This window comes from Salvelinus fontinalis, chromosome 18 (genome assembly GCF_029448725.1).
Source record: "Salvelinus fontinalis isolate EN_2023a chromosome 18, ASM2944872v1, whole genome shotgun sequence".
In the NCBI taxonomy this organism is placed as follows: Eukaryota; Metazoa; Chordata; class Actinopteri; order Salmoniformes; family Salmonidae; genus Salvelinus; species Salvelinus fontinalis.
The window spans coordinates 22,329,907-22,618,264 of NC_074682.1; the positions used below are offsets into that span (position 1 = coordinate 22,329,907).

General features: G+C 42.9%; 2 protein-coding genes across 10 annotated transcripts; both read left to right on the plus strand.

Annotated features, from left to right (window-relative positions):
- The first annotated feature begins 34,176 nt into the window (after window positions 1-34,176).
- Window positions 34,177-209,900, plus strand: LOC129815162 (ephrin type-B receptor 2-like). Of its 9 annotated transcripts, none has more exons than XM_055868636.1 (16): window positions 34,177-34,362; window positions 89,489-89,574; window positions 110,719-111,403; window positions 161,960-162,115; window positions 164,937-165,272; window positions 185,577-185,701; window positions 186,732-186,894; window positions 187,877-187,985; window positions 188,263-188,330; window positions 189,846-189,968; window positions 190,124-190,371; window positions 200,729-200,944; window positions 201,237-201,386; window positions 202,546-202,781; window positions 203,746-203,901; window positions 204,701-209,900. In XM_055868636.1, the coding sequence occupies exons 1-16, from the start codon at window positions 34,311-34,313 to the stop codon at window positions 204,807-204,809; spliced, it is 3,018 nt and encodes a 1,005-aa protein (XP_055724611.1). In that variant the 5' UTR covers window positions 34,177-34,310; the 3' UTR covers window positions 204,810-209,900. The 9 variants fall into 9 exon arrangements, with proteins under 9 accessions (XP_055724611.1, XP_055724617.1, XP_055724615.1 ...); XM_055868642.1 differs by having other exon boundaries at window positions 202,588-202,781; XM_055868640.1 differs by having other exon boundaries at window positions 189,855-189,968.
- A 29,530-nt stretch (window positions 209,901-239,430) lies between these two features.
- On the plus strand, window positions 239,431-273,180 carry LOC129815163 (leucine-rich repeat-containing protein 38-like). Its single transcript, XM_055868646.1, has 2 exons — window positions 239,431-240,993; window positions 265,142-273,180. The coding sequence occupies exons 1-2, from the start codon at window positions 240,366-240,368 to the stop codon at window positions 265,387-265,389; spliced, it is 876 nt and encodes a 291-aa protein (XP_055724621.1). The 5' UTR covers window positions 239,431-240,365; the 3' UTR covers window positions 265,390-273,180.
- Window positions 273,181-288,358: the final 15,178 nt, after the last annotated feature.

The window sequence follows — 288,358 nt, forward strand, 5'->3', positions numbered from 1 at the left end:
ATCCTCTAAAACAAGCTAATGCTATATGTTCTCTGGTCTCTATGTTACAGTGAGCATCTTAATAAATTTGGTTGCATCCCAATAATCTATCCTTCCTCCTGGAGAGAGCACTCGTTCGCTACTCCCCACATATTTGCATTGGTGAAAGCATGGGTTAGCGGGAGTTTCCATACACTAGTTATTTTCTTTCAAATCCATGAAGGAAGGCGAACAAGTGCACACTTGGGAAGAAAAGAGAGATTATTGGCATGTAGCCTATATGGTTCACCTTCTGACACTGAAGCAGTGGGTGGAGTCTGAAATACATAGATCATTCTCTTCATCCTTGTGTCCAACCAATTGTGAAGACCTAAATCCAATATTATAAACCGATGGGCACAATAAAGCCTGAGCTACACATCAATATTTGAACATCGGAAAAGAATGTGGGCAAGCTCAACCCTCACAAAATGATCCCAGTGTAGAACCCTGTATAGTCACTGTGCCTGGTCAAGAAAGATGCATCTATGACATGGCCTGCCCCTGTGCCCCCTTGTTGAAAGGAGGACCGAAGTTGAGCAAAAACAGAGCTGGTACTTTGTGTTTGCCCCTCAGCCATCTTACAACTGTTTTATTTTGCATTTACATTCCAAGTCTTAGCAGTCTTGCCAACCGTTGCCACCCACATAAACCCCACAGGATTTCCCATCCAGATAGAAAATTAGCAATCAAGACAGAACCTCCGGGGGACGTAAGGATGCAGTATCTCATTTTGTGATGATCCACAAAGGGCAACATACCCTTGTGTTGCATGCCAAGATCAGAAAGGTCCAATACAGCCATTTTTTATTTCAATATCAAATAATTTCTGGGTAACAATTAAGTGCCTTACTGTGATTGTTTTCAATTTAAATGGTCAAAAAGAAAACAAAATAGCTTCTAGGCAAAACGCTATTTCTCAAGCAATAATTTTCCTAGGACTGTCTGGGAGTGGTCTGATTGAGGGGCCTAATTGGAGGAGCCTTATTAGTAGAGAGAAGGGCAAACTTTCTTTGTTATTAGTCTATTAACTTATACCGCCTGATGATGTCGCCAGGTGGTCCAAATCCCCACCAATGCAAAACAAGCAGAAATTTCAGGCAGTCTTTTTGAACAGTTCTTACATTAAAAGGGCAATATCATAATTTTCGAATTTCACAGTATTATTCCAACCTTAGAGTATTTACTATATAAAACACAGGAAATCATGTTTTTAACTTCACTGCCCCTTTAACAAGTCACTAGTATTAGAGAGGGGAGCTGGAAATGAACTGCTGCCAGATCCCTCACGTCATTGTATACACTGTAGTACTGTGATAATTCAAAGGATATGCATGTTGATCCAGGAAATGTTTATAGCGATGTAGTCATGAATTACATAGTTAGAATTCTGACATGAAGAAGGTTCCTTTTAATGAATATGGCTTGTGGGGCCTCACAATTCATGCAGGACACATTTTATAAGCAGCATGTAATTACCCTGAAGTACTATGGTTTTCAGTTTGAATGTCCTACAATATATGATGATACAATTTTCCTATGAACATCTCACAAATCTCACAAATAATGTAGTACAGTACATCGATCTAAACTCTTTTGAAATCAGTTGCTGCTGAGCTTATACAAATGACTCTCTCATAAGGCTTTTTTAGGCTTGGTCTAGTGAAGATCTACTGTACTAAATGAGAAAGACTAATCCAGAATTCTCACACATGTAAGCCAGCACCCCCCACCCAACCCCCCTTCCCTCCAACCTTCTCGCCCTACCCCCTCCATGCCCCTAACATGTTGTTTTGCATGCCGGGTTGTCGCCTGCAGTGTCTAATGTGAACCAGCACAAAAAGGCTCAGCCTATCCCAATGCATTGTGGTGTAAACAGACTGGGGATCTTTTTGTTCTCCTGTTAGGCCTGTTGTTGATTTCCTATGCCTCCTTTTCATTTGTTTCGACTGACCTCTGACCTATTTTCAGGGACTGGCATCTGGACATAGCGTACCCTTTAGGCACTGATACTACATTGTGGTCTATGTAGGTCTATGTAGGTCAGCTAAGGCCTGTCAACTTCTAGCACAAAGCGCAATATGTTGCGTATGGGTGTGCCCCAGTCCACAGTCATTATTCAAATCAAATTGTATTTGTCACATGCACCGAATACAACATGTGTAGACCTTACCGTGAACTGCTTACTTACAAGCCCTTAAAGCCCTTAACCAACAATGCAGTTCAAGAAATAAAGTTGATAAAATATTTACTAAATACATTTACATAACAATAACGAGGCTATATACAGGGGGTACCAGTACCGAGTCAATGTACAGGATAGTCAAGTTAATTTGTAAAGTGACAATGCATAGATAATTAACAGTGAGTAGCAGCAGTGTAAAAACAAAGGGGGTCCGGGTTTACCGGTACCGAGTCAATGTCCGGGTGTCCATTTGATTAGTTGTTCAGCAGTCTTATGGCTTGGGGGTAGAAGTTGTTGAGGAGCCTTTTGGTCCTGGACTTGGCGCTCCGCTACCGCTTACCGTGCGGTAGCAGAGAGAACAGTCTATGACTTGGGTGTCTGACAATTGTTTTGGCTTTCCTCTGACACCGCCTAGAATATAGATCCTGGATGTCAGGAAGCTTAGCCCCAGTGATGTACTGGGCTGTACGCACTACCCTCTGTAGCACCTTACGGTCAGATGCCGAGCAGTTGCCATACCAGGCGGTGATGCAGACGGTCAGGATGTTCTCGATGGTGCTAAAATGGGATGCAATTGGTAGGATATGCAAATAGGAGGAAGTTACATCTGTTACCAGTGCTCCTTCATGCTTCACGCTTTTTTGCCCATTTGTCAGTTTCATACTTAAGGTTTCCAAATTATATTCTGTTTTTGACATGCATGCAATTCATGGTTCTTTGCCATGGCACCATTGCTTGCAGATTATGTCCATAACAAAAAAGAAGAATGTAATCACGTTTTGAAAAGATACATTTGAGTAATTTAACAGATTCTTATCAAGTGCAACTTACTGTCGTGAGTGGATACATTTATATATTTTTTTCTGGATACAAGTCCCCGTGGGAATCAAACCCACAACCCTGGCATTGCAAGCAATAAGCTCTATCAACTGAGCCACACGTTGAACATACAATATATTTTGTTATTTCCATATTATTTTGTTTGAGGATGAATATATGAATATAGTCATATTGCACTGAGTGTTTTTAATAAACAATATCAGTAGCAACAGTAAACAATGATTCTGCTGTATAATTAAGGAAAGCAACAGAGGCCAAATCTTTCACATACTAGAAAGAGTGGATACGTAGTTTGATGGAACAGTTCCATTAAAAACATGAATAGTTCAATAAAAATGTTGCCTGATAAGTGGCTATATTTTTATTAAAAGCAAATTGTTGTAAAAAATATTTTGTTGATAAAAACAGCAATTTAGCTAGTGAGATTGGAAACATCCATAGGGGATCATATAAAAATGGAAACTGTTATATTTGTATGTTTTTCAATACCATGGAGACCACAATCACATTAAACAAATAAAGATCCAATATGAAACTGTAGTCAACACATATAGTAGAATGTGCCTCCTACCTACAGTACCTAATTGTTTCTCATATTAGTTTAGTAGATTGTTAATTACACTCCTTATTAACTGTTTTTGGCCCATTGATTGTGCCTGCAGATCAGGCCAGTGGTCTGAGGAGAGTGCCTGGTGTGTTGCGACTGCCTCTCTAACACAACTTTAACAGGCAGCAGTGGGATGCCCTCGGGTATGGGAGGATTGATGCACTCTGCCCTGATCAGCCAGTTCAGAGGGCCAACTCTCCCTGACCTCTGTCTCACACCCCTGATCCAGTCTGGCTGATGGCCAGGGTCAGTGCCAGGGAGGCACAAACGCCCCATCAACCTAAACAGATAGCTACACCCCACAGCAGCATACCAGCCCTCACACCAGGACTGCCCATTAGCACTCTGGTTAGAGCAGAATTATAGAAGATTAGGAGTGCCACTGTTTAAAAGCTATTTTCAAGGCTCAGTGTTTAAATTAAGTCAAATGGCTTGGGTATTTCCCTTCTTCTAATTTTTTGTCATGTAAATGTAGCTAAGCATTTAAATTGATAGATTATTTTGGGGTTCTTGCGGGCAGGGTAATGAAAAGTAATTTAAGAGAGAAATGTAAATGGATAATTGAAAGCTGGCTTTTCACAAATATGGTGATTTGCTATTATGGTGTATCTCAAGCTTCTCTCCAGAGGCCTAACTAGTGTGTAATAGCTGTCGCTTTCCTCATCCTCGGAAGAGGTGAGGAGAGAAGGATCTTCAGACCAATATGCGGAGTCAGGGAAATATGCCATCTTTTTATTTAATACGAAAACTGATGACACGAAAACAAACACTTTAACAAACTACAAAATAAGAAAACGACGTACACGCAACCTGAACATAAACTTACATGGACAAACGTAAACTCACGAACAGGAACGGACATCAAAACGAACGAACAGCCAAACAGCTCCATATGTGAAAAAACATCGACAACACGATAGACATCACAGGAGACAATCACCCACAAACACACAGTGATAATGCCCTACCTAAATATGACTCTTGATTAGAGGAAAATGCAAACCACCTGCCTCTAATCAAGAGCCATACCAGGCAAACCGAAACCAACATAGAAACAGGTAACATAGACTGCCCACCCAAAACACATGCCCTGACCATAAACACATAAAAACTAACATAAATAGGTCAGGACTGTTACAGTACCCCCCCCCCAAGGTGCGAACGCCGGGCGCACCAGCACAAAGTCCAGGGGAGGGTCCGGGTGGGCAGTTGACCACGGTGGTGGTTCCGGTTCCGGACGCTGTCCCCATACCACCATAGTCACTCCCCTCTTCTGTCTACCCCTACCACTGACCACCCAAACATTACCTTCCCCTAAATAATCAGCTAGCACCGGAACAAGGGGCAGCACCGGGACAAGGGGTAGCACCGGGACAAGGGGCAGCACAAAAACAAGGGGCAGCACCAGGATAAGGACCATCACTGGAATAAGGGGCAGCACCGGGACAAGGGGCAGCACCGGGACAAGGGGCAGCACCGGGACAAGGGGCAGCACCGGGACAAGGGGCAGCACCGGGACAAGGGGCAGCACCGGGACAAGGGGCAGCACCGGGACAAGGGGCAGCACCGGGACAAGGGGCAGCACCGGGACAAGGGGCAGCACCGGGACAAGGGGCAGCACCGGGACAAGGGGCAGATCCCGGCTGAAGGACTCTGGCAGGTCCTGTTTGGACGGCTCTGGCAGGTCCATGCTGGCTGACGGCTCTCGACGCTCATGGCAGACTGACGGCTCTCTACGCTCATGGCAGGCTGACGGCTCTCGACGCTCATGGCAGGCTGACGGCTCTCGACGCTCATGGCAGGCTGACGGCTCTCGACGCTCATGGCAGGCTGACGGCTCTCGACGCTCATGGCAGGCTGACGGCTCTCGACGCTCATGGCAGGCTGACGGCTCTCGACGCTCATGGCAGGCTGACGGCTCTCGACGCTCATGGCAGGCTGACGGCTCACGACGCTCATGGCGCTCTGACGGCTCTGGCTGCTCATGGCTCTCTGACGGCTCTGGCTGCTCATGGCTCACTGACGGCTCTGGCTGCTCATGGCTCTTTGACGGCTCTGGCTGCTCATGGCTCGCTGGCGGCTCTGGCTGCTCATGGCTCGCTGGCGGCTCTGGCTGCTCATGGCTCGCTGGCGGCTCTGGCTGCTCATGGCTCGCTGGCGGCTCTGGCAGATCCCGTCTGGTTGGCGGCTCTGGCAGATCCTGTCTGGTTGGCGGCTCTGGCAGATCCTGTCTGGTTGGCGGCTCTGGCAGATCCTGTCTGGCTGACGGCTCTAGCGGCTCCTGTCTGGCTGATGGCTCTAGCGGCTCCTGTCTGGCTGACGGCTCTGTAGGCTCATGGCAGACGGGCGGCTTTGCAGGCTCATGGCAGACGGGCGGCTTTGCAGGCTCCTGGCAGACGGATGGCTCAGATGGCGCTGGGGAGACGGATGGCTCAGATGGCGCTGAGGAGACAGATGGCTCAGATGGCGCTGGGGAGACAGATGGCTCAGATGGCGCTGGGGAGACGGATGGCTCAGATGGCGCTGGGGAGACGGATGGCTCTGGCCGGATATGGCGCACTGTAGACCTGGTGCGTGGTGCCGGAACTGGAGGCACCGTGCTAATGATAAGCACCTTCCTACTAGTGCGGGGAGCAGAGACAGGGCACACTGAACTCTCAAAGCGTACTCTATACCTGGTGCGTGGTACCGGCACTGGTGGCACCTGGCTGAGGGCACGCACCTCAGGACTAGTACGGGGAGAAGTGACAGTGTGTACAGGACTTGGGAGACGCACAGGTGGCTTAGTGCGTGGGGCCGGAACTGGAGGCACCGAACTGGATACACGCACTATAGGGAGAGTGCGTGGAGGAGGAACAGGGCTCTGGAAATGCACTGGTAGCCTAGTGCGTAATATAGGCACTGTAGGTACTAGGCTGGGGCGGGGAGGTGGCGCCGGAAATACCGGACCGTGCAGGCGTACTGGCTCTCTTGAGCATTGAGCCTGCCCAACCTTACCTGGTTGAATGCTCCCGGTCGCCCTGCCAGTGCGGCGAGGTGGAATAGCCCGCACTGGGCTATGCAGGCGAACCGGGGAAACCATGCGTAAGGCAGGTGCCATGTATGCCGGCCCGAGGAGACGCACTGGAGACCAGACGCGTTGAGCCGGCCTCATGACACCTGGCTCAATGCCCAATCTAGCCCTACCAGTGCGGGGAGGTGGAATAACCCGCACTGGGCTATGCACACGTACAGGAGACACCGTGCGCTCTACTGCGTAACACGGTGTCTGCCCGTACTCCCGCTCTCCACGGTTAGCCTGGGAAGTGGGCGCAGGTCTCCTACCTGCCCTTGGCCCACAACCCCTTAGCCCCCCCCCAAGAAATTTTTGGGAGTTACTCACGGGCTTTTCGGGCTTCCGTGCAAGACGTGTCCCCTCATAATTCCGGTTACGAGCTTGAATCTCCGGCTTCCATCCACGTCTCCTAGCTGCCTCCTCATACCAGCGCTCCTGGGCTGTGGCTGCCTCACTCTTCTCACGAGAGCAGCGATTTCCTCCAGTTTGCGCCCAGGGTCCTCTACCAGACAGGATCTCCTCCCAAGTCCAAAAGTCCTTGTTGCTCCGTCGAGCATTTTTCCCATACCGCTTGGTCTCTGTATTTTGGTGGGTGATTCTGTAATAGCTGTCGCTTTCCTCATCCTCGGAAGAGGTGAGGAGAGAAGGATCTTCAGACCAATATGCGGAGTCAGGGAAATATGCCATCTTTTTATTTAATACGAAAACTGATGACACGAAAACAAACACTTTAACAAACTACAAAATAAGAAAACGACGTACACGCAACCTGAACATAAACTTACATGGACAAACGTAAACTCACGAACAGGAACGGACATCAAAACGAACGAACAGCCAAACAGCTCCATATGTGAAAAAACATCGACAACACGATAGACATCACAGGAGACAATCACCCACAAACACACAGTGATAATGCCCTACCTAAATATGACTCTTGATTAGAGGAAAATGCAAACCACCTGCCTCTAATCAAGAGCCATACCAGGCAAACCGAAACCAACATAGAAACAGGTAACATAGACTGCCCACCCAAAACACATGCCCTGACCATAAACACATAAAAACTAACATAAATAGGTCAGGACTGTTACATAGTGACTAAAAAACAATTAACCAAAGCGAATCTGTTATTCAATATGAGCTTGTGTTTTAACAGAAGCTTAATATGGACAATAGATCATTCCAATTATGTGCACAAGAGGACAATTTACATGCACTTGTCTTTTTTCCCTCTCTATAACTTCCTCCAACGGTATTACATAATGTTAAATGTATGTGTTTCTCAAAATAATTCTGTCATTTAATCTATGTTTTTCCTTGCTTTTAGCATCATGTTCAATTGACTCATTATGTTCACTTCACCAAACAACTAACTTCTGTCATTTACGTAAAACATTGGATCATTATGTCATTCGGAGAGCCATCAAGATGGGATCCAGCTACTAAGTAATAATATTTTCATTCATGTATCTCATTTCTTAGGAGGTGCCCAATACAGTGAAATGAATGTAATCAGAAAATATCCATACAAGTGGGCTAGGACCTGTGAATTTTCTCACACTCTCGTCTGGGGATCGTCCCACAATATTCAGTCATCAAGGCCCCTGGTGGCAGTGGAGATGACAGCGCGTTGACAGCCATCGATGTTACTGTCAACAGCTTCACTGGATCATCCTGTTGAGGGAGAGAACGATGTCGTTCCCAGAGTGTCACTGGTTCAGCGGCGGCCCATGGGGGAAAAGGAAATCTAACCCAGGGAAATGTTTGCTGTAGCTGGATAACCCGGGGCTTATTCCATTAAAGTGATCCACATAATAGAACCTCATGTTCATATCACAACTTATCAACAAACAAGTGTGACAACTTTGGGTCATGGCAACCCAGCCTCCTGCCTATCCGTGTGCCCTTTGTCACGTTTGTTGGGATAACTGGAAACCTTCAAAGGACAAATTAATATGCTTGACATACATTTAGTGTAGTAGTTATAAGCTCACTGAAATTCTCTCATTTGTACATTTGGTCTAATATGCTTGTACGTGTAACCGGTGTGAAATGGCTAGCTAGTTAGCGGGGTGCGCGCTAATAGCGTTTCAATCGGTGACGTCACTCGCTCTGAGACCTTGAAGTAGTTGTTTCCCTTGCGCTGCAAGGGCCGTGGCTTTTGTGGAGCAATGGGTAACAATGCTTCGTGAGAGGCAGTTGTTGATGTGTGCAGAGGGTCCCTGGTTCGAGCCCAGACAGGGGCGAGGAGAGGGACGGAAGTAAAACTGTTACATTGGTGTAGTGAACCGGATCATTGGTTGCTGTGGGAAAAGGAGGAGGTCAAAAGGAGGGTGAGTGTAACTGGTGTGAAATGGCTAGCTAGTTAGCGGGGTGCGCGCTAACAGTGTTTCAATCGGTGACTTCACTCAGTCTCAGACCTTGAAGTAGTTGTTTCCCTTGCTCTGCAAGGGCTGTGGCTTTTGTGGAGCAATGGATAACGATACTTCGTGGGAGACAGTTGTTGATGTGTGCAGAGGGTCCATGGTTTGGGGCAAGGAGAGGGACAGAAGCAAAACTGTTACATATGTAAATACAGTAAAAGTAACTAGAAAATGTGAATCACCCCAAAATTCTGCGTACAGTAGACTACCAAAGAGCAAACACTCTATTCGACCTCTTTCTTTCTTCGGAGAGGCTCACTCCTACTACCCTAATCTACATGTTATACCCTTTTATTGCAGTGTCCTATATTGTTATATGTAGTTGAATTCCCATTAGACTTGCTAGTTTGCAAACAGTGCTATCTCTCACAAGGCACGAGGTTGCCCTGGTGTGGTGTCCCATGGGCTCCCTGAAACATTCAGGTGCTGGTGTGTACGAGCTGTAACAGATGATGCTCTAGGTCTGAGAACCCTTGACTCTAATCAGCGTGTTCTGAATCTCACAGACTTTCAATGCCTCATTAGCCACAGGGACAATGAGCACAGCTTGTGAAGAGCCACTCTCTCAGAAGTAATTCATTCATTGCCTTGGCATTACCCATAAAATGTAGTCAACACACAAACGTTCAGTGATCATAGTACTGTACACCAGACCTGGGTTCAAATACTATTTAAAATATCTCAATACGTTCACTTACATTTCAAAGTATGTATTCAGATAATTTTTTTTTTTAAATAGAGATAGTTGAATATTGGAATATATTATGAAAAGAAAGCTGGCCACGTTGTGGACACTAACACTGCACTACCGGACTAGCTAAACACCTTTTTCTCACGTTTTGAACACAACGACGACTCTGAGTGGCCAAGGAGAGTCCCTGAGGACAACGAGGGCTACGTACTTACCGTCTCCATGGATGATGTGTCTAAGTCATTAAAACGTGTTAACCCTCGCAAGAATGCCGGCCAAGACCGCAACCCCTAGCCTCAGAGCATGTGCAGACCAGCTGGCAGTTGTGTTTTCTGACATTGTTAATCTCTCTCAAGCTCAGGCCACTATCCCCACCTGCTTCAAGATGTCACCTATCATCCCTGTGCCCGAGAAAGGGAAAGTAACTGAACTGAATGACTACCGACCCGTAGCACTCACCTCCGTCATCATGAAGTGGTTTGAGAGGCTAATCAAAGACCACATCACCTCATCCTTCCCCGACACACTTGACCCTCTCTAATTCGCCTACCGCCCTGACAGATCCCCGGATTATGCAATTGCCGTTGCACCGCACACCCTCACCCACCTGCATGAATGGAATGCATATGGAGGATGCTGTTCATCGACTACAGCTCGGCCTTCAATATCATAGTGCCTTCTAAAATCAGCGCAAAGTTCACGGCCCTGGGACTAAACTCCTCCCTATGCAACTGGCTCCTGGACTTCCTGACTGGCCATCCCCCATGTGGTCAAGGTAGGCAACGTTACCTCCTCTACAATGATTTTCAACATGGGGGCCCCACAAGGGTGCATCCTCAGTCCCCTCCTGTACTCCCGATATACACATGACTGCGTGGACTCACACAGTTCCAACTCCATCATCAAGTTCACTGATGACACAACAGTAGGAGGCCTGATTACCAACAACAATGAGATGGCCTACAGGGAGGTAGGCACTCTGACGGCATGGTGCCAGGTAAACAAGCTCTCCCTCAACGTCAGAGTAACAAAGGAGCTGATTGTGGACTTCGGGAGGAACCAAGCTGGGCTCGCCCCCCTCCTCATCAATTGGGCTACCGTGGAGATGGTCAAACACTTCTAGCTCCCTGATGTACACATCTACGAGAAGCTGAAATGGTCAAACCACACGGACACTGTGGTGAAGAAGGCACAACAGCGACTCTTCAACCTCGGGATGCTAAAAAAATGTGTCCTGTCCCCGATTGCCCTCACAGTGTTCTAAGGTGTACAATCAGGAGCATACAGTCGGGCTGCATCAAAGCCTGGTACGGCACCTCCGCCGTGGACCACAAGGCACTATAGAGTGTGGTACGATCACCATTGGGTGCTCACTGCCTGCCCTTTAAGACACCTACAACACCAGGTGCCACAGGAAGGCCAAAAGATCATCAGGGACCCCAGACACTTAGAGCTTCAAGTTCTTTGGTGTCCACATCAACAACAGACTAGAACTAGGTCCAAACACACCAAGACAGTCATGAAGAGGGCACGACAAAGCCTATTCCCCCTCAGGAAACTAAAGATTTGGCATGGGTCCTGAGATCCTCAAAAGCTTCTACAGCTGCAACATCGAGAGCATCCTGACTGGTTGCATCACTGCCTGGTACGGCAATTGCTCGGCCTCTGACTGCAAGGCACTACAGAGGGTAGTGCGTACGGCCCAGTACATCACTGGGGCTAAGCTGCCTGCCCTCCAGGACCTCCATACCAGGCGGTGTCAGAGGAAGGCCCTAAAAATTGTCAAAGACCCCAGTCACCCCAGTCATAGACTGTTCTCTCTACTACCGCATGGCAAGCGGTACCGGAGTGCCAAGTCTAGGACAAAAAGGCTTCTCAACAGTTTTTACCCCCAAGCCATAAGACTCCTGAACAGGTAATCAAATGGCTACCTGGACTATTTGCATTGTGTGCCCCCCCCACCCCACCCCTCTTTTTACGCTGCTGCTACTCTCTGTTTATCATATATGCATAGTCACTTTAACTATACATTCATGTACATACTACCTCAATTGGGCTGACCAACCAGTGCTCCCGCACATTGGCTAACTGGGTTATCTGTATTGTGTCCCACCCACCACCCGCCAACCCCTCTTTTACGCTACTGCTACTCTCTGTTCATCATACTGTATATGCATAGTCACTTTAACCATATCTACATGTACATACATACCACACTACTACCTCAATTTGAAGCCAGCAGCATACCACCCTGCATACCACTGCTGGCTTGCTTCTGAAGCTAAGCAGGGTTGGTCCTGGTCAGTCCCTGGATGGGAGACCCTAGACCCACTCCAATTTGCTTACCGACCCAATAGGTCCACAGACGACGCAATCGCAACCACACTGCACACTGCCCTAACCCATCTGGACAAGAGGAATACCCATGTGAGAATGCTGTTCATCGATTACAGCTCAGCATTTAACACCATAGTACCCTCCAAACTCGTCATCAAGCTCGAGACCCTGGGTCTCGACCCCGCCCTGTGCAACTGGGTCCTGGACTTCCTGACGGGCCGCCCCCAGGTGGTGAGGGTAGGTAACAACATCTCCACCCCGCTGATCCTCAACACTGGGGCCCCACAAGGGTGCGTTCTGAGCCCTCTCCTGTACTCCCTGTTCACCCACGACTGCGTGGCCATGCACGCCTCCAACTCAATCATCAAGTTTGCGGATGACACTACAGTGGTAGGCTTGATTACCAACAACGACGAGACGGCCTACAGGGAGGAGGTGAGGGCCCTCGGAGTGTGGTGTCAGGAAAATAACCTCACACTCAACGTCAACAAAACAAAGGAGATGATTGTGGACTTCAGGAAACAGCAGAGGGAGCACCCCCCTATCCACATCGACGGGTCAGTAGTGGAGAAGGTGGAAAGTTTTAAGTTCCTCGGTGTACACATCACGGACAAACTGAATTGGTCCACCCACACAGACAGCGTCGTGAAGAAGGCGCAGCAGCGCCTCTTCAACCTCAGGAGGCTGAAGAAATTCGGCTTGTCACCAAAAGCACTCACAAACTTCTACAGATGCACAATCGAGAGCATCCTGTCGGGCTGTATCACCGCCTGGTACGGCAACTGCTCCGCCCACAACCGTAAGGCTCTCCAGAGGGTAGTGAGGTCTGCAGAACGCATCACCGGGGGCAAACTACCTGCCCTCCAGGACACCTACACCACCCGATGTCACAGGAAGGCCATAAAGATCATCAAGGACAACAACCACCCAAGCCACTGCCTGTTCACCCCGCTATCATCCAGAAGGCGAGGTCAGTACAGGTGCATCAAAGCAGGAACCGAGAGACTGAAAAACAGCTTCTATCTCAAGGCCATCAGACTGTTAAACAGCCACCACTAACATTTAGCGGCCGCTGCCAACATACTGACTCAACTCCAGCCACTTTAAAAATGGGAATTGATGGAAATTATGTAAAAATGTACCACTAGCCACTTTAAACAATGCCACTTAATATAATGTTTACATACCCTACATTACCCATCTCATATGTATATACTGTACTCTATATCATCTACTGCATCTTGCCATCTTTATGTAATACATGTACCACTAGCCACTTTAAACTATGCCACTTTATGTCTGCATACCCTACAGTACTCATCTCATATGTATATACCGTACTCTATACCATCTACTGCATCTTGCCTATGCCGTTCTGTACCACCACTCATTCATATATCTTTATGTACATATTCTTTATCCCTTTACACTTGTGTGTGTATAAGGTAGTAGTTGTGGAATTGTTAGGTTAGATTACTTGTTGGTTATTACTGCATTGTCGGAACTAGAAGCACAAGCATTTCGCTACACTCGCATTAACATCTGCTAACCATGTGTATGTGACTAATAAAATTTGATTTGATTTGATTTTGATTTGATTTGACTCTCTGAGGTCATTAAAGATCCCATGGCACTTATCGGAAGAGTAGGGGTGTTAACCCCGGTGTCCTGGCTAAATTCCCAATCTGGCCCTCAAACCATCATGGTCACCTAATAATCCCCAGTTTACAATTGGCTCATTCATCCCCCTCCTCTCCCCTGTAACTATTCCCCAGGTCGTTGCTGCAAATGAGAACGTGTTCTCAGTCAACTTACCTGGTAAAATAACGGTAAAATAAATAAAATAAAAAATCAGCCTGACTAACCGGTGTCTGTATTTAGCCTCGTTACTTTTATAGCCTCGCTACTGTATATAGCCTGTCTTTTTAACTGTTGTTTTATTTTTTTACCTACCTGTCGTTCACCTAATACCTTTTTTGCACTATTGGTTAGAGCCTGTAAGTAAGCATTTCACTGTAAGGTCTGTTGTATTCAGCGCACGTGACAAATAAACTTTGATTTGATTTTAAATAAATCACTGGCAGTGTCCCCAGCAAAGCACCCCCACACCATAACACCTCCTCCTCTATGCTTTACAGTGGGAACTACACATGCGGAGATCATGCGTTCACCAACACCGCGTCTCACAAAGACACGGCGGTTGTAACCAAAAATCTCAAATTTGGACACCAGACCAAAGGACAAATTTACACCGGTCAAATGTCCATTGCTCGTGTTTCTTGACCCAAGCAAGTCTCTTCTTCTTATTGGTGTCCTTTAGTAGTGGTTTCGTTGTAGCAATTCGACCATGAAGGACTGATTCACAGTCTCCTCTGAACAGTTGATGTTGAGATGTGTCTGTTACTTGAACTCTGTGAAACATTTATTTGGGCTGCAATTTCTGAAGCTGGCAAACATTAAAAATAAACCTTGAATGAGTAGGTGTTCTAAAACTTTTGACCGGTAGTGTATATATATTTTTTATTATTATCTATTTTGATTAAATGTGTATTGTTTTATTTCACTTTGTCTTACAATGTCACTGTACTCTGTAATCACATCTACAACCCTGTACTATTAAACACTGTAATTTCTCTCTAATCTAATTTGAAAATCCACTTAGAAAGTTTTGGCATGTATTTGCAAATACTCAAATAGGCTGATTCAAATACACTCCCATATATTTAACCCAGGTATTTTAAAATATTAGGCTATTTCTAGGACATTATTTGAAAATACTTTCAAATACTTCCAATAGAAGTAGTTGATTCTGGACACATTATTAGAAAATAGTCAAATGCAGAGAAAATATGTTTTTAAAATCAAAAATAATCAAAAAAAATCAAATAGACCCAGGTGAACCCAGGTCTGCAACCTGAACTTTGCTTTCATTTACAGTATGGTACCTCAGTAATTTAAAATTTAAGGTAATACTTTATCCAGGCAGCTAACACTGTGATACAGTAGTCATGTCCTCATTTGCATGCTCTATATAAAGAGTTCCTTTGATACGGTTGGTAGTTGCATGCATTGGCCCTCAGCCTCTAGTGCTGACACACATGGGCACATCAGCGATGGACAGATTGAGCCTGACTATTGGACCAGAGAAGGTGAGTGGGGTGATTAGGGTGGCGGGTGTACTGTGCCCCCAGCAGGGCCGGAGTTATGTACTAACCGGCCCCCTAGACCTCCTCTTTCCCCCTGTCTCTCGCCTGTCTCCTGGATCACTGTCTGTTTCCGGGCCAGTATCCTGAGTGGTCTGCGCTCATGTTCCAGATATTAAATTACTCATGAAATATTTTCTTGGCCTCCAGGCTCCGCTGCAGCTTGCTCAGAAGCATTCACTTGCACGTACGTATCAGAGAGCAGGCTTGTGTCATCTCTCCATGCAAGGTACTTTTTCCAATTGAAACCAGAGGCATTCCAGGACGATTCAGCTTGCATTAGCGTCAAAGTCGCGCTCTTGCCACCTTTTCCTCAAACTCAGTTTTTCCTCTCTTCCTTAACAACCTTGTAGAGAGGCAGTCTCCTAAAACAAGGGGTCTGAAAGGTTGAACATTGCATGATTATGTATAGATAAAATAACAAAATCTGATCCCTCACGTTGAGTGCACTTGACTATACCAGAAAGTTCCATCATGTTCACTGAACCTCGGAGACATTTTAAAGACACAGTGACCCACAGTCAGAGAGGCACCCTAGAGTGAGAAGACATTTAGGTTGTGCCTAATTTCATTAGTGCACTTCTTGCCTGCTTTGGCTCTAGGTTTAAGCTTTTACTGCAGTGGGCTAAATCGGTGCCACACAGAGTGATTATTGGTAGTCTTAAATAAATCTACATTGAAATAAAAGTATACACCTCACCCACATGGCATTAGCGTCAAAGTCACCCCACATGGTTATGTGCTTAAAAAAATAAGACACCTGTACCATATCAGATATAGAGTTGAAATGTATTCTATTTAGATTTTTTATCCCAATATTACACTTTATATACACCACAGAAGACTGAAATATAGCAAAACTTCTAGTTCTAACAACAACAACTAATTACACTGTAACATTATACAACTGTCTGAAGATAAGCTTGTTTTGAGACAATAACAGTATTTGTATACCATATTGAAAAAACAAAGCATATTCATATTATAATAACAGTCCTTGGATGAAGTTAAATAAGTAAGAGTATATGAGATGGTAAGTCATTTGTTATCATTTAAATAAAATGACTTTAACTTCAAGAATGCGGTGTATGATGGAGCTTTTGGGTTCCTAAGGCAGTTATCACCTCTATTTTAGGAAAATGTAATAACTTTTAAATGTCTAAACCAGATAAGTCTGACTACTCTATGACATTCACTTTCCTCCAAAATGTAACCTAATTACTTCATATCTGCTGCAAAAAGTCTTATTCGGGGTACTCTCCCCCTCTAATCACATTAATGTACCATAAGATTCATTGAAACCCCTCTCTTCCTTCTCACATTCTCTTCCTCCAGAGAAATATAGCAATTCCACCAGCTTCAGAGTAGTGCCAGGAGACATTCACATCTGGCTATTAAAAGCCTCTCTACTGTAGCCACCACTCACTGTGTTTTATTTCCGTTTGGCTCCTATTTGCTGCAAGTTCTCAGGAAAGGTGAGAATCCAGTCACCCGTGATTATTACCAGCTCACTCATGAAATCTCTGACCACGGGGCAAAGATGGAACGAGGAGAGAGAGAGATTTTGAGCTTTCTTTTGTTTTTTGACCGAAGCTGCCATAGTAGAGTGCCACTTTTTTAGACTGAACATGGCAGACAAAATATCAGGGAAATATATATTTCATTGCTTGTAAACTGGGGGGAAAAAACATTTAGCATCAGAGCATTAGTCTCTGAACATTGCTTACCCTCTACAACTAATACACTTTGTCGCTTTTATTTGTATTAAATATTTACATTCCCCTGAGCTGCCTGTGCTTTCTCTCCTTCTCTCCTTTTGTGTTTGTGTTTGTGATTACATCCGGATTAGATGAGCCGTCTTTATCTATGCTACTTTCTATACAGTAGGTGTACATGTGGATGAATGGGGCGTTTGTGTGTTGCATGCTTGTGACTATGTGTTTCCCTCTGTGGACCTAACCCTGTGGCTGAAATAAAGTAATACTATTTGTACATAGAAATCAATTTTATTCATGCATTGTTCAGAATTAATACCTTAGTCAGCTTCATGGTCTGTATAACCTAACGTAAAAGTGAGATTTAACGACTATGTGAACCTCAGAGAAAGGGAGCCTGTACTCGATCCTACATTGCCATGTGAGTGGATCTGGAACCTCTTTGTAGACTTCACATAAAACCATAGGCCTGCAGAGTTTGGCTATTTGCAGGGTGATTCCGTTCCAGACATATAAATCATTCACATCTTATCTGTTTTTCTGCAGTCTTGCTGTTTGCAAAGCATTGTTATACAGTAATGTATTGGCTACCTTAGTCTCTTACCCTGATGGTTCTGGACATCAATGGTACAAAATAATGATTGTATTGATAAAATTTCTGCTAAATGCTACTCAGTATAGTGCCATATATGTTATCATTCTTTCCCTTTCAATTGTTTCCCTGCATTCGTCTATTGCTTAGAGATGAAGAGATGTTTTTACACAGTCTTAGGCATACAGTACGTCATAATATGATGGTAAATGTAAGCACTTTGTACAATAATAAAAAACAACTCTATTCAACCAATTCCCTTAAGTGCACCTGAAGGAGCACTGTGGTGTAGACAGAGAAGGAACAAAATGAGTCTGACTAACTGCTGGGCCAGGGGCATCCTGTATGTTTCCAACATGTCTCTAGGACCATGGGACACGTGTAGTATCTCTTCTGTCAGTTTGCAGTTTTTCAGTGTTATAAAATACAAGATGTGGTTCTCAACAGTTTGACAAAGGAGTTGATATTGAATGGCTGGAAAAATATATTTTTCTTCTCAAAGACAATTAAAAAAAAATATTAATATAGCAGTTATTAAGAATGACCATTAAAGTTCCAATACAGCTGTTTTTATCTCACTGTCAAAAGATTTCTGGGTAACAACCTTACTGTGATTGTTTCAATTAAAATAATTTTGCCAGGACTGTGGTCTGACTTGGGACGGGAAACCCCAAAACTAGCTGTTATTGGCAGAGACGTTTGGAACTACAGTATCTTTCTTATTGGTCTATTACCCAATTTACCACCTGGTGATGTCAGGCCAAAACTCCATCACACCAAAACAGGCTGACATTTCAGGCAGTCTTTTCAAACAGCTCTTACACTAAAAGGGTATAATCATAATTTTCACAATTTCACAGTATCATGAAGTGGAAATATACAGTATATAAAGTACAGGAAAATCATGTTTATAACTTTACTGAGCCTTTAATGTGTGATTCCAGTTGCTGTCAGCTGCAATTTCTTTCTTCATCTTTATGTGAGAGAACGTACAGTAATAGACAACCATGATTCAACACCCCACCATGGTATTCTTAAAGTCACAGTCACTTTATCGACGACAGATGTACAATGATACAAGTTATATCAATATCTAAGGTCTCTATTGAATTAGTCAAACTTACATGAATGGGTAAGATATAAAATATATAAGAACATATAAGTAATAGTATACATTTTATGTCAAATGTGATACTGTGAATAGGAAGATGCACTGTGAATACTGTGAATTACCACTTTAAATCATTGACATTGGAGTCATGTATCACCAAGTTGCCAATTGATGTCACTTTGTGTTTTCCTATTGCGGGGTATAATTGTATACATTAGTTGACATAGACATTTCATTGTTGGCTCATCCCTGTTGTCATACCTAAACATGGACATTATCATAGACTTGAGCCTTGCCGGTGAGATAAGCCAGAGTGGAAACCAGCTTTGCAGTTTAATTTATGACCCTTGAGTCAAGCTAGATTAGGCCTGATTGGATTGTTGGTGCCATATGTGACCTACAATCTGTGCTTCTCTTGTATTGGCAGGCGGGAGGGTCACCGATAGCCCTGGGCTAAGGTTTCCATGGGAACGACCTCTGGATCTTCCAGTCTGCTGTTTTCCAGCCCTCACTCATCTTGAGGCAGAATTATCCTTGATTCCTTTATGTCAGTCCCATATTCTTCTGCTCTACTTCCTCACTCTTCTCTACAGTTTCATCTCTCTCTGCTTTGCTACAAACACGCACATACATACTGTAAACACAAACGTGTGCAAACATTTAAGCCTACACACACACACACACACACACACACACACACACACACACACACACACACACACACACACACACACACACACACACACACACACACACACACACACACACACACACACACACACACACACACACACACAGAGACACACACAGCCCCCCACTCATTCCATCAGTATTGTTATACCTCAGTTCTTCTGCAGAGCTTTTATTCTTCCTTCTTTACTGTGCGGCTACTATTTACTGTGCTAATGCAATTAATCGTCCTACTTTGCCCACCAAATCTCTCTTGTCACTATTCAGTAACAGCATACACAGTCAAACAAATGGTTGCTGTCACGTTTGGTCAATCTGGCTTTACTGAGCAGGCTAGGTCCCTTTGTTCCACTATTAGGGAAGATATTACAATTATTTTATGCTGCCATGGTTATTGCTCCATTCACTGTACATAATGATTTGTGTGATTTTACTTACTGAACAACCATACAATGTACAGTACTTGTTGCAATTGCCACACTTTTTATTATTTATAAAACAGTCAAACCACAGCATGCCCCTTTTAGTGGTAAAATAAATAGATATGAATTAACACTTTTGACTAGTGATTATCATCTGTTGATATATAAATATAAATTTAAATTAATATCCAGAATGTAAGTGATGAGACCAAAGCCCTTAAAAAACATGATTGGTGAAATAATGAATGTCAAACATTGATATTGATAAGTGTCTCATTGGTTTATTGGCATTTATAAATTATCAATATCATGTATAGGGCTCTCCTCACACAGCATTTGCTCTATACGCAAGCAGTCTACCTGTCCACCTGTTATAGGATTCACAGAATTTTCCCTGGGCTGTGATGCATTTTGTATAGAACAAATCACTTCACTTCTATGGCAGGCTGGTGAGAGTTATCTCCACAGTTAGCGTGTTACAATGTATCTAAACTTTTCCTTAAATTGGGGAAATAAATACATTTTATACAGCAGGATTAGTGCCTTGTCATGATTTTAACACTGTTGTGCCTGACGTAACATATAGGAAATGGATGAGGTAGCAAACAACTGGATGACGTTTTGGCTTGTGAGCGCCACTTCCAAACCACTAGCTGAAATTAGACAAAGGTTCCGGAGCATCGCTTTAAGTAAATAAGGGATTTCCCCTGGCCTTGCCTGGCAACTAGGCTGGTGGCTGGTCTTGGTGGTGTGGGAGGTGATAGGACTTGTGTCTCCTGGCCCACTATATCACACCCAGTTAGGCAACTGAGAGACACCAAAAAGGAAAGGAATCCTCTTAGATTTAATGCCCTGTTTTTACACACTTTCATCTGTCATTTTAATCATTTTTATAGGCAGCCTGTTTTTTTTACATTTAGATTTATTATTGTGATAAAAAGTGCTTTCTTGCTCCTAAAGTGCCTGCACCATTCGGGCCTGTCCCCTTCCATAAACCAATCAAAAAGAGGACTATACTCTGCAGACTCTGCTAGGCAAGTGCCCTGAGAACATCCAGAGTGTATCAACTCAATACACATCAGGCATTAAAATAAGATTAAACAACCAACTATTTTCACCATGGCCATTTTACTATTCTGTCAATGGCAGACTCTTCACCTAATTAATGTAGTCGTCTTCAGCTGAGTAGGTCAAATAATCCAACATGTAAATTAATTAAACAATGCCAAGGCTTTTGGCCCTTGTGATTAAACCTGGCCCAGCTGACTTGGGTTAAATTTGTTTTTGGGCAATGGATCAAGGTCCACATACATTTACATTACATTTAAGTCATTTAGCAGACGCTCTTATCCAGAGCGACTTACAAATTGGTGCATTCACCTTATGACATCCAGTGGAACAACCACTTTACAATAGTGCATCTAAATCTTTTAAGGGGGGGGGGGGGTGTCCATCATCTGTCCACACTGGGCAGATGATTGCGGAAGATAAACACTGTCTCCTTCACTCAGGGTGATAGCATCAACACTGCTTCTTTCAAACCAACCAGACTTTTGGCAGACGTTACTAAACACTACAGTTTGATAAATACTGTTTGGTATATGTCTGATTGGACTGCATTTCAGACATCAATCTTTGCCTTTTACTAACTACATGTTTTTATTGTTGTTTTTTTTTATTTCACCTTTATTTAACCAGGTAGGCTAGTTGAGAACAAGTTCTCATTTGCAACTGCGACCTGGCCAAGATAAAGCATAGCAGTGTGAACAGACAACAACACAGAGTTACACATGGAGTAAACAATAAACAAGTCAATAACATGGTAGAAAAAAGAGAATCTATATACAATGTGTGCAAAAGGCATGAGGTAGGCAATGTAGGTATGGATCTTCATAGGTTCTGTCTTTTGACTCCACTGTGTTTGTTCTATTCAGTACTATGTAAGGCCCTAGTTAGCCCAGTGTTGAGGAAGGAGGATAATCCACAATCACAGGTTCTCTCCAGATTAGAGGGCCCTGTCATCATCTCAGTGGTCAAGCACAAAGTTGACAGAGAGCAGGCCAGTTTTCTCCCTCTCTTCATATCCTCCTGCTAATATGAGCAATACCTAATCGAAAGTTATTTTAGGCTAAAGGTGAAATCAATTCCAGTCAAGAGAGAGCCTATTGAATGTTAAAGTCAAAGCTGAGTACTTTTAAGGATAATGAAGGCATGAACTCCTTTCATCCCCACACACTCATCTTTCTCTCATAATCAATTTTTTCATAGATAATTGACTGTTCAAGTTGAACCCTATGAGGCAGGAGTTTGAAGAGAAATAGTCATAGGGTTAGCTCACCCAAATTAGTCATATGTTTTCCTTACATTGAAAGTGTATTTTTTTGTGATCCTGGCCAATTCTACTATTTTGGAAATCATAACTTTTGGGCGAAAAAGTATATATATTTCTTTGTTTTGGTGGGAAGCTGCTATAGACCACCAAGTGCTAACAGTCAGTATCTGGATAACATGTGTGAAACGCTTGACAACGTGTGAAATACTTGATAAAGTTCCAAAGCCTCTTTATTGTTATTTTATTGTGTTACTATTTCCTTTTTAAAAAGGCTGGGCCTAATATAACGCATAAGATGTCATACAATCAAGTTTCCTATGTTGTTGATGTAAAGAATACTTGTTGGTAACGAGGAGCAAACAGACGCTGCGCTTGACACATTTATGAAAATTGCTTATTCCAGTTATTAATAAGCATGCACCCATTGGGCTCCCGAGTGGCGCAGTGGTCTAAGGCACTGCATCTCAGTGCAGAGGCATCACTATAGTACTTGGTTTGAATCCAGGCTGTATCACATCTTGCCGTGATTGGGAGTCTCATTGGCCCGACACAATTGACCCAGCGTCGTTCAGGTTTGGCCGGAGTAGGCTGTCATTGCAAATAAGAATTTGTTCTACTTGCCTAGTTAAATAAAGGTTAAAGTAAATTAAGAAAATTACTGTTGAATTGATGAGGAATTGAAAAATGTTATTGTTAAGAGGGATGAGGCAAAAGGAATGGCAAATACATCTGGCTGCACAACCGATTGGCAAATATATTGCAAATTGAGAAATCATGTGATTAAACTGAATAAAAAGAAGAAGAAATTACACTATGAAACAAAGGTAAATGATAGTAAAAAGCTTAAATGAAATTCTGGGAAAAAAGGCAAACTCAGTTCCATCATTCATTGAATCAGATGGCTCATTCATTCATCACAAAACCAACTGATATTGCAAACTTAGGCATGGCATGCCAGCAGCAAACACTGACACTACACATCCAAGTATATCTGACCAAATTATGAAAGAGAAGCATTGTAATTTTGAATTCTGTAAATTGAGTGTGGAAGAGGTGATTTTTTTTTTTTTGTTGTCTATCAACTATGACAAGCCAATAGGGTCTGACAACTTGAATGGAGGAAAATAGCGGATGATATTGCCAGTCCTATTTGACATATTTTCAATTTAAGCCTACTAGAAAGTGTGTGCCCCCAGGATTGGACGGAAGCAAAAGTAATTCCGCTACCTAAGAATAGTATAGCCCCCTTTACTGGCTCAAATAGCCAAGCAATCAGCCTGTTACCAACCCTTAGTAAACTTTAGGAAAATGTTGTTTGACCAGATACAATGCTATTTTACAGTAAAGAAATTGACAACAAACTTTCAGCATGCTTATATGGAAGGACATTCAACTAGCACAGCACTTACACAAATTACTGATGATTGGCTGAGAGAAATTGCTCATTTATAGGGAAGGACATTCAACTAGCACAGCGCTTACACAAATGACTGACGATTGGCTGAGAGAAATTGATTATAAAAAGATTGTGGGGGCTGTTTTGTTAGACTTCAGTGCGGCTTTTGACATTATTGATCATAGTCTGCTGCTGGAAAAACATATGTGTTATGGCTTTACAGCCCCTGCTATATTGTTGATAAAGAGTTACCTGCCTAACAGAACACAGAGGGTGTTCTTTAATGGAAGCCTCTCCAGGGCAGCTGTCTAGGCCCCTTACTTTTTTCAATCTTTGCTATTGACATGCCACTGGCTTTGAGTAAAGCCAGTGTGTCTGTGTATGCCGATGACTCAACACCATAGATGTCAGCTGCTTGAGCGACTGAAATGACTGCAACACTTAACAAAAAACTGCAATTAGTTTCAAAGTGGGTGGCAAGGAATAGGTTGGTCCTAAATATTTCAAAAACTAAAAGCATTGTATTTGTGATATATCATTCACTAAACCTTAAACCTCAACTAAATCTTGTAATACATAATGTGGAAATTGAGCAAGTTGAGGTGACTAACCTGCTTGCAATAACCCTGGATTGTAAACTGTCATGGTCAAAACATTGATACAACAGTAGCTAAGATGGGGAGAAGTCTGTCCATAATAAAGCACCACTCTACCTTCTTAACAGCACTATCAACAAGGCAGGTTCTACATGCCCTAGTTTTGTCACACCTGGACTACTGTTCAGTCGTGTGGTCAGGTGCCACAAAAAGGGACTTAGGAAAAATGCAATTGGCTCAGAACAGGGCATATATACAGAAAGCTAGTATACATAATATGCATGTCAATCTCTCCTGGCTCAAAGTGGAGGAGAGATTGACTTCATCACTACTTGTAGTTCTGAGAGGTATTGACATGTTGAATGCGGTGTGTGTTTGAAGTACTGGCGCACAGCTCGGACACCCAGGCATACCCCACAAGACCACATTTTTACATGTTTAGTTGATCCCTTCTATTTCTACAAGTTACCACAAAATTCTGCCTAACATTTGATGGTATTGTTAAATTATGATTTAAAAAACCAACCTAACAGGGTGGAATGAAGCATAACAGGGTATAAAGCCATGACAGGGTGGAACTAACACCAATAATGATTTAAACAATTTTATGAATTTTTACATTTGTAAAATGATTGAAAAACATTACACCTCTAATAAGAATGAATATTGTGCATCAGATTGCATCACTTTCTATTGATTATATTTGAAATGTTTTTTTTCTGTCTTTTTAATAACATTGTCATCTTGAGTTTGTAAAAAACATGAAAATAGATTATTATTAATATATATTGATGCTAGCTAATTACATTACAATTACTAATTAAAACTATATATACATTTCATTACAATTACTCATGTTAGGCTATACATACATATGTAAGTGTAATTAGTAATTATAATGTAATTAGCAAAATAATATGTATCTAAATATACATAAAACATTAATATATTAGACAAACAGAAATAAATATTGACACTAGTCATTTTCCACCGTTAGGTGCAAAATCTTCTATATCAAACGTACAAAACATTAGGAACATCTGCTCTTTCCATGACATAGACTGACCAGGTGAATCCAGGTGAAAGCTATGATCCCTTATTGATGACGCCTGTTAAATCGATTGAAAATGAAATACAGAAATATCAAATTTACATAACTATTCCTACCCCTGAGTCAATACTTTATAGAAGCACGTTTAGCAGCGATTACAGCTGTGAGTCTTTCTGGGTTGTTGTTTTTGTCGCACTGCTTTGCTTTATCTTGGCCAGGTCGCAGTTGTAAATGAGAACTTGTTCTCAACTGGCCTATCTGGTTAAATAAAGGTGAAACAAAAAATACATTTGAAAAAAGTCTAAAAGCTTTTCACACCTGGAATTTTCTGTTTTTTTAATTCTACAAGCTCTGTCAAATTGGTTGTTGATCATTGCTACACAACCATTTTCAGGTCTTGCCATAGATTTTCAAGTAGATTTACGTCAAAACTGTAACTTGGCCACTCAGGAACATTTACTGTCTTCTTGGTAAGCAACCAGTGTAGATTTAGCCTTCTGTGTTAGGTTATTGTCCTGCTGAAAAGTGAATTAATCTCCCAGTGTCCGATGGAAAGCAGACTGAACCAGGTTTTCCTCTAGGATTTTGCCTGTGCTTAGCTCTATTCTGTTTTATTTTTTAAAGTATTTAATGATTAAAATCATACCCATAACATGATGCAGCCACCACTATCCTTGAAAACATGGAGAGTGGTACTCAGTAATGTGTTGTATTGGATTTGCCCCAAACATAAAACTGTATTCAGGATAACAAGTTAATTGCTTTGCTACATTCTTTGCAGTATTATTTTATTGCCTTCTTGCAAACAGGATGCATGTTTTGGAATATTTGTATTGTGTATAGGCTTCCTTATTTTCACTCTGTAATTTAGGTTAGTATTGTGGACTAACTATAATGTTTTCTCCTATCACAGACATTCAATTCTAATGGTTTTAAAGTCACCATTGGCCTCATGGTGAAATCCCTGAGCGGTTTCCTTCCTCTCCGGCAATGGAGTTAGGAAGGACGCCTGTATCTTTGTAGTGATTGGGTGTATTGATACACCATCCAAAGTGTAATTACAATACTTCACCATGCTCAAAGGTATATTCAATGTCTGCTTTTTATTTTATGTTTACCCATCTACCAATAGGTGCCATTCTTTGCGAGGCATTGGAAAGAAAAGGTCTTTGTGGTTGAATCTGTTTTTAAAATGTACTGCTCGACTGAGGGACCTTGAAGATAATTGTATGTGTGGGGTACAGAGATGAGGTATTCATTCCAAAATCTTTTTAAACACTATTATTACACACAGTGAGTCCATGCAACTTATTTTGTAACTTGTTAAGCACATCTTTATTTCTGAATTTATTTAGGCTGCCATAACAAAGGGGTTGAATACTTATTGACTCAAGACATTTCAGCTTTTAATTTTCTATAAATTTGTAAACATTTCTAAAGACATATTTCCATTTTGACATTATGGGTTATTGTGTGTAGATCAGTGACACAAAATCCAAATGTAACCCATTTTAAATTCAGGCTGTAACAAAACAATGTGGAAAAAGTCAAGGGGTGTGAATACTTTCTCAACTACTTCAACTTACCTCAACTACCTCGTACCCCTGCACATTGACTCTGTACCCAGTACTGCTTGTATATAGCCTCTTTATTGTTATTTTATTGTGTTACTATTTCCTTTAAAACATTTTTTTAAATGTTCTTACTTTTTACCTCTGCATTGCTGGGAAAGGGGTCGTAAGTAAGTATTTCACTGTAAAGTCTACAACTGTTAAATTCGGCATATGTGACAAATAAAATTTGATTGGATTTCGATTTGATTGGATATTTCCTGGGGACAGAAAAGGGACCGCATAGTATGAATTACCCATCCATGGTAATGAGAACAAATAATGTTTACCCCGACTTATAGTACCATTGAAGTTTCAAGTGCAAAGATGTTCTATTTTGAAACTCTAGATGGCACTATTGATGTAATCAGACTGATGCTGTGTTTAGCAACACAGCTGAGGAGAAGTGGTTCATGATCTTAAGGTAAGTCATATTACAGGCAGCAAGAGAAAGTATTTTATTGAGTCCTGATAAATTCCTGTTCTCTGTTTATGTCTTCTATGGATTTACATGATCTTACCTTGCACTCCTAAGTAACATATTACTTACAAAGACTACAATGAAACTACAACTCTCACCTACATTAATTCCATATTCACCCAGTGATCATATCTATATTAGTTGGACAGAGACACTGTACATTTGCTTAAAATTAACATTCATGTAAACCAGTATATGGAGTTTATACCTGTGATTATCATGTATCTACTTAAACATTTACATTGTTTCATTTTCCAAAACATTATAATATTCACAACATAGCTTTAGTACACAAAACCAAGAAAAAAGGAAACAAAATGCACTTCTTAGATTAGTAGATTACAATGCCTGTCTTAAAGCTCAAGCATGCTCAATTGCAGTTATTATCAAATCCAAGTAAAAAAGACAAAGAAATTGTACACTCTTAGAAAAAATGGTTCCAAAAGGGTTATTCAGCTGTTCCCATAGGAGAACCCTTTTTGGTTCCAGGTAGAACCCTTTGGGTTCCATGTAGAACTCTATGTGAAAAGGGTTCTATCTGGAACCAAAAAGGTTCTTCAAAGGGTTCTCCCATGGGGACAGCCCAAAAAACATTTTAGGTTCTAGATAGCACCTTTTTTTCTAAAAGTGTATGTTGTTAAATAACCCTTTGAAAGGTTAATGTTTTCAGGATGTGTAAATGTGTACTCAAATAGAAAAGCACAATATCATTCTTCAGCCTTCATATAGTAAAACATAAAGCCATGGTAAAATACAAATCCACAAATGTATAAAAAAAATGCAAAGTTAACAATTGAATTAATATAGACTTTTAGATAGAATTACAGAAATTTATACATGTGTCAGGTCCACAGTGCAAATTAACATGTCAGTAATAAAGTTATGTAAAGACACACAAAGTACCATATTATGGCAATTATCTTAATCAGTGCCTCATATATTAACTCAGAGACTGAGTAATTGCTCTCACCGTTTAACGGTCCAACAGAGCTAGCTTAATTGTACTGTAAGCTAGGACAGATCTGATTCCTTCAGCTATTAAGAGTGTTCCTTCTTAAACTCTGCTATTACAAAGTGATGTTATATATAGCCCAAATCTGTATGTAATCCATCATTATTATAGCAATCTTCATCACAACTCAGGTGGTCTGACTGAGTATCCTTGAGTACTTTTGTTACATAAATACAATGCCTGGGTTTGGGGTTTGACATCCCTGTTTTCAATACCTTACCTTACGAGAATAAAGTCACTGAGCCTTTTTCTAAAATGTTCTATGAGTTGGAGAACACATTGGGATGGATCTTAGACCATTCCTCCATACAGAATCCTTCAAGATCCTTGATATTCCTTATGGACGGCCCTCTTCAATTCAAACCACTGGTTTTCTATGGGTTTCAAGTCATGTGCATTGGAAAATTTTGATTTTGTTGCCGATTAACCATTTAATTGTAGATTTTGATGTGCGCAGGGGTTATTTGATGTGTGCTTGGGGTCACAATATATGAAAATAGAGCTCTTTGGCCATGTACAACAGTGGTGGGTTTGGTGTTAGAAAATAACCCCATACCTACTGTAAAATATGGTGGTGGATTGTTGATGATATGGGGCTTTTTAGCTTCCACTTGTCCTGGGAATTCCTGAACTTTACTCAGAACAAATATATTTTTGCCAAAAACCTGGTTGCCTCTGCCTGGAGGCTGAATCTTGGTGGATCTTCCAACAAGACAACAACCCCAAGCACACATCAAAATCCACGAAGAAATTGTTAATTGGCCACAAAATCAAAAAAAAAAATGTAATGCCCATTTTAGTCTCCGAACTTGAAACCCATTGAAAACCTATGGTTTGAATTAAAGACGGCAGTCCATATGCGCAGACGAAGGATATCAAGGATCTGGAATGTTTCTGTATGGAGGAATGGTCTCAGATCCCTCCCAATGTGTTCTTCAACTCATAAAACATTTTAGAAAAGGCTCAGTGCAGTTGTCCTCGGAAGGTGAGGATTTTAAAGGTATTGAAAACAGGGGTGTCAATAATTCTGACCCCTGCCTTTTGAGAAAAAATAAAGATGACTTGTTAAACAAAATATTTTTCTCTGAGGAATTGTATTAGCATAAAATAATATAATTTCTACATTTTGGAGCATAGTTCAGCATTTTAATTATTAATTTTATACAGTCATTTTTGCTCATCTTTATCAAGGGTGTCAATAATTTTGAACCCCACTGTACATTTTAAAGCATAGAAAATGAAACCTTGCAATTGGATGGGTAACACAGATATTTTCATTCATAAAGATTTGAAAAGACCAAATTGAGGAAAAATTTGCTTTATTGTCCCATGAAGGTAAACTGTAAAACAAATTGTAATATATAGCTATATCTTACACTGCTAGAATAAATGGTGCTATATAGAGCCAAAAAGGTTGATATTGCTTGCTTCATGTATGGCCCTCAACAAGGTATAGAACTGCAAAGCACCGTTATTTTTAACAGAGTAACATATTTACATTACATTTTACATTAAGTTGCTCTTCTAGTAACACTGTAATAACATTAATAAGGCATATTTCTAATTCTGATTGATTGGCATTAAATATCCTAAAATCCAATACTGCTAAATATGCAAGATAATATTGTGATCGGCAGGTTATTCATGGTAGAGAGCTAAACCTGTAATCCCACGCGTTGTATTTGCCAATGCACTCTAATTCTACAGAAACTGTTCAATGGAATTCAATCCACAATGTTATGCTCATGGGGACTGTATATATGACCAACATATCATAAAGGACCTTAGATCTATTTACGTAATGTTGTAAAACAAACAATTTAGTTAAAATGCTATGGAATGATTTGGCTCCATGGCTCCATGGATGTGTGTCTGCTTAAAAGAGTCCTGAGCTCCATTTTAAGATAGCATCTCTCCCAGTGTACGTCATCTCCACATTTAAAACGTATCTGTTTCTTTTTTACCCATCATGCCTCAGTATCAGTACAGTCATGTGGATTACACTACCAGCTGCTGAAACAGGAAATCGGTTATATACTGTTTTAAATTCAAAAATTCTGTTTGTGGCTTTGCACATGAGTGACATAGATTTAGATGTAATTTCTCCACCAACCAACAATGACATTTTAGAATTGCTTAGGCAACAGTATTTTGATGGAGAGAAGTTACAGCATGGCGTTTTTATATTCAAATGATTCATATTTCCCCCCCCCAAAATCTTAATATTTTGTATAGTAGAAAGGCAGAGTTGGAAAATGATTGGCACTGTTGCCAATGATGGCAGTACTAGTCTTTCATGTACCAACTTGATGTGCCAATTTCAGAGCTTAGTTTGATCTTATCAGCTTGGGGGGATCAATTATGGCTTGTTTTCAAGCTGCATTCATACTTTGAGCTAAATACTCTTCCGCATGAAGAAGATTAATGCTGTGATTTTTTTTTGGGGGGGGGGGGGGGTATTTACGTCATTCTGTTGTTGACAGTCAATCTTTTTTGCCAAATGTTTCACAGACGACCCTTTGGATTTTAAGTCAGAGTATAACAACCATAACTGTATAGACCATTAATATTACTTATGGTAGCCAATATTATGCCCATAGTACAATCAGGGTCAAAAGTTAACTCTGTACTGTAACGCTATAACGATTTTGATGTTTCACTGCCATTGTTGGCAGTCTTAATGATTTGTGAACTCTGAATGACACAACTGCGCCTAATCAAAAATGGTATAAAATGGTCATGCAGCTAATCATCATCCTCAGGGTCTTGACCTTTCAACAAAGTATATTAATTTCAGTAACCTTCATCAGTATACTATATTGCTCATAGTGTAATAGTTGTCGGCATAAGAATACTAACTACTAAAACTTTTTCAGTGAATATCGACAGCTGAATTATAAAAGGAGTAGTTTATATTTACACAATACCATTCTGTGGCATGTTTTCATACACCATTTTACATGATTCAAGTGGGACAATAACGTCATAATTTCTAAAGACAAAGTTGATGCAATGAGGAGAAATGGATATGGATTGTACAGCTCAAATGGCTTATAGTGTAATACAACTCCTGCAATCACTATGTTTTGATGCATTGATTGCATGTACAGTACTGCATGCATGTTTTCATTCATACATTCATACATTTCATTCATTCATTTATTCTGTATGTATAAACCAGAAAACAAAATGGCCATTATCACTCATCTGAGATGCTGAAAAGTTGACCAAAACATATACTGGTAAGTTGGCTCCTTTAATTAGTATTACAGTGTCTGAGAGTAAAATACATTACCATTGATCATTTTCATATCCATTGTTAATGTTCATAATTCTGGTAGGTTCGGTAGACAATAGCTTCTAGATAGCTTATTCTCCAAACTCCACCACACCACATAATTGTATGAACTATTAAAACAAAACGAGCTGCATGATTGAATCTACAGTGCACAAACTCAGGACCAGTCAGTCACTTAATTAGGACCTGATATCCATACCTGAATACTTTCAGGGGATTTCGGTATATGTCACCAAAAAGTGCTAAATAATTACAGTAACCATATAGAACACAACACGCACACTCATACACACACATCTATATACATACACACACACACATATGGATAAAATGATACATTTCCACTATCTCTGGATGATATAATATGTTTGATAAAAATGATGTTACTGTAATATACTGTATACAGTATATGTAGAACACAACTACTGTAATTACATTAACCACATAGAACACAACAGATTTGTATGATACATTATTCATGACTATTTTGTGTTATAAAACATTAATATCTATTAAACATTAATTACATTCATGAATACGATACATCATTTATATCAACTATATTATATCACTCAGAGATAGTGGATAATTATCATTAGTTATCAATGACTCATGAAAAACACAGCAGCATCCCATACAGTACATTTTAAAAGCACATAGGACTATTCCATCTAGTTATTTGAATGCTATTAATGCTATCTATTACTGCAGTGGACTATCTACAGCGGGGGATTTGAGAAAAACATTAGAAATCAAATGATGAAAAACAGGATTTATACTAAATGTACCTTTTTATCACTGATACTATTGCTATATTTTGGTTACGTTTTCATTCCATATAGGTCCAAATGGCTCAAACACATGTACACTCGTAAATAAAAAAGGGTTCTTTGGCTGTCCACATAGGAGGTAAACGAAGACAGTCGTGAAGAGGGCATCGCAATGCCTATTCCCTCTCAGGAGTCTCAGGGAAAAACTTGGGCATGTGTCCTCAGATTCTAAAAAAGTTATACAGCTGCACCATCGAGAGCATCCTGACTGGTAGATCACCGCCTGGTATGGCAACTGCTCGGCCACCAACCACAAGGCACTACAGAGGGTAGTGTGTACGGCCCAGTACATCACTGGTGCCAAGCTTCCTGCCATCCAGGACCTCTATACCAAGCGGTGTCAGAGGAAGGCCGTAAAAATTGCCATTGACTGCAGCCACCCTAGTCACAAACTGTTCTCTCTGTACCAGAGCGCCAAGTCTAGGTCCAAAAGGCTTCTAAACAGCTTCTATCCCCAAGCCATAAGACTCCTGAACAGCTAATCAAATGGTTGCCCAGACTATTTGCAAATGGCTACCCAGACTATTTATTATCTACGCATAGTCACTTTACCTCTACCTACAGTACATGTACACATTACCTCAATTACCTCGACTAACCTATACCCCCGCACATTGACTCTGTACCGGTACCCACTCTATATAGCCTCACATTGGTTATTTTATTGTTGCTCTTTAATTATTTGTTATTTTTATATTTCCCTCTTTTCTATTTGTATTTTTTTATTTTTTTTATTTTTTTTAACTTCAGTTCATTTTAGTAAATACTTTCTCTACAATAATTTTTCTTAAAACTGTATTGTTGGTTAAGGGCTTGTACGTAAGCATTGCACTGTAATGTCCACACCTGTTGTATTCAGCGCATGTGACAAATACAATTTGATTTGATTTATGAGGACAGCCAAAGAAACCTTTCGGGAACGCTTTTTTAAAAGCGTGTATCTATCTATGAGCCGTCTATTTTTTTAATAGATGGCTCATGAATTGAACACGCATCCTATTATTATAATTACTTTGAAAGATATCACTCAGCCCTTCTACCCCTTATCTTAATTATACTCAAGGCATAATTATTGAGTAAATAATACTAACAGACTAAGCTAACTTTTATAGTGGGATTTCCTATAAAGAAGACGTTCTCCTAAACAAAACAATTATAAAACATGACTCAATGATTGGTATTTACCGGACCATTAAAAATGACTGTAACATCACTTACTCTTTGTTGAATTATCTGATCCATGCTCCTTGTCACCTGCCAAGAGTGTCAAGATATTAATATACAATACATTACTAACAACAAAATCGACATAAATGTCGTAGGTAGAAAAGTTATTGCTCGGCTATCACCCTTCCACGTGATTCTAAAATTCATGATTATCAGACATAGATGAGGCTGTTATGCGATTCTATCTTTATGATTGACAGTATGGGTAGTGGAACTTCTTTTGGCAGGGGGAGAGCGTGACATGATCAACAACTACAAGCATAAACAAAAGTCCTAGGCTATTTATCATATATTTTAGGGTTTGGATCATATATATATGTAATATGCACATGTCCTAAATTTGAGATGTGGAGCAATTTTCCTAGCGTGGATAATGCTGAAATATACACGGCACCCCTTTGTCTGCTGTTTTTGGTTACGCCCAAACTTGTTTCAGATTTGAGTTATTTTCTATGGCGTCTGGTTTACTCTCTTGAAGGTGAAGGTCCGCTCATCTCCGCCAGCATTCGCTGTCAATGGCTTTCAGGACTTATTTTATTTGAATGTCTGGGCTTTTAACACTTTCGTCCAAAGAAACCAATAATGGATATTCTATGGATTTTATGGATAATACCCACCGTTATAGCTGTAGAAGGTAAGAGCATGTTTGAATTCCATTAAAAAACGTCTTGCCGACCGGGTTGTAGAGTTTCTGATCACAGCACGTTGAGTGGTTGACTGGTTGTAACGACAAAAATCACACCTCTGTCACAGAACGTTCCGGGGATAACATTGTGGCAAGGCGCTTCTTTGATTTTTGAACTGAAATAATTAACAATAGCTATAATGAAGGTTGCACCGAACATGCCCTCATCCTCTCAGGTAACCGAACGTAGGTTATTGTTTGTTATGAAGGACATACCATATGTTTATTAGGCTACTGTATGTCATTGTATACATGCCAAGTCAATACATCTCTAGGTTTATATAATTTCAAACAGTTCAATCCTCAACACTAAAGTAAACGCGTTAGACTACTTTATAATGCAGCATGGATTTTCCTCTTGTCTGCAATTTGTAAAATAGCAGCATGAACAACCAACAACAGTCAGTAGGCGATACATTTCCTGAAGATGATTGTGTCTAGTATGGACAGTTCTGTATTTGATTAATGAGGCATCTGTGGTATAGCTTAATAATTTTGTTGGAAATGGAAGCATCTAATTGTGCTGTGCACTGGCCGGAGCACACAGGTTTCTCTTGTGAATGATGATGAGCAGCGTGTTCAGTGGCACAATGGAACAGACTTCACGAGAGCAGAGCGCTACAGTAGCTTACCAATGTTTAACCACCAAGCACTATCCCTCGTTCATTGAAAATAGGGCGGTAGGTTGATTATCTACACTTCAGTTAATGTGCTATTTTTGTGTGATGATTTGTCACAGAACACGAGTCTTGTGTTTGCTTTTGAAGGGATGAGTGTTGGCGGGTTAGAATGAGTAGAGCCTACCTCTTACATACCGGTAGGATACCAACCACAATGTAAATACGTTCCCTGTAAACATAAATATATACATACTGTAAACCAGGGTTCCCCAACTGGCGGCCAGCGGGTGGTTTTATTTGGCACCCAAAGTTTTCTGAGCTAAATATAGGTATTTATATATATTATGAATTTACACTTTTATTGTTAGACTTAAAAGAGTTTAAAAACACCCACAAATCGGCTCCAAGTGATTTTAATTTGGAAAATCTGCTCCCAAGTATTTCCACGCATATTTGAGAGGCACAAGGGTTGAAATTATTATGTTTTAGTCAAATATTATATCAGTTTGGGCTTCTTGCGGTCAATTTTCTGTCCATTTTTTTGTAATTATGTTCTGGCCTTGACCCTAAAGAAAAAATCGACATGGGGCTGAATCTAAGTTGATGATCCCTGCTGTAAAACCTACTGTACTTAGCCTACCAAGTGAATAAGAAGCTGATGCTATCTTCATGTAGCCTATAGTAGTTTTTGAAGAGAAGTGTGCTCCACATACCTTGATAGTCCTTTAGAGTTGCTAAATAAAACTTTGGTATATTTCAAACAGCATATAATTTAACTGGTATATTGGAAAAGGATGTTGCCTAAATTGTTACATAGGCAGGCCTAAATAAGCCTGGGAATTTGTACTTTCCAGTTGACATTTATAGTTGTAGAGTAGGTAGGTCCATACACATATCCAATGTTGTGTTCCACTGGCAAAATAACTAAATATTTACATTTTAGTGATTTAGCAGAAGCTCTTATCCAGAGCAACTTACAAGATCAGTTAGGGTTTAGTGCCTTGCTCAAGGGCACATCGACAGAGTTTTCACCTAGTCGGCTCAGAGATTCAAACCACAGCGTCCTTTTCGGTTACTGGCCCAACGCAGCTAACCGCTAGGATACCTGCCGCCCACTATATGGTAGTGTTTAGGCCTCTGTCTGAGCGTAAGAATTTTCACACTGAACATTTATACATAATAATTGTAAAATGCTATATTTTTTACAACTACAATTGTTTAGTTGTCTGATTACATTCTTTCAATGAAAATAGTAGAGTAGATGCTTTTGCTTGTCATAAAATACCAACCTATATGTATATTTTTTAACATTCACTGTAATTAGCAGTTGATGATGCTTAGCATCTGGAAATATTTTTTCTGTCCTTATTCAAAATAATAATTTTACCTATAAGAGAAACACTGTTTGCAAGACCCAGGGTCTAGGAACCAGACTCATACGCAATTTATAAAATCATTTCAATATTATTAACAATGGCTTTGTGACCTAGCAAATATATATATATACAGTATATATACAGTATATATATATATATATATATATATATATATATATATATATATATATATATACAGTATATATACAGTATATATATATATACAGTATATATATATATATTTTTATGTGTATATATATATAAACCTGTCTTGAGCTGCTATATTTTCAATTATATGTTATATTGTTATAACAACTATATTGTTATCATGAATTCATAGTATTGATATTATTATAATTATTTCAATGTCATTATTATTATTTTGTTTACTATATAAACAAATCTTAATTCAGTGAGGATTGTTTTCTACATTTTACTGGAGGTAAATTATCTAAGGCCAGACTCTTCCTATACATGTTCCGGTTTGAGTTAGTTCATCATAGTTGTTCATTTACATTTTCACCTGAAATGAAGAAAAAAGCTTGAATAGGAAAAGCTCATGGGTATTCGCCTTGATAAGGTTAGTGATAGAATGGAGTTCTTCTCTGTTAGCAGTCTTTGGGCTCTAGGGTCATGAGTGAGGTGGAACCACAGACAGTAGGATAGAAGCTGCTTCATGACAAATAATAACAGACCAATGTATTTTAACCAATTGCGTTGAATAGAGTGGCATGCTGTTTTCTCTTTCTGGAATGCAAACGTGGCTAGATGATGTATGAGACTGCAACATATATTTAGAAACAGCAATAAAAAACAGGCCTTTGTTTTGTATTGTGCAATGTGGCGGGCTAATACACATACTATGATGTCATTTAGTAGGCCTATTTTATTAAGAGTTTTTTATTTTGTTTGTGTCGCAACCGATCTATGTCATTAATGAAGCCATTTATTTGGCTATTCTCTTTCAGAATACATTTATTTCTTGGTCATTTACAATGTAATACAAATATTTGCACGTTCAGACAAAGGTTGCATGGAAAAAAATGCTGTTTTCTTTCTGGAGAGACAATTAGGCTAATAGTTACTCTTTTTCACATTTCTGTTTACGTAATTGAATAATCATTCATTACTATTCAACGTCACTGACGATAAAAGTATTGATTTCCGAACCCATATTTCTCAAGCAATATTTGCCGGCAACACTATTGTTATGTTTATTGTATTTCAGTTCGTGACTGGTTGGTCTCATCCCCAACCCATAACAGGCCCCCCATCTTACTCTTTGTATCACCCTAGCCGATCATCCAATGAAGTTGCAGGAGTAGGCCACGTATGAAAAATCGAGAGTTGAAAAAGAGGTCACTGCAGCCTTTTAAAAAAACAACACGTGACAGAGAGGAAAGTTGAAGTAAATCGTATTGACGGCTCTGATGTCATGATGTCAGAACATGGTTGCTTTGGCGAAGGTTCTTCTGTCGGGTTTTATAAAAATAAACGTCCAAGTACACCCATAGTCATTCCGGCACATCTCTGAGATCAAGCCTAATGTTGGTCATTGCATCGTGATTTAAAAAATAACAGATATTTTTGGGTGTTTTGATGTATCATTTTAAAAGCTAGCTAATAAGTATGTATATCTACCGTAATTGTATAGCCTAGCAATTGAAGAGAATACAAATAGCTATACTTTTATGTTTATGTTAGGCTAATTATTTAGCCCTACGTATCTTTTAATATATTTGGACAACATAGATTGTTTCATGTTTTATCTTTTGTTTAGCGTTTCTTGGACAAAGCAGGTGAACTTTCTATTACTGACAGGTGATATTCTTTCATCTACAGCTGTAACGTCTGCTTCCAACTCACACTCTCAAACACATGGATCCTCTGAACGCAGCTCACGTTCCAGCACACTTTCCAGCTCACACTCTCAAACACATAGATCCCATGAACACAGCTCACTCTCCAGATCCCAATCACCTGAATTCTGATCACCTGTTCACACACCTGTATGTCATTTACACACACTATTTAGTTCAGTTCTTTGCACCCCATCATTGTGAGGTATTGTTTGTTTTAAAACATATTTTTATTCGGAGCTCTGTTTTTTCCCGTGTTAGTCCTCCTGTGTATCATAGTTTTGGACATCTTCACTAACAATGTTTTTTTTGCCTATTCCCTGCCTGTACCTTTGCCTATCAGATTTCCTGTCATCAACCTCTTGCCTGATCTCCCGGACTACGTTATTAGCCTTTTTCCCTGCCTGTACTGTTACCTTTTTGGATTCCCTGTGTATGACCTTCTGCATGCCCCTGGACCCAGCTACCTGCCTCCTCCTGTGGTCCTTTACTAAATAAACACCTGCTGCGCCCTGCAATTGAAACCAGCACTCTGTCTCCCATCGTACTCATTACAACAGCTCTAACAACCCATAGCTTCGTATATGGATTTTAGAGTGGTTACATTTGGAGAGTGATGTAGCTAGTTATCTTTTAAACCATAAGACAGGGATGCTGTTGAGCTAAAATACTGTGGATTGTGGATTTAATGCAAGCCCCTGTTGATATGAAATCTTCTCGGTAGGCCTATGGTACGTTTTTGCAGGCAAGCTGTAATAAATGGAATCGAGGTGCTCAGTAAGATAACTCCTGTTATTCCAGCAGAGCCAGGCAGGCTTGTCTATTTATCTTCTCATTCTGTTTACCTTTGCATCAGCTGCAGGTGCATTACTTACCTCATACCAGGTGTATCTATGGAGCACATCATCATCAACAACAACAACAACAACAAAACAACATTTATCTCGCAAATCTTACCAGAGCTGTCATAAAGTGTTATCATGAAAGTATGTGTAAGCCCATTCACTCTTCATGCTATTTAAGGTCAGGCATAGTATTATAAAATCTAGTCAGTCATTGATTGAATCAGTTAACCACAAAGCTTTTGGCTGTACCAGACCTTTGGCTCTCTATATCTGATTGTGTATCTTATTACCCTTCTCCTATCTCTGGACTGGGTAAATACTGGGTAAATAATGGACTGTAAAATAAAGTAACCAAAGTTTGAATAAACATGGTTTATTGACTAGCTTTTTTGTGGAGTTATGATAATTGTAACAAAGTGAAGCCATTTAATTCAGTGTGAAATCATGATTTTTATTCAAATTCAATCGTCGCTCAACATTAAAAATTGCACAAACCGTCAACAGTATATTCCACCACCTCTCTAACTCGTGCATCAATAATTTGTGGGTTTAGATAACTGACAGTTGTAGAGATGACACCATGGATGAGACACTGTAAAAGAACTTGGGATCCAGATTACATATCTAAGGAAGGGAGTTGTTTTTTGTTAGTATCTAGTGAAAATGTCAGAGCGATATCTTAGGGCGCTTTTAGATATCCCCTTATGATCAGGATCCTGGAACGTTTGGTACCCTGATCCTCACAATAAAGCATGTGTGAAATGCAAATTAACCCTGGCTGAAACAAATCCTGAGTACCAGGTATTGTACTATTTTGCCCGTTGTAAACAAGCTAGCTTGTTAACGTTATGTAGAAGGTGTGTCTTGCTAATCGTACCATTGAAACGGTTATTTTCAGGTCTTGTGAAAACAAAATGTATTCTGTAGAATTCTCACAAATTTCTTATTTGAAAATGCCCTTAGAGATAGTAAGCAGCCCCGGAGGTTTGTCTGCGTAATGCGATTGCCTCCTCCAATAGGCTACAGTGGAAACCTGAGAGAAAACAGTGCTTTCACTATTTCATTCTTTGTTGTTCTGTTTTATCCTAACATGTATTTTTTGTTGTGTGTTGTTTGAAGAGAGTTATGAACATTTGCATTTTGAATCTGCCAAATTCGTATAAACCTGCTTTCAAATGTAAATTCAAAAGTCCCATTTAATTTGTACTTGTGTGGGGACTAGAAGTGTTAGCCTAACATGGAGGCGTTATGGTTTTTGAAATAGTAACAAAAGGCTATGAGAGGAGGGCTCTAAAATGGGATAAAATCAAGGTCAAATGAGCAACCATGCACAATCCTGTGTTTTCTCAGTCTACTCAATGAGCAGATGCATGGAGCTCGTCTGTACACCAACCACCACAGTAAACGTTTAACAGAATCTGCCTCTATTCAAGACCTAATCCATGCTGCCCAGGGCCCAGGCATTGTCACTTTGCATGCTAAATTTCAATTAGTGCTGGTACCAGTTGTTTCACTTGAGGTTGCGTGTCACATTTCGGGGACATCCATAGGCTACCTTGAGGATGAGTTTAATGCCGGGGTATCCGAGGGGCTCAGAGATGTTGGCCGATGGCGAGAGGGGATGCCAGTTTCATAAAAACGTGTTCTCTCTGCATGGGATGACATCATTGTGGCAAAATTTTGAACTGCCGTCTTTTGTTACGCGCATGTATCAGTGCCTCATTCTCCATCCATGTTCACTACACCATTTGTTCATCAAGAGCCAGTCAGAAAGAGCTTGCCCCCTTAGGTAACATACCATTAAAAAAACAATTTTCAACACTCTTCATTAATTTCAGTATTTGCAAGATAAAAATTATTCCAAGCAACAGCTTGATTTATAGTCATACTTTGATATTTCTTAAGTTTACATGAAACCTTGTTTAGATGGAAACATTTATTTTCAACCTCTCCCTCAACGTGATCAAGACAAAAGAGATGATTGTGGACTACAGGAAAAAGAGGACCGAGCACGCCCCCATTCTCATCGACGGGATTGCAGTGGAGCAGGTTGAAAGCTTCAAGTTCCTTACTGGGGTACATCACTGGGGCCAAGCTTCCTGCCATCCAGGACCTCTATATCAGGTGGTGTCAGAGGAAGGCCCTAAAAATTGTCAAAGACTCCAGCCACGCTAGTCATAGACTGTTCTCTCTGCTACCACACGGCAAGCAGTACCATAGCGCCAACTCTAGGTCCAAGAGGCTTCTAAACAGCTTCTAGCCCCAAGCCATAAGACTCCTGAACATCTAGTAAAATGGCTACCCAGACTATTTGCAGTGCCCCCCTTGCCCCCTCTTTACACCACTACTACTCTCTGTTGCCATCTATGCATAGTCACTTTAACAACTCTACCTACATGTACATACTACCTCAACTGACCGGTGCCCCCGCACATTGACTCTGTATCGATACCCCCCTGTATATAGTCTTGCTATTGTTATTTTACTGCTGCTATTTAATTACTTGTTACTTTTATCTCTTATTCTTATCCGTATTTTTGTGAAACGGCTTTGTTGGTTAGGGGCTCGTAAGTAAGCATTTCACTGTACCTGTTGTATTCGGTGCATGTGACTAATACAATTTGATTTCATTTTACTATTCCCAAAATGCTTTTTTATGGCTTGCCTCAGGATGGTCAACTGTGCACAACATAAGCTCAGTTGGAAAAATACAATTGAATAGGTCTAAGTGTAGAATTTCAACACCAACAGGTTTGTCAACACTAGAGGTACTGTGGAATGTGGACAATTGAGCACCTATGCTTTACATTAAATTGTATTCTTTACTGAGGATCATTTGAATTATTGGTCTTGGGTTTTGTTTTTCTAGCAGTGGTTAAAGTATAGGTGTGTTGTTCTACCCTAGGGCTATAATTTTTTTAGCCTGTGGTCAGAAAATGTGTTTTGTCTAAAAGTGAGACAATCTAGACACTATGACTAATGCCCCTTTATTCAACCTAACATTGTATGGCACTGTTAGGGCTTGCAGTGCCCTGCACTAATATTGGCACCCTGTCACGGCCGTCGAATGAAGTAGACCAAAGCGCAGCGTGGTGAGCGTACATATTCCTTTTTATTAGGATGACACCGACAAAAACAATACAAAACAACCGTGAAGCTTAAGGCTAAGTGCCACAAACAAAGTTAACTTCCCACACTGAAAGGAGGGAAAAGGGATACCTAAGTATGGTTCCCAATCAGAGACAACGATAGACAGCTGTCCCTGATTGAGAACCATACCCGGCCAAAACATAGAAATACAAAATCATAGAAAACCAAAACATAAAATGCCCACCCCAAATCACACCCTGACCAAACCAAATAGAGACATAAAAGGCTCTCTAAGGTCAGAGCGTGACACACCCTTGGTAAATATGAGCAAAACAGGCTGTGAAATGTTTTTCTTTATTGTTTATCCTCTTGGTCTTTCATTCAAAATATTCACAAAAATCTAACCTTTAATTAAAGTAAAATAATTGAAAGAAAAAATACATTCTGATCATAAAACAAATATTTTTTCCTTTGCCAAGATAACAGCTATCAGCTCTGAGTCTTCTCCTATAATGCGTAAAGAGGTTGGAGAACACATGGCAAGGGATCTGAGACCGTTCCTCCATACAGAATCTCTCCAGCTCCTTCAGATTCCGAGGTCCACGCTTGTGGACTCCCCTCTTCTGCTCATCCCACATGCTTTCTATGGGGTTTAGGTCAGGGGATTGGGATGGCCATGGTAAAACCTTGATTCTGTCCTCAGTGAACCATTTTTGTGTTGATTTTGAGGTGTGCTCATTGTCCTGTTGGGAGATCCAACCACCGCCCCGTTTAAGCTTCCTAGCAGAGGCAGTCAGGTTTTAATTTAATATCTGCTGGTACTTGATGGAGTCCATGATACCATGTATCTTAACAAGTTGTCCAGGGCCTTTGCAAGAAAAACAGCCCCACAACATCAAAGATCCACCACCATACTTCACAGTGGGGATGAGGTACTTTTCTGCATGGCTATCTTTCTGTATACACCAAACCCACCTCTGGTGTTTGTTTCCAAAAAGCTCTATTTTGGTTTCATCTGACCATAGAACCCGGTCCCATTGAAAGTTCCAGTAACGTTTGGAAAACTGGAGGCGCTTGAGTCTGTTGTTTGATGGCAGCAAAGGCTTGTATATGGCAACCCTCCCAAACAACTTGTGGTTATGTAGGTGGCGTCTGATGGAAGTTTTGGATACTTTCTGACCCAAATATCCAATTAACATCTCCAGTTGTGATCCTTGAGGATTTTTTTGGCCACTCTAACCATCCTCCTCACTGTGCGTGGGGTCAATATAGACAAACGTCCTCTTCCAGGCCGATTGTTAACATCTCCAGTTGCTTTAAACTTCTTAAGTATTGCCCTGATATTGGAAATGGGCATTTTCAACCGTTATTTTCTTTTAGCCATTTCCTGATTTGTCCAGCTCAACAACCTTCGGTCGCACATTATTACGGTTTTCTCGGGTCTTTCCCATAGTGATGGATGACCTTGAGAACTTGGCCTGTGTGTCACCTCATATTTATACCCCAGTGGAACAGGAAGTAATAATTGTGACACACATGTTTTGCAGAAAAATATTTATTTCATATGTATTTTTTTCAATAATTTTACTTCAGTTAAAGGTTCGATATTTGTGAATAATTTGAATGAAAGAAGAGGATAAACAGCAAATAAAAAAAATTCACAGACCTTTTTTCTCATATTTACCAAAGGTGCCAATATTATTTTGGGGGCTCCCGAGTGGCGCAGCGGTCTAAGGCACTGCATCTCAGTGCTAGAGGCGTCACTACAGACCCTTGGTTGATTCCAGGCTGTATCACAACCGGCCGTGATTGGGAGACCCATAGGGCGGTGCACAATTGGCCCACCATCGTTAGGGTTTGGCCGGGGTAGGCTGTCATTGTAAATAAGATTTTTTTCCTAACTGACTTGCCTAGTTAAATAAAGACCAAAACATAGTGGAGGGCAATGTATATTGAAGATTAGTCAGATTGATTGCATAATTCTGAGACAGATAGATATAATTATCATGTTTAATATAATTATATTATCTTCCAAGCTTCATACCTCTCAACACTGAATGTCAAACAGAATGTGGTTGATAATTAGTTCAGCTAATGATGTTAGAGTTGCTACACAGAGGTAAGGAGTTTATTCAATGGGAACACAGTTTCTGGCCAGTACCTCATCCCTGTGGGCTATATCTTGTTATTTTGAACTGTATAAATTCAATAGAAACTACAAAAGCAACCTAATGTGTACCTTTACAGGTATAACATTGTTATACCAATTGTTCAGGAACCTAGATTTAGGATAATGTTAATATATAGTTTAAATGTTTCAATCACAACTTCTTGATTTACAAATCACAAACCTCCAGCATGTCACATCCTACACTAAAAACTCAAGATGATGAGCTCCCTCCTTGTTGCCTGCATTGTTATGCATATTTAAAGCATACATCTCACAGCTTCTATACCTTCATTTGAATTGAGCTCAGAGGGTAAATGCAGCTGGTGTCAAGCCAAGTGAGGAGAAGCATACCCTGAGAGAGGTCAGACCTGGTCTCCGAGCTGCCCTCCATACACACCCCAGGTACTGTGCCACTGCCTCGCTGAACGGGCCCACAGAACACAAACCCAGCGGATTAGTGTCTAGCTCTCAATGTCCCCGGGAGCAGAGCCCATCGGCGGAGACAAAGAAAGACTGATTGCGTTGTCATCTGCATCACAAAGGGAAGCCTTTTCCACCTGAACCGTTGCCTCTGCTGCGCTGCACATCCTCTCTGGACCCACGTGACATCTGCCTTTTGTTTTTCTCTCTGTCTCTTTCTATTTTTCTATATCTCAGTTTTTTTTTTATTCGTTCTCTCCCCCCCCCCCCCCCCCCCCCCCCCAACTCTCGCCCCTCTCTCTCTGTCCCCGCTGTCTCTCCAGCGGTCGCCATATCAGCAGTGTGACGCCTCCCTCAGTGGGGACTGGGCTCGCTAGACTTTATGTAAGCTGCAGCAGATATGACCGATTTCAGCCCCCGTCGGTAGTAATGGGCCCAGCATGGCTCATCGTTTTCCTCTTCCGAGGGAAACACACTGTAACACTGGGTCTCCCCCCTGCCCTCGCCCTCACTGGCTGGCTAGCCACGGTGAGCTGCTCGGTTCTGCTCTGCTCCGCGCCAATATGCAGACACACAGACAAAGGTCCTCCACTACTCCTGTCCTGACAGACCAGACCTATCAGTCTCACTCTCTGGTACAGACAGAGCACCCTGACATGATTACCAGTGAGCTGACTGAGTTTTATCTGATTAGTGTGAGCTGGGAAGGACCTGGTGTCCAGTAACAGATGATGCTTGTCTTTAGTTATTGTACAGGGAGGTTGAGCACCAATGTGTAATGGTACAGTAGAGCAGATGAACTGTGGCTTGTTGCCTTCTCATGGTATCAGCACTCTAGTTCCTACTGTACATGTAGTTCTATTGTGAAGACTCAACGACTCTACCTAATGCTCAATATTTACGTATGTACCACACATGATAACTACCCCCTATGGTCATGCAATAATTGTTGTTTTTTAGGAATCAAATACCTGATATTATAGATAGCTAATCTGAGGACAGTACATTTAAAAGGCAAAAAAAGAGAGAACATTATTATAAAACCTTTTTTTAGTGTGATACGGGAGATTTTTGTTGGTATCTAATTGCATTAGCCTAGTGCAAAGGAAATTAACGAAGATAATGAACTGATTTGGCCCGTGGCTGTGACTTGACTGCATTCAGAGAGCAGGAGCTAATGTTTTGTTGTTCCCAGATTAATTCAGATACAGCATAAGTCAATTGTAAAACCTCTCAAATGCTCAAAGGGCTCTAGAGTAGCTACAGTTCAGACAGTCAGATTGGTGAAAGGTACTGTAACATCAGGGGTATCAACCTAACTTTTGGCTGAAGTTACACAGTGTTAGATGTGGCCACAGAGGCGTGTTGTACTGTAGACAGTTAAAGAAGCAGGGGCCATTTTGGTAACCTGGAATAGTAAGAGACGAGAGCAGCCAGGAGGAGAGAAATAAAGTGCTAAAATGGACAGAGTGGTAACTGCACTTCTTCTTAGCAGTTAATCGGCTGTATTCCAATTACCCAGGACTGCCCCAGGCCAGAGGGGCTAATTTTCTGCACAGACTTAGCCCTGGTATGCACACAGGAGTTTTACCATTACCTAGGGGTGGCAGGTAGGGTGTGATGGACTTACGGCAGTTTTGCTTGGAGGATTTAAGATGGCTTCAGAGAGTTTTCCAGATTTGAACTTTTCTTCCATGTCATTCATATCGAAGCTTAAAGAGAGTCTCTCTCTCTTTCTCTCTCTCAATATTACTGTTATTCTTTCTGCCTGTATTTATTACCGCAAAGCTATTCATATTGATAGGAATTGCTGAGTTTGATCTGCAATTACCAAGAATTCTCAAATATTTTTTAACACAATCAGAAATGGAAGTCATTATAGTGGGTTGAGGTAATCACCTCCTTTTAGAATTCTCAGACTGCTCCAGACAACCCCATATGGAGCTCCCTCGTCAATCTGCAAAGGCTTAGAGGCCTAATCAATAGCACAAGCTTAGCAAATATTTAACCCATAGCAACATTATAAGGATAACATCAATGAGGGGTCATTACAATTTCCCTTTTAATAGCTTGTATGATAAACACTCCATTCAACAGAGTAAGCACATTTGCATTTGCATAATCAACTCTCAGCAAGCAGGTTCAGGATGAGGCCGATAGGCAGCAGGATCTGTCAGACGTGCAGTTGTAAAGACTCCCACTGAGGCCATAAATTCATGTCTTGCTCTTGTTCCAACCCTTTATTCATTGTTATTTTACCCTAATTTCTACCCTGTAGGAAACACTACCCTTGAAACTCACACCACGTTTTGAGAGAAGCCAAAGACAGAGCAATACGTGTCCACTGGGCTCGATGAAACCATGTCTATGTCTAGGGATCATTGTAGCCATAAGGTAACACAGCTCACTGAAACAGGAGCACAATATAGGGATTTGAGGAGTGATGACTATTTTCAATACCTTCCTCAGGCTCAACATTTCAGATAGTATTCACGGTGGATCATTTGGAAGGGCAGCTGGGAAATCCATAGAGAATCTCAGGAGGCCTGCTGTGGCTGTGAAATCAATGCAGCGATCCTGCCAAGAGTGTTAAATTAAATGAATAAGTCATATGATATGGTTAAATTTGTAGAATGTTATTATTCATGTGGACCAAACAACTTTATCTGCAAATAATGCAAGCTGACATTTATATCAGTGGAGCACCCCTTATACCCACCATCCATCAGTCATTTTTAAGTTTACAATAGCCATGGCTCTTACGTGTTGAGTTGTGGACTGAATGACGAGGTAACAACTCTTGCAGAAAGCTTTTACAAAAAAAGGATATCATACAAACAGGAAACAACTTGTTTGTAACCTAGAGACACATCATTGTGCTATTTTAACGGAACACTCACATACGTCTGATTAAAACTGACAGTGTATTTTATATTTTCTCTTGAAATCCCCTCAGTGAATCAATATGTGTATCAATTTCATAGCATACATAGGTGGAGCTAACATCTCTTTACAAATATGCTTTTTAAAACTATATTTCTTTACTATAATGATTAGATTATTCTCTCATGTCTCAACAGAGCTTCATTACCAAGAGTCCTGCATATTTATATCTTACTTTAAATAGTTTAACCTTGCCTCTTCCCAAACAGTACATTTTTTCACAAGCCATTGGTGTTGTGTGGCATGCATTGCATGCAAGTGTTGTGACTGTATAAGTCAATTGATGGACTTGCTGTTAGAAGCCTGCCTCTTGGAGTGATTGAAAAAACATGTTTGGGGTTAGACCTGCGTCCCTGTCCCTGCACAGTTTTGACAGGGTGCATGTCAGAGTGGTTGGCTAAACCCACTCCGTACCTGCCACCGCGTTGAGTGATGACATATAGGTAGCATTATAGCTCCTCCTCCCCCTCCCTCCTCCCACCCCTGGCTGAACACAACCCTGCTGTCAAGTAAGAGGAATGAGTGGACACTCAGAGAGTACCAGGCTTAAACCCTTACTCTGGCAGCAGCACAACTCCCTGGACATATTCAACTGTTTTCCATAGAGTGTTACCGCAGAATGTTACTTCACTTTATTACAGAATGATGCTTAGCCTCAAAGAGTATGGGAAAGCATGGTTGAATACTGTAGTGTCATGTGATTTAGCGTTGCTGCCCACAACATAAACCAACAAACCAATAGATTATGCAAAAGTATTTCCTTTTGGTCTTGGTGTTTATGGTAAGCTGTCCTACTTTTTAGAAATAGACATTCTAAATCTTATGGTGGTTTTCCTGTGGACAGACAAGCTTCTGGCATTTGCACAAACTCAACACGCCTATGTTCATACTCACAAATATACACATATGCTCTTACACTCACACACTCTCCTTATGACTAACTCAACACCTGTCTACAATGCTTTTTGGGCATTATGGTGTTAGCATGGAAGTCAAGAGGCCTGGAGGAGGATTAGACTAGGTGTGAACACAAGGCCGGATTAAAGCTGATTTTTTAACTCATATTTTGTCACCTAACGTTCACACTTGTCGGTTAGTCACCACACTCACCACACACTGAATAGTGAGTGACTCAATTAAAATATATATTTTTCACCAAATATGTATACCATCTACATAAGTTGAGACTTTGCAATGATGCCTGGTTGTATGTTTTGTTTATTTCAGATCCAAGTATGATTTCTGCCTCAGTCTACCAAACATACTGTTGAAGTGGAATGTTGATGGATATGTCTTTACAGAAAGCTTTTAAAAGCAATGACAAACAGGCCCTGAATCTGTCAATTTGTGCGATAGACTGCCAATTTCAAAGACCATTCTGTAATGACCTTAAATAAGTACATACTCTCTCTCTCTCTCTCTGGCAACACATTTTTTTTTATTTTGGTAGATATGTAAATGCAGTTATATAAATGATCTAAGCATTGTTGCAGGGTATTATATGTTGCTTTATCCGTGCAGTGTAATTGCGTGTCATTGCAGCTTAGTGTGAGTCTGAGCTGAGGAACCACTGTTGCATAGTTAAATAGCAAATGAAATATTGAAGGACATCACCAACATATAGACTGGTAATATGGCTAAGATTCAGCAGCCCCCTTAGTTGCCGACTTAGCATTCCACAGACTTCTGAATGTTGACGTTACTGAATAGACTTGACAATAATGATTCTGCTGCTCGATTGAGAGTATCAGATTGAGGATTCGAGATGGCTTAAGGTTAGTACTCTCAGTGATCGGGGACATGAGACATTTGACATAGATATTCAAAGCCTCTTTTGAAAAGCTAATTTAAACGTGTTGTCTACACAGCCATGTATGACATTTAGCCTATTTAGTAAGACAGCCTCCTATGGATTAGATTAGACATGTCAGTTATGTGAGGTGACATCCCATGAACAGTACTGTGGCAACTTGGTATATACAGTATTGATACAACACTGTCAAGGTTAAAATGTACCTTGTATGAAGTGGTCTAGTGGTTTCTGTTATCTTCTTATGGCTGAGATCCCGCTAACGTGATCGATATGACAACAGCCAGTGAAAGTGCAGGGTACCAAATTCAAACAACAGAAATCTCATAATTAAAATACAATTTTAAAGGTAATCTTGTTAATTTCAAAAAGTCTTTACAGCGAAAGCACCACAAACGATTATGTTAGGTCACCGCCAAGTCACAGAAAAACACAGCCATTTTTCCAGCCAAAGACAGGAGTCACAAAAAGCAGAAATAGAGATAAAATTAATCACTAACCTTTGATGATCTTCATCAGATGACACTCATAGGACTTCATGTTACATAATACATGTATGTTTTGTTCGGTAAAGTTCATATTTATATAAAAAAATCTCAGTATACATTGGCGCGTTATGTTCAGTAGTTCAAAAAACATCCGGTGATTTTGCAGAGAGCCACATCAATTTCCAGAAATACTCATAATAAACTTTGATCAAAGATACAAGTGTTATACATGGAATTTTAGATCCACTTCTCCTTAATGCAACCGCTGTGTCAGATTTCAAAAATGCTTTACGGAAAAAGCAAACCATGCAATAATGTGAGTACGGCGCTCAGTGCCCAAACCAGCCAAGAAGATATCCGCCATATTGTGCAGTCAGCAGAAGTCAGAAATAACATGATAAATATTCACTTACCTTTGATGATCTTCATCAGAATGCACTCCCAGGAATCCCAGTTCCACAATAAATGTTTGTTTTGTTCGATAATGTTCATCATTTATGTCCAAATAGCTACTTTTGTTAGCGCGTTTTGTAAAGAAATCCAAAGTCACAAAGCGCGTTCACTAGGAGCAGACGAAATGTCAAAAAGTTCCGTTACAGTCCGTAGAAACATGTCAAACGATGTATAGAATCAATCTTTAGGATGTTTTTAACATAAATCTTCAATAATGTTCCAACCGGAGAATTCCTTTGTCTTCAGAAAAGCAAATGGAACAGAGCTTGCTCTTACGTGAACGAGCGTCACGAGCTCAAAGCATTCTGCCAGACCTCTGACTCATTCCCCTCTCATTCGGCCATACTTCACAGTAGAAGCATCAAACAAGGTTCTATAGACTGTTGACATCTAGTGGAAGCCTTAGGAAGTGCAACATGACCCATATCTCACTGTATCTTCAATAGGGAATGAGTTGAAAAACGACCAACCTCAGATTTCCCACTTCCTGGTTGCATTTTTCTCAGGTTTTTGCCTGCCATATAAGTTATGTTATACTCACAGACATCATTCAAACAGTTTTAGAAACTTCAGAGTGTTTTCTATCCAAATATACTAATAATATGCATATATTAGCAACTGGGACTGAGTAGCAGGCAGTTTACTCTGGGCACCTCTGGGCACCTTATTCATCCAAGCTACTCAATACTGCCCTCAGCCATAAGAAGTTATTCAGCTTCGTCTATGACTACAGTTTACACAATACAATGTATATTTCCAAGTTCAACACAGTTAATGGATCATGCTCCTAATGTATTTGTCTGATTGATGCCAAAGCCTTTTGGCTGCAAACTCTTAAGGATTTTTTTCAAATAATGTGTATGTTGGACATGCAGTAGACAGCTGTACAACTAGAATCTCCATCAGCATCAATAATTATATTAGACTATGCCTGATTTATTAAGCAACATATGACACATTACTGGTCTTACAAACCTCAAAATGATTTCAAGAAGTCTAGTCTCGCAGCTAAAACATTTCAGAAACTCAATTGAAAAAAATGTCTTGGAGCTTTTGATCAGATTGTCATTTGGCTGGATGATAACATTATTGAACACTTTTAGTTAACCCTGATGTCCATAAATGTTCTGACAATGACAAAGGAATTGTGTTCATTAATTTACAAGTAATTCAACTTTCATGGAACGTCCCATTGGAGTTCTTGGAATGTTTTCACAAGGAAGGTTCTCAGAAAATGGGATAAATCAAGGTTGGAACTTAATTGGAATAATTGTTAGTTGGGAAAGTACTACGTGCCCTGTAACTGGCACTCTGACTCAAGTTTCCATTTGAATCTCAGGTGCTGCATTTCAGAAAGTGAATGCCACTCAAGGAGAGAAGAAAGATGAAGATATGGGTTTGGATGTTTTCATTGCCCAATTGTGGTTAGTTTTAGAGAATCACGAGAATCACAACATCTAATCCTTCATCCGACAAAAGGAGTGAATACAACCTTTCTGGTGTCCCACTCATTTTGGCTAGCTGGAGGGCACTTCTCAATGGCCCACTCTCAGAACAAAAGGATCTGCACTTCAAAACAGCACGTTGGCTGCCATCTTTCTCTCCTTCTGTCCCAAGTCTGTTCAGAAACAGTATTTTCTTCCTCTACCTGTCATCCTCATGCAAATGTGAAATATTAATAGCTTAGAAGTGGGGTGGAAATCTCACCCCAGAGAAAGGCATTACCTGTCACTCTGTTTTGCATTAGGACTTCATCAGTGCCAAACGATTTAAAGGGCTTTTGCTCAGTTGTTAGGCAGACATGATTGCGCCTGTGGCCATAGGGAAACATATGTGCTCAGTTTAAAGGCGGCATGCAGGGCCAGATGTGTGGGTTGAGTGGTGTGCTTTTCTCACACTTGAACGTGTGTCAAAGCCAGTGTACAGCTGTCTGAAGACTGAAGAGTCAGTCAGGCTATCTCAGGAGGAGGAAACAGGTGAGAAACAGGATGTCTAATTGAGCTGGTTAATCTGGTTAATTAATGTGCTGTCAACAAGCATCCCTACCCGTGATAAAGGTAAGCTCTTATGCATCCTATTAGTGTTAGGTTAGTAGTGAGAGCAGATCAAAACTACAGAAAATATGGAGGTTCTGTAAAGGAAATCATTACTTAACAGTATATTTAGATACTATTGGCAGAAGTGCACGGCTGTGATTTCCTGTAGGAAACGCTGCATGCACTGGGGCTTACAGGTGTAGGATGACAATCCCCCTCTGCTTCCATCAGCTATAGTCCAAGCTCTAGCTCCAGATCCAGCTCCAGCTCTAACCTCAGTCCCTCCTCTGTGTGTGTGTGTGTATGAGGGAGGGATGCAGAGGAGGGAGGGTGGTGAAGGGGGGAGCATCTGACCCCCCTGCCAGGGAGTTTAAGACCAGAAGGGGGAGCTCTCCTCTGGGGTTTAGAGGTTGGATGCCATTTTTTCAATCTAAAATAAACGTCAGTCTTTCTTCTAAACTAAGCTAGAGATGTTTTTATGACCATTTTTCATCTACATGGCCATTTTTCGTCTATCGTCTACACTTGATGCTAGCTAGCTAGCTAAGCTATCGTTTGCAAAGCTAACTAGCTAGATAGCTAAATATTATAGGTAAAAAAGCTTAGCTTGCTGCTAAAGAACTTGCTAAGACTATGTATGTAACGAACACTGAACAAAAATATAAACACAACATGTAAAGTGTTGGTCCCATGTTTCATGAGCTGAAATAAAAGATCCCAGAAATCTTCCATACACACAAAAAGCTTATTTCTCTCAAAATGTGTACACAAATTAGTTTACATACTTGTTAGTGAGCATTTCTCCTTTGCCAAGATAATCCTGATTAAACAGCATGATCATTACACAATAAAAGGCCACTTTAAAGTGTGCAGTTTTGTCACACAACACAATGTCACAGATGTCTCAAGTTTTGAGGGAACGTGCAATTGGCATGCTGACTGCAGAAATGTCCACCAGAGCTGTTGCCAGAGAGTTGAATGTTCATTTCTCTACCATAAACCCCCTATGTAATTTTAGAGAATTTGGCAGTATGTCAAACCGGCCAAACGGATATAGCAAACAAAGAAACGTCCTCTCACTGTCAACTGCGTTTATTTTCAACAAACTTAACACATGTAAATATTTGTATGAACATAGCAAGATTCAACAACTGAGACATAAACTGAACAAGTTCCACAGACACGTGACTAACAGAAATGGAATAATGTGTCCCTGAACAAAGGGGGGGTGATAATCAAAAGTAACAGTCAGTATCTGGTGTGGCCACCAGCTGCATTAAGTACTGCAGTGCATCTCCTCCTCATGGACTACACCAGATTTGCCAGTTCTTGCTGTGAGATGTTACTGATGGTGGGTTGTGCCCATAGGTGATGTTGTTGCCAGTGATATCTGTTGAGGACCTGCCTTACAACAGGCCTACAGGCCTACAGTTGTTACCATTAAGTACCTGTCCCGCAGGTATGATGTTTGGATGTACCGATCCTGTGCAGTTGTTGTTACACGTGGTCTGCCACTGCGAGGACGATCAGCTGTCCGTCTTGTCTCCCTGTAGCGCTGTCTTAGGTGTTTCACAGTACGGACATTGCAATTTATTGCCCTGGCCACATCTGCAGTCCTCATGCCGCCTTGCAGCATGCAAGGCACGTTTACACAGATGAGCAGGGACACTGGGCATCTTTTTTTTTGTATTTTTCAGAGTCAGTAGAAAGGCCTCTTTAGTGTCCTAAGTTTTCATAACTGTGACCTTAATTGCCTACCTGTTAGTGTCTTAACGACCGTTCCACAGGTACATGTTCATAATTTTTTATGGTTAATTGAACAAGCATGAGAAACCCTTTACAATGGCCTTTACAATGAAGATCTGTGAAGTTATTTGGATTTTTACGAATTATCTTTGAAAGACAGGGTCCTGAAAAAGGGCTATTTCTTTTTTTGCTGAGTTTAGTATTTCCTAGATTTTCCCAAAAACGGATGTCCCACCCTGGAAACGAGAGAAAGGCTTATTAACCTTACAGCCCCTTTTCTGAGCCAGAACTAGAAGCCAGTGTTGCTTAGCTACATGTTGATGATTTGGTTTGTGCAGAGTTGTTGGTATCTTTTAGTGATATCTAGTTCTTAAATGACAGTGATGTCTAGATTCTGTTCCAGGTGAAGCCTACTGCCCATTTATAAAGGAAAATAAAAAAGATTTAACAGGTTCTTCCTCCTCTTCTTCTTGTAATCAGTTTCAAACGAGACCCAGCCACAGGGTTTAATTTGCCATCAGCTTCTTGTAGAGTGGATGAATAGTGCATAAGGGTTCCCTGCTCCTTCATAGATTTTCAAGAAAAAAAGGACGATATTAAGGCATCTGGGTTTTTTGGCGTTTGTTTTACTCTACCTGTGTTCGAATACCCATACTAACATACTGTATACTACATATTTAATGAGTATATACTACATTCTATATACTATTAGTTCATTTTAGCATACTATAAACGAACAGTTGAGCGTACTAGCTCTTTGCCTGTCTACCGGAAGTTGATGCTTGTCACGATCGTCTTCTTGAGGGAGAGAGGACCAAGGCGCAGCGCGTGAAAAATACATCTTCTTTAATGAAGGAAAAAACAAACACTTACAAAATGAACAAAACAAACGTGAAGCTAAACTGAACTAAGTGCACACATGCAACATAGAACATAGACAATTACCCACATAAACCTAGTGCCTATGGCTTTCTTAAATATGGCTCCCAATCAGAGACAATTAATGACATCTGTCTCTGATTGAGAACCACTCAGGCAACCATAGACACAGCTAGACACCTACACTAAACACAAACCCATCTACTCTACTTAACCCCCTAAACCATACAACCACCCTAGACAATACAAAAACACATACCTTCCCCATGTCACACCCTGACCTAACTAAAATAATAAAGAAAACAAAGAATACTAAGGCCAGGGCGTGACAATGCTGCTGCTTTGCAACCTCTTGCTAGCTAGTTAGCATAACAAATGACTAGTTAGGCATTTTCCGACTTCGCGTGTGTTCTTAAATTCAATGTGGAGTGCCAGAGTGTGCTCATAAATTCAGAGCGTTGTTAGATTCTCTGTTTGTAAATTCAGAGCGTTTCGCTCTCGGAAGCGCACACTGGACGCCCGAGCCGCGGAGTAGGGGTTGATTTGAGCGTTCTGACTTTACAACAGCAGTCAAGCACCCAAGCTAATGTTGGCTAGCTTGCTAGCTACTTCCAGACACAAATGAGACCACTCTGACCATTTTACTCACCCTAGCAGAGCTGGTTAGGCAGTTTTCATGTTATCCAGAGCATTGGTGACTGTAGCTGTGCTGCTGGCAACAATTTAAGTACGCTTTTTTGCCGACGTTTACTGACACCGGCCATATTCAACGGCTGTTGAGCGCTCGTAAATTCATTATTCTGCGCCCTAGTACACTCAGAAGAGAGGGCTCTGAAATTGGAGTAGATAGCTGGAGCAAATCTACGAAAGCACCCGAATGTCCATTGATAATGCACAACGACTATAGCATTTAACTAAGCTAAGAATGACGGGAATAATCAAGTCAAATAACGTTGCGTAGTTAGATAGCCTATAGTTAATATACTGGCATGCTTGATGTAATGATATGCTATGTGGTTCGTAAGGACAGCATAGCTAACAAATTGTGTTAGCTATCATAACGTGTTTGGTAACTTATTTGAAAAGTCATTACTGTATTACATTGCTCAACATTTTCTTAACATTTGTCATAATTAGTTAAAGCAATGAATTTGTATCTGCTCTCGTACTTCGGCTGCATATTTTCCACCTTTTTCTTCAAATCTGAAAACAATGTGAAGCCACTCCCATTTCAAGAAGAATTGCATTATTGGCCCTAAAGTACGGAAATAGTGTCCCCTGCGTGTATACTTCATATTTTGGTGAATTTATTTTCGACATCCGGGAGCTTTTGGCATACTAACTATATCCATACTATGACCAATAAGCATACTATATACTCAATTCACGTCACAAATAGTATGGTTAGTGCGGTTAGTATGAGTATTCGAACACAGCTTCTGTTTAATTACAGACAAAATCAGCGTTTTTCAGTAGGTCTCCATTAGTGTTGCACGGCATATCTAAACTTCTGTGCTTTTCGATACTAGAACATGAAAAACGGTTTGGTTGTCACGTTCTGACCTTAGTTCCTTTTTTATGTCTTTATTTTAGTTTGGTCAGGGCGTGAGTTGGGGTGGGCATTCTATGTTGTTTTTCTATGTTTTGTTCTGTTGGTAGATTTCTATGTGTTGGGCCTAGTATGGTTCTCAATCAGAGGCAGGTGTCAGTCGTTGTCTCTGATTGTGAGCCATATTTAGGTAGCCTGCTTTTCATTGTGTGCTGTGGGTGATTATTTTCTGTTCTGTGTTTTGCTTCACCGTACAGGACTGTTCGTTTGTCGTTTTTGTTCAGTATTCTTATTAAAACAATATGGACACTTACCACACTGCGCATTGGTCCTCTTCTTCCACCCACGACGAGTGTTACATTGGTACTATAATTTTTTACTTTTTGTATTTCTGTCAAATGTGTCTCATGGATCAAGCCTGTCTATCAGCCTGACTTGCCTAGTTAAATAATGTCTCTCATGTCTGTCCAAAAGATGATCCTATTATAATTACTGGTTAAAGAGAGAGCGTGTATTTTCTATGAAAGAAAAAAGAAAGGGAAAGGGGGATACCTAGTCAGTTGTACAGCTTAATGCATTCAGCTGAGCTACTTCTATGCAAATTTAGTTAATCAGTACAATAAAACAAATCCCAAATGTAAGGGAAAGAGATTTTCATCTGTAGTCCCATAAAATCAGCCATAACAAGCTCAATAACTCAATGCCTGCACACCTATTGAATATGCATTTACCTGTATTGTGGATAGGCCTAGGCTACATCTTGATTTATCCAGTTTATCGATAGAGATTTACCATTCAAATAAATCATGACCATTATGTAGTTAGATTGGTAAAAAAAGTCTGATTGTATGACTGTATAATTGATTAATTAATGCATACATGGCTCTCTCTGAAAAATATTGATGTAAAAAAAATCAACTGTAATGATATTGAATTCAAAAGATGCCCAACAATTGAACAGAGCAGAAGCTGAGTTTATCTGTCTGGATCAAGTGCCATTCTGTGACTTTGGCTAATATGCCTTATTTTTTTGCCGAATGATTGTTTTAACGTTTCGGTATCGCTTTGTTATCGAGTATCGTGATGTATTGCATATTGTGATACTAAACCTGGCATCGGTGTCGAAGTCAAAATTCTGGTATCGTCTCCATAGCGACAAGCCGCAGTCACCTTTATGTGGGGCTTAACGACTGTTGTGATCAGGGCTCAGCGGTGGGTAAGAAGCATTGCTTATAGCTGTGCTCTCTTCTGTCAGCATCATACACCTTTGACAGAGAATGCACAGAGGATAATTCTCCCTGCATTTCTCTGACTCTGAAGTGTTATAATTCTAATCCAGTCAAAGTTGACAACAGCAATGCCGTTGCTCATTTATAACTGTAAACGTGGGTGGCTTGGCGGCCCTGCAGCCACTGCCAACAGCAGTTTACACGGGTGAGTAGGAGTCTAATGTGATTTTCACCTTGACTAGGTTCCTGGTGTCCTCCATGTTGGTCAAAACTATCTGACAGTCAGGGGTTAAATCTCTTTACCCCTCCCCTGCCTCTCTCTCCCATCTCCCCCGCTATCTCTCCCCTCTCACTCTTTCTCCATCAGGGCCATTAGTCTCAGCCACCAGTCAACTCAAGGCAGATTGTATATACAACACGCAGGTCTGGGCACAGGGGGACTCTCTCCAAACAATAATCAAATGTTTTGGTTGGAAAGAACAATCCTGGTTTGGATATAACGAATGGCCTTTCCCTGTCAGCAGGGCATTTAATATTCAAATTATTCATGTGGTTCTTGGCAGGCTCCAGTAAAGCAATGCATTACACAGGCCCAGGATGTTTGGTACCAGAGCTGTGTGCAGGAAAATCATGTCTAATCATCTCATTGTGTAGAGAAGTCAGCATCATCTGATACTATCATACAGTTCCCACCCAGTGTCTAATGATGGTCCACTAACACATCAGGAGGCTCAAGCTATCTTGCCAGATATTGCAATAGGTCTGTGTAAGGTCATAGTTGATCATTGGAGGCAGATGTAAATGCTTTATCAGAGGATATGAAGTGCATCACTATTTGTAATCATCAACATTACAGGCAGTCGGGTGAGGACAGAAAGGAGGTTTCACTTAACACTTAACCTTTTCACTTAAACATGATGTGCCTGTATGTTCAGTTCAATTAACATATCATGGACGTTCAGCTTCCTTCATCTCACTGAAACATGCATACTGTGCCATTGTGCACAACTGTATTGTGTGCTAGCACAACAGACCAGGGGGAATTCAGCAACATTGTTACTCAGCATAAATCTTGCATAGGTAATATGCCAGATAATAAAGTAAAGATTATTGAATCCATGTAGGGCTGGAATTGATGTTGGACTGGGAGTCCAGTTGACTCAACTGTGTGTCCTGGAGGACTGTCTATGTTTCCACTGGAGATATTCCTGCACAAGCACTGTATGGCCTACTGGCCTGCAAGGATTATATATGCTGCACTTGTTGTTTCACTGCTCTACTTTCCCCCACTGATACTGTAGGATTGTATAAGAGAGAGTGCATGAGAGAAAGAGGGTGACTGTGTATATGACAAGGGCTGGAAGATCCCAAGATACCACTATGATTTATTCTCAGCATGTTCTTGATGTTTCCTTTCCTCTAGCTTTTTAAGTGACATGTCTGGTCAGTTAACGTAAGGATTGGTCAGAGCAGGAGCTACAGAGCAGCAACAACAACTGCCAGATTGGCTGGGGATTTGGTCTGCTGTGTGTCACCAACCGGCTCAAAGTCCGTAAAAAAATGGCAGACAATGTGGAGATAAGGAATAACAAAAATATATGTATTAACTAAAGTAACGTAAATACAATTAACAATGGTGTGTAATCAGTAGTGTGAGTGGTTGAGTGCATAAATGTGATAATGAGGGGTGTTGAAAGGTGCCAAATCAAACAAACAAAACAGCCACAACCAAAATCTAACAGTGTGCCTGCATGGAGAGAGTCTCCTCAATGAGTGGGGAAGAAGTGTATTTATCCCGGGACACACCCGGCCCAGGTGTGTCCCATGTCGCTGACGACCCTCCCAGCTCCACCCATCGACATCATATTAAGGAAAACAAGAGCAAAGAGAAAGAATTCGTCAGACAAAGTGGGAGGGTCGTCACTTAATTACCACTTCATATTACCCACAACTTGAAGTAAACACGCACACAAACACGAACACTCTTATCATGCTCCAAGGAAAAATCGAGTTAATCTACAGATTAGTGCCCAGATTTGATTTTTAGAAGCCCCAATGGCTGCTTTTATGAAATGGAAGAGGAAATAAAAACTTGTGTGCTGTGGGGCTGGATCTTGATTGTGTAGCCTCCAGGCCGCCGGGACCTCTTCTCTATGGCTATCCCCTCGGGTGTCTCCTGTCAGGTCTGACACAGAGCCCATGTGCACTGGCCCTTGGCCGTCCTCCAGAGGCTGTCCTCCCCTCCCTCAGCCTGTCAGGGAGGTGGAGCCCCAGGTCAGAGGTCACCTACTGGAAGCTGCCACATGGTTCACTGTCTGAAAATCAAATTTTGAGATGCCCCTGACACAACACGCCAGATTCATGTCCATAACAGGCCACAAAGAGGCATGGTACTTTGGCTTTTTGGATGTTGAGTGATGTAGTGGTTAAAGTACCTGTATGCTAATGACTGGACGTTGTTCTTTGTTTAAATGGGCATCTCTAAATAGATAATGGCCTGTTCATCCTTGTGCATGTGAATATCCACCACAATCTAGCTATACTGTTATTCATAATCAGATAGATTGTCCTACCTATGTAAGTAGCATGGCTTTAGCACAGTCGATTACAATTGCCCTACCATGTGAATCTACAGTGCCTTGTATGGCACAATTCTTTAGGGAGAAATGGCTAATTCAATTGGATTGCTGTTTCAAAGGTGAAAATATAACCCACGTCTTTACATAAAATAATCACATAATAAACCTTGCTTTGGAGAGAGAAACACATTACCCACCACACACTCAGTCTGACTCAATAGCAGTCAGATGTGGTCCCTGATGGCGGGTAAGACATTGAGTTACACACACATACCACTTCCCACAATCTGACACCATTTTAGTGCTGATTGTTGGATCATAGCATATAGCATATTTCTTTGCTGCTTAGATAGAAAATGTAATGGCTGCCTTGAAAGCAATATTACAGAGGGTCTAGTTTGATTACATTGTATGTATTTTTTTCGATGTAAATCACACCCCACTATTTTACAGTGTCATTTCAGGGCAGTCTTCTCACCTTGATAACTTGAAAGGCTCAGCAATGCATACTGTGTCATGGGTGGTTTGAATGAAATCCATGTACTTTAGTGACCCTCTGGATGATGGGATAGCCAGCCTGCACTGTAAAAAAATATGTGCGCATCTACAGTGCCTTCAGAAAGTATTCATACCCCTTGACTTATTCCACATTTTGTTGTGTTACAGCTAAATAAATAAAATGTCTCACCCATCTACAGACAATACCCCATAATGACAATGTGAAAACATAATTAGTTGTCCTAAATCACCTTTGGCAGCAATTACAGCTGTGAGTCTTTTGGGGTAAGTCTCTAAGAGCTTTGAACACCTGGATTGTACAATATTTGCACATTAATAATTTTTTTCTATTTTACCCCCTTTTTCTCCCTAATTTTGATCTTGTCTCATCGCTGCAACTTCTCAACTGGCTCGGGAGAGGCAAAGGTCGAGTCACTGCGATGCAGTGCCTTAGGGAGTGCCACTAGGGAGGCTGTGCCACTGTGCCACTAGGGAGGCCCTACATTATTATTTTTTAATTCTTCAAGCTCTGTCAAGTTGGTTGTTGATAATTACTAGTCAGCCATTTTCATGTCTTCCCATAGATCTTCAAAAAACTAACTAGGCCACTCAGGATTTTTTTTTGTCATCTTGGTAAGCAACCCCAGTGTATATTTGGCCTTGTGTTTTAGGTTATTGTCCTGCTGAAAGGTGACTTTGTCTCCCGGTGCTGAAAGGTGACTTTGTCTCCCGGTGTCTGTTGGAAAGCAGACTGAACCAGGTTTTTCTGGTCATTTGGCAAGGAATGTAGCTTGTGTATCCCATCAGTTAGATCCGTTTTTATAGGCATGCATTTCTGTAGGCCTTACAGGAGCTTGTGTGCACACTCAGCACGCGTGTAGAGGGAGCGGTCGGAACGCAATTGAGTGAGTGAGACACGGAGGGGAAAGGGAATTTAAGGAGAATAATTATTTGATGCTTGGCTTGGCTTCTTGTTTGTTGTGCCCCACAAATCCACATGCACAAATGGAACACAAGAATCAAAGCAAATGAACGTTGTCTTCAAGACAACATTTTGACCAAATAGTTTTACAGTATTTGTAAAAAAAAAAGAAGAAAAAAAAAAAAAAAAGATCTCTGGTGAAGATTGAGTTTTGACTTCCGTTCGAGTGCTCGTGTACTTGATTACTCATGCCCATTTGTAATGCTAGAGCCATAAAGGCATTGGTGAGGCAGAGCCCACCGGTGCAGCAGGGTTTCTGAAAAGCCATCTTTCACACTGTTGAAGCTGTGGCAGGAGCGCTGTACAATAACCAGATGCTAAAAATAGCCTGGATGGCCCAGCCAAGAAATGCTGCTGGCCTCACTCCAGTGAAAGGGCTGTGTTTGCGACATGCTCTCCCTCTTTGTTCTTCCCCTCTTTGGCGGATGGTGGGTCGTTAGGAGAATGCTGATGCTGATGTCTCTGCTTGCCTGGCCTGCCTGCGTTGTGTGTGTTCCCTGACTTTAAATAGATTTTAAAGCAACAGTGAGAGAGTGTACCCTGAGTGACATGAGATGCTGGTGTTTGTTGCATCTGTTTGGGTAAAAGGTGAAGTGGTCATTTGCATGTATTCTACTTAGACGGAAAACATATGTAGAACAAAATAACTGCAAAATAAATTAACTCAACATATGTTTCTGCAGTGTAATGTATTCTCTGGCAGTTTATGTGTGGTGGTGGACAATGGTGTGGTCTCCTTTCAGAGTTGTTATGCCACTGACCCATGGTACCACGCATATACTCCTATATTGACTTCCAAGAGCTTAGACATCAGAGTGCTATTTCAGAATGCTATTACCCCCTTTTTACACATCATGTGACATAATAGTCTATATCCACAGAATGAATGCATTTACCTCCTATCAACTGGATGTATGCCTGCTTGAAAAGGCAAAGGTGTCTTTTCTCTTCTGAAAGTGCAGTCTTGGCTGTCTTCCATGTCAGATTTTGACCAATAACCACACATGATGAATAGTTATTTCCCGGCCTGTTTAGCATTCACTGGTCTCAAGGCTGAACACTCCTCTTCCATCCTTGGACCTGATTTAACTTTTTTATCAGCCAGTCTGGCATCATGTTTTAGTCCTCCAGGATCAAATCTGACAAACATAAACTCCCTAAATGTGAAGAGGGGATTAAGGATTTATTTGACAGCTTCTATATGCACATCCATCACTCCCCCCTCTCAATCTTCCCTTTAGCCCTCCCTTTCCTCACACACATCTCCTCTCCAGTGTGGTGTTCCTGAAGCCATTAGCTACGCTTGTGAGACCAAGTGAGATGTGTTTTCTCCAGATTAGCTCACGCAAGTAGAATAAATTGAGAGCAAGTGTCAAGAAGTGAGAATTATACAGGCGAGCAACAATTTTCACTCTCCTCGCAGGTCCTTCTCACGTGTGGGCAATGAAGGAAAGTAGGCCAAGGAGAATGCCTGGAGAGAGGAGAGACCATTAAAGGGTGCTTCCCCAAACAACACTAGAGAGGGTGTCTCAGTGTATCTTTTGGCCCTTCTCAACCATGGCAGTCTATTTTTAATGCATCTTTGAAATGCATTTTATTTCTCATGTTGTACATGAACATTCAAACCAAACAGTGAGTATTCCAGTCACTGTAACACAATTTAAATTATATGATGGTCATGGATCACCAAACAACCAATAATAATTTGTATCAATGATGTGGATGATCTAGTAAGCACAGATCTAGTACCCATGGGGGTTGAGTGAGCAGAGAGGGGTACGATATTGAATGAACTATGAACTCTTGGGAAGAGGCAAAGCCTGCAGGGATTCATATTATTACAACATGCATTACTACACAGTCCAGGGCAGAGATGTAGCTATTATCAGTAGCTATGTAACCCATGTTCACTGTGCTCCTCATGGCCCTCATGCCTGCAGCTCTTCCTCTCCTCTGGTTCTCTCTCAACCATGTTGCCTGTAGCCAGAGGGATACAATAAACTTTCTGAGCAAATAATGTAAGAAATAACACAGAAAAAAAGTTTGCAAGGAGCTAGAAACAGGGTGACCGCGTCTGTCTGTGCCATCTTGTCCACGCTACTGGCTGATGGCTGGGCCTATCTGTCTGTCTGGAACTGTGACTGATTTGGATATGGCCCACCATGGGATTTCCTTTTCCGCTCCGACCAGATTGTACTTTCAGTCAATGCATCGGTTGCACTCCTCTGAATCATAAACTTGGAAACAGATGGAATGAGATGAGGATTGTGTTAGTATGTCAACAGATAAAGTCATCGAATAGCCTCCGCGATATGCAACTTTCCAGGGAAGTCAGGAATCAATATACTCAGTCAGTTAGGGAAGCTAAGGCTAGCTTTTTCAAGTAAAAATCTGCTTCCTGTAGCACTAATTCCAAAAAGTTTTGGGACACTGTAAAGTCCATGGAGAATAAGAGTACCTCCTCCCAGCTGCCCACTGCACTGAGGCTAGGAAACACTGTCACCACCGATAAATCTACAATAATTGATTATTTCAATAAGCAATTTTCTATGGCTGGCCATGCTTTCCACCTGGCTACCCCTACCCCGGCCAACATCTCAGCACCCCCTGCAGCATCTTGCCCAAGCCCCCAGGTTTCTCCTTCACCCAAATCCAGACAGATGATGTTCTGAAAGAGCTGCAAAATCTGGATCCCTACAAATCAGCTGGGCTAGACAATCTGGACCCTCTCTAAAATTATCCACCGAAATTGTTGCAACCCCTATTAATAGCCTATTCAACCTGTCTTTCATATTGTCTGAGATCCCCAAAGATTGGAAAGCTTCCGTGGTCATCCCCCTCTTTAAAGGGGGAGACACTAGACTCAAACTGTTATAGACCTATATCCATCCTGCCCTGCCTTTCTAAAATCTCTGAAAGCCAAGTTAACAAACATATCACCGACCATTTCGAATCCCACCGTACCTTCTCCACTATGCAATCTGGTTTCCGAGCCGGTCATGGGTGCACCTGAGCCACGCTCAAGGTCCTAAATGATATCATAACTGCCATCGATAAAAGACAGTACGGTGCAGCCGTCTTACTCGACCTGGCCAAGGCTTTCGACTCTGTCAATCACCGCATTCTTATCAGCAGACTCAATAGCCTTGGCTTCTTAAATTACTGCCTCGCCTGGTTCACCAACTACTTCTCAGATAGAGTTCAGTGTGACAAATCAGAGGGTCTGTTGTCCGGACCTCTGACAGTCTCTATGGGGGTGCCACAGGGTTCAATTCTCGGGCAGACTATTTTCTCTGTATATATCAATGATGTCGCTCTTGCTGCTGGTGATTCTCTGATCCACCTCTACGTAGACGACACCATTCTGTATACATCTGGCCCTTCTTTGGACACCGTGCTAACAAACCTCCAAACGAGCTTCAACGCCATACAACACTCCTTCCTTGGGCTCCAACTGCTTTTTAATGCTAGTTAAACTAAGTGCATGCTCTTCAAACGATTGCTGACCGCACCACCGACTAGCATCACTACTCTGGACGGTTCTGACCTAGAATATGTGGACAACTACAAATACCTAGGTGTCTGATTAGACTGTAAACTCTCCTTCCAGACTCACATTAAGCATCTCCAATCCAAAATGATATCTAGAATCGGCTTCCTATTTCGCAACAAAGCCTCCTTCACTCATGCTGCCAAACATACCCTCGTAAAACTGACTATCCTACCGATCCTTGACTTCGGCGATGTCATTTACAAAGTAGCTGCCAACATTCTACTCAGCAAATTGGATGTAGTCTATCACAGTGCCATCAATTTTGTCACCAAAGCTCCATATACTACCCACCACTGCGACCTGTATGCTCTCATTGGCTGGCCCTCACTATATATTTGTCGCCAAACCCACTGGCTCCAGGTCATCTATAAGTCTTTGCAAGCTAAACCCCCGCCTTATCTCAGCTCACTGGTCACCATAGCAACACCCACCCGTAGCAGACGCTCCAGCAGGTATATTGCACTGGTCATCCCCAAAGCCAACACTTCCTTTGGCCGCCTTTCCTTCCAGTTCTCTGCTGCCAATGACTGGAACGAATTGCTTAAATCTCTGAAGCTGGAGTCTTATATCTCCCTCTCTAACTTTAAGCATCAGCTGTCAGAGCAGCTTATCGCTGTACCTGTACACAGCCAATCTGTAAATAGCACACCCAACTACCTCATCCCCATATTATTACTTACCCTCTTGCTCTTTTGCACCCCAGTATCTCTACGTGCACATTATCATCTGCACATCTATCACTCCAATGTTAATGCTAAATTGTAATTATTTCACCTCTATTGCCTATTTATTGCTTACCTCCCTACTCATCTACATTTGCACACTGTACATAGATTTTTCTATTGTTTTTGACTGTAAGTTTGTTTATGTGTAACTCTGTGTTGTTGTTTTTGTCGTACTGCTTTGCTTTGTCTTGACCAGGTCGCAGTTGTAAATGAGAACTTGTTCTCAACTGGCCTACCTGGTTAAATAAAGGTGAAATAAATAAAAAATAAATAAATAAATAACCTTCCAGATACGTCTCCACCCTCAAATTTTGTTTTGGTGTTACTTTGGTTTTGAGAAAAGTTTGAGGTCATCCACCACAGGAGCCTGTTGGAGAGTACTAATTCTACTACTCGAAGCAACTTAACTTACTGAGTTGTGCAGAGAGTTGTGTTGAATATTGCTTGCTGTTGTTAACCCCTATTCAAGGTTTTATTAAGGAATGTTCTCCAAAGTTCAAGAATGTCCTATTGTCATTCACAGGCAGGAATATAGTAATTATGCTAGTGTGTGCGTGTGTGTGTGCGAGTGAATGCAAGGTGTGTGTGTGTAAGCATTTGAAGGAATACCTGGTAGCTGAGAGCCATAGAGCTTTACTTACATTTCAAACAAAAGTTGAAGTTATGTAAGAAAATCTAACTGGTACTTATTTCAGTGTGAGTCAGGCTGGAGGTTGAAAAGTTTGCGGGGGCTGGGGCGCAATCTATATAGACTGTGCTTTGGAACTCATTTGCCTAATCTTGGGAACTAGAGTGGAAGCTTGGTGTATCTTAATGAGGGGTAAGGCTTGTCTGGTAGGAAGATGGAGGGGGTAGGGGGTGAGGGACTCTGAAAGACCTGAAGGTATTAAGGGACAACTGAAAGTTTGAACAGAGGGGGAACGCCTGTGGAATGGTCAAGCATTTTGCATTTTGATCGCCTTTGTGCAAATTCAAAGACAGGGAGAGAAAATAAATGCAAAGGAGTGTTTGTGTTTTCAGGAGGCTCGTCTTGCAAACATTTCTCCACTTGGGAATGACAGGAACTGTGGTGACGTTGCTAGAATGTGTGCCACGTGCCACTTTTCATCAGGAGCCGATACCCCAAAGCGTACAGTGGTTCTGCATCACTGAGCGTTAAAGGGCAAACAGCTCAACCCCTGATAATGGAGTAATGACCACGGGCTTGGTTACTACCAGCACTCTGCATCACTGCCTCTACCTCATGGAAAAATCTGCCTGCTAAAGTCTAACACTGCCATAGTGCATTGATTATGTCCTCTCTCATGTTACACACTGCAATATGTTCATATACTGTACCAGTCAAAAGTTTGGACACACGTACTCATTCTAGTGTTTTTCTTTATTTTTACTATTTTCTACATTGTAGAATAATAGTTAAGACATCAAAACTATGAAATAACACATATGGAATCATGTAGTAACCAAAAAAGTGTTAAAACAAATGAAAAGATATGTTATATTTGAGATTCTTCAAAGTATCCACTCTTTGCCTTGATGACAGCTTTGCACACTCTTGGCATTCTCTCAACCAGCTTCATGAGGTAGTCACCTGGAATGCATTTCAATTAACAGGTGTGCCTTGTTAAAAGTTAATTTGTAGAATTGATTTTCTTCGTAATGAGCCAATCAGTTGTTTTAGCCAATCAGTTGTGTTGTGACAAGGTAGCGTTGGTATACAGAAGATTGCCCTATTTGGTAAAAGACCAACTCCATATTATAGCAAGGACAGCTCAAACAAGCAAAGAGAAATGACAGGCCATCATTACTTAAAGACATGAAGGTCAGTCAATCCGGAAAATGTCAAGAACTTTGAAAGTTTCTTCAAGTGCAGTCACAAAACCCATCAAGTGCTGTGATGAAACTGACTCTCATGAGCCCAAATAAATGCTTCACAGAGTTCAAGTAACAGGCACATATCAACATCAACTGTTCAGAGGAGACTTCGTGAATCAGGCTTTCATGGTTGAATTGCTGCAAAGAAACCACTAATAAACTTGCTTGGGCCAAGAAACACGAGCAATGGACATTAGACCGGTTGAAATCTGTCCTTTGGTCTGATGAGTCTAAATTTGAGATTTTTAGTTCCATTCTCCGTGTCTTTGTGATACGCGGAGTTGGTGAACAGATGATCTCTGCATGTGTTGTTCCCACTGTGAAGCATGGAAGAGGAGGTGTGGGGGTGCTTTGCTGGAGTGCTGCATCAGATGACCTGGCCTCCACAATCACCCGACCTCAACCCAATTTAGATGGTTTGGGATGAGTTGGACCGCAGAGTGAAGGAAAAACAGCCAATAAGTGCTCAGCATATGTGGGAACTCCTTCAAGACTGTTGTAAAAGCCTTCCAGGTGAAGCTGTTTGAGAGAATGCTAAGAGTGTACATTTAACCTAATAGGTTAGCTTAGGTAAGGATTAGTCCATTTTACCTAGGTTTACATGTAGCCAAAGCAATAAAAACATGACATTTCACCCAGTATTTGTCATGATATGTCTGCTACATATTGCTCATACGCATGGTCCTTTGGTTTTCTTGATTTGTTTCCATGATTTATGCAATAGGCCACTCGGCCTTGTGTACATCTGTTAGTGTGTAATTAACCATCATTTTCCACTTACACAAGTCCCCCGGGACACAAATCTCATTGTGTGTGCACAACATCCCTCTCACAAACACACACACAAGTACACATAGAGTTTTTGCACACAGACATACTCCAAATAGCATCCGCACCAAGGACCACTGTCAACTTAATTTTGTAATGATATGGCCTTTATCCAGTGTAATCTAGCAGTAAATTAATTACAAACCGCATTTCTCCTCTACCCTCTCTGCAGTCCTTGAGGAAACAACCATGGTTGCACTGAGCCTTTTGCCAGGCTCACCATGCCAAATATAGAGGGAGCCGACACTTTGAGAGGGAAGGACTTCACCATTTTAAATTGAAGGGTTCTTCTTCCTTCTATTTAGAATGATATATCCGTACTTTCAAACTTCTCTGGGAAATGTACAGTGTGAATGTAGGAAAATGTACATTTTACACAATAAAGGCACTTCAGAAACATTTCTCGAACAGACACTTTCAAAGTTTTGTATGAGCATCCCAACTAGCTTACTCTTTCTATGTGGACTGATGACATTTACACAGATGATGTCATTCCTGTGGGATTTTGAGCAACATGACAGCCATTCCAAATAAGTCTGAGTTGCCAAGAGTTGCCGAGAGAATAGCTTCCTCCCAGAAAATCCTTTCACCTTGACTGTGACAAACCATATTAAGCATTCAGTTGCACCTGCATTGTGTTTGCATAAAATCTGAATATGCTAACTCTGAAAATGTATTATTCTCCTTTAAAAGCAAGGTCACTTGACATTGTCAGTTTTGCAGTAAAATTGTCCTGAAAATGTATTCAGTCTCATACTGTAAGTAACAATGTATTGCAAGTACACCTGCATCAGTTAAAAGTCCCTAGAAATGGTAGAGATTAAGTTTTTAACAACATGAAAGTAGTGTAAAGGTAAAGTATTTTTTAAATAATTGATGTAATTGTAATTATTAATTAATCTAATGAAGGCAGTCTATCGATTCTACAAAATCTCTCTCGCTCTCTCTCTCTTTCTCTCTCGCTCTCTTGTGCCGCTCCATTTTTGTAGCTAGGAAAATAAAATGAGGTCAAAAGTACAAAGGGGGAAATGGTGTGGAGTTTTGTTAGTTTTACCCACTTTCAGTCCTTTGGCACAGACCACCTGCATGTAGCAGCCTGAGACCATCTGGCATAAAAACCTCCTTGGTGTAGACTAGTGTAATCCAAGATTAAAATGTACACTTTACCCATTATCTAAAATAGAGAGAAAATGCCTGATGCCCTAAGTGGTGAACACACACCCAGTCACAGACATGGTCACAGCGACAGGCAAAATGCGTCCATCGTATGCATGCACACGCCCAACAGGGAGAATACACAGGGAAATGAATGCGCCAACACTCTCCCAGAGATAAGCTGTCGAAGCACGTCGTCAGGGGAATGTGGCCAGCCATATCATCAAAGCAGGGCCCACAAAATGGAGTCTGTCTACAACTGAAGATTCTCAATAGGGCCGCCCCAAAACACATATCCCACTCATATTTATAAGCTCCAGAAAATGATATCCTCCAATGATTTAATGTTTATATAATCCTTTCAAAAATAAAGGCAATACCAAAGAGCATGCCAACATTTTTTTACAACAATAAGTATACTATAGCAATATATGAACTGTAGCTGGTGGAGGCGTCATTCTATCGTAACATCTTCCCGTTGGTTCTGTCATGTCAAATTCATTACAAGACCTGGCAAGGGGTTCCCACGAAATAATTGATGAAGAGAACACTGGCAGGTAGACAGCCTGAGACTGACAGGAAACTTGAAATCTTTACCCTGGGTATCACATTGTTACTCAGAACAACATTTGGATTGAGCGCACTGTGATCTCTGTGCGTTGAGATTTTCTCTTGAACTGAAGTTTTTCTCGTCGGGAAAGTTTCAAGCGGAAACTTGTAGAAGGAGCAGGTCACAGGAGTGATAAGGTTCTGGGTTGCAGTGAAAATTCACCCAGATACATTCTGTTTAATGAACACCCTTTGGCGTACCTGCTCTTAGCTGTGGCCAAGGCAAGCCTTTTCTTCCCGTTTCAGCAGCTCAGTTTCTTAGAGAAAAGTAGTCAAGGCCTAACTGAATAGAAGGTTCAAAGCCAGATTCATAGAGACTACTTATCCAATAGAGATATGAAATACTCAATCTATATGCCCTGGCTGAAAACACCATGAGAGATCAGAGGTCCTCTCATGTTTTCCCATCAACATCCCCAGTGCTCTGAGCATGCTACAGTGAGAGACACACACATTTTTACAGATGTGGTTAATTACGAGGTGTTTTGGACAATTAGAGAATGAGTCTGACAGTAACCTCCATGCATTAATCACAGTAAATTACACAGAGGAAGGCGCAACACAGAGACTCAATTAACCTTTTAGCCTCCCTCTCAATGTGGCGGATGGTGCTGGTTATTCAGAAAAGGGCCTGACACACTCTCAGGTCACCGGGGAGAGCGTGGCACCCGGTGCGAAGGCAGACGTGTTAGAGACACCCCCATATTCGTCTTACAAGGCCCAGCCTGACTCTCTAAAAAATGGAAAATCAACGAATACTTTGTGTTTGGTGTTTTTCTCACAGATTTTTTAGAATTCCCCAGCTGTTGTATAATTTTTCTGAAGGAACAGTCTCAGAATGGCCCTGTTTATTTTCCTTAATCAGTTTAAGGTTGTAGCTGACCCCATCCCCTACCCACCAACACAGCCTCTCCCAGGAGAAATCAGAATGCCTTGCTGGGTATCATAGCCAAGGCTTGCTCTGTGTGTGGATCAGGACTGAACAAGGCAGTGTGGGTATGGGATGAGCAGTATCAAGGCCAGGGTTTGATAGATCAGTTCTCTCTCCTCCGCTTCTTAGCTCACAGCCTCACAATAATAGGCATCCTGGATATTAGGCCAAGTCCATGAGTTTGACAAGGCCCTCTCATCTCTCCCCACCATTTCTCATCACGTTTCTCAACATACTATTTATCATTGATGGATCATGCATGGATACATACTGATAAATCTACATTTACATTATATTTTAGTCATTGAGCAGACACTCTTATCCAGAGCAACCTACAGAACACTGTCTGGCCTGGATTTGTTGTCTTTTTATTTTTCTGGCGTTGGTTGTTGGTGTGAAAGGATTTTAAAATTATAAACGGGTTATAATGTAAAGTACTTTTTCTTAGTACTGCTCTCTTAAGTGTTTTTTAGTTGAATATATTTTTTAAACTCTAATCCTTTTTTGAACTAACCCAGTATGTTACCATATGCAGCCTATATCTCTGAGGTTTCTTCAACTCTGGCTTGGCATCTGAGATTCCGTCTAGTTTTCAGTCCTTGTGCGCTCTGTCACGGAAAGAATGCAGCGGCCTGGGCGACAGACCAAAGATTCCTGTAATAGAAGATATAAAATGAGTGCTTTGTAGTTCTACACTTCCATTTCACATGTTACATGTAGTGCTTTCAGTCAATGTTGAATTGACAGCTTCCTCCACACACTAACATTGAGTAAGAAACAGATTGCGAGCTGTTTTCTGGTAGGCATGTTTTGAGAGAACAGTGGGATAAATGAGGAGTAAATAGACTCCATAGTGGTTGAGTCAGTCAGTTTTTGCCTGTGACAAACCAACACAATAGTCCCTCTATCCTATCCAGGCCAGCCTGTTCTTATGGGTTGGTGCTGATGTTTCAGGATTGATTTGCCTGTGTTCAGCAGAGGCACCCGGCACAAACAATGACATAAGCATGCAGCCGTAATACATGCCCTCCTGTTTCCGATGGCCCAGTGCCCCTGTGAGAACCGCTGGCCACATGACCAGGCCAGTCACAGAACGAGAGAGGCACAAGGGTGAACTCCCCCTCACACACACATACACGCTAACACTTCCAGAAACACTTACACACTAACTTGCACAAACACATTTGCCACATGTCCTCACAACCACATATGCTTATTTGAACATGAGCCTTTGTAATCCTTAGAGAGACACTCTTCTGGGAGGACACTCTCCCTGGTCTCAAACATTCAAGGCTTTATGCATCCAGCCCTCCCTCCCCTGTGTTCCAGCAACCCCCTCCGACCCCCCTGGACTGCTTGCCGCTCTGCTGGAATTCCTTGCGGATCACTGCCCTCGACCTCTTTATTCCCATTCTGTGGCTGCGCCGACACCTGGCCGTTACCCTCCCCCTCTCTCCCCCCAGCTTCTCATTAATCAGCCCTGATATTGATGGGAGGTGAACGCCGGCAAATGACTGCCTCTGAAGCCCAGAGAGACCCTCCCCCCTGTGTCCACATACCGGCCTGATTTGCATGCCAATCGACACGTTTGCTCGGAGTCTTTTTCCCAGGGCAGTGCCTAGTATGCCTGTGAATCAGCTCCTGTGTATGTCCAGCTCACTTTCTTTTCTTTCTCCTTGTTGCTCTTCTCTCCTCTCCCCTTTTCTTCCTGCCTCCTCTCCCTCCCCTTTCTCTGCATCTCTGTTTCTCAGTCACTCTTTCTCACCAGTTGGTGGATAGAGTACCTGCACATGATTCCTGAGATGTATTCTATCAAAGAAGCAGCTTGTTGTTTTTTATAATATTTCCAGCTTCTGTCTTCTATTCTTGATACCAGGAGTTCCTGTAGCTTTATGTCACAGGACATTAGCTTTCTTTGTGCTTTTGTGTGTGTGTGGTTTAGTTTGTACACAGTGAAAAAAACATGTCCAGCCTTCATTTGGCACCTGTTGATGCCCCTCTATCAGGATTCTGTGTGTCCTTTGTAAGACAGGTTGTCAGCGTGAAACGACAGAACACCCGACAGAGGAGCAATTAATGGACACACACACACACACACACACACACACACACACACACACACACACACACACACACACACACACACACACACACACACACACACACACACACACACACACACACACACACACACACACACACACACACACACACACACACACACACACACACACACACACACACAGCTCCCTCTGTATCTCTCTCATTGAATGTTGGCACTGAGGACTTTTAAGGAACTCTTCACCTTTGAAATGGCTGTGGAAGCAGGCTTCCGTGTGTCTTTAAAAAAAGTAACAATGTTTTACTTGTGCAGTATTGTCTGCTTGTGTCAAGGCTTCCCTTCCCTTCATGGGGACAATGACTGGAGACGTGCTTTACAGAAATCGTCTCTCTGAAAGGCCCACTATGTGCATCCATCCCAAGACAGAGTGTATACCCTTTCCTCTAGTTATCCTGGAAAGCGTTTTTAATAAGATGAAATAAGTCTGTGTGGGACAGAATTTGTAGATGGTAAGTAACAATGAATTGCCTTTACTTGAGGATTGGAATTAAGACAGAAAGGGAATATTTTATCTTTAAAATAAGACATGACTTTAGATTTTTCATCTGTGCCAAAGTTAAACCAGGTGGAACAACCATGGATTAAATTGTTACCATTGATGACAGTATTTTCCAGCTGGTTAAGTGTGAATAGTGTTTAGATTTAATTTTTAATTTTAATGTCATATGTTGAACAATGTTGAACATACTTTTACTGTCTGTCTATAATGCTGAACTGTTATCGACTACTGAGTTCTTCCAAGCTCTTAATTCAATTCAATGGTGCTTTATTAGCTCGGGAAACATATGCGTTCATTGCCAAAGCAAGTTAAATATGTGACTAGTTAAAGAGAGAGAGAGAGAGAGCGAGAGAGAGAGTTAAATGACTAGTTAAATATTTTTTTTTTTTTTTACAGTAAACATTGGATTCATAAAGGTTTAAACTGTTTCGAACTGTTTCGGATGGGAAGCATGCGGACACCTTTAGCCTCTTATCCTGCTAGACCTCTCTCTCTCTCTCTCTCTCTCTCTCTCTCTCTCTCTCTCGAGGAGGGAGAAGACCCTCCATGTTCAGTAGGCTGACCACAGGACCTGGACCTTTGCCTTTAATGGCAAGAACTGGTTAGGGAAATTACCTTTTAGGGGATAGTACCTGTAATCTAGTACATACTTTGGGACGGAAGAGACCATGCACTAAACAGTCTTAGAAGGAGACTTAGTCTTTAAAGAACTAGTGTAGGCTGAACGGTACATTTAAGCTAACCTTCAAGGAAAGAAAGAGAAGACAGTTTAGATCACAGCCTCTGCAACTCAAAGGAAGAGCCAGAAGACAGAGCAACCAGGGACATAACCATCCAAACTCAGAGGAAAGGAACAAGAAACCACCACCAAGGAACTCCTCGACTCAGGACAAAGAAGGACACTGCCATCTTTGCTTTGTTCACCTCCATACAAATAACTTGTGTTTGTCTTGTTATTCTGAGAAAGAACTACAATGGTCTCACTTAAGATGATTTACAAAACTGTCCTCCATATAGAGGCCTGGACAGATCGATCAGACAGATTAACTCTTTCTCTCGGCCAACACATCCTGATGCCATTGCTTTCAGAGAGCAGTGTGGACTAGCAGACGTCTCTGTTGAGCTCACCTATCAGAGTCAAGCTTTTGTGTGAAATATGTCCCTGGCCTTTACTCTCCATAGGACAATTGTCTGGATCTAAGATGCCTCTACAAAGAGAACGGGTCTGTAATCACTGGCCTGCACTCTGTTCTGGTTACACAGTCTAAACCAATCCGTCTTTGATCTAAGTCAGTAATACAAGCCCAAACTCATGGCATGACAGACACAAAAAACACTTATGTTTTTTAGCTGTTTGGGAGATAAGTAAAGCAAACAGCTCTGTCATCTTAAGTGACTGTAGTGACTGAAAGCAAACAGACGACAAGGCTCTGCACATTAAAGGAGCATCCCACATTCCAAACAGAAATAACGCAAACACCACAGACCTTGGATAAGCTAGGCTCTGTTTGTATACCTCACAGGTTTTACAATAAACATTTATCTACATTGTAAAGCCAATGGCAATGTCTGGCCTCCACCTCCACGTTCCAAGGCTAATTTCATGTGACAGAGGGGCTGTTCCAAAGGCTAACAGCGGGGTATGCCTGTTTTTGTACAGGAACCCCACTCCACGTCTGGTCTGCCCTCAGTTAAAAAATAAAAATAAAAATCGAATCAAATTTTATATGCGACATGCGCCGAATACAACAGGTGTAGACTTTACCGTGAAATGCTTACAAGCCCTTAACCAACAAGGCAGTTTTAATAAAATAGAGTTAAGAAATATTTTCTAAATAAACTAAAGTAAAACATGAAAAAATTAATATATATACAGTATATATTTTTGAAAAGCAACACAATAAAATAACAATAATGAGGCTATATACAGGGGGTACCAGTACCTAGTCAATGTGTTAGTTGAGGTAATTTGTACATGTAGGTAGGGGTAAAGTGAGTATGCATAGATAATAAACAACGAGTAACAGCAGTGTACAAACAATTGATTAATTGTTCAACAGTCTTATGGCTTGGGGGTAGAAGCTGTTAAGGAGCCTTTTGGACCTAGACTTGGCGCTCCGGTACCGCTTGCCGTGCGGTAGCAGAGAGGACAGCCTATGACTCGGGTGACATTTTTTGGGGCCTTCCTCTGACACCGCCTAGTTATAGGTCCTGGATGGCAGGAAGCTTGGCTCCAGTGATGTACTGAGCTGTACGCACTACCCTCTGTAGTATGCCGAGCAGTTGCCATACCAAGCTGTGATGCAACCAGTCAGGATGCTCTCGATGGTGCAGCTGTAGAACATTTTGAGGATCTGGGGACCCATGCCAAATCTTTTCAGTCTCCTGAGGGGGAAAAGCCATTGTCGTGCCCTCGTCACAACTTTCTTGGTGTGTTTGGACCATGTTAGTTTGTTGGTGATGTGGACCCCAATGAACTTGAAACTTTCGACCCGCTCCACTACAGCCCCGTTGATGTCAATGAGGGCGTTTTTGGCCCTCCTTTTCCCTTAGTCTTAGTGTGTTTGTGGGGGTTGTATGCTCTGGTTTGAGTAGACTACCCTTTGACAAGGACATACAGACTATATTATTTCCCGTAATCATGCTTTGCTTTGTCTAATTCTGCATGCTTGCACATGATGAGGATTTCAAGGAGAATGCCTCTCTGTGCTGGTTTTGTGGAGGGGCCGGAGTGTAGAATTATTGAGAAATGCGTTGTGGGTGTTCTGGTCTGGGATGACTCCTTTCTGTTATCCTGCTGTGGTACAGCACCACGTTCCAGTTGGTGTGTAGGTGTATTGGAGCTCTGAGTAATGTGCAGGAGTATACACTTTAAGTCTTTGTGGATAGGGCTTTCTGGAAATGTGTCTGGTGAGAATTGCTTCTTGTCAACATAGCCTGGTCCAGCTGAAGGGAGCACTGCTCTGCTGTCCCAGGCAGCTCAATTTAACCCTGTTTATAACCATTCAGAGCTTGCCACCATGAAACCATTAGCTCTCCATCTCTGGCCTACAGGTGTCCAATATCTCGGGATAGCTGTGGTTAGTTTTGTGTTAGAGGGACTTAAAAGTTTTTTTTTTTGGTACACACTTTCCATTGTGCTGTGTATTCAGTGATGGAGAGCATGTTGATGGCAGGGATTTGGGGTGCCAACATGTGGAGTGATATTTGGGTTAGTGTGGAGGCATGTCCTGGCTGTGTGTCTTTAAGCTAGGCTCCTCAGACAGGAGTAATGGTCCCAGCAGTGCAGGCCTAGACCCACTGTGGAGCCTGCATCAGAGTCTGAGCTTTATAGAACACCAGGGGGCCGTGACCGGTCATAACTTTTCCACAGGCAAGAGGACGACTAGCTCATAGGCCAGGAATCTGAAGTAGGTCTGCCATTCCTCTGTTCCCTGATACGTGTGGTCCCCAGGTCCAGGGGGTCCTGGTAAAACAGTCACGGACGTGAGGAGGTACACTCATCTCCTCCTCGGTTCAGGGAACTTAAGGGAGGTGGGCTGGATATGGAGCGTCTCAGAGAGTCAGAACAAGCCTGAGTGTTAGGAGGCATGTAGGGAGGGAGGGAGGAGGGAACGGCTACCCACCTGGCTCTGCTGGAGTCTGCTGTCTACTACTGAGCATGGTGTAATCCTTCAGTCACTACACCAGCCATGCTCATACAAAAGATATTCACTTAAAAACATGTGCACACACATAAGCACACACTCACACAGAAACCCAGAGACACTCTCCATAGGAGAGATAATTATCCGTCTCTAGCCATTTGTCTGTCAGGTGATTCATACAGGCCTTCCCACAACTTTACCATTTCTTATCTGCCTCATCATCATTTCATGCTCATGTTTGATTAAAATCCCAAAATAACATGCATCTATTGAAGATTACGCAACACCGAGGTGAGCAAATATGTGACTAGTTACAGAATGTGAGGCGTTTGATGCTGGTTCCTACTTCACAGTATGTACAGCTGTAAATGTGATGCTATAGCTCTCAAAAACATTGCTGCCCCGAATTCAGCTGGGTTTAAGTAGAGGTGCTAAGGCTTCAATGGGTGAGAAAGATGTCTGTTAAGTGAGATAACAGGTTTATCTACTCTCAAAGCATCAAAACTCAAAACCAACTACAGTGTGTGATATACCACTTTGAAGCTCTGAGTCTGTACTTTTATAAATTGTAATAAGCACATCACTTACATTTGACATTAGCTTCAATAGAGAAATCTGGACACATATACAGTATATTGGATAAGTAGACCAAGCTATTGATTATGCAGCGGGGAGGGTGGGGATGGGGATATCTGTGCAGACAGAGATCTAGAGCTTATAACTTTCCTGGCAGACAGACTGCATCGACTGGCAGTTCCTCAGCACAGAAACTACACAGAAAGGGCTGAAGGTTTAATATGGCAATCTAGGGCATCTGAAATTCTTGTGATTCATATTACTGAGAGGAGATTTAATAAGGATGCAGACTGGTAAGGTATTGTATCATTTATCTTGTAATAGTTGTGCTTACATATTTTATTAGTTATACTTGGTGGGGTGGTTATGGAAAATGAATGGAGGTTATTTGAGTCCCATCATATCTCACTAATCATCCCCTGTGATATTAAGCTTTGACATTTTTATGGAGGCTCCTTGGTTGAAACGTCTGCCTTACGAAAGACAACGATAGCTTTTGCCAATCCCTAACACAGAGAGGCACAAACACATAAGGTTTTCATACGGCAGGATGCAGGAGTTCTTATAAATGTCTGTTCTCTGATATGTGTCCCTTTCATGGATCCAGATACCAATCTTTGGTTTGTTGCCAATGTGTAAAACAGTGAGAGTGAACAGTATTTGATATCAATATGCTGGTAATTATGATATAACCACCAGTCTTGTATCAAGCCTTTTGTTCTTTTGAGTCCTCCTGAGAGGATACAAGGCCAATGCCTGTATCCCCTCCATTTGGTAAATATTTTAGACACACATAACAGTAGTTCATGCAGTGACGTTATGGTCACAGAGTTTCTAAACCCAGAGGCGCAACATCACGAGACTTCCAGGAATGCTTGCGAAACAAACTAAGCAAACCAGGCCGGGGTTTGAGAAGTCAATGAGACAAGTGAATAATGAATTCTTAGTTTTAAATTTTCTCTAAATCTAATGGCACAAGCTTGATTCGAGCCAATGTCTTAAGTAGTTGAACATGTTATTACTCCAACCTTGTGAAAGTGACAAACTGACACATTTTCATTTTCGTCAAAAACAACTTTATTTCGAAGGAGTGCCTCTGATTTGACAACCTGGCCGTGAGACAACTGTTAGACTCTATTATGCGTTTCTGTGCATGAGTTTAGCTAGCCAACGTCACCATGACATCGCCTACAAACGTGATCGGGGATTTCTATTGGATAAGCAGTTTCCCCCATGCCCATTTTAAGCACATGCCAGGTAAGGCACAGGAAATTTGAGGAACTGGCAGTTCTTAAGATTCCAGTATTGCTGGGTTAGGAAGCTTAACAGCGTGTTAAATTGCTGTCATTTTCATTACAATGTTATTTTCATGTGTCCTTATTTTCCACTTCATTTTTTCATGTAATGATAAACACGTCTAATGATAAACACCCACACGAAAAGCACGCTTGTCTCTGCGTGACCCAATGACTTATTTATTTACATTTCATGAATCATTCACATCTCCGGATGAGCCAAATTTATCATTCAACAATATAATGTCGGAAGCCCCATTTACAGTTCTTGTAGCACTTAACCTAGAAATGATATACCCTTTTGGTTTATCAATGTTGAATCTAGGAAAGTAGCTGGCATACACAGCATGCTGTATTCATGTGATGTTTGTGTATTTCTTTAGATTACCGGCTTCAATCGCTTTAGCCAATCAATAAATAAGTGGCTTGTGCCTAGAGAAAAACATCAGCATATCATACATGAATCAAGTTGAACCCTTTACATCAAGGACAGTGATTCACCCCATAGCCATATTTAGATATTCAACATGATATGAGGAGAGTGTTAGCTCAGAAGCTCAGTCTCACACATTTCCATCTCATGCATATTTCAGGTCAGGCAGACAGCTGTGGGACATGGAAGGGTGTTGTAGTACAGCGTTTACTCTCTGACAGCCTGAGAAATGGTCCGTCTGGACTTCCTGCTCTCCATCCACCAGGCATAACCACCCCCCCCACTGGGCACAGCCGTCAGTTCAATGTCTAGTTTGGATTTACATTTGGTTGAGTTGTCAACTAACACGAGTTCAATGTAAAATCGAACAAAAATGTCACCCTGTCATTGGATTTAGGTTAAAAGTTGGGTGAAAAAAATACAAAATTCCCTTATGTTGATGACTTTTTGCAAATCCAATCAGTTTTCACTGTTGAGTCAACGTCATCACTAGAGGTTGACCGATTATGATTTTTCAACGCCGATACCGATTATTGGAGAACAAAAAAAGCCGATACCGATTAATCGGCCGATTTATAAAAAAAATATGTTTTATATATATATATATATATATATATATATATATATCATACACACACACACATTTTTGTAATAATGATAATTGCAACAATAATGAATGAACAATGAACACTTTTATTATAACTTAATATAATACATAAATACACACACACACACGCCCGCACGCACGCACGCACGCACGCACGCACACACACACACACACACACACACACACACACACACACACACACACACACACACACACACACACACACACACACACAGACACACATAGCTCTGAAGTGACAATGATACTGAAGAGTCTGCTTAGGAGACAAATACTCTCAACTGTTTGAATAAAAATAGAGTTTAAGTTACCTGTGATGAATGTTGAAAACAAAAACTGTCATTTCAATATGCAGGAAATCCTATTTTAATAATGGGCATGGTAAGAATTGACGATCAAAGTGCGAGTCATAATTCCCATGACACCTTCTAGCAAAATCTGAAAAGCGGTTCCTTCATTTATTCCATAGGACATTTTTAGATTCACTTAAAATAAGGTCTGTGTTTCGTGTAGATCATTTTTTTTGTAGAGTGGATTTATGAAAATATGTTGACAAACGTTACCTTATCCTCGTGAGATTTACACGGGTATCAAAACGTCGAGGCGGTTTAAGCCTGCACGAAACACAGACCTTATTTGAAGTAGATCAAGATATTCTCTATGGAAGACATGAACGGTAAAATAACGAAGGAACCCCTTTCAAGTTCAGCAGCAGGTTATTACAGGAATTAGTTCGCAAAGAGCCAGGCGGCCCAAACTGTTGCATATACCCTGACTCTGCGTGCAATGAACGCAAGAGAAATGACACAATTTCACCTGGTTATCATTGCCTGCTAACCTGGATTTCTTTTAGCTAAATATGCAGGTTTAAAAATATATAATTGTGTATTGATTTTAAGAAAGGCATTGATGTTTATGGTTAAGTACACATTGGAGCAATGACAGTCATTGATTGATTGTTTTTTATAAGATAAGTTTAATGCTAGCTAGCAATTTACCTTAGCTTACTGCATTCGCGTAACAGGTAGGCTCCTCGTGGAGTGCAATGTAATCAGGTGTAAGAGCATTGGACTAGTTAACTGTAAGGTTGCAAGATTGGATCCCCCGAGCTGACAAGGTTAAAAATCTGTCGTTCTGCCCCTGAACGAGAGAGAACGTTCCTAGGCCGTCATTGAAAATAAGAATGTGTTCTTAACTGACTTGCCTAGTTAAATAAAGATTAAATAAAGGTGTAAAAAAAACTAAAAAAAAACATTTCCGATTGTTATGAAACTTGAAATCGGCCCCGATTAATCGGCCATTCCGATTAATCGGTCGACCTCTAGTCATCACATAGATTTTTTGGTTGAAATGACATGGAAACAATGCTGATTCAAGCAGTTTTTGCCCAGTGGGCCAGTTCCAGCCCAGTGACATGAAGGACAGGACAGGTCACCAGGTCTCCTCTATCAGCCACCCTTTAACTGACAAGAATCAGGAGTAAACCTGGTGCTCTGAAATATACTTTATGACTACCTTTAAAGGCTCTTAAAGGATGTGGAATAGGCAGTAAACTCAATTGTTTGTCAGTCTATTGGCATGGAGTGGCATTGACTGGTTAATGTGAAGGTATTTTACAGGGGTCAAGCAGACAAACAAGGTAAGACTGGCAATAAACAGACAAATATGTCTTTTTTCTTCTGTCTTTATAGCTACATTTTTGCTGACACAATGATTGGAAAGTGCTGCCTGTTTGAGTCAAGCTTGGACGGCACATCACTTGACAAGTAAATAGCACTTATCAGTCAATCTGGAGTACTTTACCCGTCTCTCTGTGACCTACAGTACACAGACAATTTCAGAGCCGTTTCACTGCTGTGATGCCTCTCAGGCCTGCACATACAAAGTTGTTTTTCTGGCAGGTCTATGGATCTGAAATGTTGAAACAGAGATTGATTTTCCTTAAACTCTAAGACGTGTTCATTATCCCGGCACATACTGTGAGTTGGGAGGGGACACTGAGCCCTTCCTTCCCCCCAGTTTGGTGTTCTCTACCTGGGAGGAACGCCTCCTACCCTTGGTACTCCCACACCACCATGGGTCCTGAGGGGCCTTGGGCTCTGGTAAAGCCTGCCCTGCTCAGCCCGACCTAGGAGAGAGCGCCTGTCATGCGAAACCCGGTACCACACATCAATGAACAAGGGATTGCTTCATGTTCGTGCATGTGATGTCTGTATAAAACATTTTATCACCCGCCTTTCTCCCTATGGCTTGTAGGCAAGGTGTGGGAGGCTTGCAATGATGATTTCCATCAAGTTAATTAGTATTGATGTGTGAAAAGCTGTTAGTTTGATGTAAGGTGCTTTGTGAATCTCTGCATGACTTTCCTGCAGGTATTTCAAGTATGATGGAAGATCTCCACATTTCAGGGAACAGTTATCAGAGGCTTTTCTCTGTCTATTGAAGATTTAACTCTTTTGAATGATGAGATCCATTATTACAGCCTTTTCCATTAACCACTCAAGGAAAAAACATTATCCTCCGTTAGGATGTTTGAATGAGGATTTCAGAAGGATTTGAAAAATATTAGAAACATGTTTGACTCTTCTAGCCTTGCAGCCAAGCTGAGGTTTTTCTCCAAAAGCTCTGGTGTGCTTGATTGACCAGGTGGTGACCATTCTTTCTCCAAATTTACTTTTGAGATTGATGGTTCTCAATTAACAGTGGTGCACTCAAATCATGAAATATGGTGTCTTTCAGAACTAACTACATTTTAATGTGCAGTGAAACTGTGTGCTAATGATGCACCTACAATTACTGCTAATAGTAATAGCACACATTCTGGATGCATGGAAAGAATTGCAAATGTTGAAAAGATTGGCAAGCCAGCACACAGGGGTGTTGTAATCCAAACCAGGTTTGGAAAATGATTTAGTTGATTACTTTGGAATAGTGATCTGTTGGAAAGTTACAGATGTAGGATCTTCATTTTAGCCAGTGTGCTACAGCAGGACAATAATCTTGCAGCAACAGGAAATGTTTTACAACTTGTTGGATGGTTGCTCATTCTGAAAGTAGTCTATGGGCCAGGAGAAACTGTAATCCATGGTTCAGTTGTCTTTAAACATCCACCACAAACTTCAGCTAACCTTAGCCACTACAAGCTAACAATCAATGAAAGTGATGGGGCATGTGAGCATGTTTAATGTCAAATCACCTGAAATCAACTCCATATTTGGTTTGATGTTACTTAAAGGTGATCTGGCCATATAAAGTTTGTAATGACTGTTTAAAGAAATCTGAACCATGGATTACAGTTTCTCCTGGCCCGTAGACTACTTTCAGGATGAGCATCCATCTAACATCCAGCTGTTGTAAAATAGTGAACTACTCCTTTAATTGACATTTTTGTAGTGGTTAATATATTTTTGTAAGGGAAAATCAAGTCTCAAATTTCAAAGTGGAAATTACAAACTTCAGAAGCCTTTTTAAACCTCAAATACACTGCACGTTTTAAGTGTCCTGCTTTGCAGTACAGTTCTGCTACAGGGTGATCAAACATCTGTATGTGCTATCATGAATAAGGGTCAGGAGTAGCTACTATTTTTATGATCCAGTAGTTTGACACATTTACATACTGTACCAAAAGAATCTAGTATTATGGATTAGATACTCTTGTGATAAAAGTGGCTGATTCAGAGAAGGGTTGAAACAGTCTTTGAGTGATTCAAAGTAGTACATAGAGGACTTGACAGTCATGTTACGGTAGAGTTTTTGCTTGATTTACTTTTCTGTTTTTGGTCATTTCTCCTTGTCCAGGCTGACAGGTTTAGTTATATTGAATGACAACACAGTGGGCTCTGTAAGGATTACTATGGAACATCCTGCCTGTAGCCCAGGGGAATGGTGTGCTGTATCATTCTGTTAGCATTCATAGTGCTCTACGTACTGTGTGTGGTAGCATATCTCACAGGGCACACTGTCTGCTGCCAAAATCAACTGCCCAACTTCCTCTCTTTCCCTCAGAGCAGGCCTAGATCCTCAGCCTCAGTCGTGTCCCACTCCATCCCACCTCATCACTCCTCGAGCCCCTACATCATCATCTGAACCCCAGAACCGGGGCTTGCAGGAACCTACAATAACCCCTGGTTACACATAAATCTTCCTGATAGAGTGATGTCTCTCCAAAGACACATGTTAAAGTGCACCAGATACCCAGGGCAGCACGCCAAGCCCAGTTTGACTCTGAAAAAAGCCTATGCTGTTGGGGTTTGGGCCGATGCCACCTCATCCACAAAGCCCCTGTTTCATTGTAAATGCAGGATTACTGATTAATTTACCGCACAAGGACATGTTGTAATGTGGTGGTGGTGGGAGCCCCACCTAATGGACCCTCATGGAGTTGAAAGATTTCTGAGATGGCTCAGGTTCAGGGGCTCCCTTCCTCAAATGAAACAGAGCACTCTACTTGTTATTCTGTCCAAAATGCCATACAGTAGCAGTGTCCGTCCATCATTATGGGCATCAGTCTTACCTCGGCACTGGCAGTTTTTCCAATCCCAGTGCCAATAAATCTAGGCACATTTCTTAGCACTGTCCACAAGAAGACTGCTCTCTGGTCTATGGTTTTAGGTTATGGACAAATTGTTCAGGCTATAGCTGTACCGACATCTATAATCCACATTTTCCATTGAATATAGCCAATGATTCCAGGTGTTTACTGAAATGGAAGTTCATTGTGTTATACACACCACAGATTTGGTGAGAAAAACACTGTGGTGCTGTAATCTGCCATTTCCACCGCATTGAAAAAAAGTGTTAGTGGATGCTTTGATGTAGAAGTCAATGTTGAGGAATTTGCTCCATAGAGGCTATGCCTACAGTACAATTCTCCTGGGAAGGAGGATAAAAGAACATCATGCTTGTAAGCCTTTACATGCTGTGTTTTGGAGGTCAATCACTTCTTCAGAAATACCCTCATTAAACTATTAACGTAATGTGATACAAGCCCAGTTTTGCTCATGTTGAAGCCTTTAAAAAAAAAAATTATTTAACAAGGCAAGTCAGTTAACAACAAATTCTTATTTACAATGACGGCCTACCCCGGCTTAACCTGGACGACGCTGGGCCAATTGTGCGCCGCCCTATGGGACTCCCAATCATGGCCGGATGTGATACAGCCTGGATTCAAACCGGAGACTGTAGTGACGCCTCTTGCACTGAGATGCAGTGCCTTGCTTTCTAGATACTATAATAGTATTTATTCTACACAGCTGTTCTGCACGGTTGTTCTGCACTATTTTGACAGAACACTACCATATAATTCGCTGACAATTCATGCTTTATACATTTTTACAGTATAATCAGTGAATCTGTGACTGTGTGTGTGTGTGTCCACCTTTGTGTCCACTTGTGTGTTAGTGTGCTGCTATAGAGACAGGGATGTGCATCTGTTTGGAAGGCTGCACTTGTTGCCTATTTCCTTCCTGGAGGAGGGCAGTGGGAGCTGGGAGATAAGACGGTCCACCCTGGAGGAGACAGTATGTACATCCATCAGTCAGACTCTGCCCTGCTCAACCCTACACACTAATTGGCCATCCATCTCTCAAAGCCTGACCTCCTCGCCTCAAGCCAAAGCATACTCACACAGTACCCACACAAATCAAGCACATATGCGATCAAAAACAGACACACGTACACACATGTGCTCTATGGCCGGCCGCTTCTCCTGTCCTCCTCTGCTGCCTCCCCTGCTCTTTGGAGCTGGAGGAGAATCACTGTGCCTGGATTAAAAAGGCTAGCAATGTCCCCAAAGCTCTGAACAAAACAAAATGACATACCTTGAATACCGACTCGATGAATGAAAATGAATTGTATTTTCACTTGGTCTCAGAGCACTTTATAGTGTGTGCAGGTATCTTGGCTCGTTCTCCACCATTGTGTATTGCCCATCTGCTAATGAGGCCTGCAATCATTTTGGAACACACTGCTCTGCATATAATTGCCTCCTCCACTTCTTTGAAATAGAAGTTATACGAGTTGCTCCTACTTTTTGGTATTTAGAACGTGGCTGCCGACCAACCAATTTCCACTACAATAATCCCCGGCCTAAAAGCATCTTGATCCATGTCAATTAACGTGGGAATGTGTTCTGAGACTCAATTTGTTTATGAGCTTGTGAACAGCTGCTCTCTCTAACCTTCATTTAAAATGTGATGACATTCTCTGGGAAGCTGAGAGGCTACGGCTGCATCTACCCCTAGCTCTCAGAGAAGACTCAGTGTTGTTGGAGCACTGCTGGCCCCTCCCGTCTGGCCCCTCTGTAACTTTAAACAACCCTCTCAGCGGAGGTTTACGATCAGCACAAAACCCTCCTTGCTTACTATCAGGAAGTGTTTTAGGAAGCGCTCTTAGGCCTGTAAGCGTATCTAAAACTCCAAGGTCTCATTGCATATTCATGCACCTTCAGTGTTCAGGCTGAGCCTGTCTAGTAATAAAAATGACGGCCTTGTTGAAAAGTTTAAGCTCTCACGTCCTCCTTGTGCTCAGCATCCTCTGTGTGCTCATATAACTGAAATATAGCTGGTGCCCTTTGACCCCCAGCTGAGCCAGAGGCCCAGGCTGGAATGTGTCGTCACCTCCAGACCTCAGTGTAAACAGTCAGTCCTGGTCTCTTGGCTTCATCGCTGCCATACCGTTCCCTGTTCGGGGCCAGAGCCCTCCCTCCACTCTGCCCTCTCCCTCCCTCCCTCCCTCCAGTTTGCCTGGTCTCTCTCTCTCTCTCCCTACCTCACTCCAGTCTGCCTGGTCTCTCTCTCTCCCTTCCTAACTCCCTCCCTCCACTCTGCCTAGTCTCTCCCTTACTGGACAGTGTGTCTGACTGAGCAGTCTTGTCCTGCCACTGTGCTGCCTGCTGAGAGCCTGAGGACTGAGGAGGGAGTGAACAGTGCTGGTTGTCACTCAGTGAGGTACTCTTGGCACTGCAGTAGGTAATGAATTGGTGTGGCTGCCTGCTATGAAGTCTAGTCGGCAGGAGGGAGAAAAGTGATCAGTCTTTCAGGGCCAGGTACTACTTGTACAGCGTGCAGGCCTCTAATAGCAGTAAGCAAAAGGTTGTGTGAGCCTGACTGAGGGACTGGAGGGGCGCCTGTGTTCACATACCAGGGGATTTCACTCCCTCCCTCCCTTTTCTCTACACCACCCCACTCTCTAAACCACCACCGAGGGGGTTCATCATTCTCACTTTACTACTCAGCTAATTATCATTATCATTACGAGGGATAATTACCATTTCACTGCCTAACACTCATGTAGACTGCTCAACCCGGAGTCGCACAAGGTTATCAATGGTAGCAGAAATGCAGCCTCATCTGCCTAATTATACTGTTTGGGCTTTGTGATAACTGAATGGGATGTGAAATGTGCTATTATGCTTTGCGTATATTGGTGAGGCTCTTAGATTCGTCAAGTTCCTAAAATAAATGTGCGGCATGTGGAGCCTGTTAATTAAAAGCTTTGGTTTCCTCTGGAATATAAATCAGAGGAAATCCATGTGTTATGAAATACTGGAACGTTCTAAAATATATTGGATGTTGTTCTTTCTCTAGTGTTAGTTTAGCTGCACTGTACTGTAAAATCAGTCCATCCGGATCATTAGCTCAATAGTCCTTTTCCAATTTCTGAAAGGGAAGTCTGACATCATACAGAACGCATGCTGAATAATAAATACATCTTTGAAAAATAACTTTATACTACCAATCGCCAAAAGTGACTTATAGTTAGTAGCTGGCTTGTCAAGGGGAATTGCATACATCTTTCACTGGCCTTATGGAGTTGCAGCTGGCACCTATCACCTGATGAATGTTGTCTCCATCTGCTCCAGCTCAACACGGGTGCTCCTGGGCTAATAACTAGTGGAAATTCATTAGGCCTGTAGGACCCTCTTTCTGCCCCCCCTCCCTGTCCCCCCCGTTTCTCAGAGAGAAGGCATTGACAGACAGCCTGCCTTGCCTGCCTCTGGAATGGCATTGGCTGGCCAGAGAGGACCTCATGACAAACAGGAGACATATTCTCTTTGACCCCAATTACCAGAGGTGTTCTTTTCCACCAGCTAATCCAGCGCATCTAGAGTGGCCCCTCTCACTACCCCAGGAGCTTTGCTTTTCCAGCCGGGCGGTTGCCGCTCAAAGCCAGGGGGTGGAACTGAAGAAGCATGTGCCTGTTGAGTGGAAATTGACCTATGAGGCAGTAGCCTGGTGGCTGTGGTAGAGTTGACCAGGTTCCAGTGAACCCAGTGATCTGTTCTCTTCCACGTGGATGGTCACACACTGTTTACTACTACAGCACGTAGCCAAATATGCCCTGGTCTCAAACAGTTGCATTGCCATCTTTAAGAGAGAGGATAATGGAGATGTCTGAAAAAATACTATCTACAGTAGCAGTAATTTTAAGACTGAAAATGAAATATAGTTTCATTACTATTAATTGTAATCAAATCTTATTAGGCTTTGAATGACTAGCTCATAAATGGACTCCCATCTCCACCTATGCTCACATGTTGTAAATGTGCACTGTTGCTACTGTAAATTATTTGTTTGAAGGTACTCTATGACTTGGATGTTGTCTGACCGCCCTCTCTTTCTTCTCCACAGAGACACTAATGGACTCCACCACAGCGACAGCTGAGTTGGGCTGGACAGTCTATCCCGTGTCAGGGTCCAATGACAACAGCGTGAGTGTAAGCTCATCATCTACATTATATCATAGAATTTTCATTTCAGTTGCTTAATTAATTTGATTGCTAATTAATTATTTTTCATGCAGATGCAGCAATACTACAGTGCGCCACATTTTCAGTTAATTTCAGTTCATCACAGATCAACTTGTTTTTGACAACCAACAGCAGAGCTGTGCGATAAATTGATGCGATAAATAGAAAGACAAGTTTCAAATAAAATAAATGATCCTTTAAACTATGACTACTACAGCTGAAGTCGGAAGTTTACATACACTTAGGTTGGAGTCATTGAAACTCGTTTTTCAACCACTCCACAAATGTATTGTTAACAAACTATAGTTTTGGCAAGTCGGTTAGGACACCTACTTTGTGCATGACACAAGTAATTTTCCAACAATTGTTTACAGACAGATTATTTCACATATAATTAACTGTATCACAATTCCAGTGGGTCAGAAGTTTACATACACTAAGTTGACTGTGCCTTTAAACAGCTTGGAAAATTCCAGAAAATTATGTCATGGCTTTAGAAGCTTCTGATAGGAACATTTACATAATTTAAGTCAATTGGAGGTGTATCTGTGGATGTATTTCAAGGCCTACCTTCAAACTCAGGGCCTCTTTGCTTGACATCATGGGAAAATGAAAAGAAATCAGCCAAGACCTCCACAAGTCTGGTTCATCCTTGAGAGCAATTTCCAAAATCTTGAAGGTACCACGTTCATCTGTACAAACAATAGTACGCAAGTATAAACATCATGGGACCACGCAGCTGTCATACCGCTCAGGAAGGAGACACGTTCTGTCTCCTAGAAATTAACGTACTTTGGTGCGAAAAGTGCTAATCAATCCCAGAACAACAGCAAAGGACCTTGTGAAGATGCTGGAGGAAACAGGTTCAAAAGTATCTACAGTGGGGAGAACAAGTATTTGAGACACTGCCGATTTTGCAGGTTTTCCTACTTACAAAGCATGTAGAGGTCTGTAATTTTTTTATCATAGGTACACTTCAACTGTGAGAGACGGAATCTAAAACAAAAATCCAGAAAATCACATTGTATGATTTTTAAGTAATTAATTTGCATTTTATTGCATGACATAAGTATTTGATACATCAGAAAAGCAGAACTTAATATTTGGTACAGAAACCTTTATTTGCAATTACAGAGATCATATATTTCCTATAATTCTTGACCAGGTTTACACACACTGCAGCAGCGATTTTGGCCCACACCTCCATACAGACCTTTTCCAAATCCTTCAGGTTTCGGGGCTGTCGCTGGGCAATACGGACTTTCAGCTCCCTCCAAAGATGTTCTATTGGGTTCAGGTCTGGAGACTGGCTAGGCCACTCCAGGACCTTGAGATGCTTCTTATTCCTTAGTTGCCCTGGCTGTGTGTTTCGGGTCATTGTCATGCTGGAAGACCCAGCCACGACCCATCTTCAATGCTCTTACTGAGGGAAGGAGGTTGTTGGCCAAGATCTCGCGATACATGGCCCCATCCATCCTCCCCTCAATACGGTGCAGTCGTCCTGTCCCCTTTGCAGATTAGCATCCCCAAAGAATGATGTTTCCACCTCCATGCTTCATGGTTGGGATGGTGTTCTTGGGGTTGTACTCATCCTTCTTCTTCCTCCAAACACGGCGAGTGGAGTTTAGACCAAAAAGCTAAATTTTTGTCTCGTCAGACCACATGACCTTCTCCCATTCCTCCTCTGGATCATCCAGATGGTTATTGGCAAACTTCAGAGGGGCCTGGACATGCGCTGGCTTGAGCAGGGGGACCTTGCATGCGCTGCAGGATTTTAATCCATGATGGCGTAGTGTGTTACTAATGGTTTTCTTTGAGACTGTGGTCCCAGCTCTCTTCAGGTCATTGACCAGGTCGTGCCGTGTAGTTCTGGGCTGATCCCTCACCTTCCTCATGATCATTGATGCCCCACGAGGTGAGATCTTGCATGGAGCCCCAGACCGAGGGTGATTGACCGTCATCTTGAACTTCTTCCATTTTCTAATAATTGCGCCAACAGTTGTTGCCTTCTCACCAAGCTGCTTGCCTATTGTCCTGTAGCCCATCCCAGCCTTGTGCAGGTCTACAATTTTATCCCTGATGTTCTTACACAGCTCTCTGGTCTTGGCCATTGTGGAGAGGTTGGAGTCTGTTTGATTGAGTGTGTGGACAGGTGTCTTTTATACAGGTAACGAGTTCAAACAGGTGCAGTTAATACAGGTAATGAGTGGAGAACAGGAGGGCTTCTTAAATAAAAACAGGTCTGTGAGAGCCGGAATTCTTACTGGTTGGTAGGTGATCAAATACTTATGTCATGCAATAAAATGCAAATTAATTGCTTAAAAATCATACAATGTGATTTTCTGGATTTTTGTTTTAGATTCCGTCTCTCACAGTTGAAGTGTACCTATGGTAAAAATTACAGACCTCTACATGCTTTGTAAGTAGGGAAACCTGCAAAATCGGCATTGTATCAAATACTTGTTCTCCCCACTGTATATCCACAGTAAAAAGAGTCCTATATCTGCAAGGAAGAAGCCACTGCTCCAAAACTGCCATAAAAAAGCCAGACTACGGTTTGCAACTGCACATGGGGACAAAGATCGTACTTTTTGGAGAAATGTTCTCTGGTCTGATGAAACAAAAATAGAACTGTTTGGCCATAATGACCATCGTTATTTTTGGAGGAAAAAGGGGGAGGCTTGCAAGCCGAAGAACACCATCCCATCCGTGAAGCACGGAGGTGGCAGCATCATGTTGTGGGGGTGCTTTGCTGAAGGAGGGACTGGTGCACTTCACAAAATAGATGACATCTGTCACGATCATCTAATTAATTAACGGACCAAGGCGCAGCGTACGTAGAGTTCCACATGTTTAATAAATTGAAACTCACAAAAACAACAAAGAAGAATAAACGATACGTGAAGCTCAAGCAGTGCTCACAGGCAACTACACAGAAACAAGATCCCACAAAAACCAGTGTGGAAATGGCTGCCTAAATATGATCCTGATTGGGAACCATACCAGGCCAGCATAGAAATAAATGCACTAGATCCTCCACCCTAGTCACACCCCGACCTAACCAAAATAGAGAATAAAAAGGCTCTCTATGGTCAGGGTGTGACAACATCATGACAAAGGAAAATGTTGTGGATATATTGAAGCAACATCTCAAGACATCAGTCAGAAAGTTAAAGCTTGGTCGCAAATGGGTCTTCCAAATAGACAATGACCCCAAGCATACTTCCAAAGTTGTGGCAAAATAGCTTAGGGACAACAAAGTCAAGGTATTGTAGTGGCTACCACAAAGCTCTGACCTCAATCCTATATAACATTTGTGGGCAGAACTGAAAGAGTGTGTGCGAGCAAGGAGGCCTTCAAACCTGACTCAGTTACATCAGCTCCGTCAGGAGGAATGGGCCAAAATTCACCCAACTTATTGTGGGAAGCTTGTGGAAGGCTACCCGAAACGTTTGACCCAAGTGAAACAATTTAATTAAAGGCAATGCTACCAAATTCTAATTGAGTGTATGTAAACTTCTGACCCACTTGGAATGTGATGAAAGAAATAAAAGCTGAAATAAATCATTCTCTCTGCTATTATTCTAACATTAGACACTCTTAAAATAAAATGGTGATCCTAACTGACCTAAGACAGGGAATTTTTACTTGGATTAAATGTCAGGATTTGTGAAAAACTGAGTTTAAATGTAGTTGGCTAAGGTGCATGTAAACTTCCGACTTTCCGACAACTGTTTTTAGGTGGAGTTTGCCTTCTCTCCCGGCAGTCTTGAGCTGAAAAACGGGTCTTTGTGCACTGCTAGCTCTGCTCCGTTGTCAGTCAAAGAGCGATTGAGAAATCCGGAATTTGTGAACAAATCTTTTTTTTCTGATTCCGTACGGCCGAATTAGCTCGATTTTTATCAAAAGTACTATCGGTTTTGAGTCAGGAAAGGTGTACTTTCCCACCTAAAACAATTAATTTAGATAAGTATTTTATGTGGCTGACTGTAACAACAGGGAAATAGGTTAAAAACTGTGCATGTGCATTCCCGTGGGGGAATCCCTTTACATATAAACTGCTCGTAAGATTCTTATTCACAATCACAGATGCTAGTTTTTTCGTGGGAGAAGTGAAGACAGTAGCCTAGCCTTACTGATTTGTTATTCGAAGTAAACAACCTAAAATAATGTCTGACGACGAAATACTTGTTTGTGATGAAGAAAACTACTGGAGGGCCGCTGATGTTTATAATCTGTAATACATTTTTATCGCCTTGGGGCTAAAAGTAATTATATTGTTAGGATAAACATGGCCACTAACGAGAGGGAGAGGTGGGGGTTATGAATACATAACCCCCACCAGTTGACCACACTACATGCAACCAAATAGGCCATGTTTTTCACAAAAGTCTATACAGTAAAAAGCATGAAATGTTGTCATGCAAATAAACCATTGTTAACCAATACATCAGACATTGGAGAATATGACTATGAAAAATTGCAATTAGACCTGATCCTAAGTAATTAAACAACGTGTTTCATTTTTATTCTGTCTATTCTGCAATGTAAGATGACACAATTACTGCCTGTTATCTCCTCAACATATGCTAACCGGTAGAGTGCCTAGGCTGCAACACAATTAGATCAACTCAACACAATTAGATCAACTCGAACTGCAATGATTAGACTACATACCTCCGCACGCTCGCTTTGACGCTTTCTCTTCTCAAAAACGCTTCTGTTTTGGCACAGCACTAGATCCAGTCCTTGGGAATATAGAAGGTACAGCTGTGTCTTTGAGTTTTCATCTGTGTTTTGTTTCCATCATTTCAAATTGTATATATATTTCATAGTCATCGTATTTCACGTTTTTTTATCACCACTAGCCATCTTCTTCATTTATCTTTCAACGGAAAACAGTGACATTTTGTGCCTTCTTCCCTAGATTTCTTATATAAAGTGCAGCCAGGGACCAAACAATAGTTTGCTCTTACTGCCATCTCTTCAGATTTTTACTTTTCAGAACTAACTTTAGGCTACCTGTGTTAGGTGTTTCAACTTTCACGCCAGATCCTTCTACCCCACATAGAACTAACAGCTGTTACATCAAGCTCCAAATAAGGGCATATATGTAACACAGTTGCCAGCACACATGCACAGTTGTTACCCATCTCCGCTGTTGTTGCAGTAATAAAATCATTCTAAAATAATCGCAATCATTTTAGGTGGAAAAGTACACATTGCCTGACTCAAAACCGATAGTACTTTTGATAAAAATAGCTAATTTGGCCATACGCTTTCAACAAAACAAAGAATGTATCCACAATTTGAGTTTCTCAATTGCTCTTTTACTGACAACAGAGCAAAGCTAGCAGTCACGAGTCACATGACCCATTTTTGCAGCTGTACAGTTCTAGACTGTAGGGAGAGAGAGGGGGAGAAGGCGAACTCCACCTAACTAGTTTCAATGTATGGAATCACTTGGGAAATTTTGGATTTAGGTCAACTTCCCCTTTAAACTACCACCAAGTTTGATGGTTGTAGCCATCATTAACAATCACCCGTATTAGCTAAATTATTTCATAAAACTTTACAATTTCTTTAGTATCGGCTACTTGTCATAATGAACAATATCAGAAAATTCCTGCGGTAAGTGATCAGTATGGTCAGTGATGATCATTTTTGGTTTATCTTCCCAGCTCTATCCAACAGTAGGGATTATTTCTTTCTACTGTTGGGTGTCAAACCAAGCTTATCGGTAAATCTGTTTAATTTCTCACTTCAAGGTCAAAGGCCAGTAATGACTCAGACAGCTCTCTCCACACTGAGCTAAGTATGTGTAAAAAATGGCAGGTAGCCTAGTGGTTAGAGCGTTGGGCCAGTAACCGAAAGGTTGCTAGATTGAATCCCAGAGCTGATAAGGTAAACATCTGTTGTTCTGCCCCTGATCAAGGCAGTTAACCCACTGTTCCTAGGCTGTCATTGTAATTAAGAATGTCTTCTTAACTGACTTGCCTAGTTACATTAAAAAAATTATGCTGTTGAGATTGTGGAAGGCTACCCGAAACGTTTGACCCAAGCAAGTTAAGCAATTTAAAGGCAATGCTACCAAATTCTAATTGAGTGTATGTAAACTTCTGACCCACTGGGAATGTGATGAAAGAAATAAAAGCTGAAATAAATCATTCTCTCCACTATTATTCTGACATTTGATATTCTTAAAATAAAGTGGTGATCCTAACTGACCTAAGACAGGGGATTTTTACTTGGATTAAATGTCAGGAATTGTGAAAAACTGAGTTTAAATGCATTTGGCTAAGGTGTATGCAAACTTCTGACTTCAACTGTATGTGTTATATTGGCTCCAGCAGCGCTTGATGCGCAGTATTTCCACATGGTGCGCCAAGTTATTTGTTCTATCTAGTCACACTCAAGCCGAGCCCTCTCCTGACCAGCCGAAACCAGAACCTCGGTCTCCTTCACTTCTTCCTCCACCACAGGATCCAGAATCCTCAGACTGTCCCAAACACAGAGGAATATGCTGCATACTTATTTGATGGTGCATTTCACAAAACCACTCCCTATTTCATTCAATTATTTATACTTCTGTGGTTGGTATCAAGGGTGGTTTGAATTATACTCTATCATGCTGTGTGTCTTTAAGCACGAAAAAGAGGAAGACGAAAAAAGAGCTCCAACAGTCCACTGGTGCAACTTCAAAGATCTTCTGCAATAATTTAGCTCAACATCATCTCCCTCAACCTGAGGGCATGCTCTCTTTCCTGCTAATTTGAGAGAACAAAGAGGCCCGGTGTCTTCCTCTCCCCAGCTCTGGATTCAATCTAAACAGAACCAGCGCTGCCATTTCCCCCTCAACGAGGTTGGGAATCTTACAGGCAGTTTGCATCACGTCTCCCATTCATATTTACAACATGTAAGGTTCAGAAAAACAATCAGAAAAGTAGATTTAATGATCTATATAAATAAGAAGTTGAAACTTCAGACTTGGAAATCAAACATTTGAAAATGCCAGTGATGAAAAATCTGCCTTGTTTACTTTCATTAATCAGCATCAACGTTTTAGGGGTTTCGATCCTAACATCAAAGTCAAGTCCCAGGGTGTTATGTAGAAGTGTGCCCCTCACTTGTAAGCCTTTCTGAAGCTGCAAGAGAAGACAGCTCTAGATAGTCTAGAGTTGTCTACTCTTGCAGCTTTAGGCAGGCTAACAAGTGAGGGGCACACTTCTACATAACACCCTTAGCAGAGTTTCCAACAACTGGATGCATCCGGGTGTCAGGGATACAGCTATCTTCAACCTAGCTTCCGTTTCCGCTGAAAAGCATTTGACTTCAGACTAAACATTATGCCATGGCCTGTTTAAGATTATCCGATTAATTTCACTTGTGATTGGAGATCTAGAGTACCTCTCAGGCCCTGATTGATCAGGTAAAGGCCCTATCAGATGCAGACATTGGAGTTTTATAGGGAAATTATGGAGCTGGATGCGAACACAATCCATTCTGAAGTCTCTTGGGGCCTAGCTGTCCCCAGTGGACAAGCACAACAGGAACAGGTGTGGTAATTGGAATCGCTCAAGATACCAGCCAGAGGTGCTTTACAGTAGCTATTGTCTTACACGCACATGCATGGCTTCACAGGCTTAACTAGATCAGTAACATTCAGCACAGTACCATACCAGCAGTTGGCCATTCCTTACGCTGTAAAGATTCATATAATATATCCTAACTTGATACATGATAGTCAACTGTACATTATGGCCAAAATATCATATGACAATATTTTTTTTATTTTTTGGACAGTATGTCAATATTTGTATTTTATGTTATATAAATATGCTCATGTGTAGTTCATGACCCTAGGGTAGCAACTCATAAATGTTAATTGATTTCAGTGAGGTTTTCTCCATTCTGATTGTTTTATGCTGTTCAATCCAACTTCAAACAAACCAATTTTTCTGCATTTTCATACATTTCCTGCACTTTTGCTATAATTTCTACACAGTGCCAAAGCAATGATGCATGATATGAAAAACATAATTAAATTGAGGCCTATTTAAATGGTGAACTGCTGGAATCATGTAAAAATAATGCTTATTCTAATTCTATAGTTGGAATATAGTGTTCAGCACCTTGAGTACATTGCTGTTTGACATGACAACGAATGCATAAATCAGGGACGAATTACAATTGACAGGATAGGAACCTAAGTATTGGTCAGTGTTTCCAGGGGACCCTAATTTAGATGTTACATTACACGTTTTCTTACCTCATTTAGCTAGGGAGAGGCTATACGACAAGGTTCCCCAACTGGCGGCCCGCGGACTGTTTTATCCCCCCCCCCCCCAAGTTCTTTTTAAGGCCATTGTTGGATGTAAAATACTGTAAAAACACCAGGAAATCAGCTCTGAGTGATTTACATTTTGGAAATCTGTTCGTAACTATTCCCACGCATAATGGAGAGACACGTGATCGTATACAAATTTAAGCAAGGATTGAAATTCTTTTTTTTGGTCAAATATTATATCTGTTTGGGGTTCTTGCGGTCAAATTGTTGTCTAACATTAGTATTATGTTTATATTTTATTTTACTTCATCGTTGGACGTAAAATACTTTAAAACACCAGGAAATCAGCTCCAAGTGATTTTAATTTTGGAAATCTATTCCCAAGTATTCCCACGCATAATAGAGAGACACGTGATCGTATACAAATGTAAGCAAGGTTTGACCCTGTCGCTTAATGGCTTAATTCCCCCCTCCCAAGATTTAATTAATGGCAATTGAATTGAATACAGTCACATTTATTTCAAATGCATAGTTCCTCACTTTCCAGGTATTAACATTACATAACCTTACATTCCAGTGAAACATCAACAAACCAACTTTAATGACTGTTCTCCAGGTGTGTCCATCTGATCACAGAATGTTCACCCCTTATTAAGTCCTGTATTACTTTTTAAAAAACGGTTAAACTGAAGCAGCATCTGAAACTGCCTCCTGTCAGGCTCCAAGAACTGAAATATGTTATAATTAACATTCCATGTAATATTTAGGGAACTTTAACGCGATACTTGCCTCAGACAAGAAGATACATATTTTGTGCACAGCGCAGGACAGTGTGAGGAGAGGCTATTTGATCCAAAGCAGAGCAGCCAAGAGGTTAAGTGGTCCGTGTTTTTCCTAAGTGAGAGTTGAGAGAAGTGTGAAAACCAGGCCAGACGTTCTGACCTTGGGAGCTGCTGTGGAATAGCATCTTCTAGCCTCTCCTCCACCAACCATCTTTTGCTTTCATCTTCGGTGGACCCATATAAAAAAAGATCTGTGGTCTAAAAACTGTAGTACTATATTTTTATACCAGTATTATTCACTGTAGTGTTTCTGCAGACATGACATGACTGTAGTGTTTTTGCGGACATGAATGTGGTATATTGTAGTAACACCTGCCGACTAGGGTTAGCTAAAATGGCACAACTACCAGACTACGCCAGTTACTGTTTACAGTTACTGCAACAGACCAGACAACACCTCAGCAAAAATATTGTTTTATTACAATTGTAACATCCTAAATGTTAGCCAGGTTCTAGGCCCATTAAAGGGAAACCATACAGAAGCAGATAAAGAACAAGCAAAGTTCATTAGAGGTTTAGGTTAGCTTGTTTGACACATTAAGAATACACAAAAATGACAGATCTTTTTACTTCCACTCGATGACCAAAAACAGTGACAAACAATATTGTACTTCTGATAGTAGAAAAGAACAGTTAACCACTGTATTTACATAAACAGTATATTTTAGAAATACAAATTACTTTAAAGACAGTCACCTTATATGTGGGCGCAGCCAATAAAACAGACAATCCTCTCCAAACAAACCAACTGAAAACAAAAGGACATTGCAGTGGCTTTACATAATGAACATCTTGAAAATTCACACATGAATAAACTGACTAATGGTCAAACTCAACAAATACCATTCAGAACAAACAACCACACCCCCAAAAAATGTATAAGACAGTATGGTCACAAAATGGTTGTTAACAGAAATAAACAAACAGCAACAACACACAGAACCACCTGAACATGACCAAGGGGTGATTTTATACATTGCCTGCATGTCCTCCCCTAATAAGGGTGCTCAGGGAAACACTAACCAAAACGTTGGTTCTTAGCCTGTCACAATATTCTTCATTTACAAGATTGTAACTGATTGGGAAAAAGGGGATACCTAGTCAGTTGTACAACTGAATGCCTTCAACTGAAATGTGTCTTCTGTATTTAACTCAACCCCTCTGAATCAGAGAGGTGCGGGGGGCTACCTTAATCAATATCCACGTCTTCGGCACTCAGGGGCAGAACAACAGATTTTTATCTTGTCAGCTCGGGAATTCGGTCCAGCAACCTTTTGGTTACTGGCCCAACATTCTAACCACTAGGCTACCTGCTGCCCCTCGATTGAGGTTTACGTGAGGCCCTTCTACTATGGGACTCCAGTTAAAGAGCAGGCAGAGGCAGAGATGCAGTTCAGTTTAAGTCTTTATAGATGAAATGGAGATGCATGGCAGGGGATGATTGACAATTGTTGACATGGGACTTGTCCCAAGTTGAGATGTGGTTGGATTTTTATGGAATATGGTTGATCTAAAAGGAAACAAATGTGCAAATAACATGCAATTATAGCAATGAACATACATTAATTGGCTGTTAATGGCAATAATTAATGACAATGGCGGCAGGTAGCCTAGTGGTTAGAGCTTTGGACTAGTAACTGAAAGGTTGCAAGATCGAATCCTCGAGCTGACAAGGTAAAAATCTGTCATTCTGCCCCTGAACAAGGCAGTTAACCCACTGTTCCTAGGCCGTCATTGAAAATAAGAATTTGTTCTTAACTGACTTGCCATAAAGTTAAATAAAGGTAAAATAAAAAAAATGTGTGCATAAATATTGCAGCAGTTAACAATGAATTGCCAGAAAGGGGATGCAATAGCATGCGGCATGGTAGGCCAGAGCTATACTATAGCAGGCTAATTTGGCAATGGCTACATGCATGGCAAACAAATAAATATAAAGCTAACAAAAGTAACAAGCATAGCCTTAAAGCATTCCTAGTTTGCATAAGCCGATGCATCAAAAGGGCAACACTAATTAACATTTGGCCATGGACACAACAAGAACCATATAAAACAGCCCATTACACTCAAAATGGCTCTTTGACATTAACATTTCGCAGACGATATCAGATACACAAAACAAACAATGGTGAGAGAGTCCTCTTTAAAAAGATAAAAAGCTTGTACTCAAATTTCAATGACGCATACTTTTGGTTGTTGTTTGTCATGCCTAACTACTCAGTTTGAGGAGTCACCCTCGAACCTGCCTGTATAAATACCCTGCCATAGAGTTATATATAGGGCACCCCTGCCACGCGTGCCCTCCATCCTCCCGTGACCATAGACATTGGTAGAGGGCACACCAGCCACAGTGATGTGGAAGGCACAACTTCCACATCCCCGAGCAGGAAATTCTGTACAATGATTAAAAACCAACTGGGAGTTCCTTTTGGCCTTACTAGTATGAATCATCAACAATCATCAGACAACCATTAATAAAATCCCAGATAATGGCTTGTTCTACTCAGACAATCATACATACTTAGGAGTCCTAAATGCACTGAGGAGGACGGTCCTCCCTTTACTCCTCTGAGGAGCTCAGAACTGTTGACCCAACTCAATAGGTGGCCTGTCATGAACCTGTGTGTCTTATGTTCTGGTTGAGGTGTTCCCCTGATTAAACAGTAACTGCCGTTGTCTGTTAGTTGTGCCATTTTAGCTAACTCTAGTCGGCAGGCGCTATTGCAATTTACTACAGTCATGTCTGAAAAACCACGACAGTAAATAGTACAGTATACTACTCATGTTGGCAAAAAATCTACAGTGATTACTACAGTATACTAGTCAAAAACACAACAGTGAATACTATAGTATCTTACAGTCATCTGCATAATCACTATAGTCAATACAACAGTAAAGTCTGTAAAAACACTACAGTGAATACTGTAGTATATACATTCATTTTAGACCATAGACAGTATACTATAATATGTCATGTGGGTTAGCTTTAAATGTATAACATGTTTTATGTTTGAACTAGGACCACAATGGAATAAATGTTTTACTTTGTTGTTCTTGACAAATTTCTAAATGCGTTGTATCCACATTTGTGGGTGTGTTGTAGTCCAATAAATAAATAAATAGTAAAATAAAAATCAATCAAGGGATACTACAGTGTGGAGTATAGTATTCCACAATACACTACAACATTCTATAGCCCTCAAACTCAACTCTGGACGTTGAAGCAGGTTTCACTGCTTTTTTGCATTGTTCCCCTGTAATCATGGACTGATTTAGACCTGGTGGATGCAATTAATTATCAGGTAAAACAGAAAACCAGCAGGCTCCAAACCTCGTAGGGTAAGAGTTGAATACCCCTGTTCTATAGTAAGAGCTACACGATATAGGGCCACAGGTGTCAAACTCATTCCACGGGGGGCCGAGTGTCTGCGGGTTTTCGCTCCTCCCTTGTACTTGATTGATGAATTAACATCACTAATTAGTTAGGAACTCCCCACACCTGGTTGTCTAGGGCTTTATTGAAAGGAAAAACCAAAAACCTGCAGACACTAGGCCCTCCGTGGAATGAGTTTGACACCCCTGATATAGGGGGAACCTCAGAGGAAATCCTTGGCATGAGCTCCCCATATCAAAACAGCATTTACAAAGCTAGCAGCTAGCAGTCCAATCGAGTTCTAAAGTAAGCACTATATGATTGAGGGATAGTGTGCAGTATACTACAAAATACACAATACACAATATATACAAAAGTATGTGGACACCCCTTCAAATTAGTGGATTTGGCTATTTCAGCCACACCCGTTGCTGACAGATATATAAAATCGAGCACACAGCCAACCATAGACAAACATTGGCAGTAGAATGGCCTTAACAAAGGGCTCAGTGAGTTTCAAAGTGGCACCGTCATAGCATGCCATCTTTCCAACAAGTCAGTTCGTCAAATTTCTGCCCTGCTAGAGCTGCCCCGGTCAAATGTAAGTGCTGTTGTTGTGAAGTGGAAATGTCTAGGAGCAACAACGGCTCTGCCGCGAAGTGGTAGGCCACACAAGCTCACAGAACGGGGCCGCCAAGTGCTGAAGCTCGTAGCGTGTAAAAATAATCTGTCCTCGGTTCCAACACTCACTACCGAGTTCGAAACTGCCTCTGGAAGCAACGTCAGAATAAGAACTGTTTGTCGGGAGCTTCATGAAATGGGTTTCCATGGCCGAGCAACCGCACACAAGTCTAAGATCACCATGCGCGATGTCAAGTGTCGGCTAGAGTGGTGTAAAGCTTGCTGCCATTGGACTCTGGAGCAGTGGAAACACGTTCTCTGGAGTGATGAATCACGCTTCACCATTTGGCAGTCCGACAAACAAATCTGTGCTTGGCAGATGCCAGGAGAACGCCGCCTGCCCCAATGCATAGTGCCAACTGTAAAGTTTGTTGGAGGAGGAATAATGGTCTAGGGCTGTTTCTCATGGTTCGGGTTCGGGCCCTGACCTCAACACCATCGAACATCTTTGGAATGAATTGGAACGCCGACTGCAAGCCAGGCCTAATCGCCCAACATCAGTGCACGGCTTCACTGATGCTCTTGCGGCTGAAGTCCCCGCAGCAATGTTCCAAAATCTAGTGGAAAGCCTTCCCAGAAGAGTGGAGGCTGTTATAGCAGCAAAGGGGGGACTAACTCCATATTAATGCCCATTATTTTAGAATGAGATGTTCGACGAGCAGGTGTCCACATACTATTGGTATATAGTGTAGTATAAGCAGTACACGATCGAGGGATACTACAGTGCGTAGTATAGAATTCTACAGTATACTACACAATTCTATAGTAAGCACTACACAACCAAGGGATACTATAGTCTGTAGTATAGTATTTGCCATTATACTACAAAATGCTAAAGTAAGCACTACATGAGCAAGGGATACTACAGTGTGTAATATAGTATTCTACAGTATGCTACAACATTCTAAAGTAAGTACTACACGTGCTCAAGGGATATTACAGTGTGTAGTTTAGTATTCCACAGTACACTACAAATGTCTATAGTAAGCACTATACGGTCAAGGGATACTACAGTGTCGAATATAGGATTCTACAATGTACCACAGTTTACTACAGAATTCTATAGTGAGTACTATAGTATTCTATAGTAAACTGTAGTATTTGTTGTAGTCAATGCACTAAAAACACCCAGACACATTCTGTGGAGAGGATGTTGAGGTCTTCCATATATTAAGGACTAATGTTGTGGCCTGTAAGCACCAGTAAGGAAATGTTCTGTGTGACTTCAGGACATAGAACCGGATAGTAGAGGTAAAGGCATGTGTAGGCCACAGCACATTCTAGCCCTGGGTGTAGTGCTTTAATTTCATATGCTGCTTTAGCAATGACAAATGTATTTCATTTTATGCCAACTTGTGACATAATTCAGATTAATAAGATATTATTATGTAAGGTTGATTCATTTGGCACAAGTTGAAATCTACCTCGAAGAGACGTTTGAGGGATCTATAGACTGTACGTTCTCTATAGTCGGCTATAATGAACTCAGTGACTGGGGAATATGGAAGTCTTACATAAAATTAATTATTCCATATTCATGTCAGTTCACAACATTTTAGAGCAACATCCGCTGAAATTCTCAGGGAAGGTATTTAGGCTACTAATATCAAGTCTTGAATACCAAACACCACATAAGGCTGTGCATAATTAGTGTCACAGCAATTTAGCTAAATCTTTTGTTTTGCAACCTACAATACGTTTCACGATGAGACTTTGACCCAAAGATGTGTCTGAGTCAATCACAAGTGCATTCAAATGCATTTGTAATTTAAAGCATTCATACAGAATAAAACCTCCTGGTTCTGAAAGAGCCTGGTCAGAACTTTGCATATAGCCATTTCTTTCCCTAAATGGTCATTTGTTAGAGCATTGTAGTGTATGGAGCTCATTGTAGAATAGAGTGACCCCTAATTTAGTATGACTGTCAATTAAAGTGGGTCTGTAAAACTTTATTCAGGTTTTTTAGGATCTCTTCATCATAGACGAAAACATCTTTGCGTGGTTATGATTTTATGTGAGCACTGCACTGACAATCGCAGGTTGGGAACTTGGCATATATTCTATTGTCATGTTGTTTTACACCAAAGGAGAAATGTGAATACAATCCTCATGTAGATTGGTGGAAGCAGGTTAAAGAGGCACTATGACGCTTGTTTGTCTAACTTCACATGTTGTTCATTACGAGTAGACAGTGGTAGATGAAGTTGACTGCATCAGACAGTTCCACTTATGTCTCTCCGTGTGTCTCTCTCTCTGTGCCATCCATGTGGCTGAGATTCCTGCAGTACTTGGCCTGTTTTGTTCCCCTCTTTGTAACTCAATGTAGAGACTGGGTGTCATTTGTCCCCTGTCCCCTTAGGGCAGAGCACTCTTACTCTGACATATTTCCCACAACTGTAAATTGGACAACTCAGCCCCAAGAGATTTCCATCGGCTTCTTTCTCCTATGTGTGAATTATTTATTTACTTGTATCGGTGACAGAGTGCTGGAATGTTTTGTATGTGTGTAGCTGTTCTCTGATTCTCCAGCCACCCCAGGTTGATCCTCACACTGTAATGACAAGACGTGAGAACTGAAGTACACATTTCATGTTGTGTCATACATGCCACTGTGGCCTTTGAATGATTTAAAATGTCCTCGGAGAAAACTACAGCTCACCCTGCCAGCCGATTCCACCACAGGAAGGAGGTTCAGTTAGACACAGAAGTCCATCCTAGAGACCAGATAGACTATTTCTGATAGTTTCATGTAGCAAAAGCTGCCTTTTGGGAATAGTTTCTGCTTTGGAGACAGTGTCCTCTATGACTCTGACAGTGTGTTCCGCTTGGCTTTACAGATAAAGCAGAGACACATTGTCAGGGAGACTTATAGCTTGCAGGTCAGCTGAATGTTCACTCCTTCCTGGAGTGGCTGGCAGCCCTGTGAGGTATTGATCGCAAACCTTTCTCAGAGACCATTATGATCTATCACTTCATACAGCTACAGTAAGCGGCTGGTGGGTGGCAGTCGCTATTGTGTACTTTTCCAAACTCCATACTCAGTAGAACTTGAAATCAAAGTTTATTTGTGGCGTACACAGTTTAGCAGATGTTAAGGCGGGTGCAGCGAAATGCTTATATGCTGTACTTCATAGCTTATACAGGCCACATTCATGGAATTATAAGGCCATTTATCTTTAACTGAAAGGTCATATATCAACACAATGTAGCTGTTGAGATCTACTGGAAGTGTCACCATGCAGCATAATACACATGGGATACGAATGTGAGTCAAGAGGATAAGTGGTGTTCAAACTCATTCATTTAGCTGTAATTAGAAGATGGCTGACAATTGCCTCACCCACTGTACATCCCGTTCCCACTTAGTAGATCGGTGCTGCAGGGTGCACAGTGCTCTGCACCGCTAGCGCCCTGATGGCTGTCTTTATATTTGGGTACGACCCTCAAAGCGATAGCTGCGACCCCGGACACTTTGGCGCCCCATTCATGACGGTCCTCTTTATGTTTGGGTGCCAACCTCTGAGCCGATGACACCCCATTAGAAGGACCTCCTTTATGTGAACACAGAACCTCGAAGAGAGCAACTCCTCTGGCATGTTGTTGATTGCAAGCACTTACTTCTTCTGTCTCAGTCTGTGAGCTCTTTATGTCCATAGGTCAGCCACGGGAAACTGGCACATCTTTTGTAGGCCCAGGATCAATTTCCCAAAAATAAATAAACAAATATTTTACTGTTGAGGTTTAGTATAGTAAAATATACAAAATTGAAATGAATGAAATTTGTTTGTGCATCAGCAGTTTTTTCTTGTTATGTCAGTCACTGGCAGTCACTCAATTAGACCATTTCAGCTAACATTTTTTAGAATGGAAAGTTAGTCTAAATTTGTAGTAATCATGGTCGAACACGATTTTGCTTAGGGCCCCCAAGAATGTATTTGATTGTTGAATACATTGTACAGTAGGGCTGGGACGATACCAATATCGCATTATTTTTTATGTAAAATATTCTGTGCTACAGCTTTGAAAATAAATAAATGTGACTCTGGATGGCAACATAATGAAGTTTTTTATGTAAAATATTAAAATATTAAGGCTGTTTTCCTAAAGAAGTTAAATCGACCTTCATGTTTTGTTTCTTTGCCATGATAGTAACGAACTAACGAGTATCGCAATACTGGTATGATCTCTGTACAGTATCGTCTGCTTTATAGCATCCTGCTACATAGCCTACATCTAATGAAGATACTCTACATGGTGGTCGTGATGGATACCCCACTCAATAGATCTGGACTCACATAAACAAGTCTGTGTGTCCTGGAGTGGGAAAAAAACATCTCAAAGGAGAGAGAGTTAGTGTTGTAATTCTCAGCTTCCACCACCAACTCCACCACCTTACTTAACACATGACTGCCCTGTAGCCGCATTCCCATTCTAGTACTGGGGGAAAAGCTGTGAAAATGAAGACGTTTCTTCTTATTTCACACTCAGCGCTTGATCGCTGGCATCTTGTTATGTCCCATTTGCTTCCCTCCACTGGCTCTGATGAAAGCAGGGTAGCAAAGCTGTGACAGGACTTAAAGGGGCCCTCCATCAAAACACATTTGTTTGGGGTCTTTTTAGCCTGGCCATAGCCCACCTCCCTTCCCTTTTCTCATTTCTCCTAGTCTATCTCTCATTAGTGGCTACCCCCCCACTCCCAACCCCAGTTCACTTTATTTAAGTTTGATGGGCTGATGCTTGAGACTAAGAACAAGAGGACGTCACACTCTGTCTTTTCCTGTTTAATCGGTCCACGACCTCTGTCTGAAAAGAGCGTCAATCTATGAAGGGAGGTGGAAAGGTCAATGGCTGCCCATGACCCTGGATGGCTGTGTCCATTTGGATGGGTAGAGAAATGGGCCAACCAACAGATTTACCCAAGGAGATCTCTAACCCATCAATCAACAGTAACATTCATACACTTGTCAATATTAACATTCTAACACTTATTCATGTGTTCATGTGTTGCTTTAATTGCACATTAATGGACCATATCTATTGTATTCTGTGAATTATAAAGGATTTGTAGATGTGTGTCCTCAAAATGAAGACATATAGCTACCATCTGGTTGAATCACATCCAAGGACTCTTTAATCATTGTCTACAAACACAATCTTAATTGTTTTGAGTTTAGTGCCAATCTTACAAGTTTTAATCATACTTGTCTCCTTCAAATCCCTCTAGTTACTAACATCTAACAACTGTTATTAATGAACTGTACATATTTGGCATGATGTCTGTCTGTAGAGAATAATTGGGACACGGGAATAAAGCAGAAAAGCTCTAATTAGTCTGAGTGTTTGATAGAACGTGGGTCTTAAACATGAGGGCTGACTGTCTCCTCCTTACTCGTCAAACCTCTGTCAAAATCCTTGTTAAGTGGGCACTAATTTGTGAAATTATATCAGCTGTGAAGTGGAGAGTGAAGGGGGTGAGAGAGTTAGGGGTGAGGCAGCACGGGTGCGGCTGACTGGTGTGAAAAGGCATTGGGTTAAGAAAAGGCTTTCCTCAGATGAACTGGTCAGGTCAAGGTCACGGTGGTTGGAGTCCTTGGAATAACAGCAGACGTTGCATATAGACGCGCTACTAGTAAAATAAACTCAGCAAAAAAAGAAATGTCCTCTCACTGTCAACTGCATTCAATTTCAGAAAACTTAACATGTGTAAATATGTGTATGAACATAACAAGATTCAACAACTGAGACATAAACTGAACAAGTTCCACAGACATGTGACTAACATAAATGGAATAATGTGTAACTGAACAAAGGGGGGGTCAAAATCAAAAGTAACAGTCAGTCTCTTGTGTGGCCAACAGCTGCATTAAGTACTGCAGTTCATCTCCTTCTCATGGACTTCGCTGGTCATGGCAGAACACTGACTTTCCTGTCTTGCAGGAAATCACACACAGAACGAGCAGTATGGCTGGTGGCATTGTCATGCAGGAGGGTCATGTCAGGATGAGTCTGCAGGAAGGGTACCACATGAGGGGGGAGGATGTCTTCCCTGTAACGCACAGCATTGAGATTGCCTGCACTGACATCAAGCTCAGTCCGATGATGCTGTGACACACCACCCCAGAACATGACGGACCCTCCACCTCCAAATCGATCCCGCTCCAGAGTACAGGCCTCGGTGTAATGCTCATTCCTTCGACGATAAACACAAATCTGACCATCACCCCTCGTGAGACAAAACCATGACTCATCAGTGAAGAGCACTTTTTGCCAGTCCTGTCTGGTCCAGCGACGTTGGGTTTATGCCCATAGGCGACGTTGTTGTCAGTGATGTCTGGTGAGGACCTGCCTTACAACAGGCCTACAAGCCCTCAGTCCAGCCTCTCTCAGCCTATTGCGGACAGTCTGAGCACTGATGGAGGGATTGTGCGTTCCTGGTGTAACTCGGGCAGTTGTTGTTACCATTAAGTACCTGTCCCGCTGGTGTGATGTTTGGATGTACCGATCCTGTGCGTGTGTTGTTACACATGGTCTGCCACTACAAGGGCGATCAGCTGTCCGCCCTGTCTCCCTGTAGCGCTGTCTTAGGTGTCTCACAGTACGAACATTGCAATTTACAGCCCTGGCCACATCTGCAGTACTCATGCCTCCTTGCAGCATGCTTAAGGCACGTTCACGCAGATGAGCAGGGACCTGGGCATCTTTCTTTTGGAGTCAGTAGAAAGGCCTCTTTAGTGTCCTAAGTTTTCATAACTGTGACTTAATTGCCTACCGTCTGTAAGCTGTTAGTGTCTTAACGACCATTCCACAGATGCATGTTCATGAATTGTTTATGGTTCATTCAACAAGCAAGTGTTTAAACCCTTTACAATGAAGATCTGTGAAGTTATTTAGATTTTTACAAATTATCTTTGAAAGAAAGGGTCCTGAAAAAGGGACGTTTCTTTTTTTGCTGAGTTTATGTTGTCTAGGTGTGTGTGTGTGTGTGTGTGTTGTTGTTTGTGTGTGTGTGTGATGAAATGAAAAGTATCCCAAACATAGAAACTGAAATCTGCTCTCCCTTTGCAGATAATTACCTGTGTAATGTGATTACCTCAGTTCTGTTTTATTGTGTGACTCAGATTAGGGTTATGTTCATGTCATGCATGTGTTTCATTACAATGACTAACATGTTTCATTCACAGTAACGGATGTGTTGGTGCTGGACTAATTCAGAGATTTGCCCATTCTAGTATTCAATAACATGTTGTAACTCAAAAACAGGAAAATTGGATGCATCACCAATGCCCTGGAGAAAATGTTTTTTTCCAGTTTTTTTTAGACCAGGGGATTGTTTTCCCAGTACTTGTTACCCTTGAAGAGCTTCCGACATCAACGTTATGCAAATAGTTTCCTCTTTTTCTCTTTGGCCAGAGGACAGAGAGGAGCCAGAGAGGAGGCTGCACTACAAAGCCTTGCTGGCTGTATAGAGTAGACTTTAACACCTGTTCTCCTTTACTAGATAAATAATGCATGGTCCTGTCTCAGAGCAGAGCAGAGGGGAAAAAACAGGCCAGGTTCACACAGGGAGCCAAGTGGGGTCTCCAGTGGGCACAGACAGATGCCAACCCCCCTAACTCTGTGCGAGCATTACAATGCCAGGGAGCAGATTATACCCTGCCCATATTATACCCTCCCAAACTCCTGCTGTTTAATTTCAGCCCTGACTGGGAGCACTGCCGCTGGGAATGGCCCTGTCTTTATCTGTGGAGTATGGTTAGGTGGAAGTGTAGCCATGATGCTGAGTACACAATTGCCCTTGGGTTATGTGAGGTACTGTATAGGTAAAGCATTGGAGGTATTGACGTGTTACTAAACCAAAATATATACGGTCAGCATGTGGTCAACACAAGGACAGAATAACCCTTTCCCTCTGTGTCCTTCTTCCACAGTGGGAGGAGGTAAGTGGATACGATGAGAACATGAACACCATCCGCACCTACCAGGTGTGCAACGTGTTCGACAACAACCAGAACAACTGGGTCCGCACCAAGTACATTTGGCGCCGGGGTGCACAGCGGATCCACGTGGAAATGAAGTTCTCCGTGCGAGACTGCAGCTCCATCCCCAACGTGCCCGGCTCCTGTAAAGAGACTTTTAACCTGTACTACTATGAGTCAGACTCGGACACGGCCAACAAGGTGTCCCCGCCATGGATGGAGAACCCCTGGATCAAGGTGGACACCATCGCGGCCGATGAGAGCTTCTCCCAGGTCGACCTTGGCGGCCGGGTGATGAAGATTAACACAGAGGTGCGGAGCTTCGGCCCCGTGTCCAAACACGGATTCTACCTGGCCTTCCAGGACTACGGCGGCTGCATGTCCCTCATCGCCGTGCGTGTCTTCTACAGGAAGTGTCCTCGCGTCATCCAGAACGGAGCTGTGTTTCAGGAGACCCTGTCTGGGGCAGAGAGCACCTCTCTGGTGGCAGCGCGGGGTGTGTGTATCTCCAACGGGGAGGAGGTGGACGTGCCCATAAAACTGTACTGCAACGGGGACGGGGAGTGGATGGTGCCCATCGGGCGCTGCATGTGCAAGGCTGGCCACGAGGCTGTGGAGAACGGGACTGTGTGTAGAGGTAAGGGCCACTCTCATCCCTCTCTCTTCAACTCTGTTATCCAGACTAGAAGGACACAGTAACCTTTACAGAGCCAGTCAGCTGTATATTCATAACAGAGTAATCCAGATAGCAGAGCATACACACAGTACTTAATACCGTACCTGTCTGCATACTGCACTTCATGCTGCTCTAGGGATCAGGTTATTCCATATGAACAGACAGTCTACGCTTGTAAAATATGCCCATGTATTGAATAAATAAACAGGAAGATGGGATCATCACACTTCACATTGGATAGTACACGTTGGCTCTACGGTCATATGTTCATGTGAATGATCACTCCTAAGCTTTTCCAATAATATACTGGTGAATATTACTTCACATATGTAACAGATGTGCTTCAGGTTATACAGTATATATGTCAGAATATGTTTTTTTTGTTGAAGTGGGCGAACATAGAACAGGCCTAGTTCATTTCTAAAGCACTCTAAAGGAAGAGGAGTGTCAGATCAGAGGTGTTTGGACTCCAGTCACATAGGTCTGTCATAGCCTGGAGTTATTTATTACTTTCAATACTCTACACGGTGTAATGGATGTAATCTTAGACTTCCATTCAAATCCACGTAGAAAGGAAACAATTTACCTTTACCTCAAGGGAAGTTGTAATGCTAATGCATGTAGGATGTGTGAATATGTTACATTTAATCATTTTGTCATAGCTCTTCTCATTCCATATTCCAGCTCTGGTGGAAAAGGTTGTAAAGAGGTTAATATTTCAGTTTCTCACAGTGAAGGCTGAAGTTGATTTGATTTTAAGCCAATGATAGCTTTTCTAATGAAAACACAAACAGACAAAATAAGATCAAAGCTGAGTAGGAGCATCAGATCTATTGTTGTAGGTGCAATGCAGTATTGAGTCAGTTAGCTACCACACACACCTACTGGGTACACCAAAATGTACAGTATTTCAAGGACAAAAGAGAAGATTTGCACCAAACGCCTACCACCTATCATTCTTATCTTCGACTGGAATCCCTCGTGGTCCATATCGATTTACCATTTTACAACATCAGTGTGCTCAGCCTCACCTGTGCTGCTACGCCCTTTTGCTGTGCGGCAGGTGATATTGGCTGGACGCGGTCAGAGAGCCTGATGGCTAACAGCAAAACAGGGCAGTTACAGCCTGCAGCCTGCAGACAAGGCCCACGCTGACACAGCCAGGCAGCCAGCCGGCAGGCACAATACACCGCCTACCTGTGTTCCAGCCGCCTGTGTACTGCTGCCTCTGTCATAAGCCTGCCTGTAATTACCCCACAGCCCCCAGCAGCTCTGGCTCTGGTTCTGCTGAGAGGAGGGACAGTGAATGGCGCTGTTGCTCTTCGCCTTGCTCCTCAAAACAGTACCTCTGCTCAATGACTGCTAATGAGGACAAGCACAGGTCCTCCTTAAGGGATACACACCAATAAGAGGAGCATGGAGGATATCTGCTATAATTTGAAACCCCTGCATAATTAAACAAATCTGGTTGTTTTTTGACCTACATGTAATTCACTGCACTGTCGGATTGAAACGTCCCATGGGCATCCTCAATCACAGTGATTTTGTGTGAAACTGGATTATACAATTCAATTGATGGCCATTCAATTGAAATGAATGTTTTTCAATCAATCACTGCTAGAGGGCTGGGCAGTGGCAGTGTTTCATCTTCGGCACATGTTGGGGTGTAGCGTTTTTTCCTTCTAGTTCCTTATCACCCTCCTGTTCATTTCTCCAACAGGGGAAAAATCTGCTTTAATTACAGAGGCTAGCCATCCAATGTCCTCTGCTCTGAAGAAAAGCTTCTTTCACTACAGTCTTTCATGTTCATCTTTTGGGCTCCCGAGTTGCGCAGCAGTCTAAGGCACTGCATCTTAGTGCAGGAGGCGTCACTATAGTACCTGGTTCAAATCCAGGCTGTATCACATCTGTTCGTGATTGAGAGTCCCATAGGGCAGACAATTGGCCCAACGTCGTTGGGTTTGGCCAGAGTAGGCCGTCATTGTAAATAAGAATTTGTTGTTAACTGACTTGCCTAGTTAAATAAAGGTTAAATTAAAAGAAATCATCAGCACCTCTGCTGTACTGAGAGTGGTTTTGTGTTAGCAAGGCCAAGGCTCACACACTGCTACCCAGTGTGTACAAGCAGATGTTTTTTTCAGTTTTTCTCAGTGTGGCTAGGTCTCCAGTGATAACATAGACACACTCGGTGGACTATTAAAACTTTATGAGCAGGATGCATTATCTTAGAGTGGAGCTGTGGCATGCAACAAAACACTGGCATAGAGATGGATTTTATAGGCACACAATAGTTATGAGACTCAGTCCAAAAAAGGTGAAATGTGTGTGATACAAAATAAGAAAATGAAATCATTAAAGATGAACATTTTTATTGCTTGTGATTGGCCTATTGTATGGTAAGCCTTTTTTATTAGATTTCTGATCGAGGCCTGCCATCGATTGGTATTTGTGGATTTATCTTTCTCCACATTGAAATTTGATATCGCCGTGTGAGACTGTGGTAAGTGCCTTTTAACTGCCAGTGGTTAGGTAATGAATTGATTTATGAAAGATGCGCCTTTGCCCGCTCATGTTTAGGTAATGAATTGATTTGTGAAAGATGCCCTCTCAGGGAGTCTTCAGTATCCTCTTTCGGAGAGGATTATGGAACCACAGATAGAAAATAATATAACAGTGAAGATGAGAGAGCAGTCTTGCGCCAATATTATTAATAAGGCAAGTGATGCTTTTTCCAACACTCTGGCAACAAGACGTAATTACACATGTATCAATTAAATCCTTGCCACGGCCCTTTGCAAATAATTACACTTTGACATGAAATCTGTCAAAATATTGACAATAGACAGCGCTGTTTCAGTTTAAATTGCAGGGCTTTTCTCTGTGATCGTGTTACTAACCAGATGAAGTTACTTCTCATAGTGCCAGGGGCAAATGAGGGTCTCTGAACAGAAAGGGCCCTGAAAGTAGAGATCTGATTACCCTTCGAGCCTGAGGAGATGGTGGACCACAGAGACACACACATGGGGTCCTGTTCATCCTTGCCGTACCAGTTGAAATAAAAGCACTCTCTCTCTAGAAGGGTACAATGAGAGCCATGTTCAGGGGTGGAAATGCAAACTCCCTAACAATGCCCATGTGTGTTTTTTCTTGTAATCTGATCATCTAACCCCATGCTATTGTGGCTTTAAGGGTCTTGACTGTGGGAGTGTGTCTCATATTATGGAGCAATGAATGTTCAGACAGAGACGCAAAAGTCACATTTACAGTAAAAGTTTCGAGCAGCACTAAGTAACCGTACAGTAGTTCTTTAACTAGTGCGTTTGAGGAAGGGGAATGCTGTAAAGTCACCAGCGTAGTTTACACAGGCATGTCCCGCTGCACAGATATAAAAGGAAGCATTCAGCACACCACATCAAATACCTCTGCTTGACATCCATGACAGTTGAGGGTGTAGAATGTGAGGAACAGGAGACTGCATGGTCTTTCCTACTGACATGCAAAGAAAAGCCCAGTGTGAAACATGAGACAGCCTGACAGCTCATAGACTGTTACCTGAGAGAGGCCATGAGGGAACGGGATGGAATGCTACATTTGCACAGCTCACAGATTCAAAGCATTCATTAATACAAAATTAGAAAGGATCAAGAATCAATATTAAAATGGACCCTCATAGCAAACATTCTGTATGGTCCTCAAACCAGTTTATTACTGGCTTGGTTGCTCTCTCTTTCTGCTATCCCCTACATATGAAAATATAACAACAGAGTCAGGTCAGATGAAGAGTATTCTAGGTCAGGTTGTGGAGAAACATCAATGTGTTTCTCTCCTCTTGGATGTGGTGAGATGTGGTGAGGTCTCCCTCAGTAGTGTGGGCTGAGCTGCCTGATGCTAGCTCTGCTGTAGCACATCTAAGGCAAGAAGATTAACGAGGGGCGCTTTAGTAATCCTTCAGTCAAATGTAATGGTAGATACAGGGAGTTAGAGAGGATTAAGTGAGAAGGTGTGCCCTGGGATGGGCTGGCCATGGCATGATTGCATGGAAAAGGAAAAGGAGATGAGGAGGGGAACCGCCCCCCACCCCGCTACCCTTGCCACCACTGCTGAATAGAATCCTAGGGGAAACACTGACATTTCTGCTGCAGCTGCCTTTATTTCCCAAGATGCCCTTGCCTTTAATTATAGCTCTAATTGACTAACAGCAAACATTGGGCACACACAGCCATGCATACACTTAGACATCCAACCCCTGCACTCTACAACCAGGCAAAAGCAAAACAAACACACCCCCTCAAGGCTTTTGCTGCACTGCATGTGCAAACAAAGGCACATGAAGGAGAATTCTGAGAGACAAGAGAAAACCTTTAGAATCACTACATACTGTAGACACAAGAAACTCACATTGAAGCTAATCCTATACATGTGATTATACGGTTACAGATGAAATCCTTTTAATATGCACATAAGGATGTCCGCATTTACATCCACACAGTATGTAAATCATCCCAATATATGACTGACAAATATCATACAAAATACTAGTTGACTTCTTAAATAGATGCTTCAATGGAAAGTCTATTTCATGATTTGAGGGGCTGTTATACTGTAGGTTAATGGTGTGGTCTGTGAACCTTTACAAATAGTGTTGCAGCAGAAGGGGAACATTGGAGCTGTGGGACGTCTTAGCCAACCACAGAGACTCTGGGGAGCAGTCACATTCCTTTATTCCTTGTTCTCAACTGTGATGGGATTTCAGCCTGACCAGGTGTTTTCTCTGTCTTTGTCTCTGTCTCTGAGCATAGCACACATCTAAACAGCAGACTTCACAAAGCAGTAACCATTTACTCCAACCTCCACCCCTCCTCACACGCACACAAACACAGAACGTATCATCCCTTTTATCCCAACAAATCCATCACATTGGAATGTGATACCGCGAGGTGAGATGTCTGCGAATCACCTCCAGCTCAGAGATCACGGCCTGTTTACTGTGTACACCTGTTCCATATGGCCGTGCTTGTGTTGGGTCCTACCCCATATGGCTCCTCGTGTGCTGGGTTCAGTCCCCTGTCTGTATCCTTATCCCACGCCATCTCTTTGGAATGCTGTGTGTCCGCCGTGCCGCCTCGGACCATCAAGACTCCCTGTTTTTCCAGACAGTGGTCTGATGGTCTTGTGTGAAAGAGGTATAGGACATTGACCCCTGAAACCCCTGGTTCAGATAGCCTTCCCTCTGGGCAGGACATTCCGTTACTGGACGGGTGAGAGCCACACAAGCAGAACGAGATGCCTCCCTTTTTTTCTCATTAGGGACAGGACCGGAGCCTTCTCCAAACAAGCTCCTTCAGATGGCTCCCTCTTTTTCTCATTAGGGACAGGACCGGAGCCTTCTCCAAACAAGCTCCTTCAGATGGCTCCCTCTTTTTCTCATTAGGGACAGGACCGGAGCCTTCTCCAAACAAGCTCCTTCAGATGGCTCCCTCTTTTTCTCATTAGGGACAGGACCGGAGCCTTCTCCAAACAAGCTCCTTCAGATGGCTCCCTCTTTTTCTCATTAGGGACAGGACCGGAGCCTTCTCCAAACAAGCTCCTTCAGATGGCTCCCTCTTTTTCTCATTAGGGACAGGACCGGAGCCTTCTCCAAACAAGCTCCTTCAGATGGCTCCCTCTTTTTCTCATTAGGGACAGGACCGGAGCCTTCTCCAAACAAGCTCCTTCAGATGGCTCCCTCTTTTTCTCATTAGGGACAGGACCGGAGCCTTCTCCAAACAAGCTCCTTCAGATGGCTCCCTCTTTTTCTCATTAGGGACAGGACCGGAGCCTTCTCCAAACAAGCTCCTTCAGATGGCTCCCTCTTTTTCTCATTAGGGACAGGACCGGAGCCTTCTCCAAACAAGCTCCTTCAGATGGCTCCCTCTTTTTCTCATTAGGGACAGGACCGGAGCCTTCTCCAAACAAGCTCCTTCAGATGGCTCCATTCATGTCCTGTTAAAGGCTTCACTGCATTCCATCATCAAACGAATGGCCAGGGAGTGGGATGGATTGTGAGTCTGTCTGACAAAACATGAAAATAAGAGCTGCAGTTGAAGCGACCTTGTCTGTCATTGACATATAAGTACATGGGTCAACATTTGAACAGACTGTAGACATACAGTATACAGTAACTCATGCAGTATGCTTTGTATACAGTCGGTCTGTTCTAAAACAAAGTGCACGGAGAGAGCTGCTCTCCATTCCTGGTGAGGGTGAATGAATGTACCATGTGTGTTATGTGGACATAGTATCCCAGAGACAAGCCCAGTTGTTCTCACACAATTGACCCCCAGTTGCTTACTGAAAGGTAAACCCCAGATCGTGTTTCACCCCACGCTGTCATCCAATCTCCTGGAACGTCATTCATGGGATGATGTTACACTAAACAGTAAGGCGTTTAATGTAGAGGCATGCATGGAGCCTTACATGGGAGGCTTAAAGTGCTGCCTGACAAAGAGTGGTAAAGATAAAGGGATATGATTCTTGGACAGATTGCAGTACTGATTTAGAGATAGCGTTTGGAAGATAGAGATAAGTGATTTATGGGATGTAGTGGGCTGTGGCACAATGGCACTATGTGTACTATACAGTAGAGTACAGTAATGTAAAGCAGAGAACAGGGATTTCTTCCTTGGTGGAGGAGACACTTTTCAAACTATAATGGATTCTAAAATTAGAAAGCCAGCCCTCCAACAAAGACCGCCCCTCTTTTAAAGTTCAAAAGGTGTTTAAAGATTAAACAGGAGTGAGTGAGGGGAGAGAGGATACATAGAGCTACGGATGACTCACTCCTCCTAGCTGGGTTATCAGTACTAGACGCCTCACTGCTCTATGACATACTGCACTAATAACCAGAGCAACAGAGCACTTTCCTCTTGAACAGCAGGCTAAAAGGAAGGCATACAGACAGAGAGCATACACTGCTCCTCTCCACTATAGAGTTAAGTGCACTATTGACACTGAGGGCTGAGAGGTGTATTCTGTTTGCGGTATACAACCAAACAATGCTGACCGCCTGGACCTACAGTATATTTGGTAATATGTTGTCAGAGAACAGAGATGTAATGTAGAAAGCGTAGCTATACCCAAAGGAAAACCAAAGGAGAATGTTCTATTAACATTGTATTTCACTGCTACAGCCTAGCAGGAAAACAACAGAAAGCAAGTAGTATTCTTTGTGTCAAGGGCATTATCTCTCCGTAACCCCACTGAATCTCTCTGTGGTGATCATGGCCTCCACATCTTTTATCTAACAACAGATTTGGCTAATCTGAAAAATCGAACGTTTATATAGGGATATATGTTTCTCGGAGATTCCAAGATGTTTAGTACTTCATACGCTAGTGTAAACTCAAAAGTTGGAGTTGATGCTAGCATGATATTGGAATGAAGTGCCGATATCAACGTTTTTGTCATCACTCCCATGAGACTTTCTGGCATTGTTTGAGTTTGAAATGGAACACACTCATCTACACACTCAGCCTCCAGTGCAAAGTTAAGCTCTCTCCGCTCTCTCCTATCTCCCAGAAACACACCTCAGGAGGATCTGTTTGCTTTTTCAGATTACTCTCTGATCAACAGGGTTTATTAACGTCTCTCTCCCCCCCAGCCTCAGCTTGCTCCATTTAGCCATGGCAGGTAGAGATGCCTTCACTTTTACACTGATAACACTCGCAGTAGTGTTTTCTGCATGGCACAGCGAGTCTAGGGTTTACTCTATCTTTGTGTAAAGAGCAATGGGTGTTCGTCTGAACTTTGGTCGTCTACATGTTCCTGTGTTACATTTGGGAAAGTAGCCTGGTTTAGCTCTCAGCCGCCCGCTGCGGGGAGTCCTAGTGCACTAGCTCTAGGGGACAACCCAGCTGTGTAAATGCTTGAGTTACAGAATATTCAACATGTACAACACATTTTTGGGGGGCATTGACTAAGAAAACAAATTACCCAAGGTATTGAGCTGTTCCACTCCTCTGTGCATACCTGTAGCTGCTGGCTGGAAGGTAGAACGCTACTACACATTTTTTGTCCTACGACTCTGGTGAAGAAATGGGTTCATCTAAAGCCGTGGTCACTTTCACAGTCAAAAAGCAAGCTGAGATCTCCCCCCCTGAATCTTTTTTAAACATAATGTTTTACATTAACCTAATAAAAACAGTTGTAATACATTATCATAGCTATATGTCTTGCCTGCCAACATCGATCTTCTCAAACCATATTATATTTCAAAACTCAAGCTTTGATAACAAAATGGATCAGTTGGTGATGCACTGCGAGGGACAGCTGAGCATAAATTGAAATAATTTGTAAATTGTTTGCTTTTTTTATTTTACTGGACTGATGGTACCTGCATCTGATGGTCATGGTGCTTTCAAGACATCTAGGTCTCGGAAAAAGCTATGTCAAATCATGACGCCAGTGAACTTCAGAACGGAAAATTCAGAGCTCTAGAAAGATGCCAGAGTTTCCGAGTTGGATGACTGTTCAAAACGATTTTTCCAAGAGTGATGTCTTTTTTTTCAGAGTTCGATGTTGTTTTGAACACGAAATTAGTCTCAGCGTAGGGAGGGAGGGAGGGAGCAGAAACGGGTCTGCCTCTCATGGTCCCTGCTCTCTCCTTCCTTTCTTCCGGTGAGGCAGAGAGAGGGGACATAGTCTTCGACCTGATGGCAAAAATCGAGTCGCACCGCATCTGCCTTTGGCACAAATTCATGTTGTTCCTATGACCAGAGAAAGTGAAATATTCCTCGATATTAAAATAGACACGACGAGCTGCTAATAATAATAAAAACACATGGCTATCAATACACAATACACTCAATACACAATACACAGCTACTCATTCATTGCAGCGCGAGTGGAAGTAGACAGAAGAACGTTTTATGTCTTGTAATAGTGTTGAATAAAAAAAGTTTTGACAGTTCTGGTGAATAAAACTTTGACATGAACTCACTCATAAAAACAGCAGGTCTTGGCTGTATTCTTTAACAGTCTCTCTCTGGCCATGGTTTTAAAAGTAATGAAATCTCACCTAGGCTAGTATCAACCTTTGCTGTGGCCGGGGTCGTGGAAGCTGTAGCTAGGCACGGTAATTTGTGCTATCCGATTGACCAGCGCATTAGGAGCACTCAATTTAACCACAGATCTCCCGTTCTGCCCGAGGGCGCAGGAGCGTTTGTCTTTTCAGCCAAGTTAAATGGTAAATGGTTAAAAATGGGAACACTTTGCCTACTCGGTGCTCAGGGCTTTTGAATCAACTGTACCTACTGCCAGCATCAAAAAATGTTTTACAAAAAAGGACCACAAGCCTTTATGCCTATCGTTGGCTTTTCTACCGAAATGTTAGGTGATCGACTTGGAATGCCTTGAAGATCGAACAGTCAATCGCGGATAGAGGAATTCTTTCACCTCTTATTTGAAAGATGAAAGAAATTACACAATTCAGTAATCCTTATCTAGTCAGTGAGGATAGTTTAGCTAGTACATTGAACGTCCATGGTTTGAATCAGTCAATTGAAATAAATTCATTAGGCCCTAATATTTGGATTTCACATGACTGGGAATACAGATATGCATCTGTTGGTCACAGATACAGTACCTTAAAAAAAGGATCAGAAAACCATGTCTGGTGTGACCAACATTTGCCTCATCCAGTGCAACACATCTCCTTCGCATGGAGTTGACCAGGCTGATGATTGTAGCCTGGTGAATGTTGTCCCACTCCTCTTTAATGGCTGTGCGAAATTGCTGTATATTGGCGGGAACTGAAACATGCTGTCGTACACGTCAATCCAGAGCATCCCAAACATGGTGACATTTCTGGTGAGTATGTAGACCATGGGATATTTTCAGCTTTCAGGAATTGTGTACTGATCCTTGTGACATGGGGCTGTGCATTATCATGCTGAAACATGAGGTGATGGCGGCGGATGAATGGCATGACATTGGGCCTCAGGATCTCGTCACAGTATCCCTGTGCTTTCAAATTGCCATCGATAAAATGCAATTGTGTTCGTAGCTTATGCCTGCCCATACCATAACCCCACCGCCACCATGGGACACTCTGTTCACAATGTTGACATCAGCAAACCGCTCTCTCACATTACGCCATACACGTGGTCTGCGGTTGTTAGGCTGCTTGGACATACATCCAAATTCTCTAAAACTATGGTAGAGAGATTAACATGAATTTATCCAGTAACAGCTCTGGTGGACATTTCTGCAGTCAGCATGCCAATTGCATGTTCCCTGAAAACTTGAGACATCTGTGGCATTGTGTTGTGTGACAAAAATGCACATTTTAGAGTGGCCTTTTATTGTCCCCAGCACAAGGTGCATCTGTGTAATGATCATGCTTTGTAATCAACTTCTTGATATGCCACACCTGTCAGGTATGATGGATTATCTTGGCAAAGGAGAAATGCTCACTAACAGGAATGTAAACAAATTTGTGCACAAATATGGAGAGAAGTAAGCTTGTGCATGAATTTCTGCTGTCTTTTATTTCAGCTCATGAAACATGAGACCAACACTTTACATGTTGCGTTTATATTTTTGTTCAGTGTATACTTTTTCACAGGTCTAGTTTGTAAACCTTTTGGGATTCTCTGTTTATACAACCTACATAACAGGAGGTATGATATAAATTGTTAATGACATGAATAGTGTGATATTTTGCCTTGTGTGAAATAAATAAAGCTGTTTTCCATGTCACTCTCAGGGTGAGTTTAAATGCAATGCTGGGAGAGTATGCGTTTCTTCATGCCCATAAAATAATTGTAAAAAAAAAAGTGCCTTTGTTTATTAGATAAACCTCTGAGATTCACAGTAGCCTACAGCATCTTGAATGAATTTAAGAGAGGGGAAATCCTTCATAGTGAATTATGTATGTCAATGCTGTAAATATTGGGTGTCCATTGGACTTTATTCTCCTCTTACAGCTAACACACACTCTCCATATTCCAGGACATTCAGAATACCTTTGTGTGTTTACACATTGTCCATAGCTGATGTTTTCCATGCACCTTCAATGCACTGATTATCTCAACATAGAAATGGGACAATACCTCTTTACAGTGGTGTAAAAAGTACCGAATTGTCATCCTTGAGTAAAAGTAAAGATACACTATAGAAATGACTCAAGTAAAAGTGAAAGCCACCCAGTAAAATACTACTTGAGTAAAAGTCTAAAAGTATTTGGTTTTAAATATACTTAAGTATCAAAAGTAAATGTAATTGATAAAATGTACTTATCCCTCCTGTTGTGTTCCGGTTGAATTGGACCGATTTACAAGTTTTCTCTCTGAAAAATGTAGTTAATTTAATCTGATTGTCATAAGGTTCCATGACTTTGTCCACACAGGGCATGTGAACACACAAAATATATTTGGATGATTTTCATTACATTTTGAGGGTTTTATTTAACTTTTGTACACCTGTGGTGTTCCTGGTCAAAAATGATCGGTCATTAGAAATGAATGGGTGAGACTACAGTTAGTGTCTAAAATTGAGTTCAGGCACATGCTCATTCATCAGATGGACACACTTCCTCTCCCCGACCCCCAAATGCATGTATGTTTCAGCTTGCTTGCTAACCTGGTCTGCTATCTGCTAGCTTGCCAGCCCCGGTCTGCTAACTGCTAGCTTGTTTAGCCCCGGCCTACTAACTGTTAGCTTGTTCACATTGGCCTACTAACTGTCTGAATCGCCGTGTCCCCAGTCAGCCCAACCACTCACTGGACCCATATGTTCACTTGGCTATGCATGCCTCTCTCTAATATCAATATGCCTCGTCCATTACTGTCCTGGTTAGTGATTACTGTCTTATTTCACTGTAGAGCCTCTAGCCCTGCTCACTATGCCTTAACCAACCATGTTGTTCCGCCTCCCACATATGCGATGACATCACCTGGTTTCAACGTCTCTAGAGACTATATCTCTTTCATCATTACTCAATGCCTAGGTTTACCTCCAATGTACTCACATCTTACCTTACCTTTGTCTGTACACTATGCCTTGAATCTATGCTATCGAGCCCAGAAACCTGCTCCTTTTACTCTCTGTTCCGAATGTGCTAGACGGCCAGTTCGTATAGCATTTAGCCGTATCCTACTCCTCCTCTGTTCCTCTGGTGATATAGAGATAATCCAGGTCCTGCAGTGCCTAGCCCCACTCCCACTCCCCAGGTGCTCTCATTTGTTGACTTCTGTAACCGTAAAAGCCTTGGTTTCATGCATGTTAACATTAGAAGCCTACTCCCTAAGTTTGTTTTACTCACTGCTTTAGCACACTGCCAACCCGGATGTCTTAGCCGTGTCTGAATCCTGGTTTAGGAAAACCACCAAAAACCCTGAAATCTCCATCGTCAACTATAACATTTTCCGCCAAGATAGAACTGCCAAAGGGGGCGGTGTTGCAATCTAATGCAAAGATAGCCTGCAGAGTTCTGTATTACTATCCAAGTCTGTACCCAAACAATTCTAGCTTCTACTTCTAAAAATTCACCTTTCCAGAAACAAGTCTCTCACTGTTGCCGCTTGCTATAGACCTCCCTCTGCCCCCAGCTGTGCCCTCGATACCATATGTGAATTGATTGCTCCCCATCTATCTTCTCGTGCTAGCTTGTGCTACTAGGTGACCTAAACTGGGACATGCTTAACACCCCGGCCATCCTACAATCTAAGCTTGATGCCCTCAATCTCACACAAATTATCAATGAACCTACCAGGTACAACTAAAACACTTCTGCGAGCAGGCCTTTCTAATCGACCTGGCCGGGGTATCCTGGAATGACATTGACCTCATCCCATCAGTAGATGATGCCTGGCTATTCTTTAAAAGTGCATTCCTCACCATCTTAAATAAGCATGCCCCATTCAAAAAATGTAGAACTAGGAATAGATATAGTCCTTGGTTCACTCCAGACCTGTCTGCCCTTGACCAGCACAAGAACATCCTGTGGCGTTCTGCATTAGCATCGAATAGCCCCCGTCATATGCAACTTTTCAGGGAAGTTAGGAACAAATATACACAGGCAGTTAGGAAAGCTAAGGCTAGCTTTTTCAAACAGAAATTTGCATCCTGTAGTACTAACTCAAAAAAGTTTTGGGATACTGTAAAGGCCCTACACCCAAACAAGGGCACTGCGTTCATCCACCTCTGGCCTGCTCGCCTCCCTACCACTGAGGAAGTACAGTTCCCGCTCAGCCCAGTCAAAACTGTTCGCTGCTCTGACCCCCCACTGGTGGAACAAACTCCCTCACGACGCCAGGACAGCGGAGTCAATCACCACCTTCCGGAGACACCTGAAACCCCACCTCTTTAAGGAATACCTAGGATAGGATAAAGTAATCCTTCTGACCCCCCCCCCCCCCCTTTAAAGATTTAGATGCACTGTTGTAAAGTGGCTGTTCCACTGGATGTCATAAGGTGAATGCACCAATTTGTAAGTCGCTCTGGATAAGAGCGTCTGCTAAATGACTTAAATGTAAATGTAAATGTTAAGTCCATGGAGAATAAGAGCACCTCCTCCCAGCTGCCCACTGCTCTGAGGCTAAGAAACACTGTCACCACCGATAAATCCGCTATCATTGAGAATTTCAATAAGCATTTCTCTACGGCTGGCCATGCTTTCCACCTGGCTACCCCTACCCCGGTCAACTGCCCAGCACCCTCCACAGCAACCCGCCAAAGCCCCCACCATTTCTCCTTTACCCAAATCCAGATAGATGATGTTCTGAAAGACCTGCAAAATCTGGACCCCTACAAATCAGCTGGGCTAGACAATCTGGACCCTCTCTTTCTAAAATTATCTGCCGAAATTGTTGCAACCCCTATTACTAGCCTGTTCAACCTCTCTTTCGTATCGTCTGAGATTCCCAAAGATTGGAAAGCTGCCATGGTCATCCCCCTCTTCAAAGGGGGTGACACTCTAGACCCAAACTGCTACAGACCTATATCTATCCTACCCTGTCTTTCTAAAGTCTTGAAAGCCAAGTTAACAAACAGATTACCGTCCATTTCGAATCCCACCGTACCTTCTCCGCTATGCAATCTGGTTTCAGAGCCAGTCATGGGTGCACCTCAGCCATGCTCAAGGTCCTAAACGACATCATAACCGCCATCGATAAGAGACATTACTGCGCAGCCGTAATCATCGACCTGGCCAAGGCTTTCGACTCTGTCAATCACCACATTCTTATTGGCAGACTCGACAGCCTTGGTTTCTCAAATGATTGTCTCGCCTGGTTTACCAACTACTTCTCTGATAGAGTTCAGTGTGTCAAATCGGAGGGCCTGTTGTCCGGACCTCTGGCAGTCTCTATGGGGGTGCCACAGGGTTCAATCCTCGGGCCGACTCTCTTCTCTGTATACATCAATGATGTTGCTCTTGCTGCTGGTGATTCTCTGATCCACCTCTACGCAGACGACACCATTCTGTATACTTCTGGCCCCTCTTTGGACACTGTGTTAACTAACCTCCAGACGAGCTTCAATGCCATACAACTCTCTTTCCGTGGCCTCCAACTGCTCTTAAACGCAAGTAAAACTAAATGCATGCTATTCAACCGATCACTGCCCGCACCTGCTCGCCCGTCCTGCATCACTACTCTGGACGGCTCTGACTTAGAATACGTGGACAGCTACAAATACCTAGGTGTCTGGTTAGACTGTAAACTCTTCTTCCAGACTCACATTAAGCATCTCCAATCCAAAATTAAATCTAGAATTGGCTTCCTATATCGCAACAACGCAGCCTTCACTCATGCTGCTTAACATACCCTCGTAAAACTGACCTTCCTACCGATCCTCGACCTCGGTGATGTCATCTATAAAATAGCTTTCAACACTCTACTCAACAAACTGGATGCAGTCTATCACAGTGCCATTCGTTTTGTCACCAAAGCCCCATACACTACCCACCATTGCGACCTGTATGCTCTCGTTGGTTGGCCCTCGCTTCATACTCGTCGCCAAACCCACTGGCTACAGGTTATCTACAAGTCTCTGCTAGGTAAAGCCCAGCCTTATCTCAGCTCACTGGTCACCATAGCAGCACCCACTCGTAGCACGCGCTCCAGCAAGTATATCTCACTGGTCACCCCCAAAGCCAACTCCTCCTTTGGTCGTCTTTCCTTCCAGTTCTCTGCTGCCAATGACTGGAACTGAAAAATCACTGAAGCTGGAAACACTTATCTCCCTCACTAGCTTTAAGCACCAGCTCTCTGAGTAGCTCACAGATTATTGCACCTGTACATAGCTCATCTATAATTTAGCCAAAACAACTACCTCTTCCCCTACTGTATTTATTTATTTATTTAGCTCCTTTGCACCCCATTATTTCTATTTCTACCTTGCAAATTCTTCCACTGCAAATCTACCATTCCAGTGTTTTACTTGCTATATTGTATTTACCTCGCCACCATGGCCTTTTTTGCCTTTACCTCCCTTATCTCACATCATTTGCTCACATTGTATATAGACTTATTTTTCTACTGTATTATTGACTGTATGTTTTGTTTATTCCATGTGTAACTCTGTGTTGTTGTATGTGTCGAATTGCTATGCTTTATCTTGGCCAGATCGCAGTTGCAAATGAGAACTTGTTCTCAACTAGCCTACCTGGTTAAATAAAGGTGATTATTATTTTTTTAAATAAACACACACACACACACGTCACTTTCATTTTGAGGCCTTGCTCACAATTCCTTCTATGGCAGCACAATGACAAAACGATATACTGTATGTGAGGCTCTTGATCATATCTTTGATCATGACACTGGTGAGGAGGAGAGAGGCCAGGAAACGGACAATGAAGATGCATTAGAGGAGGAAGTGTCAGAAGTTGAAGACAACACATAATAAGATCCAGACCAAGAGACAACCGATGTGGAACAATCCAGTGATGAGGAAGAGGGCCCTGCTGAGGTTGTTGTTACATTCCGGTCAAAGAATGGGAATTTGTCCTAGGCTTCATCCCTACCTGAGAGGAGAGGTCAGTTGTCAGCTGAAAATGTTATCAGGCCCAGGGCCAACGAGATACGCCATATTTATTTATTTATTTTTTTTACCTTTATTTAACTAGGCAAGTCAGTTAAGAACAAATTCTTATTTTCAATGACGGCCTAGGAACAGTGGGTTAACTGCCTGTTCAGGGGCAGAATGACAGATTTGTACCTTGTCAGCTCGGGGATTTGAACTTGCAACCTTCCGGTTACTAGTCCAACACTCTAACCACTAGGCTACGCTGCCGCCCCGGGTTGATGACATAAAATCCTGCTTCGAACTGTTCCTGACAGTCAATCGAAACTATAGTGATAAACATGACCAACTTGGAGGGGAGACACGTTTACAAAGATAACTGGAAGGAGGTAGACCGGACAGACGTGGGTCTCTTGATTTTGGCTGGTGTGTACAGATCCAGAGACAAATCTACCACCAGTTTATGGGATGCAGAGTCTGGTCGGGCAATTTTTCATGCCACTATGTTACTCCAGACATTTCACATGTTGTCACGGGTGATTCACTTCGACAACTGTGATACAAGACCAGGCCGCTGTCAACAAGACAAGCTGGCAGCGATCAGAGAGGTTTGGCACAAGTGCGTGGAGCGCCTGCCACTCATCTATAACCCAAGTCCAGACATCACAGTGTATGAGCGTCTGGTCGCTGCCCATTCAAACAGTACATGCCAAGCAGACCATCTAAATATGGAATAAAGATATGGGCAGCATGTGATGTCAGGACAAGTTATGCCTGGAACATGCAGGTTTACACCAGGAAACCTACTGACGGTGTTCCTGAAAGGAACCAGGGGAACCTACTGACGGTGTTCCTGAAAGGAACAAGGGGAACATACTGACGGTGTTCCTGAAAGGAACCAGGGGAACCTACTGACAGTGTTCCTGAAAGGAACCAGGGGAACCTACTGATGGTGTTCCTGAAAGGAACCAGGGGAACCTACTGACGGTGTTCCTGAAAGGAACCAGGGGAACCTACTGACGGTGTTCCTGAAAGGAACCAGGGGAAGTGGGTGGTCCTGGAAATTACTGCAGGTCTCCAGGGCCACAACATAACATGTGACAATTTATTCACCTCATATGCTCTTGGTCAGGAGCTGCTCCAAAAAAATGACCACGGTGGGGATGATCAGAAGGAGCATGCCTGAGTTGCCTCCTGCCTACTCACTACCAAGGACAAGGATCGTTTTTCCTCTAAATTTGCATTCACCGATACACACACTCTTGTGTCCTACTGCCCGAAGAAAAAGAAGAATGTGCTCCTGATGACAACTCTGCACAGGGATGCCGCTGTGAGTACCAGGGAGGACAGGAAGCCCAACGCTGCGCTGGACTACAACAGGAACAAAGAGGAGCTGACAACCTTGATAAGGTTTGTTACTCTTTATCTTTCAAGTCTCGTACTTTTTTTTTCTATTACCAGATTGTTTTATCTGCACCATAAAAAATAAGACATGTTGTTGTTTGGTGAAAGGCTCATTGAATTTGTGAACAATATGGAGTCAATTCTGTTCATTTTAATATGTAAATATGTTTTAGATGTGATAAATTAAAACAACGCTTTGATGCAATTTTTCACAATTTTTCACATGAAGTATCACTTGTATGTACTCATTATTTTATTTACTGATTGTTGCAGGTTACTGGCATATACTCATGTAAGAGGATGACTGCACGTTGGCCCATGGTTGTGTTCTTCAACATCCTAGATGTGTCGACCTACAACGCCTTTGTGGTGTGGATGGAGGTGAATCCAGGCTGGAAGCAGAGGAAATTCTTCAAGAGGAGACTATTCCTGGAAGAGTTGGGGAAAGCCACTCATTCAAAGGTGCCCACACCTTCCTCCAACACCATCCTCTGCTGGATTGGTGAGAGATATACAAGGGCCAGAAGCAAGATCATCAACCGCCAGAGACAGAAGAGACAAAAGGAATCTGTGTGCACCAAGCGATGTCAAAACAAGCATTATGTGCCGTAAATGCAGTGCATATATTTGCAAGGCACATGCAACAACCACCAGGGATTGTCCAACATGTGCATGAGAGCACACAAAATGTAACCACCATTGATTGACAGATTGTGAACATTTTCATGTTTTAATGTTTTTGTTATTGTTAGTAATACGGTTATTGTTACTTTTGTTCTTTAATGTGTTCAGACATTAATTTTGTAACATGGTAAAGTTTCAAAACAAATGTCCTTGTTAAACTTTGACAGAAAGTAATCTGTGATAAAGAGCACAATATGTTTCATTTGAGTATTTGTTATAGTCAAAATAATCCAGACATTATGCTTTTTTTACTCAAAATGAGTTGTATGAGCTCAGGTCAATGAGGCCTACAGGCCATAAATAGCAAATAGAAGTTCAACACTTGTAATGTTCACAAGAACTTAAGTTGATAAAAAGATCTAACACAACATTAGGTGATAATATATGTATTATTATGGATTTATAATCAGCTATAATGGGGGCGGTCAATTTAGACCGGGAACACAGAATGAATTAACATGAAACGAACACAACAGGAGAGTTAAGTATCACAAGTACACGTATACATCATTTCAAATTCCTTATATTAAGCAAAGCAGACGGCACCAATTTCTTGTTTGTTTTTTAAATGTACGGATAGCCAGCGGCACACTGCAACACTAGGACATCATTTACAAACAACGCATTTGTATTTAGTGAGTCTGCCACATCAGAGGCAGTAGATGAGGAGGGATGTTCTCTTGATAAGTGTGTGAATTAGACCATTTTCCTGTCCTGCAAGCATTCAAAATGTGACGAGTACTTTTAGGTGTCAGGGAAAATGTATGGAGTAAAAAGTACATTATTTTCTTTAGGAATGTAGTGAAGGAAAAGTAAAAGTTGTCAAAAAATAAAATGGTAAAGTACAGATACCAAAAAAGACTTAAGTAGTACTTGAAAGCATTTTTACTTAATTACTTTACACCACTGCCTCTTTATTGCATACCAATTGATACTCCATATAAACCAATACTTATCTTTTATGAAAGGAAGCATTCCAAGCACCAATACAGCTCTGCATAAAAGCCCAGATACAGAATGGTAATAGTTTGAAATGCATCCTAGAAAAACACAGTGCCTTAGAAGAGTGAGTCTAAGGAATCGATGCTGTGCTGTGTGACCCGCCCAGCCAGCCCAGCCATTGTGTCGTGCTGCGTGTTAATGTGTATGGTGTAACACTGTGGCGTTTAAAGTGTGAAGGCCACATGGTGGTGGCTCCAGGCTGTGGAGAGACAGAGGCTCAGAGGTGAGCCAGAGAGGCTGCTGGGTAAACACTATCACACTCATTGCTCTGCCCTCCCCCGCTCCCACACTGCCACGACATTAGGACATGAACCAACCACCACTGTTTACCATCGAGCCAGGATTGGCCAGTCACTGTATCGGTGCCTGGGAGCTGTTGCCTTCCTGCTGAGATTGGCGCGGTGTTGTGCATTGTGGTCAACTACAAGGCTGCAGTCCTTGTTGAGTTATTTGGGCAGCGTGCATGGGGGAGGTTCTTTGCGTGTTAACTGGCAATTGGGGGGGTTGTTTTGTTTCTTCCTGGTGCCAGCAGACACTGTGTGGCACCGTCTCGACGCACCACGACTGCCCTGCTTCTTGTCAGGAGATGGGCATCCTCTCTTCGTGAAATAACCCGGCTTACAACAGCTAGCGTCTGGAAGACATTAGTCCTGTTATTAATGAGGTTGTTTTGATTCTCTTCTTCCCCTCTGTATGAAAATGACTGCGATGCTAAGGCTTTTGGTGAAACCGACAGGCTAGGCTTAGCTTAGTCAGCTCTGAAGGGGAGTCTGCTGAGGAAGCGCCCATGATAGATGTATCTTTAAACCACACTACATGATGCTATGCACTTGGCAGTGGACTGGATGCCTCTCCTCCTACAGTGAGCTATGATCCAGTGAGTTCAGTATTCCACAGTTTAAGGTTAACAGTATGATAATGATACAGTGTGGGATAAGCTCAGTTGATAATCAAGGGTGTTGTATTATCCTATTAGTCAAATGGATAATACTTGATAGGCCTGGTTATCTCAAACTGTTTCATGTACAGTATCATGGTGCAACACATTAGTATGTGTTCTTTGAGAATGTAGGATGTCTCTGCAGACAGTGCAATAATGAAAAGTCAAGTGGGTTGATCTCCACACACTTAGAAACTGGACTCTGGGATGTAAAGGCTCCAGTCCTAGCCTTGTGATGCTATCCACAGCTAATGGGGCATACACACTCACAAACACACACTCACAAATATACATGGTCACAAACACAGTCACTCACACATGAACACACAGTCACTCACAAACACACATGGTCACAAACAGACACACAGTCACTCACATATGCACACACACATACTGTTGTCCAGAGCTAATGAAGGGTCTTGATGGATGTGTTTGCCGAACTCAAGACTAGACATTTTAACGTTATTGATCCCAGAGCACAGCAGGTACAATCAGACTGGGAACACATTGTCTGGACTCATCACACACTGCTACATTTTTCTCCCTTGCCCAATCTCCCTACTTGAGCTTAAACATATCATTCAGTTAGTTGAAATATAAATGGCCTACATTCTATGAATATTTGATTACAATGAATATCATGTCGTGTGTGTTGCCTGGAGGGGCGCTCGTGTGACATTGACACTGAATAAAATGTGACATTCTCAAATACAGCAGGGGATATCTCCCTCTCCATGGACAGAAGCTCTCACCCGAGAAGACATTTGGAAGTCATCTCCATCTAAAATAAGCGGCCTAGACTCGAGACTGGAATGATGTCACTCGCTCCCCATACAGCCTCAACAACTCCTCCTCGTGACCTTGTTACCAAATATAGCATGTCACATATTGATTCGGGGACGCAGTGTGTTAACCGCATGTTATTCACACAATGACCTATTTTACCATTAGATTGCATAGGTCCAGTAAAGGAGCCGTTGGGAAAACTCCGTTCCCCGAATAGGGGAGGAGGTGTTGTCTTTTGGATGGGACGCTAAATGGGTGTCCTGACTCTCTGTGGTCACTAAAGATCCCATGGCACTTATCGTAAGAGTGGGGGTGTTAACCCCGGTGTCCTGGCTAAATTCCCAATCTGGGCCTCTTACCATCATGGCCACCTAATCATCCCCAGCTTCTAATTGGCTCATTCATCTCCCCTCTCCCCTGTAACTATTCCTCAGGTTGTTGCTGTAAATGAGAATGTGTTCTCAGTCAGCTTATCAGGTAAAATAAGGGTTGTATATAAAAAAGAGACAGAGCAGTGTCCATGACAGGAGTGGACTTAACTTGTGTGTGTAGCAATGGCTGTTTATGTACAATTCATTCCTCTAATGAATACATCATGGTCTCTTGACAACACTGTGATTGTATGTCTCCTCTCTGCAGTGCCTCTGTGTGAGTTTATTTTAAAGCAGGGCTTTTATGAAGATTTTACCCCAGCACTGACTGAAGGCTGGTGTACACTGTCAAGCAGCCAGTCCATGTTTTATCTCGACACGGTGCAAAGCTTTGAGATTACCTGAAACCAACAGGGTCTGCAAGCAGCCTTACTGAGAATGGATCATTTACAGTGTTTTACTTCAGTGGTATTAAAGTGTGGCAATAGGGAAAAGGCCAATGAAAGGTTGGCAAATGCAGGCTTGAATTCCATCTGTGTATACATAACGCCAGCATGCATGCTTCCCATGGGACTGCATTGCTGGCTATGTTAGAGATCATAGAAGTAGGGACAAGCTTCAACACAAATGTTAATATGCCGTCCTAAGCACCTGAGATCTATGAATACAGACAACAAGATGAGTGCAATATTAAAGCAATAGAGACATACAAGCCCAGACACGTCAGCCTTCTCTGCTCATCTGAAATGCAGCTTCCCTGTGAAAGGACTGCTGGAAGCTGTCTGGGAAGCACTTGACTTTGCTGACAGTGAAGCTGACAGTGAAGCGAAGAGAGTTTGGGCATTTGCTCTGTAGTTTTGTATATATTTTTGTGTGTGTGTGTGTGTGTGTGTGTGTGTGTGTGTGTGTGTGTGTGTGTGTGTGTGTGTGTGTGTGTGTGTGTGTGTGTGTGTGGTGGAATGGATGAGGACTAGTTCTTCCCACAGGCAGAAGTAATAGCTGTAGTATATGCACCTCTTACATGCATTTCATCATCTAAATGTAATCTCTTCCTCATCTGAATCTTGAATATTGACCTAATCCTGAAGTTACTGCATTTATCTTGTTAACAGCTATCAGCTAAGGATATTGAGGGGGCAGAAATCCATCTCTCTTCTTCAAGTCCGCTATTAATAAGTACTTATTTCCTGTCTGGCCACACTCAGGTCTCAATCAGGTCTTTGTGGGCAAGGCCTCTGTCATCGCCCTGGTTCTGTTGATATGAGCCCCATGCTAAGAACGTGGCCCTCTCATACACAGCCTAAGTGTTGGCTAATTGTGCTTGTCTAGGCAGAACCTGTACAGTATATGTGCTGATAAGCAGGTATTTGACCTCTCAGGAGGCCCCTAGTCCTGCCCTCTAGAACTGGGCTTTTCAGCAGAAAAGCATTTCAATCCTGGAAGGGACCCCAACTAATTTCCAAGTATAGTTCATATGTTTTTACGGCTCAAAGCGTTTCTCAATATTTACTTCAATATTTTATTCTCGAGCAACAAAATGACAGTGAGAGCAGGGGGTGGGGTATTACTTGAATGCAGAACACTCAAATTATCCTAGTGACAATAATTAGATTAGTCTCTCTGTGTTAAAGAGCGACTGCCTTTTAAAAAGCATCAAATCCCTTTGAAAACAGCCTATGTGGCGTTGATATGAGTCAGAAACAGTTATTCTAGTGTCCAAATTGACTACAAATTCTAAATAGGATGTAAAGTCAGTCTCGTCTAAAACAGAATTTGGAACATCCGTGCGTCACAACGGGTAAATGAAGGTTGGGTTTTGATTTGACGATGTACATTTGCTCACTAACATGGAGTGAACATTTGCGTTGATTGCTCTCTATCCGATAGCATAGACAGTGAGACAGACCTGCCCAGCAGCCCAACTTTGTTCACGTAAGGCAACATGTCACATATTTTTTTACTTTCTAAATATTGCACCCCACACTTTAGTTAGATCTAGTTGCTCAACTTAAACATCCTCACAAAAACATCAACATTAATTACAGATTTCTTGAGTTAGATCTTAGATTCATTCTGGGGATTTTGAGGAAGTGAAATAGGCTTCTACAGTGTCTCATGGGGGACAAACATCATTAACCAAATGCAGAATCGGTCAGGAAAGACACCTCCAAGACTGAAATGTAATTTTTGTAATGAGCAACAGAAAAACACGTGCCAATCAGCATGTTCAGTGGCTCTTTAAAATTCTGACACGCTGATGAAAGCTTGATGATGCATTCTAAGGAAAGGGACCATGAAAGTGTCTATGAGCTCGTCTGTAAGAGGGTTTTGCTGTATTTTCCTGTCTGTGAAATTGGCTGACAATGGTCCACAGTGCGTGTGTCTGTGTGTCCTGGATGGAATCCCATCACATTTCCTCGTCAAACTGTCATGGACCCTGCCTCCCCGCGCCTGCGCCACTCCCATATTTTCTCACACTCCGGACAGGGATCTGTTTCTGAGCCCAACGGTCTCCCGACCCCCACCAGCCTCTCTTAGATAATCCTGCTGCCTCCAGGAACCCAAGACTAATCGACCACCAGTCTCCTCGGCACAGGCAGGCAGGCCACCACTGAGTTCCTAATCTCCAGGAGTTCTATTACACCCCGCTTGGGTTTACTGACCTTTCGCTGACGCAAAAACAGGATTTTAGAAGCAAACTTGTATTAATGCAGTTTGTTTGTGTATGTGTTTTGTGTCTGTGTGTCTGTGTCTGGAGGATACATGACAAACATGCATAAGTATACCAGCATCACCAGTACAGAACAAAGATACAGTAGGCCAACCTTTGGGAAATACAGAAGTCTACATCCGCATTCTATTTGTATTATAACCTTTTCATCACTTCAGTATTAATGTAAGAGATTAGATTTGTATCAGCCTGTATGGATATGTCAGGTATGTGGCAGTGGACCGCTCAGAGGAGTGCCGGGGGAAAGCTAGCTAACCCTTGCACAGTGGCAGGGTATGGTGCAGTACTCAAATCAAATCAGATTTTATTTGTCACATGCTTCGTAAACAACAGGTGTAAACCAACTGTGAAATGCTTTCTTATGGGCCCTTCCCAGCAATGCAGAGAGAAAGAAAATAGATTTAAAAAAAAAAGTAAAACACTTAATAATAAAAGTAATAAAAATAAAAAGTTCACAATGAGTTACGATAAGTTGACTATATGCACAGGGTACCAGTACAGAGTCGATGTGCAGGGGTACGAGATAATTTAGGTAGATATGTACATATACCTAGGAATAAAGTGTCTATGCAACAGAATAGATAATAAACAGTAGCAGCAGCATATGTGATGAGTCAGAAGAGTTAGTGGAAAAGGGGTCAATGCACATAGTTCGGGTAGCTATTTGGTTAACTATTTTGAAGTCTTATGACTTGGGGGTAGAAGCTGTTCAGGGTCCTGTTGGTTCCAGACTTGGTGCACCGGTACTGCTTTCCATGCGGTAGCAGAGAGAACAGTCTATGACTTGGGTGGCTGGAGTCTGTGACAATTCTTAAGGCCTTCCTCTGACACTGCCTGGTATAGAGGTCCTGGATGGCAAGGAGATTGGCCCCAGAAATGTACTGGCTGTACGCACTACCCTCTGTAGCACCTTGCGGTCGAATGCCAATCAGTTGTCATACCAAGCGGTGATGCAGCCAGTCAAGATGCTCTCAGAGGTGCAGCTGTATAACTTTTTGAGGATCTGAGGGCCCATGCCAAATCTTTTGAGCCTCCAGAGGGAGAAGAGGCGTTGTCGTGCCCTCTTCACGACTATGTTGGCCTGTGTGGACCATGATAAATCCTTAGTGATGTGTACACCTACAAACTCAAAGCTCTTGACCCACTCCACTACAGCCCTGTCGATGTGAATGGGGGCATGCTCGGCCCCTCCACGATCAGCTCCTTTTTCTTGCTGATGTTGAGAGAGAGGTTGTCTCTGACCACCCTATTTTCTGTCTCATCGTCGTCTGTGATCAGGCCTTCAAATCAAATCAAATTTATTTTATATAGCCCTTCGTACATCAGCTAATATCTCAAAGTGCTGTACAGAAACCCAGCCTAAAACCCCAAACAGCAAGCAATGCAGGTGTAGAAGCACGGTGGCTAGGAAAAACTCCCTAGAAAGGCCAAAACCTAGGAAGAAACCTAGAGAGGAACCAGGCTATGAGGGGTGGCCAGTCCTCTTCTGGCTGTGCCGGGTGGAGATTATAACAGAACATGGCCAAGATGTTAAAATGTTCATAAATGACCAGCATGGTCAAATAATAATAATCACAGAACTTATCGAGGGTGTCAGCACCTCAGGAGTAAATGTCAGTTGGCTTTTCATAGCCGATCATTAAGAGTATATCTACCGCTCCTGCGGTCTCTAGAGAGTTGAAAACAGCAGGTCTGGGACAGGTAGCATGTCCGGTGGACAGGTCAGGGTTCCATAGCCGCAGGCAGAACAGTTGAAACTGGAACAGCAGCAAGGCCAGGTGGACTGGGGACAGCAAGGAGTCATCATGCCCGGTAGTCCTGACGCATGGTCCTAGGGCTCCTAAGGAGAGAATTAGAGAGAGCATACTTAAATTGACACAGGATACCGGATAAGACAGGAGAAGTACTCCAGATATAACAAACTGACCCGAGCCCCCCGACACATAAACTACTGTAGCATAAATACTGGAGGCTGAGACAGGAGGGGTCAGGAGACACTGTGGCCCCATCCGATGATACCCCCGGACAGGGCCAAACAGGAAGGATATAACCCCACCAACTTTGTCAAAGCACAGCCCCCGCACTACTAGAGGGATACCTTCAACCACCAACTTACAATCCTGAGACAAGGCCGAGTATAGCCCACAAAGATCTCCGCCACGGCACAAACCAAGGGGGGTCTCCAACCCAGACAGGAAGATCACGTCAGTGACTCAACCCACTCAAGTGACGCACCCCTCCTAGGGAAGGCATGAAAGAGCACCAGTAAGCCAGTGACTCAGCCCCTGTAATAGGGTTAGAGGCAGAGAATCCCAGTGGAGAGAGGGGAACCGGCCTTCCACTGTCGTGTTGTTAGCAAACTTAATGATGGTGTTGGAGTCGTGCATGGCCACGCACTCATAGGTGAACAGGGACGACAGGAAGGGACTAAGGGGCCCCCGTGTTGAGGGTCAGCTTTGCGGATGTTTTGTTGCCTACCCTCACCGCCTGGGAGCGGCCTGTCAGGAAGTCCAGTATCCAGTTGCAGAGGGAGGTGTTCAGTCCCAGGGTCCTTAGCTTAGTGATGAGTTTGGAGGGGGCACTATGTTGAACGCTGAGCTGTATTCAATGAACAGGATTCTCACATAGGTGTTCCTCTTGTCCAGGTGGGAGAGGTCAGTGTGGAGTGCAATCTGAGATTACATCATCTGTGGATCTGTTGGGGTGGTATGCAAATTGGAGTGGGACCAGGGTGTCTGGAAGGATGGTGTTGATGTGAGTCATGACTTTCAAAGCATTTCATGGCTGCATATGTGAGTGCTACGGGGCGATAGTCATTTAGACAGGTTACCTTGGCGTTCTTGGGCACATGGACTATTGTGGTCTGCTGGAAATATGACTGGGTCAGGGAGAGGTTGGAGCGAGCGGGACATCCGGTTTGGAGCGAGCGGTCGCATTTGCATTCGCTCTGCAGGTAGTATAAATTTTCATTTCATTTTCATTACATTTCATTATAGTACAACGGTTTAATTTGTCTAACCTTAGCAATTTCTTCTTAGCTAGCTACTTAGCCGTCTGTGTATAAAAGATAATTGCGTAATTATCGTATTCCGTCGTCTATCGTAGTCCACACTGCTATCTGCCCAGCAGCTAGCAAACGTCCACCGTCTACCGAATAGTAGTATAAACTTTTCATTACATTTCATTATAGTACAACGGTCTGATTTTCATTTTCACTACAGTACAACGGTTTGATTTGTTTGATCTTAGCTAGCTACATAGCCGTCTTTGCATCAAACATAATTGTGTAGTTATTGAGGTTCGCCAGCCAGCTATTTTCGCCCTAACGTAACGCAACGTAGCCAAACACTGCTAGCTAGCCAGCTTGCCACCGAATAGCAGCATTGTAGAAACGAGTGCATTACAACGGAACGACTTGATCAGTGTAGTGTTGGCTGACTACACAGTTGTCTTTGCTATCTTTGATTTGTATTTGTTCGATCTTAGCTAGCTACTTAGCTGGCTACATAGCCGTCTTTGTATCGGTGATAATTGTGTAGTTATCAAGGTTCGCTGAGGTTCGCTAGCCAGGTATTCTCGCCCTAACGTAACGTAGTCAACCCTGCTAGCTAGCCAGCTAGCCACCGATTAGCAGCACTGTAGAAACGATTATATTACAACGGAACGACTTGACTTGTGTAGTGTTAGCTAGCTACATAGTTTTCTTTGCTATCTTTTTATCTAAGATAATTGTGTAGCTTTGAGTAATTATCGGTTAGCTAGCCAGCTATTTTTCGCCTGCCGCGCTGCCGTCCTCCTACCTAGCCAACACTGCTAGCTAGCCAACTTCTACCGAATAGCAGCACTGTAGAAACTTACATTACAACGGAACGACTTGATTAGCGTAGTGTTAGCTAGTTGTCTTTCCTGTCCTTGTATCCATGATAATTGTGTAGTTTAGAGAAATTTAGTGAAATTGTCGAGGTTACCTAGCCAGCTTCACTTTCAACAACGTAGCCACTGCTAGCCAGGCTACTTCACCAGCCAGCAGTACTATATCATTTTAGTCAATAAGATCTTGTATTTTATTCTTATTTTTTGCAACGTAAGCCTAACTTTCTGAACATTCGAGACGTGTAGCCCACTTGTCATTCTAATCTCCTTTGCATTAGCGTAGCCTCTTCTGTAGCCGTCAACCATGTGTCTGTCTATCCCTGTTCTCTCCTCTCTGCACAGACCATACAAACGCTTCACACCGCGTGGCCGCGCCCACCCTAACCTGGTGGTCCCAGCCCGCACGACCCACGTGGAGTTCCAGGTCTCCGGTAGCCTCTGGAACTGCCGATCTGCGGCCAACAAGGCAGAGCTCATCTCAGCCTATGCGTCCCTCCAGTCCCTCGACTTCCTGGCACTGACGGAAACATGGCTCACCACAGATAACACTGCTACTCCTACTGCTCTCTCTTCGTCTGCCCACGTGTTCTCGCACACCCCGAGACCTTCTGGTCAGCGGGGTGGTGGCACCGGGATCCTCATCTCTCCCAAGTGGTCATTCTCTCTTTCTCCCCTTACCCATCTGTCTATCGCCTCCTTTGAATTCCATGCTGTCACAGTTACCAGCCCTTTCAAGCTTAACATCCTTATCATTTATCGCCCTCCAGGTTCCCTTGGAGAGTTCATCAATGAGCTTGATGCCTTGATAAGCTCCTTTCCTGAGGACGGCTCACCTCTCACAGTTCTGGGTGACTTTAACCTCCCCATGTCTACCTTTGACTCATTCCTCTCTGCCTCCTTCTTTCCACTCCTCTCCTCTTTTGACCTCACCCTCTCACCTTCCCCCCCTACTCACAAGGCAGGCAATACGCTTGACCTCATCTTTACTAGATGCTGTTCTTCCACTAACCTCATTGCAACTCCCCTCCAAGTCTCCGACCACTACCTTGTATCCTTCTCCCTCTCGCTCTCATCCAACACTTCCCACACTGCCCCTACTCGGATGGTATCGCGCCGTCCCAACCTCCGCTCTCTCTCCCCCGCTACTCTCTCCTCTTCCATCCTATCATCTCTTCCCTCTGCCCAAACCTTCTCCAACCTATCTCCTGATTCTGCCTCCTCAACCCTCCTCTCCTCCCTTTCTGCATCCTTTGACTCTCTATGTCCCCTATCCTCCAGGCCGGCTCGGTCCTCCCCTCCCGCTCCGTGGCTCGACGACTCATTGCGAGCTCACAGAACAGGGCTCCGGGCAGCCGAGCGGAAATGGAGGAAAACTCGCCTCCCTGCGGACCTGGCATCCTTTCACTCCCTCCTCTCTACATTTTCCTCTTCTGTCTCTGCTGCTAAAGCCACTTTCTACCACTCTAAATTCCAAGCATCTGCCTCTAACCCTAGGAAGCTCTTTGCCACCTTCTCCTCCCTCCTGAATCCTCCTCCCCCTCCCCCCCCCTCCTCCCTCTCTGCAGACGACTTCGTCAACCATTTTGAAAAGAAGGTCGACGACATCCGATCCTCGTTCGCTAAGTCAAACGACACCGCTGGTTCTGCTCACACTGCCCAACCCTGTGCTTTGACCTCTTTCTCCCCTCTCTCTCCAGATGAAATCTCGCGTCTTGTGACGGCCGGCCGCCCAACAACCTGCCCGCTTGACCCTATCCCCTCCTCTCTTCTCCAGACCATTTCCGGAGACCTTCTACCTTACCTCACCTCGCTCATCAACTCATCCTTGACCGCTGGCTACGTCCCTTCCGTCTTCAAGAGAGCGAGAGTTGCACCCCTTCTGAAAAAACCTACACTCGATCCCTCCGATGTCAACAACTACAGACCAGTATCCCTTCTTTCTTTTCTCTCCAAAACTCTTGAACGTGCCGTCCTTGGCCAGCTCTCCTGCTATCTCTCTCAGAATGACCTTCTTGATCCAAATCAGTCAGGTTTCAAGACTAGTCACTCAACTGAGACTGCTCTTCTCTGTATCACGGAGGCGCTCCGCACTGCTAAAGCTAACTCTCTCTCCTCTGCTCTCATCCTTCTAGACCTATCGGCTGCCTTCGATACTGTTAACCATCAGATCCTCCTCTCCACCCTCTCCGAGTTGGGCATCTCCGGCGCGGCCCACGCTTGGATTGCGTCCTACCTGACAGGTCGCTCCTACCAGGTGGCGTGGCGAGAATCTGTCTCCTCACCACGCGCTCTCACCACTGGTGTCCCCCAGGGCTCTGTTCTAGGCCCTCTCCTATTCTCGCTATACACCAAGTCACTTGGCTCTGTCATAACCTCACATGGTCTCTCCTATCATTGCTATGCAGACGACACACAATTAATCTTCTCCTTTCCCCCTTCTGATGACCAGGTGGCGAATCGCATCTCTGCATGTCTGGCAGACATATCAGTGTGGATGACGGATCACCACCTCAAGCTGAACCTCGGCAAGACGGAGCTGCTCTTCCTCCCGGGGAAGGACTGTCCGTTCCATGATCTCGCCATCACGGTTGACAACTCCATTGTGTCCTCCTCCCAGAGCGCTAAGAACCTTGGCGTGATCCTGGACAACACCCGGTCGTTCTCCACCAACATCAAGGCGGTGGCCCGTTCCTGTAGGTTCATGCTCTACAACATCCGCAGAGTACGACCCTGCCTCACACAGGAAGCGGCGCAGGTCCTAATCCAGGCACTTGTCATCTCCCGTCTGGATTACTGCAACTCGCTGCTGGCTGGGCTCCCTGCCTGTGCCATTAAACCCCTACAACTCATCCAGAACGCCGCAGCCCGTCTGGTGTTCAACCTTCCCAAGTTCTCTCACGTCACCCCGCTCCTCCGCTCTCTCCACTGGCTTCCAGTTGAAGCTCGCATCCGCTACAAGACCATGGTGCTTGCCTACGGAGCTGTGAGGGGAACGGCACCTCAGTACCTTCAGGCTCTGATCAGGCCCTACACCCAAACAAGGGCACTGCGTTCATCCACCTCTGGCCTGCTCGCCTCCCTACCACTGAGGAAGTACAGTTCCCGCTCAGCCCAGTCAAAACTGTTCGCTGCTCTGGCCCCCCAATGGTGGAACAAACTCCCTCACGACGCCAGGACAGCGGAGTCAATCACCACCTTCCGGAGACACCTGAAACCCCACCTCTTCAAGGAATACCTAGGATAAAGCCCCCCCCCCCCCCCCCCCCCCCCTTAAAAGATCTGATGCACTATTGTAAAGTGGCTGTTCCACTGGATGTCATAAGGTGAATGCACCAATTTGTAAGTCGCTCTGGATAAGAGCGTCTGCTAAATGACTTAAATGTAAATGTAAATGAAATGTCAGTGAAGACAGTTTCCAGCTGGTCAGTGCATGCTCTGAGTACGCGTCCTGGTAATCTGTCTAACCCTGTGGCCTTGTGAAGGTTAACCTGTTTAAAGGTCTTACACACATCAGCTATAGAGAGCGTGATCACACTGTTATCCAGAACAGCTGATGCTCTCATGCATTGTTCTGTGTTGCTTGCCTCGAAGTGAGCATAGAAGGCATTGCACTCGTCTGGGAGGCTCGTGTCACTGGACAGCTCACGGCTGGGTTTCCCTTTGTAATCCAGGATAGTTTGCAAACCCTGTCACATCCGATGAGCATCAGAGCTGGTGTAGAAGGATTCGATCTTTGTCCTGTATTTAAGCTCTGCCTGTTTGATGGCTTGTAGGTGGTCGTAGTGGGATTTCTTATAAGTGTCTGGATTAGTGTCCCACTCATTGAAAGCAGCAGCTCTAGCCTTTAACATAGTGTGAATGTTACCTGTAATCCATGGCTTCTGGTTGGGATATGTACGTACGATCGCGGTTAGGGCATGTTGTTGATGCACTTTTTAATGAAGCTGGTGGCTGATGTGGTAAACTCCTCAGTGCCATTGGATGAATCCCGGAACATATTCAAGTCTGTGATAGCGAAACAGTGCTTAGCATCAGCTTCATTGGACCCCTTCCGTATTGGGCGCCTCACTGGTACTTCCAGTTTGAGGTTTTGCTTGTAAGAAGGAATCAGGAGGATAGAGTTAGGGCTGGGTGGTATACCGTATTTTATGATATACCGGTATTGATGCAGGGACTGGTTTGGGTTTTTACTTTACCTTCTATACCGGTATTTGAATGTTTGGTTTGTTAAATGTGATACGCGTGTAATGTGCAATGTCAATTTTTATTGTTTACTTCGCTACTTTAGTCATCTCTCTTCGCTCTTTCTCTTCGTGCCACTTTCCACACAGACCTAGCCACGCCCCCGTCACTCAAGGAGCGCATTTGATGTTCCTCAACCACGAATCACTTGCGTGCACATGCAACAATGTTGATTAAAACAATGCTGTTTTCACTTTGCTTCTTAATATAAATCCACTAGCGTTCTATAATGACATATAATACATATAATAGAATGTGTTTCTTACATCAGAAAATAGCTAGTTTGTCTTTTCTTTGCAATTTGCTCTAAATATGTGAGATGCTAATTGTTAGCCGCTAATGATAATAGCTAGCTAGCAAATAAATGTACTGAGTAAGAGCAAACGTAGCTAGCTAATACAGCCTGATAATACCAGTGATGGTGTAGACCTAAATCAGCATGTTGTTTGTGCAACAGTATCTTCTAAATCAAGAGGAATATGCAAAGCAAGAATATATTAGCTACATGAAGTAGCTAAGAGAAAACATGCAATGTAGCCAAAGTGTATAGCGTCCCCTAGGAAATACTTTATTTCCTACCATGTCACAATAACTCCTCCCTGGCATTTTCATTTGTTGTCATCTCAAACAACACTGCATTCAAAGTGCCCACTATTATATTCTAACTATAGAATTAGAATAATCATTCTATTTCCATGATTCCAACAGTTTTGCTCTAATTCGCAAGTCAAATCGCAATTGCAACATTTGGTTAAAAATAAGTCCTAGATTATTTGCCCACATCATGCAGCCCTACGTGGCAGTGTGGAAATTATGTCAATTGAGCAGTGGTGTAAAGTACTTAAGTAAAAATACTTTCAAGTACTACTTAAGTTTAAAAAAACTTTCAAGTACTACTTAAATAAGAAAATGTTCAAGTACTACTTCATTTTTTTTTTTTGTATCTGTACTTTACTTTACTATTTTATTTTTGACAACTTTTACTTTTACTTCACTACATACCTAACGACAATAGTGTACTTTTTACTCCATACATTTTCCCTGACACCTAAAAGTACTTGTTACATTTTGAATGCTTATCAAGATAACATCCCTGGTTACCTACTGCCTCTGATTTGGAGGACTCAGTAAACACACGTGCTTTGTTTGTAAATTATGTCTGAGTGTTGGAGAGTGCCCCTGGATATCCATAAATACATTTAGAAAAAGAAAATGGTGCCATCTGGTTTGCTTAATATAAGGAATTTGAAATGATTTATACTTTTACTTTTGATACTTAAGTATATTTAAAATCAAATACTTTTAGACTTTTACTCAAGTAGTATTTTACTGAGTGACTTTCACTTTTACTTGAGTAATTTTCTATTAACGTATCTTTACTTTTACTCAAGTATGACAATTGGGTACTTTTTCCACCACTGCAATTGAGTGCAGGAAATGCAGAAATTATAAAATTGCTGAAATTTGTTTTGGTTGAAGTTGAATTGAACAGTATAAAACAAGAGCATTTTCTGTACATTAAAATCACCAGCCACTAGGAGCGCCGCCTCTGGATGAGCATTTTCTGTACATTAAAACAACCAGCCACTAGGAGCGCTGCCTCTGGATGAGCATTTTCTGTACATTAAAATAACCAGCCACTAGGAGCGCTGCCTCTGGATGAGCATTTTCTGTACATTAAAATAACCAGCCACTAGGAGCGCTGCCTCTGGATGAGCATTTTCTTGTTTGCTTGTGGCCCATACAGCTCGTTGAGTGCAGTCTTAGTGCCAGCATTGGTTTGTGGTGGTAAATAGACAGCTATGAAAAACACAGATTAAAACTTTCTTGGGAAATAGTATGGTCTACAATTTACCATGAGGTATTCTAACTGAGGCGAGCAGAACCTCAAGTCTTCCTTAATATTAGAGATTGCCACTTGAGCTTACCCAAAGCTGCCGTTCTGTCCTGTCGATGCATAGAAATAAACAGATAGATGTATATTTTCCATGTCATTGTTCAGAAACATAAGATATTACACTGTGTGTGTGTGTGTGTGTGTGTGTGTGTGTGTGTGTGTGTGTGTGTGGTGTGTGTGTGTGTGTGTGTGTGTGTGTGTGTGTGTGTGTGTGTGTGTGTGTGTGTGTGTGTCGGGTGAGGTAATGTGTGTGTTTTGGTGCTGAGACATTTTCTGTCTTGTGATGATAGACATCATCCACCACCTGCCGCCATGGTGATGCCATGGGATAGGCTGCTGGGCATGGTTACTCCCAGTTCTCCATTCCCCCATCACCGAGGCACCCAGCTGCAAAAGGAGGCTTCCCCGCCAGTCTGAAGCTCATTCCCACTCTTTCTATTATGCAATTTCTGACCATCTACAGTGTCCTATAGCGGTGTGTGGTTATTTATTAAACCCATTAATGCAGTGGTTCATCTCTAGATCAATAGCTACAATACAATACATCTTGTTTATTTATGCCCTGGGGAATGGTACTTCTGGATCATAACTCTGTGACATATGGGTTGTTTAGACTATGGAAACAATTCCAACAAGGACACACCCTCTCCCATTCCACCCGTGTTTTATCATCTCTGAGAAAATGAAGGGTGAAAATGTGTATATTTCATTTTGGAGTACATTTGCTTCAGTGTCATGGAGGAGTGCCATTGTTCCACTGCGCAGCCATTTTGGATCTGCCAAATAAATAAGGAGGGGACAGGGAGGGAGAAGTGGCGGTGGCGGTGGCGGTGGCGGTGGCGGTGGCTCGGCTAGCCAGCATTACCATGGCAACAAAGGCCATGCTCATCTCCCTCATGCCCAGGCTGTGTTGGCCCCAACTCGATGCAGTGTGAGCTGGGTACTTAATTTCACTGACCCCCCAGGTCTGGATTGAACAGGCTCCATTGATTAGGACAAATGGAGGGAAGCCCGGCTGGCCTAGCCCCTTTCTGTAACGGGGTTAAGGACATAGTCATGGAGGGTGGAAGACAATAAATGCACCAAGATGAATAGCAGAGGCTTCCCTTGTTTTAGATGAATCAATTACATGTTTAAAGGCTAATTACTCAATCCATTCATTCAGTGTAAATGTTCTGGGGCACCACCTCACTCTGGATCCATGATTGAGCCGTTTAATGTATTCCACCCCTACATGGGCGTCATTAAACCTTTCATCTGAATCACCTCGGAACAATCCTCTGCTATTCAGACAGGCGCAGATGTAGTGGCCTAGGGAAGCTAGCCATTATTAAAGAGCATGTGTGTGTGTGTCTCCTGCTGCACAGTTTGTTTAGAGTTTGTGTGAGATGAGATACCAGGTGGAATTGTGTTCTGGTGGTTTGCTCTTGTGTGGCTTGTTTTGACACACATTTTCATGAATCAGTGGATCTTTTTAACACCCAGTTGACAAATGAAGTTATAAACTGTGTAGTGCGAGTCCTGCATGCTGATTGACTGACAGCCGTGGTATACCACGGGTATGACAAAACATTTATTTTTACTGCTCTAATTACGTTGGTAACCAGTTTATAATAGCAATAAGGCACCTTGGGGGTTTGTGGTATATGGCCAATATACCACGGCTAAGTGCTGTATCAAGGCACTCCGCGTTGTGTCGGTCGTAAGAACAGCTCTTTGCCGTGGTATATTGGCCATATACCACACCCCCTCATGGACTTATTGCTTAAGTATCTGATGAAGTATACGTGGGTCACAGGATAGGGTACATTTTGAGTTCTGCAGCGGTGAAATAGCAGGTTGATGTTTATTGTCACAAGTCTTGTCCTGGAGGCAGTGATTTCCCCTTAGATAGGCCAGCTGCAAAGTAAAAATTGGCTATATTATAAAAATGTATGAAAATAGGTTAGGATTAGACAGGGTCAAGGTTAGGGTTAAAGTTAGGGTTAGGTTTACAATCTGATTTTATGACTTTGTGGCAACAACATTCATGACGAAAAACACTAACTTGTGGTGGAATAGGGATCTTTTTTCTTCAGCTCTGTGAGGCTTGGATCATGTGTTGACATTATGCGTGCAATATCAAGTACAGGCAAGAACGGGTTGATTCCTGAAAGGTGTTAGTCCATGATTGAGAACTGGTTTGGCTCTGCAAAAAGGTCATGATGGTTCCTTGCCAAAATAATAATTCAAAATGATATGTATAAACTGTACAGGTGTGGCAGTATTTATCAACCAGTGATAAAACACGGGGTTGAGGGATAGGTGGACAGGGCACCTCTGTTGAAATACTCTACATGAAATACATGAAATGACAGCCACGACTTAAAATATATATACAGTTGTGGCCACAACTTTTGAGAATGACACAAATATTAATTTTCACAAAGTCACTGGAATCATTGTTCCGTCATCATTGCTTTGCACAAAAAGGGCTTCACAGGCAAGGATATTGCTGCCAGTAAATCAATAATTTATCGGATCTTCAAGAACTTCAAGGAGAGCGGTTCAATTGTTGTGAAGAAGGCTTCAGGGAGCCCAAGAAAGTCCAGCAAGCGCCAGAACCAAGCGCCAGAACCGTCTCCTAAAGTTGATTCAGCTACGGGATCGGGGCACCACCAGTACAGAGCTTGCTCAGGAATGGCAGCAGGCAGGTGTGAGTGCATCTGCACGCACAGTGAGGCAAATATTTTTGAAGGATGGCCTGGTGTCAAGATGGGCAGCAAAGAAGCCACTTCTCTCCAGGAAAAACATCAGGGACAGACTGATATTCTGCAAAAGGTACAGGGATTGGACTGCTGAGGACTGGGGTAAAGTCATTTTCTCTGAGGAATCCCCTTTCCGATTGTTTGGGGCATCCGGAAAAAAGCTTGTCCGGAGAAGGCAAGGTGAGCGCTACCATCAGTCCTGTGTCATGCCAACAGTAAAGTATCCTGAGACCATTCATGTGTGGGGTTGCTTCTCAGCCAAGGGTGTGGGCTCACTCACAATTTTGCCTTAGAACACAGCCATGAATAAAGAATGGGACCAACACTTCCTCCGAGAGCAACTTCTCCCTACCATCCAGGAACAGTTTGGTGACGAACAATACCTTTTCCAGCATGATGGAGCACCTTGCCATAATGCAAAAATGATAACTAAGTGGCTCGGGGAACAAAACATAGATATTTTGGGTCCATGGTCAGGAAACTCCCCAGACCTTAATCCCATTGAGAACTTGTGGTCAATCCTCAAGAGGCGGGTGGATAAACAAAAACCCACAAATTCTGACAAACTCCAAGCATTGATAATGCAAGAATGGGCTACCATCAGTCAGGATGTGGCCCAGAAGTTAATTGACAGCATGCCAGGGCGGATTGCAGAGGTCTTGAAAAAGAAAGCTCAACACTGCAAATATTGACTATTTGCATCAACTTCATGTAATTGTCAGTAAAAGCCTTTGAAACTTATGAAATGCTTGTAATTATACTTCAGTATTCCATAGTAACATCTGACAAAAATATCTAAAGAGACTGAAGCAGCAAACTTTGTGAAAATTAATACTAATTCTCCAAACTTTTGGCCACGACTGTACAGTACCAGTCAAAAGTTTGGACACACCTCGTTTCAGGGTTTTTCTTTGTTTCTACTATTTTCTACATTGTAGAATAATAGTGAAGACATCACAACTATGAAATAACACATATGGAATCATGTAGTAACCAAAAAATAGATTCTTCAAAGTAGACACCCTTTGTCTTGATGACAGCTTTGCACACTCTTGGCATTCTCTCAAACAGCTTCATGAGGAATGATTTTCTAACATTCTTGAAGGAGTTCCCACATATGCTGATAACTTGTTGGCTGCTTTTCCTTCACTCTGCGGTCCAACTCATCCCAAACTATCTCAATTGGGTTGAGGTCGGGTGATTGTGGAGGCCAGGTCTTCTGATGCAGCACTCCATCACTCTGCTTCTTGGTCAAATAGCCCTTACGCATCCTGGAGGTGTAAACCAGATGGGATGGTGTATCGCTGCAGAACGCTGTTGTAGCCAAGCTGGATAATTGTGCCTTGAATTCGAAATAAATCACAGACAGTGTCACCAGCAAATCACCCCCACACCATCAAACCTCCTCCATGCTTCACGGTGGGAACCACACATGCAAAGATCATCCGTTCACCTACTCTGCGTCTCACAAAGACATGGCGGTTGGAACCAAAAATCTCAAATTTGGACTCATCAGACCAAAGGACAGATTTCCTCTGGTCTAATGTCCATTGCTCTCTTCTTCATATTGGTGTCCTATAGCAGTGGTTTTTTTGCAGCAATTCGACTATGAAGGCCTGATTCACACATCCTCCTCTGAACAGTTGATGTTCTGTTACTTGAACTCTGTGAAGAATTTATTTGGGCTGCAATCTGAGGTGCAGTTAACCTCTAATGAACTTATCCTCTGCAGCAGAGGTAACTCTGGGTCTTCCTTTCCTGTGGCGGTCCTCATGAGAGCCAGGTTTCATCATAGTTCTTGATGGTTTTAATGACTGCACTTGAAGAAACTTTTAAAGTTCTTGACATTTTCTGAATGACTGACCTTCATGTCTTAAAGTAATGATGGACTGTTGTTTCTCTTTGCTTATTTGAGCAGTTCTTACCATAATATGCACTTGGTCTTTAACCAAATAGGGCTATCTTCTGTATCCCACCCCTACCTTGTCACTGCACAACTGATTGGCTCAAACGCATTAAGGATAGAATTCCACATATTACCTTTTAACAAGGCACACCTGTTAAGTGAAATGCATTCCAGGTGATTAATTCATGAAGCTGGTTGAGAGAATGCCAAAAGTGTGCAGAGCTGTCATCAACGCAAAAGGTGGCTACTTTGAAGAATCTCTTCGAAGAATCTTGATTTGTTTAACACTTTTTTGGTTACTACATGATTCTGTATGTAGAAAATAGTAAAAATAAAGAAACACCCTTGAATGAGTAGGTGTGTCCAAACTTTTGACTAGTACTGTGTATATTTAAAAAATAATATGGGACATACGTGTATGTCCCATTATGGGACATACGTGTATGTGTGTGTGACTAGGTGGGCTTGGTGCAGCTGTTGTTTTTTCTGTTGAAGATTGAATGGATAATAGAATTCAGACTCCCCATCGTCTCATTAAATCCTTGTGGTCAGAAGTGATATCATCTCTAATAAATACACTCCAGGGATAGGAGGCTTCAGATATGAGACACAGATTATGAATATGATACCCAGGGTTTCGTAAATGACGATGTTTATCTTACTGTGTATGTGTGTGTGTGGCGTGTGTGTGTGTATGTGCTTGTACGTGTGTGGGTACGTCAGAGGGTTACACAGGGACAGTGACAGGATTCAATGCCAGCTGCTCCCTGCAATGCCCCCCCCCCCCCATCCCACTACCCCATGTTGCCTCCTTGTCTCCAGTGACGGGCAACACAGTCCCTTTATGCCTCCTGTCCATCATGCAGACCCCACCTTGGGGAGCCTCTGTCACTAAGGGCCGGACTGGTACTGCTTTGTTTTGATGGCGCGAGAGAGGGAGCGAGAGAGGGAGAGACAAAGGGAGAGACAGAGGGAGATACAGAGGGAGATACAGAGGCAGAAAAAGAGAGAGAGAGAGGGCGAGAGAGAGAGCGAGAGAGAGAGAGAGCGAGAGAGAGAGACCCCTCCTCCATGCACACAGTAGAGACAGCCTCTGTCAGCTATTTCCTGCATCTGTCTCTGGGCAACAAAAGATCCCTCACTGCATGCTTCTCACCTACCCGGGATACCCACAGCCATCCGGGGCTTAGTTGTTTTGTGCTAGGTGAAAAAATACTGCCCAGTGATTTTGATACGGATGATTTCAATCAACAAATCATTGACTGGAATTCAAAGAATCCTCTTATTGTCATGTACACGTTGAAGTGTACAGATATGAAACAGACAATCATAATATCAGTCAAAATATCAAATTCACAGTTTTGCTACAAACCAAACCACCTTGTTTTAAAAATAGGTTATATTTGACAAAACAAGTCCATGACGTAGAGTAAGGCAGAATAGATGGATGCAGTTCAATGCATGATTAATATAATTCACCAATACATTTCTTGGTAGTCCAATAAATATTGCTATCAGGTTGTAAATCACTGCTGGCCTGGTACATTGTTTGCTTCCTCCAGCCATTCGGGATGCACTGTTTTAGTTACAGTGACTTAATATGTTCGACAAAAACTGACAAATGTAACCAAGGCCTGGAATGTCAATACACTCAAATTAGCAAGGGCAATGGTCACAAGTCAGTCATAATGTGGCTAATGGGCTAGCTTATTTATTTTTGTCCCTATTAAATTTAGCAAGCTAAAAATCTGGAGCCTAATGTTTGCTGCTGCTGGGAGGATGTCATTGGACGAGTGGGTAAGTTGACAACTTCCTCCCTTCCCCATATCTTTTTTCTGTTATCCACAGTTAGCATATCTCTTAGTTGTCAATCAAATGTATTTGGCATCTATCAAATAGACGGGTAGGCAGGCAAGTTCCCATTCATTTGTTAAAACGTAGGTTGGGACAAGCATGCATCGGCAGGCAAGCTGCAGGGCGAGCAGACTACTATTCCACATTGTTTGAGTGCAATTTTGACGGCCAACTGACAAAGTTTAAGAGGGTTTATCTACTGTTCCCTCATTTAGTTCATCTCACTTTGGCTAATATTAGTTGTTGATTTTGTTGTTGTTGATGTGCATAGGCAACTGAGGGAGAGTTAGCATTTCATGGTTGTTTGATCGATAGGAACGTAAAGTTTCCAAATGTAAGAGGACACCCGTGGGATTTACATATTTGCAGAAATCTATTCAGTTGTATTTATGGCTTTTGGTGAATGCTTTCTAATAATCTAAAGTCGGGTGTTGCTACTGCCTCTAAATACACAGTCCAGTTCAAAGTGAATGATGGGAGGCCCGTTTAAGTAGCTGAATTTGTCGCTAGAATCTTTTACCAAGAAAAGTCGCTAGAGAGGTCTGCCTATGTGGTAAATGGCTTATTTGCATATTGGCCTATTGTAACTCTGATTGGCTATGGCACACTGGTCTGTGTAGACTCCGGTCCTGGACATGACAGATGTTTTTATTAGGTTTTATTTACTGCAGTGTCTATTAATTGTCCAAACGTATGGCTGCTTTCCCACTCTATATTGCTATAGAATTTTCACAAATGCCTTACTCTATGTCATTCCCAAACATTCTCTGAATGTATGAAAACGTGAAAATGAGTGCTTGCTTGTCAGAAAATAACAACAAGGGCATCATATTCTTTCTGGGGGTGTATATGAACAAATGTTAATACTATTTAATGTTGTTAAAATGCTGTCCGTTCCACTTTAACACCATGGTTGTCTGCAGGAGGTGCTCCTTCTCCTCCTCCTCCTCCTGTTCTAGACAGTGTCTCTGATCACAGCTCGAAGCTCTAGGTGCAGCATGCGGAACGGTGAGGTCCTCCATGACAGGAGCTCCTGTTTCCCAGGCAACAGCCTGTCCTTGAGAAAAGGGTACATTTGGGAGTTTAGGGGCCAGGGCTCTGACAGTCGCCGTCAAAACTCATAAAGACTCCAAACACATTGATATGGATAGTGGAGTGGAGACACACATACTCCCTAAAGAAAACTATGAATCATAGCATGGTGTGTGTTTGTGTGTGTGTGTGAGTTTATATGTGTTTGTATGTGCTCTGTATGTGTGTGTGTGTGTGCGCTGTCTGCCCTCCCTTCCCCCTATCCCAGAGGCGCGATACATTTCATAAAGCAAAAAGCATGATTTCATCATCCAAGATATTACTGTTCCAGTAAGGGGGAAATGTCATGACCAACTGCTTTATACAACCCTAATCCCCATGTTGTTGGGTGTGTCCTGAGTATTGGCAGGTAAACTGTTCCCATGGGGGGGGGGGGTGTATAAGGGTATGTGTCCATGTCCTTTGTCCCCCTCACAATGACAGGAGAAATTCTGACACGAGATCACTCCTACATCGTCCCGTTTCCTACTTGTCCCTTACGTCTCAAATTCTCAACAGAGAATTCCCGTTCAAGTGCTGATGGAGAAAGTCATTGTTTTCTCCCCATCCTGGATCACTGTAACACTCCTAGTACAATAGCCACCATGACTCTCTTAAATCATGGTAGCATGGCAGTGCTGAGTGAAGCTGCGTTGAATCAGTCTGGGAGATCCAGCTATGTGCTTTATGTAACACCATTCACAGTGTGAAGTGTTGCAGTACAAAGCCAGTAGAGATGATGAATACAGTAACTCCTTTTAGCACCTTTCTGAAATGTCTTGTGTGGATAAAGACAGGACAGACTCTTTTGTCCTCCTTACCACTGACAACATCAGTGACTATAATGAGCTGGGGAGGAGTAACACCTACAGTACCAGTCAAAAGTTTGGATACACCTACTCATTCCAGGGTTTTTCTTTATTTTTACTATTTTCTACATTGTAGAATAATAGTGAAGACATCAACACTATGAAATAACATGTGGAATCATGTAGTAACCAAAAAAGTGTTTTATATTTTAGATTCTTCAAAGTAGCCACCCTTTGCCTTGATGACAGCTTTGCACACTCTTTGAATTCTTTCAACCAGCTTCATGAGGTAGTCACCTGGAATGCTTTTCCAACAGTCTTGAAGGAGTTCCCACATATTCGGAGTACTTGTTGGCCGCTTTTCATTGACTCTGCTGTCCAACTCATCCCAAACAATCTTAATTGGGTTGAGGTCAGGTGATTGTGGAGGCCAGGTCATCTGGTGCAGCACTCCATCACTGTCCTTCTTGGTCAAATATCCCTTAAGGAGCCTGGAGGTTTGTTTTGGGTCATTGTCCTGTTGAAAAACAAATGATAGTCCCACTAAGCTCAAACCCGATGGGATGGCATATCGCTGCAGAATGCTGTGGTAGCCATGCTGGCTAAGTGTGCCTTGAATTCTAAATAAATCACAGACAGTGTCACCAGCAAAGCACCCCCACACCATCACACCTCCTCCTCGATGCTTCACGGTGGGAACCAGACATCCGGAGATTATCCGTTCACCTACTCTGCGTCTCACAAAGACATGGCGGTTGGAACCAAAAAATCTCAAATTTGGACTCATCAGACCAAAGGACAGATTTCCACCAGTTTAATGTACATTGCTTGTGTTTCTTGGCCCAAGCAAGTCTCTCTTCTTATTGGTGTCCTTTAGTAGTGGTTTCTTTGCAGCAATTCGACCATTAAGTCCTGATTCACGCAGTCTCCTCTGAACAGTTGATGTTGAGATGTGTCTGTTACTTGAACTCTGTGAAGCATTTATTTGGACTGCCATCTGAGGTGTGTATGTGTGTGTGTGGCAATTTCTGAGGCTAGTAACTCTAATGAACTTATCATCTGCAGCAGAGGTAACTCTGGGTCTTCCATTCCTGTGGAGGGTTGACTAACCTTCATGTCTTAAAGTAATGATGGACTGTTGTTTCTCTTTGCTTATTTAAGCTGTTCTTGCCATAATTTGGACATGTTTTTTTCCAAATAGGGCTATCTTCTGTTTACCAACCCTACACAACTGATTGGCTCAAACACATTAAGACATTTACATTACATTTAAGTCATTTAGCAGACGCTCTTATCCAGAGCAACTTACAAATTGGAAAGTTCATACATATTCATCCTGGTCCCCCCATGGGAATTGAACCCTGGTCCCCCCGTGGGAATTGAACCCACAACCCTGGCGTTGCAAGCGCCATGCTCTACCATCTAAACCACACGGGACACAAGAAGTAAAGAAATTACACAAATTAACTTTTAACAAGTCACATCTGTTAATAAAAACAGGTGACTACCTCATGAAGCTGGTTGAGAGAATGCCAAGAATGTGCAATGCTGTCATCAAGGCAAAAGGTGGCTACTTTGAAGAATCTCAAATATAAAATATATTTTTTGGTTACTACATGATTCCATAGGTATTATTTCATAGTTGTGATGTCTTCATTATTATTCTACAATGTAGAAAATAGTAGAAATAAAGAAAAACCCTTGAATTAGTAGGTGTGTCCAAACTTTTGTCTATTACTGTACATTCCACTTGACGTATCATTGTGTAACTCTTCACCAGAGAGCATGATTTAGCAACTGAGGATCTATGTGTCAAATATGGGTTTTTGTGTGCTTGACAACGGTTATCTCTACAGGCAATTCAATGCTGTATGTATCTTCCTGTTTTACTATTTTTTGTGATCATCCTAATTATCAGTAGGGAGATAAGGGGAGTTTCAGAGGTAGCTCCTGTGACTGCAGGCAGGATATGTAGCAGGTTGAGGTTGACAGGGCATCTTTAATGGAGATTAATTATTTTACAGGGGTCTGCCTGACTCTCTCTGGCCACACCCCAACCATCTGCAGCCCCATATACCGAGGCCGGGGCTCGGGGGTCTACCTCCAACCTGATTGGCCCCCTGGACCCTCCAGAGAGCAAGCTGTCAAGTGATCTGCCTGCATGAAATGACCCTTCACAATTTTTTTGTGTCGGCTCAAATGCCTGTAATTTTACCATACCCCATTTCAGTTTTTATTCTCAGTGTGGAAAAAAATGAGGGGGGAAAAAAAGCAGCAGTGAAAATTCCAGACATTATTACTGTGCTGCATGTATGGCTCCAGAGATTCTTCCCTTTCATCTTTCCCCCATTCTATTGACACATGGTAGTTATCAGACACTATGGAAATACTGTGGTTAAGACACTTTTCCCTTGGCTGATTATACATTTTGGGGGTATTTATGACCTGATAATCATTATGACTGCGTGGTGTTCCAACTCAAGGAACACCATGGATATGTCGTTTGAATGAGAAAGATAATGTTTGCCACATGTGACAATAAGGTATGGGGAGAGGGTCTAAGTGTGTGCAGAGGTGTTTGTTGTTTCTTACGTGTAATGAATGGGGATAATGAATGAGGACGTTGGGTTTCTGGAAATAACTTTACTGCTGTTATCAGGTTACAACATTTTTAATCCACCAGCAGATTATTTTTAGTGACCTACTATGTTGACCTGGCCCATGTTCCTTTTGTCCTTGAATGCTAACCCATACCACAGTTATACTGGGGGTTGTACTCATGTACTCTGTGCCCCAGTGAGAGAAACCTCTGATACCAAGACTGGGGTACAGAGTACATCTGAGCCTGGTATTTGGCACCTAGGAGATGTATAGATAGCTGAAATTGTCCTCTGGGCTGTGGCCAGGGGTTGTTTATAAATGCATTCTGTCAGCATTGTGTGTGTGTGTGTGTGTGTGTGTGTGTGTGTGTGTGTGTGTGTGTGTGTGTGTGTGTGTGTGTGTGTGTGTGTGTGTGTGCGTGTGCGTGTGCGTGTGTGTGTGTGTGTGTGTTGGGACATGTGCCGGCTTTCTAGTCTGTATTGAGAGCCTGGGCCCTCCCCTCTCCAGCTGTTGAGAGGCCATTTCCCAGGTGTCTCACACGTTTCCTACTAATCTCCCGCTCACACGGGCTCCGCCGTAGCACCTAATCTGTCTCCATGGCGCCCGCTGGGTGGATTTGGGTTGGATGCTGTCTGAGGAGAGCTCACTGACAACTGTAGAGGAACATAGCTTAGAGCAGGGGCACTGACAATGACTCACCTTCCACCTGCCAGATCCTTCTGCAGATACACACACTCACACACACACATTCATACATAATTAATACACAACGACAACATAGACTTACATACATGTGCAGTCTTCACACACATGGATAGAATGTAAGATGAAAGCAGCCATCACTCACTGGGCCTTGAGGGGACTGCACAACCAGTGAAGGCTGCTGTTTTGACCCCAGCCTCTGAATCACTGTGAAGTCCAGCCCTCTCCTCTCCTTAGTAGTGCAAGTGGGCGTCCGACTTACTCACACAGGAAGTGTTCCTGTCCTGTCCAGGAGGTGGAGAGAAGCTTAATTTACGCCCAGTAGGTCATTGGTCACCCTCACACCCTGCTCCCCAGTGCGAGCCACGCCGAGATACAGGCACGCTAATTGCATCAGACAGGGAAACCTAGAGAGGGAAGTGAATATCTAATTTGTGCCTGTGTGTGGGGTGAAGTGAATGCCAGTCGTCTAATTGCTTTCACACCGCTTTGATTGAATTAGCTGGCCCTGTGTGAGACCCAGGCCTTAATTGAATTCTGGGGCCCTGTGTGTCACTGCTCAGCCAAATAGAAGTGTGTTCCCTATGGAAGGGCCGGCATGAAGGGGACAGACTGGCTTTACCTACACCCCCTACCTACAATATGGATGCTCACCTTAGGTTAACTTGTGGCCATGGCTTGCACAGCTGGCTGGCCCATCACAAGGTTAGCTCCTCCTCACATGTGACCACTGCAGAGAAAACATCTCAGGATTCAGAACAGTACAAGTGTATTCGCTATCCATATTATAGCTAACAGTTTTTCCTCTTCTAATTTGGATCTGATTTGCTCCTTCATCAGACAGTAAGTAGGGTACAAAACAGCCCCTCTCTCTTTATGGTCTATCCTTATTAAGGGATAACATCTCATCTATTTTTACCAGTGATCCAAATTGTTTAGAGAGCAGAAGTGCCATGACGACCAAGCCCATCGCTCCCTACAGTGGCCCTCTCTCTCTGTGACAATAGAAAACGTCCACACAGAGAAGCCCTGTGACTCTGCCCATTTTCACAGCTTTCAGCACTTTTTTTCTGCTGCGCTAACAAAACCTCACACCTCCAGTTCTTTCCCCTCCAGCCTTTTGTCTTTCACACTCACACGTAATGAACACTCACACACGCACGTACGCACACACGCACACACACCTTACCCCTTTCTCTCCCTTGTCTCTTTTTGAGTGCTGCTTTCATTAAATTCAGCATTTTTGGGGGCTGGTTTTGAAGCAGCTGAATAGGAGGAATGGGGAAACAGGAGAGGGCGTGGGGGGTGTGGACAAAGGACCTCTCTGTCGGGTGGGGTTGCTGGGGGACGGGGACGGGGACGGGAGAGGTGTGGAACAGGTCATGGGTTTCTCTCAATAGACATGCCTTTGGCTGGATTAGTGGCTGTTATCAGCCAGATGATTCCCTGGCCATGGTAAGGCACTGCACAGCTCAGACAGCCATGATGGAAATGCCAAATGCCCAGCCTTTGTTTGGGTTCTTCCTGACTGTCTGGGCACACCGTTCTGCTGCTGTGCTGCCTGCAAATATTTATGTCTGTGTGTGTGTGTGTGTGTGTGTGTGTGTGTGTGTGTGTGTGTGTGTGTGTGTGTGTGTGTGTGTGCATGTACTGTATGTGTCTGTACGTGCACGTTTGTGTGTGCATGTGTGTGTCTGTTCAAACGGAGCTGGAGAAGCCAGATGCACTGTCAGCTCAGAATGTTTCCAGTAGTGGCTGGCTTCATCATCAGCACTGCCACTGAAAACAATGGAGCCCCACCTTTTCACACAGACTAGGCTTTATACAGTGGCTCTGAGCTGCAGGTTCTCTCTTTCCATTAACATACATTTGCCTGGCTGAAACTTCCGGGAAGCCTTTGAAACAACCAGCAAATGACCTGCTGTAAAACCTGACTGGCTCCCTGGCACGGAGGACTTACCTCTCACAATACCCTTTTTATACAGTGAGTCAACAGTACTCCCAAATAAATTCTTTATGTCAGGATGTGTTATTAAAGTTCATAACACAGACAGAAAGGGTTGGGCTCTAGCCAGTCACTGTGTTGCCTCTGCTCTGGAGAACAGCAGTCATTGAGATGTGACAGCCAAGCCTTTCCTTTCTTGGCGTGTGCCTGGAACCACTTTGAGGTGATCTGGACCCTTTGACACAGCTGACACTAAATTAAATCTGAAGTGTTTATAAATTCCATTAGAATGTTTCTGTGCGCCTTTTCTTCTTGACTTAATGCAGCGTTTCATCACTTCTGTCAAAATCCAGAAAGCTGAGAAAACGTGCTTATTTATTTAAGGATATTAATAGAGACATATATTTGAAAAGAATAAAAGGAGGGAAAATAAAACACCAGCAATGAATATTCCCCTTATTATTACCTCCCCTTGCCAGAGGGATGTCAGAAGCTGCATCATAATAAGGCTTTAGCCATTGCATGTTGACTGAGCGAGTCGAGGGAGATTGTGATCAAACAGCTCAACACTACCAATCTGAGTGAGGAGGGAATCAAAGCGCTGATCTGCTTTTTAATCAGAGCTATGCACTCGTCCGCAGGCTACATCTGACACCGAGCAGCTCCCCAGCCCTCCAACACAGCCTCTTGAAAGACTGGTGGAATCCCCACCCCCCAAAAAAATATATATATATGGCCCTGGTGGTGACAAGCTGAGCCCCACATCTAACACAGCCTGGTCTGTCTGTTTCTCTGTCTGTCAGTCTCTCTATCTCTCTGTCATGGATGCTACAGGACAGTAGGAACAATAAAGACAGAAAAAGCGATACCTGGTCATATACGGCTACCAAACAATAGACAATAGGCCTAGTTGTTGACACCGTGCCCCCTTCCCAACTCTCTCTTCCATATAAAACATGCTTGCCCTAAACACCCATTATTCAATCGTAAGCGCCGCCTACTGCCTTCTGTCTTTCTCTTCTTCTCTCCTCTGCTCCACCCCTTCTCCTTTCCCTCTCGCTGGCTCTTTCTGCTATTTTCTTTGGTGGCGTTCCTCTGAGCTCTTCACTGCCATAGACCACTGTGTTCTTTAGTCTCAGTCCCAATCCACAGATCTGTAGCTGGGGCCTCATTCAGTGACTCTGGTGACTGGCAGTGTGAATGTGCCGGCCTCATGTTTCACTCTGTACCAGATCGCTTTCCCCCATCAATCACAGGAGAAGAAAAATATATTGAGGCTAATATTTATTGAAGCTTGATCAGATTTCCTCAATTTTATCCCCAATACTGCTTCCTGCGGCTGATGTTTATGACAATGATCTTTCCACAGGATGCATCAGCCTCACTGAAAATGTTCCTCTGTTTGTGTGACACTTTTTTCTAAGGAATCTGAGTTTGATGGGCCAGGGCCAGGGATTGGGCTACTAAAGCACAGCAGTGCTCTAGTGTGTGCAGCAGTCTTGGACAGAGGATGATGATTGAGATGTGTTTTCCAGGGAGTTTGTGGGGAGTTGGGATTGGAAAAGAGCAGTAATCCTGCTCCAGCATGGTGTTCCAGCATGGTCACTGGGAACTGGTATCTGTCTTCCTAGTATAAACAGTGGGATTGAACCCAGACTTATCCTGCCTTGTGATTTGACCTTCTCCAAATAAAGTTCCAGCTGCAGACGTTTCCATATGACACACACTTTAATCCAGCTGTAATTGGCAGCTCAGACCAGGGATGATAGGGAAATTACGGTTTTATTATTCCTAGATATGGAACATAGTGAGAGTTTGTGAGATGGGTTTTGGTGCAGAGTATTCAACAGGATAAGGATTCCTCCAGATGTTTTTTTTTTGCAATCCCAATGTTACATAATGTATCACAGCAGGTAGCATTGGCATAAGGACATTCATAACTCTGTGAAGGTCATTCATAAGTGTGGCACCTCCTGTGTGTGGATTTTTCATGCGTGACTTTAGCTCGTAGCGAGTCCCCACACTACTCCATTTCCTCCATTTACGGATGGGGAGACAGGGAGGGAGGTGGGTGGTGATTATCTCAAGCTATACCAACCTCAGCTGGTTTGACCCCAGTACAAAAACAGCTCTTGACATGGTGCTTGAGCAGGGGCTGCTGTGCATTCTGGGAAGGGTTCCGCTGTGTGTGTGTGTGTGTGTGTGTGTGTGTGTGTGTGTGTGTGTGTGTGTGTGTGTGTGTGTGTGTGTGTGTGTGTGTGTGTGTGTGTGTGTGTGTGTGTGTGTGTGTGTGTGGCAGGAGTGGGGGGTAACTGAGGTAAGGATGAAGAGGATTTCAGGGAGAGTGAGTTTCACTGTAAATGGTAGTGCTTGACTGCTTTTTCGCATGCACACACACACACACACACACACACACACACACACACACACACACACACACACACACACACACACACACACACACACACACACACACACACACACACACACACACACACACACACACACACACACACACACACACACACAGTTTTGATGCAGTAGTGTGTGATCACCACCCCTAACCATGGCTGTAAGTTTTCCTGCCACTCTCCCAGCAAGAGTAGAGGACCTTTAAAGAGCACTTAACAGGAAGTAGTCCACTCCAGAGAGTCTCAGGCAATTAGTGTGCTGTGAGCACGCTGAATAATTAAAGTAAAACACAGTACTGTACATGTTATGTTGTCATCTCCACAGAGAAACCCTCACATGCGAGAAGGATGCACTAATGTATATTTATGCTCAACTGTGATCTGTGTTTGTCTCTTTTGCATTTTGGTCTCTGGACCACATGTCTCGTAGTGAGATGAAGCCAAACAGGGAATAAAACTGACTAAACATGAAATACAGTATGTAAATGTGGATATGTTCATATCTCATCTCTCTCTCTCTTCTGTTTTTATCCCAGCTTGTCCATCGGGCTTCTTCAAGCCTATACAGGGTGATGTATCCTGCATGCAGTGTCCAATCAACAGCCGCACCACCAACGAAGGAGCCACTAACTGTGTGTGCCGCAACGGTTACTATCGCACTGACTCAGATCCCTTCCAGATGCCCTGCACAAGTATGTACTATTGACCAACACACGCACACACAAACACACTCTTTTAATTTCACACCCTGGTCCTGAGGAACTGAGAGGAATCAAAGATCAAAGGACACCAGAGCCTCTCTGAGCAGAAACAGAGGAGGCCTGTCAGAGAGCAGTCCCTCACATACACCCAGCACTGCCAACAGGTTTGGCCCAAAACACATAGGCCAGCCTCCCCACCTCACATCATAGAGCCCTGCTGCCCTCAGCCAGAGCAGAGGTTACTGGGTCAGGCCATGCAGCATTGTAGTGGGACAGACAGGGGGAATAGACTAGGCCTAGATTCCTCTTGTCATGCCAATGAAGCCATTTGAATTTATGGTTAACGAAGGGTCTAAGAAAAGAGAAAGAGAACACAGGCGGGATAAAGATTAAGGGGAAGACATGAACACAGAGAGAGAGAGAGAGGAATATGCAGTATATATAGTGTGCTGAGAGAGAGAGAGAGAGAGAGAGAGAGAGAGAGAGAGAGAGAGAGTGAGAGAGAGCTCCTTTCACAACCATGGCTGATTTTCTTCTCCTTCCCTCCTCTGTGAAAGGGAGAGGGACAGAAATATTTGAGCGCCTGCAACAAAGGAGATTTGCATAAGCCCGGCTCTGGGAACAGAGCAGCTGTTGTGAATGAGAAAGCAGCGTCATGTCGCTGGTATTAAACGCAGCGGGCCCAGGATGATTAAAGGAGGGAAACGGGCCTATCTGAGTGGCCCTCAAGCTAACAGGGGCCATTAGCCGCCCATTCCAGCCCTCCCCAGGAAAGAGACGATGTTTAGGAGGCTGTTTTTGCGTGAGAGAGAGAGAGACACACAGAGGGCTTCGATGGGCATTGCTCCAGGCCTGGAGGTCTGTTAATGGGAGCCAATTAAAAGGGCAGTTAAATAAGTGATCAATTCAGGTTTATGTGTTTATGGGCAGGGGGAATTTTGTTGTTTATCTCATTAGCCCTGGAGAGGGCATCCTCCCTAATTAGCTGCACATGCCCGTAAAAGATAAACAGTACTCATTGTGTGTTTGTTTGGGCTGTCAGTCAAATGTGATGCCATGGGGAATGTTACTTTCAACCAGTAATGCCTCTATAAGTAGTGGTTGTGTATGAGCAACAGTCACTTTTTCTGTCCTGCACTACATATGATGCTTTGCTATACATAACCAACAGATTGAAACAAATATGTGACAACATGGACATGAAAAGTCATCCTATCTTCATGTTGATGTCCAGTGTGTTTAAATGGGCTTCCTGGGGGAAGGATTAAGTTGAGCATACCAGGCAAAGACCTCAAAGAGACTGTACTGTATTTGTAGGAGTGTGGGTTCTCTCTCATCCAGTGAAAGGGTTATTTGAGTAGGGTGATACTTGCTCTGGTATTCCTACCCTCAAGAACTCCAAGGACACTAGAAACTTAATTCCCCTGCCAACATCTGAATTAAATGTCATGAAGTAGTTCTTTTGAACTAACTAGAGTACATTGAGTCCATTAGTTTTTCTTACACCTTAAATCTGTAGACAAACCACACTCCACATACACTATATATACAAAAGTACAGACACCCCTTCAAATGAGTGGATTCGGCTATTTCAGCTACACCCGTTGCTGTCAGGTGTATAAAATCGAGCACACAGCCATGCAATCTTCATAGACAACATTGGCAGTAGAATGGCCTTACTGAAGAGCTCAGTGACTTTCAGCATGGCACCGTCATAGGATGCCACCTTACCAACAAGTCAGTTCGTCAAATTTCTGCCCTGCTGGAGCTGCCCTGATCAGCTGTAAGTGCTGTTATTGTGAAGTGGAAACATCTAGGAGCAAAAATGGCACAGCCGCAAAGTGGTAGGCCACACAACCTCACAGAACGGTACCGCCGGGTGCTGAAGCGCATAGCACGTCTGTCCTCAGTTGAAGCACTCACTACCGAGTTCCAAACTGCCTCTGGAAGCAACGTCAGCCCAGTAACAGTTTGTCTGGAGCTTCATGAAATGGGTTTCCATGGCCGAGCAGCCGCACACAAGCCTAAGGTCACCATGCGCAATGCCAAGCGTCGGCTGGAGTGGTGTAAAGCTTGCCGCCATTAGACTCTGCAGCAGTGGAAACGCATTCTGTAGAGTGATGAATCAAGCTTCACCGTCTGGCAGTCCAACGGACGGATCTGCATTTGGCAGATGTCAGGAGAACACTACCTGCCAGAATGCATAGTGCCAACTGTAATGTTTGGTGGAGGAGGATGTTTTTTATGGTTCGGGCTGAGTTCCAGTGAAGGGAAATCCTAATCCTACAGCATTCAATGATATTCTAAACGATTCTGTGCATCCAACTTTGTGGCAACAGTTTGGGGAAGGCCCTTTCCTGTTTTAGTATTGCAATGCCCCCGTGCATAAAGTGAGGTCCTATAGAAATGGTTTGTCGAGATCAGTGTGGAAGAATTTGACTGGTCTGCACAGAGCCCTGACCTCAACCCAATCAAACACCTTCGGGATGAATTGGAACGCCGACTGTGAGCCAGGCCTAATCATCCAACATCAGTGCCCGACCTCACTAATGCTCTTGTGGCTGAATGGAAGCAAGCCCCCGCAGCAATGTTCCGACATCTAGTGGAAAGCCTTCCGAGAAGAGTGGAGGCTGTTATAGCAGCAAAGGGGGACCAAACTTCAAATTAATGCCCATGATTTTGGAATGAAATGATTCGACGAGCAGGCGACCACAAACTTTTGGTCATGTAGTGTATGAGACTACTGTAAATGCTTCTCACATTCCTAACAGAAACCATCTCAGTTGACTGTCTATTGTCTGTGTGTTTCCAGCGGTGCCGTCGGCTCCTCAGAACGTTCTGTCTATCGTGAACGAGACGTCTCTGATACTGGAGTGGCAGCCTCCTAGGGAGTCAGGTGGCCGTGAGGATGTGGTCTTCAACATCATCTGTAAGAGCTGTGGAGGGGGCCGGGGAGGCTGCACGCGCTGTGGCGACAATGTCCAGTTTGTACCCCGCCAGCTGGGTCTGACAGAGCCCCGTGTTTACATCAGTGACCTGCTGGCGCACACACAGTACACCTTCGAGGTGCAGGCCGTCAATGGGGTCTCCGAGCAGAGCCCCTACTCACCACAGTACTCCTCCGTCAACATCACAACCAACCAGGCTGGTGAGTACACTCTTCCTTATGCTCTCTATGTCTCTCTCGCAGGCACACACACACACAAACACACACAATGACTCAGTTTCATATTCCTCGAGTGTGGAGTAAGTATGCATATTTGTTCTTAAACAGGAGAGGATTGTTGATGACGTCACAGGCAGGGTTTGATGGCCTGTTGGTCCTCAGAGTGTGACCTCATCAGGGCTCTCAGACAGAGTAGCTCAGCGTAGTGAGCACTACTCTCCCTCCTGTCTCCCCTGACTGCTGTGTGGTGATTACAGTCCTAACATCTCAGTCCCTTGCTTCATCCAGCCACTCAGATCTAGTGTTACTTATTAGGTTTATGAAGTCTTTGGTAATAAGCCTTGACTTCACTATGATCCCCATGCCCTCTACGAGCTGCCTTAAAAACTGCACCCAAAATGTAATGGGAAGATTAGTAAGAAGCCATTGTATTTTCAGTGAATAATAACCTCTAATGAACAACAGGTCTGTTTGTGATTGGCCTAACTTTTTCATCTGTGGGATCTTGGAGAAACATGCTGCAATCAATGTCTCCTGTAACTATGGTAGCCGTGCATGTTTTCCACTGTGTGCTTTGTGGTTGTAAATGACTGCGCCTCCATTATTTAATCCAAGCAGCAGAATTGATTTGCTCTTTAATTGTCTGTATGAGACGCATCATTTGGTGTGCCAGGCTGTGCTGCCTGAGCACTGATGAGCGGGGATACGGGCTACAGGCTTTATCTACGCCAGGGCTTTGTGTCCTGTTGGCAGTATGAGTAAGTGCCTGTCATCTCTCATCTGACTGGCCTTCTATGACTGAGCTCCCCAAGGCCCTGTGTTACTGTGGATTATTAAAGTGGACATATAAAACTTCTCCATCCTACTTAAGTTCTTACGTGGATGTGACTCACTATGATTCAAGCGAGGAAGTTTGCAGAGATGCATGTAAGATAAAAGGCATTGAAAAGGAAGAAACAGTTATGCATTCTGTGGGATAGACTATATGGGCCTCATACAGCACATTTCAACACATTTGAATCAGATTTGTTTTTAAAGCAGCATGCAATACTAGTAGGTTGCATCCTGTAGTCAGTCAAATAATATTGCTTAAAAACATCTCTCTGAGTTTTTAATACAACTTAAAACGGATGTATGAATTGAAAGAACCACCTCTTTTTGATGGTGTGTTTTGAAGTAAGTGATTAGTGTGTGTGTGTATGTGGGAGGTGGCAGGGTGGAGGGGGTGGGGGTGGGGGGGTAATGAGGGTCTCAGAGTGCAGTAAAGCCTTCTAATGAGGCCCCTCACACACTGGGCCACAACAAGTCTGCCACCCCTGCCCCAGCCTTCTCCCCCTTCCCCTGCCATAGAGTCCTGGCGGAAATTGGGGGGCTCTGCACTGAAGTGGCCGTCACTTTGTATTACATCTCCAGAGCTCCCGTCAGAGAGAGCTGTTAAAGAGACTGAACTTTGGCTCACTACCCCTCCCCCTGCCCTGTGACCAGCCTGGGTCCTGCCTGGGACAGAGGGGCATTGCTGTGTGGTTCCACAGTGGGCTGGGGCCGGGGTCAGTGGGACCAGGGGCCCTTAATTGTGTCTGGTTTGGGAAGCTTGGAGGTTACATAAACATCATGTCACCCCTAATTAGCAGTGCCGGCCCCGTACCTCCCCCTTACTTTACAGAGAGAAAGTGAGTGTGTGTGTGTGTATTTTTGTTAATCAGACACGTTTGGAACCTAAAGCTATGTGCTGGGGGCTTGAAAGAAACAAATACATAAGTAAATTGGATGTGACTGGCGTGAAAGTGTTCCTCATGTGAACGACTCCCGTCCTCGGCTGCTGGAATTTGTTGACGAGGGGGAAACGAACAGGGTGTGAGGAGACGAGGGTGAGTTCTCATTCACCACCCCCAATCAAGCACATTACACATACTGTAACCCCCACCACACTCTGTTATGCTCATCAACAGTTTTCCTGTGACTGAGGACGTGCATGGCTGCCTAATAGTGCAGTATTTATTTTCATACTGTAGAGTCAGTCACATAATAAAGTGACGCTTGTTTTGTGAGGATATGACTAATTCCCACAAAATCAAAAAGGGTTCAGATTTTGGCCTTGATAAATAGCCCAGAAATCCTCATAATGATGAGTCACAACCAAACTATTCACTAATGATCAGCTTTTCTCCTCCATCAAATATTGAAAATAGATGATCAACGCAATGTTTTCCATAATATTTAATGGTGGGCCTATAAACAATGAAAAGAGAAAGAGAGAAAGAGAGAGAGAAAGACAGAAAGAAAGGGAGAGAAGAGAGAAGTAGAGAGAGTGAAAAAGGGAGAGGGGGAGAGAGAGGTAATTTGGTGTGACTCTGAGGCAGCATGTCTGTGGCAGAGGAGGGGTGGCAGAACAGAGTGGGAGTTTTTTTAGTGAGACACAAATGTGTGACGATGACTTGATGAGTTAGGACAAGAGACGAAGAGAGGAGGGCAGTGATGAGACAAGCCCTCAGATGAGTAGTAATGCCTCAGTCCACCATCAGACACAGAATACTGTCTGCAACCCTCTGGTAATACTATTAGAGCTGGAATGTTAATACAGGAGTTGCTTGCCTGGGTTATACTGCTTTAGTGATTCATCTGTTGTGTGGCACGGGAGCAACCTTAACAAGGCCTTATTGAGCAAAAAAATCAATGGTTTATTTTGTCTGTCTGCTCGGGGCCTGGAATGATACCCCTGGGCTGTGGGAAGGCACAGAAAACACCCACACACATGTAGAGTGGCTAGGGGTACAGGGGACAAATGGCTGAAGACAAAGCTAGCCTTTAGCTTTCTTTCATAATGATTACTGGGGGTTAATCATTTATAACACACACAATCTCGCTCTCTCATCATCATTGCTAGGGGATAAAATGGTTGCTAAAATCCCACCACCCCCCTTTAAGTGTTTAATCAGACACATCCCTGACATTTCACTGGCAGCATGTGATTTTGTCCTGTGCTCTAAAAGACACAGAGACCGCTAGTCTTCTCTGGTCCGACACACACTCACATGCACGGACGCACACACACCCACACTCACACACTGAAGGGCTGTTTGATTGAATGAGGAACACACACAAGCCCAACACCAGAGCTTTCAATGAGTGACCGATAAATGTTGTGGTTCTGAGAGGAATTCATGTTATCACCGTGTCAGTCATGTCTGCCGGGGATGTCTTTTACACCAATCACAAAATAGATAATGAATGGTATAGATGATCAATGATAGTGTCCCATTTTGTGTTGCCTTACAGGCAGTGAATCACATTGATTCTACAGTAGGTGCGAGGATAGTCATGTTTTGCTCAACAGTGATTGCCCTGTTTATCAATAGTTACTGTGTACGTATGGTCGATGCAACAGTGTTCCCTCATCCCTCAATCAAAACCATTAGCATTCTGCCTGGGACTTCCATGGAGCCCTGCAGTTGATGAATCAGACCTCCATAGTCCATATACTCATTTATGCTTCTGACTATGTTCTATACCGTGTGTAGCTCTATTAAATTGCCGAGGACATGTTTGTTTAGGCCTATCATTAGCCCAAGGTGAGCCAGGGAAGCTACTGCTAATACAGGGAGGAAGGAGACCGACTGAATTGGTTTCTTATCGGGTGAGCAGCTCATTGTGGGACTGAATCCCATTACTCAGCTCATGGGTGGCTGCTGTAATCTGGCGCACCACTATCATACAGTTGGGGAAGATTGACCACTTAATTATCCACTAAATTACCAGGGCGAACTGTAACCAGGCCACTAAGAACAAACTGTAACCAGGCCACTAGGAACACACTGTAACCAGGACACTAGGAACACACTGTAATCAGGCCACTAAGAACAAACTGTAACCAGGCCACTAAGAACAAACTGTAACCAGGCCACTAGGAACACACTGTAACCAGGCCACTAGGAACACACTGTAACCAGGCCACTAAGAACAAACTGTAACCAGGCCACTAAGAACAAACTGTAACCAGGCCACTAGGAACACACTGTAACCAGGCCACTAAGAACAAACTGTAACCAGGCCACTAAGAACAAACTGTAACCAGGCCACTAAGAACAAACTGTAACCAGGCCACTAGGAACACACTGTAACCAGGCCACTAGGAACACACTGTAACCAGGCCACTAAGAACAAACTGTAACCAGGCCACTAAGAACAAACTGTAACCAGGCCACTAGGAACACACTGTAACCAGGCCACTAAGAACAAACTGTAACCAGGCCACTAAGAACAAACTGTAACCAGGCCACTAGGAACACACTGTAACCAGGCCACTAAGAACAAACTGTAACCAGGCCACTAAGAACAAACTGTAACCAGGCCACTAGGAACACACTGTAACCAGGCCACTAAGAACAAACTGTAACCAGGCCACTAGAAACTAACTGTAACCAGGCCACTAGACACTAACTGTAACCAGGCCACTAGGAATGAACTGTAACCAGGCCACTAAGAACAAACTGTAACCAGGCCACTAGAAACTAACTGTAACCAGGCCACTAGACACTAACTGTAACCAGGCCAATAGAAACGAACTGTAACCAGGCCACTAAGAACAAACTGTAACCAGGCCACTAGAAACTAACTGTAACCAGGCCACTAAGAACAAACTGTAACCAGGCCACTAGAAACAAACTGTATCCAGGCCACTAAGAACAAACTGTAACCAGGCCACTAGAAACTAACTGTAACCAGGCCACTAGAAACTAACTGTAACCATGCCACTAAGAACAAACTGTAACCAGGCCACTAGAAACTAACTGTAACCAGGCCACTAGACACTAACTGTAACCAGGCCACTAGGAATGAACTGTAACCAGGCCACTAAGAACTAACTGTAACCAGGCCACTAGAATCTAACTGTAACCAGGCCACTAGAAACTAACTGTAACCAGGCCACTAGAATCTAACTGTAACCAGGCCACTAGACACTAACTGTAACCAGGCCACTAAGAACAAACTGTAACCAGGCCACTAGAAACTAACTGTAACCAGGCCACTAAGAACAAACTGTAACCAGGCCACTAGAAACAAACTATATCCAGGCCACTAAGAACAAACTGTATCCAGGCCACTAGAAACAAACTGTAACCAGGCCACTAGAAACTAACTGTAACCAGGCCACTAGACACTAACTGTAACCAGGCCACTAAGAACAAACTGTAAGCCAGGCCACTAGAAACTAACTGTAACCAGGCCACTAGAAACGAACTGTAACCAGGCCACTAGAAACAAACTGTGTCCAGGCCACTAAGAACACACTGTAACCAGGCCACTAGGAACAAACTGTAACCAGGCCACTAGAAACTAACTGTAACCAGGCCACTAGAAACTAACTGTAACCAGGCCACTAGAAACAAACTGTAACCTGGCCACTAGGAACAAACTGTAACCAGGCCACTAGAAACTAACTGTAACCAGGCCACTAAGAACAAACTGTAACCAGGCCACTAGGATCTAACTGTAACCAGGCCACTAGAAACGAACTGTAACCAGGCCACTAAGATCTAACTGTAACCAGGCCACTAGAAACTAACTGTAACCAGGCCACTAAGAACACACTGTAACCAGGCCGCTAGGGACGGCTTGGCTGCTCCAATGGGCATTGCTGAGGAACACTGGTGTAGGGCCAGCCAGGTAAACCTCTTCCAAGAAATGTTTATGTTCTAACCAATTTAGCGACATTGTCCAATGCCACCACAACTAAATGAAAGTAAGCTAAAACAATGAAAATAGCCCATTAAGGTCAAATTTGATACTCTTGATTCTTCATAGGTTTATTCCTCTTATGTTTGGCTTTTATATTCATGCCTTCTAAACTACAGCTCTAAATAAAGGGGGTGTTTTCCACGCCTCTGTTGTGCTTCAGTGCTACTAATGTGTCCAGCATTCAGTAGTAGAGGGAAGTGGGCAGAGAGAGGCTGCCAGGCTAGCCAGCGTAGGATGCAGGGTGTGCGGTGTGACAGTGACAGAAGGTGTCAGGAAGGGCACATATGGAAGGTGCCAGTGTGGGTCAGGCGACCAGACAGACAGGAGGCCTCTGTAGACACCTGGAGCACAGCCCAGCCCTGACAGAGTGGTACAGCTCTACACACTGGGGCTCCAGCCAGCACAGTACGCACATACTGTGGCTACTACTTAGGACCAACTAGTGGAAGGAGAGAGAGCAGAGATTGTGTGATTTTTATTTGCATATGGCGTTAGGTATGCAGACTGCGGAGCTAGCTGACTGTAGGGTTAGATGACTTTAGCTAGATAACCTACGCATTCAATATCCATTTAATTACTTCCTGCCCTAAGAGAATTAGAGCATAGATTGACACTTTATTAAGCCGTTTCCCCCACCACGTTCATAAATCAATGCTTAGTACAATGCTACATATTTTATTCAGACTAAATGAAAATTGTATGAATAACCTATTGATTATGTTTTGGCAAGACAAAAATATAAAAACAAAGGTCCTGCAGTAGGTTTTATCATATACTGTGTCTGGAGTTTAACTAATTTGTGAAATTTTTTGAAAGAAGTTGGCAATAGAGATTGCATGAGTACCGAGCAGGGTTTAAAAAATCAGGCCCTTTTGGCCCGCTGGTCTGTAAAGGGTTGTATAATGTGAGGATGTAACTAATTGTTGTAAGCCACAATAGCTCTGATTGATGCTGAAATGTGCAAATAAATTGCGCTAATGCAGTCATTTATTCACTGTTGTTATTGCCCACAGTGTGCTTGTGGAGATGGTGAGTAAAGCATAAGTCATAAATAATTTAACATCTTTGCTTGGAATTTGTTGATATAAAAGGTCAGAATAACTGACTCTAAAAGAGATTGTGCACAACCTGATTTTCTGGTTGAAGAGCTTTCAGATTTTCAGTGCTGGTTAAACAAAACATATATAAGTAATGTGTCTTGTGAGTGAAAGGGGACATTTCTATTTTAAAATGAAGAAAACCACAGTTGGGTGTAAATATCAATTCATGCAAAGACCAAATGATATATCTGTAATACAAATTACAATGCTTTGGCAAACACCCTTCTTCATGTTATTGTGTATATTTTTTCAGTCGTATTTCTGTTTTTACATTTACAGTGCCATCAGAGAGTATTCTTACCCCTTGACCTATTTCACATTTTATTGTGTTACAGCCTGAATTCTAAATTCATGAAAGAAAATGAAATGTCAACCATCTACACACAACACCCCTTAATGAAAATGTGAAAACATGTTTTTAGAAATTGTTGAATTTTCTTTGAGAAAAAAAATATCTCATTTACATAAGTATTCACACCCCTGAGTCAATGATTTGTAGAAAGAACTTTAGCTGCGATTAAAGCTGTATCTTTCTGGGTAAGTCTCTAAAACTGGGTTTCTCAGACTGAGTCCTCGGGACTGTGCACATTTTGGTTTCTGCCCTAGCACTACACAGCTGATTCAAATAATCAACTAATCATCAGGCTTTGATAATTTGAATTAGCTGTGTAGTGTTAGGGCAAAAACCAAAACGTGCACCCCTTGGGGTCCCGAGGACCGAGTTTTGGAAACACAGCTCTAAGAGCTTTCCACACATGGATTGTGCAACATTTACCCATTATTCTTTAAAAATTCTTCAAGCTGTCAAATTGGTTGTTGATCATTGCTAGACAATCATTTTCACGGCTTGCCATAGATTTTTTTCAAGAAGATTTCAAACAAAACTGTAACTTGGCCACTCGGGAACATTCACTTTCCTCTTGGTATGCAACTCCAGTGTAGATTTGACCTTGTGTTTTAAGTTATTGTCCTGCTGAAAGGTGAATTCATCTCCCAGTGTCTTGTTCGAAAGCAAACTGAACTAGGTTTTCCTCTAGATTTTGCCTGTGCTAAGCTCCATTACATTTATTTTTATCCTGAAAAACTGTCCTTAATGATTACAAGCATACTGTACCCATAACGTGATGCAGCCACCACTATGCTTGAAAATATGAAGAGTGGTACTCAGTAATGTGTTGTATTGGATTTGCCCCAAACATAACACTTTGTATTCAGGACAAAAAATGTATTGCTTTGCCACATTTTTTGCAATATTACTATAGTGCCTTGTTGCAAACAGGATGCATGTTTTGGAATAGTTGTGTTCTGTTCAGACATCCTTCTTTTCACTCTGTCAATTAGGATACTATTGTGGAGTAACTACAATGTTGTTGATCCATTCCAAGTTTTCTCCTATAGGAGCCATTAAGCACATTTTTACTCCTGAACTGATTTAGGCTTGCCATAACAAAGGGGTTGAATACTTATTGACTCAAGACATTTCAGCTTTTCATTTTTAATTAATTAGATTTTTTTTTTTAAACACCATTCCACTTTGACATTATGGGGTTTTGTGTGTAGGCCAGTGACAAAAACTAAAAATGTAATACATTTTAAATTCATGCTGTAACACAACAAAATGTCGGAAAAGTCAAGGAATGTGAATACTTTCTGAAGGCATTGTAAGAACAAAGTGGGAGACAGGAAGAGCGGGGCTGTATTATCTTTACCTCTCCTCCCTCCTTCCCTCTCCACCTCTGGTCTCTAATTAATCTCCTGGTTGTTGAAATATCGGAGGGAAAGATGCTCTCTGAAATATTTATGTGTTATGTTTCTGTCTGGTCTTTTTGTTCTGCTTTGATTACATTTGGAATTGCTTTCTCTTCTATTTCTGGAGCCATTTAACAGGAATGAGTGTTTTTATGTGCCGGAACGGATGAGGATTTAAGTGTCTGCTCTAAGCAAATTTACAGCAGAGAGATGGTACTGTATGTGGGTACATACTGATTCATACACACACACACATACACACACTTCACAGACACACACATACACACAAAGAGGCGCATGTCTGTGTCGACTCAGACACACCACAGACACACCACTGTAAAAAAATGTTGAAGCAATTATCTATTTTGTTTACAGAAGCGTGATGCCTGGCTAGAAAAGTGTAGAAAATTCAATATTGACATAATGATTCACACTGGGACAAAACAAAGTCACTATTGTTCAATTTAAACTTTAACCTTTAAAGTAGTTTTTCTTGGAATCTGAGGGACCACTTTCTTTACCTCAACAACCTTGGTGTCCTTTCAAATATTGTCTTCCCTTTCAGTGTGACATAGGTGAGGTCAATCTCTAAGATCACGAGTTACATGCACATCTCTTTCCCATGATTCACTCTGAGGTTTTAAGTAAATTGAGTTCAAGCTGAGATCAACTATTTTAAATCCTGGCCATTGTGTGTCATATAGTAAATCCTTATCTGTAAATGCAGATAAGAAATGTATAAGTGGGTAACAAAGGTTAATGTATGTGCAGTGCAACTACAGCAAATGTTCTGTATCCAGTCTTTCAATGTCCGGTACACAGTAGATTATCCAGGACAATGGTGTTGTATTATAGCATCCGCTCAGGATCTTCTGAAGGCCTACACCCTTTTAAGGTCAAAAGTGTCTCATTCACTTGACAAAAGAAACTCAAACTCATAGAACTGATTCTTTTACAATAAAAGTAGTAGTAGAACCTTTTTGCGGTTCTTCAGATTTAGTGACCCCTGCTCACTCAACTATCTCCTGAAAAAGCCAGTTCAGGAGCCAGATACAGAAAATCGGAATGCAGAATAAACTAACTCTGGCTATGCTAGAGCCTGTGAGTCAGAGCTTTGATGCGCAGACTGAATAACCAATCAGGCCCAAGCCCAGCAGAGTACATGTATTGTATTGCTACCAGTGGCTGCCAAGTGACTGCAGAGAGAGTTCCCACCTTGCCCCTTAACACTGTCCCCTCACTCCTCTCCCAGTCTCTGCTTCAGGTCTTGGGTGAGCAGAACTACTTGGTGGCATAGTGTGCTTAGATTAGATCTAACCTCCCTGTAAGCATCTGAAACTTCTTAAGCCCCTGGAGTGCCTATTTTAAAATTAGATGTTTGTGTACGAGTGCATTAAGGCCCCAATCTTTTCCAGCGCAGATGGTTTAAAACTTGATGAACTGAAATCTTGCTTGTGTAGCTTTACTGCATTGGAAACTCTTTGGAGACGTAAAAACCCACAATTCATTGCAGATGGGGAACAGGGCCGGCTGCCAGCGTGCTAAAAGTATATGCAAATACAGGCCTCCCCCTTTAAGAGCTCTCGAAGCATGCCTCGTAAACGGAGAGCAGTCGGAGGGAGAGAGAGTGCAGGCAGCACCAACAGCCTGTTTAGGAGGCTGCCTGACTGCATGGTGGAGGAGCAGCTGGCTGGCCCATTGGGAGAGACGGTGCCGTGGAGGAAATATAGTTTTACTGTGAAAGGGGACAGGGATTTACGAGGGCTGATCTGTTCTCGCTACCCCCCAAATCATAGCATTTCTCCCTGCACTAGAACCTCAAATCAAATCATAGCCACATGGTCATTGACCATGCTGCATATTGGCAAGTCAGATATTCAAAGAGAAGTCCTAAATCCAAGTCACTTTCCCAGATTCAACAACCAAGATAGAAGGTTGACTATTCTGTCTCTCCAACCTTGTTTTTTTTAGCAGACTTTGGCATTTCACTAGATTTTCATTGTAATAGTGCAGGGTTTTAAAGATGGGAAGGGGAACAAAGGGAGAAAGGGGAAATCACTTGAAGTGGCATTGTCTCTCCCAACCACAAACTGCAACTGTGATTACTATAATGACTGTGCCACCCACCCCTCAGAGCATGGCTCTGTAATGGCTGCTGCTTCTCTGTCTCTGTGGTGGCAGAAGCTCCAGCTGGCCAACGTGGTCCTGCACCCATACCCAGGCCCTGTCCAGGCCCAAGTAGGGTGAGATGTGATGGGCAGGGGGGCCCTCTCCTGTGCCTCTCCCATCCTGCATCCTGGTCTCAGTCCACCAGCTCGCTTAATGAAGATGCCCATCAAGCTCAGAAGGGAACAGAATCAATAGGCTGAGCTGAAAGGGGACCAGCATTCTTGGGGGAAGACAGGGAGGAGGGGGAAGAGAGGGAGGGAGGGACACATGCAGGGGAGGGAGGAAGGTAAAGCCCACTAAATGAGTGTAGCAGAATAGAAGAGTATAGAACAAAGAGTAGACTAGGTAGAGGATGTACATGGGATCGATCAGTGGCCTGAGGAAATTGATTCTCTGTGTTTGTAAAAGCATGCCCCATTACATTGGCATGGATTTAATAACTCTGTAAAGCCCATCTTTGATTGATTATGGAAGTTACTACAGTAGGTGTTCAAACACAACAGTAAAACATCTATTGGGATGTTGCACAAAATAGAGCCTTTTATATTTTGTTACTGGGCCCCAGCCGGAGCGTCATGCTAGAATAGAGCCCAAAGCCTCAATGTCTTTTATCAGATCCAAGGGCTTTACAGGAACTCACTACACTTTCACATTAAACAGCACTGCCAATACTACTTACAGTAATACACTACCTGTCACGTTCCTGACCGGTTTTCTGTTATTTTGTATGTGTTTGACGGTCAGGGCGTGAGTTTGGGTGGGTAGTCTATGTTGTGTGTTTCTATGTTTGTTAAGGGTGACCTGATATGGCTCTCAATTAGAGGCAGGTGGTTTTCATTTCCTCTGATTGAGAGCCATATTAAGGTAGGTGTTTTCACACTGTTTGTTTGTGGGTGGTTGTCTCCTGTGTCTGTGTCTGTGTCTGTGTCTGTGTCTGTGTCTGTGTCTGTGTCTGTGTCTGTGTCTGTGTCTGTGTCTGTGTCTGTGTCTGTGTCTGTGTCTATGTCATTGTGCCACACGGGACTGTTTTCGGTTTGTTTGTTTGTTCGGTTTATGTAGTCTGTTTCCTGTTTCATGCGTTCTTCACGTTATATGTAAGTTCGTGTCCAGGTCTGTCTACATCGTTTATTTGTTTTGTAATTATTCAAGTGTTCGTCGTGTTTTCTGTTTTGTTTATTAAAATATCATGTCGTATCAAACCGCTGCATTTTGGTCGAATCACTACTCCTCCTTTTCAGATGAAGAGGAGGAGGAACGCCGTTACACTACCTTTAGTATTTAGTATTTTATTAGGATCCCCATCAGCTGTTGCTGAAGCTACTCTCCCTGGGGTCCACACAAAACAACGTGACATAATACAGAACATGAATAAACAAGAACAGCTTAAGGACTGAACTACAACCATTTAAAATGATAACAATAGAACCAAAATGGTACATACTGAAAGTTACCCTCGTTACTGACAATTTTATTTTATATTTTTATTTAACTAGGCAAGTCAGTTAAGAACAAATTAATATTTTCAATGACGGCCTAGGAACAGTGGGTTAACTGCCTTGTTCAGGGGCAGAACGACAGATTTTTACCTTGTCAGCTCGGGGATTCAATCTTGCAACCTTTCGGTTACTAGTCCAAAGCTCTAACCACTAGGCTACCTGTTGGCCCAGTTAACCTCATTACTGACAGTTACCCACACATCAGTACATATCCATGTGCTTAAGAGTTATTTAGGTCAGATAGGGGAGAGGTGTTGTTTTATTAGTTTTTTTTTAAAGCAAATTTTGCTGTTTGCTTGAGAAGGAAGAGGGTTCCATGTGATCATTGCTTTATTGTGTGTTGCCTTGAATTCATTCTGCATTTGTGGACTGTGCCCTGATGGCATGTATGGTGGGGTAAGTATGTCTGTCAGATCAGACAGAAACAAATACAATGCTTCTAGTATGTTTCTCCTCTACTTTGAACCAAGAGAGACTGACATGCATACGGTTGATATAAGCCCTCTGTGTAGATTGAAGGGCAAGACTTGCTGCACTGTTCTGGGCCAGCTGCAGGTTTTCTAGCTCCTTCTTGACAGCACTTGACAATATCACCAGGCAATAGTCAGTATTTACGTAGATAAAACTAAAGCCCGCAGGACTTGTTTCTCTTTATCTCTTTATCACCGACAGACCTCTCCCCATCTTTACAACAATTTCATCAATATGCCTTGACCATGACAATTTACAGTCTTAAGGTGACATCAAGAAGTTTAGTCCCCTCACCTTGCTTAACCATCATGTCATTCATTACCAGATTGAGAGGTCTAGAACTGAGATCATAGGGAAATATTTGTACCAAATACAATGCTTTTAGATGGGTAGAGGACTAGTTTATTACTATCCACCCATTCCAAAACTGATGCAACTCTTTGTTTAGGGTTGCAGTGATTTCACTAGATGTGGTTGAGTCATCAGCCTACATGAACACACAGGCTTTGATGCTTTTAATGCTGTTGGTAGATCATCAGTAAAAATAGAGAACAGTAAATGGCCAAGACCGTTAGCTGCCTTCCGGAATACTACACTTTATATGTTTTACATTGGAAAAGCTTCCATTAAAGAAACCCTCTGTGTTCTATTGGATAGATAGCTCAGCTCTCAACCAATGATATGACAGAGGATGGAAAGCCATAACCTATACATTTTTCCAATGACATGTTATGGTCAATAATATCAAAGGCTGCACTGAAGTCTAAAAATACAGCTCCCACAATCTTCTTATTATCAATTTCTTTCAGCCAATCATCAGTAATTTGTGTCAGTGCAGTAGGCCTACATGTTGAGTGCCCTTTCCTATAAACATGATAGTAAGTAGTCTGTTGTTTATTTGTCCAAACAAAAAAACAATATATGTACAAACGTATGTGGACACCCCTTCAAATGAGTGGATTTGGCTATTTCAGCTACACCCGTTGCTGACAGGTGTATAAAATCGAACATACAGCCATGCAATCTCCATAGACAAACATTGGCAACAGAATGGCCTTACTGAAGAGCTCAGTGACTTCCAACAAGTCAGTTTGTCTAATTTCTGTAGACTGCCCCAGGCAACTGTAAGCTCACAGAACAGGACCGCCGAGTGCTGAAGCACGTAACGCGTCTGTCCTTGGTTGCAACACTCACTACCGAGTTCCAAACTGCTTCTGGAATCCACTTCAGCACAATAACTTAATGAAATGGGTTTCCATGGCCGAGCAGCCGCACACAAGCCTAAGATTACCATGCGCAATGCCAAGCATCGGCTGGAGTGGTGTAAAGTTCGCCGACATTGGACTCGGGAGCTATGGAAACGCGTTCTCTGAAGTGATGAATCACGCTTTACCATCTGGCAGTCCGACGGACGATTCTGGGTTTGGCGGATGCCAGTAGAACGCTACCTGCTCAAATGCATAGTGCCAACTGTAAAGTTTGGTGGAGGAGGAATAATGGTCTGGAGCTGTTTTTCATGGTTCAGGCTAAGCCCCTTAGATCCAGTAAAGGGACATCTTAACGCTACAGCATTCAATGATATTCTAGACGATTCTGTGCAACAGTTTGGGAAGGCCCTTTTCAGCATGACAATGCCCCCATACACAAAGCGATGTCCATATAGATATGGTTTGTCGAGATTGGTGTGCAAGAACCCGACTGGCCTGCACAGAGCCCTGACCTCCACCCCAATCAAACACCTTTGGGACGAATTGGGACGCAGACTGCGAGCCAAGCGTAATCGCTCAACATCAGTGCCGGACCTCACTAGTGTACTTGTAGCTGAATTGAAGCAAGTCCCCTCAGCAATGTTCCAACATCTAGTGGAAAGCCTTCCCAGAAGAGTGGAGGCTGTTATAGCTGCAAAGAGGGGACAGCTCCATATTAAATGCCCATGATTTTGGAATGAGATGTTCGACGAGCCGGTGTCCACATATTTTGGTCATGTAGTGTCGCATTGTATCTGGTCAAACACCATTTTTCCAAAAGTTTTCTAAAAGCTGGCAGCAAGCTGATTGGTCGACTGTTAGAACCAGTAAAAGGTTTTCTCCAGAACAGCCACCTTGTCCTCGAACCTCAGGAACTTTACCACTATCAACCTGGGTCTGTCACCTGGACTGGAGGTTTTTTCCAGTCCTCTTGGTGCGCTCCAGCTCAATCTCCCTGTGATCCATCATCAGCTTTTCAGTTACCATTTTCCTCAATTTCTCCTCAGAATCAGTCCAGGTCTCATGTGGAGACACTGGGATTCCATCCAGAACAATGTTATTTCACCTTGATTGTCCTTCTAGATAATCCTGTTTCCCTATAATTGTTAACATAGATTTATAGACAGTGCTGATGTCGTTTCTCGTGGTCGTACAGTTAATGTCCATCTTGCTGCAGTCCTGCTTCATCACTTCAAGCTCTCCCTGGGTTAGAATTCAACCATTTGCACTTTTCTGGTCAGATCGTCCATTCTTGTGTTTGTTGTATCCACCAATATTTAGACAAAGCTCTTGAAGCTATTCTCCTGCTATTGAAACAGCTCCTGGTAAAAAAAATTGTTGTTGGTCTTTTTATTGAATTTTTATGGCAGGGGATCAAATCAAATCAAAGTCTATTTGTCACGTGCTTCGAATACAACAGGTGTAGACCTTACAGTGAAATTCTTACTTACAGGCTCTAACCAACAGTGCAACAAATGTATTAGGTGAACAATAGGTAAGTAAAGAAATAAAAACAACAGTAAAAAGACAGTGAAAAATAACAGTAGTGAGGCTATATACAGTAGCGAGGCTACATACAGGCACCGTTTAGTCGGGCTGATTGAGGTAGTATGTACATGTAGATATGGTTAAAGTGACTATGCATATATGATAAACAGAGAGTAGCAGTAGCGTAAAAGAGGGGTTGGCAGGTGGTTCTCTAGCACATCTTTCACCTGTGCTTGAGAAACACTGTCCTCTGCAGTTTTAGGTGGCATGGTGACAGCGTCGACTGATGTTCTTAGATATACCACGCAGTTCCAGCCAGGTCAGGTCGCAGGGAAACAGCAACAGGCAGCAGGGAATATAACCACACGCCTGGGACACTTCCCAGCCACAAGGGCTAACAGCATCGCTGGATGTATTCAAGCTATTCTTGGAATACCCTGCTAGCTTGATAGCTACCTGCTAGTCTAGTAGCTAGCTACGCCAAACAACTTCAGAGTTTTTGGTCTGGACAGATAGTAGCGGTCACTGCAACTGAGGCTAACCGCATCACGGGATCCAAAAAAGTATATACACTGCTCAAAAAAATAAAGGGAACACTTAAACAACACAATGTAACTCCAAGTCAATCACACTTCTGTGAAATCAAACTGTCCACTTAGGAAGCAACACTGATTGACAATAAATTTCACATGCTGTTGTGCAAATGGAATAGACAAAAGGTGGAAATTATAGGCAATTAGCCAGACACCCCCCAAAACAGGAGTGATTCTGCAGGTGGTGACCACAGACCACTTCTCAGTTCCTATGCTTCCTGGCTGATGTTTTGGTCACTTTTGAATGCTGGCGGTGCTCTCACTCTAGTGGTAGCATGAGACGGAGTCTACAACCCACACAAGTGGCTCAGGTAGTGCAGGTCATCCAGGATGGCACATCAATGCGAACTGTGGCAAAAAGGTTTGCTGTGTCTGTCAGCGTGGTGTCCAGAGCATGCAGGCGCTACCAGGAGACAGGCCAGTACATCAGGAGACGTGGAGGAGGCCGTAGGAGGGCAACAACCCAGCAGCAGGACCGGTACTTCCGCCTTACTGCAAGGAGGTGCACTGCCAGAGCCCTGCAAAATGACCTCCAGCAGGCCAAAAATGTGCATGTGTCAGCATATGGTCTCACAAGGGGTCTGAGGATCTCATCTCGGTACCTAATGGCAGTCAGGCTACCTCTGGCGAGCACATGGAGGGCTGTGCGGCCCCACAAAGAAATGCCACCCCACACCATGACTGACCCATCGCCAAACCGGTCATGCTGGAGGATGTTGCAGGCAGCAGAACGTTCTCCACGGCGTCTCCAGACTCTGTCACGTCTGTCACATGTGCTCAGTGTGAACCTGCTTTCATCTGTGAAGAGCACAGGGCGCCAGTGGCGAATTTGCCAATCTTGGTGTTCTCTGGCAAATGCCAAACGTCCTGAACGGTGTTGGGCTGTAAGCACAACCCCCACCTGTGGACGTCGGGCCCTCATACCACCCTCATGGAGTCTGTTTCTGACCGTTTGAGCAGACACATGCACATTTGTGGCCTGCTGGAGGTCATTTTGCAGGGCGCTGGCAGTGCACCTCCTTGCACAAAGGCGGAGGTAGCGGTCCTGCTGCTGGGTTGTTGCCCTCCTACGGCCTCCTCCACGTCTCCTGATGTACTGGCCTGTCTCTTGGTAGCGCCTGCATGCTCTGGACACTACGCTGACAGACACAGCAAACCTTTTTGCCACAGTTCGCATTGATGTGCCATCCTGGATGAACTGCACTACATGAGCCACTTGTGTGGGTTGTAGACTCCGTCTCATGCTACCACTAGAGTGAGAGCACCGCCAGCATTCAAAAGTGACCAAAACATCAGCCAGGAAGCATAGGAACTGAGAAGTGGTCTGTGGTCACCACCTGCAGAATCACTCCTGTTTTGGGGGGTGTCTTGCTAATTGCCTATAATTTCCACCTTTTGTCTATTCCATTTGCACAACAGCATGTGAAATTTATTGTCAATCAGTGTTGCTTCCTAAGTGGACAGTTTGATTTCACAGAAGTGTGATTGACTTGGAGTTACATTGTGTTTTTTAAGTGTTCCCTTTATTTTTTTGAGCAGTGTATATTGCGAGGAAACACTGTCAAAACTTTACAAAAACAACAAACTGAGCTCTCTCGTTCCGCGTTCAGCATGTGTCGCCTTAGGGTCTCTCATGTAAATCCTCTCTTCTAAACCCTCCACAACCCTCCCATCTACAGATAACACGGTATTGTTGGTTTACCTTCCAAGATGTTGGGATGTTATTCAGAAACTCTGGGCCTGGATGTAGTTGAGATAAAATAATGCAAACGTTATCTGTTCCTGATGAGTTTGTTCACAGACTCACGCTCCCTCTGAACCCTATTTTGTGCTGGATGATCATTCTAGTGTGTCAGCTCACATGGCTTGCCAGGAAAAAGTTAAACACCTAGGATCCTAGATAAATAGTCCTCATCGCTGTACCGTTGCAAGCAGCAATTATTTGGAATGCTTCACCATGACTATTTTACTATATATTTTACTAGCTGGTGATTATCACCCTCCTCATGGCAGAGACTCTGTTGTTAGCCCTCTCTATGCTTTGGCGTATCAAGTGGAAAATTATACCATTATTGCAGTACAGTCCACACGCGACACTCATTTTTATCACCAGTAACAGTAGGGCTTTCGTCATCTTTAGTCTCTGTTGTCGTGTTTAGTTCTTCCTCAATAGTTATGTTTGGTGAGATACAGATATTTCTTCTGTCATGCTGCAGTCTGAAAGACGTCCTTCCAGTGGAGGATACCACAATGTCCTTCTTGGACAGATTTTAAGTTGGCATGTGTCCATCCTCTGTACATGAAGACGTACTCTGCTTTTGTCTGTTTGCCCTGCCTGGGATTAGGTTGCCAGAGATGGCTACACTGCTTGTCTACTGGAAATGCAATGGACAAAAAAGCAAGTGGATATATGTACATCTGTAATATTCCTGAGTTCCCGGTATAGTGCCTATTTGTCTTATTAAGCTGTCTTGTGACTGCAAACAAAGTCAATGGAAAGTGAGATTGAAGAGATGCCTGTGAGTATTCCAGTCTCCTTTTGGTCTCTCTGAAGAGGATGATGTATGCTTAGGTCAGAATCGCAGGCTATCTTTGTGCAAGTGCTGCAGGAGATGAAACTACAGGCTGCCTATTAATTATCTGTACACGCTTTATGTTTAAGGCCGATGGCATATGGGGACATCCCTGTTTAGACAGTATCTCATGATTAGTGTCCTTGTATGGAGGCTTCTGTTGGGGTCAGAGGGCATGTGAAGCAAGGCTGACACGTTGGTGAGAATGAATAGGCCATAAAATGCCCTCTCCATCATCATGTCTTACAGCACACTGGTCACTGGGATCTGTTATGGGCTTTACACTACAGTACTGAACATGTGCATTTTAATCCAAACCCCATCTGAAATGCGCTTTTATGGCGTGGTGGATAGCATCAGCAATTAGCAGCATTTTGTTACATGAACTACAACAAGATAAATGAACACTGAGATTTATATATGAGATATTAACTACACACACGCCCCTAGATTCCGTGATAATGGCGGGTGGGGCCGAGTGAGGGAGGATGGGAGGGTTTTCCAGTCAGTGGATTTTCCATGGAGAGTGCGTGCTGCTGGGGCGGCCTCAGTCTTTATGGCTGGGGCTCTGGGGAGCCACTGTGTTGCTGGTTGAGGGCCGTGTGTGCAGCTGAGGCCCAGGGCCCATAAATCCTGCCCTCCCAGCCCCAGACAGCGCATTAACGTTCTGCATTATCTTCACTGTGATCCACGGCACCCTGAACTAATGTTAATGGCTGTATGAGGGCGCGTGGATAGCATGCCCTTCCCTGACCCATTTGGCCTTACCAAAAAGAAAGTTGCAAGTTTTGTCCTTTTGGTTTTGTTAGAATAAAGGCAGCCAACAACCCTACCCACTCAACAGTCCTTTACGGCTCAACTACTGCTGAAAGGATCTGGCTTATTCCTACACAGTGATTACCACATATTATGTGATTAAAATAAATGCTATAATTCTCTATATCTTTCCACCATGACCATGACTCTTGTCCTTGCACTTTCAAACCGTTTACTAGTGTGCATTAAGTTGTCATCCACAAGAAATATGCGTAAACATAGACTGCAATTACACAAATAGAAGGCTGAAAAAACTAAATGACGATTGTGTATTGCATACTTGTGGTTATGGTGATTTTCTCTGGTTTTATGTGCCTTACAAAATGGGCTTGCTCCGCAATTTGTCTTGCTAGGAGGATGCGGCCAGGGGAATGATTGCTAGCCTGCCAGACGGACAAACACTACGCTCACACCCTGACAGTGTGGGAAGCACGGATTAATCATGGAAATAATACTGAATCAGTGCTGGAAAGTCCCCTCAAATGATGTGTGTTGTGACCTGTCTACATGCAGTGCATGTCTGGTCACGATGAGAACAACTATCAACATATCACTATTACTATGGCGTTACATAGTTCAGTGAAGTAGGCATCTGTTTGATATCTGTTTGATGAGATTTTAGGATTCAGATCTATGTTTCTGAACTAATTATTTGATTCAGAGCTATGATTCTGAACTAATTATATGATTCAGATCTATGATTCTGAACTAATTATATGATTCAGATCTATGATTCAGAGCTATTCGTTGTGACTGAATGTTTTGATGCTACATTTTTTTTGTTATGCACTTTCCTTTTTCCCTCTGTGTCTGTATATCTCTCACGTTCTATCTATTATTCTCTGCAGCTCCGTCGACAGTGTCCATCATGCACCAGATCAGTCGTACCGTGGACAGCATCACTCTGTCCTGGTCTCAACCAGACCAGCCCAATGGAGTCATTCTGGACTATGAACTGCAGTACTATGAGAAGGTAGGTACCCACTGCACACTACCCATTAACAAACAGTCTGCTCTATCTCAGCTCCATGTACACAGACACACATGAAGATATAATTGAGTCTGCCCGTCCTTCAGCTCAGCAGGGCCAAATAAGGTATCCACTGACTGCAAAACGAGCTCATTTTTTATCAAATTGAAATTCAGAACATCTTTGCCTGTTGGTGTACAGTGTGTTCACTGAGGCAGGCAGACATAGCTTCTGAATCCCGCGCACAACTTCTGCTTGATCCCTTTCAATTATAATCACGGTCAGTCAATGGGAAAGGAAACCGCTCTCAGCCCTCCAGAGAGATTTGCGGTTGAAACAATGGAGCGTTGACTGCCATAAAAATAGTATTCAACAGACAGCATACTTTCTCACAATAAATTTGACAGACAGGAGTCTGTCTGTCAAGGCGGTCGGTCGGTCACAAATACTACCACACGCAAACACATGCTCACACACTTAGATACAAGCAGACCAGAACACACACACACAACGTTCAAAGAGGACTCCTCTGTGACTGCGCACCATGCTGCTCCACTTTTTAGTCTAATTATTTTCTCAGACACTGCTGAGGAGAGCTGTCAAAACAATTGTTCCGGCCCCTGCCGTGGCTTAGAACTCACAACTGTAATCATGCTGCTGAGTGATTGGGCTAAGGCAGCAGCCGGCACAGTTTTAGTCTCCTCTTCCAGACAGACCTGTCAGCTTTGTGGAGAGAATGAACCGGTGTGGCAATGAAAAGTTGCACTGATCGTCAGAACACACAGCTCAAACAAACTAATTCTAGCTGACCTGAAACTGCCATCCTTTCTGCCTCCGGCTGTTGCTTTTCATTCTCTGTTCATTCTGCTTGATCAAATAGATACATCAGTGTTAGAAACATTTGAGTCTCTATCCTAGTTACTTTGATCATCAGCCTATTTATCTAAGGCACTAAATTAATGCATGCGAATGGTAATTGTTCTGTGGATGGCACTGATTTGTATTCCTCCCTCTTTCTTTCCTACTCTGTCAGGACCAGACAGAGTACAACTCAACCATCATAAAGAGCCAGACCAACACAGTGGTCATCCGCGGTCTCAAACCAGGCGCGATCTATGTGTTCTTGGTTCGCGCCCGGACCGTGGCCGGATTTGGCCGTAACAGCGGCAAGCTCTACTTCCAAACCATGACTGAGGGTGAGGGTGCAGCTAACATTCCCTCAGCTCAGATAGAGCATAGAGAGATGCAGAGTTATCACATCCCATGCATGGCCCATCAACCCAACCTGGACCATTACAACATAGACATAATGACCCAACAGACACAAGGATGTTGATGGGGAAATGGTCTGAGATGCATTCTACAAGACAACTCTCCAACAATGTGTACACCCATTGTTTTATTTATGTGGATTTCATTCATTATTTTCTCAGCAGAACTCACAGGGAAGTTATTTTGTGCCATTGAATAAGAGAGGTAATGCATGAATGTAGATGTTTTTGTAGTTTACTGTACTTGATTAAGCGTGGCCTAATGTAAACCATACATCAGGTTAAAGTGTCTAATCTGTATAGAAGGACAGTGCTTGGCAGATTAGCTTCTCCCCTGGCTCCTAAGCAGCTCATCTGATGTTAGCACAGCGACCTGGGTGTTCTCTAAACATCTCATTACCTGCAGTGCCGAGGGCCATCATTAGCCTGATCTCTCCTTTGCTCTCTTCTCCTCCACGGCAAGCAGCCAGCACGCTGCCAGACAAAAGATAACCCAGCATTACAGTTTGATGCATACAGTACCACCCTGTGACACAACCCATGACACAGCCCTCCCCAGTCTCCACCCCAGACAGAGCAGTCAGGACCTGGGGTGGTGTTATGAGATTATGTGCCTACAGCCATGCTGGATTCCCTGTATTTGGCAACGCTCTGGAGGGAAGGGAGCTGGGTCTCTCCCAAACACGCTCTCTCAGTTCCAGACGAGCGGGCGGCCATATCGCTGGCATTTGAGCCCGCTCAGTGGGCTTTGGAGAGAGGTCTTGTGCTGCCAACCAAGATGCCCATTGGTCTCTCCAACCGTCTGTCTGTCTGTCACCCACTGTTTGCTCCAAATGCATTTGCTCAGATACTGGCCCATATGTTCCAGTGTGTGATGGTGTGTTTGTGTGTGTTTGTCTAATCACAGAGGAGTACAACACCAGCATTCAGGAGAAGCTGCCTCTTATCATCGGCTCTGCAGCTGCAGGTCTGGTCTTCCTCATCGCAGTGATTGTCATCGTCATCGTCTGCAACCGGTGAGTCATTCATGCATCAGTCCAGCCAACCAATGCCGCATATCACAAAACAGTCAAACAAGCCAGCCAGATTAGACACATTCGCTTTAGTGTTTTTTGTTTCTCCCCTACTTCGTTACTGTACTTTAATGGGTCCTGTGGCTTGTTAAGGTGGGGTTTATAGTTTATAGGCTGGTTGTGTTTAGTGGTCATTAGCTAGCTGTGGAGCGGGTAGGCCTGGTGCATAGACCACACCCCCTCCCTGGCCCAGCGCTATAGCTCTTTGTCTTTCTCCCAGGAGGCGTGGCTTTGACCGAGCAGACTCGGAGTACACAGACAAGCTGCAGCACTACACCAGTGGCCACAGTGAGTAACCCAGCCCTCACTCTCACTCTGTGACTGTTTGCACCTCCCCCACACTCTTGCTAACACACACACACACACACCTGTCTCCATGGCTACCGGCTCACACAGTCGTCTCCATGGCTAACGTTCAACCCTCTGCTGCCTCACACACCTGTCTCCATGGCTACCACCTGGCACTCTAGTGTCCTTGGCTACCTCCCAACCGTGTGCTTCTACTCACCTCTCCATTGGTAATCATGTCTCTTGTTTTCTTCAACCGTCTTCATGCTAGGATTTATCCCAACATAGCTTGTGTACAAGTGTGTGTTGGCTGTATGGTCTCCTTTCATAGTCAACTAATTCCATTGTTGTGGAAATAGCATTTAGTCTTCTCATAGCTTGTTAAGTCCATTAACATGCTAATACCACGCACACCTTTTGCCATTGCTGAACAATTCTAAGGAGATTGTGAAGAAAAGGCCTTTATTAATTATTTTGTTTTCAATGTTGGCCCAGAGTTCCATGAAACAGAAATGAATCTTCAAGTTGGAGCTCAGGAGCTGCAATTTAAACTCGTTTGGCTCTCTCTGGGAGTTTAGGGCTTATCATTTTTCCCTCCGTCGGTCAGCTAAAAAAGAAAGGGTCTGATATATTTCCTCCCTGAGCTTATTTCAGTTTTATTAATTTATATATTTTTCTATTTAGCTCTTCTGCTTTCCAGGCTTATCAATATAGACAGCTTTCCCATGTGTAATCAATACAATCAGACTGCAGCAAATGCTGTATTTACAGAACTTGTTTCTTCCAGGGTGTAATTCAGTGGGGGTTATTGCCAGAGAGGCTGAGGGCATTTCCCATCTAATAATACCATTCCACTCCCCTGTGTGTGTCTTCATTCCCCCACTGATGGTCACAGTTTTCCTGGCTGTCCTCCCCTGTGTCAGGTGGTCTCTGCCATGCTCTGGTGGGTGGTCTTTGGATCGCTCTATAGATTGGGAAGAGATAGGAGGGTTGACTGGGGACTTTCAAGGGGCTCTCCATCTGTTCCTGAACACTTCTTCAGTTTAGTCTGCTATGCAGGTGGCCAGATGTGGAAGTAATAGCAAGAATAATCGGATTTGAAACCTGGGACACTTAAGTCACTGAACACTTAAAGTCCACCTTAAGCCAATTTACCTGGCATCAGAGCTTAAGAAAGCCTATTTATTTTCTGGAGCAGAGAGAAATACTGGTATAGTGACTGGCTGCCTCTCCTGGGTGTTAATGGTCTGCTATGACACTATGGCGCTTATACATACATTACCCTGCCGATAACTCACTGGGAATACCATGTCATTGCCCATTGATTATTATAGTCCTGATACCCCCAGCCAAACCTACTGTTCCTACCTTGCACTAACACTAACCTCTCTGACTCTCTAATAATAACATACTGCATTGGCTACTCACACTCTGATTGTTAAATACGGACACGGTTGCAGAGTTTGTGCGTGTATGTCAGAATACAAAATTATATCGGCTTCTTCTTTTTCCAAGTGACTCCAGGAATGAAGATATATATCGATCCGTTTACATATGAGGACCCCAACGAGGCGGTGAGGGAGTTTGCTAAGGAGATTGACATCTCTTTTGTAAAGATTGAGCAAGTCATTGGCGCAGGTAAAGAGAAAGGCCAGTAATTTTTTACAACTAAAATTTTGAATGTTGTCTGTATTCCAATGAATTAGGGACTACATTTTGGCTCATAATGTGAATGTTTGTAACCTCTGTCAGACATCTCCTGTCATTAACTGTCTCTCTGTTATGTCTTGTAGGAGAGTTCGGGGAGGTGTGCAGTGGGAACCTGAGGCTCCCAGGCAAGAGGGAGATGTTTGTGGCCATCAAGACGCTGAAGTCGGGCTACACAGAGAAGCAGAGACGGGACTTCCTGTCTGAAGCGTCCATCATGGGTCAGTTTGACCACCCGAATGTGATCCACCTGGAGGGTGTGGTCACCAAGAGCGCCCCGGTCATGATCATCACTGAGTTCATGGAGAACGGATCACTGGACTCCTTCCTCAGAGTGAGTTACACACTGTTTGTCATAGTCCCACTGAGTCAAATATTAAAACTAATGGCTATGCAGATAGACAGGTAGACAAAGACATGCAGACACTCGGATGCACGCGCACACACACATTCACACTCACAACCACACTCACAACCACACACACACACACACACACACACACACACACACACACACACACACACACACACACACACACACACACACACACACACACACACACACACACACACACACACACACGCACACACACACACTGGTAAATGACTGCTAAATACACATCCTAATGCTAACCCATCTAGTTTCAAGTGAACATTAACATGCAGAACATTTATCATGTGGAACTCCTCTTTACTTAGCATAGTGTCCATCAGTGAGCCTTAGAGCGTGTCCTTAGAGTGAGCATTTTCTACCCAATCAAGCTGCAGTATTAATGTTCTCTGAGTGTCTGTCTGGTCCAATTATTGATTTATATTACGCTGCCTCTAGCGCTGGCTGTTATACAGTATTTCCCCTTGATCCCCATGTTTGACTACAGTAAAATGTAGTCTAAGTACAGTAGCTCACCAGCTGCTGGTGAGTGAGGCTAGCATTTCAGTGAAGTTAGTCATGCTCTCATTTTGTATTTATCATACTAACCCACATTCAGTCCTCCTGTTTGAGTCACAGAAAAGGACCTATAAACTTATAGGGCTTTCTACGTATGTCACAAAATGCCTCTGTTAACATGTTATTCAGCATCTTAACATTTAGTCGAACATATTTTATGAAATACAGAACTCATAGAACGCATGTCTCAGAAAATACATTCCAGATAGCTAACCTCACCTTGGGAGGGTTTCTAGTTATTAGCAAGAGTTAAGAAGAAAACATGTCAGCTCTAAAAGAATGAAGTTGGCTTGTAGATGAGAGGCTGCTGTCAGCTGTCAGCCAGTCCTGTGGCGTCTGTCTGTAGCATGTCAGCTGAATGGGAGCATGTTTTTCCTGATGTGACTGGGTGCCCAAAAGCTTTCATCTCTTATTGGACTCATCGGGGGTTTGAAGTAAGGAGTAAAAAACTGAGTGGAAAAGAGCTAGTGATTTATGGAAATCTTCACAAATATAAAGGATTTTTCCCCCCATTAGTTTTACTTCATTTTAAATCAATTGTGAGTGAGAACAGTATAATTATAAAATATGGAATTTCTACTGTTTGATATAAATCACTATGTTCATGTTTAGATATATCTGATGTTGCTACTAGCCAGTCTATGTGGATAACGTCCCCCTCCACCACCTCTGTTATAGCCCTAGTTTCGTCACTCCTCATCCCATTGTCATTGTTTTCCTCTGTATGGATCATACTGAGTAAGGCTTTCACAACTCAGGGCAAGAGAGCAAACTGACGAGTATCAGCTCTGAGCTATTAGAGAATATAATAAACTCGAGATGTAAACTCTTCCTCTGTGGATCAAAATACACATCAAAATCCTCCATTAAAAAGGAGGCAGCCATCCTCCTGTCAGCAGACTGCTGCTCTGTCTACTGCTGGAGGTGCAAAACATGAACTTTATTAGCATTCTGCTTCAGACCTCCGAGACACTGTATGACAACTCACTCTTGAATTTGACAGGGTTGTGTGTCTCTGTCTCTGTGTGGTAAGCATATTTGACAGCACATTTTATTCCAAACAACAGAGCATCACTGTGGCACCTCACTGTATGACAACGTTTGCTGACAGCATCAGTGCTTTAGAACGTGGCGCTCTGTGAAGGAGGGCCAGGCAGCAGGGGGTTAGTTAAGATGATCACCTTAGATAGGAGCTGCCAGCTGAAGGGTCAGCTCCCCTACAGCTCCTGGTGCAGCTTACGCTGCTGTGATGCATCTCCAAGGTAGAGCTAAAGCGAGAAAATTAGATCAATCACATCTAATAGATGGATGGAGACAACAAGCAGAGAAAGTAGGAAAAGTTGAGGGCCATGTAATGACCAGATAAAATGGTAGGGGTAAGTTGATCTACTGTTGTTTCCAGGAAACCATACACCAAATTAATAATTTGACCAAATATTTAGGAAGAGGTCATCATTTCATGTGAAGGACGAAATCACAAGGAAAATGTGGTTAGCAAGTTAAGTCCAATTAAATTAATGTATTGTGCTAGAGGTTTCATGATGCTTGTATCTAAACGAAAGTATATACTTTTAAGATTTTTAATTTTTACTATATTCTACATTGAAGAATAATAGTGAAGACATCACAACTAGGAAATAACACTGGTCTCCCTCGTGCCCTGCATTCTGTAGTACAGACATGGCCTGCTTTCCCTTATGTAAGGAATTAGGCACTTTCCCATGTTTACTACAGTATGTATTGTAGACTGCACAGTAGCCTAATAAACAAATAAACACATTTAGTTAATAAAATAATGATAAAAAATACTCTTTCAAAATGCTGATGTTGATTTAGTTATGGATCCATAACAAATTACTCTGGGAATAAATATCACTGATTTACAGTATTGGAACAAAGTTGTCATATGAAGGCACACAGTTTATAATCCTCCAATCATGTAGCCTACTCCCGACCGTCACGTTGTACAGCACCATGTTTTCCAATCCATCCTAACGGAGGGTTTCGTTTTTAGTTTTTCTCTGAATAGAAACACCATAATATTAATCAAGTGAATTAAACCAGATTTCTTAAAATCAATCCCATATACTATGTTATTGCAAAAAAGGTTTTAAATTCTCTGGTAATGCCAAAAGAGAAGACTATCAAATGCTTCTCAAAGAAGACCTCTGGTGGTCAAACTAGCAATAACTTGCAGTAACAGAAAAAATGGCTGAGAATTAAATGACGTACCACAGAATGCTGCAGCAGCACGCAAGGTGTGCCGCAGTATGATGCAACTTTTAAAGGAGGACCCACTGTACATCAGTTGGGGCCTCTATAAGATTCAATATGAGTTCCTTACCCTAGCATGAAAGTAAATCCTGGTAGCTGTGTGGGCTAATATAGTCAAAATGTTTGCCTTGGTGTAAGTTGAGCCAATGGTCGAGCCAGTGGCAAGTTGAACAACTTTAAGTGCTTTCTTTCCAGGTGTAATGCAAGGCATTATTGCTGGGTTAAGAGGTAACAACAGAGCCCGGTCTTTGTCAAAAGTGTTTAAAAAAATACAAAATGTTTGTTACGTGTTAAGCCTGTGTTAAAATATGTTTAAAATTATTAAAAGACCGATTGTGATTGTGTTGAATTGTGTTTGGTTTTAAAAAGGTAGTAGTCATATTTAATTCAGTACATAAATTTGGCGGCTTAACTTGCCCTGCAGGACAGGGTATCTTACCTCATACCCGAGGTAAGTTGTGCCAAGGGACAGATTTCTTTGGACAAGCTATGTTTTCCAAACTGTAATGTTTACATTCATTAATTCAGATTCATTCAGATATTCAATGGATACACAACATCCTGAAATACAATGCATTCGGAAAGTATTCAGACCCCTTGGCTTTTTCCACATTTTGTTACGTTACAGACTTATTCTAAAATGGATTAAATGATTAAAATCCCCATCAATCTACACACAATACCCCACAATGACAAAGTGAAAACAGTTTTTGTTCAAATGTTTGCGAATGTATTACAAATAAAAACATAAATACCTTATTTTCATAAGTATTCAGACCCTTTGCTCTGTGACTCGAAATTGAGCTCAGGTGCATCCTGTTTCAACTGATCATCCTTGAGATGTTTATACAACTTGATTGGAGTCCACCTGTTGTAAATTAAATTGCTTGGACATGATTTGGAAAGGCACCCACCTGTCTATATAAGGTCCCACTGTTGACAGTGCATGACAGAGCAAAACCAAGCCATGAGGTTTGAAGGAATTGTCGGTAGAGCTCTGAGACAGGATTGTGTCGAGGCACAGATCTGGGGAAGGGTACCAAACATGTCTGCAGCTCCCCAAGAACACAGTGGCCTCCGTTATTCTTAAATGGAAGAAGTTTGGAACCACCAAGACTCTTCCTAGAGCTGGCTGGCTGCCCGGCCAAACTGAGCATTCTAGGGAGAAGGGTCTTGGTCAGGGAGGTGACCAAGAACCCGATGACCACTCTGACAGAGCTCCATAGTTCCTCTGCGGAGATGGGAGAACCTTCCATATGGACAACCATCTCTGCAGCACTCCACCAATTAGGCCTTTTAGTAGAGCGGCTAGACGGAATCCACTCCTCAGTAAAAGGCACATGACAGGCCGCTTGGAATTTGCCAAAATGCACCTGAAGGACTCTCAGACCATGAGAAACAAGATTCTCTGGTTTGATGAAACCAAGATTGAGTTCTTTGGCTTGAATGCCAAGTATCACGTGTGGAGGAAACCTGGCACCATCCCTACAATGAAGCATGGTGGTTGCAGCGTCATGCTGTGGGGATTTTTTTCAGCAGCAGGGACTGGGAGACTAGTCAGAATCAAGGGAAAGATGAACGGCGTAAAGTACAGAGAGATCCTTGATGAAATCCTACTCCAGAGCGCTCAGGACCTCAGACTGGGTCGAAGGTTCACCTTCCAACAGGACAATGACCCTAAGCACACAGCCAAGACAATGCAGTAGTGGCTTCTGAATGTCCTTGAGTGGCCCAGCCAGAGCCCGGACTGAAACCCGATCTAACATCTCTGGAATGACCTGAAAATAGCTGTGCAGCGATGCTCCCTATCCAACCTGACATATCTTAAGAGGATCTGCAGAGAATAATGGGAGAAACTCCCCAAATACAGGTGTCCCATCCTTGTAGCGTCATACCCAAGAAGACTCGAGGCTGTACTCACTGCCAAAGGTGCTCCACCAGTCCAGGGTAAAGGGTCTGAATACTTTTTTTTTATACATTTGCTAACATTTCTAAAAGCCTGTTTTTGCTTTGTCATTATGCGGTATTGTGTATATATATATATATATATATATATATATATATATATATATATATATATATATATATATATATATATATATATATATATATATATATATATATATATATATGTATGTTCACCTTTATTTAACCAGGTAGGCTAGTTGAGAACAAGTTCTCATTTACAACTGCGACCTGGCCAAGATAAAGCATAGCAGTGTGAACAGACAACAACACAGAGTTACACATGGAGTAAACAATAAACAAGTCAATAACACAGTAGGGGAAAAAATTGAGTCTATATACATTGTGTGCAAAATGCATGAGGAGGTAGGCAATAAATAGGCCATAGGAGCGAATAATTACAATTTAGCAGATTAACACTGGAGTGATAAATCATCAGATGATCATGTGCAAGTAGAGATACTGGTGTGCAAAAGAGCAGAAAAGTAAATAAATAAAAACAGTAAGGGGATGAGGTAGGTAAATTGGGTGGGCTGTTTACAGATGGACTATGTACAACTGCAGCGATCGGTTAGCTGCTCAGATAGCAGATGTTTAAAGTTGGTGAGGGAAATAAAAGTCTCCAACTTCAGCGATTTTTGCAATTCGTTCCAGTCACAGGCAGCAGAGAACTGGAAGGAAAGGCGGCCAAATGAGGTGTTGGCTTTTGGGTTGATCAGTGAGATATACCTGCTGGAGCGCGTGCTACGAGTGGGTGTTGTTATCGTGACCAGTGAACTGAGATAAGGCGGAGCTTTACCTAGCATGGACTTAAAGATGACCTGGAGCCAGTGGGTCTGGCGACGAATATGTAGCGAGGGCCAGCCGACTAGAGCATACAGGTCGCAGTGGTGGGTGGTAAAAGGTGTTTTAGTAACAAAACGGATGGCACTATGATAAACTGCATCTAGTTTGCTGAGTAGAGTATTGGAAGCTATTTTGTAGATGACATTGCCGAAGTCGAAGATCGGTAGGATAGTCAGTTTTACTAGGGTAAGTTTGGCGGCGTGAGTGAAGGAGGCTTTGTTGCGAAATAGAAAGCCGATTCTTGATTTGATTTTGGATTGGAGATGTTTAATATGAGTCTGTAAGGAAAGTTTACAGTCTAGCCAGACACCTAGGTATTTATAGATGTCCACATATTCTAGGTCGGAACCGTCCAGGGTGGTGATGCTAGTCGGGCGGGCGGGTGCAGGCAGCGAACGGTTGAAAAGCATGCATTTGGTTTTACTAGCGTTTAACAGCAGTTGGAAACCACAGAAGGAGTGTTGTATGGCATCGAAGCTCGTTTGGAGGTTAGATAGCACAGTGTCCAAGGAAGGGCCAGAGGTATACAGAATGGTGTCGTCTGCGTAGAGGTGGATCAGGGAATCGCCCTCAGCAAGAGCAACATCATTGATATATACAGAGAAAAGAATCAGCTCGAGAATTGAACCCTGTGGTACCCCCATAGAGACTGCCAGAGGACCGGACAACAGGCCCTCCGATTTGACACACTGAACTCTGTCTGCAAAGTAGTTGGTGAACCAGGCAAACCGAGGCTACTGAGTCTGCCGATAAGAATATGGTGATTGACAGAGTCGAAAGCCTTGGCCAGGTCGATGAAGACGGCTGCACAGTACTGTCTTTTATCGATGGCGGTTATGATATCATTTAGTACCTTGAGCGTGGCTGAGGTGCACCTGTGACCGGCTCGGAAACCGGATTGCACAGCGGAGAAGGTACGGTGGGATTCAAGATGGTCAGTGATCTGTTTATTAACTTGGCTTTCGAAGACCTTAGATAGGCAGGGCAGGATGGATATAGGTCTGTAACAGTTTGGGTCCAGGGTGTCTCCCCCTTTGAAGAGGGGGATGACCGCGGCAGCTTTCCAATCCTTGGGGATCTCAGACGATATGAAAGAGAGGTTGAACAGGCTGGTAATAGGGGTTGCGACAATGGCGGCGGATAGTTTCAGAAATAGAGGGTCTAGGTTGTCAAGCCCAGCTGATTTGTATGGGTCCAGGTTTTGCAGCTCTTTCAGAACATCTGCTATCTGGATTTGGGAAAGGAGAAGCTGGGGACGCTTGGGCGAGTAGCTGCGGGGGGGGGCGGAGCTGTTGGCCAAGGTTGGAGTAGCCAGGTGGAAGGCATGGCCAGCCGTTGAGAAATGCTTGTTGAAGTTTTCGATTATCATGGATTTATCGGTGGTGACCGTGTTACCTAGCCTCAGTGCAGTGGGCAGCTGGGAGGAGGTGCTATTGTTCTCCATGGACTTTACAGTGTCACAGAACTTTTTGGAGTTAGAGCTACAGGATGCAAATTTCTGCTTGAAAAAGCTAGCCTTTGCTTTCCTGACTGACTGCGTGTATTGGTTCCTGACTTCCCTGAACAGTTGCATATCGCGGGGACTATTCGATGCTATTGCAGTCCGCCACAGGATGTTTTTGTGCTGGTCGAGGGCAGTCAGGTCTGGAGTGAACCAAGGGCTATATTTGTTCTTAGTGGAGCATTTTTTGAACGGGGCATGCTTATCTAAGATGGTGAGGAAGTTACTTTTAAAGAATGACCAGGCATCCTCAACTGACGGGACGAGGTCAATATCCTTCCAGGATACCCGGGCCAGGTCAATTAGAAAGGCCTGCTCGCAGAAGTGTTTTAGGGAGCGTTTGACAGTGATGAGGGGTGGTCGTTTGACCGCGGACTCGTAGCGGATACAGGCAATGAGGCAGTGATCGCTGAAATCCTGATTGAAGACAGCAGAGGTGTATTTGGAGGGCAAGTTGGTCAGGATAATGTCTATGAGGGTGCCCATGTTTACGGATTTAGGGTTGTACCTGGTGGGTTCCTTGATGATTTGTGTGAGATTGAGGGCATCTAGCTTAGATTGTAGGACTGCCGGGGTGTTAAGCAAATCCCAGTTTAGGTCACCTAACAGAACAAACTCTGAAGCTAGATGGAGGGCAATCAATTCACAAATGGTGTCCAGGGCACAGCTGGGAGCTGAGGGGGGTCTGTAGCAGGCAGCAACAGTGAGAGACTTATTTCTGGAGAGATTCATTTTTAAAATTAGAAGTTCGAACTGTTTGGGTTTTGACCTGGAAAGTATGACATTACTTTGCAGGCTATCTCTGCAGTAGATTGCAACTCCTGCCCCCTTTGGCAGTTCTATCTTGACGGAAAATGTTATAGTTGGGTATGAAAATCTCAGAATTTTTGGTGGCCTTCCTAAGCCAGGATTCAGACACGGCAAGGACATCAGGGTTGGCAGAGTGTGCTAAAGCAGTGAGTAAAACAAACTTAGGGAGGAGGCTTCTGATGTTGACATGCATGAAACCAAGGCTTTTTTGTTCACAGAAGTCAACAAATGAGGGTGCCTGGGGACATGCAGGGCCTGGGTTTACCTCCACATCACCCGAGGAACAGAGGAGGAGTAGGATGAGGGTGCGGCTAAAGGCTATCAAAACTGGTCGCCTAGAGTGTTGGGGACAAAGAATAAAAGGAGCAGATTTCAGGGTGTGGTAGAATAGATTCAGGGCATAATGTGCAGACAGGGGTATGGTGGGGTGCGGGTACAGCGGAGGTAAGCCCAGGGACCGGGTGATGATAAGAGAGATTGTATCTCTGGACATGCTGGTTATAATGGGTGAGGTCACCGCATGTGTGGGAGGTGGGACAAAGGAGGTGTCAGAGGTATGAAGAGTGGAACTAGGGGCTCTATTGTAAACAAAAAAAATGATAACTAACCTGAACAACAGTATACAAGGCATATTGACATTTGAGAGAGACATACAGCGAGGCATAAAGTAATCGCAGGTATTGATTGGGAGAGCTAGCTAAGACAACCTGTGAGACAGCAACAGCTAATCAGCTAACACAACAACAGCAGGTAAAATGGCGATGACTAGGCAGAGAGGGTCAGATTAACTACACCCAGAGCCTGGGTTCGCGGCCGACAGATAAAAAATAAACAGAATGGAGTACCGTGAATTAATGGCCAGTCCAGCATGCATCAGCTATGTAGCCAAGTGATCATAGTGTCCAAGGGGCACGCGGGCGACACAGCGCTTAAAGTTAGTAGCCCGGGGCTAGTAGGAGCGTCTGCTCCGACGGAGGCCGGTTGAAGGCACAGCGGATGGAGTATTCGTCGGCAGACCAGTCGTGGTGGTGCGGCGGGGCGGAGCCAGATGGCGAAAGAGGTATTGTAGAATTTAGTTTGCTAGCCGGGAGATGCGCCTGGCTCACGGCTAACTGGTGCTAGCTTCGTGGCTGGGGCGTTAGCCACTAGCTAGCTGTGAAGATCAGAAGTGGTGGTCCAGGGATTACGGCAGGAATCCGGCATTGTAGTGGAGAGATAGTCCAATACTGGTAGTTGGCGAGTAATTATCCAAGCTAAAAACAGGGCTGGTATCTGTGCAGAAGGTAAAAGCCACTAGCAGTGGCTAACAATGACTAAATAGCTTGTAGCTAATTAGCTTGTTAGCTTCTGGTGGTTCTTGAATGTGTTCTAAAATTTAAAATAATAGCGATTCCGTATCACATTGGGTGAGGCAGGTTACCGGAAGGTATAATCTAATTAAAATGGAATTAAAATGGAAAAGAGTGAAAATAAAATTTAAATATATACAAAAATGAAGAAAAATACAAAAGTACACGGGAGGACGAACAAAAACAAGTCTTCACTGCTACGCCATCTTGGAATATTCATGAGGGGGGAAAAAATATTTAAAAAATATTCTGACTGGAATTGGGATAGAATTATAAAACTGCACAGAGCATGTATTAGCCTAAGATCAAAAATAGATAAATAATACCTCTATCTGCTAATCAGATCCAAATGACTTTGGTTGAAGAATCTCCCAATTAAAGTACAGTATGCAAACACAGTGCAGGGATGCAGAGATCAGGAGGAGCTGCGTAGTTGGGAGGCATTTCAGCCTCATGAATAATGCATAACACTTAATTGCTGTGGTACATGAGGAGCTGGTGGACGTGAGGAGAAATTCCTGCTCTGCTAATGAGCAGAAAAGTGTTTGGAAGAGACACAGAGACACAGGCTAGAGGATCTGGCTAACCATAGGCCGGGAACATGCCCAGATGAATACACAGCCAGACCTAGTCCGTCTGTGATCCATCTGTCTCCCCACCCCATCCCTGGGCCATGATACTGGGCCTGTCTGTCAACGCTCATGCTCTCTCATCTCTCGTCATGATCCTCCCGGATATTCCCTAGTTGATCTCTGGTCCTCGTAGTGGGTGGTGAAGGTGCAGGTGTGCACAGTTGGAGGCACAGCTGCAGGCCAGATCCAGACACTCCCCTATGGGGTAATGCCTTGGCCAATCCAGGAAGGAGAACAGCTGCAGCCAACCAGACCAAGCTAAGCCCAGCCCAGCTCATCCTATAGCCACATCTATTCAACCATAGCACACAGAGGCCCCTGGGGATGTATCATATTGTAATCTAATGTCATCCTTTTTTTTGCAGCAAAACGATGGTCAGTTCACAGTGATCCAGCTGGTGGGCATGCTGCGTGGCATCGCCTCTGGCATGAAGTACCTGGCCGACATGAACTACGTCCACCGCGACCTGGCCGCACGCAACATCCTGGTCAACAGCAACCTGGTCTGCAAGGTGTCTGACTTCGGCCTGTCCCGATTCCTGGAGGATGACACGTCAGACCCCACCTACACCAGCGCCCTGGTGTGTACCATGACCTTACTACAAACACCACACACATACACGTGTGTGCATCCACACTTGCACACTCACACACATAGGCAACGCACGCACATGCCCTCTCCTCCCCTTTTATGGGTTTCCATATCACACACATCCAGTCCCAGGAGTTTAGTTATATCCATCTCCCAGTTGGGATTAGAGAGTATTGTTGCTGTGAATAATCTCTCTCTGTAGAGTCAGGACACTGTGACGATCAGGTTTCCGTCTCACTTCCCTCTATAAGATTGCTCCCTCATTATGTTGTGTTTCTCAGGGAGGGAAGATTCCTATCCGATGGACAGCCCCTGAAGCCATCCAATACAGGAAGTTCACATCCGCCAGTGATGTCTGGAGCTATGGCATCGTCATGTGGGAAGTCATGTCCTATGGAGAGAGACCTTACTGGGACATGACCAATCAAGACGTATGTATAGTCCTTAATGTATAATTTGTATAATTCGTCAAGCAGAAATACTAGAAATAAATAGCCTGGCACAAATGTTCCCATTTTATTCAAACAAAGGCTGATTATATACAGACAATTGTTCTTGAATGTTATTACCTCTCTGTGAACCCCCATAGAGATCCATTTTGTCATGGTGGTTTTCTTCCCCTGGCTTAACAGCAACTTTCTCACCTGGGTTTAATATGAAAGCCCCCCAGTTACCACAGAGCGATAATAAGATGATTTGGAATGCAAGACAACGCTCCGCAGACTATTCCTGCTCTTGACTGGAGCCTCTGTTTCCAGGCTCCCTCTGGGTGATGGAGAAGAGAGCAAATTATGGGGAGAGAGATAATGAAAATAGTTTCAAATTGAAAGTGTGAACGCTAATGCCCTAAGAGGGACTGAGGAGCTCGACGGTTATCTTATTAGCGGCTTCAGATAGTGTTTCTACTCCATCAGCATCTTGGTTGGGAGGGAGGCCTCTGAATGAGATTAATCTGGGTCTGAATGGAGCTCCATAATGTCAGTGATAATGAGCAGAGGATCGTGGGTCCTCATCAGAACCCTCCTCTGAGCTGGTCGTTCCCCACTCTTAGCCAGGTATCAACTCCCTGATCTCTCGCCCACCACCAACATCACCACAGCCACTCTTAGTCTCAAACTAGACCTTTTTGGTATGACAATGACCATAGAGTTAGCAAAACAGAACAAATGGATCTGGGACCAGGCTCTCACTTAGATATTTGTATGGCAGGACATTACTGTACATAATTTCTAAGGCTCTTAATGCCAGACTGACTGAGAATAAGTCACAGCTGCCACAGACTGCGCGGATGTGAGGAGCCATTGGTATTAGACTGATACTTTAGTGTGACACTTAACTGGTACAGTAAGTATGCAGCCAAGACAAAACAATGTCTAAATGGTAATGGTGGTCATTTCCTACTTAGTGTTAATGCAATAATGTGTGCAGGATTAGGTATGTGTGTGGGCATGTGTGCTGCAGTTTTGACTTGTATAACACTTGAGAATTGTGAGAGGATGCTCTACTATGGGATTGTCGTCTCTCTCCTCCTCCTCCTCCTCCTCCTCCTCCTCCTCCTCCTCCTCCTCCTCCTCCTCCTCCTCCTCGTAGAGCCTCATAGCAACCCTTAGAGATCTGTATCTCCCCCTGCAGGTGATCAATGCCATAGAGCAGGACTACCGGCTGCCCCCTCCCATGGACTGCCCTAGTGCCCTGCACCAGCTCATGCTGGATTGCTGGCAGAAGGACCGTAACAACCGGCCCAAGTTCAGCCAGATTGTCAACAACCTGGACAAGATGATCCGCAACCCCAACAGTCTGAAGGCCATGACCCCTCTGTCATCTGGGTGAGTGGAACACTTAGCACGCTCTCCTTAGATCTCCGTCAGTCAGTCAGTCAGTCAGTCAGTCAGTCAGTCAGTCAGTCAGTCAGTCAGTCAGTCTGTCTGTCTGTCTGTCTGTCTGTCTGTCTGTCTGTCTGTCTGTCTGTCTGTCTGTCTGTCTGTCTGTCTGTCTGTCTGTCTGTCTGTCTGTGTTTGAGTGAAAGTGTTCCTCTGTCTCTCCTGGCCAGTCATCACAATATCCAGGATTGGGCTCAAATACTACTTTCACATTTCCAGGAGGATGTAGTGCAATTTACTTCAAAGATGGGAAAACAATTACATTTTTGGTTACACTTTTGATATTCATGGTACAATGTATTTCAACCAAACACTGTCTCCTGTTTCTTTTGGCGCCGAATGGTTATGTAAATAAAACCTGTTGGTTTCATAGATCAAGTCATTTCCATGAATGCTTTAGGCAAATTATGATTTGAAGCAGTTGCGCCATTTAAAAAAAAACATTTTCAAGTACATTTTCCCTGGGTGTCAGTTTCCTATGGATGCTAAAATATACTGAAATCCATATATCCTACGCTATATTTTCATTTTTGATAGTGTGCAGAATAGAGATTTTCCACTGAAACTGTGTGGATACTCCCACTGGGCACACACTGCTTGAATCAACGTTCTTTCCACATAATTTCAACGAAATTACACCAACGTGGAATAAACGTAACATTTACTTCTGTGCCCAGGCTCTTCCAAGCCTGTCACTCCATTTGGAAAGAACATTTTATAAGAAATCAACTCTGAAAATTGCTTCCAGTAGATGACGCCAAGGCTACTTTGTTTTGTCCTTAAAACTAATCTAGTGTAGGCTCTCCACTCTTGTGTCTGTTCCAAACGTACTGATTGCCATCATAGAGGTGAGAGAGTTATGACAGTGTCTCTAGAGCTGTGTTTGACTCTGTGTATCTATCTTCCCCAGTGTCCATCTTCCTCTCCTGGACCGCAGTGTTCCAGACTTCTCCAGCTTCAGCACGGTGGACGAGTGGCTGGATGCCATCAAGATGGGCCAGTACAAAGACAACTTTGCCAACGCTGACTTCACCAGCTTTGATGTGGTTTCCCAGATGACTATGGAGTAAGTGTCGATCCCAGACCTGTGTTCCTAGTAAGGATGATAAGGATGAAGTTGAAGCGAGGCAGGTGGGCTGTTCCTGGACAGTCTCATACCTTAAAGTCTGGGTGACTGCCAGGCTCAGCCCCTGGCTCATCATAAAGCTGTCTCTCACTGTATGTCATTAAGAGATAATAATGGTGCAGCACAACAGGCTCTGAGCTAGAACAGAGAGTACAGACTCTGGCCATGTGACTGCCAGGTTTCTTATACAACAGTTAAATGACATAATAGATATAGGAGAATGAACAGGCATAGTGATGTTTAGGAATACATTCCTGCCTCAGTAGACTTAATAAAGACATAGACAACATCTATTAGCAGATAGAGACTATTCAAGGTCTGTTTAGTAAATAAGGTACACATTACTCTGCTTATTGTCTCCTATCTATATCTCTTAATATCCTCCTAAAGTCACATTGGAAATCTAAGCCACGTAAGTCTGTTTTTTAAAATGTCCAACCACATCTCTGGTTACAATACTTAAACCAATAAGACACATCAGTCCATAGGGTTAAGGTTGGGAAACAAAGACGTTCTATTGTTTCCTGAATGGAAGAAGTTGTTCAACCAATAGAGTTAGTACTGTAAGCGGTCATGCCTGGACAAAATTCGGAATTTGGCAGACTGGGGCCCAGTATTTAACCTTGATCTAACTTGTTGAGTTTACCTTGGCTTATGCCATTTGACTTGTTCCATAAAACCTGTTGTGTCTTCTGTGATGGCTTTCTCCTGACTCCTGTGGTTGTGTCTCCTGCCACAGTGACATCCTGAGTGTGAGTGTAACGTTAGCAGGCCACCAGAAGAAGATCCTGAACAGTGTGCAGATGATGCGTGCCTCCATGAACCAGATCCAGTCTGTGGAAGTTTGACCATCCAGAGTGGAGCGGAGGAGAGCAGAGCAGAGGAGAGGGGATTGGGATGCAGGACCCTGGGTGCACGGATGGAGTGGATATGTTTTTGCTTGACCGTGAATCTGGGTTTCCTACCAGACTACCGTCCATCCCCGGTCCCCCCTTCCAATCCCTCTCCTGTCCTCCTCTATGCCCTCATCCAAAGTCCCCCCAACCTTCGGGATCAGCTTTGGAAGGTTGTGGCCAGCATGTCTAAATGACCAGACGTCAATCAACGTGGCTCACAACCGTCCATCTTGGAACCAGGATCATGAGAGGTTACTGACCAGAGACATATTTCTACTACCATCTTCCACCCATGTTTTTTTATTTTATTTACGTTGAACTTTTATGTTTGTTTTAAGAATTTTGTAAAGAATTTTGTAAAGAAAAAAAAGTTAAGAACTCTAGGAGTCTATAGATGGTATACAATTGTAAGCTAGGTGAAATGACTAGAAAGGCTACCCTTTACAAAGGGCCACAGACAAGAAGACAATGAAAACTGGGTGATTTAAGACCAACACTCTCGAAATTAATCTGATATATTCTTTGTAAACTAGAAACGCAACATAAATATTTGCTGCCTCCCTGAAGGCAAACAGCAGAAGAGACTGAGGAACTTGATCTATTCCCCTGTCGTTGATTTGGGACGTAATATAAGTGTGAGCACCATGAAATGGACCTGGCAGAAACTACTGACATGAACAAATTAAAGACATTCAGTTATCTACCAATTCAAAAGTAAAGAAATGTAAACAAAAATACATTTTCTCATATCAAGTAATTTCCTTTTCTGTGTGAAAATTGTGATGAAGATTTTCTCTCACCATGCTTCCTCTCACCGTGGGAAAATTGATATTTTTTCAATATTAACATAACCTGCCAAATGGAACATCGTCCCTGTGTACCTCAGATGATGTCATGACGATGTCATGATGACGTCATGATCCTGTACACATCAGATGCACATGACATTGGGACTGTGATGTGATCACTATGAGCCGGACATAGTTACTAATACCTGGAAGTGATGGATTTGCATTTTTCTTAGGGTGACTATAGGGAGGTTTTTATCTGTTGTTATTATTATTAAATTTTGGGGGCAAAATGTTAGTTGTGGATTTTGAAGAATCAGTGTCATAAGCATCAAACATACAGTACTTCCTCCATGGATGTATAGTGTTTACGTAGAAGGAGTGCACATATGTTTTGGTCCTCACATTGTCTTGAGGTTTCCTTGTGTTTTCAGCTTCACCGTGTGCATGTGTGTGTGTGTCTGCGTGCGTGCCTGGTAGACGGGTGTATATGTGTGTTTGTGTATGCGTGCGTGTTGCTAAATGTGCTCTGTGGCACAAAGCAACGGCTCCCAAAGCTGAGCGGGTAGTGTTTGATAGCATGCTGAGTTAATGATTGATTTCACAGAGCTTTGATTTGTTACACTTTACAAAATATAATGCGCTTACATTATATTTAGCTTTTTTCTTCCAGATTGTTTTCCTTTTAAAATAATTTTATATTGAAGTGTTAGGGTTTTAACACCACTGGTGGTTATCTCACATTGGTATGGTCACGGACAAATCTTTTCACAACAGGGCAGTAACATTAGCATGGGATAGTGGATTATTTTACGCATATTTTTATTATTATTATTGTACATCGTGGATGATTGACAGCTTTTCCAAGTAGTCTCTTGGCAGGATATGTGAACGCAGATCATATGGGACAAAGGACTTCAAGCCCGATGACTATCTGGATCTTCCATGCTCTTTTGGAATTTTAGGAAATCATTATTATGTTGGTGCTCACAAATTGTAGATAACTGGAGTCCTTGAGACTTCTATTTTCATTTTATAGATACGTATTGCATTTACTGTATGGCTTCTGTGAAAAACTGCCTGATGAACGGAGAGCTGTCTATCATTGTCTTTGTTGTTGTGGCCGATGTGTTGTTTGAGGGGTTAGGGAGCCTGATGGGTCTGTGCTAGTTAAAATCCATGGATTCCCCAGAGATGGTAAAACACAGAGTTTACATCACTACTGCAGAGCTCCTAATGGGCAGATCCACTGAGACAGGCCTAGTACTCAATACAGACTGATGAGCCAGACATGGAGCTCCAACTGGTCAGACATGTCCATTCCTAGTGGGAGTCCACTGCCTGATCACAGCCCCACTGGCCAGACAGTGGTTCCCTCCATCTCTCCTCAGAGCTAAACACATGCCTCAGATCTATCACTCTTCTCCTCCCACTGTTCTCTGTGCTCTGCTTTTTCAGATCCATTGCTTTGTGACTCTGCATGTTGTCATGTTGACAGACCAGACTGCATTTATGTAGATAACACACAACCTGTGGGCCCCATATTGGTTTCACAGCAGGTGGCTATGTAAGCAGAGGTTCTTCCACAAAAGGTCATCCTTCCATATACATCATCAGGTGTCCGCTGTCCATTTTAAGGCACTTTGCTGTCTGAGCAGAACAGGAGAGGTGTCCTATGTAGGCCATAGCATTAGACCCCTAAACACAGAATGCGTGAAATCCTGCCTTTGCTCTTGTCTGTCAGTTAGTCCCCATTTCATTCCACCCACTAACCCGCATAGCTGTCCAGAGTCTTAATAAACGTGGGCAGGAGCATTGAGGTTTTGATCCAGCTTCTGTAATATCATCCTCCCTTTAGTTTTCCGTCAACATTTCTGTGCGTCACCATGCATATTCCAGTGCAGACTCCATGACAGATGAAACAGCAGGAAGTGCATCGCTCTATTAGTCACTGCCCAGAGTAAAAGGGGCAGCGATTCTGTGACCCAACTGTCACTGATGCGACCGTGCAGTTTCCTTTCAAAAAGAGCTCAAAAAGTACTTTCTTCCTTTCCATTGCACAACACTTTAATATTTAAGGGCACCTCAGTGATATTCAGTTAAGCCCAGGCAGCCTGAGTCAGTCTTCCCAAGATATAGACAGATATCCCACTGTCAGAACAAGAAGTGACAATTTATGTTCAAGAAAGCAGGCCCTGCAGCACAGCACTAGTATTTGTGCTGAAGACGGTGATAATCATAGGAAGGTGATTAAGGTGATTATCAAGTGATTAAAAGAGTGGTGTGTAAACAAAGTGTGCTTCCACATGTGACGTTCAATCAAAATACATTACTAGGACATGTTGTTAGGATGAGATGAACTAAAACATTCAGCAATGGTGGACTCGTATTTAGAGTGATAGGAACATGAATATAGGTAGTAATAAAGTGGTTTTCTTTTATTGCATCGCTCTTGGAAGCGTAAGGAGTTGAGTCAACACATGTTTATTGGTTGCACAGTGTGGGGCCATGGTGACTGCTGACAGCACTGTGTAATGTATTTATTTATTCTGCCTCTGAACCTAATGGCACAAAGAAACCCTGTTTATATACCGATAGTTCATCCAGAGCTATCCTTTGCTATTGGCCGCAATAAAAGCTGTCATCCCTCTTTCTTTTATTTTTAAGACATTGATAGCCTCCTTTTAAGAACAGTGCAGCTCAGTGGTACTGTTTCATAGCCCAGCCCTTCTGATAAAACCCCTTGGCACAGTCTTGGCCTGTTATAATGGACCTATAGTAAGTGGTTGATCAATCTGGTGTGATTATGATGGGTTTAGTTCAGAATAGATTATTCCCACATTGTAAAGTTTTTTAGACTTTGCTGTGTGAATCCATGATGGTCATTATCTCACTGGATAGTTCTCTCTGGTGTACAATGCAAGTGTTTAAAGCCCCACCCTAAGTACTGTAAATGGGTTACTTTATACATAGATGGCATCAAGGACATTTTTGCATTGGTGAGATTTTGCAGCTCGTTGACGACGAGTATAAGCTAAAATAGAATAAAAACCACACAGCTTTTTGTTGAATGATAGTGTTTTTTCCTCCCCCAAGACCACTGAAATAACAGGCATTTTAAAGACAGTAAATGTACACTTCTTCAAAGCACTTATCAGTGTTTCTGTTTTCATTTTTCATGAGGAAGAAAATGTCTCAAACGTCTGCTCCGTTTATATAAAAACAAAAAAAAGACTAAATATAACATTTGGGTACCATCGTTGCATATTATTTAACAGTGCAGGGCATCTACTTCGTTCTCTCCTTTTTCAATGTCCAGGCTCATGAGACAGATGGAGGAATGATGTCTAAAGTGCATAATAATGATATAATAGCAGTGAGACCAGAATACATATGTTTGTTACAGTAAGGGTCTTTATTTGGAATCTCAGATAACTTGCTGTATCACAGAACTCTGTCCTCTGCTGTTTTGTACATCTAAAACTCTCGTCTTTGTTTCAATGGCTTGTATCTGCAGATACTGTTGATGTTTTACTGTCAATGTCATGATAAGTAATACATAACAATCCACCCTCTTTATTTATGAATCAAAACAAAACCAATGTATCTGAGATGTTGATTCAATGCACTGTGGACGCAAAGAACAATTTCCATTCTGTGTTCCAATTTTTTAAGGACGGACGGAAACCGTTATGTCTCAGTGTTAGAATGACATGACAGTGTGCATAAACACAAGCTGTGCCTGCTCGTACTCGTTGGTCTGTGTTTGTGCACCATCCAAATATGTCTCGAGCAGCAGTCTGCCTGCCTGTCTTTGTGGCAGTCAGTTCAGTGTGTATAGAAAATGGCTCCTGTGGATATCTTTTACGTAAAGCGTTAGAGCTCCCTCTGCTGACACAGTGGCTAAAAGCAGTCTAGTTGTGACAAATGTCCTTATGTTCCTTGCGTTGTCTTATCCCCCCACTTCCCCCTTCCACCCCTATCTCCCCACCTCTCTGGCTGTTGGTGAAGACAGGCTGGGGATGGCCCTGTCTCTCTTGGCCTGTTGTAGCCCTCGTAGCCCAGTGCCGGCCCTGACCACTGTGACTGATGTGGGAGGTCCTGTATTTCTGTATAAATGTACATTGACTGTAATCCTGTGAATGATGTAACAATTTCATTATTTGTAATATTGTTATTGGTTTTATTTTCTAAAATGGAAAGCCCAACTTGACTCTCCTCAATAAAAAATGAGATCTGTTATACCACTCTATAATGGTATTCATGATGTTCCTACTGTCCTCCTCTATAACCCTGTGAAATCATTTCAGCTACAGTGGACATTACTTCATAATAGTTATGTCATTTTAATACTGTATGATGAGGGGGTTAGTTATATTTTTAACTACATTTACCTGAAAGTGTAAGAATTGCAAAATTCCAACCTGAATTGGACTGAATGTATCAGTGTGCACAATTGATCGAAACTAATTTTATGGTATTTATGGTTCAATTACGGGAAATGCAGTTGTGGAAGAGTCGATTTTAAAATTCAGTCAGAGGGAACGGATTTGGTCAAATACAGCATCTTTTTTGTAACCATGCCAGACAGTGTTTTTTTTTTTGCTAATGTTTTGACCTAACATTTTTGGGCCACCTCATGCATCACTAATCTACTGTGTGTCCAAAATCCCTCACTCACACAGACTCAATTTTTTTTCTGTTTCCATGTCTTTATTCATTTGGACAAAGTACTGTACAGTTTCCCCCCAAGCTGAGGTTCCTGAATGGAGGTCAGACTCTCTTCACCTTCCTCTCAGTTTTAGAGGCCTCATTAGCAGTTGACGTGTGAAAGGCTAGAAACCTCGGTGTGAACTCGCTGAGACTGGCGTGTGTGCTAAAAGGTTTACCCCGTGAGTAGGAGACGGAGTTCAGGAGTTCAGTGGTGAGACCCCGCTGGCACACCAAACCCGTTCTCCCTCTAATCTCGACCACCCGCGAGTCTCTCTTTACACACCGTTAACTGTGATGACTTTGTGCCCAGTAGGGCCGACCATGAGCGCAGGTTGGGAAATGCCTGTCATCTCAGATGTCAAATCAAATGTTATTTGTCACGTGTGCCGAATACAACTGGTGGAGACTTTACCGCGTAATGTTTATTTATGAACCCTTACCCAACAATGTGGAGTTAAAAAGCAAGATAAATTAGCTAAATAAAAAAAGGAAATAGTAACACAATAAAATAACAATAAAAAGGCTATATACCAGGAGTACTGGTACCAAGTCAATGTGCAGGGGTACAAGGTAGTTGAGGTAATATGTACATGTAGGTAGGGGTACAAGTGACTAGGCACAGCCTTGTGCAGAGGTATGGACAGAATCGTGCGACAGAAAAATGGGGAGAGTATGTGTGGGGTGGCATTGTAGAGAAAATTAGAGGAAAAAGTAATGTGATTGAATGCTAAATTTGTACACTGACAGTATTTGCACTTGTTTGATGTTGCACGTCTTATCTGCCCAAGTAGTGAAACATTGTAGTGAGGAGAAGAAAATTGTTCCTCACTACCACTGCCTAACAATAGCAACCTTTTTGTTTTCTTGAGTTTGTTGTGTGTTATAAGTTGAAACAGCGGGGATCAATGGAATCAAAACAAGCCAAATATCCCTCCAACCCAGCCTCTCTCTCTCTTTCTTTCTCTCTCTTTCTAACTCTCCTCCTCTCTCTCTCTCCCTGTGCGTAGCTTAATGATCATTCATCATCAGTTTGTTTTTTACTGCTGTACCTGTCTCGCTGCAAATGTCACTACTCCTGAGGCAGTCCCAGGGGATCACGTAGTGCATGGTTTCCATAACAATGTCTAAGAGATCACAGCCTTGTGCAGATACAAAGCTCTTCTCAGGTCACCAGGTCATTCTGAGTCTATAGCGTAAAGTTCAAAAGTTGGCTGTGTGGAAGGGGGAGGAGTTGTGAACACAGGCCCACCTGAGGACATGTTAGAATGATAGAATGTGGCATTAAAATGAAATAGGACATCAAGGTTCCACTGGGCTAAGGAGAGCTGGGTCTGATTACTACACAACTGCTCCTAATCAACAACAAACTAAATGCTTCAACCAGGAACCAGACTTTCCCTGAGTTATGATACAGTGGCTAATGCAGTACAGGCTGCCCAAAAAATTTGTGTTTTGAAATAATGAATTCATGCGTCCAAGGATTACGGACATCTGAGGTAGCAAGGGGTAAGGGTTAGATAGTTCTGTATGACCTGACTTGGGAAGGGGGGGGGGCTCATTCTCATAGGGAATGACAGCGGTGAACAACTGTAAATCGGTCCCAGCAGGTACAGAGGACGGAGAGGGTTCGTGTTAGAGCCGGGAGCTCAGCACTTAGTGCTGCTAACATTTCACCCTTAACTTCAAACCTCCAAATACACCCAGAAACATCTGGCCTCTGTTTTATGTGTACCATACTTTCATCTCGTACAGTAAAATACAGATGCTGTTATGTTGGGTCATGGGCTGCATGGAGTAAAGGGACTATCTCTACTGTAGCACTGAATCATTAGTCTTGTTGTAGGCTAGATTTCTCCAGTATGAGAGGAAAGGGAAGAGGACATAGTCTTGCTAAAGCACAGCATGGTTGGGGGAGTGTTAAGGAAGATGCCTGAGGAGGCTATGTGCATAATTAAAAGTGAGGCCCTCTGGAGATGACAGGATGAAGGGAGTCTGATCTGCTGGGTGTGACCTATATAACACTGTGAACTCTCAAACCCCAGACACCTCTCTTGTAGCACACAGACACAGCCTGGCCAAGCTCAGCCTCAGTTTAGTTTATTCACAGACCAAAACCATTTTCTGCACGCTCTCTTTGGTTGAATATGAATAATAAGGAAGAGTGGAAGAATTATATTTTATTGTGTGAAATGCAAGGTCAGATCCATGCTGGTGGTGAGGAATAGAATGTTGTATCCAATCAATCACTGCAAGACTACTGGGTAAGGCTGCTCTATTTGAAAAGAAAGGCTTGTCTACCCTCTAGTGGCAGAGATTCAGCATTGCTCATCTGGTAACTAACACCCCAATTCCTTTATAACCAACATAATACTAGTTAAGGGGTGGGATTGTGGAAAGGGAAAGGGGGATACCAAGTCAACTGAATACTTTCAACTGAAATGTGTCTTACACATTTAACCCAACCCCTCTGAATCAGAGAGGTGCAGGGGGATATATTAAAAGCTCATGATCTGTTTGTCCAAAAACAATATCATTTTTTTATTTTAATCACTGTGTATAAAAGTACCATGCATGTAAAATGTATTTTTTTTTTAACAAAGTTACTTTTCTCCTCCAAAGATGGGCTAATATTTTTTTTACATTATTTTACTATTGTGAACCGGCATTTGATTTTCTGGAGACAGAACGCAACTCCTTTGCTGATGGCATGCCTTAAGTGAGACAAATAAATCAATGAAAACCTCAAACCATACTTTATCCACCTTGGGGAGGTTTATTGTACAGTACATGCCTTAAACCGTACAGTGATTGATAGAGCACAAGGGGGCAGTATATCCCAAGTTCTCTCTCTCTCTCTCTCTCTCTCTCTCTCTCTCTCTCTCTCTCTCTCTAGCCATTTGTGCTTGACTTGCTTATTCAGAACATTTTACAGTTTGTCAAGTTCGATTTGATGAGATGTGTCAACAATTGGGCTGTAAGGAAATGTGGAGAGTCATGGGTGGACATCCATCAAACATTGCAATACATTTCAACTCCTATTCCCCCTGGATATGTGCTGACACTGGTCAAGTCTTCTGGCAGGCACTGAGGTGTATCTTGAAGTCCCAGTAGATTATTGTTCCTGTCTATGATTTGACAAAGGTCACAGGTCACATCACAGGTCACATTTCATTTCATCCGATGTGACATGGTCTGGATGTTTATTATTGAGTACAGTGAAATGATTGATTGGAGAATATTAGAGATATGACAGTCACTTCAAGCAACCCATCTGAGCATCCTTGACCGCAAGTGTTATAAGATTATAACAGGTGGATATCAGATTATCAGGTGAATCATTATCTCAAGCTTCAAACTAGCCAGCATATAATCATGTATTTGATCAGCAATGTTGAGTTATTGAACATCAAAAAGTAGCCTTGTGAGATTAATTGGTCCATGGACTAGCCAATCTTTAGTAGTATCAAGCTCAAGAAACAGATGACACATGTTAGGTTAACTCTGTGAAACCAGAAAATGGACAGAACAACAGAATAATACCTAAAAACATGGTACCTTAATAATTATTGTATGAAAAAGTAACCATGCTTCTCCTACAGTACTAAAAAGAACAAACAAGAAGAAGGAAGGTTAATGAGGAAAGGCTGTTGGCCCAAAGTTTTTTTCCCAGCATGCATCATTGGCAGCAGGAGGGGAGGGGGATGTGATGGGGACAGAGTCAGACCAAGAACCATGGGGGTGGGGGGCGGGGGGTCTTCCTCCCTCTTTTCCTGCCTGTGTTGAGCAGGAATAAACAGCATGTCTAGCCTGCGCCATCCATCACACCTTAAGGACAGAATGGAGAGAGAGAAGCCATGGAGAGGAGGGGTGGGGGAGGAGAAGGGGATGGGGGGAGGAGAATGGGATGGATTCAATTGCTTTGACTGATCCAGGCAGAGGGAGAAGTTTCCAGGGAAGTCCTCCTCTCTGCTGTTGCTATCCTGCTGCCTCTATTTCACAGCTGCAATCTACCTCATACTCATACACCTCAATCCCCCTTCTTTCAGAAAGACAACCAGGGCCGGCTCCAGGCATAAGCGACATAAGCGGTAAATTGAGTCGGGTTGGGTCTCAACTTACTGTTGAGAGTTTGAATAGTAGAATACACACGGTGCAAGTTTTAAATGTGGTTGTTACATCAGCAGTTTTTCTCTTGTTTTGTCAGTTACTGACAGTCACTCAATTAGCCAAGTCAACTAACAATTCTTAGATTGGTAAGTTAGTCTAGCCAGTTATCTAAACTTATAGTTATCATGGCCGAATATCAACCGGGCATGCATTTTGTTAGTCACTCTCACTAAGATATCGTTAACATGTCATCAGTCATGGCAAAATGTGTAGAATTGCATGAAATGTTTTAGAAAATTGCAAAAAAAAATCTCCTCCTAATGGCAAAATGTGTAGAACTGTAGAAAATTTACTTTAAAACTGACCCCCAAAACATCTGCCCCATTGCAAAATGTGTAGAATTGCAGGAAATTAACTTAAAAAACTACATTTTTCTCTGCGCCGTCAAAAGGGGGGCCACTAAAAGATTTGGTGTGGTGGGGGGGCTTAACCAGGCTAGAGCTGACCCTGAAGACACCCACATGCTGTAGATACACACACCCAAACAGACACCTCACTTGATTCTGTTAGCGAGAAGCTATTGCAGGTTATCTCTTGGAGACTTTTGTCTGGAAGGATGGTGGTATGAGGGATGATGAGGTGCATGAACGACTGCTGAGTGCTTCATGCATTGGAGACATTCATTAGATCAGAAGGGAATTGACATTTTGTCTTATTCATGGAGCCTCTCCAAAAAGAAGGTTCACAGCACAGGCAACTTTGTGATGACGTTAGGTTACGGGAGGTGGGATGGGTTTGTGTTGTGGAGGTGGGATGGTGTTAAAACACATGGAGTAACTTTACCTTAAAAATCCAAATATGTAGAGTTCAGGATTTCTGCAGTTTTCTTATAGCTAAAATCATGATCTGTTCCACACATCTCCATCAGGCCTTCCCAGTGAGAAGAACAGCAGACTGATTGAGCAGGTGTAGCGAGACCATGTTGAGAAAGAGAGAATATATAAGACATCAACTAGCTTTAAGTTCTCTGATAAAGACAATTACTGTGTGTGAGAGTGGGTGAGTGAGTGAGTGAGTGAGTGAGTGAGTGAGTGAGAGAGAGAGAAGGAGAGAGAGAGAGAGGGAGAGAGAGAGAGAGGGAGAGAGAGAGAGAGGGAGAGAGGGAGAGAGAGAGAGGGAGAGAGAGAGAGAGAGAGAGAGAGAGAGAGAGAGAGAGAGAGAGAGAGAGAGAGAGAGAGAGAGAGAGAGAGAGAGAGAGAGAGAGAGAGAGAGAGAGAGAGAGGAGAGAGAGAGAGAGAGAGAGAGAGAGAGGGAGAGAGAGAGAGGGAGAGAGAGAGAGAGAGAGAGAGAGAGAGAGAGAGAGAGAGAGAGAGAGAGAGAGAGAGAGAGAGAGAGAGAGAGAGAGTGAGAGTGAGAGTGAATGTGTGTGTTTGAACCACTCAGAGATGTAGTCTATCTGAATTTCACCCTGGACTGAATCTATCCATCACTGCTCGGATGTAGCTTTCTGTTGGAGAAGTTGTAACATGCCACACACAGCTTAAATGTCATCACATTTCTTCACAAGTGTCTGGAAGGATGCTGGCCACGGCACGTGCTGACAGAACATCCTTAAACTTGCTAACTAGCCGAGAACAGGAGGGAGACTTCTTTGGTGTCACTCACAAATAGTGTCTCCCACGCGTCATATGTGAAGCGATGACTTTGACGGAGCTCAGAATTAAAAAAAGCAATGTCACAGTCTCCGTCCTCTTTGACAGGCAGTGAAGGAGGAGTGTGGCTGGTGTTGCCCAGTCATGTGACCTCAGCATCAACTAGCTTTAAGACCGGCGGAAAGAGGGAATGAGGCGGAATGGGGATAGAGGGAGGAGTACTACATAAATGAAAAAATCTGTGACATGTAGGTCACACCATCGCGCTCATAGGACTTATCTCCGTAGCAACTATCTCCCTGCTTCAACTTGCCATGGTTGAGAACAAGTTTTTTTCCATTAGCTGCTTCAACTTTAAAGTGCCTTTGAAAAGAGGAATGATTCATTCTGTCTGCGTGAGATATATTGAGCCCTCTCTAATGCTTTCTTTGTTCACAGAAATCTGAAACATGAGCATGCTTAAATATCGTATGCTGCCGATCACGTCTCTATTGTAATTCCCAAGGAGCAGTGTGTTCTGTCTGTTGGGGATGGTCAGTGAGACAGAGTGGACCTTCGTGCCCTCTGCTCACCTGAATCACTTGTGGCATAATGCTAAAGATGTCATCATTTTAAAGCCATCTCTCAGCTGGACCTCTTGACCCTTTTGCCAATGTTGTTTCTCTCTCTCTCTCTCCCTCACTTTCTTTGTCTGTGTGTGTGCATGTGTGCGCGTGTTGGCAGGTTTGCATCCCTTTATAGTTTCTCCTTTGAAACGTAATTTCCTGTTCCCTTTTGTTCACTTGGATGAACAGGAATATGTACAGACAGTATGACACTTAACTCAGGGCTAATCTAATTAATGATACATGAATGCAGCTTAAGTCATAGTTCAGCAGGTTGAAATAAGTGTATATATAGGGCTTGACGGATGGATGGATGAGTCGGTTGATGACTAACACTCTTGACCTCAAATGTAGCAGCTTTGACACAGAGGATCTGACTTTTAGCTGGTTTATTAGCAGTGGTTTGTCTTGGGGTTGTCAAAACAGAAAGACAGTGGCCAAAGAGCTGTGAAAGGTCCTGTCGTTAGAGCGGCCTAATCGGGACCCAGAGCTCCCCAGGTGAGCCTTCTGAGTGCAGTCGAATTAGGAAATCGTTACAGCCACTACTTGGGCCTCTAGGACAGCTGTCAGGGGGGAACATCTGTCAGTCAGTCTGTCCTTCCAAAGACAGGGAGGGTCTTTAAGCTTTATGTTACTGATCCACAGTACCCTTGATTTAATGTGACTCAATTGCCAAAGGTTATTGCAACATCTTGAGGTCTTGAGATGAAATGTGATACTGACAGTTGTGCTGAATGTTCTCTCTAAAACCTTCGGACACCTTGTAGATCAATCTTCAGACATAGACTTCCAGTTCTATGCCAAGTTGATCCATCTACCGGTACTGAGGACAATGGGAGTGGAGCTGTCCTTAGTTTGTTTCTCAAATTCCATTGTTTGATGGAATGAACGATAACGTGACATTGTGGCTCAGCTACTCATAAAATCCAAAAGTGAAAAAGGATTGCACCAGTACAAATTTGATTATTAAATTCAGAGAGAGTAACTGTCTGTTTGCAAGTGCGTGTGCCTGTGCGTGAGTGTGTGTGTATCAGTGTTTGCTGGGTAGCAGGTTATAGGGGCTACAGGGGCTCTGATTGTAGTATACTACCATCATAAAAGATACATAAAGGTGATTGCCTGCCTCAGGCTTTCACCATTACCTCCTAATGTCACACAGCATAACCACCATCCCTAGAAACATCACATGCAAAGTAAGTCTACACTTCATATTCCAGGAGAACAGGCAATTGGGCAAGGACACAATTGGGCAAGGATTACTGTCAATAGCCAATGATCACTCAGCATGTGAGACCAAAACTATGATGGTGAAAAGGAAAGCTACATCAACACGATTTGTGTGGACTGAGGTGATGGAAGACATTCTTGTAGATCCAAGTGAACAAAATATTGGTGGAGCTATATAGAGAAATCAGCTGCCTTTTCAATAGTAAAAATGTTATTTTACCTCGCTGTATCCCCTCTGTAGAATAGAAAGTCCATATTGTCGACATCTGCCCAACCATTTGCGGCTCCATATTCTGCACCGCTGTCACTTTTTGAATGTTTCTGCACACTAATAAAGCAGCTCACTGTTTACATGTATGCATTTTCTTCCTACGACAACTGAGAAACGCAGGGCAGGACCAAATTGGGAATCATTGTGTAATTTGAGCACCCAAGTCCTGGGGTTGAGGACGGACAGAATGAAAGATTTGGGACAAGGAAATCGGTAAGCACGTCCAAGTTGTTAAGTTGTTAAGATTTTAGAAGTCGTGCAGTGTATGCCCAGCATTGTTCAAATAACATTATTTCAGGGAGAGAGAGAACTAAAAATACCTCAGGATTGACATGACACATTACCTCACTGATAGTGTTACTGTGACATTGCAGAACACGTTCTGTTCATGCTGGCCACTTTAAACAATGCCACTTAATATAATGTTTACATACCCTACATTACTCATCTCATGTGTATATGTATATACTGTACTCTATATCATCTACTGCATCTTGCCATCTTTATGTAATACATGTATCACTAGCCACTTTAAACTATGCCACTTTATGATTATATACCCTACATTACTCATCTCATATGTATATACTGTACTCTATACCATCTACTGCATCTTGCCTATGCCGTTCTGTACCATCACTCATTCATATATCTTTATGCACATATTCTTTATCCCTTTACACTTGTGTGTATAAGGTAGTAGTTGTGGAATTGTTAGGTTAGATTACTTGTTGGTTATTACTGCATTGTCGGAACTAGAAGCACAAGCATTTCGCTACACTCGCATTAACATCTGCTAACCATGTGTATGTGACAAATGAAATTTGATTTGATTTGGCACCATGTATAGATGGTAACAAAGTGCAGCGAGGAGAAATTATCCGAACTTTGATGCCTGAGGTTAAACATCATCACAACATAAACACATCTACCAATAGAACAGCTTAGGGGGAGTGAGAGGAACATTCTGTTGTGTAGGGGAAATACAACCCTGTGACCAACCAGCCAGCCCATCTGCCCTGGCAGTTGGTAAAGGGAGGGAGGTGTGTGTTGACGGTTGACAAGTCACGATAGAGTCATTGGTTGACAGGTGCGCTGTGCACACTTCCACGGGTGGCAAACAACGTGACAGAGTTGAGAGCAAGGAAAGTTGTAACAGATTCGCAGATTTGCGGACCTAAGATTTCAGCTCTCCCATACAGTACAGTATGACGTCCATGGCATCAGCTCTCGCTGTATTCAGTGTTCGTGTAGGGTGGCTGATGTCACTATCTCCCACCACTCCCATTATTATACATGCTGAGATATGACACACTTAGAAAGCCCTGGTTACTAACTGGTCGTCCCGAGGTTAGAGGGATGTATTAGAGGGAAAGGTGAGTGTTGTGTGTTTCCCCTGACTAGTGCCCGCCCCGGCCACTGATTCCAAAAAGATCAGGACCTCTTGATGGAGTCCTGGGCAATTACATGCACACAACATTTTCACCACACAGCTGCAGTGTTGCTTTTATTGCAGAGCTTGTGTTGACCTGGTAACACACATGAACTGAAACATTTTCCCAGGTGATAGAAAATATTGAACACATGATTGTCAGAATGCTGTGACTCAGCAAGTTGCTTAACCAGTGTAATAAAATGATTTATGCCACATAGCAGATGGTTTTATCCAAGGTAACTGACAGTATAGTGACTGCATACCTTTTCAGTATGTGTGTGTGATCCCTCTGGGAATTGAACCCTCAACCTTGGTGTTGCCAGCTCCACACACTTACCAACTGACCCACACCCTTTTCAGATTTTTTTTAAACTATATGTGTTTAACGTACACATTTCTTCATTTTTGCGGGTTTGTGCGAACGTGTGTATCTTTGTGCATCTGTGTATGCGCTTGCATGTGTATGTCTGTCACCATGGTTGAATATGACAAGATGTTTGTGATTCCTGTCAATTCAATATCCCATAATCCTTAGACTCTGTGCATCCGTTAGTGAGGCTCCAGTGTTGAGTCAGCTCCCCATGCACGCCTGAGCTGCTCCACTGCAACTGGCCTGAACACACACCTGACATGGGCTGTGACCTCTGCAGGATGAGCAATGATGTTCTTGCAGAACCGGTCAAAAGGCACCTCCATCAGATCCCACATGCATATGCTTGCAGTATGCACACAACCACACACTGGCTGTTCATTTTGCTGCATATAGATATTGAACTATGTGTGTTGTACAGTAGCTATAGAATACAGATGGGAAGCTAAATTGATACAGATCTAATGCCGTGGTCTGACAAATAACTAAGGCAGGCATGAATCCCCCTCCCCCTTTGAGGACATTACCGTTTTCTGAATCTGAATCTGACATGGCAGCAGCTCTTATGTCACCACCTTTTAAATGTGCATAAGTACGTCAGAGAGGTTCCAGTCATATAGAATATGGTATAATCTTTATGGCTCACCAAACGGATGATAGGTCATACTGTACTCTCCCACAAATCCGTAAGAGATTAGTGAGCTTTGTACAGCCAATGGTGTAGGAGCTGGGGGGGACAAGGGGGACATTTTCCCCCCAATGTTAGAAGCAGGTAAAATGGTCCCCCCCAATAAAATGTTTTAACCTTTTCACACGTACCAACAAATGGGTGTGATCGTTCTGTAGTGGTCCCTGTTGCGTACGATCAAACCAGTGTGATTAGAACCCTTGATTAGAATGCTTATTTAGAACGTCCATTTTCGATTGACCCAACAATCAGCAATTGAGCTGGCCACACTGTTTTTTCACAGAAACATTTTGCACAAACACAGTCCTTACAAAGTTATGTCCAGAATGTGACCAGTTTATTTTTGTATGTAATGTTCAGACATTCACAAAAGTAGCTACAGCATAACACAATTATCCAAGTTGGAAAATGTAGGCTACATTTGTCCTAGCGCTAACTGAGGAAAGATTGACATTACACAAGCGGTAATATTTGTATAACTTATTTGTTTCACTAGGCAAGTTAGTTAAGAATAAATTCTTATTTACAATGATGGCCTAGGAACAGTATGTTAACTACCTTGTTCAGGGGCAGAACAACAGATGTTTTACCTTGTTAGCTCAAGGATTCAATCTAGCAACCTTTCGGTTACTGGCCCAATGCTCTAACCACTAGGCTACCTGTCTCCCAAACTCTTGGCTGATGGACCTACAATATATATTAGCTAATAGCAATTACTATGTATAATAAATCACATCATGGGTGAGCTCACCATTGATTAAAATTGAGTAAAACACTTTCTAGAAATTGAAAGTAATCTGACGATGGGTAGTTTGTGTGCGCCAGAATGTTTATTTTTTTGCATCAACCAAAGATAATAAGAGGAGACAAGATGAGTTTGGTCTATAGTATGCATGTTGAATGAGGTGTGTCGTCTACGATCATCCACTTCCCTTCATTCAGTTCCAGAAGTTCACCCAAAAGATGAGTGAACCATTCCTTCACCTCATTATAACATCTTTGGTCTGACACCCAGAATGCATTGTATACAAACATGGCGCCACACATAGCTGGCAAATAGCTTAGCTCATTATCACCCGTACAACCTTCAAAAAAGTATTTTACACATTATAGGTGTCTATTACAATAGATGCAATAATCGGAATGCATTATTTGTCACAAGTACTTGAAAACATGTGAATAAAATTGTAAAAACATTATGCGCCATTCATACATACATGCATAGATGCCTACAGTAGAAATGATAACACGATATACAGAAAATCAGGAACTTGCTATCAAAGTAACGTACACATGTCCAAAGTTGTTATTTGTAAGGAAAACAACAAGGAAGGCAAAGCGAGCGCCTGCAAGAAAATTTTCCAATTCTTGCAAGACTGCGCAAATATAGGCATACTTGACCTGCGCAAACATGAGTGAAGTGTGGTGGGCTCTCCTCGAAGTTTATCTGGCTCAGCAAAGCCTCAAACGTAAATTGTCTGCAACGTTGAAATGGGCTACTGTAAAGGCAGTCAATGTTGTTCTCCTCCTCAAACGAGGAGGAGCATGGATAGGACCAAGATGCGGATTGAGGGAAATAAGCCATCTTTTAATAAAAACAGCAAACAAGACACTACAAAACAACAAAATGAGACTAACCTTCAACTGTCCTGTGAGGACACAGGAACAAACACCCACAAAAGCCTACTGCCTATGGCTACCTTAAATCTGGCTCCCAATCAGAGACAAATGAATGACAGCTGTCTCTGATTGAGACCCAATCTAGGCAGCCATAGACATAACTAGACAACCTAACAAACACTATCCCATACACATACAACACCCATGGACTAACCAAACACACACAACATACAATGCCCACCCCAACTCACGCCCTGACCAACTACACCTAATCAAAATAACATAAAAATAGGTCAGGAACGTGACATAACCCCCCCCCTCAAGGTGCGTACTCCGAACGCACCACCAAAAGTCTAGGGGAGGGTCTGGGTGGGCATCTGTCCACGGTGGTGGCTCCGGCTCTGGACGCTGTCCCCACACCACCATAGTCACTCCCCGCTTCCGTATCCCCCACCCAATGACCACCCTCCAACTAAACCCACCTAACTGAATGGGCAGCATCGGGATAAGGGGCAGCACCGGGATAAGGGGCAGCACCGGGATAAGGGGCAGCACCGGGATAAGGGGCAGCACCGGGACAAGGGGCAGCACCGGGACAAGGGGCAGCACCGGGACAAGGGGCAGCACCGGGACAAGGGGCAGCACCGGGACAAGGGGCAGCACCGGGACAAGGGGCAGCACCGGGACAAGGGGCAGCACCGGGACAAGGGGCAGCACCGGGACAAGGGGCAGCACCGGGACAAGGAGCGGCAGGTCCGGGCTGAGGGACTCCGGCAGGTCCGGGCTGAGGGACTCCGGCAGGTCCGGGCTGAGGGACTCCGGCAGGTCCGGGCTGAGGGACTCCGGCAGGTCCGGGCTGAGGGACTCCGGCAGGTCCGGGCTGAGGGACTCCGGCAGGTCCGGGCTGAGGGACTCCGGCAGGTCCGGGCTGAGGGACTCCGGCAGGTCCGGGCTGAGGGACTCCGGCAGGTCCGGGCTGAGGGACTCCGGCAGGTCCGGGCTAAGGGACTCCGGCAGGTCCGGGCTGAGGGACTCCGGCAGGTCCGGGCTGAGGGACTCCGGCAGGTCCGGGCTGAGGGACTCCGGCAGGTCCGGGCTGAGGGACTCCGGCAGGTCCGGGCTGAGGGACTCCGGCAGGTCCGGGCTGAGGGACTCCGGCAGGTCCGGGCTGAGGGACTCCGGCAGGTCCGGGCTGAGGGACTCCGGCAGGTCCGGGCTGAGGGACTCCGGCAGGTCCGGGCTGAGGGACTCCGGCAGGTCCGGGCTGAGGGACTCCGGCAGGTCCGGGCTGAGGGACTCCGGCAAGTCCGGGCTGAGGGACTCCGGCAGGTCCGGGCTGAGGGACTCCGGCAGGTCCGGGCTGAGGGACTCCGGCAGTTCCTGGCAGGACGGCTTTGGCAGTTCCTGGCAGGACGGCTCTGGCTGGTCATGGCAGGACGGCTCTGGCTGGTCATGGCAGGACGGCTCTGGCTGGTCATGGCAGGACGGCTCTGGCTGGTCATGGCAGGACGGCTCTGGCTGGTCATGGCAGGACGGCTCTGGCTGGTCATGGCAGGACGGCTCTGGCTGGTCATGGCAGGACGGCTCTGGCGCTAGGCAGACGGCAGACTCTGGCCGGCTGAGACGCACTATAGGCATGGTGCGTGGTACCGGAACTGGAGGCACCGGGCCGTGGGCACGCACCTCAGAGCGAGTGCGGGGAACAGGAACTGGGCACACTGGACTCTCGTGGCGCACTCCAGGCCTGGTGCGTGGTACCGGAACTGGAGGCACCGGGCTGGAGACCCGCACCATAGGGAGAGTGCGTGGAAGAGGAACAGGGCTCTGGAGATGCACTGGAAGCCTGGTGCGTGGTGTAGGCACTGGTGGTACTGAGCTGGGGTGGGAAGGTGGCGCCGGATATACCGGACCGTGAAGGAGGACACGTGCTCTTGAGCACCGAGCCTCCCCAACCCTACCAGGTTGAATGGTCCCCGTAGCCCTGCCAGTGCGGCGAGGTGGAATAGCCTGCACTGGCCTATGCAGGCGAACCGGGGACACCACCTGTAAGGCTGGTGCCATGTACGCCGGCCCGAGGAGACGTACTGGAGACCAGATACGTTGGGCCGGCTTCATGGCACTCGACTCGATGCCCAACCTAGCCCTCCCAGTGCGGCAAGGTGGAATAGCCCGCACTGGGCTAAGCACGCGTACTGGGGACACCGTGCGTTTTACCGCATAACACGGTGTCTGACCAGTACGACGCCCTCTTACTCCACGGCAAGCCCGGGGAGTTGGCTCAGGTATCCAACCCGGCTTCGCCACACTCCCCTTTAGCCCCCCCCCAAGAAATTCTTGGGTGAGCCTCTCGGGCTTCCAGTCTCTCATACGTGCTGCCTCCTCAATCCACCGCTCCTGGGCTGTGGCTGCCTTCCTCTCCTCCCGAGAGCGGCGATTCTCTCCAACCTTAGCCCAGGGTCCTTCTCCATTGAAAATTTGCTCCCAACTCCATTCCTCTTCTCTCCATTGCTTTAGTTCTTGTTCTCTCTCCTCAATCCGCTTGGTCCTGTTGTGGTGGGTGTTTCTGTAAAGGCAGTCAATGTTGTTCTCCTCCTCAAACGAGGAGGAGCATGGATAGGACCAAGATGCGGATTGAGGGAAATAAGCCATCTTTTAATAAAAACAGCAAACAAGACACTACAAAACAACAAAATGAGACTAACCTTCAACTGTCCTGTGAGGACACAGGAACAAACACCCACAAAAGCCTACTGCCTATGGCTACCTTAAATCTGGCTCCCAATTAGAGACAAATGAATGACAGCTGTCTCTGATTGAGACCCAATCTAGGCAGCCATAGACATAACTAGACAACCTAACAAACACTATCCCATACACATACAACACCCATGGACTAACCAAACACACACAACATACAATGCCCACCCCAACTCACGCCCTGACCAACTAAACATAATCAAAATAACATAAAAATAGGTCAGGAACGTGACAGCTACTTCTATGTGAATTAATGAGGAGGCGGAACACACCTGAATTCAAACTGTTGTTAGAAAATACAACCTGGTTAGAAAATCATTTGAAATTGACAAGTTGAAACATGGCCTATAGTTAATTTGCAGACAGCGTGTGTTAACTGTCCTGTTGCGTAATAATCACATTTTGCAAGAGTGAGTGCATTCTGACATCACGTGCATAAAACAACTCACGCTGGGGCGACCGTTAGAGATATTTGGAACTCACATGTGAAAAGTTTAAATAAAAACAAATCTATAATTCTTTTATTCTGAAAACGTGTTGCCTCCTAATTCTTTGAGGGCTTTTATTTTGAAAATGCCTCCTCTTCTGGAATGTGTGTCACTTCCCTCATCTCCACTGACTGCTTTGTTCTCCATCTCGGTTGTTACAAGCAGTGTGGCAGTGTGTGAGTGAGAGGAAAGCACTGTGCAGCACCATGCGCCATCATTACTAAAGCGATTTTAGCATGTAAATCTTGGTGGGACAAACTCAACCAATTTCTTTAGATGCATGCCAGTGAAGCCACTACATAACACTAAACATACCATTAAATGCACTATAAAAGGTGACAAACGTTGCCCACAAACTGTTAGAGCCTACATAAAGCTGTCCCAACAGCAGAGCTTTCCTGTCAGCAGCATAGAGGGAATCCTTACCACCGCTGCACCTGCCTATCAGCGGAGCCTCATCTGGCAGCAAAACATTTCAACAGTTCATTCAGTCTCATTCACTGCCTTTTTAACAACGAAAGACGATATGGCTGACTTGCTTAAATAAATATAGTTTCTACTGACTGCTTGTGGATTTGTGTAACTCGATAAGAACAGCATTCTCCTTCAATAATAACAAATGTTGACATGAGTTTTGAATTTTGAACCATACACAAACATTGTTACGTTTATGTTCAGTAAATTCATAATGTTTGTTCTTACAGGATATCATTAACACTTATCTCTAAGTATAAGCAAGTGCAAGCAAACGAGCTGCGACAAGGTAGGCCTATTCGTTCAGCATTTTCGAAATGGACACTGACAGAAATTCAGATAGATGTTAGTTCAGATACATTTAGCAAGATGTTGAGGCCTTAACTTTACTCATCTTTAATTCACGACACACACACACACACACACACACACACACACACACACACACATATATATATATATATATATATATATTTCATTATGTATTTTATTATGTGATCTAAAAAGGAAGGAAAATGCAATCACTAGGATCCACTTTTAAAGACAATACACCAACGCACGGAAAGCGCATTGCACAAACAAAACAACCCTCGCAATATGAACTGGAATTACATTGTTCTATTAATTTACTTTTTGTTTAACAAATATATTTGAATGGGAAAAGACTGTGACTGGCAAACATGGTTACAGACCCAAAAACATTATATAGTATCCCCCTCCTCATGGAGAAAAGCACATGAGCTAATTATATTATTTGTTGGTTGTGAAGTTCATGACTTGTCTATGTGCGATGTCTAGCTGAGCCAGAACGTTTTATTTCCCCTGTTAAATCAGTTTAACAGCGTTGTGTAAATGTGATGCACAATTCTCATGTTTTGACCCTTTCAGATAAATAGACTTCGACCACACACTATCTCCACCGAATTGCAGCAAGCAAAATAGTTATTATTTTGGTGACACTTAGAGTTAGACACTGCTTCCTTCACATCCACTCATTGGTAGCCTAGTGGTTAGAGACTTGAGCTAGTAGCTGTAAAGGTTGCTGGATCAAATCCCTGAGCTGACAAGGTAAAAATCTGTTGTTCTGACCCTGAGCAAGGCAGTTAACCTGTTTGGGCTGCAGGGGCAGTATTGAGTAGCCGGACATGTTGGCTGGATTCACAAGATGTTTATCTTTCATATGCTGTATTGGACTTGTTAATGTGTGAAAGTTAAATATTTCTAAAAAATATATTTTTAATTTTGCGCCCTGCACTTGAAGTGGCTGTTGTCATATTGTGCCCATATTGTGCCTTGCAGCCCAAAGAAGTTAAGGCAGATGTTAATTTAAGGCATCCCCCTGCACCTCTCTGATTCAGAGGGGTTGGGTTAAATGTAGAAGACACATTTTGTTTGAAGGAATTCAGTTGTACAACTGACTAGGTATCCCCCTTTCAGTGTTGAATTTCCAACTTGTTTATGACTGAAGAGCACCAAGGCATTTTATCTCTAATATCTCTTCATGTGACAAGGATTGAAAAGGATTTGCCAGTAGATTTTTGATGTGGTTCATGATGATGACTGTATATCTGTTAAGGCAGTCAATGTTGTTCTCCTCCTCAGACGAGGAGGAGCATGGATCGGACCAAGATGCGGATTGGTAATTGTACATGTTTAATGTAAAAACACAAGAAAACACTACAAAATACAAAACAACAAACGTGACTAACCTCAAACAGTCCTGTGTGGCCCAAACACTAACACAGGAAACAAACACCCACAAAACACCAGTGAAACCCTGGCTGCCTTTGTATGACTCTCAATTAGAGACAAACAATACACACCTGTCTCTAATTGAGAATCATACCAGGCCGAACACAAAACCCCACATAGAAATACAAAACATAGACAAACCCACCCAACTCACGCCCTGACCAACTAAAATGAATACAAAACAAAGGAAAACAGGTCAGGAACGTGACAGAACCCCCCCCTTAAGGTGCGAACTCCGGGCGCACCAGCACAAAGTCTAGGGGAGGGTCTGGGTGGGCGTCTGTCCACGGTGGCGGCTCTGGCGGTGGACGAGGTCCCCACCCCACCATAATCAATCCCCGCTTCTTTATCCCCCTCCCAATGACCACCCTCCCACTAACCCCACCTAAATGAAGGGGCAGCACCGGGACAAGGGGCAGCACCGGGACAAGGGGCAGCACCGGGACAAGGGGCAGCACCGGGACAAGGGGCAGCACCGGGACAAGGGGCAGCACCGGGACAAGGGGCAGCACCGGGACAAGGGGCAGCACCGGGACAAGGGGCAGCACCGGGACAAGGGGCAGCACCGGGACAAGGGGCAGCACCGGGACAAGGGGCAACACCGGGATAAGGGGCAACACCGGGATAAGGGGCAACACCGGGATAAGGGGCAGCAGGTCCTGGCTGAGGGACTCCAGCAGGTCCTGGCTGAGGGACTCCGGCAGGTCCGGGCTGAGTGGCAGCTCCGGACTGTAGGGCAGCTCCGGACTGTAGGGCAGCTCCGGACTGTACGGCAGCTCCGGACTGTAGGGCAGCTCCGGACTGTACGGCAGCTCCGGACTGTACGGCAGCTCCGGACTGTCGGACGTCTCTGGCAGCTCCTGACTGGCGGGCGTCTCTGGCAGCTCCTGACTGGCGGGCGTCTCTGGCAGCTCCTGACTGGCGGGCGTCTCTGGCAGCTCCTGACTGGCGGGCGTCTCTGGCAGCTCCTGACTGGCGGGCGTCTCTGGCAGCTCCTGACTGGCGGGCGTCTCTGGCAGATCCTGACTGGCGGGCGTCTCTGGCAGATCCTGACTGGCGGGCGTCTCTGGCAGCTCCTGACTGACGGACGGCTCTAGCGGCTCCTGACTGACGGACGGCTCTACTGGCTCGGGACAGACGGGCGGCTCTAATGGCTCGTGGCAGACGGATGACTCAGATGGCGCTGGGCAGACAGATGGCTCAGACGGCGCTGGGCAGACAGATGGCTCAGACGGCGCTGGGCAGACAGATGGCTCAGACGGCGCTGGGCAGACAGATGGCTCAGACGGCGCTGGGCAGACAGATGGCTCAGACGGCGCTGGGCAGACAGATGGCTCAGACGGCGCTGGGCAGACAGATGGCTCAGACGGCGCTGGGCAGACAGATGGCTCAGACGGCGCTGGGCAGACAGATGGCTCAGACGGCGCTGGGCAGACAGATGGCTCAGACGGCGCTGGGCAGACAGATGGCTCAGACGGCGCTGGGCAGACAGATGGCTCTGGCCGGCTGAGACGCACTATAGGCCTGGTGCGTGGTACCGGAACTGGAGGTACCGGGCTGAGGGCACGCACCTCAGGGCGAGTGCGGGGAACAGGAACAGGGCACACTGGACTCTCGTGGCGCACTCTAGGCCTGGTGCGTGGTACCGGAACTGGAGGTACCGGGCTGAGGGCACGCACCTCAGGGCGAGTGCGGGGAGAAGGAACAGTGCGTCCAGGGCTCTGGAGACGCACAGGAGGCTTGGTGCGTGGTGCCGGAACTGGAGGCACTGGGCTGGAGACACGCACCATAGGGAGAGTACGTGGAGGAGGAACAGGGCTCTGGAGATGCACTGGAAGCCTGGTGCGTGGTGTAGGCACTGGTGGTACTGAGCTGGGGTGGGAAGGTGGCGCCGGATATACCGGACCGTGAAGGAGGACACGTGCTCTTGAGCACCGAGCCTCCCCAACCTTACCAGGTTGAATGGACCCCGTAGCCCTGCCAGTGCGGCGAGGTGGAATAGCCCGCACTGGGCTATGCAGGCGAACCGGGGACACCACCTGTAAGGCTGGTGCCATGTACGCCGGCCCGAGGAGACGTACTGGAGGCCAGATACGTTGGGCCGGCTTCATGGCATCCGGCTCGATGCCCAACCTAGCCCTCCCAGTGCGGCAAGGTGGAATAGCCCGCACTGGGTTAAGCACGCGTACTGGGGACACCGTGCGCTTTACCGCATAACACGGTGTCTGACCAGTACGACGCCCTCTCACTCCACGGCAAGCCCGGGGAGTTGGCTCAGGTATCCTACCTGGCTTCGCCACACTCCCCTTTAGCCCCCCCCCAAGAAATTTTTGGGTGAGCCTCTCGGGCTTCCAGCCTCTCATACGTGCTGCCTCCTCATACCAGCGCTCCTGGGCTGTGGCTGCCTCCTTCTCCTCCCGAGAGCGGCGATTCACACCAACCTTAGCCCAGGGTCCTTCTCCATTGAATATTTGTTCCCAACTCCATTCCTCTTCTCTCCATTGCTTTAGTTCCTTTCCTCCGGCTCCAATCCGCTTGGTCCTGTTGTGGTGGGTGTTTCTGTTAAGGCAGTCAATGTCGTTCTCCTCCTCAGACGAGGAGGAGCATGGATCAGACCAAGATGCGGAGAGGTAAGTGTTCATGATTTAATGAAAATAACAGGAAAACACTACAAACTACAAAACAACAAACGTGACATACCTCAAAACAGTCCTGTGTGGTCCAACCACTGGCACAGGAAACAAACACCCACAAAACACCAGTGAAACCCTGGCTGCCTTTGTATGACTCTCAATTAGAGACAAACAATACACACCTGTCTCTAATTGAGAATCATACCAGGCCGAACACAAAACCCCACATAGAAATACAAAACATAGACAAACCCACCCAACTCACGCCCTGACCAACTAAAATGAATACAAAACAAAGGAAAACAGGTCAGGAACGTGACAATATCTAGCTAGCTGGCTTGCTAGAGAAGATTTTGGAAGTATGATGTTGACATGATCAGTCTAAAAAAAAGGAGATATAACGTAATTTGATCAAATTTTATCTGTGGCCAATGAGCTTGAGCCTTCTTTGATGGGCACTACTACTCTAAATCTATGGCAGCATCCAAGGGGGCTTGAACTGTCTAGCTCTCTGGTAGATTCTGTTGTGACTTAGTGTCCGCATGAGTGACAGAACCTTGATCCAGTCAAGGCACAACCAGAGAAGAAGGCTACTTCTCTACCACAGAAAGTGCTGTGCTAGGCTGAAACAGCTGCATTTTGGAGCTGCCCTACTCAAAGGAAGAGACCATGTTTGTATGCTGCTTTATTAACTGAAGGATTTTTAAAAATTGTTTGCTAAACTGATCTGACAAAAATTAATGCCAGAATTACATGCTCTGCCCCACCTGCCCTGAATGATGGTTTGCCACTGGCAAGAACAAAGTAAGTTTAAGTAAGTAAAAATTGTATACCTGGGAATACACTTTGATATGTTAGAACGAACGTGAGCAACTACTAGCTTTCTCCTGGCTATTAGCTAATTAGCTTTATATTTACAGTTTAGTCATTTTGAACTGTGTCAGGTTTGCTCTAACTAGCTAGTGCTAGGTAGTTCTGGCTGTGTGAAAAACTGATAGTGAATGTTTGAAGCCAACAATACGTGCTAGCTACAGAATTAATTGCACTATCATTGTCTTAGTCTTTATCATAGTTTGCAATGGATGTGCCACCAGTCAAGAAGAGAGAAAGAAGAGGACATAACAGTTCTTTTTTGAAGGAATGCAAAGGACTGTAAGTAAGGTACTTGGTAACTGCCTGCACACCAACACTGGCAAACTTGTTGGCAAATTTGAGCGCTTTAGCTTAGAAGTCTTTAATATAATCACAGTGATTATGGGTCATGAAAGTGTGTTCCATGTGTTAAGACTTTGTTTTTTACTATCATAATCATGGCAGGAGAGTGACAGTCATGGACAGACAGACAGGCAGAGAGGGAGAAAGAGAGGCCACAAACCAACATGTAAGATAGTGAGAAGTGCCATTCCAAGCTAATAGAGTTCATATACTGGTCATCTGTTATAGTGTGGATCCATCTGAATTATCATATGATCTCTGAAAAGGATAGCAGCTTAAGCCCAGAGGGTGTATTGCATGTGTTCACTTCATGCAGGAGAGAAGCAGCCATGATGATATTTTATTTTTGATAATTGTGTAGAGTGGAGTTTGATTAATTCCAGTTTGACCTTTCATGACTACTTTAAAAACAAATTTTTTTTTTAAATGAATTGTGTATGTAGGGCAGCAGTACTAACAACCTGATAGTGGAAGTGAGAAAAATACTAGGAAATGAATCATACAGTAGCAGAGAAAGAGTACAAAATGGTTGTTAACTGAATATATCCACATTAACAGTTACAATGGTATTCAGTACAATATAAATCGCCATGGCCCTAAGACTGTTTGGACTGCACCAGAGTAGGTGCCCCACTGCAAGTTCCCCCTTAGTCTTGTAAATTTGGCCATTTGTAAGTTAATTAAGCTTTGTCTATCACTAGAAATGAGTATTTAAAAAGAATTGTTCACCAACAACATCAGAAAAGCGTAGCTTTTACCCATAGTACCCATGGGGCTCAGCATAACAGATAACATAAAACATGTACAACATAGAATATTTTATGCATGTTACAAAACAGATTCAAGGCACCAATGAAATGTAACACTAGTACGCAGCACATTTTTACTTCCTATCTACAGCTCAAGATTTCAGGGAAAAGTAACACTGGAAAGCATTTGTTAAGTCATTGAGCAATCCGATTGGAGATGCTGGTATGCATTGACTAATCAGATGTTAAATTCTGGGATGCACTGGACTGGACATTATTCTACCACCAATCTGAAAGAGCAGATCAAGATCCAGAGTCTTTGACTGAGCTCATCATAAAGAGCCTGAAACAATCAGCTTAATAACTGGGGCTGGCTGGGTAATGTGTCTAAAGAAGGAACCACAAAGCCACAAGGATCACCAGTCACGCAAAGAGTCCAGTCAAATACTGAAAATCACTTTTATTTTGGCAGGCATACAGTGCAGTCCAGATAAGCCAAAACACTTTGTTTACTGTATGGGACTTTGGTATGTCCATAGCTCATAATCATTAAAATGCTACCTATGTGAAAGGGCACTTTTCATAGGAGGCCAAAAGACCTCTATCTGTGCATGTGCCTGCTCATAATCTCTTAGTGTCTGTTAGTTGAGGTGATGCTCTGTATGTGTTCTGCTCCAGGTTTTGTGAGGTCTATATGACAGTGACAGACAGCAGACCAGAGGTAGCTTGTGTGGACACTGTTGAGGACAAAGGTTATGTCTGGGTGATTCTGGCTCATAACACCATGATGGGGAGTCAGAAGTACCTGGGCCTCCCTGTCCACTGTGCCCTTGCCTGACAGACCACCGTTCTATCCCACCTCCCTTTCCTTCCTGGCCTGGCACAGGGCAAGCGTCCCAGATTCTCAAATGCCAACGGATAGCTTAATACGTGACAGTTGCCCTCTGCATCTTGAGTGTATGTCTATTGCATTCCCAGAAGTGTTCAAAGGGAGGTGACATTTGGCGTGTGACCCCTATAAACCCCCTACCTCCTGTCCTTGTTCCTCATTACCTAATTTCCCCTGTCCCCTTGCCCTGCAATGGCAAGACCCAACATGGGGCACCAGCGAAGCCAAATAACACTTGACATTCATCATTTATTGATATGCCCTGCTTTAATTGCAGCTGGAGAGCCTCACATAGTGGCTGAACCGTGGGGAAGGAAGGCCCTCCTGCCTCGGCCCCACACTCAGCACACTGGCCTTTGCTCAATGCTGGGGTTATACAACCCTGGTGACACGCAGCTGCCTGCCTAACGCCTCGCTGGGGTTTTCTATAATTTCCCTCTCCACACGCTACTCACTACTCCCTACTTACTACCCCCTACTTACGTCTCCCTACTTTATACTCCCTACTTACTATTTACTACTCCCTACTCACTACTCCCTACTCACTACTCCCTACTCACTACTCCCTACTTACTATTCACTACTCCCTACTTACTGTTCACTACTCCCTACTTACTATTCACGACTCCCTACTCACTACTCCCTACTCACTATTCACTACTCCCTACTTACTATTCACGACTCCCTACTTACTATTCACGACTCCCTACTCACTACTCCCTACTCACTATTCACTACTCCCTACTTACTATTCACTACTCCCTACTTAATATTCACTACTCCCTACTTACTATTCACTACTCCCTACTCACTACCCCCTACTTACTATTCACTACTCCCTACTTACTATTCACTACTCCCTACTTACTATTCACTACTCCCTACTTACTACTCCCTACTTACTATTCACTACTCCCTACTCACTACTCACTACTCCCTACTCACTACCCCATACTTACTACTCACTACTTACAGTACTCCTTACTTATTACTCCTTACTCCCTACTGACTACTCCCTACTCACTACTCCCAATTTACTGCTCCCTGCTCACTACTCCCTACTCACTACTCTCTACTTAATACTCCCTACTTAATACTACCGAATCACTACTCCCTACTCACTACTATCTACTTAATACTCCCTACTTAATACTACCTAATCACTACTCCCTACTCACTACTCCCTACTTAATACTCCCTACTTAATACTACCTACTCACTACTCCCTACTCACTACTCTCTACGTAATACTCCCTACTCACCACTCCCGACTCACTACTCCCTATGCACTATTCCCTACTCACTACTCACCACTCCCTACTTAATACTACCTACTCACTACTCACTACTCTCTACATAATACTCCCTGCTCACTACTCCCTACTCTCTACTTAATACTCCCTACTCACTACTCTCTACTTAACACTCCATACTGACTACCCCCCACTCACTACTCCCAATTTACTTCTCCCTACTCACCACTCCCTACTTAATATTACCTACTCACTACGACCTACTCACTACTCCCTACTTAATACTCCCTACTTAATTCTCTCTACTCCCTATGCACTACTCCTCACTCACTACTCTCTACGTAATACCCCCTACTTAATACTCTCTACTCCCTGCTTAATACTCCCTACTCTTTACTCCCTACGTGTTACTCCCTACTTACTACTCTCTACTCTCTGCTATCTGCTCTATAGGCTGAGGGGGAGGATGTGCAGTCATTATCCCCTAACTTGGAGTGGGGTGGAAGAGGGCTTTGACTGGTGTGCGACTGATTGAAGATCCCCTCAAACACAACCTCTGGTCTAATCCTTGGATAGTGAGATATATAGTGAGATCTCATTGTGGAAGAGGCTGCACTATAAGAGCATAGAGATACACAGATTGTCAATGTGAAAATCTTGATCAAGTATGGGAAAGATTGGCTTTTCACAGTTCGTGTTGTATTCTGTACAGACAGCTACACATTGTTTTGACTCATAAACACTCCAATATGGCTTTTCTGTTTTTAATCTATATCTGGACTGGGATTGATTTATCTGCATAAGCAGCAATAGCAATGATATAGTGAGCATTGAGGCTTAAGTAGCGCAACTGTGGCTGCTACATTAAAGGCAAGGTCATTGATAGCCACACTGATTGTTATTCTTCTAAATGAATCCCCCAGGACGAGGAGCGAGGTAAACCTGGATCAATGCTGGTGCTCAGCAAGGTCAGTGATCGCTGAAACCCAGGCTGATATTTCTCTGTCATGTTGCATTTACACTACCTTGAACACCTCAGTGATTCGACATTGGTCTAAATACTGAGGGATCAATTTGTGCTAGTACCTGTCAGGAAAGTGATGTTTCAGCCTTGCTTTTGACACATTAAAGAGCTTCTCACAGTTTTTTGATAAAAAGTCTTACATAACTCATCCTGTTCTGTACTGTCGGTACACACTGCATAATACAGAGATACAGTGGAGTTGTAATAGCAATAAACGTATAGTGTGAAAGATAAGTATGGACTTTGACAAATATTATCTGCAGAATATGATTGGCCTATTTGTGCCTTAGTAGAACAGTGCTGAACAGCCCACATGTGTAGACTTGTCCAAAATACACCCCAGCATCTCCCTCTCTCTGGCAGCCATTATGAAGATCTTGAAGCCCTGTGCCATCACTCTCTAGTTACCACACTGCACCACCATGATCACACTGGGAAAAAGAGACCACTGTCCCAGGGGTCATGGAGGAATGAGCCTCAACGACCACTTTGATGGTGTAGTTTATGCCTAGTGCTAATTGTACTGACATCTTATGGTAATCAGACCTAATTTAAAACCAAAATCAAGGATCCTTCCTATTGCTCAGCCTTGCTCTTACACTGCATTAGACAGCCAAGAGAATGTACGCACAACAGGGGCGGACTGGGACCAGAAATCGTCTCTGGCATTTCAAATACACCCATTATTGTCTTCGAGGCCCCCACCACGGCCCATTTTATTCCCCCATTATTGGCAAAATAATAATAATTAAGCTAAAAAACTAAAAAGTTAGACAGGCCCAATAGGTTGGAAATGAATCAGCCAGTCCACCTCCGACGCACAAGGTAACATTTTATGATTGAACATAAACAGTATGGCTGTCCTCGGGGAGATAGAGGCCATTATACCTGCTAGGAGTGGTGCTCCAGATGCATTTCAATGTGGAAACCTCTCCCTTTTAACTAAGGACGCTATTCAATCTGTAATGCTGAAGTTCAGCGTTACAGCGTGATTGAAATTTAAAAGGTAAACACTGCATATGTCAGGTCAGTTAGAAAATTACCTTCACATTTCAATTGCACAACCTGTAACGCTTCAGCGATACAGATTGAATAGAGCATTAAATCTCTCTCAACTCTTATTCCATTTTATTCTTAGCTGCTTGGTTATTATTCAGCTGGCACAAACAGGCCACAACAGGATGGGAGGAAGGAATATCCTAAACACTTTCATGAATGTAGTAATAAAAAATGTTGATTAACAATAATACACTTGGAAATGACACTCATATAGCCTACGGTCTTTGGATTCGTCAATTTAGATAAAGTGCATTCGTAAAGTATACAGACCCCTGGACTTTTTCCAAATGTTGTTACGTTGCAGCCATCTTCTAAGATTGATTCAATTGTTTTTTTTCCATCATCAATCTACACACAATACCCCATAAAGATGAAGCAAAAACAGTGTTTTCGAAATTTTTACAAATTTAAAAAAGAAAATGGAAATAGCACATTTACAGAGGCATTCAGACAGTCCTTTGATGAATCACCTTTGGCAGCGATTACAGACTCAAGACTTCTTGGGTATGTCACTACAAGCTTGGCACACCTGTATTTGAGAAGTTTCTCACATTCTTCTCTGCAGATCCTCTCAAGTTCTGTCAAGTTGGATGGGGAGTGCCGCTGGACAGCTATTTTCAGGTCTCTCCAGAGATGTTCGATTAGGTTCAAGTCCGGGCTCTGCTGGGCCACTCAAGGACATTCAGAGACTTGTCCAGAAGTCACTCCTGCACTGTCTTGGCTGTGTGCTTAGGGTCGTTGTCCTGGAAGGAGAACCTTCACCCCAGTCTGAGGTCCTGAGCACTCTGGAGCAGGTTTTCATCAAGGATCTCTCTGTACTTTGCTCCGTTAATCGTTCCCTCAATCCTGACCAGTCTCCCAGTCCCTGCCGCTCAAAAACATCCACACAGCATGATGATGCCACCACCATGCTTCACTGTAGGGATGGTGCCACGTCTCCTCCAGATGTGACTCTTGGCATTCAGGCCAAGATTCTGGTTTCATCAGACCAGAGAATATTGTTTCTCATTGTCTGAGAGTCCTTTAGGTGCCTTTTGGCAAACTCCAAGCAGGCTGTCATGTGCCTATTACTGAGGAGTGGCTTCCGTCTGGCCTCAGTTTGGCCGGGCGGCCAACTTTAGGAAGAGTCTTGGTGGTTCCAAATGTTTTTTATTAAAGACTGATGGATGCCACTGTGTTCTTGGCGACCTTCAAAGCTTCAGAAATGTTTTGGAACCCTTCCCCAGATCTGTGCCTCAACACACTCCTGTCTCGAACCTCTATGGACAATTCCTTCGACCTCATGGCTTGGTTTTTGCTCAACTGTGGAAGAAGTTAAGGTGTCTGAATACTTTCCAAATGCACTGTAAATCATTTAGAGTCCTGGGTCTGTCTAATAAAAAATCCCTGGTCCAAATAAAACATGCAAAAAAAGTTAGCTCATTCAGTGTCTTTGATATAAAACCTGTCAGTGTTATTATTTAATTTTCATAACAGCGGCGCTAAATCCTAAATAGAACACAAAGCACTGTTAATTAGCAATCTGTGGCTTGGCCATGAATACTTAGATGGCTTGCCGACCACAGTCTGGGTAACACTGCTCATAGATACCCTGCCTGGCAAGTCTTCACACAAATCACCAGTCTAGTAATGAAAGAATGCCCGGCCTCCATTAAGCTTGGCAGTTATGGTATAATAGAGATGTGCTTTTCCCTTGCAAAACATATGAAACACTACATTATGGCGCTGGAATAGGTCAAAAAAACTTCAGCTCACACCGTAAAGCAGAGATGTAAGATATTGATTTAAAGATGACGAGGTCCTGTACACCGTATATGAGTTGCTGTTATTCACTGACACTTGGAGCTGTTTGCATTGCCAAACACTATGCATGTTATGGGTCACTACTGGTAATAATGGCTCAGGCAGTTTTTCTATTTACCCATTGATATACAGTATACTCCACGTTCTCCCATTACATACCATCAGACCGAGCTTGCTTCTACTCCAACTCCCTCCACGTCTCTCAGGACCCCGCTCCTCCACTCCACTCAGTCCCTGTGCTACAACCTTGGTCTAATTCCATTTCCCTTTTGCTACAGATCCCATTGGGGACATCTAATTTAGAGTCTGAATTCAAATCTGTTCCACAGTTGTGGTTTGAGAGGCAGTCACTGGTCCCTTTGTCTTTTACCATTAAGGATATAGACTCTAGACACACAGGGGATTGATGGCTGTATGAGGCAGTTGTAGCCTAATCTTCTGTGCCAGTGCATCAAAATTATAATTCTATAACCTGAGCTGACTAAAAGTGCTGATGTTTGGCTCACAGTACATACAAGGGCAAGGGTTTTTATGTGCAGGTCATTTCCATTTGCAGGGATAACTAATGAAGCCTCTGTCTGACTGTGCCGTGGGCAGGTTGTGTAATGGTGTCTGTCTGTCTGTCACTCCGGGACAAGATCGTCTAGGCAATGGTAATGTAACTGTGAGGCTGTCTATCAAAGCATTTTCTCGTCATTGTGAGAGACTCAGCGATTATTAGACTGTAAGGAGAGAGAAGTAAGATTGTGTTTGTGTTAGGACAAATAAAAAATATTACATTCATTACAGATTCATTACTGAAATATAAAGTGATTTTCTATCTTGAAATAAATGTTGAATTGTTTAATTCGCCCAAATAATCCAGATATTTTAATGATGCATTTATTTTCACCAGTAACATAAATTATTGGGAAAAACTGGTATCATTATGGAGCCTCATATTTTCACAGTAGGAAGTGACATCACGTGTTGCCAACATTGTAAAGGCACACCTCCTTCATAGCAATGAGGAGGAGGGCATGAGATAAAGCCTGGTAGCACATTCTGAGACAGACAGACATTCGATTGACTGCTACTGTGCTAAATTCAGGATTGTCATCCGCGTGAATATGACTCCTCCACGGATATTTGGATTCTCTCTCCATAGCAACAGAGCGTCGGGACCCAGCTGGGGAGTGTTTTATCTAGCTCTGCTCTGCCGGCGAATGGCAGAGCAGAGCACAGGGAGTTAGAGACAGAATTAAAAAAACTTGCATTCACTTCAGCTGTGTTACTGTGCGATTGTCTCTCTTAGATCAGCAGGCAGATCGACACGCATTCCTACGCAGATACCAGAGACAAATGGAGAGATGCAACAATTTCACTCTTCACTTGATCTGCCTGAGACTGAATCACCCCAGCGCGTATCCTTTTGTGTCAGAGACCCATGTGTCCTCCTCAATCAATCCCCCAAGATCGACTGTGGGTTAACCCGGCGGACAGAGCCCCCTCCTCAGCCTCCCTCTCCCTGTCTGTGCCTCTAATGTTGCTCTGTTCCTGCTTTGCCAGTTTCTATTTACCCCAGCTATTTACCCCAGCTAAGCAACCTTCCTCTTTCTGCAAAGCTCTCACCCTCCCTACCCTAGCTTCTTCAAAGCCAGCAGCTTGCTATTCTCTCCAGGCTGCTTGCTACATGATCTCTTGGAAAACAGCGCTCAACGCTGCTCTCTCGCTGCTCGATGCCGGAGCTCTCTCAGATTTTCATCTCAGAGGGATTGTCAAGATGCTCCTGCAGAGGGATTGATCCCCCCTATTCCCCTCTAGTTCTCCCCTTCCCCTCCCCTTTCCTAATCTCCTGACCTCTGACCCTCACGCCCCCTTCTCTTTCCCGACACCCCTTCCCATTCTTCCTCACCCCAAGCCTCCACTCCTCCTCTCTGCGCTTACCCTGTTGACCATGTTGCCATGTGTCCTCTGGCTCCAGCCTCTCCTCGTCTTGCTGTCCTCTGTCTTACGGGCTCAGGGGGAAAACTGCCCATCGAGCTGCCTGTGCCCGGATCCCCACACTGTGGACTGCAGCGGCCGTGGACTCACCCGTCTTCCTGATGAGATCCCCTTGGACGTCCGCAGGCTCCTTCTGTCTGACAACTGGATCCCCCGCATTCCCTCTGACTTCCTAGTGCTCTACAGTGACCTGGTCTACCTGGACCTGCGGAACAACTCTCTGTCCCACATCGAGCCGGGCACCCTCAGCACTTCTTCCAGGCTGGTGTTTCTGGACTTGGGCAGCAACAACCTGACTGACATCCCCTCGGGCACCTTTGGGCAGTCCCGTAGCCTGATCAAACTCCGCCTGGGTAACAACCCCTATCTGAGCATGGTCAACGAGGACGCGTTCCTGGGTCTCACCTCGCTGCGTGAACTGGAGCTGGAGCGTAATGCCCTGTCTGGCCTTCAGGTGGGGGCGCTGAGCCAGTTGCCCTCTTTACGGGTGGTGAGGCTGGAGGGCAACCCTTGGGTGTGCAATTGCAACTTTGCCAACCTGTTTGCATGGCTGGAGGAAAACATTCACAAGCTTCCAAATGGTAAGTGGCTTCGTCAGGGGGATGCTACTTTGCTTACAGCTTGCTTGACCTAAATAAAAAGGAAAACCGTGCAACACTAAGATAATATTATCCTAGCAAATCTTCTGCCATGCTATTGCTGTGTGTTCTATTTATATTTTCCCAGTAGAAAGAGGAACCTCTTCATCTGTTCTAATTTTGGCTTCCTCCTTCTTTTCTGGCTAAACCCACAGAGCCAGGGAGAGTAATGAAAGAGAATGAGAGACGAGCTCTGGGGGGAGACCTTCAGGGGGATGGTCTCAGATTTATTACACAACAGACTGTCTGCAGCTTCATCCACAGCAGCAAAACAAACACAACAAGAGAAAACCAACACCTCACGTTTTCAATTCTGCTTGAGCATGAGATGTTGCCATGGCTGTGTGCGTAGTGTACCGTCCATGCCAAACACCTGCCTCTCTCCTCAGGCCGGTGGTCTATTAACGCTGTGCTAAATCAATCAATTAGTGAGTGCTGTTTCTATGACCAAAGTAACCAAGCCCTTCCTCTCTCCTTCCTGGTGGTGGAGGCTGGAGGTCATCAGGTCCTTCACCATTGTGTTTCTGCCTGGGTGAGTTAGGTAAAGTTAAGGCATTGACGTGTTGGCGTGGGCCCCATCTCTCTCTTTCTCTATCTCTCCCTCTCTGTATCCCAGGCACGCAAATCTGGAAAACAACAAAAGACAAAGGGGATGACAATTCTCCCACAGGAGTGTGTATCCCACAAAGGGTAACATCTGCTTACATGGAGATGGTTAGACTGAACATCCAAACCCAGAGGTATTGTTCTGGGATTCATGTGTTAGTAATGCAGAAGGAAACAAAGACCAATTGTGGAGATGTTAATTTCTTCCACTCGTTCAAGATTTAAACATAACAAATCCCAGACTACGGGATTCACAGTAATTAAATAGTTTCACATTTTACAACCTCTTCACATTCAGAATTTACTCCACATTACTCCAATCACCAATCGTTGTATTTGGAGCTACTAACAATAGGACAGCCACATGTTATTTGCTTGACATCCCATTTTAATATTATTTAGATATTGTCCTTGAAAATGCAGATGACATCTATTCATGATAATCATTTTAGCAAGACTGTGTATAGACCACCAGTTAATATATAGAATCCACTAACATACAGCCCACTATGTTTGAATATTTGCACGAAGGGTCTGCTAAAATAACCCCTGATGAATGTGGTAATACACTCTGATGACATCTGTGGATGTACAGTATACTGTACATGTGCACTGTATTCAATTCCAAGATTCACAGCATAAACATCATGAATACATAAGTGGGCATATGAACCAATAGACATAGTACATAAATAAGCGTGCACAGCTGCCAAGGTCGTTCCACGGGGGACATTACATGACAATCTACATAAACATGGGACATCAACACAATGTACGGACAAAGATCGTCCCATAAAAGCCTAAATAGGCTATTATCCTTTAAAAAATATGATTTTCTCCGGTGATTGATGGAGAAAGTATTACTAAGATAAACTAATACAATCTATAATTCAGGCAAAGTGGGTAAAGCTGCTAACAGCCCAGGGATCCTATCCGTTATGTCTGTGTGCTGAGATACTGTACATATTAACCTGTGGATATGGACATCGTGTTCACATAACCTTCTTAATTTTTTTACCCCGTTTTTCTCCGCAATTTCATGATAACTATCTTGTCTCATCGGGCTCAGGAGAGGCGAAAGTCGAGTCACGAGTCCTCCGGAACATGACCTGCCAAACCTCGCTTCTTAAAACTCGCTTCTTAACACTTGTTTACTTAACCCAGAAGCCAGTCGCACCAATGTGTTGGAGGAAACACTGTTCAACTGACGACCGAAGTCAGCCTGCAGGCGCCCGGCCCTCCACAAGGAGTTGCTAGAGCGCAATAAACCAAGTAAAGCCCTCACAGTTAAACGCTCCCCTAACCCAGACAACGCTGGGCAAATTGTGCACCGCCCTATGGGACTCCCGGTCACGGCCGGTAATAACACAGCCTGGGATTGAACCCCAGGCTGTAGAGACGCCGCAACACTGCGATGCAGTGCCTTAGACCGCTGCGCCATTCAGGAAGCTCTTGTAACTTTACTTCTATCTTCTTTTTAAATCATAGGAATGCAAGTAGTTATGTTTTGTAGAGGCTTGTGTGGACACAAGCAGTGGGTGGACATTGCAAACTGCTGACAACTAACAAAAACATCCTCACACATTTAGTTAGTGCTGTACCATGCAATTGCCAACCTTGTTTGTCTCCCTCCTACTCCTCAATAAGAAAGCATCTGCAAAAAGTTGGGTCTGTGTGAGAAAGAGAAGTTGATAAATTGGCAGGAATACCTCATTCCCCGTGGTAAGAAGCTGCAAATGCATTCATCACTTGTCCTCAGTGTTATCTACTGCAGGCTGTAATGAATTCTATTAGATATGCTGGAAAAGCACACGTAAGCAGCAACAAACAACAGGCCATTGGCCCAGTCAGCCAACCCCTCTGGCATACCTGCCAACTGGGCCCCGAGATGCACTCTCATATTGAGTTAGCAGTGCAGCGTCTCACCTCATGTAATGTATTTACATTCAAATCAGTGTTTACTGTGTGACCTGGCTAGGAGGCAAAACCACCTGCTAACTATTAATAAACCATTGTGACCTTTTCTATTTAGCATCATCAACCAACCAAACATACACACACTCACACACAGACTTCATAGATTTATTTAGCAGCAGACCTGAAGAACACTATGCAGTTTGCATCAGCATCAGCACTATATGCGTGATACAGTACACACTGATGAATGCATTTGCAAGTAGGACGTTCGTAGAGCACAGTGGTACAGTATTATTCTGGGACTGCCTCTGTGCTCATTAAAAATAGGAAATATTGTTGATGCATATGGGTAAAATTAAGAAAGCTGTACATTTGAAATCAAAGGAGAACTTATGATTTCAAGTCCTTGGCTGCAGCTCCAAAGGCATTTTCAGGTAAATATAATTTCTCATGGGTCCAGGGTATCTGAAAATCTGTGTATGATTCAACCAGTCTCACATTGTGGAGGAATTGTTGTGAACCACACATACAGAAACTGTTCCAAAGGATAGATTAGAGTCAGACACACCTACACACTGCTAACAATACCAAGATGCTCTTGCTGAACAGATGTGTTGGTGTGAAAACTTCAAACCACACAAAATATTCTTGAGTATTATGACAGGAACTGATTCATGAGTTGTGAGTGTGTGTGTCTGTGTGAGTTTGTGTGTGTGCGTGCCTATACGCTTGAGTGCATGTGTGCATGTGTTTTTGTGTTTGGGAGTAGGTCTGTTGACCACCACTACTCCTACAGTAAAGGATGGACAGTAATTTATAGAACAAGGCTGACTTGATAAGCTCTTCAACATGTAGCAACACTTCACAGAACCATCATCAGCATCCTCCTTGGGTGCATGATTTTTCATAGAATAATGGTACCCTTGAATCCAGAGCTAAAATGGTAATGGTTAGGATTGATGCACAAACAGCATCAACAGTCAGTTTATATTACCATAGAGTGGTCATGGAAACATGGAATAATGAAAATATAGACAAATTCCTCCACCCATCAAATCATTCCCAACTCACCACCCATGAATCTCCTCTTCTGTCCTAATCGTGTTATCATGGATTAGACCCTGTTTAGCATTACTTTAGCAGCAGCAGTGTAGACATGCTCTGGACCCGTTTGTGCCTGTTCTCACATGCTGATTTCCCATGTGATAGACATACTGTACCAGTCCGCTGCACTGCACACAGCATACGTTGTGCATACTCTGTTTGCATTAATCTGATTGGGTAACTGTGTTGACTGTGTTGTAAATGCCAAATATGTTGGGCTTTTATGGATTAAAAGGGTCACTGTTCAGATGACTTTTTTTTAACCAAATTGACAGTCCAAGACACATATTATCTAATTATACCTATTGCTGTATCCTTTCAGAGTCCCAATTGACTGTGGATCCCCATAGACAGTCAGTAGATAATGTAACTGTTGTAAAATGAGTAATAACAGATATTCATCTGCATAATATGTAAAGATTACCAACCTTGCATATCAATTGACAACCTCTCTCCATAAACCTGTCAAAGATACAGTCTTTGTAATCAGATGTCTGTCTGTCCACTCTTCTGAGGGGACGTTCCCTTGCGCAGGTCTGCCTTTCTGCCACCAATCAGGTGCCTAAATGTTTTATCAGGGAATGATTGTCAACATGATCCACTGCTGTCTCCAGAGCTTTTGGGTTAAGGAGGAACATGTATCATTTAGAGCAACACAGTTCTATAGCACTAACCTGGATTCAGGGGTAGATGTAACATAGTAAAAGTATATCCGGGACACTCCAATTAGGATGATAAGTACGGTTTTGTATGATAAATATTCATTTGTTTCGTATGATCCATTTCGTATTATTATGATATGATATGATACGATACCAAATTCAATATATGATATGATATGATACCAAATTCAATTTATTGTGGCTAATGTTAGCTAGGTGGTGAAGGTGGCTAACGCTAATGCTAGAGTAAGCTAGGTGGCGAACGTTAGCCAGGCTCTGCAAAAAGGTCAGTCCCAATACCACATTTTCAATGTGCAGGGATACTGGACTGATAGAGCTAGATACAGTGCCTTGCAAAAGTATTCATCCCCCTTGGCGTTTTTCCTATTTTGTTGCATTACAACCTATATTTTAAATGGATTTTAATTTGGATTTCATGTAATGAACATAAACAAAATAGTCCCAATTGGTGAAGTGAAATGAAAAAATAACTTGTTTAAAAAAAACACAAATAAAAAACGGAAAAGTGGTGGTGCATATGTATTCAGCCCTTTGCTATGAAGCCGATGAATAAGATCTGGTGCAACCAATTACCTTCAGAAGTCACATCATTAGTTAAATAAAGTCAACCTGTGTGCAATCTAAGTGTCACATGATCTGTCACATGATCTCAGTATATATACACCTGTTCTGAAAGGCCCCAGAGTCTGCAACACCACTAAGCAAGAGGCACCACCAAGCAAGTGACACCACCAAGGAGCTCTCCAAACAGGTCAGGGACAAAGTTGTGGAGTATTACAGATCAAGGTTGGGTTATAAAAAAATATCCAAAACTTTGAACATCCCATGGATGTGTTTCATTGGCAGAGACTGAGAAACTGGTCAGAATTGAAGGAATTATGGATGGTGCTAAATACAGGGAAATTCTTGATGGAAGCCTGTTTCAGTCTTCCAGAGATTTGAGACTGGGATGGAGGTTCACCTTCCAGCAGGACAATGACCCTAAGCATGCTGCTAAAGCAACAAACAAGTGGTTTAAGGGGAAACATTTAAATGTTGTGGAATGCCCTAGTCAAAGTCCAGACCTCAATCCAATTGAGAATCTTTGGTATGACTTAAAGATTGCTGTACACCAGCGGAACCCATTCAACTTGAAGGAGCTGTTTTGCCTTGAAGAATTGGCAAAATCCCAGTGGCTAGATGTGCTTAGCTTATAGAGACATACCCCAAGAGACTTGCAGCTGTATGTATTGACTTTGGGTGGGTGCGGGGAGGGGTGAATAGTTATGCACGCTCAAGTTTTCAGTTTTTTGTTTAACAAGAAAAAATATTTTGCATCTTCAAAATGGTAGTCATGTTGTGTAAATCAAGTGATACAAACCCCAAAAGAGTAATTTTAATTCCAGTTTGTAAGGCAACAAAATAAGAAAAAGGCCAAAGGGTGTGTAGACCTTCGCAAGCCGCTGTATGTATGGGGTAAGGTGACTAGGGATCAGGATATATGATAAACAGAGTAGCAGCAGCAGCGTAAATGATGATTTTGTGTTTGCATGTGTGTAGAGTCAGTGCAAATGTGCGCGCATGTTATGTGCGTGTTGGAGTGTCAGTGTGCATGAGTGTGTAGAGTCCTGTGAGTGTGGATAAAGACAGTGCAAAAATAATATACAAGGATCAACTCCAATAGACCGTGTAGCCATTCTGTTAGCTATTTAGCAGTCTTATGGCTTGGGGATAGGGTTAGGTTCGGGTTAAGGTTAGGGTTAGGGGAAGGGTTAGCTAACATTCTAAGTAGTTGCAAAGTAGAAAAACATTTGTAAGTTGTTGCAAAATTGCTAATTAGCTAAATACTAAAGTTGTCCAAGGTGAGAATCGAACACGCAACCTTTTGATTGCTAGATGTTTGCATTATATGTCTACCCATCCACCCCAACCAGCCACCCTACCTTAGTTTTTGCCTTAAAGTAAAGGTATACTTCGGGATTTTGGCAATGATACCCTTTATCTATTTCCCCAGACTCAGATGAACTCATGGATACCATTTTTATGTCTCTGCTTGCAGTTTGAAGGAAGTTGCTAACTAGTGCTAGTAGATACCCATAGACTTTCAGTCATTGCGCTAATGCTAGTTAGCATTGGCTCAGAAAAAACTACCTCTGAGAGACATAAAAATGGTATCCACGAGTTCATCTGACTCCAACTTGCCAAAATCCAGACGTAACATATCACACAATTTGAGTGCCCTGGATTGATATTTACTATGTTACGTCTAGTCTATAAGACAAGGCTGATACCACAGTGACTAGCTGGGTAACAGGAGCCAGTCATCCACAGGGCAGGCCAAAGCAGGGCATAACAGGGCAGGGCGGCCTAGCTCCCATGGGTCCCATGGGCCAGTGTCTGAGGCCTAATAAGACACAGCTATCAACACTGTTCATGATCCACAGCTCATGTGACAGGGTCAATGTCAAAATGTTCCTTCACAGCCTATCAGGTTACTCCACAGAGAGCTGTTACCACACTGCATGAGCAGCTCTGTAAATATGACGTCACTGTGAATTCGCTGGCCTTCCACATCACTGTCTCATATTATATTCAGTACGGAGTTAACATTGCATTACATTACAAAATCATCAACTGTCTTTGCCTCGGGCATGGATGTCAGGGAAAATGTATTATTTCACTTACTTGAGAAGAGAGTGTATTTGACCTTGGCCATTGAATATTTATTTAACATTGAATGAATTCAAGCTGACATTGAAGTGTATAGCTTAGCAAGCAATCAGAAAAGTGCTAGGTTATGAGTAATAGATGTCTAAATGGCAAGTATATCATTCTGAGAAAAGAAAGATCAAGCTAGTGCTTTTTACAGCTGTGTATTTTGTGTCTGTTTTTATGTGCGCATGTGTGTTGAATGAGCCATGCTAAATGTTTGTGCTGAGAGTATCCCCATGTGACTATGAGATCACAGTCCCTGTGCATAAGGTAAACCCCTCCTGATTTGAATGACTCACACTTGGCCTCACTGTCACATGAAGGCTTGTCACTTTGTTCATTCAGACACTCTACTCCATCTCTATCTGTCTCTTCCCACTCTCTATCTCCCTCTAACTCTCTGTTCTTATTTGTCTTTCTTCTCTGTGATTGTCTTTGAGTAATAGAAAATACATGTATACCCATTCCACAGTTTAATTAGGAATTATGAGATAATTGCCTTTATGCTATGGGTCCATCTAATGATTCTCACTCTTCTGCTATCGACGTTGGAATAAATCACGACAGCCACTGTTGTGTTGAAGTGGGAGGAGAGACAATCCTCCGAAATCAGCCTACGACAGCCAGCTAGATCAATTACCCAGGAGACAGGAAGTGGGATACAAATGGACACCACTTCTCCCAAGGCTGGCTGTAATCCTGATTGTAAATCCATCACGAGGCAACACTAGCTGTAACAACCATGTGGTTGTCCATATCTGTGTGTGCTGGCCAACCGGATTGGTTTCTATCTGTATCATATTCTGGATGACTCTATATTGGTGCACCTTACTCTTGTGGCCCATACTGTATTTATGGCGATAGCAAATCAAATCAAAACAAATCAAATTTTATTTGTCACATACACATGGTTAGCAGATGTTAATGCGAGTGTAGCGAAATGCTTGTGCTTCTAGTTCCGACAATGCAGTAATATCCAACGAGTAATCTAACCTAACAATTCCGCAACTACTACCTTATACACACATAAGTGTAAAGGGATAAAGAATATGTACATACAGATATATGAATGAGTGTTGTTACAGAACGGCATAGGCAAGATGCAGTAGATGGTATAGATTACAGTATATACATATGAGATGAGTAATGTAGGGTATGTAAACATTATATACAGTGGCATTGTTTAAAGTGACTAGTGATACATTTATTACATCCAATTTTTTATTATTAAAGTGGATAGAGATTTGAATCAGTATGTTGGCAGCAGCCACTCAATGTTAGTGTTGGCTATTTAACAGTCTGATGGCCTTGAGATAGAAGCTGTTTTTCAGTCTCTCGGTCCCTGCTTTGATGCATCTGTACTGACCTCGCCTTCTGGATGATAGCGGGGTGAACAGGCAGTGGCTCGGGTGGTTGTTGTCCTTGATGATCTTTATGGCCTTCCTGTGACATTGGGGGGTGTAGGTGTCCTGGAGGGCAGGTAGTTTGCCCCCGGTGATGCGTTGTGCAGACCTCACTACCCTCTGGAGAGCCTTACGGTTATGGGCGGAGCAGTTGCCGTACCAGGCGTTGATACAGCCCGACAGGATGCTCTCGATTGTGCATCTGTAGAAGTTTGTGAGTGCTTTTGGTGACAAGCCGAATTTCTTCAGCCTCCTGAGGTTGAAGAGGCGCTGCTGCGCCTTCTTCACAACGCTGTCTGTGTGGGTGGACCAATTCAGTTTGTCCGTGATATGTACGCCGAGGAACTTAAAACTTACTACCCTCTCCACTACTGTCCCGTCGATGTGGATAGGGGGGTGCTCCCTCTGCTGTTTCCTAGGGTCTCGAGCTTGATGACGAGTTTGGAGGGTACTATGGTGTTAAATGCTGAGCTGTAGTCGATGAACAGCATTCTCACATAGGTATTACTCTTGTCCAGATGGGTTAGGGCAGTGTGCAGTGTGGTTGTGATTGCGTCATCTGTGGACCTATTGGGTCGGTAAAAAAATTGGAGTGGGTCTAGGGTGTCAGGTAGGGTGGAGGTGATATGGTCCTTGACTAGTCTCTCAAAGCACTTCATGATGACGGAAGTGAGTGCTACGGGGTGGTAGTCGTTTAGCTCAGTTACCTTAGCTTTCTTGGGAACAGGAACAATGGTGGCCCTCTTGAAGCATGTGGGAACAGCAGACTGGGATAAGGATTGATTGAATATGTCCGTAAACACACCAGCCAGCTGGTCTGCGCATGCTCTGAGGACGCGGCTGGGAATGCAGTCTTGGCCTGCAGCCTTGCGAGGGTTAACACGTTTAAATATTTTACTCACCTCGGCTGCCGTGAAGGAGAGCCCGCAGGTTTTGGTAGCGGGCCGTGTCAGTGGCACTGTATTGTCCTCAAAGCGAGCAGCGAGCAAAAAAGTTATTTCGTCTGTCTGGGAGCAAGACATCCTGGTCCGCGACTGGGCTGGTTTTCTTTTTGTAATCCGTGATTGACTATAGACCCTGCCACATACCTCTTGTGTCTGAGCTGTTGAATTGCGACTCTACTTTGTCTCTATACTGGCACTTAGCTTGTTTGATTGCCTTGCGGAGGGAATAGCTACACTGTTTGTATTCGGTCACCTTGCCCTGGTTAAAAACAGTGGTTCGCGCTTTCAGTTTTGCACGAATGCTGCCATCAATCCACGGTTTCCGGTTTGGTATTGTTTTAATCTTTGCTGTGGGTATAATGTCGCCGATGCATTTTGTAATGAACTCGCTCACCGAATCAGCGTATTCGTCAATGTTGTTGTTGGACGCAATGCGGAACATATCCCAATCCACGTGATCGAAGCAGTCTTGAAGCGTGGAATCAGATTGGTCGGACCAGCGTTGAACAGACCTGAGCGCGGGAGCTTCTTGTTTTAGTTTCTGTTTTTAGGCTGGAAGCAACAAAATGGAGTCGTGGTCAGCTTTTCCGAAAGGAGGGCGGGGGAGGGCCTTATATGCGTTGCGGAAGTTAGAATAACAATGATCCAGGGTTTTACCAGCCCTGGTAGCACAATCGATATGCTGATAGAATTTAGGGAGTTTTGTTTTCAGATTAGCCTTGTTAAAATCCCTGGTTACAATGAATGCAGCCTCAGGATGTGTGGTTTCCAGTTTACATAGAGTCAGATAAAGTTCGTTCAGGGCCATCGATGTGTCTGCTTGGGGGGAATATATACGGCTGTGATTATAATTGAAGAGAAATCCCTTGGTAGATAATGCGGTCGACATTTGATTGTGAGGAATTCTAAGTCAGGTGAACAGAATGACTTGAGTTCCTGTATTTTGTTATGATCACACCACGTCTCGTTAATCATAAGGCATACCCCCCCGCTGTCACGTTCCTGACCTGTTTTCTCTTGTTTTGTATGTGTTTATTGGTAAGGGCGTGAGCTGGGTGGGCATTTCTATGTGTTGTGTTTCTATGTTGGGTTAAAGGGTTGCCTGGTATGGCTCTCAATTAGAGGCAGGTGTTTGGCATTTCCTCTGATTGAGAGTCATATTAAGGTAGGTTGTTCTCACTGTTTGTTTGTGGGTGATTGTCGCTGTGTCTATGTCGATGTTCTATGTTGCATGTATGCACTAGTTCATTCTTAGCTTCACGTTCGTCAGTTTTGTTATTTTGTTAGTTTGTTAAAGTGGTTTCGTTTTGTGTTTGTTCTCTTCTAAATAAAAGAGGATGTTCTTTTCACGCGCTGCGACTTGGTCCTCACTCTCTACCTTTGACGATCGTGACAGAATCACCCACCAAACTAGGATCAAGCAGCAGGGAAAAGGGCAGCGACAGCAGTGGGAGAAAACCCAGGACTCCTGGACTTGGGAAGAGATCCTGGACGGTAAAGGACCCTGGGTTCAGCCAGGGGAATATCGCCGTCCCAAGGTGGAGTTGGAAGCAGCGAAGGCAGAGAGGCGCTGGTATGAGGAGGCAGCGCGGCGACGCGGTTGGGAGCCCGAGAGTCAGACCCAAAAATTTCTTGGGGGGGGGGGCACACGAGGAGTGTGGCAAAGCCGGGTAGGATACCTGAGCCAACTCCCCGTGCTTACCGTGGAGTGAGAGGGCGTCGTACTGGTCAGACACCGTGTTATGCGGTAAAGCGCACGGTGTCCCCAGTACGCGTGCTTAGCCCAGTGCGGGCTATTCCACCTCGCCGCACTGGTAGGGCTAAGTTGGGCATCGAGCCGGATGTCATGAAGCCGGCCCAACGCATCTGGCCACCAGTGCGTCTCCTCGGGCCGGCATACATGGCACCAGCCTTACGAATGGTGTCCCCGGTTCGCCAGCATAGTCCAGTGCGGGCTATTCCACCTCGCCGCACTGGCAGGGCTACGGGCACCATTCAACCTGGTAAGGTTGGGCAGGCTCCGTGCTCAAGAGCACGTGTCCTCCTTCACGGTCCGGTATACCCGGTGCCACCTCCATGTACCAGTCCTCCGGTGGCAGCCCCCCGTACCAGGCTGTCTCTCCGGGTTCTCTCTCCAGCTGCTCCCACCTGTCCAGCGCTGTCAGAGCTTTCCTCCTCTCCAGCGCAGCCAGTGCCTATACCACGCACCAGGCTGTCTCTCCGTCTCCTCCCTACAGAGCTGCCCGTCTGTCCAGAGCCGTCCAGCCAGGACCAGCCAGAGCCGTCCAGCCAGGACCAGCCAGAGCCGTCCAGCCAGGACCAGCCAGAGCCGTCCAGCCAGGACCAGCCAGAGCCGTCCAGCCAGGACCAGCCAGAGCCGTCCAGCCAGGACCAGCCAGAGCCGTCCACCCAGGACCAGCCAGAGCCGTCCAGCCAGGACCAGCCAGAGCCGTCCAGCCAGGACCTGCCAGAGCCGTCCAGCCAGGACCTGCCAGAGCCGTCCAGCCAGGACCAGCCAGAGTCCCTCAGCCAGGACCTGCCAGAGTCCCTCAGCCAGGACCTGCCAGAGTCCCTCAGCCAGGACCTGCCAGAGTCCCTCAGCCAGGACCTGCCAGAGTCCCTCAGCCAGGACCTGCCAGAGTCCCTCAGCCCGGAGCTGCCGCTCCTTATCCCGGAGCTGCCCCTTATCCCGGTGCTGGCCCTTATCCCGGTGCTGCCCCTTCATTTAGGTGGGTTTAGTTGGAGGGTGGTCATTGGGAGGGGGATACAGAAGCGGGGAGTGACTATGGTGGTGTGGGGACAGCGTCCGGAGCCTGAGCCACCACCGTGGTCAGATGCCCACCCAGACCCTCCCCTAGACTTTGTGCTGGTGCGCCCGGCGTTCGCACCTTAAGGGGGGGGGGGTTATGTCACGTTCCTGACCTGTTTTCTCTTGTTTTGTATGTGTTTATTGGTCAGGGCGTGAGCTGGGTGGGCATTTCTATGTGTTGTGTTTCTATGTTGGGTTAAAGGGTTGCCTGGTATGGCTCTCAATTAGAGGCAGGTGTTTGGCATTTCCTCTGATTGAGAGTCATATTAAGGTAGGTTGTTCTCACTGTTTGTTTGTGGGTGATTGTCGCTGTGTCTGTGTTTATTGCACCACACGGTACTGTCTCGTCTCGTTCGTTTTTTCCCTGTTCATTGCGGGCTTCGTTATATGTAGTTTGCATGTTCAGGTCAGTCTACGTTGTTTGTTATTTTGTAAATATTTCAAGTATAGTTCGTGTCAGTGTTCGTCGTGTTTAATAAATTCATTATGTCTACATACCTCGCTGCACATTGGTCTTCCGATCCCTCTCTCCTCTCCTCGTCCGAGGAGGAGGAAGAGTACGACAATCGTTACACCCGCCCCTCTTCTTACCGGAAAGATGCTTGTTTCTGTCGGCGCGATGCGTGAAGAAACCAGCTGGCTGCACCGACTCCGTTTGCGTCTCTCGAGTGAGCCATGTTTCCGTGAAGCAAAGAACGTTACAGTCTCTGATGTCTCTCTGGAATGCTACCCTTGCTCGGATTTCATAAACCTTGTTGTCAAGAGACTGGACATTAGTGAGTAGTATGCTGAAGAGTGGAGCGCGATGTGCCCGTCTCCGGAGCCTGACCAGAAGACCGCTTCGTTTTCCCCTTTTACTGCGTCGTTGTTTAGGGTCGGGATCCGATCCATTGTACTGGGTGGAAGGCAAAACACAGGATCTGCTTCGGGAGAGTCATATTCCTGGTCGTAATGATGGTAATGATGGTGAGTTGATGTTGCTCTTATATTCAGTAGTTCTTCCCGACTGTATGTAAAGAAACCTAAGATTACCTGGGGTACCAATGTAAGAAATAACACGTAAAAAAAAAAAAATTCTGCATAGTTTCCTAGGAACGCGAAGCGAGGCGGCCATCTCTGTCGGCGCCGGAAGATGGGAAGAAGACTATGGCAGACTATAGCAGTAATAGACTATGGCTATTACTCACCAATACCTGATCCACCTCTACGCAGACGACACCATTCTGTATACTTCTGGCCCTTCTTTTGACACTGTGTTAACTAACCTCCAGACGAGCTTCAATGTCATACAACTCTCCTTCCATGGCCTCCAACTGCTCTTAAATGCAAATAAAACTAAATGCATGCTCTTCAACCGATCGCTGCCCACACCTGCCCGCTCGTCCAGCATCACTACTCTGGACGGTTCTGACTTAAAATATGTGGACAACTACAAATACCTAGGTGTCTGGTTAGACTGTAAACTCTCCTTCTAGACTCACAGTAAGCATCTCCAATCCAAAATGATATCTAGAATCGGCTTCCTATTACGCAACAAAGCATCCTTCATTCATGCTGCCAAACATACCCTCGTAAAACTGACTATCCTACTGATCCTTGACTTCATTGATGTCATTTACAAAATAGCCTCCAACACTCTACCCAGCAAATTGGATGCAGTCCATCACAGTGCCATCTGCAGTTCTCTGCTGCCATTGACTGGAACGAACTGCAAAAAAATCGCTGAAGCTGGAGATATCTCCCTCACTAGCATTAAGCACCAGCTGTCAGAGCAGCTCAAAGATTACTGCACCTGTACATAGCCCATCTGTAAATAGCCAATCCAACTACCTCATCCCCATACTGTTCTTTATTTTATTCATTTTCTTTCTTTGCACCCCAGTATCTCTACTTGCACACTAATCTTCTGCACATCTATCAATCCAGTGTTTAATTGCTATATTGTAATTATTTTGCCACTATGGCCTATTTATTGCCTTACCTCCCTATCCTACTTCATTTGCACACACTATAGACTTTTTCTATTGTATTATTGACTGTATGTTTGTTTATTCCATGTGTAACTCTGTGTTGTTCTTTGTGTCGCACTGCTTTGCTTTATCTTGGTCATGTCGCCGTTGTAAATGAGAACTTGTTCTCAACTAGCCTATCTGGTTAAATAAAGGTGAAATATTTTTTTTTAACTTATTGGCGGAAATAAGATATAGCTCTGGCAATGATTGAGAATTAGGTACACTAGCCTCTTAACCTGTTGAGGCTGGGGGCGCTGTTGTCACTATTTATGCTAATCGTGTAATTTTTGAAACAGCTTCCCACAAAATTCTTGATCGTACAATATGCATATTATTATTATTATTGGATAGAAAACAGTCTATAGTTTCTATAGGAGTTGACATTTTGTCTCTAAGTGGAACAGAACCCATTCTACAGCAATTTCCCTGACATGGAGTCAGATTTCAGAAATGTTGGCCCCTGATCTGGAGTCAGTTAAAAGGCCACAGTTATGGCTATGAGTATACGGACACTGCTTACGTCTTCCCCTGGATGCCTTTACGTGATGACGATTTGAATGGGGTCGATTGCGCGTTCACAGGCACTACAAATTAAAAAACCCTGAGGCTAGTCACTCTTTTGGAGCTGCGTCATGCGCCTAGAGGACACCGACCCGCACCTGTTCCAAGCATTAGTGGAGGGAGTAATATTACTCTGGTCTCGTTATAGGAGTTAAAAACATCATAAGGTAGTTAATTTAAAGCGTTTTATAGCAATTTATATCCGTTTAGTGCGATTTTGGGACATTTATTTCTGAAACGCTGTGAATGGCTGGGCACGCTTCCAGTTCATCCCGAACGCAGTTGGCATTTCCACATGGCAAGAGGACAGCTTTCCACCAAAAGACGATTAGACCCAAGAAAGGATCCTTTGCCCAAGATACTGATGGAAGAACAGCTCAAAGTAGGACATTTTTATTATGATAAATCGTGTTTCTGTCGAAAAATGTTAGTGGCTTAGGACGCCATGTTTTTTGACGTAGCTTCGCTTGGCGCAAACTGTATTGAAAAGTAAGGATAATTTAAAAAATGTAATTCCGCGATTGTATTAAGAATTAAATTGTCTATCAATCCCTGTCCACCCTATATTTTTTTGTCACGTTTATGAGTATTTATGTATAAGAGTAGATCACTGTCTAATATGGCGCACGGACATTTTCTCACCAGCTGGGCTACATTTCACATTGTCTAACCATGATTTTGGTGGCTAAATATGCACATTTTCGAACAAACTGTATATGTATGTTGTAATGTGATGTTACAGGGGTGTCATCTGAAGAATTCTGAGAAGGTTAGTGAAAAAAATAATATATTTTGGCGATGTTGACGTTATCGCTCACTTTGGCTAGAATCAATGCTGGGCTGCTATGTGCTATGTGCTATGCTAATATAACGATTTATTGTGTTTTCGCTGTAAGACACTTAGAAAATCTGAAATATTGTCTGTATTCACAGGATCTGTGTCTTTCGATTAGTGTATGCTGTGTATTTTTACGAAATGTTTGATGATTAGTAAGTAGGTAAACACGTTGCTCTATGTAGTTATTCTAGTCCATTTGTGACGGTGGGTGCAATTGTAACCTATGCCATCTACCTGAAATATGCACATTTTTCTAACAAAACCTATCCCATACCATAAATATGTTATCAGACTGTCATCTGAGTTTTTTTTCTTGGTTAGGGGCTATAAATATCTTAGTTTAGCCGAATTGGTGATAGCTACTGGTGTTGGTGGACAAATAAAAGATGGTGGATTATGCTAATGTGTTTTTAGGTAATAGATTTACATCTTTACATATTGTGTCTTCCCTGTAAAACATTTTAAAAATCGGACATGTTGGCTGGATTCACAAGATCTGTGTCTTTCATTAGCTCTATTGGACTTTAATGTGTGAAAGTTAAATATTTAAAAAAAAAATTTTTTTTGAATTTCGCGGCTCTGCCTTTTCAGTGGGGGTGAGGGGGGAGTGCCGCTAGCGGCACCCTCATCCTAGACAGGTTAAGACTACAGTGGCCGATTTCAGACGATAGATATACCGGTAATTACTGATAAAATGAGGCCTCTCTGTCGAACAAACGTGTCTATGGCCCCCTCTAGTGGTTGGCTGCGTCATTACAATCAATTTTGTCATCTCTGCTACTTCACGTCAAAGGGGCGGTCCTTAGAAAAGCAGCTCTTTAGGTTGACTTGCTCACTACACAGACATGACACTGGATTCTTATGGAACAGGTTGTTCTAAATATATAACTTTCATAGCTGTACAATAAAGAATGCGACCTACACACTTCCTAAAATACGTTAAAAAAATACAAATTACAAATTACAAGAGTAATTTTGTCAAAAACAACGTATCCTTGTCGATAGGGTGGACACGCTGAATAAATGGCCAAAATGTTGATTTAGATGTTCACAAATGTCATACATTTTGACTTGCACTAATGCCATGATATTTTGGGTAAAGTAACTAAAAGGTTAAAACTTCTTATGGCTGCAAGCCCGACTTCGGTACACTTATGACAACAGCCAGCTCAAGTGCAGGGCGCGAAATTCAAAATATATATTTTTTAAATATTTAACTTTCACACATTAACAAGTCCAATACAGCAAATGAAAGGTACACATCTTGTGAATCCAGCCAACATGTCCGATTTTTAAAATGTTTTACAGTGAAAACAGCATGTATATTTATGTTAGCTCACCACCAAATACAAAAAAAGGACAGACATTTTTCACAGCACAGGTAGCATGCACAAAGCCAACCTAACTAACCAAGAACCAACCAAACTAACCAACAAACAACTTCATCAGATGACAGTCTTATAACATGTTATACAATAAATCTATGTTTTGTTCGAAAAATTTGCATATTTCAGGTATAAGTCATAGTTTACATTGCAGCTACAATCAGAAATTGCACCGAAAGCAGACAGAATAATTACAGACACCAACGTCAAATACCTAATTACTCATCATAAAACATTTCTGAAAAATACATAGTGTACAGCAAATGAAAGACAGGCATCTTGTGATTCCAGACAATATTTCCGATTTATTAAGTGTTTTACAGCGAAAACACAATATAGCGTTATATTAGCTTACCACAATAGCCAGAAAGACATGCCATTTCCCAGCAGTAAAAGTTAGCGATCGTAACAAACCAGCAAAGGATATATAATTTTTGACTAACCTTGATATTCTTTATCAGATGACAGTCCTATAACATCAGGTTATACATACACTTATGTTTTGTTCGAAAATGTGCATTTTTAGAGCTGAAATCAGTGGTTATACATGTTGCTATCTTAGCTACTTTTTCCACAACGTCTAAACAGCAACGATATTTTTCTGACACGTTTTCTGACACACATATTCTGACCAAATAGCTATTCATAAACATAACTAAAAAATATATATTGTATAGGAAATGATAGATCCATTAGCTCTAAATGAAATCGCAGTGTTAGAATTCAAAAAAATAACTTCATTACGACATCCAGCTTCGGTATAGCTGAGTACCCCAAAGTTGGGCGCCGGCGACTAGTTCACATGCACGACAGATATATGAAATAGCATCATAAAATGTTTCTTACTTTTGGTGATCTTCCATCATAATGTTGGACACGGTGTCCTTTGTCAAGAACAATCGTTGTTTGGATTTAGAACGTTCATTTTCCCTCTTGAATTAGCAAGCGCACTTGCCAAGTGGCTCGAAGCTCTCCATGTCAACAAACGGAAGAGAACGGAACACGGCAAAACTCCCGAAAAATGTTCAATAATCTGATGAAACTATATTGAAAAAACATACTTTACGATGATATGGTCACATGTATCAAATAAAATCAAAGCCGGAGATATTAGTCGCCTATAACGGCAGCTAAACAGAAGGCAAATCCAAGTCCCCTTTCGCGCTCTCCAGAAAACAGGAAATGGGCGGACACGTCATACAAAGAGCTTGTATTCCACTTCAGACCAAGATAAACACGAAATTTCTTCTCTCACCGCCTCTTGACATCCAGGGGAAGGTGTATGAAGTGCACGTATACTAATACGTATCATGCCCATGTATAGGCAGGAAGTAGAACAGAGCATCGATTTCAGACTTTCCACTTCCTGGTCAGGAAGTTTGTGCCAAATGAGTTCTGTTTGACTCACAGATATAATTCAAACGGTTTTAGAAACTAGAGAGTGTTTTCTATCCAATAGTAATAATAATATGCATATTGTACGAGCAAGAATTGAGTACGAGGCCGTTTGAAATGGGCACCTTTTATCAGAGCTACTCAATACTGCCCCTGCAGCCATAAAAAGTTAAATATTTTGGGTAGATGTGCCTAAAGCTGTAACTCACATCAACAGCATCCTCCCAGATACCCTAGACCCACTCCAATTCGCATACCGCCCCAACAGATCCACAGATGACGCAATCTCAATCGCACTCAATCGCACTAGCTACCGGGTGGTAGCCGGCTAGTAACAGTGTCTAAAGTTCCGGGCAGGATACTGGGTGGAGGCCGGCTAGTAACAGTGTCTAAAGTTCCAGGCAGGGTACCGGGTGGAGGCCGGCTAGTAACAGTGTCTAGAGTTCCGGGCAGGGTACTGGGTGGAGGCCGGCTAGTGACAGTGTCTAAGGTTCCGGTTAGGGTACTGGGTGGAGGCCGGCTAGTGACAGTGTCTAAGGTTCCGGGCAGGGTACTGGGTGGAAGCCGGCTAGTGACAGTGTCTAAGGTTCCAGGCAGGGTACTGGGTGGAGGCCGGCTAGTAACAGTGTCTAAGGTTCAGGGCAGGGTACTGGGTGGAGGCCCGGCTAGTGATGAATGTTTAACATTCTGATGGAGGTAGAAGCTGTTTATCAGTCTCGGGTCCCAGCTTTGATGCACATGTACGGTCTCTGCCTTCTAGATTGTAGCGGGGTGAACAGGTTGTGGCTTAGGTGGCTGAGGTCCTTGATGATTGTCTTGGCCTTCCTGTGACACCGGGTGCTGTAGATTTCCCTCTGGAGAGCCCTGTGGTTGCGGGCGGTGCAGTTGCCATACCAGGCGGTGATACAGCCCAACAGAATGCTATCGATGGTACATCTGTAGAAGTTTGAGACGGTCTTAGGAGCCAAGCCAAATTTCTCCAGCCTCCTGAGGCACGTCACTGAGGACAATTTATGTCCTCAGTGACGTGCACGTTGAGGAGCTTGAAGCTTTTGACCTTCTTCACTGCGGCCCTGTCAGTGTGGATGGGGGCGTGCTCTCTCTGCAGTCTCCTGTAGTCCACGATCAGCTCCTTCATAAACAAACATGATTGTAATTTAGCACACAATACATAGGCTAATTAGGCCAATTAATCAGCTGTTTAACAACATAGTTTTGTCAACCAACATTATTGCAGCAACAATTGTCAAGAGGCTTGTTGTTCATTACTTTGCATTGCTATTCTAGACAGCATAAGAAAAAACGAAGGCAGTTTTAACTCAGCTGGCAATGAAATCCTGCATTGTAAGTGCATACTGTAGTATGATAAGGTTGTTTGAAGTTGCCAAAATACATTATAGCATTTTAATCTGTTCAGTTTTGGGAGCCAAGCCACCTGAAAATCTCTCTCACATAGCGCATAGCTAAAAGCCTTCCATTTGCGGAGGTAGAATCAGTGGAACTACTACAGCCTGTAAACTAGCCAGCTCTCTCGTCTCACGTAATCTTATCCCATCAGCACAGCACAGGGCATGTCAATGGCACTTTAAATATTTACTCACTGTTAACAAATTGGTTCAGTGATGCGATGATCCACAGCTCGTGTAACCTTGGGACTCAGACTTAAGACTAATGACGTTACAATGGAAAAAGACCAATGGTTTGTTCTTCCCTTAAAATGAATGGTGAGTGAAAACTAACCTTGAAATCCACAATGTGTTGTCTTGTCATCACAGCCACAGGAAGATGTTTTGAGTTGGGGATCCATTTGCATAGTGGCATACAGTTGAGCAGACAAGTTTATAGGAATTCCACACATGGGGTTTTTGTTGTTGTAGGGCTGGTAAAAAATGTGCCTTTTATAAAAGCCTTTCATGCAATTCTACATCATTTACATGATAGAAGACAGTAGCAGAATATTTTTTAATACCACACAAATTACTAAATGCAGGCTACTGTGGAACTCGTTATTCAGGTAGGATGCAATTTTGGAACTTGTTTTATCATTATTCTTATTGTATATCATTGCTATTATAGTAGGTACAGTGGCAAGAAAAAGTATGTGAACCCTTTGGAATTATCTGGATTTCTGCATAAATTGGTATACAATTTGATCTGATCTTCATCTTCACAACAATAGACAAAAACAGTCTGCTTAAACTAATAACACACAAACAATTATATGGTTTCATGTCTTTATTGAACACACCGTGTAAACATTCACAGTGTATGGTGGAAAACGTATGTGAATTCTTGGATTTAATAACTGGTTGACCCTCCTTTGGCAGCAATTATCTCAACCAAACGTTTTCTGTAGTTGCAGATCAGACGTGCACAACGGTCAGGAGGAATTTTGGACATTCCTCTTTACAAAACTGTTTGAGTTCAGCAATATTTTTAGGATTTATTTTGTGAACCACTCTCAAGGTCATGACACAGCATTTTAAATTGATTTGAGGTCAGGACTCTGACTGGGCCACTCCAGATGATGTATTTTCTTCTGGAGCATTCTGTTGTTGATTTACTTCTGTGTTTTGGGTCATTGTCCTGTTGCGTCACCCAACTTATGTTGAGCTTCAATTAGCAGACAGATAGCCTTACATTCTCCTGCAAAATGTCTTGATAAACTTAGGAATTAATTTTTCTGTCGATGATAGCAAGCTGTCCAGGCCCTGAGGCAGCAAAGCAGCCTCAAACCATCATGCTCCATCCACCATACTTTACAGTTGGGATGAGGTTTTGATGTTGGTGTGCTGTGCCTTTTTTTCTCCGCACATAGTGTTGTGTGTTCCTTCCAAACAACTCAACTTTAGTTTAATCTGTTCACACAATATTTTGCCAGAAGCGCTGTGGAAAATCCAGGTGCTATTTTGCGAACTTCAGACATGCAGCAATGTTTTTTTAGACAGCAGTGGCTTCTTCCATGGTGTCCCCCCATGAACACCATTCTTGTTAAGTGTTTCACGTATCGTAGACTCGTCAACAGAGATGTTAGCGTGTTCCAGAGATTAATGTAAGTCTTTAGCTGACACTAGGAGTCTTCTTAACCTCATTGAACATTCTGCACTTGGCTCTAGGGAGAGTAGCAACAGTGCTGAACTTTCTCAATGTTTGGACAATTTGTCTTACTGTGGACTGATGAACATCAAGGCTTTAACCTGTCTAGGATGAGGGTGCCGCTAGCAGCACTCCCCCCCCCCCCCCCCCCACTGAAAAGGCAGAGCCGCGAAATTCAAAAAAAATATTTTTTTAAAATATTTAACTTTCACACATTAAAGTCCAATACAGCTAATGAAAGACACAGATCTTGTGAATCCAGCCAACATGTCCGATTTTTAAAATGTTTTACAGGGAAGACACAATATGTAAAGATGTACATCTATTACCTAAAAACACATTAGCATAATCCACCATCTTTTATTTGTCCACCAACACCAGTAGCTATCACCAATTCGGCTAAACTAAGATATTTATAGCCCCTAACCAAGAAAAAAACTCATTAGATGACAGTCTGATAACATATTTATGGTATGGGATAGGTTTTGTTAGAAAAAAGTGCATATTTCAGGTAGATGGCATAGGTTACAATTGCACCCACCGTCACAAATGGAATAGAAAAACTACTTAGAGCAACGTGTTTACCTACTTACTAATCATCAAACATTTCGTAAAAATACACAGCATACACGAATCGAAGACACAGATCCTGTGAATACAGACAATATTTCAGATTTTCTAAGTGTCTTACAGCGAAAACACAATAAATCGTTATATTAGCATAGCACATAGCACATAGCAGCCCAGCATTGATTCTAGCCAAAGTGAGCGATAAAAGTCAACATCGCCAAAATATATTATTTTTTTCACTAACCTTCTCAGAATTCTTCAGATGACACTCCTGTAACATCATATTACACAATCCATATAGAGTTTGATCGAAAATGTTTATATTTAGCCACCAAAATCATGGTTAGACAATGTGAAATGTAGCTCAGCTGGTCAGAAAATGTCCTTGCGCCACTTAGACAGTGATCTACTCTTATACATAAATACTCATAAACGTGACTAAAAAATATAGGGTGGACAGGGATTGATAGACAATTTAATTCTTAATACAATTGCGTTATTACATTTTTTTATTTATCCTTACTTTTCAATACAGTTTGCGCCAAGCGAAGCTACGTCAAAAAACATGGCGTCCTAAGCCACTAAAATTTTTCGACAGAAACACGATTTATCATAATAAAAATGTCCTACTTTGAGCTGTTCTTCCATCAGTATCTTGGGCAAAGGATCCTTTCTTGGGAGTAATCGTCTTTTGGTGGAAAGCTGTCCTCTTGCCATGTGGAAATGCCAACTGCGTTCGGGATGAACTGGAAGCGTGCCCAGCTATTCACAGCGTTAAAGAAATAAATGTCCCAAAATCGCACTAAACGGATATAAATTGCTATAAAACGCTTTAAATTAACTACCTTATGATGTTTTTAACTCCTATAACGAGTAAAAACATGACCGGAAAAATATAACAGGCTAAACTAACGCTTGGAAAAATAGCAGGTCGATGTCCTCCACGCGCATTACGCAGCTGCAAAGGAGCTCCTACCTACAGGGTTTTTTAATTTGTAGTGCCTGTGAACGCGCAATCGACCCCATTCAAATCGTCATCACGTAAAGGCATCCAGGGGAAGACGTAAGCAGTGTCCGTATACTCATAGCAATAACAGTGCCCTTTTAACTGACTCCAGAAAAGTGGCCAAAATTCAGGGAAATTGCTGTAGAATGGCCTCTGTTCCACTTAGAGACAAAATTTCAACTCCTATAGAAACTATAGACTGTTTTCTATCCAATAATAATAATAATATGCATATTGTACGATCAAGAATTTTGTGGGAAGCCGTTTCAAAAATTACACGATTAGCATAAATAGTCACAACAGCGCCCTCATCCTCAACAGGTTAAGAAATACTTTTGTAACCCTTTCCAGCTTTATGCAAGTCAATAATTCTTAATCTTAAGTCTTCTGAGATCGCTTTGTTCGAGGCATGGTTCAAATCAGGCAATGCTTATTGTGAATAGCAAACTCAAATTTTGTGAGTGAGTGCTTTTCATAGGGCAGGGCAGCTCTAACCAACATCTCCAATCTCATCTCATTGATTGGACTCCAGGTTATCTGACACCTGACTCCAATTAACTTTTGGAAAAGTCTTTAGCCTAGGGGTTCACATACTTTTTCCAACCTACACTGTGAATGTTTAAATTATGTATGCAATATAAACAAGAAAAATACAATAATGTGTGTGTTATTAGTTTAAGCACAATGTGTTTGTCTATTGTTGCGACCAAGATGAAGATCTTCTGGCTGTTCCAGCAATGCTGTAAATAAAAACCAGAGGTTATGCCAAGTGATTTATCTGGTTAATTGACTTCTATTTAACCTCAAGGATCATAATTCATAGAATTTGAAAATAATCCAGACATTCCATTTAGTAAAGAAGACATCTTCTTTACTTTAAATGTCTTGGAATAAGAAAAAATGATTGCATCTGGAGGCCAAAATCTCGAGAGTTGATGTTATTTGTGAAGGTTAATAATAGTTTCTGCCAGAGGGACAGTTTGTTTTACATAATGATAATGATAATGGGGGCTCTATTGTTGGGTTTTCTGTCTGGTCCTAAACATATCCCTCTTCTTTGTCCCCTTGTAGGAGTGGAGGGCATAGAGTGTTCACTACCCATGGACGGCAGACAGGTGTCCCTGAGCCAGCTCTCACAGGACAGCTTCCGGGAGTGCCAGATCACCCTTACCTTAACAGACTTACTTATCATCATCTTCTCCGGCATCTCTGTGTCCGTAGTGGCCATCATGACCAGCTTTTTCCTGGCCTCCATTGTCCACTGTTTCCAGCGCACAAGCAAAACCTCTAAGGGAGATGAGGAGGAGAGTGAGGAGTGAGACTGACTGTGTCCCAGAGCACGCCTGAACTGACACTTCATCTGGCTCAACCGTGAGACCAGGCTGCTGCCCAACAACAACTTGCCGCCTCACAGTGGTGGAGAACTGGGAGAGGGATAGACTGTTTTAGTGGCACATTTTGCAGTGGATTGTGGGGTTTTATAAAAGCCCTGATACTGCAGGAGATATTGTTCTCTCTAGTTGTGAAAAATATATAAACATGTCCCAGTATGAATTATAGTCAGAGACAGAATATACAATGCTCTCTGTCTGTGCTGTTGACAGTATACACTCTTAGAAATAGAAAAGTCTGGAATAACTTTTTGGGGTTCTAAAAATTGCCACAGAGGGGGAACCTTTCCAGTTCAAAAAGGTTCCTTGAGGAACAAGGAAACATTAAAGGTTCCTCCAAGAACGTCTCAACTAACCAAAGGTGCAAATATGCACCATTGACCGTCAATGGTTTCTTGAGGAACTCCAAGCGTTCCTTGGAGATCCTTGGGTTATCTCCAGGGTTACTCAAGTCTCCACTAATTCCAAGAGTGTACTGTGGTTGCTCTTTGAAAACATACTGTATAGCTCTGTTATACACACAAATTCATTGGTGGCTGATGATTCCATAGGAACACCAAGATGTAGAAAAAATATCAATACAATGTTTAGAAAGAATTGCATGCTTTGCAGTTAGCTTTTCAGTGCCCAGACTCAAACAAAGACATGCATTTTTTGACGAAACATCTCCAATCAACAGTGGATGAACAGAAGAGAAAAGCAAATAATACAGACTTTACAGGAAAACTATTTACATTTTAGGTTTGACATTTTGACATCTTAAAGATGTTTATACAGAGTCATCAAACTGTGAATCATTGTGAAATGTATTAACAACGCTAGCTATAAGTAGCAGCAGGCTCTTAAAGCCCAAAATGAATGCACTGAGCAAGTGAAAACGTTTGGAGGAGGATACTGTATGTGTCATATTGAACCAGGGCCTTAGTACTTAGACTGCCAGCCATGTAAAACACATGATACACTATATGGAGTGTCCTCCCTTCTCAAGGAGGTTTTCAACATGTTTTATTCTGAGATTGCTTCACAAGTTAGCTAGCGTTCTACAAAAATGGCTTTGCTGTTGCAGCATGCAATAGTGATTCAGGGCAGCAGCCTGAGTAAGAGGGGTGTGCTGTGATGGACAATATAATGAATCTGACACATGCAGATCGACTCCGAAGTAAAGGTCTACATGTAACGCTCGTCGTTGGAATGAGGTGAGGACCAAAGCGCAGCGTGGTAAGTGTTCATCATTATATTTATTAAACATAGAACACTAAACAAAATATCAAAGGAGAACGAAACGCAACAGTTCTGTAAGGTGACATCCACTACACAGAAAATAATCACCCACAAAACACAATGAAAAACAGGCTACCTAAATATGGCTCCCAATCAAAGACAACCACTGACACCTGCCTCTGATTGAGAACCATACTAGGCCAAACACATAGAAAAGGACAATAGAACAAAACATAGACAAAACAACATAGAATGCCCACCCCAACTCACGCCCTGACCAAACTTAAATAAAGACATAACAAAGGAACTAAGGTCTGAACGTGACACTACAAATGGTTGTATATACAGTATATATCCACAAATGCCTGTGTCGATGGAAATATAGTAAGCAAAATGTTAGACAAAGAGGATAAATGTTCCCTAGATTGAGATTGTGAATTGTGTAAAATTCCATGCATATATTCTCATAAACAATGAGAATTAAATAGGATTGATGTGTCAAATACTGCACTTTAAATGGTGACCATTGTACCTGATTTTGGCCCATAACTTCACAGAGTGGACTAGTGTTACCTATATCTGCCAAAGATTAGGTGTAGAGGAAATTGGTATTAGGAACTTCCATGTGGATTATGTTGTGTACAGTGTAGTAGAGTTGGTCTTTAAATGGATTCTGCAGTATAACCAAATTACATTTTATCAATGTAATTGTAAAATCACTTATATATGGTCTCCATGCAGATTGCAAATTGCCTCAAACCTTGGATAGCTTGCTTATTCAAAATGATCATTCCAGCTATTGGTGTTCCCTCAAATGCCAAGAAAAATTACATTATATACAGTACCAGTAAAAAGTTTGGACCCATGTACTCATTCAAGGGTTTTTCTTTATTTTTACTATTTTCTACACTGTAGAATAATAGGGAAGACATCAAAACTATGAAATAACATATGGAATCATGTTGTAACCAAAAAAGTGTTTAACAAATCAAAACATATTTATATTTGAGATTCTTCAAAGTAGCCAACCTTTGCCTTTGACAGCTTTGCATACTCTTGGCATTCTCTCAACCAGCTTCAGGAGGAATGCTTTTCCAACAGTATTGAAGGAGTTCCAACATATGCTGAGCACTTGTTGGCTGCTTTTCCTACACTCATCCCAAACCATCTCAATTGGTTCGAGGACGGGTGATTGTGGAGGCCTGATGCAGCACTCCATCACTCTCCTTCTTGGTCAAATATCCCTTACACAGCCTGGAGGGGTCTTTTGGTTCATTGTCCTGTTGAAAAACAAATGATAGTAACACTATGCGTAAACCAGATGGGATGGCGTATTGCTGCAGAATGCTGTGGTAGCCATAATTGGTTAAGTGTGTCTTTAATTCTAAATAAAACAGAGTGTCACCAGCAAAGCACACCCACACCATCACACCTCCTCCTCCATGCTTCATGGTGGGAATTACACATGCGGAGATCATCCGTTCACCTACTCTGCATCTCACAAAGATATGGCGGTTCAAACCAAAAATCTCAAATTTGGACTCATCAGACCAAAGGACAGACCGGTCTAATGTACATTGCTCGTGTTTCTTGGCCCAAGCAAGTCTCTTCTTCTTATTGGTGTCCTTTAGTAGTGGTTTCTTTGCAGCAAATCAACCATGAAGGCCTGATTCACACAGTGTCTGTTACTTGAACTCTGTGAAGCATTTATTTGGGCTGCAATTGTCATGGTTCAACTTGTCAACAGAGGGCAGCAGAGACCATCCTAGAGACAATTTTGCCACTTCGGTGCGCTTTTTTACTCATTATGATTTCCCCTTTAAAAGAGGTGTGTTTTCCGTTCCTCTTGACAGAAGATTGAATTGTTTACCATGTGCTTTTGTTTCCTGAGTGAGTTTTCGAGACATAGTATTTGTTTTTTTTCTCCCAGTGTACTGTGATCCTGTGGCTACTGTTTCTCAGTAAAGTATTTATGTTTATCTTTAATCACTGATTCCTTGTCTGGTCTCTTCTCTGCACCTGGGTCCAACCTCTGTTAACTCTAATGAACTTGTCCTCCGCAGCAGAGGTAACTCTGGGTCTTCTTTTCCTGTGGCGGTTCTCATGAGAGCCAGTTTCATCATAGCGCCTGAAGGTTTTTGCGACTGCACTGGAAGAAACTTTTAAAGTTCTTAATTTTCCAGATTGACTGACGTTCATGTCTTAAAGTAATGATGGGCTGTTGTTTCTCTTTCCCTTTTTGAGCTGTTCTTGCCATACTATGGACTTTGCCTTTTACCAAACAGTTTATCTTCTGTGTACCACCCCTACTTTGTCACAACACAACTGATTGGCTCAAACACATTAAGAAAGAAAGAAATCCAGCAAATGAACTTATAACAAGGCACACCTGTAAATTGAAATGCATTCCAGGTGACTACCTCATGAAGCTAGTTGAGAGAATGTCAAGAGGGTGCAAAGCTGTCATCAAGGCAAAGGGTGGCTACTTTGAAGAATCTGTTTAACACTTTTGTTGGTTACTACATAATTCCATAAGTGTTATTTCAAAGGTTTACTGTCTTCAGTATTATTTTATAATGTAGAAAATAGTAAAAATGAAGAAAAACCCTTGAATCAGTAGATGTGTCCATACCTTTGACTGGTACTAATATACACTACCGTTCAAAAGTTTGGGGTCACTTTGAAATGTCCTTGTTTTTGAAAGAAAAGCAATTTTCTGGTCCGATAAAATAACATCAAATTGATCAGAAATACAGCGTAGACATTGTTAATGTTGTAAATGACTATTGTAGCTGGAAACAGCATATTTTTTATGGAATATCTACATATCTACATTATCAGCAACCATCACTCCTGTGATCCAATGGCACGTTATATTAGCTAATCCAAGTTTGTCATTTTAAAAGGCTAATTGATCATTAGAAAACCCATTTGCAATTATGTTAGCACAGCTGAAAACTGTTGTTCTGATTAAAGAAGCAATAAAACTGGCCTTCTTTATACTAGTTGAGTATCTGGAGCATCAGCATTTGTGGGTTCGATTACAGGCTCAAAAAGGACAGAAACAAAGGACTTTCTTCTGAAACTTGTTAGTCTATTCTTGTGCTGAGAAATTAAGGCTATTCCATGTGAGAAATTGCCAAGAAACTGAAGATCTGGTAAACGTGGTGTATTACTCCCTTCAAAGAACAGCGCAAACCGGCTCTAATCAGAATAGAAAGAGGAGTGGGAGGCCCCGGTGCACAACTAAGTAAGAGGACAAGGAGATTACAGTGTCTAGTTTGAGAAACAGACAACTCAAAGGTCCTCAACTGGCAGCTTCATTAAATAGTACCCGCAAAACACCAGTCTCAACATCAACAGTGAAGAGGTGACTACGGGATGCTGGCCATCTTTCTGAAACATTACATTTACATAAGTATTCAGACCCTTTACTCAGTACTTTGTTGAAGCTATTTTGGCAGCAATTACAGCCTGAAGTCTTCTTGGGTATGAGACTACAAGCTTGGCACACCTGTATATGGGGAGTTTCTCCCATTCTTCTCCGCAGATCCTCTCAAGCTTTGTCTGGTTGGATGGGGAGTGATGCTGTACAGCTATTTCAGGTCTCACCAGAGATGGTTGATCAGGTTCAAGTCCGTGCTCTGGCTGGGCCACTCAAGGATATTCAAGGAGACTTGTCCCGAAGCCACTCCTGCATTGTCTTGGCTGTGTGCTTAGGGTCGTTGTCCTGTTGGAAGGTGAACCTTCACCCCAGTCTGATATCCTGAGCGAGCTGGAGCAAGTTTTCATCAATATCTCTCTGTACTTTGCTCTGTTCATCTTCCCCTCGATCATGACTAGTCTCCCAGTCCCTACCTATGAAAAACGTCCCCACAGCATGATGCCGCCACCAACATGCTTCACTGTAGGGATGTTACCATGTTTCCTCCAGACGTGACTCTTGGCATTCAGGCCAGTGTTTAATCTTGGTTTAATCAGACCAGAGAATTTTGTTTCTCATGTTCTGAGAGTCCTTTAGAGGGCTTTTAGCAAACTCCAAGTATGCTGTCATGTGTCTTTTACTGAGGAGTGGCTTCCGTCTGGCCACTCTACCATAAAGACCTGATTGGTGGAGTGCTGCAGAGATGGTTGTCCTTCTAGAAGTTTCTCCCATCTCCACAGAGGAACTCAGTCAGAGTGACCATCGGGTTCTTGGTCACCTCCCTGACCAAGACCATTCTTCCCTGATTGCTCAGTTTGGCCGGAAGAGCTCTAGGTAGGAAGAGTCTTTGTGGTTCCAAATTTCTTCCATTTAAGAATGAGAGAGGCCACTGTGTTTTTGGGGACCTTCAATGCTGTATACTTTTTTTGATACCATTCCCCAGATCTGTGCCTCGACACAATCCTGTCTCTGAGCTCTACAGACAATTCCTTCGACCTAATGGCTTGGTTTTTGCTCTGACATGCTCTGTCAACTGTGGGACCTTATATAGACAGGTGTGTGACTTTCCAAATCCAGTCCAATCAATTGAATTTACTACAGGTGGACTCCAATCAAGTTGTAGAAAAATCTCAAGGATGATCAATGGAAACAGGATGCACCTGAACTCAATTTCGAGAGTCATAGCAAAGAGTCTGAATTCTTATGTACCGGTCAAAAGTTTAGACACACGTACTCATTCCAGGGTTTGTCTTTATATTTACTATTTTCCACATTGTAGAATAATAGTGAAGACATCAAAACTATCAAATAACACATATGGAATCATGTAGTAAGCAAAATAATTGTTAAACAAGTCAAAATATATTTTTGATTTTAGATTATTCAAAGTAGCCACCCTTTGACTGGATAACAGCTTTGCACACTGATTGGAATCAATGTGCCCCATACAGTTTAAGCACAGAGAAGTCATATAAAATATACACTTAAGAGCTCTCAGATACCGCCTTTGGTTGTTGATTATGTACTGAATATGTATTTATTTTTTCAATGGGATAGGTTGATCAGTAGAATATATTCTAGGAAGATTCTAGTTCATATTACAGCCCTTAGATGATAGTTTTTCATCCTCTGAATATGATGTCTCCTATCATTAGTGTTGGTTGCCAAGGACTGCAGGGAAGATGAAGTTCATACATTTTTTGGGCAACACTGCATAGGATAGACAGCTACATGAATTGCTTATTATAGTTTGTTTCTGATAACCTGGTATATGTCCATCACACGCCGTGTAGCATAACATAGATATGTGTTACCAATATGTCTGTTTAGGAAGTTTCCTATGAACATAGCCTGGTGTATGAAGTACCGATAATAGCAATCTGTTAATTGTCAAGCATGTTTGTCATTCATCACATTCAATATAAAGGCAATTAATTATCCTGACTAATCATCCACCACCACCACAGTGGGCAATGTGAAAGGTATTGCTTTTTTACCATGAATAAGTAACAATGTGCAATACCAGATATATCTTACATGAATCCTTAGAATATTGGAAGTTGAGGTCCTAAGAGCCACAGAAATACACCTTGTAAGTACAGCAGATTTCTTCTAACTACTATGTAGTTACAGTGAAATTCATAACAAATATTTTTGTTAGCTTGGAGCAATTTTCAGCATGTCGTTTATTTAATTATTTTGATTATTTGTAAGTTAATGAATTTATTATTAGATACAAACAAAGAAGCATGTAACCCTAGTTTTCAATTCTGCTTTCCAGATTCATATGTATATTTTTATATTAAAGTTTATGGGATGCAACTCTACTGTGTTTTCACATATCACATGGGAGGTCTCCTGGCTGTCTGTGCCAGTTCACCTTAACAATGGTTTTATAACCTTGAAGAACATGTCATCAATGGATACTCTCCTATGTGTTTGTCTCGACATAAAATGAGATGTCACTCCACTTAATGTTGAAAAAGTTGAGGGTTCAAGGCTGTTTAAACCATTTGCATGTTTGCAAACATTTGAAAGGTGTGAGTTGTGTGAATCCATGTCATAAAGATTGTATCATTGGTTTGTCAGTGTCAAAACTGTCAAAACCATACGAGAGAAAATCAGTTAGGCTTCTTCTGTATTTGTAATGTTACCAGACCTGTAAGCCTTCACACGTAAGGGCATACTATTTTGATCATGTCATTACATTTTTCTCTCAGGCTGTGTAATCTTGTGTTATGTACATAAATCATTCGCATTTGCATGAACTGGACATCATCTTATTCTTTTACATGCATCAATACATTGTTACCTGGTAATTAGTCACTCCTCAAATGGCATATGCAGTAAAATGTGTAATACAGCTGTACATCTGATGGTAGGCTATATGCAATCGGAATGTTTCAGTTGGCAGCATTTAGGAAAATTATGTTCTCAGAATATTTTGTTTGCTAAATTGCAATTCCAACAGCAAAAGCTATGAACGTCATTGTCAAAGCAGGATGTATAATGTACATGTGTGTGTCAATGTTTAGTAAAAGAAAAACACTTGAGAAAGTGCATTTTTGAAATAATTATGTGTTGTTTTTTCCCTTTTTCAGTAGGCATACACACACACTCACAGGCATACATGCACACAATCTCACACACTCTTCTATAACACCCTAAATGAGGTGCACACTCTTCCCCTGTTGCGATCATCGTACACAGCAATATACAAAAATAGATTGAATGCGGCATCCCACACTCCACAGAGAGGTGAAGGAAGAGGCAGCATCTGACTTTGGTCAACTAAATCCACTCTCAACTCACTGCTCCACCTTAACTTTCACAGACTAAACTTGTGATGATAATGGGCTAGTAGAGGGTCAATTTCCTGATACCAGTCAAGAATACCAAGAATACCAAGAATTCCAATAATGGTTTGTTGTATGGGCTCAGCCATTCACTGAGCCCTGCTGTGTTCTGCGGTAAACATCTCTGTAGTAACTGCACGCTTTGTTACCTAGCACAACACTGTCGCACAGTGGGTATGCAAACGCTACTCTATTTTTGGCAATTGTGAAACAGAGAAGTAAGATATTTTACCAAACCATCGTATCCCTCTCTGCGTTCTGTATTTGAGCTGGTTGGTCCAGAAAAAATCTTCCAAAAGGATTTAAGACATTTATGATGAAAAAAGGTTGATATACTGTTATTATACAAACGTATTAGGAGGCCAAGTTTAACACACTAAAGGAAATGCACAATTCCAAATGAATGCCACACGTAAATTGTTCACTTTCACATTTGACAGTGGGGCATGGCAGTTGGCTGAAATCAGGCTTGTGTTTTTTCCCTTAAAGATTTTTCCACGTGTCTGGCACGTACGCAGGTATCTCACTATTATGTCCTATAGTGTTTGTCAGAGGTTGTCTTTACAAAAGAACAGGGCTAGAGAGTGATCTGACTAAAGAAAGATTACCCTATAGGCAAAGAGGACACAAACCCAACCAGAGACATCGCATGGCTATTAATGGGAAGACTATCTCTGGAGAATTCCAAAATGCAAGGAAGGGGCAGTAATAGTATGGAGTGTATATATCACCCGAGTGTGAGCCAATGAACAGAGCCCAGGGAGGGTGGTGGTGATGAGGATTCTCCTGCAACTATTTACCTCATTTGGTTGTCATGGCTACAAAGCCAGAGGCTGGTGCTCTTGGAATGCAAGGTGGGAATGGAGAGAGGAGAGGGGAGAGATGTGGAGAAGCATGGCCCTCAGCATGTCTGCTTTGCCTTTCCCTCTCCCACTGATCTAACTGGACCTGGCATTTTTTTAAAGTCCACATAAATCACTATGCCTCTGTGAGCTGGTCTCTGACTCCTGCCTCCGACTAATATACCTCCTGCAAATCTCTGACTCCTCTACAATATGACATCTAATAGGCTTCCTAAGGTCATTTTTTTTCATTGCCTCTTTTTTGGCATCTGGCTTTTGGTGCCATATTGGCATTAGAGAAATGTATCCTGCTACACATATCAGTAGATACTCCTACACTAATCATTTCAGATTGCAGATGTTACATCCAATCATCTCTGTGTTTTGTCTTTTTACACAAGATTGCAACATCATACACATTATATTGTCCCTGCAAGTACATGCCCAGCACACATTCTCTGTATGACCTTGAAAACTGTGTCTCAAATGGAAAAAGATTGCAGTTGATTAAATTCTGTATAAATACTACTACATGTTTCCACCCCTTTATATATGTACTGTAAGTGACTAAGCTGCCACCAGTCTGAGTCACTGTCATCCATGCTATGACCTGGAAACCATGTCAGGAAACTCTGCAGCTTAAGGAGGAAGTAAGCCGGCACTGTGAAAGGAAGGTTTGAATGAATAATGGCATGCTGGCCCACAGTGGGATTGGAGGTGAGGGAGGTGGGTCACGTTGCCATCGGTAACAGGAGCATCTCCTTACACTAGCTTACCCAGGACTGGCCTGAGTGCACAGGGACATGGGTGGTTTCAACTCTAGAGCTTCATGAAGGTAAAGTGTGGGTAAATCCTGAGGTCTATATATGACCATACAACGATTGTCAGTTTCTAAAGCCTTGTTCACCCTGCAGACCTTACTGCTCAAATCTGTTTTGGAATAGTGTCTGTCCAAAAACAGCAATTTACAAGTGACTAAATCGGGTATATGTGTGTTCAGACAGCAGTAATTTGGTGACATGGCTACATAAATTGTCATAGTAATGATGGGTCCGCAGTGGTGTAGGCTGATTGGTGGTGGTGCTCATGCTTCCTATCACACAGAAGTTATGTACTGTAGCAAGCTAAGATGACAACAATGCCTGCCATGGACGTTTCCCAGTTGCTTTGAATGGTCAAAATCGTAGTGTAATAACACTTAAAGCCTCAAATAAGATTATCCAACTTTCAAAACAAGCCCTTTTTGGCTAACCAGCTCTGTAGTTGTTTAGCTTTCTATCACATTCACTCATTTGTTTGTGTTTCCCCATGTTCTTGTCAAATTGTCAACGGAGAGGCTGGCAACAAGATGCTGTATGCCAAATAACAGTCTAAAAAACACAAATAAATGAGATTTGACCGTTCAGACACATGGCCAGGAATCAGATTTGTATCTGATTTCAAAACCCTCTACAAAGGTGGTTTGAAATGGGGCTTAAAATATCCGATTCCATGTTCTTTTTGGCTGTTTAGACTGCAGGAAAAACAACAAATTCGAATCGGATATACAAAAAAACTGCAAAGCTTTGGGAAGAATACCTACAGTAGCGATGGACATCCAAGCATTCACTTGGCTAAGGGAACAACCAGAGTTTACACAATTAATACCTGGAGCAAAATGGGGAAGGGTCATGCTTTTTCAATTTCAGCATTTTTTTATTTAGTCCAGGGGAGGGTCATATAATTTGTAATCAATTAAATGTCATAACGCTCAGAGTTTGAGAATTAGTTTCTTATTATTGTGTCTCATGTGTGCCCCTAATCCGTGATTCTACCTGTGGATTGTTTCAAATCACAAGTTTGTAGGCTTATGACTATTTGCGAAGCCCGCAATTTGGGCAGAGCGAGTGGCAATAGGTCTAGCTGATTATTGAGTTGCAGCTGTCAGTGAAAAGCATCTAAAATATGTGTGAAGATAATGCGTCTTGAGTATAATTTAAAATGCTGAGACAAAGGGAGGGATAAATGTCCCGTTATTCCCCATCATTAGGTTACATTTATTTCTGTTGATACATGTAGTAGGCTAATTACATTCACTTAACGCTCTCATTCTTGGAATGGAAACGTTGTTTGCAGAGTTCACAACCTGCTACAGATGTGAAAAAACAAGTTTTGGTTAATTTCATAACCATCATTTACGAGATTTGTCCATTTTTTATTGTCTTTTGTTCGGAGCGCTCCATGTGAACATTGAGCATGTGTCTGGTTTCTCTGTCCTGATAATGTTGAGGGAGCATGTGTGCCTGAGCACGCATAGAAGTACCTGGCCTGCTGTGTGGAAATATTGGAAAGTGTTTTTTTAACATCCATTGCGAATGATAATATACAAAAACTATAGTTCCTCACAGTAAGCTATTTCAAAAATCTTTACACAATCTCCCACTCGATAATCACCGATCCTCGGTCTGAATGAGCAATGGAAGTTATAGGCCTACTGATGCATTGGCCTATAGGCCATGAGTTCCTTGCGCTCATTTCTTTAGCCGCCAATGGATCATGGCGTCTCAATGTGTCCATATCGCAGAGACTTAACTTTTAGATTATAATTTTCATTGATACTTTATGCTAAACAACGTGATAATGATTTTGAGAAAAAAAAATATTATTGTTGAAAGGAAACTGTTCCATGAAAATGCACATATGAAAATCATAACTGGCACGCAGAACTATAGAATAAATTGTAAGCTTGCCCAAACTTGAAACTCACACGCCACCTATGAAGCCTTTATAAAAAATAACTGCCTCCACATTTCCATTGTCGGATTTTGTATACGGTGCCTTCGGAAAGTTTTCAGACCCCTTGACTTTTTCCACAAGTTGCTACATTACAGCCTTATTATAAAATGAATAAAATAAAACAATATGTCCAGCAATTTACACACAATGCCCATGCTTCAATTACCAGTTGAGAAGTAAAAATAGTAGCTCTTTTTCATCGTACACCAAAATTATTCACACGCGATCTGACATTCGACATCGCCAGTTTACTAAACCACCGGTCCTGGCAACCATCATTACACGCACCTGCTCCTCATGATGAGGCACACCTGGACATTTCCTCACTCATTACCTCCCCTATATCTGGCACTCACTTATTCCCCTGGCATTATTGATGTTGTTTCATGTCTGTACGCCACGCTTGTTTCTTGTGTCGTGTATGGTTTCTTGTATTGTTTCTTGTATGGTTTCTTGTATTGTTTCTTGCATGGTTTCTTGTATTGTTTCTTGTATGGTTTCTTGTATTGTTTCTTGTATGGTTTCTTGTATTGTTTCTTGTATGGTTTCTTGTATTGTTTCTTGTATGGTTTCTTGTATGGTTTCTTGTATGGTTTCTTGTATGGTTTCTTGTATTGTTTCTTGTATTGTTTCTTGTATTGTTTCTTGTATTGTTTCTTGTATTGTTTCTTGTATGGTTTCGTGTATGGTTTCTTGTATGGTTTCGTGTATGGTTTCTTGTATTGTTTCTTGTATTGTGTCGTGTATTGTTTCTTGTATTGTGTCGTGTATTGTTTCTTGTATTGTGTCGTGTATGGTTTCTTGTATGGTTTCTTGTATTGTGTCGTGTATTGTGTCGTGTATTGTGTCGTGTATTGTGTCGTGTATTGTTAAACTCACCACCTGCACTTGCTTCCCAACTACCAGTGTCTACGTTACAGGATGTGAGGATATTGTGGCTTTTACTAAATAAAATGGATAAAAGCATAGGACTACTCCTTGTTATCTTAAGATTTAGAAAAAAGTTAAATGGACCTGATTATATAGTGCGATCTATAACAATGCTTTAGTCCACAATGCTGTAAAATGCAAAAAGACACGACTCCAATGCATATGGGATATCTTTGGTTTGTCGATGATATTCAGACACTGCACTACAACCTATATATAGCCAAGGAGACAAAAAAATGACTTTGCTTGGGATGTAATCTATGACTCTTTCACTATCAATTGACTTTCAACATTTCAAAAAGGCTATTAAACAACATACTAACACTAAAATCAGTCAGGACTCTTAAGCAGGAAGGAAAATGAATTATTTAGGCTTCATTATGTTATTTTAAAGCTATAGTCTGCCATTTAAGAAATTCAGTGTGAAGCATTTGTGACATGCTACAGGCTGGCAGGAGTGCTCAGCATTTCAACAGCACATCAACTACATGCCTATAAATGTCGCATTTAGGCTGTATACAAATAAAATAAATACAAATAATGACTTAGAATTAAATAATGAAACAAAAAATGCCTTATTAGGCTATACAGTCAATCTACAGTGCCTTTGAATTCACTTTTAGAAATATGAGTTTGGTCAGTCTTTGGTTTGAGAATCATGTGGTTAGCCATGCATGCCTAGTTTGTTAATTTTGCCTAGCAGATGCTCTTATATTCCCATGCCCTAATCACAGTCAACATAAATCTATTTTGTAACAACATCATGGAATAAAATATAATAAATTAGAAAATGATAGGTTCCCAAATGAAAAAAAGAGTTACAAGTGCATATAGGCCTTCCTGATGATATGCAGCTGCTGTGTTAAACAACAAATAGATTTTTCTAGAATTCATTGATGTTCAGATACTATCAGGAATCAAGGTAAGAACCAAGTGCAGACTGTGAAGTAACACTGTTTAATGTAACCACAGGGGCATGGCTGGTGGGAATCATATTATACAACATACCACCAAGACAGTAATAATACAAGTGATATTAGTCTGTAGTTAAGTGCATCTAAAGTAAACAAGGGGAGTGAGGGGAGCAAGGTATATGACATAAAAACGTTATTTTATAGATTTATCCCCATTAAACGTTTATTATTTGCGTAGTCCTTTATCCTGGGAAAAGATGGTATCATATGAATTACCCAACAAGATACATCAAACTGAACAGCGACACTGTTTTAGTGACATTCAATAAATATTTAGGTTTCCATATGGCCTACTTAAACTTTTCAGAGACATTGTATTGAGCCAGCAATAAAGTGCAAAGTAAATCTGAACCGTATGAGCGATATGAGTTTGAAGCCAGAGTATATTTTACTGTGTTTACGCTTCAATCACTGGAACGCCCCTTCTGTTTAGCCAGCTCTCTCTTGCTTCTCTGTAAATGTCAAGGTAAAGGCTATGTGAATACACTGCTAAGACATGATACCTTATGTAGTTATACTACAGCGGTCACATAAAGAAGGGAGGATGGTACTGTATTAATTGTTATTGATGGACATGTGGATCCCTCTAGCACCTCTGAAGCACACCCTCACTGTGTGTCTGCACTCCAGCCCTGGGATTCAACCATATTGGGGCGAAGAATGAAACAGTTAGCAGTTGTCACCTGAAAAAGGTCACCCTTGTTTGTGCTACTTCACTGAGTCCATGAGTAAAGGGCAAGTCATGCTTGGTACGTGGTTATGGAAAGTACTGTTGGGGGTGGAGGACACAAGGGTCTAGAATAATGTACCGAAGTACACCACCAAAGGACAACAGTTATGTCAGAACAGAAGTCTGTCTTTCTCAAACCACAATCAATGTGATTTACATAAATAATCAATTACGGTGAAATTATGTATTCGTGTGGTTTTTATCAATCAATTTGGCTAATGCTTTCACTGCAGGTTAAACATGGCCTCAATAAACATTACAGTATTACAACTGTAAATCTATATGTTCATGAATTTGTCTCTCCTGTCCTGCGCTGATGGATCCGATAGGAGCCTATAGAGTGGGTGTAGGGGAGGGGCTCCAGCCTATAGAGGGGGTGTACGGGAGGGTGTTGAGGGGGTGTAGGGGAGGGGCTCCAGGACTCCAGATGTGGAGGGTTGGAGCAGATGGTAGTCTCCATCACCATGGCCACAGGCATGGCTGGGATTGGCTAGCAGAAGTGCCAACACAGGACTGGTTGCTGGGCATAAGGGTGTTCCACATCTGTCTGGATTGATCCTCATCCATCTGGGAGGGCATCAAGAGACGTCAGGGGAAGGGGCTCAGAGACCATAGAAGATCCAAACAAAGAATAGGAGTTTTTACCAATTGTGTAGACTTTTCACGGAAAAAGTGGATAGCATATTTCTGCTTAACAGAAATTAGCTCTGTGACCACAAAAGCAATGGCAGTAACTCCTACTGCTGTCTCCTACTGCTTTCTCAGGGAAAACATTACGCAAAGCTGTTACTAACTTTAGCTGCTGTGGTATTATGAGAACGTTATGAGGTAAATAATGACTTTCTGTATGATCTATTAAATAGTTGTAGGACTCGCATGGTTGTTAAATGCAATCAAGAGTGGTCAGAGAGAGAGAGAAGAACAGCAATTATAGGGAAGTTTAACATTGAAACCTTGGGACATAGAGAGCAATACTTTCCCTAAGGGTTCACTGGTCAGCATGAGGGAGGACACTATCAAATGATAAAGTTTTATCAGGGGGATAATTTTAGCTTAGAATCAATAATGAGACTAATTACAAGGCATACATGTGAGAGACACTAGATGCTTGGTCAGCATTCCCAGCCTGCTGCCCTTAGGCAGACAGGACGAGGTGTCCTTTCAGAAGGAGACGCACAGGTTGTCACTAAGCACAATGGTTCTCTTTTCTGACTGGCCTTGGAATGAGGATTGACAGAGTGTTGTCCTGCTATAGGTTGTTTTGTTTTGCTCTGATATCCACCTCCACACCACTCGCCACCATCCATCCTGAATAATTACATCTATCAGATTATGTTAATCTTCACATTTTGCACTAGTTGGAGAGTTTGGGTGCTGCAGCTGTGAACTCAGATTGCGAATTATACTGTGACGTTCAGGGGGTCTCTTTTTTTATGTTTGACAATTTTTGTGATGGCATAGTAAAGACATGTCATTTAATGGTAAAAAAAAGTTATGATGTTTTCATCTTATTGTAAAAAAAAATACTTAAAATCTTGCGCCATTGATGAATGGAAAGAGACATCTGTTGCAAAACACCAAAAAGTGTAATGACATTTGGCGATTGTCATTGGCTCTACACTCTTATTGCCTGAATTAATTGATGCGTCTTGCTGACAAAGGACCTTTTTTGTAGAAAGAAAAGTTGGGACACCTGAAAAGGGGCTTAGATATGAGACTATCCTGGGATGATAATTGTAGCCACATGGGGAAAAAAACATGGTTTAAAGCATGACACAGAGGTGTGGGTGTTTGTTTAATTTGGAATAAGCTTTCATTTTTATATTTACCACTGTAGTAGTACAAAGTGCATTTTCAAACATATAGGACAATGGTTAGACTTTGCGGGCCCCCTTAATTCACACTCTGTGTAAAGTTTGAGACACAGAATGTTTAAGAGTTAATTAAGAGTTAATGTTTCAAGAATATCTAAAGAGGCAGAAGGTAGAAGTAACTGGATCTACCCAGTGATTCTTTCTGTTCATCTCTCACACACTCTTTCTACTCTTTCCCTCTTTTCTCACTTTCTATCCTCCTCACTGGCTTTTAGCATGTCATTGTCTTCCTTCAGATGCTTTTGTAGAGATGTATTCAATAATTAATTCATGTATTTAGGAATGACTTCACACAGTGGCACATAGTCTCTGGCCCTGCTCCGTAACAGAGCAACTCGGCTCCCTCTCCTGGACAGTCCACTCTAACCAGAGAATAATGCAGAATGGCAAATCCCCTGTGAGTGTGTGGGCTTATTGGAAGAAAAACTATGGGTTGAGTTTTTACTTGAGAAGCGCGTGCCTCAAGATGTCAAGATGTCTTGACTTGTGCAGAGGAGGAGAAAGGAATATTATCAAAGTGACTGTGCTGAAGCTCACGGATAGGTCTGCAAATACTGGTGAAGTAAATGTAGTTTCAAACCATCACAATGGTGCAATGTCATTGAGTGGTGAGCAAAAGGTTATGATAAATTACTTAAATCTTGAGCTGTCATGTTCATTGAAAACAACATAGGAATTGAACAAGGTGAGGGCATAGATTGTAAATTATATGGCTGTCTATTGTTCAGAGATAGACATATTTCACTTGACAGAGTGATGCTAAATGTCAAAAATGGCTCAACGTACCCCACTCTCTCCTACAAATGTTTCTGTGTAAAATAAATCAAATACATACACAGAGTAATATCTTATGTCCAGCCATAAATCTACCATAAGTGAATAAAATTGATATGTAAAAATTTAGATATTAGCATTATGTAAATATTACATAAACACAGTGGCGATTTTAGAATGTAAATCTTGGTGGGACAAAAAAATAAATAAAAGTGGGAGGCATGCCCACAAAGCCACTACACAACACAACACTAAACAATACATTGATTGCACTATAATGGGGACCACAAACTGTTAGGGCTTACATAAAGCTGTCCCAACAGCAGAGTCCCAACAGCTGTCCCAACACCTTACCACTGCTACACCTGGCTATCAGCGGAGCCTTGTTTGGCAGCGAATCAGTTCATTCTGCCTCATTTGCTGCCCTTTAAAAAAACATAGCGGATATGACTGACTTGCTTAAACTAATGTGGTTTCTACTGACAATTGAGATGTACAAACTATGGCATAAGGGGACGACGAGCAGATAAGAGGCAATCTGTAATTTTGATTAAGACATTAATGAGCGAGCTAGGACAGAGATAGTCAATATAACTATTTGTTCAGCACTTTGAAATGTACAGCGACCGAATACAGAACATAGGCTGTTCTTTTTTTATTACATTTTTTATATTTATTACATTTTTTTATTATGTTTTTTAGCGGGTAGATCAGCTTTAATATTGCGGATAAATTGTAGCTTCCAATCAATGTAATTGTCTGCATAATTTCTAATCCTCCATATATTTTTGGGGGAAAATATATATCTATATATACTGTATACAGTGCCTTGTAAAAGTATTCACACCCCTTGGTATGTTTCCTATTTTGTTGCCTTACAACTTGCAATTTAAATGGATTTTTATTTGGAATTCATGTAATGGACATACACAAAAGAGTCCAAATTGGTGAAGAGAAATGAAAAATATTACTTCTTTCATAGAATTCTAAAAAATAAAAAAAGGAAAAGTGGTGTGTGCATTTGTATTCACCCCCTTTGCTATGAAGCCCCTAAATAAGATCTGGTGCAACTAATTACCTTCAGAAGTCAAATAATTAGTTCAAAATATATTTACCTGTTCCGAAAGGCCCCAGAGTCTGCAACACCACTAAGGAAGCGACACCACCAAGCAAGTGGCACCATGAAGACCAAGGAGGTCTCCCAGGTCAGGGACAAAGTTGTGGAGAAGTACAGATCAGGGTTGTGTACAGATCAGGGTTGGTCTCTTTGTTGAGGCAACAAAGGGACCAAAGATAACCCTGAAGGAGCTGCAAAGCTCCACAGCAGAGATTGGAGTATCTATCCATAGGACCACTTTAAGCCATACATTCCACAGAGCTGGGCTTTAAGGAAGAGTGTCCAGAAAAAAAAACATTGCTAAAAGAAAAAAATAAGCAAACATGTTTGGTGTTTTCCAAAAGGCATGTGGGAGACTCCCCAAACATGTGGAAGAAGGTACTCTGGTCAGATGAGACTAAAATTTAGCTTTTTGGCCATCAAGGAAAATGCTATGTCTGACACAAACCCAACACCTCTCATCACCCGAGAAACCCATTCCCACAGTGAAGCATGATGGTGGCAGCATCATGCTGTGTGGATGTTTTTAATTGTCAGGGACAGGGAAACTGGTCAGAATTGAAGGAATGATGGATGGCACTAAATACAGGGACATTCTTGAGGGAAACCTGTTTCAGTCTTCCAGAGATTTGAGACTGGGATGGAGGTTCACCTTCCAGCAGGACAATGACCCTAAGCATACTGCTAAAGCAACACTCGAGTGGTTTAAGGGGAAACATTTAAATGTCTTGGAATGGCCTAGTCAAAGCCCAGACCTCAATCGAATTGAGAATCTGTGGTATGACTTAAAGATTGCTGTACACCAACGGAACCCATCCAACTTGAAGGCGCTGGAGCTGTTTTGCCTTTGAAAATGAACAAAGATCCCAGTGGCTAGATGTACCAAGCATATAGAGACATACCCCAAGAGACTTGCAGCTGTAATTGCTGCAAAAGTTGGATCTAAAAAGTATTGACTTTGGTGGGGTGAATGGTTATGCACGCTCAAGAGTTTTGTTTTTTGTGTTATTTCTTGTTTGTTTCACAATAAAAAACATTTTGCATCTTCAAAGTAAATCAAATGATACAAACCCCCCCAAAATCTATTTTAATTCCAGGTTGTAAGGCAAAAAAATAGGAAAAATGCCTAGGGGGGTGAATACTTTCGCAAGCCACTGTACATGCTATATACATTTTACGGACACAATCTATTTTACAATAGTTATATTTTGTTTGTTTATAGTTCTGGCCTTCCAGGCCTTCCAGTGTCCATCCAGTTTGATTTCTATTTGCCATCTATTTTGAATTGTGCTATTTCACAAAAGTTCTGAACCTATATACACTTTACAGACACAGCATATTTTACATTTGTTATCTTGTTTTTATTAGTCCCACCCTTCAGCTCCATTCAACCCCTCCCATCTATCTCTTAACACCATCCATTTTGGATTTCTATTTGCCATATATTTTTCAACTGTGCTGTGATGCTTCACAAAAGTTCTGAACCTTTCTCTTCTCATAGTTTCAACAGATTGTAAATTAAAGTTAACATTTTTGCTAAAAGTATTATTATATTATTGATCGATTGAAAATGGTTTTTCAAATCACCCAGTATTGCTATCTGCAGCGTTAGATCCAGGTAAATGTTACAATTCTTCAGCCATTCCTGGACCTGTGACCAAGACTAGCTATGTATGGACAGTACCATAATAAATGATCTAATGACTCTGCCTACTTGCAGCAAAATCTGCAGAACTGGGAAGGTTGTATCCCCCACATACTTAACATTCTATTGGTTGCAAAGAATTTTGTATAATAATTTAAATGGACAATTTATAAGTTTTGAATGTGGCGTCGTTTTGTGTGTCAATTCATAAACCGTGTGCCATGGAATCAGTACATAGAAAATCTCTTCCCAACTATTTTGCAATATGGCACAGCTGTCAATTTTTTTATCCTTAAATGAAACTGGTATATATTTTCAGTCATCACGATTTTCTTTAACCAATTTTGGTCTTTAATTCAGGGCCGACAGACAAGTTCCTTACCTTTTCCCCCTTCCACTTGCCTCTTCCATTTTTGAATAATGCTGCAATTAGTTGGTTGTAATTTTGGGTAGAACAGACATTTCCATATATTTGTGTTAGCTGCATCTGTGACATAACTCCACCAGTCCTGTTTATGATGTCGTTTTACAAAGGTTATACCTTTTTTTTTTTTTCTCAAAAAATAAACGTTTTTTTTCAATTAGTATGTTTGAGTTTAACCACAGTATTTATTGACTTATTTGTTCTGTCATTTCTGATGGATTAAATAGAAATTGCAACCAACTTTCTATGGCTTGTTTAAAAAATAAGGATATTTTGGAGATGATTTTGTTTTCAAATAACAGAAAGTGAGGAGTTGTATTCTGAATAAAGGGAAAAAAGCCATTCTTGGACACGGGGATAGACATTCTTACTAATTTGCTAGAGAACAAGTTCAGATTTAAGTATAACTTTTGTATGACTGACACCTTTAGTGAGAAGTCTAATGCTTTAATATTTCATAACTTCTATAATGAATTCATATTCATTATAAAAATAGGCCCTTTTAATTTTGTCTGGCTTGCCATTCCAAATAAAATGTAATTTTTTTTGCTCATATAATTAAAAAAACAGGTCGCTAGGTGTAGGCAAAACCATAAGCAAATAGGTCAACTGTATTATGACTAAATTGTTAATCACAGTGATTTTTCCACAAATAGACAGGTATATTCCTTTCCATGGTAGCAAGATCTTATCTATTTTTGGTAACTTTCTATTAAAATATATTGGAATGAAACAATTTCTTTCTTTCGGGATATGTATACCAAGTGTGTCCACATCCCTGTCAGACCATTTTATTGGTAAACTACACAGTAATGTAAAAGTTGTATTTTTTTGTGATCTAATATGTAATATAGTACACTTATCATAATTTGGTTTTAATCCAGAGAGGCTAGAAAAAGTATCTAGATCCTCTATGAGGCTGTGGAGGGATTATAATTGTAGATTTAAAAGAAAACATGACTCATCAATGTGTGTTTTTAAGCCCTTATTTTCTAATCCCTTAATATTATTGTTGGGTATGATTTTAACAGCTAACATTTCGATGGCAATAACAAATAGATATGCCGATAGTGGACAACCTTGTTGAACTCCTCTTGACAGTTAAAAACTTTCTGTTATGTAGCCATTATTTACTATTTTACACCTAGGTTTACTATACATAACTTTAACCCATTTTACATGGATCGTTTTTACAGTATTACAGACACCAAGTCATAACCGTAGGATAAATAAAGTGCAGATAATGGAAGCTCTTACAATATTCGATAATGACATTTCTCTAAATTAGGCTAAAGGCTACATGTGCACCACCAAGTCAGAACAGTAGGCTAAAATATGAGGGGAAAAGGAACCAAATTATTAGGGTGAGACACTTGGGCTACTAACACCTTACTACACAACATACACTTAATAATACGTTCTTAGCTACAGCATACATATCTCCCTGGCATATTAAATAATAATAAGACATTTTTACACTCATCTTGTTGTGCTGTGCTCAGTTGATTAGGAAGGGGGCGTGGCGGTCCTTCGTGGGCAAAATGTGTCATCAAACTTTGTCATCAAAGTCTGTCATTCTCTGGATTTATGTTGCTTTCAAGACAACTGGGAACTCTGAAAAAAACAAGATTGAATCATGATGACGTCAGTGATCTTCAGGTTGGAGCTCTAGAAAGAGGCCCGAGTTCCAACCTTGCAATAAAAGTTGGATGACTGCTCAAAACGTATTTTCCCAGTCGGAGCTCATTTCATTTCAATTTCCCAGTTGTCTTGAACTCACTGAAGTCTGAAATTTCCCAGTTCTGAGTTTCCAGTTGTTTTGAGCGTGGCAGAAGTCATGTTGGATTGACAGCTTGGCCAATGTTCAATGTTTATCTTTTAAGCTTGGAAAAGATACCCTTAAACGTAGACTTGGACTACACACATCCACTGAATAGCAGGCTAGTGATTGCTTTGCAATGCTTGCAGTTAGCCACTGATTCCTTCCATCCCACCCATTGTTGAATTTGCGATTTCCAACTTGTTGTGCAATGTTTATGTCCAATGGCCGATGAGCACCGATATGTTTAATCCATCATTTCTGTTCATATGACAAGGATTGAAAAGGATTTGCCAGTAGATTGTCGACTTGATTCATGATGATGACTGCTAGCTTGCTAGCTAAGGTTTTGAAAGTAGGATGTTACCATTTTATTAGCCTAACAGGTGGGGCTCAAAACAGCTGGGGCTCTGCACCTGCCCTGAATGACCGGTCGCCACTGCATACACATAATCTGCAGAATGTGTTGTTCATACTGTGATGAGCTTTTTTTATTATAGGCTGTGATATGAAATGTATTCTGATGACATTGAGAAATGAAACATGATTCCTAATCATACTAAACTTAATTCCATCTCTTTTCAATTCTGCATGACAATGGTGATGTACGGTAATAGGTAGAAGATTGCCATCTAGTGATGTGGTTTTGTGACTACACTGCACTACACTGCACTACTCTCAACCTACTTAGCTACAGCAAAGAAACAGATATCCTTCAGGTAGGTACAACTGAATTAGGAAAATTATTTTTAAATTAGGTAAACTTTACCATCAAGTTTCTTGAAAAAGATAGTAAACTGGTAGTTAAAATATGGGTGATGTATACTCCCCAACACTGATGCACTGCAATTTGGAGTATTAAATGCCCAGGCAAATTAAACAAAATTATGAAAGCATGTTTGCTTGCTTGATTCATGTAGATAATATTTCATTAGAAATAAGAGGCTGGCTATAGCCTGGAGTTTGTTTGAACAAAGAGAGGGTTCATTCTC

Excerpts from the sequence above, each read along its gene's own strand:
- LOC129815162 (XM_055868636.1), top strand. The coding sequence starts at position 34,311 with ATGGATATTCTATGGATTTTATGGATAATACCCACCGTTATAGCTGTA. Across the intron at positions 34,363-89,488 it reads CACCGTTATAGCTGTAGAAG|AGACACTAATGGACTCCACC; the intron begins GTAAGAGCATGT and ends TCTTCTCCACAG. Across the intron at positions 201,387-202,545 it reads GGGACATGACCAATCAAGAC|AGCCTCATAGCAACCCTTAG; the intron begins GTATGTATAGTC and ends TCCTCCTCGTAG.
- LOC129815163 (XM_055868646.1), top strand. The coding sequence starts at position 240,366 with ATGTTGCCATGTGTCCTCTGGCTCCAGCCTCTCCTCGTCTTGCTGTCC. Across the intron at positions 240,994-265,141 it reads CATTCACAAGCTTCCAAATG|GAGTGGAGGGCATAGAGTGT; the intron begins GTAAGTGGCTTC and ends GTCCCCTTGTAG.